The sequence below is a fragment of the Coffea arabica genome, chromosome 7e (genome assembly GCF_036785885.1).
Source record: "Coffea arabica cultivar ET-39 chromosome 7e, Coffea Arabica ET-39 HiFi, whole genome shotgun sequence".
Taxonomy (NCBI): domain Eukaryota; kingdom Viridiplantae; phylum Streptophyta; class Magnoliopsida; order Gentianales; family Rubiaceae; genus Coffea; species Coffea arabica.
Window position 1 is genome coordinate 486,706 of NC_092323.1, and position 243,589 is coordinate 730,294.

A 243,589-nucleotide genomic window follows, 5' to 3' on the forward strand; every position below is an offset into this window, starting at 1 on the left:
GACTAACATTACTTGATGCTTCATTGACTTGGATCAATGTGTAGACAACTTCAAGCCTTCAATGTCTCTATGAAAGCCTTGAGTCAAGGCCGCCATCCATCTCGCCATCCGTGCACACATCAATTTGCCTTCAAGTGTCACGAACAACTCTGTTATCAAGCCCCTTGGTGTAGCCAACTAATAAGTGTACTTAGTGACACAAAGAAAAGGCACGAATTTTGGAAATTTGGATGAAAAACTCAACTTTGGAAACAATAAGAAAACTGGAAATCTATTAGAAAGAAGCTACAAATTAACGACTTAATAACTAGTGAACACGACTTGTTCAAAGAATGACTATAAATCTGAAAATTGTTGTAGTTGATAAACCGGACTTGAAGGACGTGTTTAAGGCTATAAATGGCTGGAATTTATGACTAAAAACTACTGGAATGAACTCAAGAGAATCAACTCTATGTACTAGTAAAGACGCAACAATAACACTAGCAAAAGACACCAACTCGCTGGAAGCTTCAACAGTTGATAGAAATCTGGAATTTTGGCCAGGAAATTTCACCCAATTCAAACCTATGAATAACACCATCAATCCGAGGTTCATTGTTGCGAATTTCGTCATCAATGGGATTCGTATCACTTCAACCTATTAATCAAGAATTTTGAAATGATCCTATACACCAAATTACATAGAGTTATAGGTCTGAATTGAGACATTGACACAGGATACTCTACCATGGGAATAAGAGTAATGATAGTTTCATAATAGTAGTTAACAAGTTTCCTAAATGAAAGAAACTAAAAATGGCATTTATAAGATCAATTTTAATAACAGACCAGAAATGTTGAAAAAATGTAGGTGGCATACCATCTGGCCCTAGGGCTTTGTTTGGCTGCAAAGAAAAAATAGCTTTCCTAATTTCCATTTCAGACACAAGCCTAACAAGCTTGGAGTTCATCTGTCCAGTAATCACCTAAGAAATGCCATCCAAAATTGATTCAAAGTGCCGAGGATTATTAGAAGGAACAAGTTTTTGAAATACTCCGTAATTTCTCCTTCAATCTCCTCTAATGAGTTGAACCAGTTTCCATCCTTCTTTTGAAGAGCTGAGATACTATTTCTTTTCCTCCTTCCCTCGACTATAGAATGAAAGTACTTAGGATTCTTGTCCCCTTCCTTAAGCCAATTGATTCTAGCCTTCTATCCCTAGTATATTTCCTCTCTTTTGTAAGCTTCTATCAGATCCTTTCTCAATTCATTCCTCTTCTCTCTATTGTTAATTTGATTCCCATTTTAAAGTTCTACTAGTTCCCATTTCAATATCTGAATTTTCTTCTTGGAATTGTTGTTTTTCTATCTATTTCACTCCAACAAAGCTATCCCACACTTTTATCTTATGTTGAAGTTTGAAAAACCTGGATCCATACTGCTCTTTACTTTAAGCTTTACTGACAATATACCCTACTTCTTTATTCTTAAGCCAATTTCTATCAAAATAAAACCTCTTCTTTCCCTTTTTACTCCAAGGATCAGTGTCCAGCATCAACATACAGTGGCATGAAGCCTAATTATGAATATGTAAACACTTTGCCTTACTGTTCTTTCTCCAACCTCTGTCGCACAATATCTAACCTTTCCTTGATTTCCCCTTCATCTTCCCAATTATTGTTCCATGTTCTAGGATACCATCATACCCTATATCTATTACTTGATTGTTGCAGATAAACTCTTTAAACATTTTGAAACTACTTTCAGGCCTCTTGACACCATTCCACTTCTCATCACTGTTCAAAATATCAATCATATCCCCAGCATCACCCAATTTTGTCCCTAATTGCTTCTTTCTCAATTGCTCATTACTACTTGCATAACTACAAATTAACCACCACTTAGATTTTCTGCTATTTTCTTCAATTAGCAACTTTACAGTAAAATTAGTGAACTGCACTTTGCACACTTTTAATTCTTTATTCCATATAACAGTCAAATCCCCTGACCTACTCACAGGATCTACTACAAACAATTTGTCATACTTTAATTTTATCATAACTTTACTCATGAAACATTTCTTGCTCTTAGTTTTAGATAGAAGGATTAACTCTAGGGAGCAGAGATTGGCAATCTCCTTAAGTTGGAAAACTGTCAAGGGACTTTTAGCACCTTGACAGTTCCACACTAGAGAATTGGGAGCCCCATTTAGGTTGGGCTCCACCACTTTTAGCTTTGTTATCTCCCTAGGTTCCATAGCCACCTTTCTACTTCTTTAATGGTTTCCTTCCGGTTCTCCTTCATTCTCCTTCCCTTCTTTAATCCCTTGCTTCCTCTTACCATTCTCCTTTTCCAGTTCCATTCCATCATTTTTTTGTACCAATGGCATCCTCTTCTGTACCACTTGGACCAGTCTTTTCTATCCTTTATTTCCTTTGTATTTTCCTATTTTTTGACTCTTGCTTTCTTTCAATTCCTTAGATAACTCGACCTCCACCCTACCTCCTCCAAAGCTTTCCTTGTTCATTCTTATCCCCAGTGAGTCCATCTATCCACGTTATATTGCATTCCTTTATCTTATTCCACTCCTCAATTCTACCAGAATTTAAATTACCATCCTGCTTATCAAAATTAGTTTCGTCCATTCTGAATTTCATATTAGGATATTTCTCTATGCCCCCTGGTTCTTAATCTTCACCCACTCTCTTATCTAGGTACTTTATCTGTTTCACACTTCCCTCTTTTAAAGTTTTCTCCAAAACCTCAGGACCCTTGACAATTTCCTCTCTCCTATCTGAGCTGCTTTCCTTAGTGATACCATCATTTTCATTTATCTGCCAAGTTAGTAGGAGCTGCTTTGAGCTTCCTTCCATATCTTTTAGTTGATGCAACTCTTCCCTACTACTCGTTTCCGTATACTTAGCAACACTATGTTTCTTAGTAGGGATTTTAGAGTTACTAGCTCTCACAGGGATTTTAGGGATTTTAGGGGTAGTAGTGCTATTGTTGTTTGTCTCCGGATAATGACTCGATTCATTATCTTTTTGTTACAAGTGATCTTTCTAACTAGGTTTGGAGACATTTTGAAGCTCCATTGGGTATCTTTAGGTCTAACACTGAGGTCAAACAATGTCTGCTGAATTGTTAGTTGTTAGGAATGTCAAATTCCAAACTACGTTGGGTATTTAATGTGGCGCCATTAGTACTTTTCTGGTTCATTTGGCATTTTAGGAATAAAGCTTGTTTTGATTAGGTGACTCTCAATTTTTGCCAAATCATTTTCTAGATTACATCTGAATTGATCTTCATGGTTAGAGCTAAATTGCTACCCTTAGGCTTTCTTGGCAAGATTTAGTGCGTCGGTTACAAAATTTGCCATGATGGTTACATCAATCTCAATTGTTTGGTTAGGGCCATTGGATGGGTATTTTAAGCTAAATACAGAAGGCTCATCGCATGAGAATCCGGGGCCAGATGGTGGTGGTAGGATTCTTAGAGATTCGAATGGTGATTTGGTGTTTGCGTTTACAGAGTATTATGGTTCTATTTCTTCCTTGTAGGCAGAGGCTCGGGCTCTTTGCACGGGGCTTGAAATTTGTGCTTTGAAGGGTTCTCCCGTATTATGGTGGAAATGGATTCTAAAGTTCTATGGAATATTCTGGTTTCTAGATCTATAAGTCCTCCATCTATTTGTTTGGTGATATGGAAGATTCTTTTTTTTTTTAATTCTCTTGTAGTTTCGGTCATACACTGCTTCCGGGAAGCAAATATGATGGGAGACTCCCTGGTAGCATTCTCAGCTTTGTCTGGCTCCTTTATGCTGTTTCATGCGTGACATGTTTTGCCTAAGTTGTCTGGAGTGTTAGTTCATTTAGATATATTGGGTGTTTGTAATTTTCGCTTGCGAAGAAGGTAGGGTATGCCCTATCCTGTACGTGTATTCTCGTTATTTTTGTTTCAATAATATGGGGTTATATTCTTGTTATAAAAAAAAAAAAAAAAAAAAAGCTCTCAGCCAAGCACCATTCTGTGTTTCTCTATTCATATTAAACCCTTTAGCCTTACAATTCTTCTCATTATGTCCCATAATCCCATAGCAATAACAAAAGTCAGGGCACTTCTCGTATTTAAATTCAATCCACTTAGTTTTGCCACCCATTTTAAGTGTAGTACCTCTTAGTATAGGTTGATTTATATCTGCTTCCACTAGGACTTTCATATGCTCCTCATCCTTTCCTCTCTCCCTCTTATTCGAGATAATAACCTCCCTAACAACATTGAAAACCATTCCTATTTTCTTCCCAATAGTTTTAGTGACCCAATCAATAGGCAGACTCCACATTTAAACCCAAATCCATGTTTTTGTGAATGCACCTCATCTAGTTCAATTTTTTATTTCCACGGGAGAACAACAAATGGTAGATTATCAAACACTCATGGTCTACCATTATGTACCCTATCCTTATCATACCTATTTCTAAAAATAATTTGAAACATATTAACCCCAATCTCTACCACTTTCTGTGACGCCCCCACCTCTCCTTAGAGCGAACCCTAGGGTATCAGCGAAATGCCTGCCCAACTCTCGTCAGGACTCACGCATTCATTCTAGCTTAATAAAGAACCACAAGCCAACCATCGACTTATAATTAACAAATACTTCATATATACAAGCCACAACTCCTAAGGCTAGCATTTACAATTACAATCCAAAATACCCAAGTATAACAAAATTTACACTTTAAAAGTCTCCAATATCATCCAAAAGGTATACTAGCTTCACCAAAAGCCACTAGACTAGAATCACCAACTTCCACCTCCAAGTCCTGTTAAGGAAACAAATTTAAAGGGATGAGCTAACGCTCAGTGAGGCCAAGAAAATCAAGCAAGCAAGCAAGTAGCACCAATTAATCAAATAGCATACTTGAAAGCAACTTTAACATGAACTTTCATTTAAGTGCACAAGTAGGAAATAAACACACATGGAAGGATACAGGAGCTCTCAGGAGCGATTTCCACGTCTCGACCAATTCAAGCCATTTGGGGTTGACTCTCCGTCAACTCAAGAAACAACATGACCGTAGCACTCCACTTACTTCCTCCATCCAACATAACACCCACTCGGATCCGAAACCAAACATTCATATAGTGGCGATACTATTCGAGTATGCCAAGCGAGATCTCAAAAGATCAAGCTATATCATTTTTCAAGGTTCACAAAACTTCTCGACCAAGCCCTTACCGGCTCGAGTTACGAGGTTAGCCAATGGGTTGGGGCTTCCTTACAAGCATGATTGGTCAATGTGACAACACTCCAATCGACTTAGAATCGTTCATAGCACTGAGTCGGGATGAGAGGCACCTCCTACCCGAATAGGGTGTGGTACATGCTGCAGCTCAATGCTCACGAGTTAAACATGTTCAAGTACAAGTGCAAGTCATACACATTCATTTTTCAAGTAACAAGCATTCAAGAGAGAGAGAATGAGGGCGATAAAGTACACCCCCACCTCGGCAAGTTAAGGATTCACATAGCACTTGTACAATTATCATTTCAATCATAATAAAATGAAACATGCACTTGACACTCACCAAAAGTCAAGGGCAAGGCAATAACAAGAGCAAGAGATTAGACAAGCTCCTCGGCATCCACGTGACCACCTGAGAAATGTACAATCACTGTTACCTAGGTACTCGACCAAGGCAAATAAGAAAAATATCCTCTTGTTACCCACACTCAAAACCACAAGTTCAAATCGAGTTCAAAGAGACTTTCTCTCTTAATCATTGAAATTGTGACGCCCCCACTTCTCCCAAGGGCGAATCCAAGGGTATCCGCGGGACGCCTGTCCAGCTCTCGCCAGGGCTCAGGACAATTCAATTCAAACTTAATGGTACGTACCAAATAATACAAGTCTAGAATGAAGAAAAGTTACTTCTTTAACTGAATATCCAAATCTTACATCACGTTCTCAAAAGATACATCAAGTTCCAAATACAACCATTAAAAGTCGACTAAACATTTACAACCAAGATTCCAATCAAAAGTATAACCTAGTCGGTTTTTCCAAAATCATCCAATCCACCTGTTAAGGAAAACAAATCTACTGGTGAACGATTCCTCGTGAGGCCAAGAAACACACATGCAGGCACATAGTTCAAGTAGCAATCCCAATTTAGCAAGTAAAACAGTAATATCCAAGTAATTACAATTCGAGTGAGAAAAGTAAACAGAAACAATTCAAGGATATAAGAGCTCTCAGGAGCTATTTTCCACTTGCACGATCCGGAACCTCCATGAGTTGACACTCCATCAATCGGGTAGGTTATAATCCGTAGAACTTCACTTACTCGTTCTCCTTTCACCTGTACTTCCCCTGCTCCGGGCCCGCACGTTCTTTTGTTATAGGCGATACTGCTCGAGTATGCCAAACAAGATCTCCCCATTAGATCAAACTCATACACGTTTCTCATGACTCACCAAGCTTCTCGACCGAGCCCATGCCGGCTCGAGTCGCAAGGTCGGCCGATGAGATTTGGGCGTCCCCCACTAGTATCACTAGGAGTCGAGGAGATTCACTCCAATAGACTTATGCAGCCATAGCATAATTAATCATTGAAACACTTCACTTAATTCACTTAACAAGTCACTTCAAGCAATTCACTTCAAGTAATTCAAGTACACTTCACTTAAATGAGAACGAGTGCAGTAAAGTACACACTCGACTCAGCATTTTCAAAATATTTAATCACTAATAACGATTAAGCACGTAACAAGTTCACATACACTTGACACTCACCTAGTCAAAATGAGAGAGAGTGGTGCACAATTCAAGTGTTTAAGCGTCTGTTGTGAGGTCCTCTTGAAGGTCCCCTTGAATGGCTGAGCACACATTAATTATCTATCACACACTATCGCTTAAAACCCCCAATTATCAAGGAAGATTGTACTTTAGTGCAATCTAATAGAATATCATGAAAATGAGTCTTAATTACTCGTAAATCGAGACTCTAAAGTGGGGTTTAATAATACAAGAAAAACCTGATTTTTATCTTTAAAACCAAGTGTAAAACGGTCAACCAATATCGAAGGAAAATGGAGAGTTCTTTCATCAAAGTCTGCAAAGAAGGTGCATTGTAACAATTACTTTGTCTCTAAAGGATGAAATATTGCACTTTTTCCTATACTTTTTGCATCGATACAGTTTACACGATCCATGTTATTTAATTCTTTGCATTTTCTGTTCTCTTTATAGACTTTTATTTCTAGTGTTGGGTAAACTGTTTTACAATACTCTCTATTATGTTTCAAAGTAATGTGATGCAACGAGATGATAAACAGAATGGATTTGGGGCTGTAGAGAGGTCAGACTGGAAGATTTGATATTTCGTGTGAGGACATTATCGAAGCTGCCATAGGACTCTAGTACATGACAAGATGACGAAAAAGTTTGATATGTACCGTAGTACATCAACTAGTATGCTAGTAGGACTTGAACACTATTCCACAAAGAGCACTTCTTAATGTGCAAGAACTTGTCTCTTGATGATTAAATTTGCATCATTAACAAATGGCCATTTGTTTGTAAACACACTTTACTTATTGTTTTGGGTCCTATAATGAGCTTTGCTTTTGCTTTGTGTCCTGTCAGGTGTCTCTAAGCTGTGTTACATCAATTATTGATGGATTGAAGAAGTTGTACGTCCAAAAACTGAAGCCATTGGAAGCAACATATCGTTTCAATGATTTTGTTCCCCCTTTGTTGGTGAGTCATGCATCTGCTTTGTTCTTCACTTGAGGGATTGGATATGGTTGTGATTCAATTGTCTTAATTAACTGAAATCATAGTTGACTGGATTGTTCCTTTCCCTAGACAAATAGCGATTTTGATGCTAAGCCCATGGTGATGGTTTTTGGGTCAATACTCAACTGGGAAAACAACATTCATTAAACATCTGCTCAAAACGAGTTATCCAGGTATATAGACCTTCATGCGGAGTCTGCGTATCTACTCTAATATCTCCTCAGAAGATAGGACCTTTCTGATCATTTTATGCGTTATTTTCACAGGTGCTCACATTGGACCAAAGAAATATCACAATTGTACAGAGAAATATCACGATTATGTTTATCTCTCGTTTGCCAACAGGTTCAGAGGGAGTTCCATCTGCCAGCAGGGGATTTTCCGAATGTTGAACACTTTCGGGAGGTCCTGAGTGGATATAGCATTGATAAGTTCGAGAAATTGAAGCCTAAAATGATACAATCTGTTGATGATATGCTTGGATACGATATCCCAGAACTTCTCAAGAATTTCCGGAATCCATATGATTGATATGCATATGTCTGCTATCAAATTACAGCAGTTTTTTTGGGTAAGAGAAATCAGAAGAATATTGCTGACGATTTGCTAGATTGGCCGCCCACACGTTCAACTTCTTCTGACGCATAAACATGATTTATGCGGAAAACTACGACGCTGTACGCTTCGATTAGGCGAGCTAGTGTGAAATTAGCAGTGACATGAATAATTATTCAGATTGTATTGTCTTTTGATTTTCTTGGCATTCTTACAAAAATAATATATAATTCCATTTACAAAACTGATATGGTTCCTACCCAGAGACTGCTGCTAAGCTCAGCGTTTTCAAGTACATTTCCTTTTTCTCATATACATGGCGTAAAAGGAAACAAGAGAAATCTTAACAAAGATACAAAATTTACCAAGATTTGCCTTCTCATAATTGATGGTATTCCACTCTTCCACCGCGTAAGCGTAAGAACATACCAAAAAATATTAATGCTGCTCAATATTTTGTATTGAGAACATACCAAAAGATGGCTGGAGTCCGAATATGTTGTATATGTAAACGATATCATACCAAATTTACGTTATCACCGTTTCCGCCCTATTCAATAGATATTCACCTTCTCTGTGGTCACCAAATATGTCGTTTCTTAGATCGACAAAAACCCTTTTGCATCCAAAGAAGGCCTTGAAGGATCTGATGGCCAACGTTGGAGCCAAAATACACCAATTTATGATGGCTTGCAACTTAGGCAAAATTTTCAAAATCGACAGAACCTCTAATCCGCCCACCCCTCGTGTTTCCGTCTCTTCTCCTAGCGAAAGTGATCACGCCGATCATACACCGGCTGCAATTCATTCACCAAAGAGTGTACCACCAGTTTTCTGTCCACTTCCCATTCAATACTCAACAGATTCTAGTGGTGCCGACGACACCGAAGACGAGGAGGAAGATGCAGAGGAAGAGGAAGACGAGGAGCAGGAGGAGGAGGAGAAGGAGAAAGAGAGTCATGTGTTGGACTATATTGTAACGTTTCCTGACTCCGACTCCGACTCTGGTGCTGATGAATTATCGAAGGTGCCTGAAGGGTGCTTGTGTCCTGATCAAGAATATACCGTAACATTTCCTGACAGTACCGACTCTGAGTCTGAGTCTGAATCTGATGCGGAGGAAGAGCAAGTGTTTGTCCATAAAGATGACTGCTTGAATTCTGATGATGGTGATGACCAACTTCACTTTGTGACGCCTCATCAAGAGGAGGACATGTATGCTCATCAGCACTGTGGGTTCCAATGTCATCATCACGATTATCATGGGGGCCGTCATCATCACGACGAAGGTTATGGGTACCAATATTATGGCTGGACAGGCTTTTACGGTGTTAGACAACCTCCATTCGGATTTACTACAATCTTCTTCCATTACTGACCCCCGATTTGATAGCATTTTATGTTTTTGTTTCGGGTTTTGCCCTCGGGATTTTATTGCGTTCTTTTCATCAGGTTCAGGATTGCTGGTTTGATTGAGCTACTTCATTGATTTGAAGCGTGTACTTGTGGGTTATGTCTGCGCATAAAGTGCTAGAAAAATTTTCTCTATTGCTTGCTTCATATGCTCTGCTCTGATCTGTTAATTTGACGTTACTAAGTGATTGTATGGGGTTTGCATGAATGCGATGACAATTTGCGGTCAGCTCTCTTCCTTCCACAGTGTCAAAACCCAAAAGATACATTCAATTTAACGTCAAATCACTTCTAAACATTACACACAGTTCAAGGCCTCACTATATATAGATGCTGAAGACTCTTGCTGCACCTGAAAATATGGCGAATTTGAACGTGAAAATCTAAAATAACTTGGGTTTTGATAGAGAATGAGCATGTACTGAAACTGCATATAAATATAACGTATCAAGTATCACGAAAATCAGAGAACAAAACAAGCCATTGAACTCCTACCAAATTCTTTTGGATTTTGAATGATTTCTGAAAAAATTCCATATGGGTTGGAAAACACCGGTATCAATTTGACCCTTTTTTCTTCTGATCTTTTTTTTTGTTTTCATTAAATAATGAAGAGATCCTAAACCTTACACAAGGAAAGAGGAAGGTGGAGGATTTGTGACTGAAGCCTCATGATTTACCTAATTACTAATATCCTTTTGGTGATCGTTTAGACCTTGACATCTATTTGTTAACAATGTAGTAACAACAGAAATTTTAAAACAAATGGCGCCAATTCACCTAATAATAATGTGTTAGCTTTAAAAAGATGGTGCACCAATTTACCTCTATCTAAGAGACTGGAGCAAAACTAGTTCACAAAATTTTCTCCTGTGCTAAACTACTCCAGAACTTTTTTGTCAACTCCAGTAATGATTTTTGTCAAGCAATTAACCCTAATCCCAGATTAACCTCCAAAAGCCGGCAACTTTTGATGGCAATCCAGGGACTTAGCTAGGCCTGTAGAGCACCTGCTGCTAAGTGTTAACTAACACCCAATACTCCAGAATTTTCAGTTGTTTGTTTTTTTTTGTCAACTCCAGTAATGACTTTTGTTAAGCAATTAACCCTAATCCCAGATTAACTTCCAAAAGCCAGCAACTCTTGAAGGCAACCCAAGAACTTAACTACCCAACCCAAACCAAACTACTCCAGAACTTAACCGAGTAAATTTACCATTTCTTCCTATAAAAAGTCGAAAACTATGCATTTTTGCTTGAGCGTGCCAGCAATCATCCATCTCTTTTCTAATAATTTCAAGAAGACCTTTGACATTTGAGATTGTTTGGACTGCATTTTTTAGAATGTTTTTAAAGAAAAAATGTAATATTGTGTTATAGAACGTTTTAAAATATGATGTATGTAAAATAAAAAAATAATTTAAAAAATATAAAAAAGATATTAACAAAAAAATTCCTAAAAAGTAGCAATCTAATCGACGCAACATAATGGTACGTACCAAAATTGGCGCCAGCCCACATTTACATCGGTGGTACGCTTATGAACTTTGTAACGCCTTTGGCCCAATCACGTCACCACAAGTTCCAAGCTTCTCGATGCTTCTAATCCAACCTCTTGCTAGAACTCCAACAACTGGACGTTTCTACCCCCGTGAATCGTATCAACCATTCGAAAATTCCCCAAGGCAGATAGGATTTTTTTTTTCCTTTTTTTTTTAATTTTACTATGTTGATTATTCCTTTTAATTCTTGATTCCCAGTATGCCTACAGAAAGAGTATATATTAACTTTAGTCCAACTAGTTACAACTTGGTACATGGTATCATATTATCACTTACATTTTTTATTAGAGAGGATCGACAATAATTTTTTATTTTCTCATTTAATGATCCAAACCTGTTACCTCTTTTTAATAAAAAATTTTATCAATTAGACTGCATTTTATTATTTATATACTCTTAAGAGAGTACGAATATTTCTTAAAAAAAAAAGAGAATATAAATATAATTATTTTAATAAATATTTTTTCCCAAAATCTCAAGTATACTCTCCTCTTCTTTTTTTTTTTCTTCTTTTTTAGTGAGGAGAATCTTAAGAATTATTTAACGTGATTTACTTGCAGGAGTATTTGGTTTTGTGAAAGATTTTACCACATAATAATCACACAATATTTCAAAAAAAAAAAAATTCAAGTGCAATAGAACTGAGGTTATTTTTGTCATTCAATAATGACTTCCTTCTCTCCAACCTTCCATCCAAATTCCAAAGTCCTAACCTTTTCTTTCTCCCCAAGCACGCCTCTTCTCCTTGCTTTTCTATCCCTGTTTTCTCAAGGCCTTCTCCATCATCTTCCTTCTTACAGCTTTTGCCTTTTATAATCTTAACTATTTCATCCCGAATTTTGCCCGAGAATCCCTACTTTCAGTCATGTTGGTGAGTAGAATTGCAGCTCGTTCATCTCGAACCATGGTGACTCAGTGCCGCAACTCGTTGCTTCTCTTGGCTCGCCAAGAGCAACCATTTGTCCCCATTCCCTCTAGTCAATGCCACTCCCTTATCGAACCCCGAAATAAGGTCTTCTTCTGATCCAATTTTGACATTGGTTTACGTTTTTACGGGTTTTAGTGAAAAGGGTTTTGCTAGGGTTTAAGCGGTCATGTTAGTTAATTTGACCATTTGTTATTCTCTTTCCTGATGTTTGACTCTCTCAATTGTTTTTGATGATTTTATTTGATCTTTTATATGTCTTGCTGTTGTTTCTTTTGTTAAAGATTAAATTTTTATGATTCGTTTGAATATAGATAGGATTTTCAGTTCTTTTGTTGTAAATGTTCAATTTTTGAGATTCGAAATGTTCTTGTTTTGTTTAGTTTGGAATTTTTTTAGTGTAATTGTTTGACTTGTTTATTGTTTTTCAACCTTTGCTTAGATTAAACTCTCCCTGAAAATGTAAGCTTTTAAGTTACCAAAGTTTGGCTATCACTTTTGCACTGACGTTGTCTTGTTCTGGTAAATTCATGCACTAATCAACAGTTGTTCTTAATTATCTATTGGTGTAAAACTGTTACCTGAAGTTTTGTTACTTGATTATACTTTTTTGGTTGAAGTATAATAATTGGTTTAAATTGGATGAATTCCACGTAGAAGGGTTCTATTTTGTGTTTTTTAAGAGTTTATTACGAGAAAAAAGCAATAATGCAGCTTATTTTCTTGCTCCAGGTGGTTTCAGGGCAAGTGGCTTTATTACATCGCTCCTTTCTGAATGGATCTCCATTTCAACTGTTTGGTTTTTCATCATCTGCTTCCCCGCAACATAATGAGAAGGATACAGCACAACCCGGAGCAGAAAATGGAAGTGATGCTGCTGCTGCAGGAACAAGTACAGAAACAGAAGTTCATGATAAAACTGAAGCATCAGCTTCTACGGATTCTCAAGTTAAGGACGAAAAAGATGTATCAGGTTCTAATGTGGAGCCTAACTCTAACACATCACAATCTGTCAAAAGAAGGAGAAGAAAAACTAAATGGTTTTCATTTTCTAATTCAGATTCAGATTCAGATTCAGAGGGTGATCTCTCGCGGGATGACCTTGTGAAACTTGTGGCGGAGAAGGAAGAACAATTGAAGATCAAGCACGAAGAGTTGCAGAAATTGCAAGATAAAGCTCTTCGTACTTATGCTGACATGCAAAATTCCATGGATAGGACAAAACGTGATGCAGAAAACCTGAAAAAATTTGCCGTTCAGGTTTATAACAACGATATTTAGTTTATCTCACATGCATCAGTGTTATCTTATGCACAGCAAACCTGTTTCAAATCCCCCCCCCCCCTCCCCAAAAAAAATAAAAACACCCTTTCTTATGTATGCTGAAAAATTATGTCAAAACATCCTGTATGACTAGCCATAGTACATTAATTTTTAGCTCCACTCAGATGGATCGCTTTTCTGCAAAAAACAAATAATAATGCAAGACTAGGAAGTCCCAAAAAAATTCTTCAAGCTGGGAAACCAGCCAAGCTGTGTAGACATTGTGTAGAATTCTTGAAGCACAGTTTTTGTATCTAGAAGTACTGATTCTGTTTATTTGGGTATTGTCATAGGATTTTGCCAAGAACTTATTGGATGTTGCAGATAATCTTAGTAGGGCTTCTTTGGCTGTGAAAGACAATTTCTTGAAGATTGATGCATCCAAAGACGCTGTTGGAGCTGTGCCACTTCTAAAAACACTTCTGCAAGGTGTTGAAATGACTGAAAAACAGCTGGCTGAGGTCTGATTTTCTTGCCCTAAGCAATGTACATGTAGTTTCCCTCTTACGTCACCATAGTATGTTATGGATTGGAGTAGTGAATGATTACCATATCACATGATCTATAGAGTGTTAACCTCATTGCCTTATCAGTTAAAAATATATCGATTAATTATCACTTTCAGGTATTCAAAAAATATGGATTGCAAAAATATGATCCGGTAGATGAAGAATTTGATCCACATAGGCATAATGCCGTTTTTCAAGTACCAGATCCTTCCAAGCCTCCCAACACTGTTGCAGTTGTTTTGAAGGTAACTTTTATATATCAATTTTGCCCCTTCCATGAATTTAATATGGTTTCATGAACTGCAGGAGGGGAAGTTTGACAATTTTGGTCTGATTTGAAGAATTCTCAATTTAGATATAGATATGAATGTTCGTTTAGACAGATGAACAAGTTATTGTCATATGGTGCCTGACATCATGAGTGCATTTAACCCTCTACATATTTGTTTCGTTTTGGAAATTTATTTTGGTCAATTAGTATTACAGCAGCTATTATTATTAGACTAGGAAGCAGAAGTATCATTGGAGTGATGTTTACTTCCGTAGGTTCCCGTTTTATCTTAACTACTTATGTCGCACGCCTCCTGAAGGAGTGAAGGATGTTATATCTGTATTTGATCGTGCAGGCCGGATACACGTTACATGACCGGGTCATTCGGCCAGCAGAAGTTGGTGTGACACGGGCTGTGGAAAACGATGCAGAACAAAGCTCCGAAACCTGATCAAAATGTATAGCTTACTGCATGCATAGTCCTTGAGCTTGTCTGAAGAAGATCAATGCCATGGGGTTCCAGTCCTATAAGCTCAATCTAATCTTTTCCATTTTAGGGGATAGATCGTAATTTCTTTCCTGTTTTCAGCTTTCATTTATTGTGACGTTGCAGAGATGGCGCCACTAGGAGCAGCAGTGTCTAAATCTTAAGCTCTGTGACGGGATTTTTTTTTTTTTTTTTCGGAAGTTTTGTAACAGGAATTTTGATTAGAGGGATAAACTTTTTTGCTCCTAGTGAAGTCGTTTTCTCCTAGTTGCTTTTTCCCGTCAACTCGATGGATCGTTGATGGCGGAGCTATTTATCGGCGAGCAAACCTTGCCTGGGCAATGGGTACTGAGGGTTCAAATTCAACACTGGCAAGTATCTTTAATTCAATGATTACTATTAAGGTAACTTCTGATATATCAATAGTCTGAGTCAAACAAATACACGACGAGGGAACTCACAATGGGAAACGGGACTGCGGGATTAGCATCAGGGTTCGCTCGAAGTCCCTCTGAAATCGTTGTTGCCGACAAAGGTTGTCACAGCTAAAAAGTGGGGGGGGGGGGGGATTAGAAAGACAATATAAATCCGTTGGCCCGTCTGCTTAATAAGCCGAGACAGGGCATTGCCCGAGTCAGTCTAGGACTAGGCGGTGATATTGATTTCTGACCCATTCTCTTCTATTGATGAGTACGAGAGGACTCCGCCTAGTGGTGCACAAAGCACATCCATGGATGTTTGGAAACAAGAAAACTTAGAGATATTTACTGCTGATTTTCCCTGAAGCCGACCCAGCAGTACACATGCCAAACATGGAGCTTAATAGCAGAAGGTTTAAGTGGAGCATAATTACAAGAGGGGCTTCGAGGTGATGCATACTCTCTCTCAGTTCATAGTCCTCAATGCAAGGGAAATAACTTTCGAAAATGGCCATCTTAAGTGCTCAGATCTTCTCATACAGTAAACTGCTCTCCCTATTACTCCGTCATAATGGCTTCTTTAAGTCAAAGCTGCAAATCCAAATTCTCAAAATATGCGTGGTCCTCACCAGGTTCCTGCATCAGAGAAGGGGAGATCATGATGAAAGTCATAGCAGCTACCTCTGGAAAGTGATCAATCTCGAAAGGCGGCGTTATTAGGGACTGATATCAGTCTTGACATGTTTTTTCTACCATTCAGCAGTGTCAAATGTATACCTTTTACACAAAATGATACTCTCCACTATTATAGCATCAGGTCTAAATTCTACCGTAGAGAATACGCGTTCTCGTACTAAATTTTTACTTCCTTCTTGATCATTTTGCCCCTCATGTGCGAGGATACTTGGGTCTCATAAGGCAGTTATTCAAGTATATGGTAATGCTGATATACAAGTCCTTCATCAAATGCAAATGTAGGAAAATGCAGCTTCTTCTGTCTTCAGTTGACAGAATACAGACAGACAGGCAGACAATAATGATCTAAATGTATGGAGGGCCAACAAAATCTGTAACAGAGACCAGAGGGTTGTGAGCTAAGAAACAAAACAGAAAGCAGATTTTAAAATGAGTCACCTTCATTTCTTCCACGAAATTATCATTAAAGTGCGGCTTCTCAAAGGGCATATCAATAGTCATTATCACATCTGCTCTAGATTGGTTCTTTTCAATTCTTGCAGCATCATCGTCAAGCCTTTCGACAGCTTCTTTCTTCTTTTCTTCGAACGCAATAACCTAAAAGGTTAAAGGTCACAGAATATGGATCAATGTAGATAGTAATAGGCCTAAATTCTGCTTTCCTTTCCAAGTTTTTTTTGGTTCACATCAAATTCTTCTTGCACTGCTTTGCCTCGCCATTTTCCTCGCTTATAAGCATCAACATCTTCAATGAGATGTCAATCACAAGCTCAAAACTTTTCAGAACGATCAGGTGAGGAGACATTGATTTGATGAAGGGGAAAAGAAAAAAAAAACTGAAGAAATGGTTTCCTGTTTTCGCACGTTGAAAACTTACACCAAGAGACTTTTCTTTTTCCCATCTCTCCTTCTGGCTGGGCTTTTGGTTTCCCTTGTCCCCTAGGTTAAACTAAGCGGTTCCGAAGTAACAGAGAGTTAAGAGACGGTATAATAATCCCATTTCAAAACCATGCCTAACCATCAGAAGGCCAGAACCACTAGAAACATTGATCAACCCAGAGAAAAGAAGGAAATAAGCTTCAAAACATAAAAAATAAGAAGTAAAGAGGGTGAGAAATGGGCCATACCGGGGTGTAGCGGAACTTGCGCTTAGAGGGCTCCGACGACTCACCGGAGCTGTTTAGCGGGGTCCAGCGGCAGAGGAGGAGGCTAGGTGCGTCCTGCTCCTGGTGCTGGTGGCCACGCTTGCCGGCGACGGCATTGTTCTTGTTGGGCTCTGAAGGAACCCACTTCCTCTTCCATTTTCGGACAGGGCCGGTGAAGGCTGGAGCAGATGGAGCTGGGCCTAATCCGTATCTGGAATAAAACCGGCTGAGCCGCTGCCCAGTTCCTTCCATTGGAAAAGCTCTATGATTTTTCAGTTTTTGTTTTTTTGTTTGGTTGGGTCTGTTTTCTCTTTCTTTGCGACTGCGATTGATGAACAGAGGAGGATGAGAGATGTTTTTTAGGTTCTCTTTCTATGGGTGGCTGGTGATCGCGGCGGAGTAAGCAGGCAAAGCCTGCAAAGGTTCCATTTCACCAGTTTTCAGACTTCAGTCTTGAAAAGATCTTTAAAAAAATACAAAAACGAAAAGCGACGTCGTATATCAGTACTGAAATAATGATCTGCATTGCACCTTGCCCCGTTAGCGGGGGCCACCTGGTACCGTTTTGCTATTTCCCCCTCCAGTTGTCCCGTCCACTTGTCCTCCCTTCCAATGGCACTGTTGCAACTTCGCATGCAGGCAGGGACTACTGACTACTACTGACTAGGGAGGATGTTTGGTTTCGTACGTTAACGAGGTTGAAGTTACTGAGGCTTAGGGCTATTAAATAAAACGACCAACTTGAAAACTCGGTTGAGTTCTAATTGATAAACCTCGAATTCGGCTCGTCAATTCTCATAAATCAGTCGAGTTTGAATTAAAAATTTACCCGATTAATTAACGATTTGCATAAGTTGGAACCATTTAATACTTGAGTAGCTCGCTTGAATTTGATAGGAAAGGGTATATATGTTATTTTATAATTTAAAAGAATAAAAATTAAAAATTATATATTTTTATTTTATTAATTCATACGAGCTCAACTCATTTGCGATAAACGAATCAAGTTCGAATTTGAACTCGAGTCACATGTCTTATTTGTCAAGTCGAGTTCGAGCATATTTTAAAACCCGTTCACTAAATCGAGCGAGCTCTAGTCTTGACGAATTAAACACAAGTCGAGTTCGACAATCAAATACTCAGTTGGATTAACACCAAACTAGAGCTTGACTTGAACTACTGGTTTGAGTTCCTTGCTATTGACCTAAACACCAGTGAAACTCCGCTAATTTAATTTCTTTATGATGTTATCGAGGCAAATTCCATCATCAAATTTCGAACAGTACTGGTGAATTTTACGAGCTTGTACTCAAGCTGGGTAATATTTGCGCTTCGCTCAGCCAGTTTACACTTTACACCGAAGATCTCCTCTGTTTCCTCAAAAACTAACCCCTTCCTTCGTTAAAAAAATAAAAAATAAAAAATCCTGAAATACAGAACTGTGTCGTTTAGGCCTGACCATGTCAATATCTTACTACTTGGACATCCTATCCATCACTCACTTCAAAAGCCCCGGCAGGTTAACAGTTTCGCTGTTCCACAGAGGCAAAAATGGTGCTCTATGGCACAGCAACAGCATCAACATTACTCGAATTCAAGGCCTCTCTTCTCTCCCCTTGCCCTTCTTTCGGTTCCCGACCTGTGAACCCTCTTATTCAGCCCGTCAAGAACACAATTTTCTTCCCTGCTATTAAACACGTTTCTAGTAATTCACCGTCTCAGCAATTCAAGAAAATCTCAAATACCTTTGTAGCTTCAGCTTCTACTGCGGAAGTTGATACCCTTGTTGAAAAACTTCCAGCTGATCTCAATGTTACTGAAACCGAAGAACCCAATTCTAGAGTGAGTAATCTTGTGCGCCTTTTTTTTCTCCTAACTGCATCTCTAATCTCAGTAAAAGGTGAAAACTTTATTTCTTTGTTTAGAACATCCCATACGCATGTTTTCTTGGTGTTTAATTTTTAAGTGACCCCTTGAATGTTGCTAACGAGCTTTATCTTTATCGTTGAACTCTTGCTTGCAGGTGAGGTTGAGCGTAGAAGTTCCTCCTGTTGTTTGTGAGGATTGCTACAGAAGAGTCATCCGAGAGTTCATGAAGAAGGCAAAGGTGCTTTTTGCCTTGCTTTATCAGTCTGTTAATATCTGCCAATAAATTGTTATAGTCTTTATAAGAATCTTTATCTCTGTCTGTTAAAAGAGAAGGAAGAATGAAAAAAAAGAAGCGATTTTGAGAGAAGCTCTCTGATATGTGAAATGGGAAGTGTCAAATTTGAGCTTTCCTTTGTGAATACGGCAAAACGAATTGCAAATTGATTGGTATATTGCTACAATGCTACTGGGTGCAGGTGCCAGGGTTTCGCCCTGGGAAGAATGTTCCAGAAAGCATTCTTATCAATTACATAGGTAAACAGAATATCCAGAAGGCTATTGTTGAGTCTATCTTGAAGAGAACCCTTCCACATGCTATGTCTTCGGTAGGTTGTCTTTTCTATTTGGTTTCATCTGTTAACGACTATTCCTAGATTATTTCTTACCGAACATGGAATGCATGGCGCGCTTCTCTTTATGCTGGAACTGCTCATTACTTGGTTTGCTGACTATATTTCGAATGCTATTTCACAGATGACTGGAAAAGCCTTGGAAGATTCAATTCGTATTGTGACAAAATTTTCAGAGATGGAGAATACATACTCTTCTTTGAACTCTCTGAGGTTTGTTAAAGTATTAACTTCAAGTAACTTCACCCTTGCATGTCATGTAATGGAGCTTATGAACTTGGTTGCTATTATGTAGCTACAGCTCCCTATGGTAGAATGTAGTTATAGTATTATTGCATTCAGAGGCAAGGAAATAGTGATGGAAATTCAATACTTTCTTACTTTCATATGCATTTTTCCGTGTGCTCATGCAATTTTTTAGTGGGGTCTAGATATGACATCATTGTTGATGTGGCGCCTGAAGTCAAATGGGTTCCTGAATATGGGTACAAGAATTTGAAGATTGTTGTAGAGATAGACAGCGAGATAGATGCCAAGAAAGCGTCTGAAGAAGAATTAAGGCGTCGCCATAAGTCTCTAGGTTCACTTAGAATTGTAACTGACAGAGGAGTAAAGGTAAAAGCATGCTTTATTTCGTAGGAATGATACATATTCCAAGTTCAATAACTGAAATAGGTCTTCTTGCTTTCTAATGTATTGTGGACTTGAGAGTAAATTTCTACAGCTTGGGGATGTTGCTGTACTTGATATATCTGCAACAACAATAGAGGCAGATGACTCAGATGCTAAAAGCATTCCATCGGCAGAGAGTAGAGGTTTGCCCATCCTCGACCATATTTCTTCTTCAAACAATAGTTGATTATCTTCTGATCAAGATGTTATTTGTCTGTTTTAACTATATATCCTTTTTTTTTCACTTTATTTGGTTTCTGGTGCATGCCTCTACTTTTGCGATAGAAAGAAAGAACTCCCATTCCAAGATCTATCCATATATGTTCTGGTGTGAATGGACTTTATTCTCAAGTATCCCCTTAGAAATTACGTATGAAGATGCAAAGCTGTAACTATGCATCTCAAAGCTGTAACTATGAAGATGTCTGCAGTACTAAACTTTGCAGATTTCATGCCTGATGCTTTATTGCAAATAGGAGCAGTATGATGGATCTGTCTCTAGACTTCATGATTATAAAAGTTTAAGGCATTTTCTTTCTGTAATTATGAATAAAGGTTGACACTTCAATATCTGCTTGTAGGTTTTCAATTTGATACAGAAGATGGAGATAGAATCCTTCCTGGTTTCCTGGAGGCGATTACTGGGATCCAACGTGGTGAAACAAAGACCTTTCAGTATGTATTTCCTGAATCATGGGCACAAGAAAATCTTCGGGGTATTGAAGCTAAATTTACCGTGAGTCACATTCCTATTTTAAGGGTCTTGCACATTGATGAAACTGACAAGTAAATTCATTTATTTTCTACATGATAAGCTTTGCTTATTTTCTTCTCTCGTCTTTTTATTTACGCCTTTTAGTACACAAGATGAGTTGTGAAATTCGTAACTGTTGTAGCCTGTGTAAAGCCTGGGCAATTTTGAACTTACTGGTATTCATTTTTGCTGATACTAGCTGTTATTAGAACTCACAGAGTCCCCTGAAACTTTACCAATATTGAGACAGGGTACCTTCGTGTAAAGTTTTCCTTGTTGTCAATGCATCTAACAAGTGTTATTTAATCAATTTGACAGAATTATCAAATTGTAAGGTTAATGTTCACTTTTGATTCATCTAAACTTTATTCAATAGTTTAATATATTTCTGCATGCAACCTTATACATGTTAATGGAACATTTGAGGAAAATGATGCAGCGTAATGCTTCGCTTACTCTAGGTGGAATGTAAGGAACTGTTTTATCGAGATCTACCTGATCTTGATGATTCCATTGCTGATAAGCTGCTTCCTGGGTGCACTACACTGGAGGAGGTGAGCTTTTTGAGTCCTGTTGTAATTAAATTCAGGTGATTGGTGTAATTGCTCATCCTTTTTTCACATGTTACTTGCTACATGTGCCTGCAGGTCAAGAAAGCATTACTGGAGAAGTGCCTAGAAGTGGAGCAAACTGCCAAAGAACAAGCAGCAGATAATGCAATTCTTGATCGACTATGCAAGGTATTCTACTTTGAGGCATGATGAACATTAGATATATCAGAAACATCCACTTTGACATCTTTTGGCTGCAGTTTATCCTATCCAACTTACATGTTACCCTTGCTGTTAAAGTGGACTTTATCTTGTTGATCTGTCTGCTTTTATTTCTTTTCGTTGTCTTTTTATATGTTATTCAAGTCGACATTTGATGTAGTGTGATGATGGTGTTATTTGTGGCATTATAATAGCTATAAGAGAATAATCTCTCCTCCCTCTCCCTGTTCTCCTGGACTCACCAACTTTATGTGGTATCTAAAAGTGGGCACTTTTATTTTTTATTTTTTTACAAGTGGGCACTTAAGAGAATTTTCTTTTCAATTGAACTTTCACCATCATGACCTCAGTAGTTTGGTTATTCTCGTACCCATGTAAATTCTTCTAACTACAAGTCTAGCTATTCTCTTTGGCATTCTAAAGATGGTTGAAGTGGACATCCCTCGGTCTTTGTTTGAGGAACAAGGAAGGGAACTTTATGGAGCCCAACTTTTGCAAATGCAGGTGATTACTTCCAATCCTATTTTCTTGTAGGCCACTCTTGACTTTCTTAGAATGCTAGAAGTTGACATCATTATGCATCTAATAAACACGTATTCATTTAAGCACTGTAATTGGAGTAGGCAAATAGGCAGCTGAATGATCAACAGTTGGCATATTTATCAAGTGCCAAGGCAGTCAATGAGTTCTTGGAGAACAACAAGGAAAACATAAATCATGTGATAAAGCAGAATCTAGCTGTTGGTGACATATTTAAACGTGAAAATTTGCAGGTGCACCCTTTTATCCCCCTCTGATTCTTTCTCCATGATATTCAAACTACTCATCCTTTGCTTATCTCGTATATTTTCATTAACCATTTAGTTTGGAAAACCTAGTGTTCATCTATGACTTCCTTCCCATGCCGCAGTTTTCAACAGAAGAGCTGGTGAAAGAAGTAAAAAACTCAATTGCCGAATTCAAAAGACATAATCAGGAATACGATGAGGAGCGTGTGAAGGAACAGGTCAGTACACTACGCAAGATGTAATCCTCATAGCCATTTTAAAAAAATTGATATCTCTTTTAGACTAAATAGTTTGGGGTCCACAGACAAACTACGTTTTGAACTAATTGGGAAACCTTGAGAAATTTTGGTAGATAAAGGGATTCAGAGCTGAGCAATTTTCCTTTATTAGAAATTGTATAGAAAAGAAGTAAAAGGAATGTTGACGTGGTTTAATGGGCTGCTTTGCTCTGAATTCAATCTCCGGCCTCTTGAGGAACATCCTAAATCCGTGCATAAGGTGTACCAAGTGGCAATGCTTTTACTTGCTCTTTTTCCCTTTGAAAATTCGTACAGGTGCAAGAGGTGCTGGAGGGGGCAGAAGTGCTAGAATGGCTAAGAGAAAATGCAGAAATACAATACACAACTCGGTAGATAAAAGCAATTAGAAAATAATGCATGGTTTTGGATAGCAAGGAAAGGAGATATATATCTGTTGTGGCTTTCACTTTTAAGAACGGTCCACCTTCTGGTAGCGAACTATGAGAAGAGATGACATCTCCAATGTTTTCGGCCGGACATGCGAAGTTATTGCAAGATTCGTGTTGGACTTGCCGGTCTCAGGTCCACTGTTTTGGGGTTGTCTTTACGGAAGCATTTAATGATCCATATTGTTTAGCATTCGGGTCGTTGGACATGCGAAGTTTAATGATCCATATTGAATAAATCCCCAAGAACAGATTTTTTTTTTTTTTTAAAAACCTGCTGCTGCTGCTGCTTTCCTTTTTCCTCCTTGAGATTGCTCCTCTGTTGTGAGTTCTGACCAAGCATTCAAAACCTCGGTCTCCACAAAGCAGAAGAACCAAAAAACGTTATGTGACAAAGATCGAGATAGAAAATTGCAACTCGTGCAAGGTAGCACACAGTTATTCGTTTGTTTCATGTTCTTGGGGTGGTTCGGGATTGCCCATGTCCTTAGTTTACAATAAAACGTCAGCAATCCCACCATTCTAATCTCTATTCTCTTTCCTCCAAACCATGGTTGCAACCTGTAAATAGGGAACCTGCCTATCTTCAAAATTGAATCCTATAACCTTGAAGTTGCTTCATAGCCATTGCCAACAATTGTTATCCAAGCGAAACTGAGAATTATCTGCTCAAGGAAGTGATAAACTGCCGCTCCTCGAATATCTGACTGAGCTTCAAATAGAGTGCGTTTTGCTCCTCGAAGCTGAGATGCCGTACAATCTGCAACGCCAAAACTGCAGCATATTAGGAGTATGGACTGGGAAATCAAGTAATACTCGTGGCTGGACTAGTTCCTAATGTTTTTCCCGATTAATAATTGAATGCAATATTTTTGTAGCATGTTCGTGTTTTTCGAGATTAATGCCACAGGCAAATCTTTGGCATTGTTAACTTCCACACCGTTGTCACGAGATTGAAAACTGAAAATGAAGTATCTTCAAATCTATATGAAGTAGCTGTTCCAACAATGAGCAGTTCACCTGATCCAAGATCATCTCGACAGGATTGTCTTGGGAAGCAATGAAAGACTGGTAATAGATGTAAGCAAATATGGCCATCACCATCTGCATTGAAGGTTGGCATTGGTCATCAGTGCCCTCCGCTTGAGATCAGACACAAGACTCCATATAGATGATGAGAAAATGCAAGGATGAAAAGAAATATGGAGATGTTTTGCACCCTTTCGTGAAAGAGGCAATTTCGAGACAAGTGCTCAAAGACAGATTCTGGTAGCTCACCTGGCAGTCCATTCTATCAGTAAAACCTCCATGTCCAGGAATGCTGGCACCAAAATCCTGAATAACAAATGGAGGAAAAGACGGGTATGATTTCCACAAATATTTATTTTTAAAAAATATCCAGAGACAATAATATAGGAATGATTACCTTGATCTTAAAAGCTCTCTTGAATCCACTCGCAAAGAAACCTCCAAAAGGTGCTATCATTGATGCAAACAAGCCCAGGCATAAAGCATGCCACTGCACGGGCAAAATGGATATCTCCTTCCAAGGGAACTGCACCGATTAATTTGTTAAAACAGATTTACACTACCGTGTCTTTAAGCAAGAAATTTGAGCAAGAAAGTGGTGTTAAAAATTTCAATGGAAGCATTTGACAGTCTGTGAATTACCCATTCAGGAAGCAACCCAAATAATGAATAGTAATCCGGCTTAAACAATGGACCAGGTTCACACTCGAGCCAACCGGTTGATAGATCCTGCACTTGGTTATTTTAGATCGAGATACACAATGTCATGTCATAAACCTGGTTTCCAACCATTGGGAAATGGTTTGTACGGAGAAATTCACCTTTCTTGGACAAGTAAGCCACTGAAAACGGCCCATGATGTTTGCAAGCTGCATGTGAAATTCATTAGGATATATATAGTCACTAAGGACACGATTTGTCTGAGAAATCCTGGAAGTCGAGAGGTAGTAAAGACATTTAGCAGGCCGGGCAGTACATTTATGCTAAGATGAAGCCACCTCGTACCCCCCCAAAAAAAAAATTTTTTTTTTATTTTGTGAACTTCACTACGAGCATATATAGAGCTTATCCTTTTCGTGCTATGTACCCTGAAAATTGAAGAACATAATATTTTCTGTTTACTTTTCGTCATCATAATTAAAGCACCAGAAGATGCTTACCAGAAATGCTGATGTCACGGTTGCAACAGATGCTCCGATAAAACCCTCCCAGGTCTTTTTTGGAGAAAGTTTGATCAGTGGTGTTCTTCCAAAGAAGAAACCAAAAAGATAAGCAGCTATATCGTTGATAGCTATAAGTGATGCAGGCAAAAGGAACCTGCATCAATCACGACGATCAACTTGTTTTTTCACTCGCATAAAGACGGACTGGAGAATTGATAACATTGCAAATTGGCCACATAATTCTTCAGTTGAAAAGCATAAAGAGATTGAAATCTCCACAACTTTTGAAGAAATCAATATTCATTTGGATTTTATTTCCTTTTTTTTTTTTTTTTTAAAGAAAGGTACTTTGTTTACATCCATAGGAACCCCCAAATCCTATCAGCACATTTCTGTAACATCATATATAAATTTCTATAACAAAAAATGGGAAAGACCAAAAGATCAGATTTCTGTGTAACTTGGGCTTCTACTGCAGGTTCATTCATTAGGTTAGCCAAAGTCGAGCAGAAAAATAGGCATATAATGTAACTGTCTCCAGGGAATTCGTAGCTTTGCTAATCTTTGTTGTTCGACGACAACAGAGCACCTAACCAAGTGCGTTAAAAGTGATGATTCCCTCTTAAAAACTGCTGCTTCAGAAGTTCATTATGGGAAAAAAAAAAAAAATGCAGTGAAAAAATGAACAATTGGGGGCCCAACATTACCAGAATATTCCTTCAAAAATGTTGGCTACAGTGAACGATGACTGCATGAATACCGTAATGAGGATCATGTGTGTCCAGGCATACTGACCAAACTGATATTTGTACATCTTCTTCTTCAGGGTGAGAATGAAGCACACGACTCCTGTAACATTGGGCTGAACGTTCATTTTCATAAAGAAATGTGCCAATAAAACATGAAGCCACCAGATGCATGCAACAATATTTAGTAACCAATCAAAGACTAAGAGGAGAGAAATATAAGACCTAAGGTAAGGACTCATAACAGCATGGTCCAACCTGCAATATATAAGAAATAGCAAATGACCATCTGGTATTTTACAAGCTTGTTCACCAGCTTATAGAAGGCCCTTTCAGACGTTACAGTTTTTACAAGATGTTGACTGAGAATACGGCCGTATACATGCAGCATTGCTGTGAAGAAGAAATGCCTGGAGCAACACATCATCTTAGTTTTAGACCTTAATCTTCTGCCGCGAGGAATTAACAAGCCTTCAAAACGAGAAGGAACGCTGATTTGAATCATTACCAGTTTAGCAGCCTAAATCCTGGAAGCTGCCTTTCCTCGTTGACTCTTCTTGATAAACTGAATAGCTCTCCAGTCATGAATATTTGGATGACAACCACCATGGCACAGATATAAAGATGACCCATGTAAAGAATGAATAATATACTTATAAGCATCCAAAACGTAGAAGCTGTGCGGATCCGCATTGATCTGTACTTGTTCTCGTCATCAACGAGTAAGTAGCTTCCGCTCAATTTGCGTACATCCGGAAAAGACTGAAGAGAGGATGAAATGTTTAGTTCCTAAATATACCATGAAAGTTGATGAGGAATAAATGTTTTACATGGCCGAGAAAATTTTAGATCAAACGCACTCTTTGGATTAACTGCAAGCCGGGGCAATTTGATCCCCAGCCTGAAGCCATAACTTAGACTTACTGTGGTGGCAAGACAAGACATGCAAAAGCAGAAATCCCTGTGCCGCCAACCTCATTCAATTATGACATATTGGTAGTATTGAAATGGACTAAATGACGGGATAAATGCATGAAAAGCGTAAGTTAGGAATTAAGGTATACATAGGATGGGCCTCCATTTCTTGGACGATCCTAGTACACACAATCAAAACGTTCTCATCTCAAAGGACCTCAGAAGTTAGAAGAAACTAATAGGTTGCTATCGTTTGATCGCTCACCTCAGTTGAACGCCTACGATGACGAAATCTAGGAGTAGATGGAGAAGCAGGACCATGATCCCTCTGTGTCATCCTTCTGTATTATTTTGTTGGAAGACTTTTTTTTTTTCTTTTCTACAGAGTGAATAAGCCTGACCAATAGAAGAACATCATATCATATAATGCAACAGAATCTATAAAAAGAAATGATCCAATCTGAACGACCATCTGCTGAATTTGTGTGAAAACAGATTAAATTTTGAAAAGAAATTCAGCAAACGAAATATGATATTATTTTCTGCCCCTCATTGGGATCAATTCAGAGGCTTCAAAGTTTTCACTACCATGTATGACCAAGTTTCCACAGACTCAGCCCGTTTCGGACCCCGTCAATTAGCAAAGTTCTTCCTGCAAAGTTTCATAAACTTACATGATTTAAGTGATTTTTGCTTTAAAAAGGACTATCCCTCTCCGCATATTTATGTTACTCGGTGAAGAGAAGGCTAATGCTGTTCAATTAAGAGTCATAACGAAAATCGTAACCCTGTATAAGACCCACCAAACAGAGCAACAGGTACCCAGTACAATGAGGCAATCCGGACAAAAGAAGTCATCGTCGTGTATTGTAGTGCTATTAAAACTAAGCCCAAAATCTTTCTGCTGGGGGCAGGCTGCAATGATGTTGTCACCTAAATATCTTAGTTGAATTTTCCTGTTTTAATGATTCCCAGCAGCGAGCAATAGATGCCTTCTGTCTCATTATGCATGGCATCATACGGGTAAAATGATTAACCAAAAAAAAAAGAAGGCCTGCCAGCTTAACCAACGGAGAAGTGGGAAAAGAAACTATTCAAGAATTGCAAAAACATTAACCAAGTGACAAGAGAAAACTTACAAAAACAATGGATTTGGATTTGAGCTTCCAATACTTGCTTCTACATCACCGGATTCTTAATCAAAGAGAAAGAGATAGGAAAGAAAAAAAAAACCCAATCTGCTGGAATAAAAGCTGAAGAAAAGTTACAGGAAAAAGCGGAAAGGTTAGTTTGAAGAGTTAAAGTTTCCAACCAAACGGAAAAAGTCCCACAAATGACACGTGGGTTTTGGATACCGTATTGAATCCCATGAAAAAGAGCTTTCTAAAAAAAGTGTTCATGCCCAAAGCCAAGAGAAGCTAAAACCAGGTAATCATGGATGTTCATGGCAAAGTATTTTCATCGGTCGGGTAGAGCAGAAAGATTGTTCAATCATTTCAGGGTCCTTCTCAATGAATAAATAAAAATTAGAAGGGTTGATTAGGGTAAGCACCTTTTTGCATTGAATTGAAGCTAGTATAATTTTACTCCGCTGCCATACTCTTCCCTATTAATAATTAATGTCTAATAACCCCTTTCTCTTGGAAAAGCTATTGAGACTTGAAAGGATACCATTGCCATCATGCAAGTGCTACAGAACACAAACGAATTGTTCCCCGGAATTACACTCTAAATAATACATGGGCATAATTATGAAATATGCTGTATAATTTGCCACTTTCATACCTCAGCAGGTGTATGGCATTGAAGGAATTGTCCTCCTTGGAAACTTTGAAATGCTGCTTGACTACATGCGATCAAAGCTGAAGAACTCAATGAAACATTTATTTATCCAAAAAAAAAAAAAAAGAAAGAACAATGGCTTATGCTACGTCAACATATAAATGGTAATTTCTGCCAGTCAGGAAAAGCTTAAGCTTCAATTTCATTGTCCCCCACAATTCCCGGTGGGCAAAGAAAGTGCACTAAGAAATCAGAACTTGCACTTAGCATTTGATATTTTGGATTGGTCGAGACCTGATAGTGGCTAGTACCAGCACTGGGTAAGAAATGTACTGCTAATAATGAGGAAATGCATGTGACGGTCCTTTCCTTTGTCCTTTGTTTGTTGGCGGGCGGCGGCGGTGGGTTCAATGCAAGCAAACAAGTCTCCCATACAATATACATACGCACATTCATTCATTCCCTGCTTAGCCATAGCATTGAGCATTCTCAGGGTCACATGAAAGTTGAAACACAGCTCTGCACAGCACCTCCTAATTTTTTCTGCCTCAGGTTTTGTCATTTGTGACGTTCCTTTTGGTTTTGGAGTTGCCCACCATAAATAGTACGGTATACTAGTCGTGCTTTTTTTTTTTTTTTTTGGTCTAACCACCCGATATCCCTTTCGGACTAATCCGGATTCGGCCCGAGGAGTGCCCGCAGAATTTGACTCTTATTCGAGGGTGAAGGCCTGACCCTAGAGTTATTGCAGGAGCGCAGCGAGGATCGAATCTTGATCGTCCTGCTCGCATTACCAGCCGCTTACCACTGGCCCCAACTCCTCGGGTTTACTAGTCGTGCTTTTACTTTCAGCTTTGTGGATCTAGTTTATATTTGCTTGAATCTCGATATTATTTTTTGTTAGAGATTGTGAAGATTAATGGGTTCAACTTTGACCTACTCATGGGATGATTAATTAGGTGAACTCCTACCCACTAATAATAGTTTGCATAGCCAAGAAACGAGGGAAGCGGAAAGTAGTGGTGTTATATTCCCCCACAAATTCAAACTCACTCAAGTTGATGAAAATACTAGTACATGACATAAGTCGCAAGTGCAAAATCTCTTGTGTGTGTATATATATATATAACTTGAAAGAAAGAAAGAAAAAATTAATTAATCATCATTTGCCAGTCACGGGAAAAGGGAAACAAATTAATTAGAAGTGTGATTTGTACTTTTTATTTATTTATGTGGTGTGCCCTTATTGTTGGCTATAACAATTTCGAATTCTGTTTGTTTCAAAGAAAAATTGTCACATTTTATCAAATCGTTACACTAATATTTTTTACAAAATTTTTTTTTTAAAAATACAATCCAAACAAAGCCGAGTTTCTCCTCAGTTTACAAGCCAAGCAGAATTCGAAGTGGCTGCTAAGTGCACTAGGCGTCCAAGATAAGGAAAATGACAAAGAGATCACTTGATTAATAGTAGTACTGCAATTAATTGTGCGTCGGCTATCTAAGCAGACTAAGCTTCAATTTTCTTATTTAATGTTTTCCTTCGCTCTTTATGCATCATCACGGCCTCACAGGGATTATGATACAAAATTGTTGTCTTTAACTCTCTCTCTCTCTCTCTATATATATATATATATATATATATATATATTTTTTTTTTTTTTTTTTTTTTTTGGGTCCAAAATTTAAGTTGAAAATTATCAACAGGGTGATCTGCAATTGAAAGCAATATGACTTTTGCGATGGACTGTATCAGGATAATAAAGACGTGCACAATGGTTCGTGATGACACCCGGTAATGATCGCGACTTTTGAGTTTTGCCCCCAAAATCCTATTTATTCCTCCATGCAGCGTCGCTCGCACCGTGTCCATCCTTAAATTACGATATAGGCTATCGGGTTGGAAGATAATAACGTAATTGCCCTGTTCTTAGTGACCGCATAAATGATAAATGGGATAATTCCAAAAACCTTCCCTTAACTTTTTGCCAATATCATTGGCCTTCCATGAAGTTTGAAAATACCATATCCCCCCCCCCCCCCACTCAATTTTCGTATTTTCTCAAGTACCATAGCCAATGTTTGAGGTGTTGTTTGAATTTTCTCAATTCAAATGTTCTCCGTCCTATTATTTAATTTCCAAACAAGTTGTTTATTCATGGCATTAGATATATAGCTGTGATCACAAGGCAATATAAATTCGTTCTATGGATTTTTTATATACATGAATTGTTCCGCATGTCACAAGAAAAAGTAGTAATACTCTTCATTCAAAATGGGAAAATGTTTGAATTGCCTAGTTTTTTATAATTGTAATGATTTATATTATTTATTGATTGGTTATCGTTAATGTTTTTCCATTAAAACTATCCTAGTATTATATTATTTCAACAAAAAATTGAAGGCATATAAAAGTGGTTTCAAAACAAGTGAGAACACATGAATTATGAAGGGTACCTATGCTTATAATATAATTTAGTAGAATTATATATATTCACTTATGCACTGTGAGTATAGAATATAAGGGGCAAAAAAAAGGAAAAGGTAAAAAATAAGTATTTAAAAATATATGTTTGCGAAAAAAATTATGTAGAAGTACAAAGAAACTAATACCTGCTTCCCAAGAACTACAAAGAAACGGTATTTTTTTTTCGAAACTCACAAAAGAGAGTCTACCTATAAAAAAAGATTGAAAATCACGATATTTCTATCACCAACATGTAATTCCTCAAAACAAGGGAATAAGCTATCTTTTAATTTATTTCTATCACTCAAATCGTATTATCGTTTACTATAAAAATTTTTTGCAAAAAAATTAAATGGGTATAATGTGCTATGTTCAAATTTTCAAACCAATTACATTTTAGTAGATATTGAATACGAATCCGATTAAAGAAATTTATGACAACTCAATATATAATGAAATATCCTCTCTAGTAATGCATAAATGTAAAAGGAGTACTAGGAGAATATTCATAAAATAATACTGCAAATATTCAGTTCAAATGTAAATTTTGAAATTGAAACTTGAAAGCAGTTGCACTTATATTTGCTTCCATAATTTTTTTCCAAAAGGAAAACTTTCAAACAATCAATTGTATGCATTTTCCGCGGAACTTAAGTAAGGAAATAAATGTGTGAAATTTCAATTCGAATTTCATAACGGGTCAAAAGGAATTTTGGGAAATAAGTCTTCTAGTAGGAGAGAGAGAAAGAGAGGCGAAAGGGTCCGGCCGTTCGAGCAATTGGACGAGTCAAAGAAAAACAACGGCGGTCAAAGGGTGAAGGGCAAAACGAGTACCTCACATCCTCCGACAGTGTCAAATCTCGTAAATAGTCCCTAAAACCACGGGCCAGAATATAACCAAAAATCTTCGCGACAATCATAGGAGTAATTTTCTAACGCCTTTGGACGACGACGTTAGAAAACCGGGGCCCCACTCACAGTCAGTCTCCTCTTCCTCATCTAAAATCTATGCACAAATAAATAAATAAGAATATATATCAGTCTCAGTCCCAGTCTGTCCTTTTGCCCTTTTTCTTCACTCCTTTGCTTCACTCTCACTGTCCTTGCCAAAAACACGCACAACACACACACACACACACCAAAAAATCGAACAAAGGTCCTCAGATCTGAGCCCTAAATCCATCCAAAATTCCATCCTAGCAGTACGATCGCTGTAAGTATTATCTACATTATCAGCCTTTTTATTCTCTCTTTACGTGAAAATTATTTCACATAGTGCACGCACAAACTCGCAGTTGTAATTCTACTTTGATCGCTTGTCGAGAAAATGTAGTAAAGTTGATGAATTTAGTGCTTCTTTTGAGATCTGAGTATTTGTAACTCCATGTGATATCGTCTCAGCATTTACTTTGTTTTTGTGGTTTGGTCTTGGATGAATGCTGGTTGCGGGGTTCAATTGTGTAATGAAATTTCGGGTTTATTGTTAACAGTGGAACTCTTCTTTTTGCTTTTTCTTTTATTTTTGTGGGACCTGATTTTGTCTGTGCAAGTGAAAATGAAGTTCTTTAACTAGGATTCGCTGAGTTTTTGTGAAAGATTTGGCTGCTGGAATTCATCCCCTAGGCGGAAATTTACATTCTAACCTGGCATTTTTTGTTATTTGATGTTCATAATGAGTTGGTGGTCTGGGTAACCATTAAAATTGCGGGTGTTATGCCATAATGTTGGTGGTGTTCAACTTGTATTCTACAGTCTCGAGATGGCAATTACCTGTTTGTTTCTTCTTTTCAGTGTGGTTTTTGGTTGCCAGAGATGATGAAGCTTAGAATGATTTCACATCGTTAATAGCTTGTGCATCTTACATTTCAATTGATTTAAAAAAAAATCACAGGCGAATATCTGGCATTTCATTGTTCATTTTAGGTCAATATAAGCACTTGCTACGTGATTTTGACTTTAGTTGAGGTTTACATTTTCGTTCTGCATTTATTTTTTTCATTTTGAGATGCTATTTCTTTTCATTTCTTTTTCTTTGAAAAAAATAGAAAATAGACACACTGTTTTGTGCTTGACATTACTTTACCTTAAGTGTGACGTGTCGTGATTGTTGGACTAATTTCAAATCTCACATGATTTTGGTTAGGTTGTTAAAGGATGGCAGCAGTGGACGCTCAATGTCCTCTTCTAGGAGAGACTACCTGTGGTTCTTTACTGCAGCAATTGCAGGCAATTCCCCTTCCTTTGACTCACACTACATATTGTTCAACTTATTATTTTCTTATGTTCATGACATGAACAGTAGTTAAGCGCATAATTAGCCATGGGAAGTCTTGACAACTGGTGAAACTCAGAAAACCCACTTGATGACATGTTATATTCTATTGAAACACACTAGGCAAGTAAAGTGGTGCGTGCAATACTGGCCTTTTGTGTCTCTTATAAAATAATGGCACATCATTCTGTCAGTTTAGCACTTAGAGTTGTTTGCCACTTGAGCATTACTCAATGATTTCGTGCATTTACCATTTCAATGATTGAAATCCTCGTCTTAGTGCAGCTAATCTGGGATGAGGTTGGTGAAACTGATGAGGAGCGGGATAAGATGCTTCTTCAGTTGGAGCAAGAGTGCTTGGATGTGTACAAGAGAAAGGTTGACCAGGCTGCAAAGTCCAGGGCACACCTTCTTCAGGCATTAGCTGATGCCAAAGTTGAACTCTCAAGTCTTTTATCTGCACTAGGCGAGAAGAGTTTTGTTGGAATTGTAAGTAGCCGCCTATTGATGCTATTCTTTCATAAATGTTAGGTAATTAGGAAATTAGAATGTTTGGATCAGTGTCAACTTAACATCCAATTCAACCTTGAGCTGAAGTTCATTATCTTCTTTTGGCTCTGATTGTGCAGCCTGAGAAGACTACTGGAACAATCAAGGAACAACTTGCTGCTATAGCACCGGCATTGGAGAAATTGATGAAACTGAAAGAAGAGAGGATAAAAGAGTTTTCTGACGTGCAGTCACATATACAAAAAATATGTGGAGAGATTGCTGGGACAACTGAGCAGGTTGAAAGACAATCTGTGGATGAGTCTGATTTATCGCTCAAGAAGTTAGATGAATTCCATGCTCATCTACAAGAACTTCAGAAAGAAAAGGTTACGTCACTCTGTTGTTAAGGTCAAATTTTTGTATTTAAAGAGGTTTGCCCGTCTTGAGTTTTTAACAGGCCCATACTTTTAAAATGCAGAGTGAGAGATTGCACAAGGTACTTGAATTTGTCAGCACCGTGCACGATCTTTGTGCTGTGCTTGGGATGGATTTCTTCAGTACTGTGACAGAAGTGCATCCTAGCTTGAATGATTCTACTGGTGTCCAATGTAAAAGCATAAGCAATGACACACTGTCAAGATTGGCCAAGACTGTCCTAGCACTAAAGGAGGATAAAAGGCAGAGGCTGCATAAGGTAATTGTTTCAGTGTGTGAAACGTTGTATTTTTGTTGCATTGATAGATATTTGTTTTGTGGAAGGTAAACTATCATTTGAAAGTTGCCATGAATGGTGCTTGTACAGTCACACTAGCCATCCAATCACAACTACTAATCAATTGCATGTAGGGGGTATCTGGATTTTTTTATGTTGTACTTCTGCTTATTTCAACAATATGCATCTAAATAAGAAAAAGGATATCTCTAGCACTGCAGGATTAGTTCGTTTAGAAATTTTACTTTGTAATCAGTAACTTCTTTAGCATGTTATCTGAGTCTGGCATTTATGGGAAATAATATCACTCTGTGGCTTACTTATTTCCATTATTGTACTCTGGTGTCTGCTTGCAAATTTTGTATTACCTTTCATCTTATCTGTATGCCATGTACTCACCTTCTAAGACATGCCTTTCTTGCAGCTTCAAGAATTAGCAACCCAGCTAACTGATCTTTGGAATTTGATGGATACCCCTGAAGAAGAACGGAGTTTATTTGATCATGTTACTTGTAATATATCAGCTTCAGTTGATGAAGTTACCATTCCTGGGGCCCTTGCTCTGGATCTGATTGAACAGGTATAGGCCTTTTTTTTTTCTTGTGCTTTAAGTTCTAACATGGAAGCTGAAAACACAAGTATTCATCTTGTTTACTTCTTGTTAAGGCTGAGGTGGAGGTTGAAAGGCTTGATCAGCTAAAAGCTAGTAGAATGAAGGAAATTGCTTTCAAGAGGCAGGCTGAGCTTGAAGAGATTTTTGCTCGTGCTCACATAGAGATTGATTCAGAGGCTGCTCGAGACAAAATTATGGCTCTCATTGATTCTGGGAATGTTGAGCCTGCAGATTTACTGGCAGACATGGATAATCAGATTGCAAAGGCGAAAGACGAGGCTTTGAGCAGGAAAGAGATATTGGATAAGGTTGAGAAGTGGATGTCAGCTTGTGAAGAAGAGAGCTGGCTTGAGGACTATAATAGGGTAATGTTCTTCTCTGGCGTGCCATTTTTTATGTGTATTTTCATCACATGCATTTGAATGGATAAAAAGTCAACGGTCTAGAAGTCCAGTTTCTTCCTTGTACTTGCTTTCTATGGTATCCAAGAAAAGATCAGCCTATCTGTTTAGTATTTTAATGCAAGTTAGTTAAAGCTTGTTTCAGGCCCCCAAGATATTTCTTTGTTGTTTGCAATTTTATTCTTGAATGGCCAAGGCTGGGAAAAATAGGATACGTGAAGTTAAAGAATCCTGCGATTCCTGTACTTTCTGTGTTCTCTCTTTTACTCTTCTCAGTACCAAATATGTGATGACTTGCATCTTTTTTGAACAGGATGATAACAGGTACAATGCAAGTCGTGGAGCACATTTGAATCTCAAGCGTGCTGAGAAGGCTCGGGTATTAGTAAACAAAATACCAGGTACATTTCAGATCTATTGGTATGTTTGGGCTACTTGCTGGATTATTATATTTCTTTTCATTTATAAATGAATTTTCTCATATTGAGCTCAGTCAAGGATAAAAGACACTCAATTACAAAGTGATGTGAGTGATACCCATCGAGCAGCATATATTTTTTTGCATGTCTGAATGGTTGCATTAAGTGAATTTTGGCTCTTTAATGCTGTTGTACAGTTCAGTGAGCCAGTGGACAATAGATCTACTGATTACCCGGTGCAATGATAAAATAATTTGTTTTGAGTTGAAATTTATGTGGCATATAATGTACTGGAATACTGTAGCTTCTTTTATGACTTGTATGACTACTCTGCTACCCAACAAGAAAGCTTTAAAACAATCTTCAAATATGATCTCTTCCTGATGGCAACGCTTATGTGGTTATATGGAGCATTTTATGGATAACTATATAATCTGGTTGTCGGCATGTAGCTCTTGTTGACACCTTGGTTACCAAGACTCGAGCATGGGAAGAAGATCGTGGCATATCATTCACGTATGATGGTGTTCCACTACTGGCGATGCTAGATGAATATGCAATGCTCAGACATGACAGAGAAGAAGAGAAAAGAAGGTTGAGGGTAAGTCAAACATCTTTGGCAGGACAAACTACATTAGTAACGTTCAACTGATTTAGAGCCCATTTATACCTGGCATAATAACAGTATATAACATCTATATGTTGCCCTCCACAGGACCAAAAGAAATTCCATGAGCAGCTGAGCAAGGAACAAGAAGCAATGTTTGGTACAACACCTAGCCCTGCTCGACAGGTTGGTGTGAAGAAGGTGGTGGGTCCACGGGCAAATGGAGGTGCTAATGGCACTGCTGGGAGACGACTGTCTCTTCCTGCCCATCAAAATGGTTCTAGGTCAATTAACAAGGACGGGAAGAGAGATAGCTCGAGGCCAATTGCTCCTGTGAATTATGTTGCCATATCGAAAGAAGATGCTACATCACATATATCGGGCACCGAACCACTTCCAAGTACACCATAGTAAACTGCCTCGAGAGATCTGATATTTGTGGCATTGTGTATTTGTTGTTACTGGCTTTAGTTGCTGTAGTATACATCTTGGCACAAAAAGTGATTTTGATACGGTAGGGACTGAGATGACTGTACCGTGTCATACTGGTTGTATCAAAATAGGGCTGTTCGATTAATGTTGCTCAACCTCTGGTCTTTGGTCCGGCGATCAGAGAGAGCCCCTTAGAGCAGTGTGGTACACCAAGTTGGGGATTTAATTCCCGCTTGGTGCATTTAGGGGTTGGGTTCTCCCTCTCCCATAGCATAGGAATAAAGTAGATGATTGGCGATAGACCAAAAAAAACAAGAAAAGAAAAATAGAAAGAAAGAAATGCAATGCTGCTCCGTTTGCAATGACTAGAAATTACCACCCCGACAAAACTGCGGTACCCGTTGTCTTGGAAAAATAATTGACGAAAAATTGGACGTACCTCCGATGTAGAGCATTTTAGAGGTGGAGCTACCATGTAAAAGCTCATTATACTACCAACTGGCAGGCCTTGTAGGCAGCCGGATTAGGCCCGCTCTCTACGACGATTAGACGACTGACATCTTCAATTGGGCCAACTCTGCCTGTGGTCTGCCTTTTCTCCTCTAAATCTTGGCCATGACGGCCCTATCACGCAAGTGGGTCGTGATGGAAATGTCCCCTAGACACTCCTATGTCTCATTCCGAGACAAGCACAAGAGTCGGAGTTCTTCATCTGTACCACTGGGCCTGCACTTTCAGATTATATAGTTTGCAAGAGACTAATCCTTCCCTTGATGATGCACTGTGAAGTGCTAATCCTTTCATACGAGTGCCTGCGGTATCAAATTCTTGAGTTTAAATGCTAAAGATATCCGAATGCTGCATCTTTGCTCCACTGAAAACATTCCCTTTTTTTTTTTTTTTTTTTTCCGTATCAAAAGTCTAAAAGGTAGGAAAGGCTTATGTATCACCTCCTTGGGAAAAATTATATGCTTCTACCTCCAGATGGAGAGATCCCATCACAGCTTAAAATTCCATCTGCGATGGCCGTGGACATTTGTGGAGATTTAGATAATTTAATGGTAATTAATTTCAGGCAGGAATAAGTTGAATTTTCAACTTTACAAGATGTCATGAGGTCCTCAATTGACATGCCAGTCTGAAGTTCTAATCATATGAGAGAACACAACAGGCACATGCAAATAAATGATAGGAGATACTATATTACATCCATTTCCTCATTTCTCCATGATGCTGTCCTCTGACAATTGAACCACATTTCCCCAATTTTACATGCATGTCTACAGTTCCCCATGTCTTCTGGCCTCCAGTTCATTGGCAGGCTATAACATCAGAAAAGGTTTGGTCGTTGACATTATCCATTCCCAAAGCAAGTTTGATAGTAGTATTTAGTGCTTGTTGCTCTCATGGAATTCAAAGCCACATCCACAAGGCCGCACCAGCATGCACGAGCACGACTGCTTGCTTGTTCTTATCATGACATTTATCCACTGAATAATTCCTTGTCGGGAGAGACCCAGGATGGGGAATGAGACACAACTATTATTCTAACTTCACGAGCAACTGGCTACTTTGGATCTGAGCGTCACCTGAGGTCATTAATTCTTGAATGCTTCCCGACTTTACTGATCATAGCAATCATAGCAATTTATCATCCAGACCCGCTGCTCGCCAGAAGATGCAATTAATTATATGTTAACACTTAATTAAGAGAGCAGAATTATCGTACGAGTTAATCAATCAGTTGGAATCTTATGATGGCTGAATTGCGGAAGTAGGGGATTGGTTCTGGGATAAATAGGACAAATATTGAAGTCGCATTGAATAGTTTGGAGGGTAAGAGCAATCAACCGCCTCGAGATCTAGAGAAGCCGAAAATTAGTACACAATCAACGCTTACATAATTCAATTTTTCTTCAGTTGTAAGTAAACAAAATATCAAGTACACCGCTTCATGCACAAGTAACCATGCATGCAGGGAGGACGTTGAGAAGAGAACGTGCAGCCTATCAACCTAGCTAGTCATTTTATGATCTTCTCGATCGCCCTAGTCCCTATATATCCAGCATTGACCAAATCAAACCTATCCACTCTGCTAAGTGCCCGCTGTGCCCTTGGATCAAGACCGCGAAGTTTTTGGCTCGTTCTTGGTTTCGCCTGATAGATCCAAAACGAAACCATTAGTTCGTTTCAACTTTCAACCCATAGCAAAAGCGCCTTTCTTGTCTGAGATGCAGAGAACATTAATATGTTGTTAACTTTCGTTTCTTTTTTCTTGTTCAAGCAGCAGAGAAGATATGTGCATTCGGTATTCAAAAAGACGTGCATGCTGGTTTTCAGCATCAATTGCTTTTGCCAAATTCCTCTTTTAGATTTTACAGGCTGCGCTTAATTTGTTGCAAGTTATATATAGTCCGCATCATAAAAAAAAAGTAATAAGAAACCAAGGCCTAAAAGTAGCTCAATATCGTTCTATTGATTTTATGTCCGCCCTGGATCATTCTGTTCCTCTTTTTTCTCGGTAAACTTTTCTTGCCCCCCAACAATAAAGAGGGGACATGACAGTATAATGATCAAGTATCTTCAAAAATGTGAATGACTTCAAAACCAAGAGCACCAGATAAGTCTAGCTATCTTTAATTTAGTTGTGCAAGTACCCATGAAATTAATTAACAAGCCAGCCATCATGCAGTTTTGGCACTTACTAATTAACAAGGCCACTTTTCTTTTTTTTTTTTTTTTGTTCTTCCTCTCTGTCAGGTTCAAGTTTCAAATCCTGACAGTTAAGGGGATAGGAAGGATGTGGAGAGGGATGAGAGGATAAAATTTAAAACAAAAGTTTTTTGTTTTTAGAGTCCACCCTTGATGTTATTCCATTGATTTTAACTATCCCACTTCTGTAGCATTTAAATAGTTAATCCCACAAAAAATATATATATATATATATATGAAGCAACTGCAAGGCCTAAGGCCATAAAGTGATCGAGTAGTAGAAAAGTCTTAATTGTAGCTACTTAACGGTAGCATTTTTCTTTTATTTTTTCTAGTGTGGCACCTGAAGTTTGCATTGCTGGCCAATTGAACATCATGATGGATCTTATGAAAGCTGTTTCTGTAGGCTTCTAGCAGCCGATCATCGAAACCTTTCCTAGCTCGTATTTGTAGGTGGGGGTCGATATAGCAAGGGTTTTTTTTTTTTGACCATCAGACAGCGAGACCAAAAAAAAAATGGCACATATTGCGACTTTGCAGCAATAGTGCTGGTTGTTGTTGCATGCACTTTTTGTCTTTCTTTCCACAAGGTAGAACAGTAGAATTTGAGTGTTGGGTCCAAATTGCGAACTCTTTCCGTCTGCAGACAAGCAGGAGCAACCGCCCAATTTGCCAATTCAAATTCCAAATCTTTTAGTAGTAACTTTGTGATTCATCTTGACAAAGAAAAAGAATAGTAAGGAAACTATTCGATCCATCATCACCTACAAAAATCAAAGTGGGGTTCACAAAGATGATGTTACACAAAAACTGGCAAAAGGAAACATATAACTTCTCGCCATTTGCTGCGATCCCTTTTGACCCCCCCCCCCCCTCAGCGCAAAGTTTCATTCTTCTCAAGAAAGGGGAACACCCGCAAAAGCAAAACACTGTATGGTCAATTCGAAATAGCTTATTCTCACACTGTATGGTTTTTGAAACTTGAGGGCAAGAAAATTTAATCACTGCAAATGTCCAAACTGGCTTTTGCGCTATATATATATAGCGTATACCAACGATGGCATCTGAAATATAGTGAAGAAAGAAATCGAATCCATTCAAATTTCTTTCTTGTATAAAAAAAGAAAAATGGTATAATTTTGGGGTACCATAATCATAGAAGAGGCCTTAACTTCTTAATTCTTTAATTACCTAATACGCTATTGATCCGCGGCTGTAATTTATATATAAAAAAAAAAAAAAAAGAATCAACCGACATTCAGCACTGTCCATGGAAAAAGGGGTCTAGACTCTAGAAAAGAAATGCTGTTACTACTCACTAAAGCGCGGCTCTTAATCCAACTCTCTTAAATCTTTGATTATCTTAAATTCCGTTAACAGTTAAAAGGAAGAAAGTGAAAATATTTCCTTTGCATGCATGGTCGGGCTGCACAGTAATAACTACCACATGCAAGTCAAAAGCTTTTGTCTTTAAAAACCAAAAACCCAAAAAAAAAAAAAAAGGAGCTGATAGTTAATAGGGTAGTTGAAAATTCAGATCGATCGTTAAAAGATAAAAAAAAGTCGCTCCCTAAGAGATCCGTCCGGTAGAAGAAGAAAATAGTCCGGCCTAGTATCACGTGAACCGGCGACTATCACGGCCGTTTGGACTTTTTGGTGCTGAAAAGAAAAGGAAGGGAGAGAGACGAGATGTTGGACAAATAGTCCTGGAACAAGATTCCGGGTATTCAGTTCAGACTACCACTACTTCAATTGCCCATCCATATATATATGTATTTATGGTTCTTTGAAAATTCCAAAGCAGCTAATGGGGTAGAATCAAATCTTTTTCAAGCGTGAGTTATAAGACAACGGACAGTAATCTAGATTCAGATTAAAAGTTAACCTCATTTATGCATCCTTTGTAGCTTTCAGCTCATTTCTTTAAGGTATTGGGCATCAACAAAAAAGGTTTAATTTGCGACTCATCTTTTCCTTAATGCTTGGGAATTTTTATAGAGTAATCATTACTGGTTCCAAGTGGAGAAAGAGAGTTGATGCGATAGCTTGTACAAAGAACTTAGAGGAATGTCCTGAATTTTCCACCCAGCCTAGCTATTAGAGGAACCACTTTAAATGAAATCCCGTTTGTTTCTGTACGAGTTTGAGCGATCGAGATCATATTCATCGGTGTTTTGGGTCCTCTCCCAATCTCCGCAAAGATCTACGTTAGATTCTGCCGCAGATTCCAACAGTTCTATGGTATCATCAGTGATGCTAGCTATAGTGTTAATGGTAGTTAACAAGCATCATTAGGCGCACGATGGAGACTGAGATTAGCCTTAATTTCTGGTGTGAATGTTTATCATGAGAATAATCAAATTCATTCATTCATTTCTCAATTGATTTCACCAATCTTCACTATTTTAGTCGTCTCTCATCCATAACTGACAATGGTACCCCATAAATGACATGATTTTTAATGAATGTTCAAAAGTGTTAATTTGACACGCTCAAATTTATCATTTATGCCTGGAATAATCTTGTAAACACTCACATTGTAGTATACGGGAACACCCTTGGATCATCCAAGTTACTTAATTTCAATTTGAATTTGAGCTTCTTTTTTTTTTTTTTTCTTTTACACATGTGGCGTGCATCTATAATTTTCAATATTCGGTGTCAGTATATATACAATATTAGCCCTATATATTTAGGGACTTTACTTTTATTTTTATCCCCATATTTATTTAGACACTTCTAACTTTTCTTTTAAACGGAAATTGCACAACAGCTACCGGTCCATATGACAGACAGTAACCCCGCTATAAATAATAAGATTTTCAATGAATGTACTAATTAGTACATTTAATTTATTTGTTGTTGGGAATATTGCAACGAACTGGCTAATATTGTGACAAGAAATCGTGATAGAATATCACTTTCCTTTAGGCTTCATTCGTCCTGTATAGCGTGCAATAACCTTGAACAAATATCCTTTAGGATAAGATGAAATTTGTTTGTCTTGAACTCTTGCACAAAATAAGACAAACCCCTGTGAACTAAGGAGTGCTTTTGAGAGAATATACAGTAATAGGAAAGTGATTTTCTGCAGCAAATCACTCTCTACTTGGCTTCTTTATATAGGAAAGATTGTTTAAAAAACAAAAGAATTCATTAAATACATGTATGAATAGATTCAAAGTGTTGTGTACAAATTCATACACTTTAATTCATGCATCTCATGATTCTAAGATCAAAACATGAATCTATCTTTTCATTCAGGAATTCCCACATACGTGAATATATTCATGAATGAATGTACATTTTACAAACACTCACAGTACTATACATGTATCAAAACATGAATGAATATACATTAATTACATGCATGTACATTATACAAATTTTGAAAAATTTCCAACATTTGTATATATACAGGCTTATTTTTTTGGATAATCTTTATCTGTCAAAATTTATTTGCTTGAATCATTATCATATTTTTTAATATTCACTCTCTACTTGACCTTTTTATATAGGAAAGATTGTTTAAGAAACAAAAGAATTCATTAAATACTTGTATGAATAGATTCAAAGTATTGTGTACAAATTCATGCACTTTAATTCATGCATCTCATGATCCTAAGATCAAAACATGAATCTATCTTTTCATTCAAGAATTCCCACATACATGAATATATTCATGAATGAATGTACATTTTAGAAACATTCACAATACTATACATGTATCAAAACATGAATGAATATACATTAATTACATATATGTATATCATACAAAATTTTGAAAAATTTCCAACATTTGTATATATGCAGGCTTATTTTTTTGGATTATCTTTATTTGTCAAAATTTATTTGCTTGAATCATTATCATATTTTCTAATATGCACTCTCTACTTGACCTCTTTATATAGGAAAGATTGTTTAAGAAACAAAAGAATTCATTAAATACTTGTATGAATAGATTCAAAGTATTATGTACAAATTCATACATTTTAATGCATGCATCTCATGATCCTAAGATCAAAACATGAATCTATCATTTCATTCAAGAATTCCCACATACATGAATATATTCATGAATGAATGTACATTTTAGAAACATTCACAATACTATACATGTATCAAAACATGAATGAATATACAGTAATTACATGTATGTATATCATACAAAATTTAAAAAATTTCCAATATTTGTATATATATAGGCTTATTTTTTTGGATTATCTTTATTTGTCAAAATTTATTTGCTTGAATCATTATTATATTTTCTAATAACTTTTTTATTTCACGTATATCAAATTTAAAAAAAAGTGATACAATATTAATTTTTTTCAAAAAATTATTTCAAATATTCTACTATCCAAAGACATTCAGTACTGTCTTTTTAATTTAACTTTACTTTTGAACAGAGATTGTACAACAATTAGATAATCAAATGTACCTTTTGGATGGAAAGTGTGATTTAGAGATCTTATTCGTTGACGAAAAAAAAACATTCTATGTCATCGACTGTGTATCCATTATTTCCACATATAGGGTATAGGGGTGGCAATGGGGTGGGGGATCCCTCCCCCACCCGCCCTGTTGACTATTAATTCCCCCCGCCCCCTCCCCTCGTTTCCACCTGTGGGGTTAAAAAATTTGATTATATAATTTCATTATAATTAAATTTGAGCAAATAATCAATTACTAAAATATCAACATATCATCAAATTATTATTCATTGCAACTTCACAATTGAAACTCATAAAAATAATTAAACAAAAGTTATTTGAATACAATCTAATATGATAAAACAAATATAACTAAAATAATCAAGTTTTTACTTTTGATACAAATACAATCACTAAATTATTATTGTATTTTTCAGAAAAAAGTGTTATTGTATTAAGTGTAGTTAGAAATTTAATATAAATGTGTTAATAAATTTAGTATAAATAATTAATAATTTTTATTAATAGACATGTATAATTAGAAGTATAATTGATAATATTATTATATATATAATATAATAATGCACATATATATATCTTTTTTATTTTCTAAATGGGTAGTGGCCCACGTCCCGTTTTTAAATGGGAGAAAAAATTGCCCCCGCCCCTGCCTCAATAGACCTAGGCACCCGTATCCGTTGTCATCCCTAATAAGGTATAAGTAAATGCACTTATGCCACAAGTATTCCCAGGATTAATAGCACATTTGTGTATCAGTATGCGTGGAATGCATAACACTTGTCAAGAGTTGAATGAATCGATTCAGTTGCTTAGACTAGTTCTCTTCTCCGGTCTCCTGCCTCTTTCTATGGTGTCCATACTAAACTAACTACACGAATTCTTGTCTGAAAATTTGAAGTCGGATATTCACCGGAGATGGGATATTCACCGGGATTCCGGCATCAATCTCGGACATGCTTTTATTTACCATTTTTTTTTCATTTTCCAATTTTTTCTCAAATAAAAGAGAAAAAGAACATGCACGTGAGACCCATACTCAACAGTTTACCACCCCTTAATTTACTTTCTTAAATCGTATATGATGTTTCCTACTACATTACCAAATTTCAATTTTTTTTTTTGGCTGGATGGTGGGGGTGGGGGGGGGGGGGGCGACGAGGGGGTTGTACTACAATACCGTAACTTATAGGGCTTGTAGTAGAATAAGAACTTTCTCAACCAGCTATATATTCTACTCTTGGAAGCCATTTTCACTCCACATAATTAACTACCAAAGCAATTCTCCTGATTAGATTAGATATCGAAGAAAAATTTCTAAATGGCTCCTGCGGAAGACAACGTTGTTGTTCCACACAAGAAGCTTGAGAAGTTGCTGAGCATGAAAGGAGGCAAGGGAGAGGCTAGCTATGTCAATAACTCTCAAGCCCAGGTTCTTCGTTCTCCCAACTTTTATTTATTAGTACTTTGTTGGTATCCAGACATGGTAGTTTGCGGACAACCTGGACTAGTAAAACTCCAAATTTGCACGTTGGATTTAGTACTACTTGAGAGCAAACTCGCCTTCATTTCATCTTCAGATGTTGATCGATCATCAATCTAACATATGCATTACTGTATTGGCAAACATAACTACCACTGAATACATCATCGTTATTTTGATCCATAACAAAAATTACATGACCGCATAAAATCAGAGAGGGTTTTTTTTTTCTTTTCTTTCTACCTTTTTATACATGGCTCTTCTTTAACTTTCAGGGTTTCTTTTTTCTCCCTTTTATATATGGTTCTTCTCCATAAATATACCTTTGCAGGCTCAACATGCTCGGTCCATGCTCCATCTTCTGAAAGACACCCTGGACGTAGTCCAACTAAACAGCCCGGAAACCCCTTTCGCGGTGGCTGATTTGGGATGCTCTTGCGGCAGCAACACTCTCTTCATCGTTGACGTGATCATCAAGCACATGATCAAGCGTTACGAGGCCTTAGGCTACGATGAGCCACCGGAGTTTTCAGCATTTTTCTCTGATCTCCCCTCCAACGACTTCAACACTCTTTTTCAGCTCCTCCCACCCTACGGCGGTAGCATGGAGGAGTGCCTCGCTTCCGACAGCCACCGCTCCTATTTTGCTGCGGGAGTTCCTGGTTCATTTTACCGCCGCCTCTTCCCTGCTAGATCAGTTGATTTCTTTTACTCTGCGTTTTCCCTGCACTGGCTTTCTCAGGTAGTTATTTCTCATATGACCCCCTTTTTTTTTTCAAAGTTACAAGAAGAAGAAGAAGAAGAAGTACCTTTTGATGCGCAACCTTTACTGTACGTAGACTTTCATGAGCAGGACAACATGATTCATAGTTGATTAAACAGCAAATGAAATATTTTAGGAAAAAGGTTCATAATACTGCTGCCTAATTAGACTAACTAATAATAGTAGTGATTGTTTAAGAAAACTTCGTTTGTTTTATTCTCGAATCCCGATGATGATTTGCAGTTTAATTATGACACTAAACCAGATTGATTATACTAAGTGAAGTAATCAAAACGTAGGCATTTGCTTTAGCTTGTTAACGATCGAAACGTAGCGTCTGATTTACTTTGAGAAGGTCAAAAAGTAAAAAAGTAGGGTAATAATTATAATGCCCCTTGGCTCTAATCAAACTTCAAAACCGCCTTTCAAAGACTTGCTGAATCCATCTTCGACCCTTTTGATTCCATTATTGTAGGGTAGCATATGGTATCAGTTTATGAAATATTGCCTTTTGGGCAAATAACTTTCTTTTGGTTTCAACAAAATCCCCTTCTTCCATGTTCAATTGTAAGTTCCCAAAACACGCCTTCAAATGTTCATATAAATAATAATAATATTGTTCAAAAATAAATAAAAAAGGAGAAAGAATTGTTGACAAATTATTATGAGGAGTCAGAGGGAGGTCATTGACGTTAAATTACTCCTACTTGATAGGACAGAGAGTCAAATGAAAGATTTGAAAAAGCTTAGCTAGTGGCTATATAAAGTTGGTTTGAGAAAGAACAAGTATCATAAGATGACAAATCATGGGCTAATTAGTCAATCCTCCTCTTTCGGTTTCGGAAGTGCTAATTAATAATTACCGCTGGCTATTGTGGATTAGCTGCAGTAGTGTATTATAGGGTGGCAAGTCAAGTCATCACAAACAGGAATGTATAACTGCAGGTGCCGGATGCTGTGGTGGACAATAGATCAGCGGCTTACAACAAAGGAAGAATATTCATCCACGGTGCAAGCGAGATCACAGCAGACGCCTATAGAAAGCAGTTCCAGACGGATTTAGCCGGTTTCCTCAGGTCAAGATCACTGGAAATGAAGAGGGGCGGGTCAATGTTCTTGGCCTGTTTAGGCAAAACTTCACTCGACCCCACAGACCAAGGTGGGGCAGGGCTTCTTTTTGGGGCTGATTTTCAAGATGCCTGGGATGATCTTGTCCGAGAGGTAATCATAACAACAAATCATCATCATTATTACTCCTATTTAGGATAATTTGTTTGGTTTAGAAAAACATTAATTCATGCCCTCGAATCGAATGGTAATTACTAATTACTTACTGCACCTAGTTACTGCATGCATACATAATCTGGTATCCTAATCTTTCGAGGAGGAGGAGGAGGAGGCATCACATCAATGATCAATCTCTCTCTCTCCCCAGTACTTACTTACATTTTGCTGCGTTGGCGATGAATGGAACAGGGTTTAATCACGAGCGAGAAAAGGGACAAGTTCAACATTCCGGTGTACGCGCCGAGCCTGCAAGACTTCAAGGAGGTAGTGGAAGCCGATGGGTCGTTTGTGATAAACAAGCTGGAAGTATTCAAAGGAGGAAGCCCGCTGGTGGTGAATCACCCAGATGATGCGGCTGAGGTGGGCCGAGCCTTAGCCAACAGCTGCAGGAGCATCAGTGGAGTCCTAGTCGATGCCCACTTAGGCGATCAGCTCAGCGAGGAGCTGTTCTCCCGTGTCCAGCGCCGAGCCACAAGCCACGCTAAAGACATACTAGAACACCTCCAATTCTTTCATATAATTGCCTCTCTTTCTCTGGCTATATAGTCTAAAATTGCAAAAAAGGCAGATATATATATATTATTATTATTATATAGAGGAGGTGGATGGAGGATCTTGTACTTCCACTTCCTGGCTATATATATATATGTGTGTGTATGCATATAGGGACTGTTTGTTTGCACCTGTCAAGTTATAATAATTTTTTCTTTTCTTATATATATATATATATATTTATATATATTGCTGGTTTCGTGTTTCCTTTTTTTTTTCTGGGGAATTAGTGAATAAGTTTTCTCTTTTCTTAATTTGGAAATACAGTTTAAAAAAAATCACTTCATTAAGTAAATAAAGTGATTGAAACTTCCTTCAGGCTTCAACTCAATTATATATCAACAGGAGGACAGCTGAGCCTCACAATTGTAGTGCCAAGAAAAGCTTCAGAGAATACATTTATTTGTATGTAGAGTACATTGGCATAATCTCCCATATTGAAATATTATTGCTTGCTTATGTACGCTGCTCACTGGATTTGGAGAGAGGAAACAGCCGACATGGTTTTCAGCCCGAAAGGAAAAGCAAAATGAGAGGAAAAAAAAAAAGTAAAAAAGTTGTGAGAGTCAATGAGGTGTGGATCCATCTTATCCAACATTGTGTTAATCAAATCACCTTTAATTAACATCGTAATGGAATCTATTGGATGGCTCCTTTTACCGTGAAACAACAACAATTATAGCGCTTTTGTGGAAACTTTCCACAGTTGGAATGCCTGTTTAGTCTTTCTTTTTTCTTGTATACGTTCCGTCAGTTCTCCAAAACCGAGACTGCCTTTGTCTAATACCTAGACTTCAACTAAACCCGATCAAAATCAGCAAAGGACATATGCAGCAGCGTTCCCTGTCCCTGCCCTGCGTGCATGTCCAATCTTTCATGGTTCATTATGTGAAGACTTCTTCATTGATCCATACGATTCAAGGTTCCAACTCAAAACACTTCGATGCCTATATCAGATCAAGCCCCTACTGTAAAGTCATACAAAATTGCCCAAAACACGACATTGCTAAATCCCTGTCAAGGCAGCCGTGCACCATCACTCCGAATCTCCAACTCCAGCCATCCTTCTTTCCAACACCCATCAGCGTTGCTAAATCATTACTGCCATTACACACTTAATTTCAAGGTATATAATCACATAAAGTTAAAAAAAAAAAAAAGACTTTCCCCCTGGAGAAGAAGAAGAGAAAAGAAAAGAAAAAGAGTACGTAAGGTAAGGTTGAGGAAAATTCGGATGCAAGTGTAAGAATAGCGTTACATAATCTCCAAACATTCTCATACATGAGCCAATGCTGGTCGTCTAAAACTCACCTTCTTCTTCAACTTCCCACTCTGGGTTCGGCAGAACGAGGAATCTCCGATCTCTCCTCCATCAACTCTATCAAATTTCATCGAAGATGATCTCTCAAGCACGGAATTCTCTCTAGGAATTAGGTAAGCAGCCTTCGTCATTAGCTGTATGATCAAGCGATGGATAGATAGACCCTCTTGTTGGCTTGCTTAGAGAGGTCAAACTGATGGTGATCGCCTGCTTCCTTACCGCGACTTAAGCAAGGTGATGCTAAAATCCATTCCTCCAGAGTTACCAACTGCACTTTATTCTTTGACCCATGATACTTCTTTTCTTGAGCGGATGGGACTCCTTCTTCTCTCCCCTTTTCTGTGTTGTGCTTCCGCCTAGGCATCCTTGCTTCACAAAATTGATTATGCATGCTGCTAAACCAACTTCAGATTCTTGTTTAGATGATCCTCTGGCATTCTTCTCGCGAAAACCTTTAAGATTTGATTTCATACTATTTTCCGCTCAAATAATTAATGTCGCACCTAATATTCGTGAAAAAAAAAAAAATAACTCAAGGAAATTAATGAGATGGTTTTGATTGCAGGATGACGAAGAATATAAAACGGAACTCGGGCCAAGAGGGAACCATTTTTCATAGGCAGAAACGTTCATTATTAGGATTGATTCTGAACCTCCATTTTGTTATCCATCGGTTGTCCCCAAGCAAAGCAAATATTATTCAGATTCCTCTGTGGATAATTTTCGGTACTATTTCTACGATACAAGAAAAACCTCGTCGCTCCCGTGAGTTACGTCCAAACAATCCAGAGCCTTTGAATTGTTCTTCAAAATCAGACGAAAACAATTGTCATGCGTCTTCGCATGCGGCCTTGTTCTAGAACAGAACTAGCATTGTACAGTGGGTACGTATATAGTGCTAAGCCAAGAGAGCTTTGTGCTGTTAATGTTAGTGAAGCATTGGCACACTTCTACAAAGGACTTCAAGAATGTGGCATCAACTATAAAGAAATCAAGATTCATAAGCTTCCTTCTATAGGTAAAAAGTTAATCCAGCCACAGCGTTCTCTCGTTTGGATTGTAGTTTTCTACAGAAATATTTTAATTATGTTTCACGAACACATTTTTTTAATTATATTTTCTATCTCACATATATTAAATTATTATAATATTTTTTTACCTCTTCTACAGAAACTTTCATTACCTCTTCCTCTACCCCCAGGCCCACCCCAGAAGAACGGCAGAAAAAAGAAAAACTGGTATCTTTATTATTGGAAACCATTCCTTGGAATCTCGAAGATTAAAAAAATCAATTTCCTATGAGGTTTCCCGAAGGTCACTAATTGCTAATTTTAGCGAGACATATACACTTTCGATTTCCAGTTACGGTAATAGAGATATGAAGCCTGTTGAATTAATTAGAAGACCGAGCTACCAAGAACCAAATTAAAAGACTTGACAACTGAGATGCACAATCCTACAAACTACTACGAGAAGATCGCAGGGTCGGTCGGATCATAAAATTTGTTACTACGCCGTTTTAATCGCAGAAGCATCTGAAAACTTCTAATTATACCTTCTTATATTTCAAAAAGAACAAATCGTAAGGTTTTTTCCTTGTAAACTGCGTATTTATTTTGCCCTCCAAATCCCTGAACTAAAAGGATCTAAATAAATACTCGCAAATCTGCTTTTAATTATGGTGCTGGCTGCAGACAGCAAGGATTCCAACCAACGCATCGTCTTAAAAAAAAAAAAGGTACATACCTAATGGTCGGAAGATAAAAGCATCAATTTTTCGGTGCGTTCAGCAATTTTGTTACAAAAGCACTACAGTTGGTACACATTAGACATGGGGTGTGAGAAATGTGGGATGGGAAGGGAAGGTTACTGAAGGTCCATAGCACGGGGCATTTCTTCAATGACGCACAAATTTCTTAATGCACAACCAACTTCCAAACCAGCAAGTGTACAAAATCCAATAACTTCTCAATAACTGATACCCATCTTTACAAGTAAACAAGAGAAGAAGCTGGCCATAAAAGGAACATCACCAAAGCAAATATCCAAATAAAGAATTCAGTGACCAGCAGATGGAAGTGTTAATAACTCAAGTGACTTCTTAAGGAAATCCACAGCAACAGAAACCTCATCAAATGCCAAGGCTCCAACTGCAAATCTTGCAGCCTTGTGTGCTTCAGCAATCTTTTCAGGCGGAGGCTGGTAACTGCTGTCATAGTGATATGTTTGTGCAGCAGTTATTTTAGCTTCTGAAACACTCCCATTTCCACCAGGTGAATTATACTGTGTACCTGATGCATAATTGGTGGTACTAGGAGCTGATGTTGTAGAATAGGAAGCATCAGAGCCTTGATATTGTGAAGGATAATGAGATGGAGCAGTGGGAAGGCTACTCTCAGTAAAACTAGGATAAGACTGAAAATGGGGATATGAGTAAGAGGGAACATCATGTGAAGGATAGTGCTGCTGGGCTTCATGTCGGTATGCTTGTTGATGATAGAATTGGGAATAATTTTCAGATCCGTTGGTTGAAGGAGGCTGATGGAAAGTATGTGTAGGATAATCATCAGCAGGATAAGGAGATGGAGGTAAATTTGACGAAGGTGATGCCACTAGGTTGGAAGGGGGAGGAATATTTGCAGAATGGTGGAAGTTAACTGTGTCATATGTTTGAGGAGACGAATCTGACTCAAATGTAGGTCTCGTAGCAGCATCACTTCCCGGTTGAGGTGGATAATCGGCTCCGGTTGGGGGTCTAATAGCGGTATCACTTCTCAGTTCAATGTCCTGGAAAGGCACATCAGTTCTTCTCTGTTCAACGTCCTGAAGTGCTGGGTCAGTACTTCTTGATTCAAGGTCCTGAAAAAAGCAAGGTCAGCATCATTAGCCTGCACACCAACTCAATTGCCCCAAAAAGAAGTTCAAATCAGCTTTTGGATTTCTTCATGCTACTTCACAAAATAGTATGTCTAGCCTTGAGCCAGAAATTCATGCATAACTCAAAATCCCAGGCGCATAATAACCAACTTAGTGATCCATTACTTAATCTTTAAAAGAAAAAAATGGAAGAGGAAGAAGATATACAGCAGAACTAAGAGGGGATTTCCAAACTTAGAAGTAAATGATTTCCCATGATAGCTTGAGAAACCCAAACTCTGCCTATCTCATTCTAGTGGTCCCTACTTCTTAATGAATAAAGTTTCAACTTGCCTCTAGGCCACATTGATTGCAACAACTAAAGATATACAATAGGGATTGAGGTCATACGTATTCACCACTTGATGTACTTGGTGGCACAGACAAGTCCTTCTCACCCCCAGGAGGACCTGGTACAGGTTTCCTTCCTTCTTTCAAAGCTTTCCTGATATCTGCTGCTTTCCAGGCCGCATATTTCTGCTTCTGTTCAAGCTGATAAAAGAAGTGATCAAGCAAATTCAACAGTGTTAGCAACATAGATCATAAAATTACCTTCAAATGTAAACAATCACGGATGAACAAACAAAATGAACAAACAAAACTATCAAAATTTTTCATCAGAAACTCACATCAGGCTGAAGTTCACCAAACTGGTTGATTATTTCAAAGAAAATGCTAGCAGCATAAAAAGTCTTTGCAGTGTTCCTGTAGGAGATGTAGCAAATTATACTGTTTACAGACATATTGTGTAGATTGACAATGTGGAATTGACAAAATCTTGAGGAACTATTGACAGAAAACCAAATTTCATTGACGAACAAAGAAGATGACATTTATGCCACATTAACTAAATGCCATAAAAGGCAAGTAAGAAGCTGATCAGCCAAGCATGAATGCAACCCTATATGTGTATGTGTTTTCTAAAGCCACAATCATCAAAAGCAAACTTCCTAAGCAAAAAATAGCTAATACATATTCATCACACCAAGACATACATTTTTTCACAAGAAAACAACAAAATCAGTAAATCTAGCTGGGATGATTGGCATGAGTCATAAAAAAAAAGTATAAAAATGTCTAAGAAACAATTATCGCATAACCATATCAAGTGGGACGACTATATTAACTCTCATCAATAAGCACTATAGCTTAAAATTGGATTCCAGAACTTCATGTATATGGAGGTTATAGAAAAAATAACAGGTATGTTCTTATCACTACAAAGCTGAAGAAAGCAATGTGACAAAGTGACTGCTTGCATGCACGACAAATCCAAGTTCAATTACCTAAGTAAAACTTCAGGTCTGATATTCTAAGAAAAGCTTAGCTCTTTCTCATAATCAGAAAACAATAAAATGAATACTTCAAGAGACACATGGTTACACATGACAGCCTCAAGCTCAACAGTAACGAATCCAGCGATTTTAATACTTGAAGCATTGACCAGAAGCCACAGATCAGACCTTGGCCTAAAAATACATTAAGCATAATATGAAGATCATATCACTGCCTAGATTAAAGAGGTGCAGTGGAAGCAAAGTATCATACAGGTCAGCTTTTCCAGCACGATCCTGCTTGTCTGCCTTAGAAAACACATTCATGGCAAATCCCTCAAGGTGTAAATGATCATCAGGCCCCAGCTGCAGTGACTTTTTGTCCTGTACCAAAAAGGGCAGAAGATAGGAAAGAAACTACCTGTAGTAAGAGATTTTCTTCTTCCTAAAAGTTTAACCAACTTCTGAAGTATGGCAGTAGGAATATTAATGAAAGACGAACAAATTCCCTCAGAGATATGAAAGATTCAATCATTTTCTTTTGTACATAACAACAAAGTCCATCACTTCCAAAACCAAATAAAAAACTTTAAAAAAATTAAAGAAAAAAGGGTATTATTTTTTAAGAGAAGCTTGATCCTGATACACGTAACATACATCATCAACTAATTGCATAAACATTCTCACGAAGAATCTATAAAAGCAAGTTAGAAAGAGAGATAACCAACAAAAAAGCTCCAACAAGACTCCAAAATGGAGTATCGTCATCATATAATATCTCTCAAATGATCGGCTTTGTACCAAAAGAATATATAGAAAAAATATAAAAGAAAGGGGAAAGTAAAAACCTTCTCAAGTTGTTTCATGAGGGAAACGAGGAGAGAGTTGGTGGTCTTAGTACGCTCGCTCTGGGGGATCTTCAATCCTCGTTCCATCGCATATAATCGACCTAACAACCAAAAGACGTCGAATTTCCGAAATCAGCAAATAGCAAAAGTTAGGGTTTAAGTAAAGTACTAACTTCAATTTTGATGTAAGAAGTTCTCCCTTTCTTTTCTAACCTTTTGCTAAATTGGTTGCCTCGTAGGACGTTTATGTAATTATTTGCACCGAAAGATGGCGATGGCGTGTGGGGTGCTAAATGTCTCTCTGCCTCTTTTGGGTCGAGAAACTTGAGAATGATTAGAAAGGGAAAGAAAAAAATGTTACAGTTCAAATGCCCCCACATTTCTTCTATGTGTTACAAATTATAAAATATTTTCCAGCAATTTTTTTTTTTTTTTTATGTTTTCGATCATCTTTTTTGTTTCGCAGATAGCAAATCATAAAAAAATATTATAATAGTTATTTCAAATAATACTCAATCCAAACACATTATTCTTTTATCTAACCAAACTCAAGTTAAATCTAAGAGCCAATCAATATTAAACCTTGTCTTACCTTAATTTGATTATTAATGAATAAACTAACAAGCTTAATTCATATTTCACAAAAAACCCCCCTCCCCCCCCCCCCCCCCCAGTTTACAAATTAATTTTTTCTTGATTAACAGTGTCATGATTTATTCTTTCACCCTAATATTTATAGATATATATCGCATGTTCAAATTTTAAACTTGAATAAAAATGGCTTATTATGCATCCAAACTTGAGAAAATTATTTGTATGTATATCATATGTTCAAATTTTAAACTTGGCTAAGAATTATTTCTTGTTATGCATCTAAATTGGACGAAATCCTATAGTCCGTTTAGAATATTATTCTCTCAATATATATTCATCAGTGATGATATTGATTTATTTATGAACTTGTTAATGTAAATGTTAAGAACACTTATTTCATTGTTGATTTATTTATAAACTTGTTATAACCTAAGAGTCAAGAACACTTATTTCATTACCCAAAGGAAATTTTAGAATCTCCCCAAAATTTATTAGCAAAAAACAAAAATTTATCCAACAATTATATTCTTGAATTGACTTGGGTAATCTTTTTAGAAAGAAAAGATTGACATTTTATCAATAATAACTCAATATTTTGATTTTTTTTTTGTCAAAAATTAGTTTTTATTTCCAACAAAATCTACAAACACACCAACACAACATAATCACCTCTTTCTCCACCACCACCACCACACTCTCACTCCTCCCAACTACCACCAATCGAAATAAGCCCCTTTCTCTTCACTTCTCCCCCTCCCCCTCTCTCATCCAAAAACCCACGCCTATGGCTGCACCTTTCTGCCATCATCGCCACCTCTACTCTCCTTCATCCACTCTTTCCTCCACTTTTCTCCTTCACCTCCCTTTCCCTTGTTCCTTTTTTTTCCACATTTCCCTTCTTCCTTCTCCTTTTCCCATTCCGCTTTTCTTCTTTTTCCTCCATCCAACCATGACTGATCTGGTCTAGATTGTGGATGGTGGGCGAAGAATAGGAGGAAAGAAAGGGAAAGGAAGAAAGGAGCAAGGACAAAAGATAGGGAAGGGAGTAGGGAGGGATAGCGGTGAAAGAGGGCAATAGTGATGGATAGGTCATCTACCGGGGTGCAAGGAGTAGGTAGGGGGAGGGGCAGAGAAGGGAACGAAGAAAATATCGCAAAAAATTTTTTTTTTAAAAAAAGCCAAAAAACCACACACCTTCTAACCGTCTATAACAATTATTTTTCTACACTGAAGTTCAATAAAAACACCCACTCCCGACGGACTTGGTTGTTAAGAAGTAAAAGTTGCTATTACAGCCCCAAACGAAAAATGCACGAATAATTCATAATGATCGAAAAAAACATATTAATTTCTATCTTTGTGATTGTCTTCATCCAGGACAACATATTAGGCAATTGCGGAAGAGAGCTGAAAACAGCCAGTTATATCAGATACGCCAAGTCACCCAGGATGTCGAGTAATTTTGACCCCAAAAAAAAAATAGAAAAGGGCATGACAAGGTTCCTACTCTGGACTACAACTAGAAAATTTTCAATAAACTATTATGAGAACCGATACATGTACTTGTAAAAGCTATAATTTCTAGCCCAAAAGAAAACCAAATTAAAAGAACTACAGATTGTACACGAACTGAATATTCCACCATTGGTTGTCCCGGGGCCTCTGCTGCCACCACCACCTGTTCATAAGCCCACAACTTACAATCAGCTGCAGACAAATCAAAGAGGAACCGGTATTCTAGTTTTAGATAAAAAGTTTCAAGTACTTCTTTCTGACAGCTTAGGCCTAAGTCCCCATGTCCATTACTTCAGAAGAATGCAAACAAAATATTACTCATCAATAGTCTGGATTTTTCAATGGCCTATGTTGTCAGGGCAGAAAGGGGAAGAAGCAGGGGGGGTGGGGTGGGGAATTGCTTGGATAAGTTGGCCTGGCACTCTACAATGTTAGGCATTATGATAGAAGGGCACAAATAAAAGACACTGGAGCAGAATTGCGACCAAACTTTTCATCAGACCAAAAAGATGCTTATATTGCCAATACTTGACATGCAAGCCGAATCTATGTAACCAAAATGCTGGATTTAGGTTGTAAATCAAATTACTCTTACAAAGGAACATGAAAGATTATATCACCAGAATACCAAACCCAACAGCCTAAACCCTACACCCCCCTCCCCATCCACTGCCGTGAACCCCTCCTGGCAGGGAAAAAGGAACTGGGAGATGTTTTACCTGAAGAAAGTCTTAGTAGAGGGTAGCTGCATCCAAAGCCCAAGGACATTGACACCCAAAATGATTGGGTAATTGACTGATTAGCAGTTAACATCACGAAACAGCCCTTTTGGTTCATCATAAATCCATCTGCCAAAAGTTTAAGAATTAATCAGAGACCAAAACAAGGCAACAAGGACAAAAACAGCAATAATCGGTGGTGCAAGTGTCAATGACAATAGGTTTTCCCTCCTGCAATAAGTATTATGTTAAATTTCAAGATTCTGACCCGAAGCATCCAGCATCAACAATAGAACAGCCACAATTTGTTTGGCTTTAAATTTGACAAAGCAGTCCAATATATTGATCAGTATTCCTGAAAATTATAGGTACTAGTGTACATATATGCACAAATATAGTTCCCCCAGCACAAACCATTTTTATCCGATCTCTTAATGCTGGATATCTACATCAATTATCCTCACTCCAAGCACTTGTACTCACACATACAATGCATACAGAGAAAGAGACAACAGACACAGGAGGGACTCCTAGACAGTTCATGGCATGAGAAGGTGGCTCTTCGTATGGACACAACAAAGATTTTTAATCAAAGAAAATAAATGTTTCACTGCTAAACCATTTCAATTTCAGACATTTAAAAATTAAAGAATTAAAGAGAGCTAGAATTTTTGTCAGACAAAAATAAAAATAGATGCATCAAAACTCATAACAAGCTTCGGTATAATAGAGATACACGTACTGGAAGAATAGATGAGAAAGTCAAAAGGTGCTAACAGAGATATTTCACAATCATAGACCTTTGACAGAAGATTAGTGCATGATTAAACAATAAAACTATGTAGCAACATACTTGCATACGTAAAGTGGCCGTAAACTCTCATTCGGCCTCTTTCCTCCATTGGTTCTCTTTTCTTTTTCTTCAATGAATCTTCCAGGAGGAAGAACTTCACAAAGGCCTTGTACCAAGCCAGCCATTACTGTGCAACTAATAGTAGACTCATAGACCTACAGAGAGCAAGACGGAAGTTAAGGAGTTGAGCATACATTAACTAGTAAAGTAAACATGTCAAACCAGACAATGCAAGGGCCAAATTGTCTAGCTAAATTGTAAATTCATAAAGCAGAGAACTAGTTCTTGATTTTCCTTTATCAAAATTTTCTGAGCTGTTAAACTTTAATCACTCCAATGACATGATTTTCTCAAGTAACAAGTGAAACTTTTAAGTAGTTAATTTTGTTCATGCCCCAATCCATTCTCTTCTTCATTGATAAAACACTTGAAATTGAAAATCCAACTCCAGACCGCAATAGAACCACCACCATCGAATTCTCCATCAATTGTAAAGTTCTTGACAAGTTCCTTAGGCTTATCAATTTACAATTAAATGCATCTTCAATTTACCCAAAAGCCCACTATATATCAGACAGACCGTAACTTTATTCATTTTACATTTGGTGATATTGGCTAATACTCTGCCATCCAATCATTACACAACATGATTTAGAAAAAGCACAAGGAAAGCTTCTCATTAGGTAAAACTTTTGGTGTACTCTCCAGTCAATTGTCGCCTGGGAACCTGAAAGCTTAACCAACCAATTTCTTCCACATTTCTAATTTTTAATATGGTGTTTGAACATTATATCTTGTCTCAAAGTCTGTCAACTATATCTACAGAAACCTTGTTCAATTTATTAGCATCTTCTAACGGATAAAAGTAATTAAGGAAGATGCTAGCCAATAGGAACTGAAAGCTTGTAACTGGGTAAGCACGGGAAAAAAATTAACATAACAGATAATAAATGCATGGAAATAAAAGCTAAAATTCACCTCACTGCTTTCCAGGCCACAAGGACGGCCAACGGCTTGTGGCAAATCAGCAGGAAAGTAGCACTTATTGACACTCACCCACCTAGTTTTCATCTTAATATCCTCCCACATGGCCTGCAAAGGGAAAACAAGGCAATCCAATCAAAAAGATCAGCAATAACTAATTGCTATTTCACGTCTTTTCTTTTTCACTTTTTTCGTACTCCATTAACGTCAGGGATTAACTTGTTTCAAAAAGCAACCTTCTACTTTTACCAAGTACATAGCAGTTCTAGTGCAGAGCTGAGGGAAGTGGCAACTCAGAAATTGAGAGCAAATGAGATGAAAAATATCAAAAGAATAATGTCAACCACTCGTAGGACAAATATCAGGGCAACGGACAGACCTAGCTGGTACATGCAGTTTTCAAATTTAGAATAATGTCAACCACTCATAGGGTAGAATCAAGCATCCCTATGATTGCTTTCTGCCCATCAGTTTATAAAGTAATTTGTGGATTAGTATATGAAACTTGCAAAACATTTAGGTGTCCCACAAGACCTGAATTATCCTATATTAGTACCTGAAGTTTTGAGGGAATCAATCTATCATTGAATTGAATAAGAACATGATCATGGAGTTTGTAGACAACTCCTCTAATGCAGCAAGACTGGTAGAAAGCTTTCTCCTCATCGACTTTAAGTATACCGCCGATCCAATCCACATTGTGTACATAATCTGGTAGAAACTTTCCATGCTCTGCAAATCCAGAACTGGCTGCAGAAGTTTCAGCAGGAATAGCTCGCACAGTCCCTTGATCATTTTGTGAAGATTGCTGCAACAGAACAGCACTATTTGGTGCCCCTGGCTGGCGATTATCTTCTGCGTTGCCAGGGGACTGCGACGGAGCAGAGAAACTAAGAACTGTCTCAGATTTTAAAGGAGTCTGTGAATTCGACTCTAGCAGTTTCTCTTCACACAGGCCTTTAACTGATGACAAAGTAGGAGAAACAGAGTCTGGACAGGAGGCTTCTGTTAGATTATTTAAAGAAATTCGTGAAGATGACTTGTCATCCATCTTTCCTTTGCCAACAATAGTATTCCCTCGTATTTCAGTTGTATTTTCCACCTTCAATGCAGATGTTGGATCGCTATGACTACTTACTCTATTACCAGTAGAGGCCCTTTGACTTGCAGCATTCCCATTAACCATTATCTTCTGCTGGTTCACCTTCACATCTAGAGCGGCTGCTTTCTTATCTGGAGTTGATGGGAGAGCAGCTGCACCAGAAGGCACTTTGGGAACATTATTGTTTCTCATGACACGACCATATTTAGGGGGCAAGCCTTTCCCATTGCTTAACTGCAAGCATTTTACACAGTGCCACTCTGCTCTAGGAATTCCTTTTGGATTATTTATGTGGAGACATTTCAAGTGATAACCCTTCTCACAAGCATCACAAACAAGAACACTGTCCACATCATTTATGGTAGACTTGCATGTTTGGCAAGTCGAAGCCTTGTTCATGTAATCCCTAGACGGTGGAGTCCAGACAGGGCGCTCAGAAACCCGTGGCTGTAATAACTTTTGAACAATTTTACCAATTTCAGCATGGGTATTTCTTGGTATGGGAGCCGGAATAGTGTTTGTGCCTTGCAAATGCTGATTTACACCAACTGCATGATTTCCAGTTGTAATCTGAGTTACTGGTGGTTTTGATATTACAATTTGTGGGCCTATTCTGGACTTGGCATCAGTTGCTCCCTCAACTTTAACGGTAGCTTTCGCAGGCACCTTCTCAGCTCCAATTTTAGGGGGTGCGGTAGATTGGGGTTGCAGAGACCAAGCTGGCGTTTTGACAGAGGGCTGATCCCCAGAAGAATTTGCTGCACATCAAAAGAACATGACACATCATTTTACAATGCTATGGAAATTGGTGACCTGATAGTTCACCATAGAGATCAGTACAATTAAGACCAACCATTTTCCAGGGAAGACTTTGTTTCTGAAGTTCCATTAATAGAGCACCAAAGACATCTTATTCACAAACAGAAATCCTACGTAAAGATTTTTTGTGAATCCAGGAAAGTTATTAAGGTACAAATACCAGAAACCACTTCTAGACATAAAAGCCAGATGTTTGCAAGGGACATCAGCTAGAAAATCCAACAACCAAGTATGCATAGTTAAAGCAAATTCAATACTTACTCTGTGCAAGGGTCTACTTAGTCTACTTGATAATATATATGTTGAGAGCAATGCACAACCCAAATAGTATACAGCACATTCAACTCAGAAAAGAATTGCTTTTGTAGATATCAGGTAATTAATTGCAAAAGTACCTATCACTAATCATTCCTCGATTAAAACAAGGAAGTGATTGCTACCTTGCACTTGTGATGTTGGCAAAGATCCATTTGGTCTTCCATCCAACCTGAATCTTTCAATCCTAGGCAATGCAACTGGAGTAGCATCCCTTGCCATATTACTGGAGGGCAATCCACTGGGAGTTGTTGGTCTTACTTCACTTGTAGGTAGCTGATATGGTAAAGATGTCAATGTTGTACCAGCTACATGACCTAGAGGTGAAGGTTGGAAGCTTCCAGAAGAAATTGGTATATGACTAGGTTTATCTGTGGCAAAAACACGGCCAGCAGGGGGTGGAGCACGATTTTCAACCGCCACACCAGACTTTGTATGCAATCTTTGCGATGAGTGTTGAGCAGAAGGTAGAGTAAAGTCCTCAGCTTTTTCCATCTAAAGGTGCAGCCAAAAACAAGGAAGATTATGCACAAGATAAAGAAAAATATGTAAACCAAGATCTGTAAACAGCATTCTACAACCATGCAAGTGATCAATTAATGCTGCAAAACATCAGAATCCAATTCTGACACTGCTTAGAAAAGAGAAACCCTATGCTAATAATATCAAAAGAAACTGTTAATCATAATAAGAAAAAATAATTACAGTCAAAAAGCTATCAAATAATAGCACACACACAAGATATTAGCGCCTAACTGAGTACCCTTCAGTTAATACATCAAACAAAAAATCAAACATCTTAGAAGAAAATTTAAAAAAAAAAAAAATCAAAATAAGTTTGATCTTCTAAGCCAAATAATTTTCAACAGAAGGTGCTAAAGTTGAGACCTCAAAGAAAAATACTTTAACCACAGGAAATCAGTTCAAGGACAACAGAATTACCAAGTACTCTCAATTTTTCAAAGTTCAGCATATTCAGGAACTTATACTATGAACTAATAGTACCAGAAATAAAAAGAGTAATTGGCTGCAATGTGCATTTAATTACACCCGACAAACAAGTAAAATACAATAATTGTTTTTTACACTCGATTATGAATACCCACCGCCAGAAGGATTAACATTTACACCGGGTAAACTAAAAGTGTTTGTAACGTGTTGAGATAGCATGAAACTAAGGAAAGCTAATAATGACGGCATGCAAACACATGGATGTGCATTCTTATGCCCGTTAAATGTTCGCTACATGGAACAACTACACGTTTTATTCAAATACATCCATATTCTAACTCGGCACATGGATCCACAAATACAGCTAAAAGTCAATTCTTAGAAAGTCGAGCAAGTAAATGAGCAAGCAGAACTTTAGTAGCCTAAATTTGTCATCCTACAAGCCATCAACTTTTCTCAACGACAGTATTTTCCCCTAACGACAAAAGAAGATAACTGCATCATAAAAGGACTTCAATGTAAATAACAAGCACTGCCTTCCCGCCTATAATTTGACTTTTCAAATTTTCCTTTTTAGCGGTATCGTCTTGTAAAAAGTTGTTTAAGCCAATGGATTGGACAACTACTCACATGGACATTCACACAAGCTTTCTATAACAGAACTAATCATGGCTTTGCAATACTAGTTGAAGAATACAGTTTATCTGATTAGCCATAAAGACTAGTAGATTTCTTGTTCGGAAAATCACTGCCAAAATTCTTCAGTGCAAGTTCTCACCACAACCCATCGTTTAAATGAACATTCTCTTTACAGCCCAGAAAGGTATGATAGTCACAGTCAAATTGAACTGTTAAGGTGTTCTCCTCTGTTTCCAAACTCAATAACAGCACATTTCACCAACTGAATGCAATCCAAACAAAATTTAGACCAACAAAATAAAAAACTAAAGAGTTCAAAATTATGTAAAGAAAATCAAACCAACCTTTCTTTTGGAAAGCAATAACTTCTCAGCAATGGTAATCTTGGGCGGCCGAAACCCTAACCTCTGTTCCCTCACCTTATTAAGCCCGAGATCCTCAATAAGTGCCCCAAAAACATCCCTGGGAAACACATCCTTGGGCGGAAACAATTCACAAACCTCCACTAACTTCTCTCGAGCGGCCGCCATAATCTCCTTCTCAACACCAGTCGGAACCTTGCCTCCCCTCATCTTCCCCATGGCCGCCAACACCAAAACCATCTCCGCCACCTTCCTCATATTACCAACCACAGCGCCTCCATGCCTCAGCTTCTTCGCCGGCGGAACATCTCCTCCTCCTCCTCCTCCTCCTCCAGCGGTATCCTCGGCCGATCTTTTCTCACCCAATTTCACCCCGGATTCAACCGAATCCATCCTTGACAAAACCCTAACTCAAGCCAAAACCATAAACGGCGTCGAATTGGGAGAAACCTGCAAAGAGAAGAGAGATGAGAAGCCATAAAATGAGGAGACAGGAGGCCGGGGAAACCCTAGAGAGAAGAGAAAAGAGGAGAGACGGGAAGGAGAGACTCAAGAGAGACGTTGAGATGAAATTTGGGAAATAAAAAAGAGAAATTTTTCGATGCGTTAAAAATTAAAAATTAGAATTATACTACCTTTTTGGCGGGTAATTGAGAGATAGAGCTGCGAGTTGTTGTTATGGTGAGGCGGGGTGCATATTGTTTGTTGACAGGGCAGCAAAAACTTATGTGCAGGGCAAAGAGGGAGAGATTATAGAGAAAACGCGATCGTATTAATATTAAGCGATTTTTCACTTTGCCCCCTCAATTTGTACGATTTTATACTTTTTCCTCTAAGGGTCCGTTTGATAACATAAAAAAGTGCTGAATCTGAATTTTTTCAGACATTCAGATGTTTTGAGTGTTTAATAAATGAAAGTTCATTTGTTGAACTTGTGTGTATTTTTTTCAGCACAAGAATCGTAATTGAATGTTTAATTCTAATAAGAATTAATAGAACTACTTCAATTACCTTATCTTATCTACAAAATTTACCCTTGTTTGTTAATTATGTTCAAAATTCTTATCTAATTAAACAATCTAATATTTTCTATCCAATGATTTTCTATTTCTTGTTTCTCCCTTTTGAATGATTTTCACATCTTCCCCATGCTCCTCATATAATATATTTCATCTTTTATATTAATTTGATTTAAAAATAAATATTGTCATTTTCATACCTAACATTTTTAGCTGATTAAATTATAGGTTCTATTTCTTTTTTGGATGAAAAGATATTAGGGCAAATTTATCAAATTTAACTTGTTAAGCATTCAGTTATAAATGTTTATCAAACAGTATTAATAGGTTTAACATTAAAATTCAGACATTCAAATATTTCTTTTCAGTGCTTAAAATTCAGCAAATTAATTGTTTCAATATTCAGATTTCAGAATTCGGACTTCAGAATTTAGATTCAGTTTTATCAAACGGAACCCAAATCTTTGTTGGTTCTCGATTAGCTCCTAAAATTCATAAGTAAGGATGCTTAGTTTGTTTTTTCTTTTTCTTTTTTCAATATTAATATTATACTAGTTGGGATGGAAATAAATAGGTTTATTGTGACATTAAGAAAGATAAATAAGAAATCAAGGAAGAAAAATGCTTAAAGAAATATGAGTGCATCACTCTTATTTTTTTTTATCATAAATTGTCTTCTTTTTTTTTTTTTTTTTGTGTTACATGAATCCCTGATAGCTTCATGGTCATATGTGGTTTGCTTTGCAATGACACGCCTTTTTTAATAGTCTAATGCTCTCGTTCTCTTACCAAATAGATCCGTGACTTATTTACTGAAATTAGAGCGGTTTGAACTACATTACTATTACACACAAGGCGATATATCTTCAATACTTATAATTCCAGTCTCACAAAATACACACGTATTTATCAGCATATGATGATATTAGCCTCGACGTCGAGCACATTTTAATACACTTGCATCATAAATGATAATTGGTCAAACTGAAAATCAGAATTTAAAAACTTATCTGTCCGTAAATAAACTTGCTTCTACTCGAAAGTTACTGATACATTTTAGTTCTCCCATAATTACACTGAAAAAATGTGTCATCTTTCTTTCTTTTCATCAAAGAAAACACCTTTTCCATTTGTCCTTTACCAATACGTTTTGCTTTCCTAGTATCCTTTCCTTCTCACAGGTACAGTCAAAATATTGTAGACCTCTTGTCGGATCTAAATGCAGGGTAGCAACTAATTATTACTCTACAAGTCTGAAACTGAGAGGCAAAATGTGCATAGGATTCGGGCTACAATTGACTGGCCTTCCTCTTTAACATTAGGTTAACGAGATACCAACTTCGATCTCAGAAACAGCTCCCTGAGCTGAGTCATAAGCTTTGGGTGAATAAGACATGAGCTTTGACATCTAACCCACAAAAAATGGAATTGGAAATGTGATGGAAATGATGTCTGAGCTGATTTGATATCAGTCGTCAATACTCCGAAGATTTCAAGGAAGACATGCTCCGGGAAATGGCAGAAGAAAGAGCCAGCACTCCAGAAATTTATTTTCCATTTTCTTTTTTTTTTTTTAGGATGCACAGCATAACTTCATGTTACAAATACCACTGCCAAATGTCATCCCCCCAAACTACTGTACACATTGAGCAACCCCATCGAGTCTAAGCAAACTGAAATAAATTTCTACATCGCGATGCAGATCTAGTTAGTATTATTATACAAAGACTGTATGAGGTTGCGCTGTTTCAATGAATGCCACATCACTGCCAATGATGATCCTGGAATCAGTACAGAGCAGCTCAGTATTTTGAAGCTCAAAACCATGGAAAATTGGTATTGGAAATCCTTTGCTCAGCTTTAAATTGATATAAGGCAAGACGACAGTTCTCAGCAACGTCGAGATCACAGGCTGCATGGAGGAGCCAAAACTTGGTTAAATTAGACGCCATTACTGCAGTTTATCTGACTTATATAACAGTCCTTTCACAGCATATAAGAGGAGAGAAACATACACCAAATCAGTACACTGATTGTCAGTGTGAATCACAGGAACGCATGTAAAGCGCGACACTTTGTCATGTTAAAAATGGAAATCGATCACATCATTAACCATTTCTAAAATGTTGACTTGCTGGTATGAGACACACTTCTATCGGCTACACGAGACATCTTACCCTCACGTTCTGCACAAGGGCTATAACAATTTCCTTTCACAAATTTTGCTAATTAAAGTCTGCTGATTACGACTATTTCAGAAAGTTATAAATGAATCTGGATAGACATGCCTGATGCTTGTTAGGTTTTACTGCTGGAACTAGGATGATGTTATAAGCGCATCACAGCATTAGGAAACCAGTTGGAAGTTGGATGAGCGCTTGAATGGACATACCTGAACAAGATACATGTGGAGGTTACCAATTTTGCTCCAATCCTGGGACATAGTAAATTCATTTAACTTCACGCTGACAGCTAGAGCATTACGTGAGACTTCTGGATAAGCAGCAGCGCTAATTACCTGGCACGATAACGAAGCTATAATAAGGTCTGGAAGACAGTGCCAAATTTTGATGGATAAACACAAACAATAAAGTCTTAACTCGGGCAAAATAAACTGCCTTCTGCAAGTAAATCAACCCCTAGAATCATAAGTCCTATTAACTTGACCATTCCATTCCCGATGCTGTTAGGAAAATGAAGTCCCTTTTTCAAAAGATCACAGATGAATGATGTATCTAAAACAGCTGTGCGTCGTCACATTCCATCTAAATGGGTCGATCATCACAAAGGCCACCCGTATTTAAGTATCGAAGATATGGTATAATAATCCTCAAACAAACAGCTTCCACAATTCAAAACACTACCCGCATAATCAGACCTAGTCTGTCACAACAAAAGGTCACCCTCCCATCTTCCTCTTTCAGTCAGGAAATGCACGGTAATTAAACTGAAGCACGGTCCAATTACACAATCATGTGATCAAAATTTATGTCCACAACTACCCTTAAAAACATGGGAAAGCTTAGACAACTTAAGTTCAGAACGTGGGTCAGAGTATCCTTGTAAAAGAACACTAGCATCAACCAAACTCGGTCAACCTGAGAAGTGAAATGAGAAAGTTCACAAGATTTGGATGCAATGTCATCCAGAAGCTTACCACAGAAATACATGCAACCGGTACTACTTGACCATCGTCCAACACATCAATTATCACTTTTAAGGGGATTGTTGCATCAATCTGCTTCTCACCAATTTTTAATATTGGATTGGAATGCACAGAAATATTGAGGTTCAAGTCATCATTTGGGTATTGTTTGTAGAGCTGAGGAATAATGAACCTCCACTCAGCAGTGTTCATCAAATTCTGATCAGGTATATTGTCAACAATCCAATGCATTTTATTGGCCTGAACACGAAATTAAAATCATTAGACAGATGTCCAACAAAAAGGTAAGTTAACACCCCAATATTGTCTGGCAACTAATCAGAAGATATTATAAATAACAAGCTGATGCTAGCAATCAATAACCAACACAAAACATAGAACCAAAGGAATAGCTAACAGAAAGAAAGTGATCAGAGTTCATGAAACTTTTCTTTCAAGTCTTACTTCAAAGTAGACTGCAGATGCCGATTCGAGGACATTCTCATGCACTGAGATCCCCACCATCCTAGCTGGACCATTGCAGGAAAATGGAACTTCAACATTCTCACGCTGAAGTTTGGAAACTGCAGCTTCATCCTTGAGACTGAATAAACCATTGATTTCAAGTTCAAGAGAAGAGTTACTTAATTTTGGGTCACCGACGATGGTGACATTTAAAGCAGAAATATTGTTTACTGTAACTTCTTTCGGCAGAGATTGCAGAAAAGAATCAAGCTCTTGAATTGCACCTATTAATTTCTTCAAAACAGCATCTTCAACTGCAGATGCTATTTTATCTTCGAAAGCATCTACCAATCTTGAAAACAACAAAGGAATCAGTATAGGGATAGTTGGAAGCTCAAACAGAATAATGACAGGCAAAACGAAAGTCATGCAAAACCAATGAGGATGGTGTGTGTGTTAAGTAGCCTGATAATTTCATTAGATTAGTCTGTTGTATCAACACAAAGCAGTTCCAAGAAATACGATCAAAATAATGCTAACCATAGTAGCCCTATTAAGCTAAAGCAGCAGGTGTGTTCATAGGAAAGTCTGTTTATTCTTTACAAGCCCCCATCTCATCAGGAGTATAATAAGCCAAACATTAAATTGGATCACTATCATGATAAGATAGAGATTATAGTTCTAAGATGATTTTCTTCCATTATCGCCTAAGTGCATTGTGCCCACAATTATAAAATGTGTTTTTTCCTAGGAAACCTATATAGTAGGCTTTCTATCTCTGTTGACAACACCTCATGCCCCTCTCGCTGAAAGCAAGGGGATGGAGAACGATAATCAAAGAACATGAGGCAAATTTCCTTGAACTATGCTCATGGCTTTTCACTGGTTTCAATTGCAATGACGTGCTAAATTGCCCATCAAACTGATGGACTGATTTCCATCTTCTGTCAAAGAGACTTTGGATACCGGGCGAACTGTGAATCTTTAAAAATGGTAGAAGCAAATAATCAATATCAGGAAAAACTTCCTGATGTTGTGAAGCAAAATGAGATGATCAATTTCTCATTTGTCTGATGGAAGTGAAGCTACAACATTTCATTTAGTTTTAGGTCCAAATCACATTTTTGAATGACAGAAAAAATAACTTCAGGCATCCAGAAAAGGGGGAGAGAGAGAGAGAGAGAGAGGTTTCTTAAGTGGAAGGGCATCAAATGACTCTTTACCCTTGATATAGCCAGGACGCTCCACCAGCCAAATCAATGGATAGATCTTTCACATAGCAACCACAATCCACGAGTGACAGCTTAAGAGATCCTTGCTGATTCTTCAAATCAAGCAAAAGCCCAATTTCCATACCTTCAATCTTTGAAGACGTATCTTTCATCAATTCTCTTTGTAAAGACAAAAATTTAATAGGCAATCATGACTGTGCGATGTTATGAGAGCAAAGCAACACCGTATACATGGTATTTTGTAAGCAACTACATTAACTATACTGTTACATTTAGTTTTAGCTAGTTCCAGCTGAACTACTCAGCTGATGACAAAGAATGTCCGGACACGAGCACTAACATTGACATGTTTGCTAGCCCAGATGCTAATGCTTCCATAATGCATCAATTCTACATGATCTAAGTTCCTGAGAAGCCAGTGCAGGGAGGAACTGCACATCCTCACGCAAAAGGCTGAATGCTTTGGCAACAAACAATACAAAGGCATCAATTTTGCTAGTAATTGATGAACTGATAGGATTTAAGTAGTAAGCTCGCATAATTTGTTTTGCGATGCAAAGCATATTTACACTGCATCATCATTCACAAGCTTAATCCAAACAGTAACACGTATAAGAAAGCTCAATGGCATGTACATGAATTATAATTCAGAAGTATAGCAAGCAAAACTGAGACTTATTAGTGGTATCACCTGAACTTCTGCCTCCCCTTGATCCGAAATTGAGATTGGAAGCAACCAGGTGCTGTAGGAATACCCCCAGTGCATAGTCAAATTAGCGGTGGCGCCAGCAACATCAACAAGGATGCCAGTATCACCAGTTTTAACAGTTGAGGAAGTAACGTGAACCCTGTAGAGGGTAACATTCGAAACCTCCATGCTAACTGTACCAATCACTGGAATTTTGACAGTCTTCTCAATATTAGGCAGCTCAAGTGGAACCAAGGAAGTCTCGGCTTTTTCAATTAACAAATCTTTGACAAAGTCGAGACCTTTATCGGATATCTCATAAGATATGTACCCTTCACTAGATCCAACATAGGCCCAAGAAGAAATCATTAACCATAGCACTACCAATAATCCAGCTGAATCAACTGAATGTCCCATGAAGTAAAATTCAAACCAGGCAAACACCTCAATAAATGGAAACAAATTTGAATCCCACGTGAATAATTCAATTGGAGGATGAGAACGTGTGTGGGAGAGAATTGTACATTTAAACTTGAAAGCAACTCTCAGGTATGTTGGTCATGACTCGCAGGAGGAGTTAAATGCAAAAGGGGGTCTATGTTGATAAGACTTTTTTTGGAGTTTTCTATATTACTTCTGGTTCGGGAGCTGGCTGGAGCTTCATAAATCACGAGGTAAACGAGGAGGGATGAATCATCAGCAGAGGAGCACGCTTTTCAGCTCTAAGGGTGACCAGATTATGAAAACCGGTGGATATGAACAGAAAGAAGCGTCCAATGAGTAATCTGGGAAAACGTTGATAATCGGTCAAGAAATTGAGCAATAAATGTGAGTAAAATTAAAAGCTGAAGACTGGAGTACAGTAGTGGTACTAAATTACCATCATTCAATCTCTAGTTCTATTCTTCCAACTGCAATAAGCCTGCCACCGGTCCGGCGTCTGGGATGGGGATCCGTTTATTCGCTGCCTTCCTCTCTCTCAGTCGAGGCTCGGGAGAATTCAGAAGAGTTGTCCTGTGGAGTAGTAGCTGAGAATGGATCAGTTGCTGCTAATTACCGTACCTCATCCGACATCACTCACTCCTGTACTAAATTGGACAAAAATCAACTTGAGTGATATGCTAAGAAGCATTTAATGCTTGGGTGGACGTTCACAAAATTACTTCCACAAAACTTTTTTTGAATTGCGATTTGCAAACTTGTGGGTTGCCTAGAACAACCCTAATTTGCAAGGTTGGAATTGCGATTTTAATATGATTTCTTGTTGACAACTCACCAATCAATGGGTTACGTGCCATTTGAGAATTGAGAGAGCTCCCTTGCCACATTCATTAAATTTGGATTATAAAATGCATCATATTCAAATAATCTTCCATAGGCTACCAATAATGTCTGTCTGTCTTCTCTTGTTTTTTTTTTTTTGGGGGGTGGGGTTATTGAGTGATTTGTAGCTATAAATAAATCTCAGGCGCTACAGTTTGCAAAACTCACGTCCAATTTACCTTTCGGAACCATAGTACAGGAATTCATGGAATACCAAATTCCGTAAGGTACCCAAAATGATATTCCAAATGGAAGCCACGGAACCAAGAAGAGTCCTCCACCAAACACTTCATTCTTTTTCTTGAAAAAAAAAAAAAGAAAAGCCCCAATACTCTCTCTCCCTCATGGGCCTGGGTCGCTACTCGCAAGCCACAAAACATCCGAAAAAATAGCAAATTCCCCGCCCCCCGCCCGCTAAAGAAGAGCCCATTTGCACTTGCAGTTTTATGGTTTCACCTCATTCATCATGCCAAAAAACAAGGGCAAAGGGGGCAAGAACAGGAAGAGAGGAAAGAATGAGGCGGACGACGAGAAGCGAGAGCTGGTTTTCAAAGAAGACGGCCAAGAGTATGCCCAGGTTTTGCGCATGTTAGGTAATGGCCGCTGTGAAGCCATGTGCATTGACCAGAACAAGAGACTCTGTCACATTAGAGGGAAAATGCACAAGAAGGTCTGGATCACCACCGGCGACATTATCCTCGTTGGCCTCCGGGACTATCAGGACGACAAGGCTGATGTCATCCTCAAGTACATGCCCGATGAAGCCAGGCTCTTGAAGGCTTACGGTGAGCTGCCGGATAACGTCAGACTCAATGAGGGGATCGCTGGAGAGATGGATGATGATGATGACGGCCATGGTGATATTAGCTATCTTGAGTTCGGGGATGACGACATTGATCAGATTTAACTCTCAAGGCCAACGATAGTGATAAAGCCTGGACCAGAGCTTTTCTTTCATCCTGGACCATTTTTTGCTATTTTCAATGCCAAACTCGTTTGTTTTAAGCTCGTTTCTGCGCATATTCGGACGAGTCCAGACATGTTTCAGCATTAGGAGGAAATGCACGTACTCGGAGCCTGCATCACAATGTCCCACACTCAGTTTGCCTTTCTGCTCAAAAAATACTAACCGTCGTGTGCTAGCAGCTACCAAGATTTCTGAGACGTGAGAAATTGAGATATTTCGCTGCGCCAACGTGGCTGATGAAACGATCTCTTCACTAAAATAGCAAAAGCGAAAAATGGAGTTTTAACATCACACGCCGTCTTGAATCCGCTCATTTGCTTTGATCATCTCTCTCATTTCTCTTTTAAAGTGATCGTCTGTGATTTTTGTACGCAATGAAATATGTAACGACAAGCTATGCAACACACCAATTTCACAAATAAAAACAGGAGGTGAAAGAATGTGGAATCTTGAAGAAATGCAACCCAGTAACTTTAATTCATTGCAATAGTAAGAGCACCGTTTTTGCTGGTCATCCAAGGAGCTTCACCGCTACTGCTGTTGAGTCTGGTTGCTTGGAGCGTGACACGTAAGCCTCTTCAATCATACCATCATCTGCTTAACTAGGGTGTACAATTTGGCAAAAAATGAAAGCCCCCAAAACCAATTTCATAGGAAGTAGTCCGGTGGGGGTTTTCTTGCAGGAGCTCCTCTAGCTTCCTGCATTTTGCCATTATTATTCAATGCATGAGACAGAAGTGAAAAAGAAAGGAGGTGATAACACAGACAAAACACCAGCCCCATAGATGCATTAATTAAAGCACCGACCTGTGGAGCTGCTTCAAAAACACGGAACTCCTTGTTAAGATTCTCATCCAGTTCAAGAATTGCAGCTACATTCCCACATCTGTAACTCATCCGTGTAAATAGAAAAATCGAGTCCCAAGCAACCGAACTCAAGAATGCATGGTTACCCATTTTACCTGTAACAGTAATTTGGAGCCGACCACACGGTAACTATCTGATTGTTGAACATCCACTTGTAACCTTCCATCACTAACTGATGTGCGCGGCAGATATAGTCGATGTTATTTGAATGGTTGAATGAAGTGACAACACTGCCACCAAACAGGAAACCAGCACCACGAGGACTCAAACCCCAGCCATCAACAATGTCTTCTGGGTCAGACCAAAGGAGGTCACACATAGCACCATCATGAGGTACCTCTTGTTTCCTATCAATTGTCCTTATCTGACAAGTAGGTAGAACCACAGTGTGAACGACACACACACCACCCACATTTAGAAGCTAATAATTCAGGATGAAATTTTAAACCTGATCTAATGTGGAAATTGCTGGGGAAAGACCTCCATGGACAGAAAATATCTTGTTCTCGATGAGAGCCGACAGGCTGCGAAAATTTGTCACCAAAATTCAGAGCGCAAAATTTCATGCAAATCAAATCAATGGTATCGAGTGAATTTATAAGTAGCTAAAATTCTGATCACAAGAAATCTACTGCGTCGTCAAGTTTTATTACAAGGATGTCTCTTAATGTTTGGAATTACACAGTCTTCTTCTGGGAAGCCTTCTGAAAATATCAGGTCTTTCACAGAATCAGAATATCCATACAGCGAGCCCCCAATCTATCATCTTTGAAAAGATAATTTTAAAAAGGTACTATGAGATACAAGAAATTCAGTTGATAATGCCAGCAAGTTGTAATGATGTTAGTATTAGTTCACGAGGCTTGTTTAACATGTTATGATGTTATCTAACCCAAAAAGAGAGATCCATGTAATTTTCAAAACCTGCAGGGAGATTGGACCTCAAGACAAGTCAGTGAGATTTAACCAGATTATTTGAGCCATCAGATGTCATTCTCCTGAGAAGAGCAAACAACTAGTTCAACAGACAATATTTTTCCAAGCATTTCTCAGGATAAGCAGGATGTCACAATAAATCAGAGTGATCCTCAAAGAAAACCCTAGCTAGTTGTAGGGGCAAGTCAAGCAGTTCCGATGTCATGGATGATTAAGGATCATAATACAGGATATTGTTAGGTAAACACTTCTTGCAACTAGGCCGCTAAAAATCTATGGACAATTTTGTCAAGCAACAACTAGGAAGTAGCAAACCTCAAGTAATCAAATATATCAGTGCAGTATCTCCAAACATTGACAGAACCATATTTGCGCAGGCACTCATCATAGAATCCATAAACCTGGGTTTAAAAACAAGGTAAAATTAAAAAATAAAAAACTACAACATAAACAGGAAAAGTACAATTACATCTATGAATTTGAAAACCGTAAATCAAGATGAACTGACCTGTGTAATCTGCCGGCTCTCATGGTTCCCCCTTATTAGCGTTATTCGATCTGGATATCTTACCTGACATTTTCCCAACCACTAGTTGAAGAAACAGGTATACTAACGGATAAATGACTACGCAAAAATCTATAGAAATAGAGAAAGAAGCAAGCATAATGACTTGAAGTACGAAAAATCTATAGGAAGAGAAATGAAACCATCTTGGAAACATGCCCATAATTGCAATATACAGTGTTAGAGATCCAAGTGATTAGGTTGCTACCACCCAGGCTAAAGGAAAGATAAACATATGAACTTTCAACTTAAAACCATTTAAAGGCATGATAAATCTCAAACAAGTAAACTAGTAGATTGTCGATAGACTGTTACCTTAATGATGAAAGGTAGATAAAGGGAAAAAAATTCTAAGCTAATGAAATTCTAATGCCAGCTCCTCCCTCCCCAGAAAGCAAATCCTAGCCTGAAGGAGAGATGGTTAGGCACCATAGACATGTATACAATAATCTAAAGGGAATTTCATCACCTTTAAAGCTAGGAGGAGAAGAAATGTTTCAACTGAGTAAAACCCTCTATCAACAAAGTCACCAAGAAACAAGTAATTTGTTTTTGGGCAATCACCTCCCACTCTAAACAGCTCCTTCATGTCATAAAACTGCCCGTGAATATCACCACATATCTGCATTTGCCAAGGAAAGAATCATTAGTTAAAATTGCTATAATTAAAAGGACTTTCCACAGTACAAGACTAACAACTACTCAGCAAGACGTTAAAGAATGGCAAATGAATTCAATGATGGGCATCATCTTCCAAGTGCATTAAGTAGTCTATGGGAGAGGAACAATAAAAAAGGGTCATAAAAGCACTCAACCACTGAATAAAGCTTCAAAGAAAGTTGACCTGGTTCAGAATTTCAATTCCACTATGCATTAATTTCACTCCATAGGCAAATTGCCATAAATTAAAGATTAGGGTGTGAAGCAAAAACGGCCTTCCCCTAATTACATTTTAATGGAACTAGATTAAAGCATAGTCACCTTCTATTCATTTGATTTATATAAGAGGATAATTCCACGTCTACAGAGTGGTTGACAGAACTGTTTGAAAAAGAAGCAACCAATATTCAGAACATGAGGGGAAAAAACATAAAAGGGTCTAATGTCATTGAAGTATTTACTAGTATTTTCATCCAACTTTGTCAATGCGCGACACTCAGAAAGGCTACATCAAGGCAAGTGAAGCTTCACTGGCATGTCTAGTTAAAAGTCTTTCCAGGCAGCCAGGCTAGAGCTTCATTTTTCCAACCTTGACAACTCTTTCTGTTGTTCTTCAGAAGTCCATTTCATAACATTTCTCACAGTCAAAACCCAAAGTGTGTTCGATCAAACAGGGTTTCCCTTTTTAGCATGACTGTTTATTTGATTGGTTTCCTAGAAATGCCTCATACTTAGTCCTGATTTGACCTTTTGTTGTAGCTTTACAAAACTTCTTGGTGCAAACAATCTTCTAATGATTGGCATAGAGAATAGAGAACACAAAGGAAAGAGGAGGACAAGAAGCGAAAGGGGGATGTCATTATTTACTCTCAAATTTGTTAAGGGACCCATTTCCCCCCAAACCCTTTTGGGGTTTTGGCAACTGATTGAGCTACGCACATAGTAGTCTACCAAACACAATCTGTGGTACGAAACAATTCTGACACCCACTGAGGAGTGAAAAACCCACCAACAAAAGGGGCTGGCTTTCTGTGAGTCTGAAAGAAAAATGTGATTGATCAAGCAAGTTGTCCCTTTTTAGCATCACTTACTCCTCCATTGGTTTCCTAGCAATGGCTTGTACTTAGTCTTAGCCTGACCTTATGTTGTAGCTTTACATGTTGCAAACAATCTTTTCAGAGGAAGTCATTGGCCAAAGTACATACAAATCAAATTTCAACAAAAGAGACTTGGAAAGAACAGTTTAAATGAATGAACAACTCCTATGCCCCATATTGGCATCCTAAAAGCTATCCTATAGTAATCCTTGGCCAATAACTTCAGGATATCTCCTTCATTTGACACATCCAATTAAAAATTGAATCTACTTTCTGTAAAGCAGTTTCCAACATCCTTCCCGGATGATGTTATTTCATTATACATGCTTTCAATGTCTATAATTTCTCATTTTCCAGCGGCCTATAGGTCTTGTCTGCCCTACAAACAGTTTTAGAGACAAGTGGAATCCACAATGACCAGGAAATGACTACAATGTCAACAATAAGACGGCATCTATAGATATCTGTGATAGACATCTTCAAGATCTACCAAATCTAAGATGGAAAAAAATCCACATGGAATCAAAGCCTAATTACTTAATGAGCCCTAGAACGCTCAGTTAAACTAACTGCAAAAAGGAAATAGTTACACTATTCTCTGAAAGGAAATAATGCATAAGAGGCAAAACAAGGAAACTACAATGTAACCTTATTGTCTTTTTGAGTTTATTCGATTACAAAATGTCCACTCTTTCCATCTAAGTAGTAAAGAAACTTTGACAATACTGTCTCCTTTAAGAACCTCAACCTTAATTGCTTTTACAGAAACACCCATGCCTCAATGAAAACAAGCCCTTCTTTCCTTTGACCTATTAATTGTTTTTTTTATTTCTTTATGAGAAGCGAACCTGTTTCCGAAGCACCGATTTTACAATAGCCAGAATACTTGTACATTAAACATCAAGATTTGAAATTCTAAACCAGATTGTACCCAAACTACCATGTAAGTGACAAAAACCAAATATCATCACTCAGCTGCCATAAATTGTCCAGGACTGGAGTGTCCAGTATCAATCCAAAACCGTTAATTACACTATCATATTGCCAAACAACTACGGAATCTACTGGCTTAGGGGCCTCATATTCTCCAATGTAAAAGGAAAAAGAAACAAAAACACAACACATTTCTCAGGAGCTCCCAACCCAATCATCAATTGAAAAATAGGGAACCAGAATAGTTAAACTGCTGAGAAGAACTTCCGTGGGATCAAATATTGCCAAAATAGGATAACAGCAGCAATAAAAAAGCGCAGCAAGATAATTATTTGAGTGAGGGTTCTGGGACTCACGGTGACAGGGGCGTCTACTCTTTGAACATTGCTCTCTTCGACAAGAATTTCCATAGCCTTGAGACAAAGAGCTTTGACCTCCGACTCTTTAAGGGGTTCGCATCTTTTGAGCTGCTCTATTTGTCTGTCTAGGTCTGACATCTTCACTCCCTCGACGAATCCGGAATCGATTCGGGGGCTGGGCAGGCTCCCCTTCTTATATTTCTTCCCCAAAAAAGTTTCCTCTCAGTCGTGAAGGAAAAGGGGGGCAGAGAGCAGTGAGTCACCGGTGAGTCAAGCCAGTGAGTCGGCGAGTCAATCCCCACCCTGCATCTGCGAGTGGAGGTGGGGAATAGTTCGTTGTTTCTGGCCTCAGCTATTTTTTCATTTTTTCTCTTTTCCTTTCTTGTGGTCTCTCTCTCTCTCTCGCGTCTTCCGTTCTCTTTCTGAGGATTTGGGCTTGGGGGCTTAGAGGCATTCGCGATTCGCGCTGTTGCCCGCTTCTCTTTTGGTCTCTAATTTCGTTCTACCTCGCATTTTTTCTGTCCTCTTTTCAACTCTTCTTTTCTTAAGCACCAAACAAAAAATTAGCTAAACACGCCGGTCAAGCTCTACAGAACACTAGTCTATTGCGTAAAAGATTTTTAAATCCCGTGCAAATAACAGATAAGAGTAGATTATTTACTATTTCTTTCCTGTTGATGGTTGGAATCGGTGACAATTTGAGGTCTAGACAAAATTTTAAATTCTTTCCTCTTTGGAAAACTCAGGGAGCTCAAAAAAAAAACAAAACAAAGGGAGCTTGCTATTGCGACTAAAGAAGAGAAGAGAAGAGCAGAGAGGAAAGGAAACTGCGGCGGTGACTGCTGTACTACACATGCATGCCAAGCTTGAGAGCAAAAAGAGTCGAGCCAAATGAAATGGGAAAGCATTTTTCTTTGTAAATACTTCACTAGCAATTGAGTTGACAAATGTACCTATCTTAATTTTCATTATGTGAAGATGATTTCTTTATGGAAAATTTATGGGGTGGTATATTAAAATTTTTGTCCAGTCAGCTTTCAAAAACAGAATTTGGTGGATCTTCAAACATGGCAAATAACTAAGCTGAGCTTATCATACCCAAAACTAGTTCTTCAACAAAAGCAACAATAAGCATCTTCCACAATGTTGTATAAGCTATCAAGCTGTACACATGAGCAAAATGAAAATCTATTTGGGAATTTTTTTATAAAAAAAATCCTGCCAGTATTATGATCAATTGAATTCTTCCTATGTAATTGAACTATGGCAACCTAATCTATATCTTTCTATATGTATCTATATACTATAAAGCATGAAAAGGGCATTTGGTGTTAAAATTTTTTTACATCTTTTAATTTTTCAATTTTATCCTCACAAAAAATAAAGACTCATTGAAGATAGATATTTGAATTTTAATAACTACCACTTCAAATAATTTTTTTTTTCCAAAAAAGTTCCATTGATTCTCATAAATAACAACTTAATTTGCACACCCATAGGATGTGCTTTTCCCATTGGTCATATATAAAGCACACAATGGTATATTTTCTTGTAATATATCTTTTTTTTTATCCTTAAAACAAATATTAACTATTTATGCACTTACAGTATTTTTTTTTATATTGGCAACTATGAATGCATGACATATGTACATAATTTGAATTTTAAATTTAAATTTATATTATGTAGCATGATCTAAACTCACTGTTATAAAAAATATATATATGCTGATAGTGTATAAAAAAAAAACTTACCTTAAAAAAAAGGAAAAAATGGACCAATCATATTTAAACAATTATCTTCCTTTTTTAGTTTTACACTTTTAAATTGATGTTAATAGCTATCCATAATTGTAGATAACTACCAACTAACCAATCATCTTTACATTATACTTTTCAAAAAATTATCTAATAAAGTAACTTTCATATGATAAAATCAAAGGTAAATCTTTTATACACTGTCAGATTATATATTATCACCGTTGGATTCATAACACCTGTACAGAAGTTGGAGTTCAAATTCAAAATTTATATAATTGTCACTATATGTGTATGCATATGTGTCGTATGAAGCTTTTTCTTATATAAATTAATGAGTGTTTATTATTTACGCACACCTGTTCGTTAGTCACTAATATTGATATAAATGATGGGAAATGAGGCGTTAGGGATGGCAACGGGGCGGGGTTGGGGTGGGGAACCCCTCCCCCATCCCCCGCCCCCGCCTCATCCCCCGTCCTCCGCTCCCCCCATCCCGTTGCTCCCGCGGAGCTAATAAAAATTTATTATATAATTTTATTATGGTTAAATTTTAGCAAATAATCAAGTACTAAAATATCAACACATCATCAAATTATTATTTATTGTAATTTTACAATTGAAACTTATAAAAACAATCTAACAAAAATTATTTGAATACAATCCAACATGATAAAATAAATATAATTAAAGTAGTCAAGTTTTCACTTTTGGCACAAATACAACCACTAATTCATTATTGTGCTTGTGCTTTTTTTAAAGAAAAAAAATGTTATTGTATTAAGTGTAATTAGGGATTTAGTATAAATGTATTAGTAAATTTAGTATAACCAATTAATAATTTGTATTAGTACACATATATAATTATTAGTATAATTAATAATATCAATTATATTGTATATACTAATAGACATCTCCTAATCCTATTAATAGTTTAACACTTTTGCGCGAAACTTCCTCCGGAGCCTTTTTATTTAATTTTTTATAAGAAGTACTTGAATTCAAAATTTTCTACTTATAATTATTCCAATCTTTATTATCATATCCAATTCTCCCTGTCAATAGTATTTTTCAATTATATATTTGTCTTTGTAAAGTGTAAAATTAGCGTGACTACTTATATTTCCATTTTTTCCTCTTATCCATTACTAACAACGAACTCCCCCCTTAGTCTTCCGCATTAACTTTCAAATAAAGAAGGCTGTAATATCTTCGTCAAGTCATATGGCAAATAAAACCATAAAAATATACCAATTTTTAAATTTCTCCAACATTAGTAGTGAATCTAGTGATATGTATCAACTACTATAATTTCAAAAGGAGTTTTATGAAATTATCTCGTTCAAACTTATTATAAATAGGTTTTAAAGATAAATCAAGTTAATCTATTGAGATGCTTGGGTAAACGAAATAAACAAATTTTTAAGCACAGGAGAGGATAGGGGAACGGGGGCAATTAAACCAAAATCTCGAATCATTGAAGTTTCAATTTTAATTACTAAATCAATATCTCACCGAAGCTTTTTAATATCTTGCTCTGTTCAATGACGTAAAACCTTGTTGAAATAGGCAAATAAATTATTCAAACAGCTTGATAATAAAAAGACCCAATCCAACCTGACAAAAAATACAACCAAGTCTAATACAATTCGAACTATTTAACGAGACAAAAAATTAAAAGCCTGAATATCACACAGTGTTATATAATAAAGTTGAGCATCAATTAAGTTATTTTATATCCCAAAATCTGTAGAGGACAAAATTGGCAATTCGAACTAATTTTGCACTGGTAGGAAAGAATCCGCTCTGGCTACAAAACACCATAGTATAATAATAAAGTGGTGGGAAGACATGATGACAATTAAAATAGGAAGTATATAATTGTCTGAATGCGTGTGACGATGAAGACGACGAGGAGGCCGGACAATCATTGCCGGTGATTTTGGGCAGCGGGCGTCTTTGGCCCATCAGCCCCTTTAACTGCTCCCATCTCCCACGTTCAGAATTCTAAGTCAAACTAGCCTCATCAGCGACTCTATTTCTTAATATTTCTCTTTTTCTTCTTTCCCTTACCTCATCGCAGGGATTCAATTGAGATCGCCCATTTCTATTAAACAGGTAAATTAGATCAAATTCTTTAAAGTTTGTATTCTATTATCTTCTGTGTAATTACTATTGTCTTCTACGATTCCCGTTTTTGCTATCCCGCCTGGTTGACCTAATCTGATTTCTTTTGATTTTTTTCCCGATGACTGAAATTAAGCCGTATTTTATTATTTTTCATTAAATTGTTGTTTGATGATTCTTTTCACTTGCAGGAGTCGAATATTTTACAGGATGGATAATTTATTTATATATATATTTATTCTTTTGGGCTTTGGTAAATAAAGAAAGGCGTAACGGTTTTTATATATTTTTTTTAATTCCCAGTGCATACGAATTTTAGCTGCTGGTAATTGATCTTTGCTTACTCTTTACCTTATTTCCTTTTAGCTTGATACATGGATCGTGGGACCTAAGGATAATATATTGTTGTCTAGCTTGAGATCATTTTAAGGGTAACTAGTCACTTCATTGAACAGTTAGTGTTAATTTTGCTGGTCAGTGGTCTATTGTTATCTTTTCAGTGAGGTTGTGAATTTGGGGTTTGGGTTTGATAATGTCTGAGGTTTATCGAATTATAATGATGGTCCAGTATTTCTGGCTGACAAAAGTTGAAATTTTTTGGTTGTACACCTTTTAAAAGAAACATGTAATTGGAAAGGTTTCTGATTTTCTTTTGGCGGAATACCTAAGCATGTCGCCCTCTCATGATTATGTTATGAATGTGGTTTTTTCAGATCCATGGCGTCTTCTGGAGACCCGTGGGTGAAGGAGTACAATGAAGCGGTCAAACTTGCTGATGACATAACTAACATGATTTCAGAGAGGAATTCATTGCCTGCAACAGGGCCAGAGGCCCAGCGTCATGCATCTGCCATACGAAGGAAAATCACGATATTGTCCACTAGACTTGAGAGCCTACAATCTCTTCTCTCAAGGCTTCCTGGAAAGCAGCTGTAAGTTTCTTGTATAAGTTGTCTCCTTTTATGTGGATATTGGTATTAGACAAGTTTCAGTATCATGAGCTCTGTAGTTTACAATTAACAATCTGCTCTGGAGAAGCTAGTTTGTAGCGCTTGTTGCATATATTCCATTTGAAGAGGGCATATGGAATGATGGTAATTCATGATTAGCGTGTCAGTGTTTGAAGTGCTGGAGGTGATGAGCATATCTTGGTTGTGTCCTCTGGGATTGGCTATGATTTTCTACTTGTGAAGAGCTTTTTGTTGTTGATTTGCTCCATTGCTGGGGAGGTTGTACAAATTCCTAGTGTCCTACCAATTTAACACAAGATGTAATAGTTGTAGATGACAGAGATATCTGTCAACATGGCTCAAAATTGTTAGGAAAAGGTTGTCTTAATATCTGCCATCTTTGTTTTTTGGTCTTTGTGTCACAATGGTTCAGGTCATAATTTCTTAGTTGGAAATTTAATTTCCTTTGTGAAACTAACTTCGCAGAGCTTAGCAGCTCTGCACATTCTACTTGGCTCGGAAGCCTCCTATCCATGCTGATTAAGTTCATGCCAAAAGACAAAGTATCCTGACAGTGATAGATATTTTTTTCTTTTAGTAGTTTAAGAATGCTGTAGCCATGTCAATTTAGATAACCTGAAATTTAAAGAATACTCTGCAATTCAACTCGGATAACCAAGAACATCTGGATGAATAGCAAAATCTGTCAATACGAGAGAGTGCTGTGAATAAATGGAAATGCTAGTTCTCTAGCTGCTTGACTTTTGAGAAAATGCAAAACTTACTGAGTTGTGGGCATTCAGTGAAAGAAATACAGTGGCTGTACCCAAGACCTAGCTTAGCTGGTAGGGACATTAGCCAAGTGACTGTGAGGTCCTAGGTTCGACTTTTTAAGGTTTGAAGTCTCCCTTTGGATATTAAAAAAAGGAAATCCAGTGGCTGTTTTCTTCGAGTGTTTGACAAATGTGCCTTTTGGTTTGCAGGACAGAGAAAGAAATGAATCGCCGCAAAGACATGCTTGCAAATTTGAGATCAAAAGTAAACCAGATGGCCTCCACATTGAACATGTCAAACTTTGCCAATAGGGACAGCTTGCTTGGGCCTGAGATTAAGCCTGTTGATGCCATGACCAGAGCAAAAGGTCTTGACAACTATGGTGTTGTTGGTCTTCAACGACAAGTCATGAAAGGCACGTTCTTTTACGTTTGTCAAAATGAGACATCCTTTTTCCCTCCTTCCCCCCAACACATGCACAGAAAGTGTTTGGATATAGGCTTTCTCACCATCATGGGCTACTTCATTGGTTTCAACAGAGCAAGATGAGGGCCTGGAGAAGTTGGAGGAGACAGTTATAAGCACCAAACACATTGCATTGGCAGTCAATGAAGAACTTGATCTACACACTAGACTAATTGTATGCATTTTGTTATTTCTGATTCATTTTTATAGGCCTAAGTTATTGCAAACCATTGGTAGATCAATTCTTTCTTTTTTTCTTTCTGTCATCTTCTAAATACAGAATTGATTGAACTGAGGTTACAAGCTTCATGCATTTCTTTGGACTAATTTAGTCATCCTTTGTAGGATAACCTGGACGAACATGTGGATGTCACTGATTCCCGCTTACAGGTAGAGACTCCTGAAATTCCTGGCTTAGAACAAGTTTGTTGACATGCTGCAAAAGCAGACTCATTGATGGGGGAGCGCGTTTTGTATTATTAGGCGCATGCATATGATAAAGTGCATAACTGCATATTCATTTGCTAAGATATTTCCGTGGAATTCTGAAATAATGTTGTGTGCATGTCAACTTTCTTTGGTGGAACTTGATGCAGAAAGTAAGACTTCCCCCTGGTTTACATTTGAATTTTGGGATCGATTAGAAAGCACCGGAGAGTGATAAAAAAAAAAAAACAAAATTTATGGGAAAATGTTCATTTACCTTTAGAAGTCAAGGTTTGCTGAACTAGAATTTCTTCACGAAAGCTTTGCAGTCTTTGTGAGAGTTAATATATGCTGACATAATAGTTTTATTTGTTATTCTTTGGAAATGGTTGATATAAAGTTGGAGGAATTAAGATCGTAGGGGTCCGAGTTAGCTTTGGCTACTGATGGTCAAATATAGAAGAAAATCAGACGAGATAAATGTAGCTAGCTGTAAACTAATTAATTTTGGTTCCCTGGGCGTCAAGGTTGGTCGAGAATGGTAGCCACTGTTGGTGTAGACTGTAGACATGGATTAAAATCTCATCTAAGATTTCCTGAAATAAGGTTTACATCTTTTGCTAGTCCCCTTTTTGTGATTGTTATTCATGTTTCGCCGAGACTTGTCTGATTATATCTGGATTATTTCCTCTGTGCGAAGAAACTGCATCGCATCGCATGATGGGAACGATCTTGGTCTGGGATTATTGTGCTTAATTGCTTTCCGGAGCCAAGAGATTTATGTAATTGAATTTGATTTTGTGTATGTCTTTATAACCCTTTTTTTTTTTTTTGGGGGTTGTAAATCATGTCTGAAAACAGCGAGTGCAGAAGCGGCTTGCAATTTTGAACAAAAAAACCAAGGGTGGTTGCTCCTGCATGTGCCTGCTCTTATCCGTCATCGGCATTGTGGTTCTGGTTGCTGTAATATATCTACTGGTTAAATATTTGTAAAACATAAAAATAAAAAAAAAAAAAGAATGAAAACGGAAGATGCATTTCTTTGCATTTGTGTGTCTTGGAAAGGTGACTCAAAAAAGTGTGAATCAACTTTTAATTTTTCGTTGTAAAACGCATTTGGATGTTCCGGTAGTATTTTTTTTTTTTTTTTGTGCGACAAGTTGAGAATGCAATTTGTTTTCTACCCTCGAAACGAAGCCCGGTGCGCTTGCCGCTTTTCTTTGACGTTAATTAAATTTTCTTTGCCGACTCTTTTGTTTTGCGGGCAAGAAAGGAAATGGACGTTATTAGAACTTTCATTATATCAGTTTTCATTTTAATTATACAATTTTCACTTACTTATTATTAGATTTTATACATGAAAGAATAAATGATGGTAGTGTAGATAACAAAAAAATGGAACTCAAATAACAATTTTTTTTTTGGCAATAAACCCTCAATCCCATTTTCAATAATATAAAGGACAATTAGCGGGACTGGAAGGGAACTTTATTTGCCACATTAGAGCTTTGACGGAACGAAGGTACTAATTGTCTTTCCTTAGATACCAAATGGGGGAACGGAAGCACGAGCGAGATAAAAAAAAAAAAAATGCAGCGTACAGCCAGTGGACGTCGTCGTTTCGTATACAGCGTTGACATGTTCTCTCTACCCTCTCTGCTTCTTCTCATCACAGCTATAAAAGCCCCCCAAGGAATCGGAGAATCTGGCGACAAAAATTTCTTAAAAAGAAAGAAAACTGAAGAGAGAGTTACGTGCAGTGAAGCTCTAGTAGTAGCGGTAGCCGTAGCGGTAATTCTTTAATGTAAATAAAATTGTAAGATTTTCAAGAAAACAGGGCTACAACGATGAGCACAGTGCCGCAGGAGTCAATTGAAGTAATTTCACAAAGCTTAGGAATCAATAATTTAGCCCCGGAAGTCTTGCCTGGTCTCGCTTCCGATGTGGAGTTCCACGTCCGCGAGATTATGCAGGTGATATCTAATTACATCTTACTCCAATCAATCTCGAAATTTTGCTCAATCATTACTTTGAAATTGAAAATTTTCCATATATATATATATATATTGGTGGGAATTTACAGGAGGCTATCAAATGCATGCGCCATTCCAAAAGAACTACTTTGACTTCTGAAGATGTGGACAGTGCCCTTGGCTTACGAAATGTTGAGGTATCTATCTTAATTTATTTTTACATGACAGATATATATATATATATATATATATATATATATGCTCGTATCTTTCTGGGATTAGCTGAATGCATAAATTATGCGAAGTGGAATAAGATTCTTCTGGGTTGAGCTAAATGAAACTGCTTGCGAAGAATAAGTCTAGTTTGCCTGTTGGAAAGTTGAAAAGTTTTTTTTTTTTTTTTTCCCATTTTGGTTGTGGGTTTTGCAAGTTGAATAATGTGGGTTCTGTATCAGCCTATACATGGGTTTGCTTCAGGAGATCCATTGCGGTTTAAAAAAGCTGCTGGGCACAACAATTTGTATTACATTCGTGACAAAGATGTTGAATTCAAAGATGTAAGTAGTGACGAGTCCCCTCCCCCCCCTTTCCCCTTGTCCTGTTTTATGGTTCGAATCGGTTGTTCAATTACTAAAATTTGGTTGACTTATTAGGTAATTGATGCTCCTTTACCGAAAGCGCCATTAGACACCACACTTGTTGCTCATTGGTTAGCTATCGAAGGAGTTCAACCCGCTATTCCAGAGAATGCAACTCTTGAAGGTGTCTAACTTGACTTATTTGCCTACATTAACTAACATACATTCCGTGATAAAATTGTAGATGCGGCTTCTTTTTTCTTCTAGATGCATTGTATTTGTCTCTGCAAGCTGCTTTAGCCTGCACTTAACATTTGAGGTGAGAAAAACAGAAGGGAAAATTATGTCGTAGTATTTTGAATTCAGTGTCCGACTAAGCTGAATTCAGGCACTGTGAAAGCTCAATGGTTCATAAACTGAAAACCAGCTCATGTCAACAATTGGTTGCGTAGTCAAATTACAGAAGGAAGAATGCACTTGAGTACTGCATGTAACTATAAAAAGAAGACATTTGTAATCATCTGCTGCATATGTCTGGTCCTGGAGATGCAATAAGAAGTAACGGAAATGGTGGTTGTCAGATTAACTTCAGGTCTTAAATTTCTTGAACACAGGAATAGATCAGAGAGAACAAGGGAATTTCTCTTGCATTTGACATGCTGAGAGGAGAGGATGGATCAGATATATATGTGCTTGCATGCAGAGTCTAGAGGTATAGGTAGGATGGTGTGAAACTAGTAGAAAACTAGTAGAGGGGTTTGGTGAGTAAGGAGTATAGGGTCCGAAAAGTTCCATGAAGGTCACTAGCCTCAGACCAATGTCTGGCTTCATGGTTTCTTTTTTTGTTTTTGGTTACCAAAATTTGACACTGTGCTCTGTTGATGACTCAGTGAACTTTTTTCTTTCAATTCAAAAGAATTTAGTCATGTTTACGTGGATTCTCAAATTCCTCTTTTGTTGCACTTGCAGTGCAATCTGACAACAGAAAGGCTGAGTACAGAGAAGACGGTGTTTCTGTTGATGTTAAATTACCTGTGAAGCATGTATTGTCTCGTGAACTGCAGGTATTGTCAATGATTTTCGCTGTTTGGCTTCTTTTGTAAGCTTGAAATTTTATGAATCTGTTTTTGGGTGCTGTTGCAGCTTTACTTTGAGAAAATTACTGAGCTTACTGTAAGTAGATCTAGCTCCATTCTCTTTAAAGAGGCACTAGTGAGCTTGGCAACTGACTCAGGGCTGCACCCTTTAGTTCCTTACTTTGCATATTTTATTGCTGACGAGGTAATTCTTACTCAATGGTCATGTGGTTCATCTAACACTGCAACTGGCTTTTTTGGATAATAGTATTCTCAATGATATCAGGTTTCCAGGAATTTAAATAATTCTTATCAACTTATTGGTTTGATGCGGCTTGTCTGGAGCCTTCTGCAGAATCCTCATATCCACATTGAGCCATATGTAAGTAGGACAGTCTATGGCTGCTAAAGCTTGATGTACTTAGGGTTAAAAGTTAATGTTGATTGAACTGTTTTTCACATATCAAGGAAAAATTGCCTTGTAGTGGTGAGGGTCTTGGCTTAATACTCCTACCTCCAACTTATACCTCAATGATGTTTGTAGATTTCTCCTTGATTTAATAAATTGACTTGTCTTGCACATAAAGTGTTTCCTCATCAATTGTGCTTCTGCGTTTATGCATTTCAGCTGCACCAATTAATGCCATCTGTAATGACATGTCTAGTGGCAAAAAAGTTGGGGAATAAATTTTCAGATAATCACTGGGAGCTGAGAAACTTCACTGCTGACCTGGTTGCCTTAATATGCAAGAGGTGATTCTTCTCTTTATTGGCTTACACTATTGTGTCTGTATGAGTGAAATGAAGGTACAGGTGTATGCTTGATATCTAATTATCTAATTGAGAACTTTCCCTTTCAGATGCACAATTTTGGCTAGATAGATCTCCATTCTAGTTTTCTTTTATTTTATTGTTATTTTTATTTTATAATCATAATATAGTTCCAAACAGCAACTTGTGGAACCACAGAATGGTGAATGAGACTTTAATACTCACTAGTACCATGTACCTTATGAAGTTTTAGCTCTGTTTGCAGGTAACTTTGTAGTGTATGAGACATGCTAGGATCTGCATTAGTTAGGATTCAGTTTTTCATTGTGTCGATTGTGTGTATAGCTTGATCTACCTCTCTCCAACATGCTTTGTGGCTGCCTGTTCTTGAATGGTCCCCTGGAGCACATGCGAAATTTTTTTTTTTTTTTTTTAACTTAAAGACACTTTTTAGTGCCTTGAAAGTTAAGTCTTGCAGGTATGGTCACGTTTATCACAATCTCCAGCCACGGGTGACAAGGACATTGGTTCACACCTTCTTAGATCCGACAAAAGCACTGCCTCAACATTTTGGTGCAATTCAAGGGTTGGCAGCCCTAGGACCTAGTGTGGTAGAACGTTGTTATTGCATCCTCTTATCCTTCTTTGATTATGTGTCAGTATTATGCAAGTACCATCTATGTGGTGCTGGCAAATTGTTGATGCTTCATGGCTTTGGTTAGGTCCGTTTGCTTGTGCTACCCAACCTTGAGCCCTATTTGCGACTTTTAGAGCCAGAAATGCTGCTGGAAAAGCAAAAGAATGGGATGAGCAGGCTGGAAGCCTGGCATGTCTATGGAGCTTTAATAGTAAGGTTTTCATCCATTGAGTTTTAATTTGCTGCTGGCATGAGGTTTAGTTTCATACTAGAATTGCAAAGGCAGGGTCCACTGGCAGATGTCCCAAATTTAGTTATATAATATATACTGGTTCAAGTTTCAGTACAATTGCTGCCAACTGACCAGGCTCTGAACTTCACAGCGTGCAGTTGGTCTGTGCATGTACAATCGGCTTAAAAAGCTTCCTACCCTTCTGCCGCCTCTCCGTGCCATGTCAAGGAGCAACCCAAAAGTCATCACTAAAATTCCAAGTGAGGACTAGGTTTTTACTTTCTTCCATTTTGGTATTTTTAGAACAGAGATAGCAAACACATACTTAGTTTTACTTGATCTGTGTATAAGCTAGATAGCTAGAGGGGTGTTACTTCTGTTCATTCTCTAAACAAAAGTCATAATTGAGGTATTGTTAATTATTTATGATCATTATCATACGTTTCCTTTTAAACGTGGCCAGGTAAACGTAAAGCTACTGTGGACAACATGATGCAGCAGCCACCACTTAAAAAATTGGCAACCAATGGTCCAATGGGTTCTTTGACGGCAAACTCAGTGCCGGTAGACATGTCAGGCACTAGTGGTGGATATGCTGCAAATATTCAGGTTGCGGATTCTAGTTTTCCGTCAATCTCAAAAACTTTCTCGAATGAAAATGTCCGAGGAATCAGTGCAAGAAGGGATGGGGTTGCTAGTCAAGGGTATAAATCATCAGCTGTTCTTCAACAGGCTTGGAAGGAGGAATTTGACACTGGAAACTTGTTGCCTCTATTGTACGAGTATTTTGGAGAAAGCATGTTAAATTTTGTACCCACACCTGAACTCTCCCTCCTCTTGTGATCTCTAAGCAGTGGTTGTGAGGGGATTGATTACAGGTCTTACTGTTGTTTTAGAGGATATTGGGGACGGGACCTGCTCCTAGCTAGCTGTTAGTTGATATATCCCCTTGAAAGTGCTTTATTCTAGTGCTGAGCAATATTTCCACAATGATGCTTTGAAAACCCGTCACAATCGTTTTACGTAATCCGATTGGCTTCCGTGCAATTGTTGGCCAAATGTACAATACGTGAAATCGTATTGTTGTTGCAACTATTTCACTTTCTTGAAAGTTGCTAAGGCCTTGCTTGAATTACATTTTTTTGGATTTTTTTGTAAAAAAATTATTGTAATAATTTAATAATTTTTTTGGAAATGAAAATGGTGTAATTTTTTGGCGAAAAATTGCTGTCCAAACACAGCCTAAATCTTTCAGTTCGGGCAACTTATGATACAATTTTCTTCTAGACGGTAATCATGGAGGCGCAAGAATTTGCATAGTATACGAACGATGGAATCAAGACCGGCACAAGCATAATAGTCACCTACGAGAATGAAAGCACGTGACATAAAATATGTTTGAGAAAAGAAAAGATGCAAGTGAAAAAAATTCAAAAGAAAAGCTTCCTAGGAGGCCTAGAATTTAAAGGGGATGCGGCAGATGACTTAATGGTGACAGGAAATTTCAAGCTGTCTTGGGTTCCGGTCCCCTTCTCAGCCAACTTCGTTCCCCTGGGGTCGGTTAGAAGAGTCTTCTGAAATGATTGAGTGAAGCCAGTTGCAATAATTGTTACATGGATCTCTCCATTGTACCGTTCATCCACAACAGCACCAAAGATAATATTAGCTGATGGATCTGCCAAGCTCGTTACCACCTGCAAAGTAACAGTTGGATAACAAGGAAATCAAAACCATAATGTGGGTTGGGTGCACATAGAACTACACATTGTTTTTTTTTTTTTTCCCTAATTCTTATAAATGCAACTGCAGTGAGAATCAGCATGGTTCCAAAAGCTAGAAAACTACAAGGTGTAGAGAGACTTGGGGCGCTTAGTTAGAAAGGTATTCAGGGATTCAAAAATGCTGCATCCTTGAAAACCCCTTGAAACAAAACAGTTTCATGCATTTTGTTTTTCTTTTTTTTTTGGGAGTGGGGAAGATCTGGAGAATAAGAATCAGACCTGCGATACCCTATTCACCTCTTGCAAGGTTATGTCCTTTCCTCCAGTTATATTATAAACTACACCAGTAGCAGATTGAATGGATGATCCTATCAGAGGCGCCAGAGTTGCCTGTTCAGCTGCTTCTTCAGCACGGTTCTTGCTGGAAGAAACACCCACTCCCAGCATAGCTGTTCCAGAATTTTTCATGACTGCCTTTACATCTGCAAAATCCACATTTACCAGCCCAGGTATCTGCAGAAACAAATGTAAGCATAGTCACCATAAAGTGTCTGACATGCTTAAATAACTTATATCAGAATGCTGCAATAAGCAGCCACGCATCAGCCACAAGGATAACTGTGCCATTTCTTCTTAGGCTCCCAAACTTCTTCCTTAAATTATTATTTTTTACTGGTTCCCTACCCACCCCTTTGATGCCTCCAACCTGCAATCTACTAATTACAAGTGAAGCATCTCACCACCTAAGTTGTGCTTCGTTGTCAAATTATCTTGGCACGTGATGATTGATTACAATAATGTTGATATTGAGGAACAACCATTTGAACTAGAAATGTAAGCAGGTGAAATCAAAGAAGTTCAACCATGGCAAAAAAAACAAATTGTTTATCACTATAAACTTAATATGATATCTTGACCTGTTTACACATTGAGAGAAGGTGAAAATGTACCAGATTTCATTACTGATTTACCTATTTCCATCACAGCATTGTCAGTTTATTCCTCCTTTTCTAGAAAAAAACCGAAATACTAGAACTGGACATTTATGGCCGTTGTCTTGAAGAAGCAGTCATGCATGGTTAGTTCAGAAGGCAAAGGATGGTGATGAAGCACAGCTTCTATCAAGGATAACTAAACTATTGTAATAGCATTCTCAGAGGAACTGATGTTGGTAACATAAACACTTACTGTGATTATATCTGAAATTCCCTGGACACCCTGACGTAGAACATCATCAGCTAGAAGGAAAGCATCCTGAAGGGGGGTCTGCTCATCAGCAATATCCAGTAAACGGTCATTTGGAATCACTATTAGGGTATCAACATTTTTCTGAAGTCTTTCTATAGCCTCCAAAGCCTGAAATAACATACATGCAAATCAACCGAGTAAGGCATTGATGGACAAATAGGTGAGTATTTCTTCATCATTGGAGTTCTTGAAGATTTACGTGGAGTGAATGTCCACTAATGCGTTTACACTCCGTAAATATTTCTGAGTTGTGTTCACTACATTGTCCTTCACCTATTCTTTCAGAAAAGTTAAGAATAATATATCGGTGCATATAATGACCAGCGTTAAATACTGATTTGGAATTCAACAACTTAAACATGTCGAGAGTCTAAATTGTTGATCATACATTTCAAAAGATTGTAGTTAGTCTTATGTCACATTTGTGTGCATCTTTTTATGATTGCTTGTCTTTTTAATTCTGAATTCAAGGGCATCCTTCCATGCTGACCAAGGAAGTCACTTTATAATAGCACTAATTAGAATATAAGTTCAATGGCTAAGAATCCTGTCCAATTGTATACAGGGTACGTATGATTTTGGTAGAGAAGAATCAAACTTATATTACACCATTGCTGTTATAATAAGAGATGCATGTGGCACCTGCCTGGAGGGATCGTTTGCGTCCTTCAAAGCTGAAAGGATATGTGACAACACCAACAGTCAAATAACCAGCTTCCTTTGATATTTCAGCAACAACAGGAGCAGCACCGGATCCTGTTCCGCCACCCATTCCAGCAGTTATAAACACCATATCTGATCCTTTAAGAGCATTTGCAATGGCTTCCTTTGATTCTTCTGCAGCTTGCTCCCCCAGAAGGGGATTGCCCCCAGTACCTATATTTGCACAAGTGCTTTCTATCAGGAAAAACCACTTGATATTGTAAAGTAACTATTGTACGATGCTTGCACAAAATGGACATAAAGCAGAAATAGCATTGAACACTAGGCAAGTGATTATAGATTCTTTTAGCATTTCAACTGCCAAAAAAGGATACTACAGTATCCTTTCTTTCTATTACGTATTCCTAGTCTAGGCATAAACTCAAGCTCAAAATAGAACAAATTTGTCCAAGCATGAGAGAGAGAGAGAGAGAGAGAGAGAGAGAGAGAGAGACCAAGTCCACGAGTTAGAAGCTCTCCAATCTGAATTGGATTTCCAGCAGCAGATTGAAGCAGTGCTTGAGCATCTGTATTTATGGCATAAAAATCAACACCCTACAATAAAAACATCAACGGTTGTCCAGTTCAAGATTTCCACCGAGTCAACTTTCATAGCATTGCAGGATAAATGTCAAAGCCTTCTATCTATTAAGTTGTCATATATATCACCAAAAATCAATAAAGAATGCCAACCACCAGTACACAATTGCGGCACAAAGATGCGTAGTTGCAACAAGAAAATGCAATTACACAGACAAAATCTTTCTTTTTGAAGATGTTAAAGGCAATTGCACAAAATAATTTGAAGCACACGAACCAAGGAAATAGATAAATGCTAAGTCCATGGGAAACAAATGGCAGAAGTTATGAACTTGCTGTCGGAAATTGAAATGCCACACCAAATTCGAAAGCTTCATAGATGTTCTCCAACTAAAACCAACAGTTGGTAACCGTCCCAGTTCGTTTTATTGGCTCTTTTCATGACCACTAATTAAGCAAAATACTAGACGAGAGAGACAGATATAGAAAACTAAACGCCAACCCAATAATAAGCACGAAGAACCCACCTGCAAACCGCTGCCAATCATGCGGTTGACGGCATTGTTGCCACCGCCACCAACACCGACAACCTTTATCTTGGCGGAGTCCATTGGCGTAAAGGAACTGCAGACGCCCGAACGGTGAGTTCTGCGGCAAGTCCTTGGAGAAATGCATACTTTGGAGACGAATGGAGAGAGGGTCTTGTGGTAAATTCCAACGGAAGTCGAAGAAGACGAGGTTAACTCAGCAGCTGCGGCCGCTGGGGTTGTCAGTCCAAACGTAGCGGCCATTTCACTCTCTGACTTTGGTGTGTTTTTGTCAAGAAAAAGAAAAAGAAAAAAGAAAATAGATAATCAACAGTATTATTTCGCCTGGTTTTCTTTAGAAAGAAGAGAGTTGAAGAAGCTGTTAGGGTTTTAGAATCAGGAACAGCTTCTAGAATCAGGAAAAGAAAAAATCCCTCCTGATTCGTTATCTTTTTGATATTCGTTCGACCCTCTTCACTCTCTCTTCGCAAGATATTTCATAGCACAGTCGGGTTGTTGTTGCTTGCTTTTTTTACTTTTACACACGTAAGACTCGATTGTGATGGACCGTACTGACTGCCTCGTATTTACGTGCTGCCCTGCGTTTTGAGTTGAACACAATGCAAAACAAAACGTTCGCTAGCTAACGTATTTAGACATTTATTTAGAGAACTTCGAAATGACGCACTGGTGGAGAGTTCCGTGTCACACAAAAAAGGGTCACTTAAAAAAAAAATTCCCTCACAGGGGGTTGGGGTTTAGGTTTATAAGTCCCTCACAGGACTCCAAAAGTTGCCGGCTTTTGAAGTTATTATGGAAAGTTAGATTTATTTGCCAAAAATTCTTACTTTCGTAAGAAAATGTCAGAAAAAAAACTCATTCTCAGGAGCTTGGGGGGCCTTTATCTCTTAGCACGAGGCACCCTGTGGAGTTTTTTATCCCACATCGGTATTGGAGGGTTGAGATTTAGGTTTATAAGTCCCTCACAGGACTCCAAAAGTTACCGGCTTTTGGAGTTATTGTGGGGAGTTAGATTTATTTGCCAAAAATTCTTACTTTCGTAAGAAAATGTCAGAAAGAAAAAAAAAAAAAAAAAAGTCAGTCTCCATCCGACACTCTTTTAACACCTTGATGAGAAGTGGTATAGCAATATGATAATATATGCAAATATGTGTATTATGTACATAGCGTATTACACATATAATCCAAGCCAACAGGCATTAGCCCAAGCCTTGATCCTTCAAGCTACAGCTCTCGTCCTCTGAATCCCAGCTTCATTAGAGAAACAGTAGTGTAAAGCCAACAGGCATCTAAGGCTAACATTTCTTTAACATCCATATCAATGAAAAAGTTTAGTGAACGGCTTGAAGTTCCTGCGTCGTTTAACTTTATTGCTCGTGCAACACGCGAATCAACAATTCCCAGCCATTATAATTTCCAAAATACATGTTTCACATCTCTCTGTTCACAAGAATCTCAAAGCTATTACAATAGGAAAAAAAGTTGCACAAGCTATGAAAATGAATATAGGGTGTTTGCACCAATAATAAAAATACATATGGGCCTGACGCAAGAAAGATCTTGCTGCTTCATACGTAATAGCAAAGAATATGGTCATTTAAACCCCTTCCACCATATTCATCACGTTGGTCGACAAGAGAATTTGGCCTTGCCCCCGTGTCTTAGCATCTTACTCTTCGCTTAAAATAGGAACAATAAGTGGTTTCATCTGTGCTATATATACGATAGCCCACCTGCCAGGAATCAAACAGTGAGGGGCAACTAAAAAAAGAGGAAGTCTGGCATGTATACAGGCGTCCTTTCCTTTCATAAATATGTGAATCATTTAGCTGGGAAAAAAAAAAGGAACACATGGACAAAATTGTTTGCAAGTATCAGCTTCAATCAAATTTATCCATTCTGCTAAAAATCCTAGGCAAGCAAAACATCATTAAAAATGCCGTTGCTTATTATCTCAGGAGAAGTATTTCGGCAAAATTAAAGGAAAACTTCACCTTCTTTTAATCAATTAAAGGAAAAAAAAAAGGCTAGAGATTAAACTCCAGCTGTACATTAAGTTGCCAAAACGGCATATAAAAATAATAAGGAAGACTCCAAAACTGAGTCAACTTGGAACAACCATGTAATCAAATCTAGGTAGAATGTGAAATAGAGATCTCCAACCATTTTAGAATAAAGAAGCAGAGAAAGCAAAATGGAAAATATTATGTGCACTACTAAAGTGCATTCTATAACTATTAAAAAAAGTTAAACCCATAAAATCTGAACTTACATCAGCCAACAGCATACTGTTGCAGTAATTATCAACGTCAGGTGCAACCTGCATCAGAACTATATGGATTAGGTATGCGAATTAAATTTGACTAATATAGACAAGCATAGAATGTAGTCAATTTAGACAAAGGCTGCAAATCAGCCAACAGATGGCAATATTTCGTACTCAAGCTTTTGACCCCCCAAGAGAACCACATGGTAAATCTGAATTCCTTAACTCTTGAATGACATGTATATCTCCATATAATATTTGACTGTTCAGCCATTTACTTGAAATCTAAACTTAAATTGCATGCAAAGAAAGAGTCAGGCTTGAATGCTAATTGAAAAAGATTATATCCTCTCCGCACATATGCACTTGACATACTAGCACAACTAGAAATAAAACCTGCAGATAACTCTGGCTCATCAAATGAATAAATGAAGATAAGTCAATGGTCGCTTAACAAGCACAGAGCAAAAGTAATGGAAAGGGGGGAAAATATATACTTTATAGTTGAATGAGATCTATCAGAGTGATGCATGGCATTTGTTGACACGCAAATGCATCCAACCATCCATGACCTAAGGCCATAGGAGTAATATGAGATTCTAAACAAACTGGAACTGGTTCTACAGAGAGCTTCCACTAAGCAATGAGTATCACGCAATCAAATACTTCTCATACTTTAAACTGGTAGCAATCTTTCTGTGTTGCACCCCAAGCCACCCAAATTTTATATAGTTTCAAATAGAAATGCACATCACCTAAAATCTTATGATATATACTCAAACTAGATATACCAAGTAGGATAAAACATTTACGTGGTGCTATACTAATATATTCTCAACCTGTAAGAAATCTTGGTTGAAAAACACGATGAAGATTTTAGGTAAACCTAAAATAAGCAATAACTTATGAAGGTTTACCTATGCAAACGAAGCTTTAATTATGAACAAACTAATTAAAATAATTCATCTACCCTTGCAACATCTTGTGCCCAAGAGGTGTTAAAAAATAAAAGAATTTTTATACCCGTCAATACTGATTTGATCTAGGTTGGCAAACTAAAATTGAGAGTCCCTGCTAAAAGTTCAAAACTTCAGCACATTTTCTGGTCAACCAGCTCCTTCGATCCAAGGAAATGAGAACCACCACACCCACCTCCTCCCCCCCCCCCCCCCCAAAAAAACACCACAACAAAAAAAGCCCCAATCCTCCCAAGAAGCTACAGAACGGATCCAGTCTAACAGTATGAACAGCCTATTCACAACTAATTCAGCCAACGTCATTATACTTCATCTGTCGACTGAACTATTTATTCTGATTTTGTTTGGGGGAGGGGGACACTTAAAAGGCAAGAACTATAACAGCTAAGAAGATAAACCACACAGAAAAATGGAGCAAATTTAGCTCAAAGAGACTCCAATAAATAAAACCCGGAACGATTTGCATATCGCCACTCAACTGACAATTCCAGCATTCAAACTAAGTAAGAAACAACAGCAAACCCAAATCCATAGAAGTGTGAAAGATCCGTACAGATTTGCCGAGGGACCCCTGTTACAGCAAATTCTGGCGCAGAGAGATGCAATAACGCCAATCGCAACAAAAATTAGGGTTGTCACAAAAAACCCCATCCTGTAATTTATTCAATTTCTCGCCCACAGATTCTCCAATTCGCTGATTGGATCCCTGCGATTACAGTACTAACCATCAAATTAATTTCCGGAGAGAATTAGTCATATATTCCGCCTCACGTGAGAAAAAATTGTGCGTGCGTAAGTGACCTACCTATTATTAATCCATAACACGAAAAAGGTGTACTAATATGAAGCTTAATATCCTCATATCCGTTCGAGTAAATGCAGAAGATGAGAGAGGAAGAGAGAGGAACCTTGATCTTCGGCCACCGGCAGTGCTCCTGGCGAAGACTCAGAAGCGGCTGGACCCGGCGTCACTTTGCCCCGATCAATCTTTAATATTAGTCTTCTGAGATCGATTGGTTTAATCATCAGAAGAAAAAAAAGCAAATAAAAAACCAAAGGGAGTTTTTTTTTATATTATTATTGTCAAAACTAAAGGAATTGGGAATTGGGCCAGTGCAATAATTGTAAAGATTGGGCCCCCGGGTTATATTCAGGCAAACCAGATCGAGCAATTGTATTGGGCTTTTCGAGAAAACTTTTTGTTTTCCTTATCCAGTGTTTTGGAATAACTAATTGATTTTTTTTTTTTTTTTTTTTTGGGCACCGTTCTAGGAGTTATGAGGCTTTACAGTACTTTTTATTTTTTAAAAAATAAATAAATAAGACCACAAACACCTAGACAAATACAATCAACAAACTAACACACAGAACACAAATGGTGGGAACTATTTATGCCCTTCGTAGGAATAGGATAGCCGCCACACTTGAGTCTTTAATCCTCATGCTCCAAGTTGGATTTTTATTCAGTTTATGTTTGGATAAATTATACTACTATATCTTTAACCTCTTCACGATAGCATTATGCCCCAATTCCCTATGGTTTTGAGATGTGCCCCAGTATTATGAGTTATGACTGACCTCTGTATACGTGGAGACTTTGCCGGCCCTCTGATTCCCAGATGACTTGTGAAATTATAATAGAGAGTGGTCCGTCCAACTCTTGGCACCATCTTCCATGTGTGAAAGTGAGACCAATTCACATGTTTTCTTCAAAATAAATAAGGTAAAAACTCCCAACACATATTTCAACCAGAGATACACTCACAAAAAGATTTTTTTAAATTGTTTGGCTCCAGGCTCCAACAATAATTTGAACGAAAGCCACAAATGAATTCTTTAGCTGTTCGCAGCTCAATTGGAATCGACATCGACACAGCTCTGATTCAAAGCTCGAAAGGCGGGCATTCCAACCAAGTTTGCCCGTCTCAAAAAGTAATCTAACTTGTCAAACTCTCTGGTCTGTTCTGTCTCTTCCATGCATTTCTGAATGTCATCACAGGATACTGTTCTCCCTTGATTAACTTTGAATTTTAACCTGAAAATGCTCTCCGAATTCGTATTTGGTCAAGCACATCTCATGTTGAACTCGATTGCGTTACTTGCTAGGTCGAGCTCGTATTTAGGAGCTCTTAACGCAGCAGACTCTTCTTAATATTTTTCCCACTTCTGATATCTAAAGGACCACAAAAAAAAAAAGGAACTCAAACAGGGCAATATTCAAGATCGACTCGATTTAAATACATTTTCAACTAACAATAAATATCCCAGCCAAAACTATCCAATCCCCGAAAGCGAAACTAATTGAAAGCTAAATGAGTAATACATTTGTAAAACTCAAATGCCTTGCCTACCACAAGTAGCAGCAGGGGGCTTGTCAGAGTTCCGTTTTAACACCTTCGCTCAATGAAAAATAAAGTGAAAGATGGGAACTGACCCCAAAACTTCGTTAACGACACTTTCCATACAGCATGAATGAATAAAATATTGTAAGAGAGATTAGTTGAAGGTTCCATGTCTTTTTCCCCGGGAATTCTTGGTTTCTCCTTTCTTTGCAGTCGTTGGGGGATACAGGAGAGAGATGGGGAGTGGGGGGTCCAGGAGCTACCACAGCCACCAAAGCATCAGAATCTGAAGCTAGGATCAACATCCATGGACCAAGCAAACTTGGCCAGAAGTGACTTGTTGAATATCTGCTTAGATACACAGAAGGCAGGAAAAATGGTGAATAACACAAGAGACCCTCCACCAGGACGTAAACAGGCTGACAAATTATTACTCAGGCAAAAAATTTGCGCTCTAAAAAAATAGCTCAAATATCCGCACCTTCTCAATAGGTACTTCATGCCGCTTGCACCATGCAACTGTTATTCTGGGATCAAGGTAGTTGATCTTTGACGTACCCAATGCTACAGTTTTCAGATCCTCCTTGGTCTCCTTGTCCCGTTCCATCTTCTCAATTTTAGCATTAGTTTGAGCTATCTTTCTCTCAAGCCTGCAGAGCATATCCATCATCGGTTCCATCAAATCCATTAAAAACCACGTCTTATTCAACAAGAACAAACAAAAGCACTCACGCTTCTGGATTCAAATTCCTCTTCGGCTTCCCATCAGCATTCTTTAATGGTGGCTTCCCCTTTTTGGCCCTAGACAAATCAGTTTTCAATTCTTCCAGAACACCCTACGAAGAAAACAAGCGCGTGAGAATAAAGCATTATGAGTCGATTTCGCAGAGAAGTTCCATAACATGTTTATTTCGTGGTCACAATGTATTCCAATCTGGATAAATTCGTGAAAACAGATCATAGAAGCAGAAGAAAAGAGAAACAGAGAGGACAAGCAAGGGATTGTCCCTTTCACACTCCAACTCTTTGTTTCGCAAGTATAGGTTCATAGGTATTTCTGCATGGACAAATTACTTGCACGCACATACTGGGTTTGTAGGGGAAAAAAACACATATTGGGACACCCACCAACACTACACACAAATTGATTGAAAAAGGAGAACAATTGGTCATTACCTTGAGTTCCTCAATCTTTTCATTCAGCCGAGACATTTGTGCACTGTGGGTCTTTGAGACAGTACGCTGATGATTACAAATAATAGCAACCTGCATGAACAAATACATAATTGTAATTCTCACAACAAATTTCTAGTAAGAATGATCAGTTCACAAAAAACATTACATTGACAATTTACCTCCTTGTTTGCTTGTTGATATACGACTACTTTCTCAAGGACATCTCCACCATTGGTTTTCCTACTTAACTGTCAGACGTAAAAACAGCATTTTAGCAGGGAAAGAGAATAATCAGTTGTGATACAAAAACGGAAACAAAATATGGGTCAGGAAAACCACAACGGCACAAGACCAAAATATTAATAAAAAAAAGAAATGACAGAGAACTATTCTCAAATTTCAGTACAACTTCTATTAGACACAAATGCAAACAAAAAGCATACAAATCTCACTACATCCACAGACGATGTCACCCTTCATAACTTCAACCATCAGAAGATGTCAAGACCCCATCAGAAGATGTCAAGACCCAGTTTGCAGTAACTATAATTCCTCTTTCCATGAGCTGATACTTACATCCATTTCAAATACTAAAAATCAGAAAATGTCAAGCTGTTTTCAGGATGCGCATAGCTTTAGCACCAAGCTCCATCATTTTCTCACATTAAAAAGACAAGGACGAAACCCAAAATACCAATCAGGGATAAAAAGGGGTACCCAAGAACGCTCCAGCAACCTATTTGAATTGCCTACTGGAAAGAAAAGATCAACAAGGACTTAGGGATGGCAATGGGGCGGGGGTTCCTTCCCCCATCCCCCGCCCCATTGTCAAATAACTCCCCCCGTCCCCCGCCCCTTGCTGCCCGTCCCCCGCCCCGTTTCCCCCGCGGTTCCCCGTGAGAAAAGAAATCAACTTATCATAAAATGTTCATTTACAATAATTCACTGAATTTTTTATTAGGTTGCACTTGATTGCCCCTCTATGTATATCTGACTTTCAGTTACCAGCCCATCTCCTGACCGAAATATATCATTTGGAGTTATTTCAGCATGACATATATCCATGGCTATCTTTTTTTTTATAATACTAAAATCTTAAACCATTTAATTGCCGTAAAACGAGTATTAGTACATAAGATGCCAGAGTTTCATATCCAAAACCACAGCATAGCTCTATAACAACATAGAGCTTTTCCCATTAAGTAATAGCATTCACAGGTCGCCTGAACTAATTAGCTAAAGATGACTCCCACCATAATAAGTTATATCCATGGCTATCTAAAAGGATTGAACAACTCAGAAATTTATGCACACAAAAGCCTAGCACATGAGGCAAAAAAAATTCAGAAGCAAGCCTATACGAAAAGCAAAACTCTCCTCGTATGTCCAAGCATTTTTGAGAACTAACAGGAGAGAGGAAGAATTCTCAAACACTAATCAAAAATACCTTGAACAGTTAGGGGTTTTGTTACTTTTGTGTATTTATATATATATATATATATATATATTATGCGGGGGACGGGGCGGGGGTAAATATTTTGCCCCCGCCCCCGCCCCGCCCCATTTGTACCCCCGCGGGTGCCCGCCCCCATTGCCATCCCTAAAGGACATCATTAACCAGATAAACTAGAGAATGGAACACACAATAGAGAACAGGCTATGGATTACTGGAGGACAATTCTAAATGCTCAGTCCATGTTTAATGGCAACAGATTCAAATCTTGCATCAAGTATGCAAATAAAATAACTATGGTGGAACAGGATATTCTCCTGCATGTCTGCAAAAACCAAAAAGCAATAGAACTACAATTCTGCACAGACAATAAGCATAAACTGCTTATAGATGAAGACGTACATTACAGCAACAAAAACTAAAACCAGTTTTGACACAATAGCAAACATTTCTGAGCATAAAACTTCCAAACAGCAGCCGATCACTTGACATCAGGAGGTAATAGTGTTTGTCTTATAAAAATGAACACAAAAATTCATGAAAGTAGGCAGCATCAGCTAAACAGGTATGATAACTAACTTAGTAAACCACAGGCTTAAAATTCCTACTAAATGAGGATGAAGAATAAACAGAAGGATTTGTTAACCCTTTGGTTTTATTTTGTGCATCTGCATCAATTTCCTTCGAGAATGTACACCACACAAATAGATGGCCATCATATGGAAAATCATCTGGAGAAATTGTGTGGTTTATGTTAACAATGCCCAAGTTATCCACCTGCAGATTTTAATGTTTTAAACTCAGCAAGATGGTACTTTGTAAAAACAGAAGGTCAATAATCACTATTAGTTATTACATAACAAAAAAGATGTTACTTAGAAAGCAGTCTCTGGTAAAAGAGAAGTTCAATTGTCTCACAGGCATAAATGCACTTGACTGCTGTCAAACAAACATCAGACAGGATAGCATATCTCTTAACAAGAATGCTAGCTTTACCACCTTCAACATAATGACATCCTTAGTGAATGCACTCTCCAATGCTTATCAGATAACAACTAACAACACAACATTCAGGAATATCCTTCAACACACATTCACAACAAGCTGAGAGAAAAAGGATTACATATAAGGACCACTGTAACAGAACTACAATAGGTTATAAGGCAAAAAAAGTGATGTAATTTACCATGTCATCCAATGTTATAGATGCATTATATGTACGAAAAACTTTTGCAGTAAGACCAGGCATTAATTCCTTCAGATGAGCATTCAGTTTACTTGTGTCAAGCTTGTCAAAAAGATCTTCACTACCCTCTTTCCCTGAAAAAGGTGCGTGACATACTCAAAAATCTGAAGACACAAATTGCAACATGCTAGTAAAGGGCATTTTACGCACCACTTCGAAACTGCTGAATTGCCTTGAAAACTCCAGATTCAACCTCAACCTCATTCTGATATCTAATTGAATCTTTACCAAGGAAGTCAAACTGCAAAGACAGACAGAGATAAGTTTAATGTGTAGTGAGAAATCAGAAGTCATCATCAAGAGTCTTTAGACAAGCATAGTTGCACGTGATTTGATAAAGTCAAATAAATACCTACCAAACACATGTTCTTAAATTAATATAGAAAAGAAGCCAAACAGTACAGTGTGAGGCGTGCCAAAGGAGAAGAAAACAAGATGCTAATACCTTCAAAATATTTGGAGGTACGGGTTCTACATTTTCTACTTTCAGCGTGCAGCAACCAACTGTATCTGCTTCATCATCATCCTGCAACATAACAGAGAGTTTAAAACCAGCTTATGTCATTGCTCTGCCAATGGTTTGTCAGAATGAACATTAGTAGATCAGGCTCAAAATCAAGTGATTATGGTAATTGGTATGATCAAATATGCTCTCAACAACAAATGCTCACTTCTTGAGAGTGAACATAATCATGATGACCATACTGGGCACATTAAATGAGCAACTTTGAATATGATGTCACTTGATCAAATATCTTCTCAATGACCTAGACAGCTAAAAGGAAAGGATAAAAGCACAAATGCAATCTTCCGAACCCAATACCTTCTCATTGCCTGCCCTGAGGGCTAGTTTATCTATAAGATAAGTTGCAACTGCTATTTGCTTCTTCATTGGATCTTTACTGGCAAAATCCTTAGTATAAGCAGTTCTAATGCCATGAATATAGTCCTGCATTCACAGTTACAATTCATCTCCAACAATGGATTAATTAAACACCTGGTGAGAATTAAGTATACCAGTAAAAATCCAACAATAACATCGCGAAAAATACCTTTAACAGCCTTGCCTTCTCATATTTTTCTTTATCACTTTGCCCCTTTAAGGTGCTGCTGGCTGCAAGAAAAACATATTTGAATTCCTTTGGATTAATTGGATCATTCCAAAATGCTAACCATGTCACTGTGTTGTCATGCCTTATTTCCTTCCATCTGCAATAGGCCATTGTTTATTATTTTACCTCTTCAACAAACAGAACATCTCAAGTAAACAATAGCTACTGAGAAGCAAAACCTTTCACCAGGGATGGGACATTCTGGAATTGGAGCATCCTTTCCGATGTTTATGGTAATGTCTCTTGGACGAATGCGTTTTTTCAACTTTCCCATCTAAAAAAACGCAAATCAACACAGAGTAGATAATCTTGCATGAGTACGAAAAGTACAGTTACTGGTTGCATCTACATACATTTTATATCCAACTACAAGAAGAATAAAGAACAGGTAGAAAAGTAATTCTAACTTCATAAGTGTGACTACAATATGTCAATACACCTTGGGATGCTCTCCACGACCTCGAAACAATCCAGGTGGTTCCACCCTGAAGTTACCAACCTGCAAATGATATCTCTATCAGATTACAACACAGTCCATGAGTAGAAACCTGTATCAATAGTATCAACCATGACCTTCTCTTTGACGCCATCAACAATGGCCCACATATACTTCTCTTCTTGCTTAAGCTTCTCTTCTTTTAAGGACTTCTTCTCCTGCAGATTTGACAACTCTAGATTTAAGCAACTTCACAGAACTCAACACAACTTAAATTGCCCGGATAGGTGAAAACAGACAGTGGTAAAAAACCATCCGGTGCAATATACAACTGCAATAAATTGAGAGGTGCAAGCAATATGATAACCCTAGCATATGGAAGATGCACTGGGAATTTTCTTAACAGAATCCAGTTTCTATGAAATGAAACAATAAAAAAAATCATGCTCCTTTAGAATTGAAGAAACAGTCAAATTAATATTCTAAACCCAGAAATTAAAAAAAAAGGTTTCCAGATGTTTTACACCTACTGATGATTTAAAATGTAACAATCTTTCACATATGAGGCACAACAGTCATGAGCAGATGAGCACATTTTTTCCCTCAAAGATCATATTACTTGAGAATCAAAAAGACATAACTTGCCTTATCAAATTTTTATCTACAGTTTAAACTATTAGCTTCACATTTTCATTTCCATGAGAGAAGTTGCACAAAGGAGAACCATTTCCTTTAGATTTTTCCGTTTTCCGCACAGATTGAAGAAGTTCAACAACCTAAACTTACTTCTGTAGTCATCTGTTTCTTTTTCTCCTTTTCTTTCTGATGCCACTCATATATAGGTCTGAAGTCACAGTCTTCCAAGTTCTGAATGGTATGATTCTTTCCCAGTATCTTTTTCCAGTCACTAAAGAAGTTCTCTTTGAATTGAGGTTTACTCATGTAATCAGTATCTAACATCACAGCAAACATAGTAGCAACCTGCAATGGATTGAGGTAAAAATTGAGAAGCTAATTTGGGGATATCATAGAGATGTGGGCTATCATAGATATTTTATAGCGTGTGTGCACGAGAGAGAGAGAGAGAGAGAGAAAACCTCCTCCTGTTCAGGAGTCAGAGTAACAGGCTGGCCCTTGTATAGCATCTTAACCCCATGAGGCTTGTAGGGAGGAGGAAAAATGACACCATTATGAACCAAAGTAGTCCACTTTTGACCTTCTCCAGAGCCAGGAGGCACTTTAGATGACTTGGAGTACTTTGACTTTTTAATTATTTTCTTAGACTTCTTATTCGTTTTTTTCAGAGAAGATGAAACAACTTTAGCTACTTTTTTCACAGAAGATGACTGACTAACAGAAGTAGTTGACTTCTTCATTCTCTGGGTTATAGGAACATGATCGTCATCGTCATCGTTAGACTTTGGCTTACTGGCTGAAGCAAACATCTTCTTGGCTGTTTGCGAGATAAGAATATCATCATCATCATCCTCCACCTTTGGTTCTGCTTTGAGCATTGCCTGCTTCTTATTGATGGCTGCAGTTGGACCTGAAAGCTTAGGCTTTTTCACTGCAGACTCATCTGAAGATTTAACCTCACCAGGAGGTCTTTTATTTGACAGAGAAGAAGATTTGCCAACAGGACCATCCCTCAAGGCAGAACCATTTTGTTGAACTTTAGCTGGTAATGACTTCTTTTCACCCGGGTTCCTTGACTTGCTTATAGATTCAACTAAATTAGACTTTGACAAATACCTAGATGATAGAGGTTTTTCGTCATCTGAATCTTCATCTTCTTCGACCCCTGGCTTCTGAACCAAACTGGAACCATCACCGTCTTTATTACCATGGTTAACAATTGCCCTGGATGACCCACTGGGAAGCTTAGCCATCAATGGTTTGTCATCATCAGAATCCTCAGGGGTGCTACTCAGTTTAGCAGCAGATACAGAACGCTTTGGAAGCTTAACCACAGGGGAATTTTTATGATTTTCCAGCTGTTTCACGGTAGCAGATGTAGAAGAAGATGGTTTTGAATTTGCTCCAGGAGATGTAATCAATGAAGTCTTGGCTGAGATATTTGCTGCTTTTGGGCTAGAAAGAGGTGATTTGGCAGGTGGTGTCTTGGCTGAGGAAACTACCCTACCTGTTTGAGCACTAGAACTTTGGCCATTCACGGGACATACATCTGAACTGTTTCTAGATGATTGTCCATCACGCTTCTGAGATGACAATTTCTTTGTATCTGAGTTAGATAGATTTTGCTTTGATGATGAGCTGGTTCTCTTGAATACTAAGGGTGCATTCTCCTCATCGCTATCTTCCAGCAAACTAGGTGTCGAACAGGCCTCAACAGCCATTATTTACACTAGAATATCTTCACATGCAATTTCTGTCAATACAAATATAAATTTTTTATTAGACTCCCACAAGCTTCACAGTATCCACCACAAGGCAGATAAACACAAGCACTGCACTTAACCGAAAACCCATATCTGAACAATCGATCCACTCAGCTAAATTAGGGAATCATAGCCAATAGAATCTAACCTAAACCCTAACCTTATAACCACAAAAGAAGGAAAAAGAAAAAAAAACTCGGCAAGATTCATTCGCCAAACACATATCAGTAAGTCGCATAAGAAATAGCAAGATAAAGAGACAGTTAGCGTAAATGCAATTTGTCACAACACTTGCCAGGGTAATCTGCCGTGATTGTCTTCGAAGTTAACTCAAACCAACCAAGCGATCAGACGTACAGCAATTTAGCATGTTTTGACACAGAATTGATAAGCACATGCGGGCACACCGGCTAACTTCACCTCTATCTCTCCCACTACAAACATACAAATTCTAAAGTGCATGCCCAATCAAACATGCAGCAAATATGCAGCTACACAGACCAACTTATACAGCAATCCTTAAATCGAATGCTTTTAACTTCAATTAAAATTCTAAAATCCAAACCCTAGAATCCGATTTCCAGGTTCACAAAATGAAACAAAGCTGATAATTTTCCCCTTAATGTAAAGAGAAAGACATATATTAACAGCTATATAATAATACCATATATACAAATTGAAAGGGGCTAAAAAAAGGGATAGATAGTGCTTACCGAAGAGACAGCAAAATCGAGTGAGAGGTGAGAGAGAATCTGATCTGAGGTACTTTACGTAGTACGGCGGCTTTGTGAGAGAACAAAGATAAAATAAAGAGCTGTAAATTGAACCCAAAAAAATAATACTATAAAAAAATTAATAGGGCAAAATATTCATGGGGGTGGAGGTGGAGGTGGAGGTGGAGGAGGTGGTGCAGTCTTTTGTTAAGTCTCTCTCTCTCTCTCTCTCTCTCTCGTATTATCCTTCTTTTCTCGTTGGTTGGGGTTGTCGTCTCAGTGTGTGACTGTGTGAGAGAGAAAGATAACGCAAACTGCTAGTGAAAGGCTACAGGGCTGCTGGCTACTTTACCAGCGACCAAACGAGACCGAACCCACCAGCCACCACAGCGCTGGTTCGATTCAAGAAGACGCGGCAGCAGAGGCCAGAGAGAGAGAGGGAGAGAGCAGCTCTTAATTTGTTCAAGCCCATATTGGACCTTTGTTGTGGTTAGGTCATTTAATCGTGGTTGAGTTCAGCTTTTGTGCCACTTCAGAAATCGATATGGAAAAAAAGTTTTTTTTTTTAAATATATATATTACGTATTTCATGTTCCACTTCAATGTAGTGTTGGGATCCTGGGCTTTGGTGGGCCGAATCTATTGTAGCTCCAACTGGATTCGGTTTGGACTTCATTTTAGGGCTGTGATCATATGCCGCTTCCAAGGTCCAAGCATGCCCAATGGATTTGCCCAACACTTTGGTTATGTGTGAGAAAACCAGCTGTCATGAAGTACGAGCAAAGTTAACCAAAATCCAAAAAACATGTTTGAGTGAGTAGTTTGTCTGGACAATGGGTTATTTTCTCAAATATATTTGCTTATATCATCATTATAATTTTTAATACAGTTTTTTATCTTTTTAATTACTTTTTTATCTCACAAACATCATATCACAAAGAGTGTTACACTAAAAATATCTCAAATAATTTACAATCCAAATAAACAAGGTGCGACTCCGTCCGGTTGTTATATTTTTTATATTACTTGATATATACTTATATTACATTGTTGTAATCATAGTAAAAGTAACATATAAAAATAAAATACTTGACACATATTTAATCTAGCATTTTATTGATTCATATGCCAAAAAATTGAACACATGCAATGCAACAATTGAACAGAACAAAACGCAGCGGCACTGAATCCGTCTTTGAGCGAGAGAGGTTCAGAGTTATTGAATCTTATTAATTTTTTTTTTCCTACACCAATAGGAGAAGGCGATGACGGAATATATACTTCGAAATGGCCAAAAGTTAGATTCCTTTTCATGCTGTCCACACACTTCATGCCTCACTCACCCGTTAAAGTTAAACCACAAAATCAAACTAAGGGATAAACCTTAGTAGAGATTTTTCTTAATATTACTTGACATTCCCAAGGTTTAAAAAATATGACTTACTTCCCTTAATAATTTTAAAAGGACTATATTAACCTTAATTTGATACATAATTCATATATCGAATAAATGAAGTTCAAATTTTTTTAAAAAAAAAAAAGATAAACAAAAAACAAAAGTCACATTTTTCTCTTTCTAGTTTCTCTAACATTCTCTCTTACTTTTTTTTTTTTGGGATGACTATGCAATTTTTTATTTGTAAATTATGGTAAAATTGAATTTTGTTTATCGTTTGCTTCTCGTGATTATAATAGTGTGGGGTATAATTTATTTATTTATTTTGAATTGATTTTTTTAATGATCTGTATAATTTAAAAGTTTGGATAGAAGTTGAGAAGACGTTAGAAAAAAAAATTATGAGGTTCACAAGAAATGGGTTTTGAACACACAAAGTTAAATTGATATCAGTGCATTTCTTTGCAAATATCTTTTTTGTTTTTCAAATTTATAAATTTTTATGGACCATACCACTGTGACATAGGAGTACTACGAGATATTATTTTTTAGGCGATGGTTTTATTGGAGTCAACGGAGTGGTTTGGGAGTATTTTTATTTATTTAGTGAGTGAAAGGGTAGTTTATGATTTTTAAAAAGTTTTGTTATACAAATAACAAAAATAGGGGAGGTAAGTGATATTTTTTAAACTTTGAGGGGCCTAAATGATATTAAAAGAAACTTCAGGGATGGTTTCTGATATTATCCGTTAAACAGCTGTACTTAGGTGCGCAGGCGGTTGGAAATTGGAATACTTTCTTTTCTTGCGCTCTTTTGCTCATTCCAGTTCGCCCAATAAAGCAAGCTCTCTCATCCCACCGACGCCACAGAAGCCTTGTTTGACCGGGGGAATTCGCAAACCATTTCCAAATGGGGGACGAGATCAAGAGTTCAATCTTTGCTTTCGCATCGGTGCTAGCATCTCTCAGTTACTGCTACTTCATTGCTGCAAGAATCCCAAAAGGCTTCTTGAGGCTGATTTGTCTCCTACCCGTCTACTATCACTTCACAATTCTCCCACTTTACGTGCCCAGTGTCTTCTTTAGAGGAGTCTCAGCACTCTTCATAACATGGCTGGGCAACTTCAAGCTGCTCCTCTTTGCCTTTGGACGAGGTCCACTCTCCTCGGACCAATCCATGCCCTTGCACATCTTCATCGCCTCCGGTGCTCTCCCCATCAGAACCAAGCTGCCAAATGTCAACCCCTCATCTACTTCTTCCGGACCCTCCAAGAAAAAGCTACCGTTTTTAAATAATTTAGGAACGGAGATCTTAGCTTTATCCGTTATATTTGGGCTAGCTGCCAAATATAAAGAAAGTGTACACCCCGCAGTTGTACAAATAGCCTATAGCATCGCGATGTTTTTCCTAATTGAAGTTCTGGTGGCGCTCTCTAGTTTCGTGGTCCGAGCCCTGGTGGGTCTAGAGCTGGAGGCACCTTCCGACGAGCCCTACTTATCAGCTTCTCTGCAAGATTTCTGGGGCAAGAGGTGGAACCTCTCAGCAGCAAATGCACTGCGGCACACAATATACAAGCCCGTCAGGTCAATATCGGAGATCGTACTGGGGAATCGATCCGCCGTACTGGCTGCCATCTTCGCGACCTTTGTTGTCTCTGGTCTAATGCATGAACTCATATACTATTACGTCTCAGGCGCGAAGCCCTCCTGGGAAGTGACCTGGTTCTTCGTTCTGCATGGAATTTGTGTTATGATTGAACTGGTATTGAAGACAGCCGTGGGAGGAAAATGGGAGGTGCCCCGGTTAATTGCGGCCCCGTTGACAATTGGGTTTGTGGCTGCAACCGGTATGTGGCTGTTTTTCCCTCCGTTGACCAAGATGGAAATTGATAGAATGATTTTTGAAGAGTTCAGTCAAGCTGGCGAGTATGTGAATGGTAGGCTGGTGGCCTTATCTCCACTGTCCTGGGCCACGAGTTGAGGAGCTAGGAGCCGGGCAGTCTGAAAACGACGACGGGCCATCAAGAAGGGGTCTTCGACATTTCCGTCATAATAAAATGGACAACTGTTTGTCCGTAGTTGACTTTAAAATCAATCATGCATGCATGTGGTCCCCTTCTAGTGATTCTAGCGCTGAATTTCGGGATTTTATATATCAGTTGTAATATTGTCGCTTCTTCGCAGACTGGATGCTGCGACTTTTCGTGTGCTTTCTGCAATTCAAGAGCCAGTTTGGTTTTGGATTGCCTGTTATTAAAATGTAGTACTACCATAACTAGCGGGTCATTTGATTTAATATATGTGACGTAGAAGGAAGGGTTGAAAATGCGTAGGTGGGCCCGAGCTTTTCAATCAACGGCTCCAAATTACTTGACTTTGTGCCCTCGACTGAAAGGAAAGCATCTCATCATCATCATCCAAGTAGTAGTATTAATTATTTTTCTTAGCACGAAACCTGTTGGTTATTGCCTTTTTGATGCTTTTAAAATCTCCATAGGAAACAAAGAGAAATCTGTGAGGAGAATTCGATCAGACTCCGATTCACCTTGAATCTTCAACCACCAATATATTACTCCGATCACACTCTGTCCAATTGGACACTTGTATACTATCAAAATGTTGCACGTTTTAGCACGACGGTTTCTTCAAGAAATAAAGGAGGCTTGTAAAATGACATTACTTATTTTATTATATTGTGGTTCTCGACCTATTTTTAAAGTGAATTCGACGAGAAATCAATGCAGGAGTTGAATCCTGACCTTTCATTCGTCCGTCGAGACTTAAATGTCTTTGGGGTACCGACACCGAAGGGGTTGTTGCGTCCTTTATGCAACATGAGTGTACCTTGTCCTTCCACTTCTTTAAATCATAGGTCCCGCATCCTGTTTCAAATCTCGATGTTTCCCTTTAAAGAAAAAGAAGAAACTCAAGAAAAAATCTCGATATTTCAAATGATTCCATAACTTTGAAGCTTTTAGCAGTCTCCGGTTCGATATTACGAAGAAAGAGACGATAAAAAGCGCATTGCGTACTATGCTAATGATAATGGAGGCATAAACAAGCATGCTCATGATAATAAGTTTAACCGCACGCTATCATTTTGATTTTTTATTTCTCACGCTTTCTTGGTTTCGCGCATATACCTCCTTGGTCACGAGTTTTGCCCTGGGTACATCATATGACAATTCTAGGGTTGCGGTGGAAACTGGAAAGTGAACGTTTCTGCTGGGTACGGTGCCGGGCAGAGGAAGGCTGCCATAAAGCGGGAGGAATATGTACGGTAGGGGCAGTTGCTCGTGGGACCCAAAAAAAAATTGCAGTTCACAAAAAATGACCTTTTGAAATTACAGGGGCAGCCTTTTTGGCAAATTTTAGTCATCATAAAATTGCCCGATAATTGGAGATATTTTTAAAACTCTCCGCACATGCGGACTCCAACAAAAATGAATATATAAGGTGAATGGTGCCAAAGTAACATGAAAGAAAAAAAGGAGCGGGAAGAAAGAAAATGGTGGACTTTTCAAACATAGTGCTGCAATTTTGTTTTTGAAATGAAAAGATAAATAATATATGAAAAGGTAATTGACTCGTATGTATTGTAGAAGAATAAGTTAATTAAGTGGAGTGTAAAGATGAATGGAAGAATTAGGAATTCAAATGTGATTACATTACATGCAATTAATGAAAGCAATAAATGTTAGTATTGTGAACAAAAAAATGTAATTAAAAATTGGATGAAATTAAATTTTTGCATATGTGCACGAAGGATTGAAGTCCCCACATATTGTTTAAACATGAGAAATAATATTTTATTTTTACAAAATTATAACATATTACGTTAGTATATAAAATTTTTATCCAAATAAAAAGGAAAAGAAAAGAACCAAAAAAAAAAAATTTGTACCATGACACAAATAGTGATTGTGACAAGTATAAAATTTTTATCCTGTCTCCGGGCTTTATATCGACTGATGATTAATTTATCAACTCAGACTAATGTATATACATATTTACTGTTTAGCCCTTTAGAAATTCCACATATATGTTTATGTTTTATTTTTCTGTTACATAGTTTATTCACTATTGCCTGCCGGCTGCCTTAACTCAGGATAAACCAATTAAGTATCTAAATTTAGTAGGTTTAGATATTTAAATGTTTAGAAAATATGAATAAAAACAAAACAAAAACATCTGAATGAATTAATTGAGTGATATTAAATTTTTTAGATAAAATTTATTTTAAAAAATAAATAATAAATTATTTATTTATTACATAATACGACACACACTCAAATATATTTAATTTAATATTTTAAGTTTCAAAATTTTCAGACTTGAGCTGTTTAACCAAACGTAGGACCCACAAGGCAATTGGACAACGGTCCCACGCGAAGTTGTTATGATTGTAGTCCCCACTTCGCACGCTGGAAACTACCACCAAACTAGTAAACGACAGGTATTTATCTTGAATCTAATAAACACCAGCGTTTACTATCCAAAATTAGTTTGGTGGAATAATTATTTGAAGATAGCAACCACCAAACTACTGCGTTTACTATCCAAAGCTACCACCAAACTAGTAAACGCAGGTGTTTTTCTTAAAAAGTTATTAGATTCTTTAATTTTTCCTACTGTTGTAAGAAAGGGCAAAAAAAAAACAAAAAAAAAGTCAAGTTCGTTGGATTCAATGACCAAAAAAGAAAGGGTCAAGTTCGTTGGATTCACCGTACGGAGCATTAACTTTTCCTACAGTTGTAGAAACCATCTGAAGTCTCCGCTGGTGCAACAAGGAAGAATTTTTACTTGGTTACGAGTTTTACTTTTAACTTGTTGGGTATGTGACCATTTGAGACGTTCGTGCAATATTTGCTTTCGCAGTTGCTTCATTTGTGAACAAAAATCTTCCTCGCAACGGTTTCTGCTTTTGTTCTTTAAACAGATGGGTCTCTGCGACCAACTTTGACACTTTCTAATTTTCTTTTTCTCCAAGCTTTTCATCATTGTCGACTTGCAATGCAAACCTTTTATATCCTTCCTACCACTACTGATGAAAATTAGAATGTTTTTTCATCAATTCAGCACTTTCTCGTCACTTCTTTTGAGTCGAAGGGCGAATGACTGCAAACTAATGCATTTGGAATGGGAAAAAGAATGGACGAGAAAACTGTACCAGAAGATAAATGAAAAACAATTAATTAGCTAGACGAAGGGTATAACTAACTTCCTCTATGAATTGGTCAATGACTTGGGACTTTGTTTCTGGGACTTTGTTCCTGAGCATTGATTGAGGAGGACCAGCAGCATTGATTGAAACCTCAAGGTTTAAAAGGCGTCTTAGAACCAAATTTTAGGGGTACCTGAATTATGAATCTCACTCATTATTGCATACGAATTATTAAAAGGTGAAACGAATGCGAATTTGTTAAAACACAATTAAAGTTCCTCTTAAGGTATGCCGCACTTCTGTGTTTGGAAGTGTATCTATTCAATCATCCAATGTTCCTACTGGCGTTATCCAAAATCATCGAATAGTTCGGAGTATTTATTTTCTCGTACGATCATCAAAGATTGGATCATCAAAAGCTTTGGACCGACTCAGCAGTTGATTCGACATCACGATAAATTGTACTTGAAAAATCTACCTTGTATACAAGAAGAATGGGAGGTTTGGTTTTTGCCTCCTTGTTGCTACTTGACTTCCTAATAATTTGACAAGTTGCATAACTCTAATATTTTTCTTGCCTCTTGCATATCATTTTTTTTTTTTCTGTTCTTTCTTCATGCCAAATCGAGCAAGTCTGGCTCTTTTATTCTCCTTCTGAGCCCAATGAATTTTTTTAACCTTAATTATTTGATTAAGTGAGTGTACTGTCTAATTCATCGCCATTAGATTAGTTTTAATATACTAATACTACATTACAATCCTTGAATCAATTTTCATTCTGTTCTAATTGTCTACATATTATATAAGAAGACATGAGAATTTAATGTAGCACTCTCATTTCTTGACACATGACATAACTCTCCTTCAAGAAATCTATGATTTTTCTCCCACTTTTTATCTCCCTACTTCTATCTTGATGGATCAAGACAAAAGATGTATCATACAGGATAAGATAAAAGATTTCAATTGCAAGTCATTTTGCATAATTGCAAGAACTTGTATTGTTTTTATATATTGTCTAATTTATGACTATAGAATCAAGTTTTGTAGATTAATGAAAAACTTTTAATCCTTGGACATTGATTAATTATGTTTGATTAGTAGCTAACCAACTATTACATTTAAACAGTTCCTCTATGTAATCAATTAAAGTCTCTTTTTCTATTTCTTTATAAATTGTTTCTAAAAGTTGCACAGAAAAATCAGATTTTTTTCCTTCCCAATTGTATTCAACTGTGCACCTGTTTCATTGCTTGCCGTCATTAACTTCAAGATCAGTTATGGATTTAATAGATGCTGTGTTTATTGTCTCCTTGATTTAGAAGAGCTAACTTCATAAATGGAATTTCTTCTTATGCTCAATTTTTCTCGTGTTTTTGTCTATTATGTACCAAAAAATTTTGCTGTTATATGTTCCATTTAAGTTATGAAGGGGCCAAGACTGTGCCTCGCACAGCCGAGATATCTCTAGTAAAGACACAAGAAAATATGGGTTGACTTGACGTCTTCAATCTTGAGGGTTACGAACGTCTGTCACCCTGCTATTGCCCTTATTCGAATGTCAATATAAATCGGTCAACGACTTTGGAGCTTGTTTTTGTACCTACGCTCGTGTTGGAGAAGGCCGCAAAGTATCGCGCTGGTTAAATGATGATTGTTTCTTGAATTAGCGCCCGAATATGAATTGTTCGTATACTAAGTACTTGTTGTTGGTGGTGGATAGAAAATATAATAAGTATTGTTGTTGCGTTCAAGGTGGAAGACGATTCATATCCAATTTCTTTTGCCCATTCTGTATAGGTTGTGACCAATGAACTCCTTTTTTAATCTACAAAATCATTAGGCATGAAAAGAAAAGAAAAGAAAAGAAACCTCAAATAAGGATCGAATGAAATAACAAAATAATATAAATTGAAATCTGGCAAACATACAAATAAGGATTGATTTTGTTGGTCTCACGAGATCACAGGGTGGAAGTAATGAATCGAAGTACTCATAATTTACGTCTCCAGTACGAGGTGGGCAGGCTCAAGATATTCCCAAGGAAACTCAGGAAAGCATGGCACTCCTCAATGACCCTTTGATCCACACCGTATCTAATCAATTGAGGAAAGAACAACCAAGCACTAGTGACACCCACAAATCCCACGGTGAGCAGCCCGGACGCAGCCCTATGCAACCGCCACCGGCCGGCCACCGCCTTCTTGACATAGATCTCAAGAGTCACACAAATTCCTTGCACGACAAAGAACAAAGTCACTTCCCATGTGGGACTTTCGCGAGACAAGTACAAGTAGAGAACTTCATGCATTATACCAGATACCAAAAATGTGGCCAAAGTTGCTACCGCCAAGCTCGAATTCCTTCCCAATTTTGGAGTAAATATGCTCTTAACTGGATCGTATACGATCTGACGTAGAATGGTGCTAACTATCAGGTTCCATCTACGACCCCAAAAATCTTGGAGCGAGGTGGCTAAGTACGGCTCGTTGAATTGCCGCGCGAGTTCCAGTCCTAGGATGGCTCGAACCGGGACGGCTGTGAGCGCCAGGACAAACTCAATGCCAAGGTACATATGGCAGCAGTAGATGGCCGTGACGAAACACGGGTGCAAATGCGCCCTATAACGGTATAAACTGATCGCTGTTACCAAAACGACGAGCTTAATGGTGAAACGAATAATCTTAAACTGCCGGCGTTTGCGCATGATTTCCGGAGTAATTTGGGATGGGGGACGTCGTTTGATGCTGCTGTTTTGAGCATCATTTGATGAGGAGGGACGGAAATGAGTTGGGTCGTCTTTGTCTTTGATGGGGAGAAGAGCAGTGGCGATGAAATGTGGGAGGGATAAGGGAGGGTGTGATGACAAGGGGCCTAGGTTGAAGGCAAAGAGGAGGAGCTTGAAGTTGGCCAGCCAAACTAGATACAAAACGGTGGGAGCTCCAAGATGGAAGGAAGAGAGGCTGAGGGGGAGGATGATGAAGAGGTAAAAGATGGGCACAAGCGAAACAAGTCTGGTGAGCAGTCCACTTGGGATTCTTGAGACTACATAGTAAGTGTAAAATTGAGACCATACTGCTGCAGTCCATACCTTGACGAAGTTCTGGATTTCAACGCCCATTTCTTTCTTTTTTTTTTTTTCCCCTTGATCTCTCGAGAAGAAGATGATGGTTGTTCTTTGTGATTTGCCCTACGGCTGCATGTTCAGGTTGGCTGAATAGAAAATGGAGAGGATGCTTTTGGACCATAAATCTTCTGGGTATACAAAACTAAAGAAGAGTTTGTGGGAGACAATAAATGAGGGACCAAAGGGTGGTTGTAAAATATTATAGCGCAAGGGCAGATGTCGCGTGACAGTTGCAAGGGTGGTTTATTAGGCAGCCGGGGTGGTTGCTGCTTAGTAGTAGCATTTACTACCATTTCTAAACACGAAACTTGATTTGTCCATCCATTCCTAAGTAACTCGGAGGGTTGCGGCTGGGCAGATTGATAAAGGCAATTATTGACTCCTCAAACTGGTCCGTTATTGGATCATCTCTAAAGTCAAAACTTTGAGTTGCAACATGTATTAATTATTGGTTGAGACAATTATTTTTCTCTCATTTGTTACTACTTTCTCGTAATTTCTTCGTATGTTTCTGCACTGACCGACATCCTTTTTCATACCTCCTTCGGGACAGGACATAAATATTTTAGCTGTGCCAATTCTGATGTTGCCTTTACAGCTTTATAACCTGCTTTCCATTTAATTATGTCCACAAAGAGAGCTAAAACATTTATTGGAAAAATAACTGACAAGAGACAAACTTCCATCACTAACAACGCAAGTAAACGAGCGATCATTCCAGACGAGAAGCATGACAACCACTACAAATGAAAGTAGTTCTGATCATACCTCTCCGATTGTTTGTTCAAGGAAAGAACAGAAACAGCAGCTACGAATTGGCATTTATTCAGATAGTACTAGTAAACAACTTCAGAACAAGAAGCTGCTGCAAAAGTACTCCAGAACAAGAAGAAATACTCTACCTGATCCTGAATTAGATCAAAAGCTGAAGGGTAGCTAATGCAAAGGTGCTAGCCACTGGGTTGGCACGCCCAACTTTTCCCCAAGTAAACGTAACCAAATATAGGACTCCTTTATGGCCTTTACGTCTAGCCTGTGCCTAATCACCTGAGGAAAGAACAGCCAGGCACCGGTAATCGCCACGAACCCTATTGTAAGCGGCCCCGACACCACCCTGGGCAACTGCCGCCGGCCGTTGAACGCCTTCTTTACAGCAATCTCAGCCACCACACAAACACCATGCAGCACAAAAAACCAAGTCACCTCCCATGTGGGACTCGCACGTGACTGGTAATAATAGATAACTTCGTGCATGAGGCCAGACACCAGAAACGTGGCCAAAACTGCCGGTACTAGGCTCCACTTGCGGCCAACAATCGGCGTAGAACTACGTCGTATAGGATTGTATACGGTGGGCCGTAGAATACTTGTCACCATTAGATTCCACCTACGGCCCCAAAAGTCTTGAAGTGAGGTGGCTAAGTAGGGCTGGTTGAATTGCGGCTCAGTCCCTAATCCAAGAATGGCTCTAACGGGGACAGCAGTGATGGCTAGGCATAGGTCGACTCCAAGATACAAGTGGCAGCAGTAGAGCGCGAAGATAACGCTTTGATGCAGTTGGTCTCTGTATTGATATATGACAATGATTTTTGCTAAAAGCAAAAACTTGATACCAAAAACCAACAGGGCTCTTCCAGAGATCTTGAAATGCGGGCTATCTTGCTCCTTGCTATTCTTCGAAGAAGAGTTTGGTTGGAGATTGGTTTTGGTTTTGATGGGGAGAAGAGCAATGGAGATGAAGTGGAGGAGGGGTAATGGTGGGTTGGACGCCAAGGGGCATTGGTTGAAGGAGAAGAGGAGGAGCTTGAAGTTGCCAAGCCAGAGAAGATAGAAAGCGGTGGGAGCGCCAAGATGGAAGGAGGTGAGGCTGAGTGGGAGGGTGATGAAGAGGTAGATGATTGGGAGAAGAGAAACAAGTCTGGGGAGTCCAGTTGGGATCCTTTGGACTAAAAAGTAAGAGTAAAACAGGGATGTAATGGCCACAAACCATACCTTGATGAAGCTCTGGATCTCAGCATCCATTTTCGGAGCTTATTTATAACTGGTTTGACTTTGCGATTCCTTTTGATCTCTCGCTTTTCTCTTCGCTGAATCTGGCTTTAGTAGAGAAGACTTTAACAAGAGTCAAAAGACTGCGGAACTATGGGGCATGACAATTGAGCTGGAAAAAGCGGGGGAAACTGGTCATAGGAAGGTTACGCTGGCTCACTTGTTGGTATCGCACTGATACAGGAAGGAGATAGCAAATAGTCCTCACTTGGACCTCATGGAGCAGGTCAGAAAACGGAGGGACAAGGAATGGGAATGCAAAATCCAGCATGTGTGTAGGGAAGAAATGCATGTGCAGATTGTCTAGCCAATTTGTGCTTGAAGTGCAACCCGGGTGCGCAATCCTACGAAGACCCTCCAGAGTTGGTTTGCAGTCTGCTGAACGATGATGCGATAGGAGTAGCCGCCCCTAGTTTAGTACCAATGCAAGGGGCCATAGTCCCTCCATCGAACCAAAAAAAGAAAGGAAAAAAAAAAAAAGGAAACTCAACGAGAGAGAGTTCTATGGGTCTTGACTAGAATATAGTAGCAATTGAAGTGCCAAAAAAAGAACAAAAAAGAAAGCAAGAAACTTGATTGCCTGTTGAGCGGCGACCATCTAGTTGTGTAGTGTAAAACCGAAGATCATTAATTAGGCCATCATTCTTCTATGTCTTATTGCATCCCAGGACAGCGCAGTTCTATTCACTGCTTAATAAATTCTTTTCACCGTGCAGGTGGAACACAATGAACCACAAGCATTTGATTTATTTACAAAAGCCTTTGAATATAGAAGGCACTTTCTGTGTCCCCCTCGTGACGTAGTCATAGGCCTTCGTTACGTCGAATAAAATGTGGCTTCAGCTGAACATATCACCAAAAATGAAAAATTTTCTTTCTACAACAGGATGATTTACGCGGTCCGCACACAGTGGCGGAGCCACGTACAAGCAAGTGGGGTCAATTAAAAAAAAAAAAAATTAGTCCTTAGGCTTAGAAAATTTAAAAAAAATTTTAAGAATATTTTATCTTATTTGACCCCTCTATATTTTATCAAATTCTCTTTCCTATATACATTGACCCCAAAAAAAATTGAAAATTCATAATTCTTACCATCACAATAATTTTGAATTTATTTCAAAATATCTATGAAACTTAGTTCAAGGATAAATTCATCTAAAATTTAGATGAACTTTCTTACGCTACATGAGAAAAACAATTCTTCAAATTATTTTTTTTTTAACTTCAAAGTCTTCAAAAACAAGAATTATTCAACTTTTTATTATTTATAATATGAAATTTTATTTTTATTTAAAATAGAATAAAGATAAATTTTACAAAAGAAATTTGTAAAAAAATCAAGTTGATGGTAATTCACAAATTATTTTAAAATTTTCAAAAGGTTCTATTACTTCATTGAAAAAGATGCATTTAAACAAAATTGATAATGATTTAATTTTGCAACATTTTTTTTAAAAAAAAAGTACTCGTAGGATATTATTATAGCTTGTATATAATTTTTAATTTTTAAAAAAATAAATTTACTATACTACTTCATAATTATTGTCACGGCAAATTTGGAACCAGCGATCCCGCGAGGCGTCGCCTCTTGAAGCCAAAATTCAAGAACCAAAGGGAAAAAAAAAAAAAATCCTATAATGTACTTAAGTCAACAAAGTCATATTATAAAAGACAGCAGCGTATCTATTCGTTCAGCCAACCCGACGAATTCTGCTTCGAATAGGGCCGATAAGGACCAGGAGCAAAGCCCAACCCCCCAGATCCGCGCCCAGGTTGAGGGGCTGTGTTGTAAGATCCCATGCTGTTCACCGTGGGCGCGTATTGATGCACAGAAGATGTACTCGTACTACTATGCTCAGAATAAGCTCCAATCTGTGCGTATACAGACGAGAAGCCAGGGGCAGGGCTTGCCATGTAGTGGGTTCCGTGACTCATGGAGTTAGGATACTCGTGACCATAAAATCGAGCCTGAGCCCTTCCATCCGGCTGCACTCCATACGCCTCATTCCTTTCGCTAAATTGTGCTCCATGACCCCCCAAACCACTGGTGTGATTACTCTGGTAATTCAAAAACTGCATGCCTGGGGCCCCAAACCCATAATCCGACCTAGGACCAGCACGGTGTTGCCATGTGCTCCCCATATCCAAGTAAGCCGCCTCAGTGCTGAAGCTGTTATGCATCACCGTCCCAGCATCTTGATAGCTATAATGCTGCTTTTGCAAACCGGAAACTCTCTGGTGCTCTAATTGCTGATAACCTTCTCTCCACGCATCAAGATGCAAGGGCATCTCAGTATTCTCAGACCGGCCCCATGATCTGCAAGAAGAACTAGGAGAGGAATGACGGGGCAGAGGCTTGCTATCTGGAGATTTTATGTCAGATCCTCCTCCGTGTCTTCTCATATGCTTGTTTCCCCCCTCATAGTTACCTTTTGCCCGATGCTTGTGGGCATGACCCTTGGGTCTTCCTTCGTTCCCTTTTCCGCGTGTCATCCTAGTCTTGTTTCTGTCCTCCCAGTTGCCGTTGGCTTGATCCTTATGGCTATGATCCTCGGGAGCCTGTTCATCCCCTCTACCATTGGAAAATCCTTCAACATGACTTTCTACCAGCTTTGCTCCTCTTTCTGCGGGTTGATAAACATCCTGGAGACCAACAGAGTCTGCTAGCATGGTAGAATTACAGTGAAGATCACGAGGTTCCATGTGGCAATCAGGGATGCTACTCTCATCCTCCAGCCTCATCATTTTTTCTGCACAGGGCAAGTGGGCTTGCAGCCGAGCAATTTTCTTGTGTCTGACTGTCCAATCTGGGCGACTCCAAAGATAAAGGAGTGGGGTGTTGACATTCCAATCCTCCATTTGCTTGTCATTTACATCAATAGACCCTGGTAAGTAAAATGCCTTGAGAGGGAAAAAAGAAATGAATGAGTTCCTGCAACAAGCCACATCCTAATAGATGCAATGTAAGTAGAGAGAGAAGGAATCGAAATGTATGTCTACTTTTCCGGCAAGCAACTTATCATCCTCCCAAACAAGATCATAAGGATTTTTCTTTTCATCCAACCTGGTTAAGGAAAAGAAACAAACCACAATGTAACTCCAAATCCTTATTAGTTGCAGCCCTTACAACTGTTGAAGGGTACGGAAGGGCACAAGAAATTACCTAAGAGTCTCCTGTGGCGCAATAAGGATGAGCAGCTTTGGCTTAAATTCAAGGGCTTTATCAATGAACTTGTTAGCAAGAGATGCTTTTACTCCAAAAGGTGGGTTAAGCCCCATGATCTGCTTGAAATTCAAGAAACCATTAAGTACTAAAAACATCTGCTATTCATCATACTACTAAAAGAAACAGTGCTTCTTACCAGCTTTGATCCTGATGGCAAATCACTTTTCTGGACAGTCATCCAATCCTTCTTCTCAAAATTAAAATCATTCTGAAGAAACAAAAACAGGTTAGCACATACAAGCAAATATCTACGTCAACAGCCAAAATTCCCCAAGCCCCAGTCTATCTCAACAAGAATAGATACTACAGAGAAAATAAGAGGAGGTGCGCATCATCTCTAAAAGTAAATTGCATCCATCTTTTCGAGATCCAATCATATCATCTTTTCTAATGGGAAGGGCCTAGAAGACAAGGTACCCAGATCTTGACTCTTTGCAAATGCCAGCTACCAGGTTTGTATGTCTAGGAAATCATATCCTGATAAATAACGTATGTATGAAGATTCAAAAACTAAATAGGATGATTGTCATAAAAATAAGCTGGGGAAACAAATTTTCTAAGTTCTCTGAGAATTTTGAGCTGTTTGAATTTTTCCTGATATATTAACATTATCAGACTATAGACAAAGGGAAATGGAGTTCACCTTTGCTTGTTTAATGTCGTAGTTTTTAAAATTGCAGCTTTTTCCCATTTCATCCATCTTCAGTTTCATTAGGCAACTGAAGTCATTGGCACCACAACAGAAATCAACAACCTGTTCAGAGGAATGGCAAGAATTTATTGTTTGGATCTTGTTATCCTCCTCCTTTTTCTGGTTAGCCCTCATACATGCACCAGGAAGGTTGTTCAAGGACAGAAAGTTCAGATTACTTACCGTGTCACCATCTGCCACATACGAGTGAAGCTTGTCAACAATCTGCCAGAAATAAGCAAACATAAAAGCACAAAATTAGGTAGGGAGGGGAAAACGAATGCTCAAAGCTAACTAATCATAATATCTGAGTAGGATGTTCATCCATCCACATAATTTCCTCCATAATTCCCCAGGGCAAAATAGCATTATAAATGCAAACCCGCCATGGACACTGATCTATCTAAAAGAACCAATATGTCCTCAAGAACTAGTACAAAAATGCCGATCAGGATCATCAAGGTCCAGGAATCAAAGATTTATAGTACAAGTCAACTAATGTAATGTCAGTTCACCTCACATACTTGGAATGCTCATCCTTCTTTCTTCAAAACAGAGACTGATAGTGACATTTTATTTCCACTTTTAATCAGAAACTTAAATCAAGTAATGAAGTAGAAAGGTATTTGCAATTTCTTGCCAAGAATAAAACTCTTAACTTTCTTTCTTTACAAGTTTTTTTCCTTCAACAGAAACTGATAAATCATAGTATATTTTTGGTGCAAGTTACAAAAACATAAAACAAGTACACAGAATGAAACAACTTGCTTATTCTTGCTAAGGACAGCAACAAAGCCACAATGCTACAATTAAAAATAAAAAGGATCAACAACACCAACAATTATCTCAGCCCAATTTAAACTTTGAGTTCTGACAAGTCATCATGTCCTCTGTAAGCAAGTAATATAATAATCACATAGGAGAAAAATTAAACACTCATAAATTTGCTATTAACAACTTACTGTATGATTTAAAAAAGGAAAACACACACACACACACATAACAACAACATAGTAATTCCACCAATCCAAAGAGACTTATTTTCTATTCCAAGACTACAAAGCAGCTCACTTACTGCTTGCAACTTCTCCACTTTGGTGAAATGGCGACCAAAGGATGTGTAACGCGTACCATATAGAAATGGAGCAAGATAAACTCTGAGCTTACTCTGCATATCATATAGATTCAGACAACGAATTAGAACATGATTCCAGCACCTTTGAAACAAGTAAAAGTCGAAGGATCCTAAAATTCCTAATAGCTAAACAAAGAAGTCAGAGGTAGGAAGGTTGAAAGGACTACAGCCACTTGCAAACAAAAATTCAGTTCTCATTATCATGTTACAACAAATCTTCTTATGAGTGGCAGGATCAAGAATATGGAGCCAAGACCATGAAATCTTTTTATTGTTATGGTAAAATTATGGGAGCACTAAATAAATAACTTCCCGAGCCATATATATTAGCATACAAAAATGAAGCTGCATGTACAACCACAACACCATTTACAATCAGAAACTAAAACTGTAAAGTAATGTATATCAGTTGAATAGACAAACTAAAAAGGAAACAAAAAATACCAAATGGAAATGAACATAAAAGATATTTATACTTCTGTTCACATCCGGAAATATGAAATAAAGCCTCCTGTGACATAAAAGCAGGGTAGAACTGGATGGTACCTTCCACTTTACCATCTGATTGAGAAGCCCAGGCTCGCAAACGGCTTTTGCATCTTCAAGACTGCCTCCTTCTTCCAACTTCTGTAAAGCAGCATGAAGTGCCTGTGGATATTTCATTGGTCAAGCTCAGAACAATTGAGATAACCGAAAGACTACAACACAATGAAGTATACATATTGCAATAACATACCTCAATAGAACCTTCAACCTTCCCCAAAGTTATACTTTGTATTACATTCTTTAATGAGGATCCATGCGTTGATGGGGGTTTGTGCTCTTTGATAACATCATCTAGTGTTATTTTCGATTCAGCTTCTCTCACAAAGGAAAGAATCCTGCAAAAAATGATCATTCAAACACTCCCCAGTAAAAAGAAACATGCCTAAGAAAGATTACAAAACATTCTACTTGAGAGTATGTTAAACCTCTATGGGACAAAATGAAAACAGACAGGCAGACAGTGAAGGGGGAGGGGTTAAGAAAGGCATAACATTGCAGCAAAAAAAGTTGCTACCTTTCCTGAGAATCAGCATCCAGCATCAGTGAATCATCAGCTTCCTTTGAAACAGATCTAGCCGCTTTTATTTGCTGTTTCCTATCTGATGTGTATCCTCCCACCGATGTAGCAAGCCCGGAATCCTTGTTATAATATTGCTCATACAACTGCTCACCCAAGAAGGCCTTGCTATCACCACCAATGGATCTACCATCTTTCCTTGGGGGCCTCCTCTTTGATTCTGTCATAGAAACATTAGCCAATTTCCGTTTCTTGGAAGACTCTGGTATGGATAACCTTCCTCCATTTGTTTTGGTAGAATGAAGCTGCTTCACTGCCATGGATGACCTGGGGAAAACTTTTACTTTATCTGCAATACTATTCTTTGAAGCAGCAGCATCCGACGCAATCTCTCTCTTTTTGTGCAAAGCTGTCTTCTTTTGCACAAGTTTTGCTTTGCCAAGAGATTCTGCATCTTGTTTCCTTTTTTCCCCCTCAATATCTGGGAACTTGATATGGTTTCTGATAGGAGTTTCAAGTTCTTCCTTGATCTCGTGTTTTCTAAATTTCAAGAACAAATAGAAGCATCAAGACAGATAAAAGTCTAAATGGAGACCAAAAAAAATGCAGAACATCCTTACGTGCAATAAATTAGTATTTTGTTTGGCATAAGGCCTTCCCAAGCTCTTTGCTCGATGCCTTGATCTTCGTCATCCTCAAAAGCAATGTCCCTGTATATTTTGACCATAGAAAAACACTCCGAATGAGATAGTATGAATTATAATATGATATCATATTCGTATTTGTGCATGTCTCTATTATCCTCAAAAGCAATCTTCATCATTTCCTATTAGAAATTTATTGTTCACTTTGGCCATTTTAAAACACTCCCGATGAGACAAAAACAGCAGAATGTATAAATACACAAACACAGATACAGACATAAAAGACATGTTCAATAAGAAACTTCCCAAATTCCACAAAATAGAGGAGTACCTAGGCAGACATTTCCGGTGATATGCTGTTGGGCAACGTCTACATACAGCAAACTGCAGCTGCGAGTCAGTTTTGTCCTCGGGTTCTGGCTCTTTACAGGCAAAGCAAGTATGGATGGGACAGACGAAGGTCTTCCCTGCAGCAATCTCACGCTCAAGATCTTTTGTTTTATCTCCCATCTTAAATTTGAGTGCTTTTGCTACACAACGCGGGTGGTAAAAGTAACCACATGTCCCAGTAACACACTGAAATACCTGGAAGCCATGCAAGAGTAACAAAATTTTAATTCTTCAAAGTGTAAAACAATTAGCCAACTCATCACAACCAGACCCCAAAATGTTTGGTGTTTATGAGCCGTATCCAATCCTAATAACCATAGTCAGTTTTGGCAATCAAGTAGATGCATGAGACATAAACTCAAACTCACATCAAATTAAACGTTGATTGAGATAAAGAAAGCAAGATATTTGTTCTTCTGGTGCAAACCAGCCAAAATATCATCCGTTCTTGCAAGTAGTACTCCAAAACAAAAGTAACACTAATGGGTCCACTTGGATGGAGTGTTTTGTGAGGGTTTGTCTAAACATTTTATTGTAGCTTACTGTGTAAAATGTTTACAAAAACCTTTTTTTGAGTGTTTTGGAAGATGGTTATGAAACCGTGCCACCCACCACAAACCTCTACCATACCCACCCCCAAACAATCCCAACCACCTATGTTACTCAGACTCGGCCACAAGGTATCGGATTCAGGCATGTCTAAGTGCCTAGTTTGTCAACTACCTAAAATTAGGATGTGAGACACTTCTAATGACTCAGACATGGAAACGTGGATACAGCATAATTTCTAGAAAATTTATAAATTATATACTATAGCTTCTATATGTGAAGATAATGATTGTGATGTGTTAGTAATTTATATGTGAAAGTAATGGTTGTAATGATTTAATTAAGGTAATTGGCAATCAATTTATGGAAATTAAAAGCACAATTAAATGGATTATTGTTAATGTATTGTCAAATAGAGCTTTTTTTTCCCCTTCTTGATTCAAAATAGATTTCTTTTTTAATGGAAAAGAGATTCTAGTTGTCACTTTTAATTACCAATATAACATTAAATCAGCCAACTTTATTCCTTTTCTATTTCCACCTTGCAATGAAAATATGTGCATTTTTCTAAGATCAACAACAAGACTCTAGCTCATAAGGATTCCAAAATAAATATATAAAAAACTTATTAGCCAATCACTATGTTTGTAACATGTGAAAACTCACAGACAAGTAACAATAAAATAATTCTCCCCTCGATCCCTCCAGCGTCTGCTCTCCTCTATCACCTCAAACCTACCGCATCTCTCTTCTCTCACATCTATAATTCGTTCTCTTAAACACAGAGCATGTGCCTCTCTCTTCCCCCATCAAATTGAAAACTAGAAGTAACCAGCAATTTTTTTGCCAAGCTCCAAAGTCTTAAGAGGTGAAACAATGCCCAAGAGTCCCTACTCCCGCAGCTCCAATCTCCCAAGAAAAAGACAGAAATGAAGCTAGATCTGCTTCAATCTTACAGTTCTCTTCCTAGTTGTCTCACCAATCTCTCCTGCTCTCCTATTGACAGACAAAAGTTATCAACACAATAAAGTCAAAGTGTCTAAAAAATATTCAACAAGTCAGACTTGTATCCCATGCAAGTACCCATGTTGTGCTGTATCAACACGGGTACTTGGGGTAGACTGATTGGTCAAAGTAACACAGCCAACCACACCTGCCCCTCCTTTTTTCTTCTCCCTTCCCCTCTTCTACCTCTTTCTTTGTGTTTTGGCGGGTGGGTAGGGAGAAGAGTTGGCCCAGGCAGGAAAGTGGGTGGTTGTTGATAAGAGGTAATGGTGGAAGTGGAAAAGAGCGGTAGGGGAAGGTGCAGGTGGAAGGAGGAAAGGGGCGTATGCTTCTGGAAATTTTTGGCTGTTTTAGTGTGTTTTGAATACGTTATCGTAGAGGGTGTCCTAAAGAAACATGTTTTTCTAGAGCAGCCCAAAAAAGGGCATCCACACAAACCCAATAACACAATAGATTTTTAACCTGAAATGAAAGAGACTAATCAAGTCCTAATATGATGCTTCAATAAATACTTGAAAATTGTATAACAGTTCCAAGAAAAACTGATAGCAAACTTGAGATGCAACAGAATGATTGAGGAAGAATGGTATTTCAATAATTAATACATAAAAACGCAATGCAATCACCCTCCTTCCAGGGGGTTACATACATGAGACAACACCTGCAATTGGCAAATGAAGATTCCCAGATTCTCACCTCTGGACAACATCAGCTTGCAGCCGAAGGAAATTACCACATCAAGTTCATAGTTCCTTAAATGCTCACTCACCCGATATTAGTGTGGCATGAACTTATCATCAAGGGATTTTGGTTGGGGGCGGGGGGTTGGTGGTGGTTGGTCACGCTGCCCTTCTTTTGTACATGTACACTATACTACAACAGAAACATTGCAAAAAGGGGCCTAGAGACAGGAAAAAGTATTAGGTGCTCCTAACATGCCTCATCAGCAAAAACAAAGTGGAGTGCAGATTTTAACATATTGTTGCCACGTGTCCTGTGCAGTCCCACCCTTTAATGTGGCACATCTCTCTCAGTTGTATTCCATCTATGCAGTAAAAGAAGAAATAACTTCATTTGTCGGACCCAGAAACTATGACTCATCAAACCTCTCAACAACCAGATGAGGGGGAAGAGACTCACTTTTGACGCTCACCAAATCGATAAGGCCACCAGAAACTGGAATTTGAAGTTCGACGCTCACTTTCCAATCAAAGCCTTCATGATGGCTCCATCTCCAACACTTGCCGATTCTATTGAAATCTGTAATTTCTTGGGCGAAGCAAAGATGAACAAGGTAGATATTCTTGAAGGAGTGGTGGTTGTGCAATCAGAGAAGTTTTAGGATTATTATGGCATCAGATGGCAATGACATCAAGCTTGTTTTCCCTTTACTCTGGATCCATAAAGCTGATAACATCTTGCTTCTAACTTCCATATTTCTTCGCTGCTTCTTGAAGCCTTTAGGTTTTTATTTTCCCAATCCAGTTTGTGAAATTATTCTGTACTACTTATGTTGATTGCTTCTTTATTTTCCGCTTTGTTGGTATACTAAATTTTCAACAGAATATGAATCACAGTTAAATCTCCCTTTTTTTTATTTTTTGGAGCAACTTTTCATTTCCAGTCAGAGCTCCATGGCAAGGGGAACCAGAGGCGCCTAAACATAGTACAAATCAAGAAGAAGACTGGAACCAGGGGATGGGCTACTGGAGAGAGACTGGATAAAACGGAGACTCGACGCTTGGATTGGAGCAGTCTTTGGAGATGCAGTCAAGCAGACGAGTGTCCCTTATGAAACTCGTCAGAATCCAAAAGAATGAATATGGTGGGGCCAGGGATGGTTGATTTTATACTTGCAGAGATTACTTCAGATTTGTTTCTTATGTAAAACATTTAAAATGGTAACGTGACGAGAACAGAGAACCAAAATGAAATTCAAGGGTGGGACCACAAAAACCAAGTGGCAAGGGCAAGTTAAAGTCTGTACACCACATTGACTTGCTGATATGGCACGCACAGAGGAGCTAATACTTTCAAAAGGAGATGGTAACAAGAATTAAAATTAAGAAAAGGTAGATGCACTGTAGACAATCCGGTTCTACAAGCAGGACATCATTAACTATTACATGACACATTTCAACGACCATATTTTGCAATTAACATGAGATACTTGAGATCTTATTCTTTACTTGTTAAGTACAAGCACTCTTACTTTGCTCAATATATTTGAGATGCAATTACCAATCCATAGGAAGCAACATCAATAAAAGCCAATGTAGCATTAAATTATGGTAATTCAATGAACGAACCTCAGCACCAGCTGATTTATCAGATGACCCCAGCTCGCCACAAACAAAGCACAACTGTTGTTTATACTGACAATTCTTGCACAAGAAAGTTTGGTTTGCCATTGCCTGATCAATATGACAAGCATTAAGGCAAAATTAAAGATGCTGGTAGACCATATAGCATCTCAAAATCTTCAAAAAAAAAAAAAGTCGGAACAAGTAATGAGTTAGCTTGGGAAGTATACCTTAACTTCTTTATCAGAAAATCCAAGAGATTCACAATTTGACTCAGCACCAGCGTCTACTGTTGCGTGAAATGACCTCAGACACTTCCCATCACAACTGATTTGAAACATATTATAACCTTTGTTGTTAATGGCAAAAGGAAAAGAAATAATAATGGGAAGTGCGCGTCTTAAAACAATGTTTTCTGTTGCTTGCTTATTACGCAAGCCAAGTTTCATCTAAAAACGACAATAATGCCAAGATTGAATAAGCAGGTGATGAGCAATAAAAACATGAGAAAGAAAATGCTACCAGAGAATATCTCCACCGTTATCACAAATTGCACAAACATGTTCAAAGAAGTCCTCATCCTCATCATCAGAGCCATCTTCTCCATTTTCATCAGGAACATCGTTCACTATGAAACTAGACCTTGCAGTAGTTCCAACCTCCTGCAAAAACCAGTAACAGCACCAACTTATTTTGGATCTAATATCAATTGTCAAGGTTTCTTTTTCATCAATTGTCTTCTCTTTTTAAATTCTCAATGGAGGACTGGAAGTAGTAGAAAAGGGAGCAGAACCTCAAAAATTTTCTTCTTCCTGGACTTGTCTTCTAGAAAGTCATTGAAAACCTGTACAATTTAAACAATATCAGGCAGCATTCTTTGAGGTTATTACTTGTTACAACATGAGCCAATTTGTGTCTAATCCATGCTTTGCAACATGCTAGACATACAATTTTATTTAACAACAACCTAGTGACCACAAGCATTTCATAGTTTAAAATTGGATAGCATGTCACAGCACAACACAATATTGTCAGCTCTAGGAGTGATAGATCCAGACAAACCTTGGCTCTGGCCAAAATCTCATCCCGCTTAACAGTTTCTGTAATTAAATTGGTCATCACATCATCCTCAGAAGGACTGCCGTCAAATGATCTAGAAGTTTCACAAAGTTGTTAGAAATGAATAATCCATAAATGAACGAAGGATGATTTTTTTTTTTTTGGTTGTGGTGTTTTTTTGTGTGAGTGTGTGTGTTTGGGGGGGGGGGGGAGGGGGATGTCCTCATGAAACCTGAATTTTTTAGTCAAATGATCCCGTAGAACTTTTGCTGATGTTTCAGGTTTCCCTTTGACAAAGCTTAGGCAATGCACAGTAATCAAGATCTTTCTAATGGTTTTTTCATAACATTTCCTTGGCTTCAGAAGCTTTATCCAGTTCTTCTTTCTAGTCAGCACCAAAATCTCAGGCTCTCTAGATGAAATATCGAATTTCCAAGCTATGACTTGCTCAAAGATTGTCTGAAGTCCATTGTCTGTCTGGCCATGCAAATCAATCTCTTTTTTGTTTCCCTCCAAGCTCTCATCATCATTCCACTTCAGGGGCAACTCAGCAAATGAAATTGTCTCATTATCATATTGAAAGTAATAGTTAGATACGTCACTAGGCAATATTCCATCCTCATCATCCGAAGATGCCATTTGTATATTCTGGTCTCTGCTTGATAAACCGAAGAACAAAATGAAGACGAAATAAATTAGTCAAAAATGTCACAATATTCAAAAGACGTGAGAAGTTCTGCCACTGGATGATTACACTCATTGCATAGAGAGTTATCAACCCTAGTAAGAACGAATGCACCGCCCCCCTCCCCCCCCCCCCCAAAACAGAAACCCCCTCCAAAAGCAACAAATGGGGAAAAAAAGAAAAATTATCTCTAACTCCAACCACACTCAAAAAACAATAATCTGGTAAAGAGATAGAGAGTAATAAGAGTGAAGAGTCCAAAACTGCATCCGTAATCAAGCAAAACAGTAACTAATATACTTCAGAGAACATTTATCACAAAATTATAAACAAGTACAAAAAGTAATTCAGTAAATCCAGCACGCAGAACAAATAGAACAACCGGCAAAACCCTTTTTTTAAAATTTTGTGTGTGTGTGTGGTAAGTACCCCGCAAACCCATTTTAAGGATGCTATTACCAAAAAAAAAAAAAAAAAAAAAATTCCAAATCCCAAAACTGATCAGCATGAATGCCGTAGAATCACATCGGCTAGTTACCTCAGGGAATTCGACCGCCGGCGAGAGAAAATTTTGTGGATTTCGTTTGATTACGTGAAACGATTAGCTAGGGTTTAAAGTTGCAACAAAAGATACACTAGTACTACAGATTATGGTTTCGAAGAATTGATATGGATGAGAAGGAGAAGGAGAAGGAGAAGAAGACGGCGTGGTTTTGTAGTAAAAATGTTTGACACTACTGTTTTTACTTTTTAGCCATCCGCGAAAACATCGGCCCACGTGTGCTTTTGCTTGTGAGACGTGTTATGCTGTAGTCATTTGTTTATAAATAAAAAAAATTTAATAGTAAAGAGTATGACGTCTATGTGTATTAAAAGTTTCAATTTTTCAAAACTAGTTTTTACAAGAAAAGTTACTAAAATTAAAAGAAAAGTACTAGAAGACTTATATTATATGTAAGTAATTACCAAATAAAATACTTCAGAAAAGATTTGTTTACAGTCAAGTTAGCCACTGTCACGAGAAAATTTAAAAAAAAAAAAAAACAAAATTTAATGGCCGTGTCTATGGGAAAATAGAAGCAATATATATACAAAAATAAATAGAAGAAAGAGCTGCCAGATGGCAAAATGTAAGAAAGTTCAAGACATCCTCAGACTTTTAATTCAGTGCTTCATCCGTGTTATCTGCTTTTAGTCATACTCTTAATCAGTTCCACACGAGATTTACAAAAATGTTTTAATACTAGTTTCTCAATGAACTTTTTTGTGTTTTTAAAGAAGATCAATCAATTCCTTCCAACAAAAAAAAAAAAGAGGACGAAGATCAATCAATACACATACATGCTTTAGTGGCAGTATTGTGTGATGATGCATGCAAAGTAGTAAGAGAAATGCATTGCAGCGGAAGGGATAAGCAAGGTTGTCAGAAAACCCCGTAGGAGGCTAACAGGGGTAAAGAAAGACGAGAAGGATAATGCACCAAAAGATGATGAAAAGAAAGCGGCAGTCGAGAGGAATGTAAAAGACAGAGACAGCCCACCGACTGCTGCTGCTGCTCCTGAGCTCCTCCTCCGCCGCCGCTTCTGCTGCAAGAGAGATCATTTTACAAGTCTGCATGCATGCATGCATCGTGAAGCATGTGATGGATAGTTGGCAGATGTTGTGACTGATTGATGCAAGTAAGGTGGTGGTGAAAGGTGATCGTTAAGACAGATCCACTCAAAAAGTTTTATAGAAGGTTCATCAGAGGAAGAGTCACCGCCAAAGTGCAGCCTCTTTTTCCGATCTGAAGCCGGCAAGAAGAGAAAGAAGTTGCTGAACCTGAAAGAGAGAGAAGTAGTAGAGCCCCGTGCTCCAGAAATCAAGTAGTACATTGTTCAGACAGAAAATGAAAGGAGAGCCACCAATGGCAATGACTAAACAAACAAAAACAGCCCAAGCATTTATGCAGAAAGAGGCCAGCAAGGAGCCCTGCTGGAACTTTCAACTCCTTTCATTTTGTGTACATCCTAATTTCCCCATCCCTTTGTTCCTCCGTTCTGCTTCTACACCAAATTTCTCCGTGAAAAAATAGCAGTCTGATTTTGACATAAGACAGGTTCTAAAATCCAGTGATAGTACAAATTCGTGCAAGGTTCAACCGTCCTATTGAATCGCAACAGTTTTGGGTGAACTGATCGATCAGCTAATTGTCCAACTTCAATAATATAGCCTAACATTTTCTGATGTAAAATCGTCACTATAAGTAGAACGATGATATTGAAGAAATGCTGTAAAGATACAGCTAACCATTTTTGGTTAATTTTGACGATTACAGAATTAATACTGCACAAGCAGAGGAGCTTAGAATCATAATAAAACCTTCAAATGCTGCGTTGACGTAGACAAAATTTACTCCCTTAAAATCACCGTTCAAAGCTCAAAATATTCAAGAGAGAACATGTGGCAAGCATTACATAATTGGGAGAACCAAAAGAAAAAAAAAATTTTTGATGGGGTGATCAAAAAAGTTTCCATTTTTTTTTTAAAAAGAAAAAAAAAAGGATGTATATTATTTTCCATATGAACAGTATTATCTACCTAGCTACTTGACCTAAAACCAGTGTGTTTTCTTTTCTTTCATTCTTCATATTCATGAGGTGTCCTATTCTTCTTACTTCATCAACAAACGTGCAACTATTCTTCAGCAACCAGTGGATGTGTATCTTCATTCTCTACTTGTGAAGAGGAGACTGTACTGTCGGATGCTGCATCATCAATGGTCGAGTTGGACACTTCACCACCACCAAGTGAACTATCATCTTCGCCGTTAACAGACGGCGCAGGGGATTCACCAGGGGAAGCAGTTGCAACGGGAGATGAAGAGCCATTGAATGTGAGCCCAGAGGATACACCAGGAGAATCAATGATGGAAGGAGAAGGATAGCCATTAGTTGATGATCCAGGAGAAGCATCAGGAGTTCTAGTAGTGGATGGAGATGAATCCGAATCTTCAACTGGTTGCTGAAGGCTCCAATACATGATGCTGGCAGTCAGAGTAAGGATCATCTTTTGATTTACCTGCCATAAAGTGATCAATTACAATAGCGATTGTTAAATATGGATTTAATGTTTTGAAGTTTGGTGAAAACCATAGAAAGGTAAAAAAAAAAAAAAAAAAAGGAACAGAAAAAGGGAAACGGGGAGAGGGTGTGGATTCGGACAACATAAAAGAGAACTTGGTACTTCCATGCTCACCTCAGTGATGTCCTCAGGTAACAAGAATATGGAGCACCCAAGCTTTCTGGCAACGCTGATGATATAAGTGGCATTCAACTTCTTCTCGTCATCTGTCACACCGAGAATATATACAAATCAATCCATCATTCACTTTTTCTAAGTCAAGAATGGAAGTAATCATTATAACTGTAAAAAGAAACTGGATGACCTCACCACTCTATAGCTATATTGATTCTAACCAACAAAAAATCTTCAACATTTTACTTGTGCATACCAACTACAACTTTTGATTTTAAGAAACAAAACATGGATGTAAGTCAAGTAGATGAGAAGAAATTAAACAAGCACACAAATTGCAGCTTTTCTACTTCTCTTGGAATTCTTCATGAAAATTGTGATTAAGACTTTCAATTCCTACTTGGAAAAGTTCAATCGCAACTCCAACTCTCTGACGGAGTAAATTGAGAGAGCGGCAGACAATATTTTTATCTGTATCCAAATAAGAATTTCACAATCAAAGCATACCACTTTCACCCTTTGTAACGAGGTTCCAGTTGACAACTCGTGGCTCCACTGCACTAAGAAGCTCCAGGAAGAATAGTCCCGATGAGAGGCTCTTGTCCTATATAAAAATTCCAAAGGCACACCACGCCATCAAGTGATGTTTCTCAGATGATATAAAGAGGGAACAAAGGTCTCCAAAATATTAACCTTAAAACTCTCCATTTGAGATGATCTGCCTGTACTCTTCACTTTTTTGTTTGCCCACTTTAGAATATCAGCATCAGATATCTCCTTGCCTTGGAAGCGTGATCTCAAATTCTTCAAGAGTTGAAGAATATTACACCTCATCAATTGCCACAGAAAAGCTGAGAGATGAAACAAAAAATGAAAAACACTGAGTTCTTAAAAGCTGGAGCAATCAGATAGTAAAAGAAACACTCTTTCAGGTTTACTTAAAGATATCCCCTTTGAGAACTCTTTGTCAAAAACTTGTCAGTACCTTTTTAAACCCCCCCCCCCCCCAAAAAAAAAAAATCTCTCTGACTATCAAGTAAAATGCTCCAGACCACATGAAGAGCAGGTTGTGCATGATTTTGCACAATCTATTGAGACGCTTAACAGACAACTTCAGTTGAACAGTGCAACTACGATTTTCAGAAGTTGCCAGAACCAGCTTTCCAGATAATCCTTAGCAGAATTAGCCATTTACCTGGCTCTATTTAACTAAAATATTAAGCCCCGCAGGCATTATAAAATACTGCCAGCTCATGAGAGAGAAAAAACCAAAAAAAGAAAACAAATTGAGGGACAGTTAAATAGAGAGAGGAGGAAATATATTGAGGCAGGTATCTCAAACTCAAATAGCTGATATATAAGATAATACTTGCAGAAGTGGATGTAGCGCGGCATGTTAAACATATTACCAAGTATAAGCTTCTTATTTCCCTGCACAAAATCATTCCCAGCTACATTTACCAAGGAAAGTTTCAATTGCTTCCCAATTTTGATGACTTGGTTGCAATTCTCCACCTTTCTGAACGGCATTTTTATAGGAGGTTTTGTTGCCTGTTTCCAATTAACTGATCCCGGAAAAATCTTGTCCAGCACCTCCAACAATACCCAACTGCAGAAGAAGAAAAGGAAACACAGGATGGGTATCATAAAGCGCAACAGAAAAGAGTTCTACTGAACTTTGTCCCCGATTATTAAGCAAACAGTTTTCACACTGCATAGTATTTTGCAGAACTGAAAGTTTAAAACTTACCCGTTTCTAACATCCTCAAAGAGGTTATTGACATAAGATGTGATTCCCAAACTGTTGATCCACAGTCGGAAGCATCTCTCTTCTCTAGACATTTGTTCATCATCAGTCATCATCTCTGCAAATGAGATCTTCTTATTGTCTGTGGACAAGCCATTCCTGTATACGAATAAAAGCATCAACATAAATACAGCAAGTAAACAAACAGTATGAACAAGATCACGAAAATTTTTTGCCACAGAATAACAGCCCCTTTGCTTAATGCATTTTGGTTAAAGGAAAAATGAAACCCATTAACAACAAATGCACTCTTAGAATGACCTATTATCATTTGCTTCAGTTTTTTCATATTTTCTTTCAAGGGTGCTTCCAGAAAACGGTTGAAATTTTTAAAGAATATGTTTGGCATAATATTTTGAGAACAAAAATTCTTCCAAGAATCAACTGCAGCAGAGATTTTCCCTATAAGTCTTTCCAGTATATGCTGCCAGGTGCACAAGACATTATAAAGGTTACTCCTTGAATGCAAATATTTTTCATAAAACTTGCATTCATAATGGAAAAAAAATAAGAAAATCCAAATGCAAGGCCAAGCATGTGTTTCCGAAAAGCTGCGATTGTGATGGACAAACAGAAAGCTACAATACACAAACTTTTCATCCCGAGGTTAACCCCAAGTATCCAAGTCTGACTCAGTATCTATATCAAAACCATATAGCTGGTTATTTCAAGGATTTCAGAAGAGGACGCAGACACAAAAATCCCACCTCTGATGGAAAATCTGTGCAACAAATGCGAGATTCAAGTTGGTTGAGCCTTCAACAATATCCTTTGGGGTTAAGTATCTTTTGCAGTCCATTCGCTCTGCATGGTCAAGAACCAAATTTGCTCTTTGGACAGGATCCTTGGCATCTAATGTGGCTGGACTACAGTGCTCAGGTGCAAGTACATTAAGTAGGTAAGCATATGCCTCTCCATCCTGCATTTCACAAAGGTGTCAGAGACTTGGGATAAAAACCTAGTGTGAACTATAGTTTAGAAGTCTGATACATAAGGTTGTTGGGAAACACAGAGCAGTCAGAGGAAGCTAGCTTATCATCGATACAGGTAATCTGACTTTTGTTGACTTGGGTCAACTACTAAGGACATGAAGTTGATAACAAGAACAAATGAGAAAGAAATCAAAGGCAGAAGTTAGATTATAACTCAACAAAAAGGGTGGTCAAAACAACAGCGGCCTATAGAACCCACACCCAACTCAACACCATCTCTCTTTTCAGTTTACCCTCTGGAAAGGCAGAAAATAAGCTAGTGTGAATCCAGATGACCCCAAAAACATCATTGACTTCTAAAGGTATTTATATGCATCAAGCACGTGTCTACTTCAGCTCAAATAAGATCACCCCATTGAATTTGTAAGTACTGTTTCTGCTATATCACCAGAATGTAACTCAATACCTTCAGATCAGAAGAAAAATTTGAGACAGTTTTCTTGTAGCCTGCTTTCTTCAGATGGAAATTCATCCATTTTAGCAATACCTTTTCTGGAGCTAATCCCATAAGCTCCTCGACATCCTACAAAAGTTAACAATATAATTAAATCAAGCCACAAGTATCTACACAAAAAGAAATAACCAAGAATCCATATCCAGAAAAAAAACATCAATAACATACGTTGTTGTCCTCCACCAGCTCCACAAGCTGTGGTGTCTTCCTGAGATTAAGATCCGCCAACAGTTGGATCTGAAATTAAAACAAGTGATAACACAATACATAAGGAATCAACCACAGAGAAAACAATTGATGTATATATCTGCAAGAGCCATGCTTTGACTTAGAAACAAAATTGTGGTGCCGTTTCATAAGAACGCCAGATAAACCAGAAGCTTGCTAGGATAACATCTAAATGCTCACCTTTATAATTTGAGAAATCAAACCAAGTACCAGATGTGGCTGCAGAAGGGACAAATATGATGACCTTAGTCATGAAAAATTAGCAGATACCAGATATTGAAGCAGATAATTAATTAACTTAAGCCAACTCACTCTTCCTTCTACAAGGTCCTGGGTGCCAATGTTCACAACTGTGCAGCCGATAGCTTTTGCAGAGTTGAGACCAAGTGTGTGGTTCTCATTTCTTTCCCATGGGTTGAGCACCCTTTTCATATTAATAGCACGCTCATCTATAGTACCAGGTACCGCAACATTGATTAACTTGCTGCATTACCATGAAATGTATTATCCATACCACAACAAACTAATATCCGTCAGGTATAAATGGAAGAGTAATAAAAAGCAGACCATGTTTAATACCATAGAAGTACTCCATCCCTTGCAAGATCAAACAAAGCATTGGAAGCTGGATCTATTGGAAGAAAGTGCTTCAAGAATGGATCATCCCTGAGATAGCTGTTGATGTGAGCAACATATGATGACTTCTCTGACTCACTAACTGTATGAAGAAGAGTGGTTGTGGTCGCCTTGAGGAAAGAGGAGGAACTTTTCGGACTACCTTTTCTTGCATTAGCTTGACTTTGCAAGTTCAAATACGCCTGCCCAGTTAAGCTATAAGTTTGCATCTAACAATCCATCCTCAAATATAGCTACATTGCAAACCTACGATTCTAAATTGGTACTGCTTAAGTTGCCCCTTGCTTTTATGGCACCAAACTCAGATTGGAATTAAAACCTAGAATTGGCTTTTTCCCCAATTTTAAGACAGCCATAATATTAGCAGTACCACAACCAACGCACAAAGAAAGTATAGCATTTGGTTGTCCAGATAAATTTCACATATTCATATTACCCATTGGGAAGGACAAAATATAATGTAAACACTAATGCATAAAACTCACCCTGAGGAAGCCTTCAAAATCAATTTCACTCCTCATATCAGGATTAGATTCTCCTAATACCTTCCGAATCTCCTCTTCGTTATACATCTCACCGAAGGCCTTCAATTTAGCCAATAAAGGCGGCAAATCGCCTACCTCGACTTTACCATTCTGATTCTTTATCGAAGCAAACTACGAGCAAACAAAGAAGAAATCATTTCAATTCTTACATGTGTTCATCATATCCGCTTGCATACTGCATGACTGCCTCAATACAATTCAGCAAGGCAATATAGGAAGGGTTCAAGAAATGCCAATGCCAAGGCCCAAAAAAAGGGAAAAAAGGAAAAGAAGAGAGCTGCGGGCGAGAGATAATTACTTTGGATTTGAGGCTGCGAAGTTCAACCTGTGTGAACTGACTCTGAAGCCATTGATCAGAAACAAGAACTCCAACAAAAGTAGACATTTCTTCCACCCCGCGGCACCGGAAAACGCGGGGAAAAAGCTCCTCAATCCCCCCACTAAACTGGGCTCCGAGATTCAAAAATTTTCCGCTCGGTCAAAATCCAACAACCCACAAGTCTATATCCACACATCCAAAATAAAATGGTCAGATAGCCCATTACAGAGCACACAAAAAATCACAACCTCATTAACAATCGTGCAAGTAGATTCAGTATTTGAACGAATCTCCAATGTTTTATACTCCACTCATAATTCAAAATACCGATACAATCAATAATGGACATTTATGAGAGTTTGTCAATGGTACAGTAACATTGAATGAATGAGCGAGACTAAAAGACAACGTATTAAAGCTGAAAATTCACGTACCCGTGTAAAATCAAGATTCATCAACCCGGTCTAGCTTATTTTCTTAGTTTATTCAAAGTTTGACTGATCTTTGTGAACTGAAACCTCCGCAAGATTGAAGAAGGGAAGATGTTTGCTTGGCTGGAAGGCAAAGAGTGAGAGAGAGGGAGAGAGGGAAATCTTGGGCTTGTGGACAAGCGAAGGACTCAGAGCCGGCTAAGAGGGAATTGCGATGGAGGCCCATTTAAGATGACATGCCACCTACACGCGCTGGTGAGTAGTTAATTTTTGTACGCGCGTTTTGGGTTGAACAACTCATCCTTAGACTTTACACCTGTCTGTCTATCTCAGCATGAACTTGTCATGCCTTTCCACCACCTACCCCTCCTCTCCCCGAAACCCCCGAAACCAGGAATCATACAAATTTTCAGCTAAAAATTCTTCAAAAACAATTTTCAGCTGAAAATATCTCCCCAGCTAAAAATTCTCCCAAAACAAAAACCAAAAAAGAAAAAAAAAACAGAGAGAGAGAAGGAATCGAAAGTACTATTTCCGTCTTTATTTTTATCCCTTTGCCCTTGGCATTTTCTTCTGACAGTGCAAGAATTGCATCTGACCAGTATTAGTGTGGTTAGTCTATATATAGAATACAAACCAATAATTGCTTTTCAATACATGTAATAATATATATATATATTTTCAATCTCTTGTACTGTAAATTGTCCGGATTAAACTCTCATTAAATGGTTGGCCTTGATTAGGAAAGGTGCAGTTGACTGTTAAATTGGTGTGTGGTTTATCGTTTGATCGGAAAAAATGGCGGACGCTCATATTTTTTGTACTAGTATTTAACAATAGAAACCTTCTTGTCTGGAAAAGGGGCACCGGAAAACGAGAGCTGTTACAATTACACAAAACGTGCATGGAATTTTGTCAATGAGCTAGTTTTTTCTCTCTTTTTTTTTTAACAAAAATGAGTTATTTGACTTGAGCCTGCCAAGTGCTATAACATGGTAGAATTCAACCTTCTTTTTTTTTTTATTAATGCATTGTAGAATTCAACGGGTGGCAGCAATTGGGATGATGAACTGCGGTTGACAGTGGATTTTATTGATCAAGAACGTCTCATTATGGTATTTTACCATAATATAACGACTGATTTCCAGAATCCAGCGGAGTTGACAGCACCCCATGAAACAGGCCCGTCTGAATTACATTTTTCATGAAAAAATTACTGTAACGATTTGATGTATAATAGAGAAAAAAATAATAAAAAATGCAATAAAAAAAACGACACAATTTTTTTATAAAAAATGATAATTCAAACAAAACATTAATTGCCGCAGTTTTGCACTAAAAGAGCATGGCTATGAGGATCATTTTAATCACTAGTGTATTTCGATTTGCAAAATTCTTGTATTAAAACCTCTCTTGGCTGAATCGTGATTGATTCCTCAACGTAGTATTAACAGTGCAGTCCATCAAAAGATGGTACTGCTCCTACTAAATTAAAACTAGTAGTAAATCAGAAAAGACCGGTCGCTGGCAGCCACATCCACCGTCCACCGCCACCGACAACACGTATCAAATCAGCATTATCCACACGCTCCTCTCATTCACATTAATTTCCTTCCTCCATGTGCCTTGGCGTATTTTTCCTGTTTTCTTGGAGGCAACAATTAATCTAAGTAAAATCTTTTTTCTTTCTTTCTTTCTTTCTTTCTTCCCCGTCGTTGATCAACATTGGAACAATCTCGGTACAGCCAAAGAAGGGTATCTTGAGCAGTTAGAATTGAACCTCTATGTTTGCCAATCAGTATCTAGTTATTTGGAGATTGGATGGCATCATTTAGTGTTTTTTTTTAAAGCTACAGTACTTTTGGTTTCGTATGATGTATATAAAATAGAAAATAATCGAGAAAAATAAGAAGGTAATCAAAACACGTAATCAATTAATATTTCAGAAACAATGACCAATCCAAATACGTTTTCTAATCATATTTTATCTCTTCAGCCACTTTTTTATCTCGCAAATATCACATTATAAAAAAGCGTTACAGCAACATTCTGAAAGAAATATTCGTCTTAAGAAATTTCATAATATGTCACACATGTCTCGTTTAATCCAAAATAATTATTTTAGCTTGAATTTCCAAGTCCAAACATTATCCACGATATTCATAATAAGTTTAATTTAAGTACAACTAAATAGTATTTATATACACACACATTTCTATTCGAATAATATGTTTGAGAACACGTTAGGTTCTGTTGAATTATTTATTATTATACATAGCAAAGTTAGGGTCTATTGAACTTAGGAGTCCTTCCTCCTTCAAGTTGTGTGTATTATACACTAAATGGTTGTAAAAGAATTTTGAATTTGAAATGAAATATGGTATTTCAAAAAATTTGAAATCAATTGATTAGATCTTATAAAATAAAATGAAATCAAATTTTAGAGGAAAAAAAGAAGAAGAAATTGAGACTCGATTTGAATTAACTGTTTTTTAGGCTATTTTAAAAATATTTTAGGTCCCGTTTGTCAATTGAGTTTTTTGGGTATTTGTTTGAAATTTTATTTCAACTTACCGTAAAAGTTGTAGGAAAAATTTTGAAGTGTGTAAATTTTTTAGTATTTTGAAATATATAGTTTAAAAACTTTGAGATATTTTTTGAAATTACTATAGTTAAAGTTGTGGGAAAAATGCACTTTTCATCCTCAAAGTTTGGGGGGTTGACCAATTTCATCCTCAATGTTTAACCCCAAACACATTTCATCCTCAATGTTCCGTAATTTTGACCAATTAAGGACAATTGACGGGAATTGGAGGACAAATCAAAAATTGGGACGGAACTTTGCACGTGAGAAGCACAATTCGTTAGATCGAACTTTATACCCAATATAACCGGGTCAAACCGAATGGACCCATTTATTCTAACGGACAAAAATGCACAAAATAGCAAAACGAAAGGAAAAAAGCTTCTGTCTTCTCCTTCTTTCTTCTCCGTTGTCAGCCCTAAAAATTTTTGTGCCAATCTTTCCATCCACTTTTCGAGCATCTGCTAGCAAGAATGAGGGCATAGACGGCATCCGTGGAGCATTTTAGGTGAAGAAAAATATGGCATTGCGGAAGAAAGAGCTCCACATTTGTCCACCCCCAAATTACGGTATTTATACCCAAAATCAACAACTACATTGCATAAAGATATGTGTTTTTTTGGAGAAGGAAACCTGATATGTGGTCCCTTGTGTTTGTACTGTTTCCCCACTACAATGTACGGCTATTTTTTTTCCAGATTTGGCCATTTGCATGAGGTATAAATAAAGCAAAAAATTTGTCTTGGTTTGATTATTATAGTGTGAATGTGGTCCCTTATGTCTGATGATAGTTGCCGATTGACTATAAATTTGTGGTGAGAGTGATTAATAAACAATAATACTTGGTAGATTTTGCCGGCCATGTGTATCTGGCCATGTGTATGGAAAAAGTGAAAGTGGTCATTGTTTGGTAGTTTTTGTGTGGGTCAACTACTTGTTGTGCTGAAATGATGAAGCATTTTTTTTTCCTGAAGAGTCTGATCTATATTATTTTCTTTAACCAGAAACGGGCAGCACATTTATTACATTAAGATGTCACCATGGAGGCCTCATTTCATATGCTCCTGATCCCCATTACGAAGGTGGAGATTTGTGTATGTTTGACTATGTTGAGAGTATAGGTCTAAGTGTTTTCGAAGTGGATAGATTAACTGAGAGTGCTGGTGTATATGGTCATAAGGTGTACTATGGTTGGGAAAATAACACCTTTAGGAGGATAGACAGCAGTAGGGAGTTAAATGGTTATGTTAAGGGGGAGGTTGGACCAACTAAGGAAGTTAACTTATATCTTGAAGTATCTTTTCATGAAATTCTAGTGCAACAACTTGGTTATGATCCGTATGAGGTAGATGAGACAGAAAATGAACTCCAAAATGGTGATGGTAACAATAAGAATAGGGATGAAGGTCAAGGAAGGTGTGCTGCTAATAATTGTGATAATGATTCTGACGCAAGTGATGAGACTTTTTTTTCAGCTATTGATTCAGATTATGAAATAGGTGATGATGCTGATGATGGTATATTTCATGATAATGTTGACAAAAATGCTGAATGGTTGGGAGTAGATAATCACAGGAAAGAAAATGTGGTTCCTGATCCTTTGAATGAAACAGAGGTGGTTCCTGATTCTGATGAAACAGAACAGGTTCCTGATTCTGAATCTGATTTTGAAAGCATTCATGAGTCTGATGATGAAGAGTCTAAATTGAGGTCTCGTAGTTTTGATCCTAAGCATATTGACAATCCAAAATTAGAGCTGTATATGTCCTTTACAAGTCTGAAACTTTTCAAGACTGCTGTACATAATTATAGTGTGAAACAAGGCAGGCCTTGTAAGTTTGTGAAACAAGATAGAGTGAGGGTGAGGGCTAGATGCAGAAATAGTGAATGTAATTGGGTTATATATGCTAGAAAATTAAGTGGGGATGGAACTATTCAAATAAGAACATTTGAAGATAATCACACATGTGGTTTTACATATGATAACCCTCTTGTGCATTCTGGATGGGTAGCTAAGAAGTACTGTGAAGAGTTTAGGTGTAATCCTAAATTAGATTTGGAGCATTTTAGGAAGACAGTAATGAAAGAAAATAGGTGCTCCTTCACAAAAAATCAAACATATAGGACAAGGAGAAAAGCAATGAAAATTGTTCAGGGCAGTGAAAAGGACCAGTACAGCAAATTAGGAGTTTATATGCATGAAATTCTAAGATCCAACCCTGGTAGCACTGTTATAATGAAAACTGTTGATGGCTTTAGAGACTCAAAAACAGGGAAAGGCAGATTTGAGAGGCTGTACATTTGTTTTCCTGGAGTGAAGCATGGTTTCCTAACTGGATGTAGGCAATTTATTGGAGTAGATGGTACTTTTTTGAAAGGATCAGTAGGAGGAGTTTTGCTAGCAGCTGTTGGAGTTGATGCTAATAATGGCATTTTTCCAATAGCATATGCTGCAGCAGAGGGTGAAAGTAAGGACTCATGGTGCTGGTTCTTCAAACTATTGAAAGAAGATTTGAAGATTGAAAAGGATTATGAGTGGACAATAATGAGTGACAAACAAAAAAGTCTAATTGAAGCATGTGATATGATTTTTCCAAATGCAGCCCACAGATTTTGTGTGAAACACTTGCACAATAACTTTTCATCTGCTGGTTTCAAAGGAGAAGGTTTGAGGAGAGCGTTATGGACTGTTGCCAAAGCAACAACACCAGCTCAATTCATTAGCAGAATGGAAGCAATGGCTCAAATTGATATAGAGGCAGCCAGGTGGTTTGATGGCAACCCACCAAGTCAATGGAGCAGAGCTTATTTTAGCACTCATCCTAAATGTGCTATGTTATTGAATAATATCTGTGAGTGCTTCAACAGCAAAATTCTTGATGCTAGGGAGAAGCCAATAATTGAAATGTTTGAAGCAATACGGTTGTACATGATGCAGAGAATGCAAAAAAATAGGGATATGGCCAAAGAGAAGTGGCAGACTTATCCTTATTGCCCCAGAATTCTTCACATTATGCAGAAAAATGTAGATAGAGCACCTGACTGTTTTTCATTCAAGTCAAATGATGATCTTTATGAAGTCAGTTGCCCATATGGTGACCAATTTGCAGTGAACATCAAGGAGCAAACATGCTCTTGCAGAAAATGGGAATTAACAGGTATTCCCTGTCCCCATGCCATTGCTGCATTGTGGATGGCTAAAAAGGATCCTCTGCTATATGTTTCAAAATGGTATACAGTGGAGACATATATGAAGTGCTATGAAGGATCAGTGTGTCCCATGAATGGAGAAAGTGAATGGGGGCTTACTGATGTTGGTGAAGGTCCTTTACCACCCTTATATGGGAGAGCACCTGGAAGGCCTAAGAAGCTGAGAAGGAGAAGCGCAGAGGAGGTTCAACAAGCCAAGGAAAAAACTAAGAAGAAGGTGACAAGAGTGGGACAGATTAACAAGTGTAGATACTGTCATCAAAGGGGACATAATATGAGGTCCTGCAAGCTTCTCAAAGATGCTCAAGTTCCTGCAGTTGCAGAAACTGATATTAGTTCAAGCCAAGTTGCTGCTTCTACCAACAATCCAGCTAGCCAAGATGAAAAAAAAGTTGTAAGTTGTTTTGATGACTTGTTACAGCTATCTTTGATATTTGTTATATAAATGACATGTTTTCCTTTTAAACTGTAGGGAACAAAGAAAACCAAGAAGGCTGCTGCTGAGTCTTCAAATAAAAGGGTAAAAAAACCTGCTACATCTTTTGATTTTTCTGTCTTTATGCAATTTGATTTTTGCTACCTCACTGTTTTGTGCAGAAGAGACATAGACATACAAGAAGAGTTGCAGCTGCAGTTTGTAATGATGATTCAAACATTGAACATCAACAGGATGCTGAGCCACTAGTTGAGATTGACATAACATCCTCTGCCCCAGATCAAGTAGACCAGGATATGTTCGAAGTGTTTGGGCTGTCAAGGTCTCAAGTGAAATATAGCACCAAGGAACCCAGAACACAAACTAAAGAACAAGTACATGTGGGATTCAGGATTAGAGATGTTCATATGCATGTTGCTGCTGCTGGCAAGGCAGATTTAAGTGTTCCTAGTTCATCTAGATCGAAGGGAAAGGAGAAACTACTGTGATAGGAGAAACAACATACTGAATTTTCTTCAAGCCAAGCTGCTTTTGTTCAAGCCAAGTTGCTGCTTTTGTAATTAGTGAATGACTTTTGTTGTTTCAACTTTTGCTTTGCCTAGTAATTATGGAAGTGCAAGCTGTAATGTGATAGCTGGCTTTATTTCATTTATGGACCCATGTTCAACAACAGTCTTGTAGTTTGCTTTATTTCATTGAGAATGCACTTTAATTGTATTGAAGTTATGATATGGCAGCTGTTTATATGTTCCAACTTGGTTTATCAGTACATGTGGGACAATCTTGGTTTATCAGCTTAGTTGCCAGTTTGGTTTATTTGCATTTGTTTTCCAGCGTGGTTTATTTGCATCTGTTTGTGTTATCAATACATGTGGGACATCAGTTCATGGCCATTTTATATTTATGATATGAACAACACTTTGACAAGGACCATTTTCTTACACTTAACGCATAGCTTTACAAATAAAATAAATTACAGAGTTCATAAATTGCATTGTTGCCAGATACATTTCCCTTCCTAAATCCCACCTTTTACATAAATTGCAGAGTTCATTTGGAACCTTTGTACAAACAAAATAAGTCCCTTTCTATACCCTGCAATTGGATATTACTTCATAGGAAAAAATGCAACTCTCGTTCCAACAAAGAAACACAGCCAGCTTCAAAATGTTCTTTCTTCTGCAATTTTACCAAAATCACTCCAGTGTTAGCAGCAACTTGCCTCCCTTTACTTTTTCCTCGCCTTTACTGCTCCAACTCAGTACTAGCAAAACCACCAAAAGCACAATTATTATAATAAAAAATTTCTCCCTCTTACGCATTCTTTCAACTTGTTCTTCCATTTTGTTAGTCTTTTTCAGCAAACCAGGAATGAGAACTCTCCCTCTTGGACAAATTGGCTCATCAACCCATTCAAAGTACCTGCATCTCTCGGGTCTCTACCATAACAATAATGACATTTCTCAGAAATTAGTTAGCTAAATTAACACATTGAAGGATCAACATTTTTAGACAAATATTTCTTACCGGCCACAGAGAGCAACCAAGGAATCTTCTTCCCGAATTCTCGCCGCGCCAACAGGTGCTCATTTTTGTTCTTAACCCACACTTGCAGAATGGAGTTGATGAACCACTGGAGACTTCAGAACTTCTGCTCCTCATTTAGCCAAAAATGAGAGCACAGGGAGCTCCACTGCCAGATGCTCTGAGGATGAATGTTTAAAGCTGCAAAGATTGGCAAGAAAATTTTGGGGTTGAAGGGCAGAGGGAAAAAGGACAACAATGGAGCTTTTCGTCCGTCCGTTGCATTTTGTTCCTTTAAAGTTAGCTCCATTCGGTTTTACCCATTTTTTGTTGGGTAAAACCGTTGGTTGTAACGGTCAATTGGATATTTCCCGTCAATTGTCCTTAATTGGTCAAAATTACGGAACATTGAGGATGAAATGTGTTTGGGGTTAAACATTGAGGATGAAATTGGTCAACCCCCCAAACTTTGAGGATGAAAAGTGCATTTTTCCCTAAAATTGTTAACAAACTTGTAGAAAACAAATTTAGCCAAAAGCTTGTTTGCTAAAAAGGCCCTTATTGTAGCAATGTAAGTGAAAAATTTGTATTGTTTGAAGTTATTTTTTAGCTGTTTTTGAGGTTTTTTTTTTTTTTTGCATTTTTTGAGATTATTTTTTTTATGTATTATTATAATGTTATATATGAAAATTTTATTTTAAAAAAAATAACCAATACAAACGGAGTCTCTGAGTTTGGAAGTCCAAAAAGGCTTTACGCTCAAAAATTTTATGAGGATGTACCTTGATTGGGCCATGTGAATCGGATTGACGTGACTAAGGAACCTTTGTCAGGCTCAGTGTTTGCCGATTGGACGACGCCCCCCAGTCTCTCAAATATCAACTGTGGAATTGACAGTCTTTCCACTTCGGCCTCGACCTTTTAGGAGTTTGATGCTTTTCACGTGTCAATTTCACCACAGTCGTCTGATCTGTGATGTTTAGTTGAGAGTCCAAGGTTAGTCAGTTCATCGTGCTACATGACGATTCACGCCCGAAAGAGAGCTGGCAGTAGCCCACTATAACGATCTGGGTTTGCTAATGGACAGGTTCCCTTGAACCATCCATGCGTCAATGAGACGTATCACCCACTTAATTGAGCTGGGAATTAGGACAAATCCAGCCCCGTGTCCAAAGTCCTGTGTACAGGTACCGAGTATTGATCTTAATTAAAGACATTTGATTCAAAAAGTGAAGAAAAAATAAAGAGAAAAGGCGAGAGGAAAGAAACAGAGTCAAATTTATAGTCCTTTGGTGGTAATGGATAAAATACATAAAATCTCATTATAATTTGACTATTTGACATATTACCTCCTCATTATTTAAAAATATCCACACTATCCTCTCGTGTTTTGGACTAGAGTGGAATTTTGCTTTTGACCTGTTGTGAACCGTCTATTATTAATTTTTTCTTTTTTATTTTATTTTCCTTTCCTTTCCTTTTTTTTCTTTTTCTTTTCTATTATTCCTCTCCTTCTTCCTCCGTTTCACAGTCTCCACAACTCATAATATCGAAGCAACGGGTCTTGGCATCTGCTCATTTTTTTTTATTCTTTTTCTTTTTTTGCATTTTCACATTTTCTTTCTTTCTTCGCCTATCTCCTGCTCCTCTTCCCCTTCCACCAGAACTTTACACCACCATCCCGAACTCTACAGCATCCCCTCCACCACTCCACACCACCATCCTCTCCACCCAAAGTCTAAAATCCTGCAATTTTGGAGTACCATAATATGAGAGGTAGTGGGTCGGTTTGTACTTTTATGTATTGCTACGGACCTAATCCCCCACGGGAAAAATGGACACCACAGGATCAGCCATTAAAGACCCAAAAATTGGATAGAGGAATTCAACAGGTAGGTCTCGTTTTTGCTATGATTTCAAGGAGAAAGAAGAAGAGGATTTGTAGTTGGAGATTTTCTATTTCTGAAACTTGCCATTTGCCCAGAAGCTCTTGGATAAGAAGACTAGCTTTCCGTTCTACTCTTTCATGTTTAGGTAGGTGATGCATAGAGAATGGATAATAGAATTGTGAAAGCAAAAAGACCCACTTTCCTCAAAGGAAGCCGCTTAACTGATTTAGTTTAGACTCTAATCGAGACCAGGCGAAAGATGAAAGGCATAGTTGAAAAAAGCTGCTACTTTTTTTACTCTTAAAAGAGGAGTTTCGTTACTTCCTGGCTTGTTTCGCATAGGCTACACAAAGCTATGTTTGATTCCTGTCACCTTTCTTGTGGATCATCCGGCGGTTAACGGATTATGGGACGAAGAACGAAAAACGAAAAGGGATGCCATTTTCACTCATCTGTTTTGTCTACCTTTTCAAGAATTTTATGATGGAAGCTTATAAAATTCATGAAATTCTTTCTTGGATATTTGGATGAATTTGGATTTTAGGGCCATTGTTTTGGAAGAATCATTGGAGACAGAACCGCGGGCGGTGGTGGCGATTGGCGTTAGTAGAGAGAAATGGCAGAGGAAAATAGTGAGAGGATATGAATAACTTTTAGAAAATTTTAAAAATGCATCACTAATTATAAAATTTGTAAAAATACCTATGATAATTAAGTCAAAACACCAAAATTAAAAGAAAAAATGGCAATAAAATAAAAATATTTAAAAAATAATAATACATCGCTTGCAGGTAGCATACAGGATACCGGTCAAATTTCACTTTAGTCTAAAGTCTGAGAACGGTCAAATTTCACTTTAGTCTAAAGTCTGAGAAGACTATGTAGGTGTTTTTAAATAATGAGGAAATATCATGTCCAAATGCCAAATCGCAAGGGAGTTTTGTGTATTTTACCCTTTGATAATTTTGCCTGATTTGTTTGGATTGTAATTTATTTGTCAATTTTTTATTTATTTTATTATCAATATATTTTTTAATTATTTTTTTATCTCAGATACACTATATAAAAAAAAGCGCTATATATTTTTTTAAAAATAATTATTTTAAATAATCTACTATCTAAACACACTCATTCAGAAGTGTGCTTCGAGGACGTGACATCCGATAAAATTGAAACGATGCAGAGAAGATTAGAATGGCCTCCATGCAAGGGTGACACGCACAAATTGAGAAAGGCGGGTTTGTTTGGGTGTGTTCGGACAGAACACATTTTCATTGTACAAGAAAGATAGGATAGGATATGTTGTTAGTTATACTTTGACTCATTTTGCTGTTAAACTTGTCAGCCGGAATATCTAAAATTTGATCGATGACAAGTTCTGCTCGAAAATTAGCACAGGAAATAGTGCGCGCCATACAAGTTCCAACCTAAGCATTGCTATAACACGGATTCCTGTGCATAATTGGATAACATTAATAAGATAGTATTAAGTATCATTTATCTCAAATTAAATTAATAAAGAGTTTGAAATTTGAACTGGAGTATGATACTATTCTTTTTTTCTTTTCTCAATTAATTAAACAATTATCCTACTCTCCCCATCTCCCCATTAAATTTGCCGAAGGATAAGAGTAAGACCCCCGGATAAAATAAAAGACACAAGCCGGTGTCAGAAAACCTCCCTGAAGTCACACCTGTCATCCGATCTGTCAACTTCTCACTGGCCCTTCACTCTAGATCCATACCACGTGCTATCATTAGATTTTCCGCCAGGGATACTTTTGTCATTTTACACCCTATATAAGATCGGTACAGAGAGAGAAACGGCAGAAAACAGCGAGAGCGACGCCGGGAGGGAAAAAGGAGAGAGGCCCTTAATTTCTGTTTGCTGAAAGAGGAGGGAGTTAGCGAGTGAGAGTGAGAGTGAGAGTAACTCGGTGAGTGAGTCGAGTTTATTGTATAACTGACTTGGAAATGAGTAGTGAACGCGGCGGTGGAAGAATGGTAGTGTCGGACCGGGATATAGCGGAGGCGTTAGACGCACTCCTCCGTGAATCGAACCCTAACAGCCTTCCTTTCAATTCCATAAACGGCATCGTTCAGCACCTTGAGTCCAAATTAGGGCTAAACCTCTCCCACAAAATCGACTTCATTCGTTCCCAGATCCAACTCTACTTCCAGCCACCTCCCCAGCATCACAAGGACCATTTTACCCTCCACCAAAACCCCAATTTTCACCCCCACCACCACCACCATCCCGTTTCCGCCCCCCATACCCAGTTCCATTCCCCCAATTTCGGCTTCCCGCATCCTCAGGACTACGGGTTTCGGCCTCCGCCGCCGCTGCAGCAGCAGCAACAGCAACAAACGCGGCCCCAACTTCCGCCGCCACTTGCTGCCGCTGTTACTTCTCCTACTCCAGCCCCTGTCGCTGCTCCCGAAGCTCCCAAGGAAAGGTGCGTCTTTTTGAATTTTTGTTGCTTTTTTTTTTTTGCCATCATTGTCTGGGGATTGTTAGGTTGGTGAGCGACTGGAGGAATTGAAAATACAAAAAATTAGAAAATTTTAATATCTTGTGAGCTCACCGGTTTCATCCATTTGCTCACCAACCGAGCAGGAAGTCAAGTAAGTTTGCTTTTCTAAATTAATGAGATTACTGGAAAATGTGCATTCACTTATCACGAGAGTATTATTTATTTATTTATTTTGAAAGTAAGAAATTTGAGGTCCAGTCTTGTGAAATTCTCTTTAAATTGCGCCCTAAAAAGAGCTAAGAAGAAAGAGGGTTGGTTGTTTCCGTATCATGTGATTAAACTCTTGAACATAAGATGTAAATTGTGAATGGAAGTTGAGTATAACCATTGCGTGTTGTTTGGAGACAAAGAATTTCATGCTTTTTGATATTTAGTTTACGTTTACTTGTTTAATTCAGTTTATACAGATTCTAATAGGTTAATAATCAGCGCTGACCTAGGCCTGAGGGAGAGGGGTTCTTTGGGGGTTAAGGTTCTAATTCTGACGCATGAAGGGAGAAGTTCGGGGGTAATAATTCTGTTCTCACCATCACCTCCCTTTCTTTCCCAGATTTCTGATTGACCCATGAGATCAAGATTTAGTGACTGAAATCTTAAATTGTGATTCCTAATTAGGATGTGCTGATCGAGTCCCCAGTTATAGTAGGCATAGAAATCATTTTGTAACTGGCGAAAGTCGTTCATCATTATTAGTATTCTCCTTAAGGAAGAGCAACCCTTGGTCTTGTTGTCTGCCTCGTTAAATACAATTACCATATTTTGGGGGGAAAAAAAACTACCTCCATTTTTTAATTGATAATTAAGCAAAGGACTTATATTAAATAATAATTTCATACATTTCGACTTGAACAGCTACACTTACTTTAAATGAAACATTTATAAATCAACTTTTACCTTTTTGAGTTTGGATACATGTAATCTTTTAATGAACTAAACATGATTTAATTAACTTAAATCCATTTAGTGGAGAAGAAAACTAATCTAAGAGTTGCACCCATGAGATAACTAGTTGTTAATTGTTATGCAGATCATCTCTCTCTCTCTCTCTAGTCTCCAGCACATCTTGTATCCGCCATGTTGCACTAGCACCAAAATCTAAAGATTTTGATAAAAACATCGAGCTTAGAATGAAGTCTAATATCTCTTCTTCCTTTTAATTTTCCCTTTGTTTTTTTTTTCTTTTTTGTTCCATATAAGTTTAGAATGAAGTTTAATGTTATTTTCCTCCTTCGTTGTTAATGGTCCTTGTTATTTTCCCCATAAGAGGAGATTTGATACGTTACCTTTTCTTCTTGGCTGCAATCGCAGTGCAGTATATGTGTCCTGTTCCAGGGAGTTGATTTGTAATTCAATTCTACTGTGTAGCTTTTGATAAAATTCATTTGCACTTATTTGTAGTGCTTCAAGTGGGAAAAAAAGGAGAGGTGGTCCAGGTGGACTAAATAAACTCTGTGGTGTTTCTCCTGAACTTCAGGCAGTTGTGGGTCAGGCAACAATGCCCAGGACTGAGGTTTGGACTGTAGATAACTAGATCCTTTACCCTTCTTTCGTTTTGTTTTTGTTTTCTTCTTTCTCTCTTTTGCCTTACCTGTATAACAGCTACTTATGTGTGGGCCTAAAACTTCTCCACTTTGTTCAGATTGTGAAGCAACTTTGGGCGTACATAAGGAAAAATAACCTCCAAGATCCTAACAACAAAAGGAAGATAATTTGCAACGATGAGCTGCGTGTGGTATTTGAGACAGACTGTACTGATATGTTCAAGATGAACAAGTTGCTAGCTAAGCATATAATCCCTCTTGAACCTACAAGTATGTATTTTTTAAGTTGGATGAATTTTACTCTTCAGACTCTTGTTGATTTGGTTTTCACTTGTATGCCTTTTTTCAGAACAAACAGCTCAAAATGCTAAGAAAGCAAAAATAGAGGTGGAATCTGGAAGTGAAAGTGCTAATACAGTTCCAGTTGTGGTAATATCTGAAGCGCTTGCGAATTTCTTTGGTACTGATGAAAGAGAGATGTCCCAGGCTGAGGTACTACGGCAGGTGTGGGAATACATTAAGGTCAATCAGCTCGAGGTGAGTGCTTAAGTGGTCTCCTTTATTGCTCATTTTTAGTAGTTAGGAACTGGAAGATATTATATTAGCAACTTAACACAGATTTGGCAAGTCCCATTTTTTAGCAGAATACGACTGAAATTTGGGACATGAATCATACAATTGATTTGTGAATATGAGAAAGTAATTGCAATTTATATAATACACGACTTAAATTAATATTTGATGAAGTGTGGAAAAAAATTTTCTTGCAGTTGCTGGATGATCTTAATACAATATACATCTTTTGGAATTATTACATCTTGCTTTTTACATCATTATAAAAGCTCCATCTAATTCCAAGTTAGTTTATGAGTGATTTCATCTAGTTAACATGTTTGAGATTTTAATGGTACATATCCTTTCCTATATATCTAGGATCCCTTGAATTCGATGGCAATCATGTGTGATGCAAAACTCCAAGAGCTTTTTGGATGTCAGAGTATTTCTGCACTGGGCATACCAGAGATGCTAGCAAGACTCCATCTACTTAAGAAATCATGATTGCTAATCAGGTTGACTGGTGAGTGCTGAACTAAAACGTAGATGATTTTATTCTGAAAGGGTAACTTGGAGTGCCATTATAGTTATTAGGTTTTGAATTACCACGATAAAGGTAAGATAAAGGAAATTTATCTAGTGTCTCACTTTCCATCACTGTCTGCACTTGGGGATCAGTTAATCTGTAGAACATGTAGGCCAGGCAAGACTTGTTTGTCAAGAAATATATTAGGTTCAGTTCCTTTTTTATTAAGAATCTTTTTAAGTTTGTTTCAGTCATGTAGTAATGTTGAGCAATTTCATATCAAGGTTTTTTTTGTCCCTTTCATTTTTACTTAGAACAAGATTTAAATCCAATAAGTCCAAACTGCGGATAATATACTTGATGATCAACCATGATAACTGATAAAATCTAATATTTCTGCAGGTAAATGGTGTTCTGCTAACTCGTTACGTTCTGACATTGGCTAATATTACTTACCACAAGAATTTGGGTGCTTTCCAGCTTCACTTGCATAGTTTTGGTGTGGGTTAGGGAAGGTAAGTTATGATGAACAGAACGAATGTGTATTTTGGGCTAATTGCAAGTTTTATGTCATAGCCTGTGATTGTTCTAGGTTTTTAATCTATGTTTTCTTCAGGCATCTTTTCTAATGGTAGTTTCTGACACTTGTAAAGATGCAGAAGGTAGGAAGACAGGAGAAATGTAAAAGATGATTCCATGTATTTTCTGAATGAAATATGTAATTCTGAATTTCTGCTGTTTACGAATTGACAAAGGCCGTGATCTGAGAATAATTAAATTCCTGTCCTATTATACACCAGAAGTTTCCAGTGCTTTTCTAGGGTAGCAAAAAAAATGTTCGTGCCTGTTGCCCTCTGTTTTCAAGAGAGAGGAATAGAGACGAATGCAATTTGCAAGATCAACGTGGGACATAATTGGACACTTCCAGTTGCATGAACAATCGAGCACGCATGCCAACAAGTAGATAGTGTTTGTTTGAAGAGGATGTGGAATCTAGTCTCTTTTTTTTTTTTTTTTTTAACTTTAAAAGTAAATGGGAATCTCCTTTTCTGGGAAGGTTCCAATATGAAGTCCAGATCGCACAAGATGAATCAAACAGCATCACATGGTGATCACCATACGGAGAACTGAAATTTAATGAGCTAAGACAAATGTTCCAAGTCAGCAGCACGATGGGTTCCCTTTATCTCTTTTACTAGTATTTAAGCAGGGCCAAGAACATGGTAGAGTCCTGCGGTACTGCCCTATCTATCTGTGGAGAAGACGGGCAATGGCAAATATGGAGCATGTGGCCAAGTGCCTGCTGGTAATGGCAGTGATATTCCTCGCTGCAGTCGGTGGTGGTAGTGGTGGTGGTGGTGCTGAAGCGACACCTACCCATATTTGCAATGTCACGATAGCTGAACTTGCAGAATGCCTCCCGGCAATTACCGGCAAATCACCCCCGGAGCCCAGCAATGATTGTTGCAAGGCCTTGCGCAAGTCTGATTTGCACTGTCTTTGCAAGCACAAATCACAGCTAAGCAATCCCTCAAAGGCGATGGAGTTGCCTGGCAAATGTGGCCTTGAGCTGCCACACGAATGCCAGGTCCGAGTCTAATAAGTTGACATGCTATCAGCCAAAACTCATGCGTGCGCAATCATTGCTCCGTTGAATGACTCCTCCTAGAGTAGTAGACTGAACGGAACGAATCTTTTGTCTATCTTCTTTTAGTTCTGTTTGGAAGTTTAGCATCTTTAATTGATTGTTCTGAATCAGTGCCACGTCTATTGCTGCATCGCTTTTGTTTTTGACAAGGGCTTTTCCTGTACGTACTCGTTGGCCATCACTTTCAGTGGTCTGGTCTCTTTTGTGTTTTACGCCTTTTCGCCGGAAAAGCAACAGAAAGAAAGACGCTGCCACAGTAGAAGTCGTGTTCGTACGTGCACGGTGCCTATAAGTCTATAGCCCAGAATTGGGCTTTTTTTCCTGCTCGAGCGTCGTAAAAACTACTACTACTGCTTAAATGCCCAACTTCAATCAACTAAACGAGCTGTGTTTAAAAAGGGTTCAGCTATAATAACTCCTCGTTCCTCCAGCTTCATGAAGAGGAGTTGTTGCTTCTCCGGCCACCAAATATTGGTCTCATGTAAGCATCATCAAACCTCCTCCAATAGTGATGAATCGTGTGTACAGGCCTTTCTAGGAGCATGGACAAGCTATCCTTTGCACGTTGAACATTTGTTGCAGCAGATTCTTCAAAAGAGAGCAAAGGAAGTCTCATATCCTCCTTGGAGATGGTCGGTTCACGGCTTAGGTCTCCAATTTTAGCATCATGCGGCGGAAGCAAGCAACTCACAAGTGGCTTTGTTAAAAGGCCAAATACCTGCATCATTGACTTCTTAATCAATTGGCAAACATTCTCTGTAGTATGAAACCCTTCTAGGCACCAAGAAAACACTCCACTCAGGAATTCTTTGAGAAAGAAATAATTCGTTCAATAAATTAGGACTTCATTACAGAAGTAGAGGTGAGATCTGCGGAATCTTGGTTTCTGAATAAAGCACACTTACTATTGTGCTGAAGAGCACGACAATGACTGTTGTAGTGACCATTGTGGCATTGACCGGATCCCATGTAACCCCTGAGTGAGTGAACTGCACCAGCCAACAATTACAAATTTGGCATTCATAACACATTCCAACGTACAAAAAAGGTGAAATGCAACGGTACTGGCTAATGCTTTTGCACAAAGTTTGTCTGAATGTACAGAAAGCGTACCTCTTTGAACGCCAACGCTATGGATACAGCTCCTCTCATAAGTCCAGCCCACCAAATTATTACCTGTTATAACCAAAAATCAGTCAAAAAAATGTGAGCAATTTGATGTCACCTGAATATAGAAGTTGCTGATAAAAGTACAATAATTGTGTACTTGGTGCTTGAGTGTTACTGTGGATGAACGGGAAGCATTTCTGTTTGCATAATTCGAAAGGACAGACAAAGGAAAGACAAAAGCAGCGCGGCCAAGTAATATCAGGAAGATCAAAATGGTACATATAACGAGCAAGGTCCAAACCCTGCGACAAGGTAGATAAAAGAGGTTACTTGACAGGTGAAATCAACAATTTGTTTATGCATAGACGTAATGTAAATTGGAAACTTTAAAGAACATGTCCCTTAGGATAATTTGGAAAATCATTTTCCCTATTTCTTTTCTATCCCCAAGGGCCCATGTTAACTTCTCAAAACCTCAGTCTTCTTAGAATTAACTTCAAACCATATAGAATGACCTTTTCTAACCAATTACTTAGAATGACTTTTCTAACCATATAGATTGAAGATCTTTCTACAAGCTTCAAAGTACATTTACCTCAATTTGCTCAGCTTCCACTTCTCAATGTCAAGTGCATCCATTCCCACATACAAAAATATGAACGTCTCCGCAATAAATGACATTGTAGCAAATACATACCTGCAGTTAAGTATATGTCAGAAACATTTAGCATAGATCAGGTGATGAGAAACATGAGTTGCATCTTTATTTTCTGCTCTATTGATGCAAGCAACAACAGAGTTTGCTAAGCAAGTAGGCAGATAAATCACAGTTATAGACAAAGGCAATAGACACTGCCTGATTCAGGGAACAAACCTGGTTGTAATTTTTGAACTTTCTGTGGTGTTATGCCATGCATAATGGGACATGAAAATCCCACAGAAGAAGACTGTCAAAATCCCACTAAGGTTGAGCAGCTGCAAAAGTCAAGATCAATCCCTGAGCAACACTAAGCTTTATATTGAGGCTACTGCAAACCTGCATATGCCTGTAACATGCATTGAAGAAAAGTGCATACAATGTTTTTGTTTTAATTTTACTTATATGTTACAGTGCTTTGAGGTTTGTATGCAATAGGTGCAGGGTCTTGATTGCCAGTTACTGATTTTTGGTGCACCCCATCACCTTGGCTCCGCTTGTGAAGCAGGTACAATGCCTATTTTTGGTTGTCTACATGTTTTCCAATCAAACATTTCTATTATCATGGGGTTCTCGTTTGTGGCATTAACCAATATCCACTTTTTAGGATTTCAATTGGAAATGTGATTGGTGCAATACATCTGTCGACATATTTCATACATAAGATTTATCCTTGACATTACCAGAAGCAAGGTGAATTCCTTCAACACTGCATTTGCCGTTTACACTTAATAATGATCTGCATGTGCTAAGCATTCCAAGTATGGATATTTTCAACATCCAAATCAACCATGTTTACCTCAGCCAACATGTAAGACAGGTAAGCCATCAAAACCATCAGAGCTATTTCCCGAACCGTGCAATGTCTGCCACACAGAAGCATTCACTCATACAAGACGGGCACATTACATAAGAGACTGGCTCACTTAAGTGGTCTTACAGAAGCCACTTGGGAGACTCCTATTTTTGTAGAGCAAGGGATCAATAGAAGGAGTTACCTGCCAAAGTACAGACCCTTAAGTATATATGCTGTCAAAAGCCCAGCCTGCAGTAGGAGAAATAAAACTAAGTACCGTATCTCAAATCACCAGGCAATTGAATTGCAGGGCACATCACATTGTACTATGCCATTGCCTTCCATCAATTAGCAGTTAGAGAAGCATTTTTCTTAAGGTTTAAGAATATTAAGAGAGCAAAACACACCGATACTCCAAGTGCTGTGCTTGTGGAAAACAGATACAAGAAATCCCAAAGTATGTGAACAGCTTGCCGTCCATGAAGTCTATTCACATCAAGCTTTTGGACTGTGTTGAACAGAACAACCGATGTTGCATCATTCACCACCCCTTCACCAAACACTAGGCTGTACAACAGAGGAGTTTCATCTTGATGGAGGACCTGCATATCCAGCAAGTGCAGTTTACGAACCTAAAAAACAACTTACTTAATGTAGCAAACAGACAAACTCAGACAAAATTCAGAGCGAACCTGCAATGTACAGACTGTATCTGTCGATGAAAAGATTGTCCCAATACCTGAATTCAAGAAGTATATTAAAGCGCAAAGGTAGCAAGTACATCTTGAGCACAGTGATGAAAGGGTAGCAGTGCATGCTAATTTCATCACTAGAGGTTTCAGAGGAGTTAGAAAAATAATGTGGAAGTATTCTAGGGGCAAAGACAAACCAAGGTAGTCACGAGTAGTCAACCCCACGAAACCAAATTTGGGGAACAGCCACATAGTACCTACACCACCAATAGAATTGAAGAGTCAGGGGCGAGTTTCCGGTAATTTTGATGATCGACAAATATGTGGGTTACCAGCAGAAATAGGTCTACATTAGCATATTCCATATAAACATTACGTGACAGATAAAATAAAGGCCGGGATAAGTTAGAAATTTAATTACCAGCTGAGATTATGGTGGTTGAAATGAACACTCCAACCACTCCAAACAGCATGATGGTGAAGAAGTTATGGAAGAATTGTTTCTTCTTGACCTGGAACCTAGCGAAGATGTACGCTCCCCAAGGAATTATAACTAGTTAGCAAGATGGTAAATAAACTTCGTGGGGAAAACATTGATCGTCATCATCTTGTTGCTTACCCTGCATTGAAGATGATGGGCGGAAGGAGATAAATGAAGAACACCTCTTCATCAAATCTGAGAATATGAGAGCTCTTACCCTTGCTGATGAACAAGATTATTGTCCCAGCTAAACATCCCTATTGTGGTTTTTTTTTTTTTTTTTTTTGATGTCACGAGAAATCAAACAATTAAGCAACCGAGAAAAAAAAAAGGGGGGGGGGGGTCAAATAAGAAGCAGGGGAAGAGGAGAGGGGTTTACAATGAGAATGGCAGTGATTGATTCGTTAACCCAACGGTTTTCTCGAAGAAAATGTCCGATGACTAAACATAAGCACAGAACTGCAACAAACACTACTGTTACTGGAACGACGTGTGCATGGCCCTCTCCCAGCTTCATTACATACTCCGAAGACATCATCATCAACAGCATAACTCGTACGATAATTACGCGATCTTCTAGCAGATTTGTATAATGGTACTACTTACTGATCTTGATTCTTGAGTCTCGAGTCTTCAGCTTCAGAACTATCAGTTTATTGCTCTCTTTGATTCAGGAATTGGAAGCAGAGCAGGAGAGAGGCCGTCTCATCATGGCATTTCAGTTGTGATTTAGTCACACGTGGCATTGGGTCATGACAACCATTTATCTACGTGTCAACTCCTCCTGCATGTGGAATGCTTCTCTTTTTCTTTTTTCTTTTTTGTTCTCCTCCAAGGAAATGCATCAGATTTTCGCGAAGGCAAGAAGGGTATAATTTATAAAGCTTTTTGGTCTTGGACCAGTGTGAATGAATAATGATAGAAGCTTCTTTTTCTTTTTCTTTTTCTTTTTTTGTAGGAAATAACGATAGAAGCTTCAAAGGCCTTCCCTGCCTGACTTCCCTGTCTGAAGGGGATGGGGTGGCTGAGCGTTAGACTGACTCTTGGACCAGAGTAAACTAAGGCTGGCTTAGCATTTGAAGCCCACTCGGTTAGGAGGCCCAAACACTATGACCCATTCATACCTACCCTAAGACGAAATTCTTCTCTTTTTTTTTTCCTTCCGAAATCCAAAGAACTTACGTCAATTTTTACAAACTTAAACCCCGAGGAACCCAAAAAGCCGGTATCCTTTTGAAATTCTTCTTTCAAATGGCTTTTCTTTTGCCGCTTCCTCCTCTCAACAAGGAGAGGTCTTCCTCAAAGATTTGGAAAGTTTAATTTTGCAAAAAAAAAAAAAATAATAATAAAGAAAAAGATTTGGAAAGTTTTATTTTGTTGGATATATTATTGATGTAGTTTGTATTATAGTGATTCACTCCCAAATAATAACCGCAACCAGTTAAATAATTGGGTAGCGCACCAAATTGCTGAAATTGTGGGGTTAATAATAGCTGAAATAATATAAGTAAAAAATATTAATGTCATTTTCATTTATTTGTTTTGGAGAGAATAATAATATAATAATTTTCCGTTTACTCGATGGATGGATGGATGGATCAGTTAAACGTTTCCTTGTCAATAATTTATTAATAGGGAGAAATTTGACAACATAACCGGTCAAGGTGGGAACCGAGACCGAGAGCCTGCTGCAGAAGCAGCAACGGTCACGACGCAAACATCCCTTCGAGGAAGGATTTAGCAAAAACGTCCCTTTCCGGTGAATGATTCCTTTTTTTGATAATAATAACTCCATTGAATGATTCTTCGAGGACTTGTTGTTGGGGGCCATTACATGAACGACGCGGCTCCGTCTCTATATTTTCTTTATACCATTATTGATGATTATCCAAACGCAAACCACGAACGTGGCCACTCGAAAAATTTACTTATTTATTATCTGTAGATGTGGGGACAGGACAAATTTTGCAAATATATTGCAAATTTTTTTTTTTTTTTTTTTGTATGGCATTCGAAGGCGACAAATGGATGGATAGTTCTGGCTTCTTTCCCGTTTGTTTCACCATTTTCCTGAGGGTTACTGATTGTCACTTTCTATCTTTTCTCATACACGCGGAGGAGGCCGAGGGGCAATGGGAGGTTATCATAGTACATGCTTTCTGCCGTCGTCCTGTGCCTTGGAGTAAAGCTTAATGGATAGTTTGGTTAGAGGATGACTTGCAATACGTAACTGTTCGAATTCGATTCGAGTTGGTTTCGTAAATAAACACCGCACAATTTGAACATAATATCAACCTCGTTAAAATAATCAAACAAAATTGAACTTTTTAATTTACATGACTATCTAGGTTGCATTTTTTAGACTTTTTCAAGCTCTAATAATTAGAGATTTTAATTTTCAAATCCCCATTCTCTATTCTCATTTCTTAAATTCCATATTTTCCTTACTAAAATATTTTTTTTAAAAAAAGTAATATAGCATTTTTCTTAAGAGGTATTCTGAATTTTACAAGGGGAAAAGAAAATTGAATGGTTTGAGAGACGCACCAAGTTTTAGGTTATCTAACTAATATTCTTATCAATTAAGCTAGATCTTGGAAACTAATGTGGTAGTTTTATGATATGATATGCAATGCAAGCTACATTAAAAAAAAAAAAAAAAAAAAAAAGGGCCGAATATGTATAAAATAAATAATCCCAGAAAAATCAATAAAATATGCAATCCGAACAATGTCTAAATAGTTCATAATGACTCAATATTTTTTTTAAATAGTTACTTAGTTATTTTATCATTCATTTTTCTCCCTCCCTTTTTATCATTAATTAATAATAATATTAAGAGTGGATAAAGACTAAACTGGATTTGAACTTCAAAAAAACGTGAACAATATTAATTTATAAAATTGAACTAAAGGTGTTTTGGAGTTGCAATGACTTATCAAAAAGTACTTAATCAGTAGAGTTTTTTCATTAAAGTGTTTTTTTAAAACAAAGTATCTCTTTATTTAACATAAAATTTATGATAAAATTGTTAAACTCGGATTTTAATTTTTTTTTTTGGAACATAAAATTGCTCTGAGAGTATCGATTTTGAATTGATGTAAAAACGCCCTATTGGCCAGGAGCTTTATTCTTAAATTCAAGGAATGATTCTCATTAAAAGTGTTTTATCTTCCAAAAATACATTTTTAGTAAAAGCATGATAACCTCAAATGATGCCTAATCTTAATTTAGTCGTTTTTTAGTCGCATTAAATGATGTGCTCAAGAATGAAATAAGAGTTCCCATATTGTTCACAATTTGTAAAAACCAAAAAAACTAGAGTATTGGGTTTGTTTAGATCGAAGATTATTTAAAATAATTACTGTAGTACTTTTTTTGTAGTGTGTTAAAAAATATGTTTGTAATGTGTTAAATAAAAAGTGATTGATGTATTTAAAAAATATATTTATGATGCAAGCAAATAATGTTTTTGGATAAATAGAGCCTATCCAAACACACCCCAATTTGGATTGTTATTTTTAGGACTTTTACAGAAAAATATATTATAATGATTTTTAATATATGTGAAATAAAAAAATAATTAAAAAATATGTTCATAAAATATATAAAATTTTTTAATGAAAAATCACAGTCTAAACAATTTTCCTGCGTAAAAACCACTTGCCCGAACACCGCCCCCCAGCGTGGTATTGAGTCACCTTTGCGCCGTGTCATTGATTGTCCAATGAGTTAGCTGGCACTGTATGGCAAGTTGTGGCGTAATATTTAATTAATCTTTTTCATGATGTTTGATATTTGATACTACTTTTAGTGAACTTTTTCGTAATCCTTTTTGGTATTCCCGTGTAACTACAAAAAAAAAAAACTTTGTAGTTTTTAGATGTTAACATGAAGTCATGCCCAAACTACAACACAAAGCTACTGCTTCCATTATCGCCTGTTTTCATACTTCTTCTTTTCGGTTTTCTGCAGTATCACTGGCTGTGGATGGAGATATACAGATATTAATCTGACATATGGCAGCTAATCTCTGCGTCTATCACGTTTGCGGCTTTTACCTACTAATTATCAAAGGAAACATGAAAGCACAAAGGGGAAAAAAAAAAGGAAGGAAAGAAAAGAGATGGTTTTTTTCTTTTTTCTTTCTGACATTTTTTTACGAAAGTAAGAATTTTTGGCAAATAAATCTAACTCCCCACAGTAACTCCAAAAGCGGGTAACTTGTGGAGAGAAAAAGGTCAGTAGAGAGAGGAATGTTAGAAGAAAAGATATTAGCAGTAGATTACGACTTATATTTATTAGCGCACGACGTGTATGCAGCTACGTCACCAGTAGTGCCTGAGCTGGTGATGCCCATTGTACAGATAAGCTTTGAGAAAGGGAATATAACGTTGTAAAATTCCTCACCCGCACACCGAAATCCTGTAATGAGTTTTCCATAAGCATCGTGCTTGCAATTAGACAGCTAACGTTAGAGTTTCAAATGTTAGACCCCTCAAAAAAAAAAAAAAAATATATATATATATATATATATATATATATATCAAATGTTAGACAATTTTGAGCCGTGAACTTCAAATAAGCGGATTTTCTTATTCAAATTTTAGTGTAATTTTTTTTAAGGATTAATTTTATATATACTACTAATATGTATACCGTCACCATTAGATATATGATACATGTGTAAAATTTAAATTTGAAATTCAAAAAATTACTCATAAATCATCCATCCAGCCGTGATAGTGTGTATAAAATTTATTCATTTTTTAATATATATGCAAATTTTCATGTAATCTTTGTCAGTTGTCTACAATATTCTATGCATTTTATACTTCATCTGCATTAGCATGTTTACATGTGTTTGAAGGATAGAGGATTACTTGAAAATTTCTTTAAAATAATTATTCACTGTACTTTTTTTGTAATATGATGTAATTGAAATAATCAGATAGTTGAGAAGATTTTTTTTTTTTTAAAAAAAAAAACTTAGGATACCTATTTGTGATGCAAGCAAAAAATATAAATAAAAATTTCCCATATAATCACATATCCTAGCACACTTGAAAATTTTTGGGAAAACATTTGCATTTGGTATTGAACCGCAATATTTGCCTTCATTTACATAACAATATAGAATATTGGGTTGGACTGATGGCATAAATAATTGCATATTCCTTTGATTGATTTTAAAGTCAATTGTACGTGCTTAGGGTGTGTTTGTTTGGACTGAAAATATTTTATAGAAAATGTCTTTCACAATTTCCTGCGTTTGGTTGCCTTAGAACTGGTGAAAATATTTTACGTAATAAATTATTTTCCCCATTTTAATGTGAAACAACATCCTTAAATGAGGAACTAAAGTTGCTTTTCAAAGCAACGCGTCCGTTGGCAAAGTCGAAACTTCTGTCATTTATTGATAGAGGAACATTCAATACAAAGGACACGAAAAGATACAAAAAGCGTGTTAAACAATTTGCGTAGTCTTTACTCACTACAAACTCATCAATGATTACATTAAAAACAAAATTTCAATGCAAATGGAATTTTCTCCTTTTTAACAACTTGAATTTTCCTTCTCCATGCGGATTCTTTTGAAACTCCAATTTTTTCATCAAATTGCCCTTGATATTTATCCTTGAAAGTTTATACTATTTGATTATGAAAATTGGATTTAGAGTTTGTAAATAATACTACTCCCTCCGTCCCACTTTGATAGTCCTGTTTCTTTTTTCACACAGTTTAAGAAAAAGTAGTTAACTTTGTTGGAAAAATAAATTTAGATTGCTATTTTCCTAAAATACTCTCACATTAAATATGGTACAACTTTATGAGAACTTGAATTGATGGTAAAAAAAGAATCAACTCTTATTAAATGGGGTAGGTTTATAGTAACAACTACTTACATTGAATAAGGGTATTTTAGAAAAATTAAAATACAACTACATTCTTCAATTGGAAAGTGGACTATAATTTGGAATAGATAAAAAAGGAATACGGGACTATCAAAGTGGGACGGAAGGAGTAATACATAAAAAAAAATGTCATTTCACGGATGGATTTTATAAGTTAGGGTTTGTCAGTTGGTGGTGAAGTACAGTAACAACGGGCAGAGAACAACGTGGTGGCAATTAGTCATTGACATTTTAATGATAGGAGCAAAGTTTCAAATTGCAACCAAACACCTGAAAATTATGTAAATGCAAATCTTTTCCTAGAAGATAATTTCAACAAAAAATAGTTTCATTCCTAATGAAAATATTTTACATCTAATCAAACAGACCATTAGAGGTGTATGATTTCACGTTAGCTTCTTAAACCATACAAGTCACTATCAATTAATCCCAAATGCGCGTTTACCCATCCGCATATATGAAATTGACTCCACTTAATTCAATTCTGAGCATTTGGGATTTCCATTCAGAGCCTGTCTGTTACTGTTCCAAATAGCGACTTCCATTATGGATTTTGAAAACAAAACAAAACAAAACATTTACATCCAAACCAACTAACTTGTCTTCTTCTTTTATTTTCCGTAAACTTTTCTTTCGTCTAAGCAGTAAGCAGTAGCAGTAGTAGTAATTTTAATTTGTCCGGTCCTAAACTCCTAATTGCATTTCTTTTGCAAACTCTCCCACGACGAGCCAAACAATACAATGGCTCGGGCGGACCGCGTCGCCTCCCCGTTTTGCGCGTTCGTTGACTGCGTAAGCGTTAACGCCGTTTACAAATTCCAGAGGACACAAAAAAGTTCTCTCTCTCTCTCTCTCTCTCTATATATATATATATATATACACACACACACACACACACTTACATATTTGATAATTTTATTTTCCCATACAATTTAAAATTTTAATTAATTTTATCAAAAACAACACTATTATTAAAAGTTACACCATTCAATATATGAATCAAAGTAATTATTGAATACGATAAGTTATATTCACCGATAACAAAATATATTAAATAAAAATATTTCAAAAAAATTATAAATTAATTATTTTTTAATTAAAAAATAAATTATAATTTGTGACGGATGAAAAGGAAGAATAAGACTAGAAATTAGTGTACATATTTATACATGTAAATAAAACAAGAGCAAATAATGGATGAACACGTAGGACGTCGAGACAACTGTGACCCATGTCTTTTTGTCGAAAGTCTGGCTGTCGTCCAATCACCAGGTCACTGAGCTGATCAAAATGGCTCCCAGCCATCAGCTGTATGTTAATGTACCCACATTTGTGGCCTCTCCCCAGATTTCTCAACAATTTTCTTTTTCCCAAAAATTGGCCTTTTGATAGTGTACCCATTTGATCAAATAGTTCTTTCACCTAATCCTGCTACGGGGAGTATTTGTTTTTTAATCAATTGAAATAAATTCGTGACTCCAGATTTCCAACCATATTCATAAAGCATAATAAGTGAACTATTGCATAAACTACTTAAACGTACATTCATCAAAATTTGTAATTATTCACTATAACTTCTTGTGTGAAAATTAAATATGACTCCATATCGTGATGAAAAATATAAATAAACTCTACTTTTTTCATAATTAATATACGTGATAAGTACAAAATTCCTAATCTAATTACTTCTCCGATCCTATTTTAAGTACAAAATCTCTTAATTATAAACACAAGCCCCAAAAGAAAAGAGAAATATATTAGCTTTTTTCCAGTAAGACGGTCCTTATCTTGCTTTTAATAAAGTGGTACATAAGCTTATGACGATGAATGGAGTATGATTTTCAGTTTGTAATAAATTACTTTATTTTTTGCATTAAATTATACTTTTCTACTTAAGAACATGATATATTATATTCAAACACGGGGACATTATTGTCTTTACTGTGATGAAGTGTCGCATTTTTCCTTCTATAAGGTGGTTTTTTTTTTTTAATCCGCTAAGTTGCTACAATTTTATGGAAATTCTTATATGATGAAGAAGATTAAGTGTATACGAGCGCAAATTCGAGACCATAGCAAGAGAGAAGTGTAAAAAAAAAAAAGAAAAGAAAAGTCTTCGCCTGTACTAAGCTGACAACTCACTCACAATTCACAAAGGCGGCTCTAACACGAGCGCAGCTAGCTCGGGTGTTGGTCTTCAATTTCAGCCGCAGCTCCAGCTCATGTCAGAAGTCTATTTAATCAGAAAAAAAAGAGAGAGTAATAGTAGTAAAATGCAGCTAAACTCTACGGCCTTTCTGGCAACCCATAATTAAAAACTAGCAGCAAAAGCCAGAGTGGAGAGTACTATCCCCCGCACCTCACCAAAAAAAAGAAAAAAAGAAGCTATTTTATCTCTCTCCTCTCCTTCTCTCTTTCAGCTGATACACTGCTGCTAGTTCTATCTTCTGAATTCCAAATCTAAGTCTCTCACATCTCCCAATAAAAGCCTGAAAAATATCCGCACAAGTTTCGTGCGGCTGAACTCGCCGGCAATGTGGAAGCTCCGGTCTCTGTTTAGCCTCTTGCTCCTGCTTTCTTCAGCTGCTGCATTGGTTAGTGCTCGAGGATCCACTAGAAAATGGCAAACTCTCAGTGGTGAGTACTGTTAGGTTGTTTTTTCCTCTGTCTGCCTATTTTTAGCTCCTTGTTTTTGGTCGAATTTCAGGAACTAGAAAAAGAAATAACATAAAACGATGGAGTGAATTGAAGAAATTCGGAAGTGGAAATTGCGGAAGAAGAATTTTGTTGTCACGTGTTGAAAACGTGTGGAGTATGTTAATCTGCTGAGAAGAGTTAAACCGGATTTTCAATTAATCAAAATTGCTTTGGTTTATTTTTCCTTTAGAAAAAAAGAGAGCAGGAATTATTTTTATTATTGCTATATTTTTTTTTGGATTTTTACCTCTTTAATTTCCATTGCTTAGTAGAGACCATCTCCGTTATCCTAAAATGACGAAATATGATCATAAGACTATAGAACTCAAAGGTTATATATATATATATATATATATATATATATATATATATATATATATATATATATATATATATATATATATATATATATATCGAACAGTTTCCAAATTTTTATACCTGAATGGAACTTTAAATCAGGTCTGTGAGATGAAAAAACTCAAATATTTTCCAGATTTCCTTATAGCAGATTACTTTCTTACCCTAGCAGCTGAAGAACTAGTTACATAAATGGTAGCCTCAATTGATTTGCAGGAGTTGAAGTCAAAATTTATATTTTCACGAAGCTACCTATGAATGACTAAATAATTAGCGTCATTTTTGGGTTTCAATTTTTTCCATGCAACACTTGCCGGAAGAAGAAGTGACTTCTTTGCTTTTCTTTTACAGGATCTGCCCCACTAGCCATAGCTCGTGGAGGATTTTCTGGATTATTCCCAGATTCAAGCTACAATGCATATGCACTCGCTGTTGGTACGAGCTTATCAGACTTAGTCCTATGGTGTGATGTCCAGCTCACGAAGGATGCAGCGGGAATCTGCTTTCCAGATTTGAAGCTTGACAATGCTTCTGACGTTAATGTGGTTTTCAATAATAGGGCAAGTACCTACATTGTCAGTGGGGTCTCTACACGGGGATGGTTTTCAATTGATTATAATCTTAAGGACTTGCGACTCGTCAGCTGTAAGTTATTGTTTGTGAAGAGCTATTAACTACTTATACTCTTATAACTCTTATTGAGCATGCACATGATCCTTGTTCATCCCCTCCTTTCTCCCGTCATCGGATTTGTTTCGAATACCACATCCACGTTGCTTGCAGATTTCATGCCAAACTTTTTATTTCCTCTCATCCTTCTGTTTCATTTCTGGTAATAGCTTCCAGTTCCAAGAAACGGCTTACCTTGTTTGGGCAGTGCTTTGCATTGTGCATTTGTCGTGGAATATATTAAGAGCAAATAAGCTGTTGAGATTTAAAAAAAAAAAAAAAGCTGTTGAGATAGGTATCTGGCTGGAGTTTTTCAGTTGGGCTGGTTAGGAAATTCAAGTGAACATTGGCTTCTCAACGGCTGATAACAAACTTAATTTTGCAGCTGAAATTATTTCTTAAACCTTTTGAGATCACTTTCATCATCGGTTTTTTACTATGTTGGAGTTGAAAAATGTTTTAGGAAGGAAGAATTAAACATTTAAAGCTTTTCTATTACACTGACAAAGTGTTCTGTCCTGTATAGTGAAGCAAGGAATCTATTCTCGAACTAACAGATTTGATGGAACACAACCAATTCTTACGGTTGACTATGTTGCAACCCAAGTCCAACCATCTGCGCTGTGGCTGAATGTTCAGGTATTTGCCAACTGCAGAGTTGTAATTCATCCTCATTCCTCTGAATATTTTAGCAAATGAAACCTATCATCTTGAGTAATTGTTTCGAATGTTTTTGTAGCACGATGCTTTCTACAGCCAACACAATCTAAGTATGAGAAGCTATGTTATCTCTGTATCTCGAAAGGTGGTTGTTAATTATATTTCATCACCAGAGGTGAATTTCCTAAAGAGTATAGCTGCACGCTTCAGACCTAGTGTGACCAAGCTTGTTTTTCGGTTTCTTGGACCAGCTGATATTGAGCCCTCAACCAACCAGACATATAGTTCGCTTCAAAAGAATCTAACATTCATCAAAACATTTGCCTCTGGCATTCTTGTTCCCAAATACTACATATGGCCTGTGGATAGCAACAGCCAGTATCTTCTTCCTCATACATCTATAGTCTTGGATGCTCACGAGGCAGGCCTTGAAGTTTATGCATCAGAATTCTCAAGTGATGTTACTTTTGCCTACGACTATAATTATGATCCTGTAGCTGAATATCTATCCTATATTGATAATGGCAACTTTTCCGTGGACGGGGTGCTATCTGACTTCCCAATAACTCCATCGGAGACCATAGGTGAGATGCAGAATTAATTGACTTCATTTATACCTGTTTAACAAGTCAGGTCCTAGATGAAGCGTCTGGCCATGTAATTTAGAACTAAACCACTCCTAAGTAGCACTCTATGAGAGTAAATGAATAATTTTTACTACATTGACATATTTATAAATTTTGTTGAACATGCTTGCGACCAGATAAAAGGTGTTGTAACTTGAAAATTGACAGGAGATTCTAGCAAACTGGCAATTTACTATAATACAGACATCAACTTTCTGTAATTATGAGCTGGAGTACAAAGTTCATAGAATATTCAGCACTCTTTGGTTTCTATGACTCCAATTCATGCAGCACCAAATATGAGAAGCCCATGAAGTGAGAAAAGTTTCAGCACTTATATGTCTTTGCAATGCAGTTGGCAAGTCTGGATCATGCTTGCTAAACCTGAAATTTGAATGTCCCCTTTAGCTATGAAATTGGTAAAATATGAATGACTCTAGGAACCTGTTGATACTACATTCACCCTCTGCATGTATTTCACTGAATTCATTGTGCTAAATATGTAAGATATCTATCTCATGAATTTTAAAATTCCTTATCTCTTGCAGATTGCTTCTCCCACATTGGCAAAAACGAAACTGATCAAGGTACAAGACTAAAACGAGTGCTTCCTTGATGCAAAGTTCACTGGCCACTCTATAGCTTAAGCTAAAATTTTCGCCCTGTTTTTTTCCCTTGAGAACAACAATTCATCATATTGGGCTATCAAGATATTGATCCTTCTCTCCTGTCTTTGCTTCAGCTAAGGTTCTGATTATCTCATATGAAGGAGCAAGTGGAATATTTCCTGGTTGCACTGATAAGGCATATGACCAAGCTATTACAGATGGAGCAGATTTTATTGACTGTCCAGTTCAAATGTCTCAGGATGGGGTTCCTTTCTGTATGGGATCTATAAACCTTATAGAAAGAACAACAGCTGCTCAATCAGGCTTCAGAAGTTTCACAAAGACCATTCCAGATCTTAACATACAGGATGGAATATTTGCCTTCAATCTCGCATGGAGTCAAATTCAGACTTTGCAGCGTAAGTTCATCCTGAAGTAGTTTTTTGTTGACTCATCCGATTTACCATGCTATGAAAAATTACTTAGGGTAAAATATTTTGATGCTCCTAATTATGGTAAAAACTAGTATGACTAGTTGGGTGCATTATAGTGTCTCTCCTTTACTAACTGGTTTTTGCTAAAATGCCATGGACAATTCTTTAAGACTACCATATTTACTCCACCCTCTGTTGCTTTTGTGAAGATATTAATTGCACTATTAGTCTCGAAAAATCTTTGTTTCAAACATTAAGGTAAATTTTTGTCCTTGTTACAGCTTCAATGTACAACCCGGACACAGATTATTCATTGTTCCGAAATCCAAAAGCTAAAAATGATGGGAACTTTGTGCAACTGTCGGACTTTTTGGCCATTGCTAGCAATGCAACTTCTGTTTCTGGAGTCTTGATTGGAATAAAGGTGAGTTTTTCTGTGCATCAGGTTAACATAAATTCTAGTTTGAACAATTGAATAAAGAAGATATAAGATTGTTCCTTTAACTACTAGTATTTTTTTAAAATCTGGGATCTGTTGCATGATTGGAGGAAAAGCAGTCGAAATCTTTGGGTAGCCATATGCAGTTTGAGATGTATGAAGTTTGATATTGTGGTTTTCAGTATTCTGAACCAACATTTTATTGGGGAAATAATTTTTTACTTCTTTCGGTGGTGCAGTTTTGTTTGATGTAAGTTCTTTTTCAGTATGTACAAAAGGTTGATATTGACGATACTTTTGAATTTGACTTCTGATCAATTGTTGTTAATTTGAGGAGCCAAGGTCTGTATGATCTCGGTAAGCCAACTCTTAGTATCAAAAAGGTTTATCCTGTTGAACTATTGGCTGATCATATTATTTCTGAAGCACACATGTTATGAAGGCAAGATCTACTTGGTGTGTTGTGCTTTAATGATCTATAGGCTTATTATGTCCCGTGCCTGGACCATGAGAATGAACAACATTAAAAATTTGTGTAGAATAAGCTAGCTATAGTTTCTTGACCGATAAAAGTTACTTTTAAATTGGTCTAGTTTACTTGTGGGTATTGAAATGGCAAGGATGGTCTAGTTTACTTGTGGGTATTGAAATGGCAAGGATGGTCAGTTGTTAACTTTGGTTGACTTTTCAAAGAATATGTTGTCTGTGCTTTTGGATTTATCTATCAAGGGAATTACATAACTAGAAATATCAGCCAGTTTAGCTTTATGATTGACTTGCTATGGGGAATCAACAGTCTGAGAAAATGCTTAAATTAGTTTTTGAACTCAAAATATGTTGCTCACTTATTTTTTAGGGCATGAACTCCAAATGTTTTAGTCATGTGCACTTTTACCATTTTTATGTTTTTTAAGACTTATATAATTTTTCGCTCTGTGGTTCTTGTCCTACAGCATGCTGCATACCTCGCTCAAAATCAGGGGCTTGATGTAGTTGATGCAGTTCTTACTACTTTGAATAAATCTAGTTACAACAAGAAAGTATTGATTGAATCTGAAGACAGCTCTGTTCTCGTCAATATTGGAAAGAAGAGCAAGTATGAATTGGTCTACAGGATTAACGAAACTATCAGTGACATAACTAATTCAACAATCTTGGAGATAATGAAGTTTGCTAGCTCTGTGCTCGTAACCAAAGGAAGTGTATATCCTAGTGAAGAGGCATTCCTCACTGGTGTAACAAAAGTAGTGCCAAAGGTCCGGGCACTAGGCCTCCGAGTCTATGTGCAACGGTTCAGCAACGAGTTTGTGTCTCAGGCATGGGACTTTTTCTCAGATCCTTATGTGGAGATCAACACGTATGTCTCCAACATGACCATTGATGGCTTAGTTACAGACTACCCAGCAACAGCAGCCCGATACAGGAGTAAGAACCTTATCAATTCCAGTAACATATTATGGTTTCTTCTGCTTCGATACCCACATTGTATCTGATAATTCTGGGGAATAGATAATGTCAAACCACTATAGTTTTGTTTATATTAAACTAATTCATGCTTTTCTCTCTTCCATTCAAAGTTTTTAGTTTTCATGGAACTGATTTATGGATCTTGCATTATGCTTTTTTACTAGTATACTAATGGTGCTTGATGTCTTGTGACTGTCCCAGAGAACCGGTGTCTAGGATACAAACAGGCACCTTCTTACATGCTCCCAGTTCAACCTGGCTTACTCATTTCGGTTATGGATCGGTCTCTTCAACCACCAACTGAGGCTCCTGAGCCGGTCCTGAAAGAGAATGATGTGACTGAGCCACCTCTGCCCCATGTTGTGGTAAGACCTCCCGCAGGCACCAATAACAGGACCACAGCACAAGGTCCAACCACAGCACAAGGTCCAACCATGGTTGCAAACACATTCCTCAGCAGTCTTGCCATTCTTCTCGTGACTTTTGCCGTGCTAATATCATAATAATACATTCTTCCGCTTTCACCTTATTGCTGAGATGATTCACATTCTCCTAGAGCCGCCGTCAAGGAGTGTAGAGGTAGTTCAGAATTTTCCGCTAAAAACTTGTATGATTAATTCCTTGCTCTATTCTTTTGGTTGATGTCCATGCTTTTACTGTAGGTATTGTCGCTCTTGGAAATGTTCTCTTTTCTTTTTTCTTATCCTTATGGGAAGGTTGGAAATGTTTTTTTTTTTTCATTTTCCTTATCCTTATGGTGAGGTCGAGCAATGGTGTACTTTTGAGAGAATTATAAGTATTTGTAATATAGTCCCTAGTACATAAAATATTCTTTTTTACTGGACATCCTGCGGATCTCATTGTTGCGTGGATGTATCCTGCCGTACGATAGGAATGTTAACTCGTAGAATCCATTAAAATGGAAAAGAGGGTTTAGTGTTTACCTGAAAAAAAGAAGCCCGTACGTTGTTCGGACTAGGAGACAGACCAGAGGTCGAAAACGGTCATCAGAAAAACCGTTCAGGCAGTTTTATTCAATTCTATAGGATGTAATCTCATTTATTTAGGATGTACTTTATTTTTAACACATTGTAAATATAGACTAAAATTTTGTGAATTTCACACATTACATTGTAAATATAGAATAGGATTTTGCGAGTCTCACACGTGGTATTAAAATTGGTGTACAAAATGTAATTTGAGGTTATTTTTTGGTCAAATTATGGCCGTGAACCTTTGATAGGAACCTTTCTAGACGATTGGAGCCCCCATCTTCGAGATTTAAGAGACCGCTTGTGTATTTGAGGTACAAAATAGGTAGGTCTAGTTCAATAAAAATTAGCGATTCTGACTAAATAAACAAGTGTACAGAAGTACCTCATAAAAAGGTTTATTCTAATAGGGGGCCCAAGATTTATTCTAATGAGGGTCCTCCCAATAAGGATGAAAGATTAACCAAACTACTTGACATTTGAATCGAACTTGATTTTGAATCGAACTTGATTTGGTAACCAGCTCATTTAAGTTTTGTTCACCAATTAGTTAAGCTAAATTTGAGCAACGTTTTATATTTGATAACATTCAAACTCGATAAAAAACTCGTTTAAGTTCGATTCAACAAATAAAAAAAATTAAATTTGGATAAAATTTTGAACTTGTTAAAATAATCAAATAAGTTTTAACATTAGAGTGTTCGATTTGATTAGACTAATTTACATCACCACTTCCTAACCACATATAAATATCCAGCTTAGCATTTAATGTAAGGTTCTTACATTGTAATTGGTATCCCTTGTGCATACAGGCTTTCTTAATGAATCTCACTTGTGTTATAAGTTAACATGTATTGCTTTTGTTATTGAATGTCTCCTTACAAGACAAACCCTTTACGAAATTATAGAGGCGCAACGAGGTCGTGCGAGAAAAAGGAAATGTTAGAGCCAAAACACGGAACATGCAAAAGCAAGGGATACTTGTAAAAACCTCCCCTAAGGTTCCTGACAATTGCATTCACCTCTTTTGAGGTTTTGAAAATAGCACTGACCTCCCCTAACATGAATTTGGAGTATATAACTGATGTAAGATAGGGTGAATTTACCTATACACCCTTAGATTTTAAGGTTGTTAGTAAACAAATTTAGGGCAAAAAAAAAAGCAATAAACAAGTTCAAAATAAGTAATTAAATAAGATTCACAATTATTTTTTGCCTGATTAGACACTATAAGTGTACTTACAAAATGACGCCAATTGATGCTCCAATATAATGTTATTTTGTGATTAATAGCACTTGAGAGGACAATCTAAATTGTATATTATCCGCATAGAAGAGAAGCAGAAGCAAGAAAAATGTAGGGGAAAGAAACCTCCAGACAAGGCTCCATAAGAGAATAAGTTCTGGTGATTTTGGTTAACCTCACTTTATCTTAAACATTCATGAAGTAGTAGGAGAAAGAAAGCAAAAATCAAGGCAAAATCTAAAGATTTTTTTGTTAAAAATTTGAGGCAATCCAAAAATAATAAATAAGCAATCCTTTATTATTTTAATTTAATACAAAAAATTTCTTTAGTAAAGGACAGTTTTTGAAATTGGATGTACACTTTATATGTTTTACAATATCAGATTTCTGAATGTATGTTCGTTGCTTCTTCTAATTGTTGCTACTGCACTAGTTTTCCTTGCCTTTATATATTCTCTTCAGTTTCACTAATTGTTTCCACCTTTTAATGTTTTTCATTCTTTTCCTAATATAATCTCACAAGGGACAAAAAGAGTACAAATGGAACAAAATTATTATCTTACTTTTCAAAAGATTTTTTTAATGGCATTTTTTCTGGCGTGGGTGAATCTGTTATCAAAACTTTAAGTTCAGAGGAGGTTAGTACTATTTTCAAAACCTTAGGGGATGTAAATGCAACTATTAGAATTAGAAATCTCAAGCGAGGTTTCTGCAATTATCCCTAAAAACAAATAAGAAATAAGTTTGCACTCCATTGCCATAGGAGAATTGGTGGGGTGATATAGGATTGTAAAGAAGACTTCAAAAGGGAATCCTAGACAAAATAAAGAATTGGAGGGAGAATGACAAAACTCACAATGCTTATTCGTAAAAGCCTGGTGAACAGAATGCTGAATAGTGTAATCAATCTTAGACAACTCACACAGAGAAGAGGGAAGATGGTTACGACCATTGATCTCTCAATCCTTCCTGTACGAGTGATCTTATTAATTTTGATCCAGTCAATTCATAATCAGGGCAACAATTATTATTATTTTCAGTGAGTCAGGTAATAGAAAATCCTAGCAAACTGCAAGCTACATTGAAGAGACTACACGCAGCCGAGTCTTGTAGTGAATTCTACTGGAGTCATTTCAAGTTGAACCGTTCGAAACACCACCACCATAATTTCTGAATAGCCAGTGATCCAATGACAAGTAGCATTACTCCCAGCAGCGGTGAAGGCCGTGAATAACTGGGAAACTGGAGCATATTGATATGGGCAGTCTACTCCTTTCCATGTTTCTGTCTCAAACGCTGTCTGACAAACTCATTCCGAGCTTTAATCCGAGCTTGCTGAGGGCCAATGTTGGCGTGCCACAGATGCAACCCGTAGCCAAATAGACAAGCACCACCAAGGAAGCATGCCACCGTTGATACCAACTTCTTAGGTGTGGAAGGGTAGCACAACACCATTTGATTGATTGCTACTACAAAGCCTTATTTGCATCACTGACAATTCAAAAAATCGTCCATAAATTACATCCCACTCATGCATGTCAATTGGAAATTAAATGCAGGAACGAATTCCAATTTATTTACCAAAGAAGCATTGCTCCATCATAGAGTTACGTTCAACTTAATGTTGAACCATATGGAGCCAAAAGGGAATGGACTAATTTGCTGCCTGTCGATACCAATAAAGACAGACAGATTACATACAATCTAGCGATAACTTCGGTTCTAAACCCCACAAACATACTCACTTAGGAATTCCATCGAACATCTGGTGCACGGACAGAAAAGCTACAAAAACAACGACCGCGGACCCTTAACTACTAAAGGTTCAAAGTTTTGGAGTACAATGGAAAACTTACGACGATGAAGACGAATAAAATAATCTAAGCCTCTGCTTTCATCTCCCCGCGCTTGCGCTCATAGCCTCCGCGACCGGACTAGTCTGAGGCTCCGGCACGTGTTGAACTTGTTTACCCTACCCTGCCCTTTTAATGCTTTTACCCATTCCCCCCCGATCCGCCTACAGGTACGGCAGGATAAGCATGCAAGAGAAGAAATGGATCCACAATAAAAATTTTTAATATTGTCACGTGCCATGTACTACTACTAGTACTTCACAAACTTCCAAAACTCTAAGCAGGCGCCAAAAAGAAAAAAAAATCTATGTTTTATCTTTTTTGTTGTTATTATTCTTTGTTAAATACTTCCTTTGTTCCATATTTTTTGGAGAATGTGTAATTTATGCATGCAAAATGATGATATTATTAGTAGGAGAGAGAACTTCTTTTCTATCCTTAGTGGAAAAGGATTATATCTTTTATTTGATGTATAATCCTTTATTTGATGTATTGATCATTATTGTTGAGAATAAATGATCGGTCGGCCGAATGAAGGATGAAGATAAAATTTCATTAAAAGAAAAGTAGTTTGACAATTAATTAATCTGGGACAAGAAAAAGTTATAAGATAATTTATTTTATGAGATGGAAGAAGTAATTTAATAAGCCTCTTTTTTTTCCCCCCCCTTGAAATGTCCGTCCATTTTCGCATTTCTGGTTTGCTCTTATTAAACCTTGGAAGGGAAGCTACACGCAGCTCTTTCGATACAATCAATTTGTATTCTTGACACTTTCACCATCACTTGTCATTTGATAATTTCATCAACAAATTTGTTTCTTGTTGTAATCAAAAGGCAACTTCGGTCACTTTACAAAATTTGCTTCAGTAAAACTTGAGCTTTCGTAATTCTCCAGAATTGCCAATGGATGCTGTGGCTTCAAGTTCTGAGATTTCCTTTACGACTTGAGCTTTGTCCGCCTCAAAGGCTTCATCCTCTGCAAAGGTTAAAAAGACAATTAGCGCAAGTCCTCAGTTCTCCAACCTCTGCCGCCTATATGCTGTGACCATACCTCTATCAATCTTGAAGCCAGCGAAGAAACGTAGAATCTTGCTTCTGTTGGCTACCAGAATGTTAACTATGTCAGGAGGCTTATTTTGGTTGGCCACGAAAAGCTACGGGCAGAGAACACAAAACCCGTTAAATTAAGGAGCACAAACAAGAGCACATTCAAAAACACAAAGATATTCACGCGGGGGGCACCTTGAACACATGAAATGCATCGAGAGGAATGTTTTTGCTTGACTCCTGCAAAACGGGAAATCTAGCAACTTTAGATAACGAGAATTTCAGAATACTTATATGTAAATGTTACTATTACTATTTAAATTTCTACCCCAAAAAAAAAAAAAAAAAAAATTTATATGTATATGTAGAGCATGTAAGATGCAACGATGGACTTTCGAGCCTGAATCAATTCATTTGCAGCAGCACAGTCTTTTAGAGTAGGGCTTCAGTGCAAGAATTACGCGTAGAATTCTGTGGATTTTCATCAAAAGGCAGATTACATACCCTCAGAAGATTCATTAAAATCCTCAGATTATCCCTTGAGCTGACATAGCGTACCATCACAGCAGCATTTGAACGATCGAGCAAAATATCTCCCAAAAGCTACGGGGAGAAGAAAAACAAACTTCAGGTTCCAGCCACAAGCATTTCCATCAAACACAGCAAACAAATTTAAATACAGCCCCGTTTGCTCAAGAACCAACTTAGGCTAGTAAAGAGATCTCCACATTCAAAACTCCAAATATGATGGGCCAAGGAATAAAGTGAGACTTCTTCAATTAACCATGGAAACAAGATGAAAACAAGATATCAGAACACTCACACAGACGCAGGATATGGATTATATTTTCCATGATCAAACCGAATATCAAGTTATGCAATTAGATGTGGTCACAATTATGACAGCCACATAAAATCTTCTAAGGATAAATGATGTCAAAACTCAAAACACCAATAGTATATTGTAATTGCTTCGCGAATGAATACCTTGACAGCTTGTCTTCTAGTGATATAATTTGGAGATTCCAATAACTTCGAGTTGAATTCAGCAAAAAACTGAAGATCAAATATGAAGATAGCAAAGGTTAAACTACTATAAAGTTAGAGAACAAAGAAAATGGTGAAACTACAGAATTCACAAAAGAAACCCCGACACTTGAAACATTAAGTGCGGCACTAAATGAGACTCTTGCACCAATGGAAGCAAGAACTTACCCAATTATAATTTTCTGCAAGAAATTCTGCAACTGTGGACTTATGTCTCGTCAGAAGCTCCTGCAAGATTTTGCCAGAATAACCAAAACTTATTCACGTGTTTCTTAAGAATCCAAAAAGGGGATAAGATCTATCAAAAAAAGGTGGGGGGAGGGGCTGCTTTTCCAATGCCATGCACAAATAATTTGATTTAATTAGTATGGTAATCCATTAAAAGAGAACCAAATGAAATTTTAGTTAAAAAAAAAGTAGTTCTGGAACATAAAATTATGTCATTTGACCCTGGCAAGAATATAAAGCTGCTTTCCTATCCTTCCACATCTTGTAAGCTTAACTGCCATTTTCCCAGGGCCAGAAAATCCTTTTAAGTCCTGATAGCAATTTCAACATTTTTATAGCAAGCTTATACCAGAACTCTATATGGCCCAAAATTGCTGAATGTCATAGTAAGTGTACAACTCAATGACTCAAAACTGCTTTTGACAGTGATGCAAAAGAAGCCAAATGCATCTTTGTGACGATGAGTGAGCTTAATAAAATCTCAAGGTTAACAATGGATGCCCTATGACGATGAGGTGGGAGCCAGAAAACAACAAATATAACCTTGAATGTAGCTGTGGCATCAGCAGCAACATCAAAATTTGGGAGTTGCATGTAGTCAAAAAACTTCTTCACGTGCACTGATTTCAGAACATACCTGTCCGAAAAATCATAAAACCATACCAAACAACATTGAATAAGTAAACACATAAAACTAAATTGAGAATTTCAACATCCAATATCTTGCAAACTACTTACCTTGCAACTGTCTGATGGCGAATACACTCTCTCAACATTCCTCCGTAGTGCAAAGCCATTGCTGGATCTTCATAGCTATAACAAAAGGGGGCAGGGGGTTTGGGTGGCGAAGCTAAGGCCATGTCAATGAACTGAAACTATTGAGGTATAGATTACTTAGGCTCTCAGAATATTTCCAGAATTCTTCCTACAAAACCTAGGTAGGATGAGGAATGTTAAAAAAAAAAAAAGTTTCAAAATATTCCCTTTTCTGAGTTGGTTGTACTTCTGGACAAGCTATTGCATTTTCTCAAGTAAAACATGCAATTTGGCAGATTATCTTCTTAAGTTGGACCCAATCACCTAATTGAGCATAGGCTAATTCTAGTTGGAATTACAGACGATCACAGCATGAAAATATGGAAATATCATGAACAAATGATAAAAAAATTGACAAGCTTATTTGCAATGTGGTTTTTCGACCAGTATTCAGGCAATCTGTGCTAAAGATAGGACATGATCTTCTAGCACATATTATTATAAAACTTCAGTTTCTCAAAAGCCTCCCGCTTGCTAAAGGTATTCTAAATGATACATAGAGAAGAATGCTTCATGGCACAGAAAGATGGGTTGGGAGGCCAGCAATGTAAGCTTCCAGGTAGAAGATTTTTTCCTAATTTCTTTGGTGTGACTTTTTCGGCAGGTAATCATCTATCCTGACCTCCCAAAGAAAAATTTGACCAGAAAGAACTGTAAGATCTTTTTATAGATTTCAATATGCTACAAAAAAGACTTTAGACCAAAGGAAACTTATAATAGGAGATAACATAAACATATGCAAGATGGTGATAATATGCAAACATACTGCCAATGATGACTCACCCTGATATTAATAAGTCCAACAGATCCAGGTTGAATTCCAAGTAATCAGAAGCAATCAAGCGCGAATTAACTGGCTGCCTTTGCAAATTTGCAACAACTTGGGTGGCATCCTTACGTGCCTATAGAGCAATGGTTATTCAAAAATAAGCAACAGCAATAGAAAAAAAAAAAGCCTCCGATAATCATAGTTTCTAGATCAGAATGCATAAATGTGAAACAAGACTAAAACAATTTACAAAGAGGAATTGGTGTTCGTTCCGATTACAGGTAAGCTTACAACATTAAATAATGAGCTCACCTCCAAGTTGAGTTTTGGAAGACAAACAATGAGGAGCCGAAGGGTGTTTTCCTTGAAGAACTGCTGAGTCAGTTGTGCGCAGGCTTCAGCAACAGGCTCAGATTCACCATTTCCGTACAGAATTAGCTTCATCTCCCTTATGAGCACATCTAATTCTGACATCTGCAACTCAAAAATTGGGCACTCAATTCGGAATCAATAGTCAGTACTTGACACATCAAAACAACAAACAGAGGGAATTATGCACTGCAAAATTTTTGCCATGTTTAAACTGTTACAAAATGACGTCAAGTTGAGCTGTGTCACTGAATTTTAATGCTGAGAACATAATGAAATTAATGCACAAGTAACAGCTCTCAAATGCAATGTCCTCCTCTCATAATTGTGAGCAAAAAGAGAAATAGGTAACCCCCCCCCTCCCCGCGGCCCCCCACAGGAAAAGAGTGCCAGATAAAGCACCTTGAGATTGCATTACACCATATTAAAATCTCTACATTTAAACTTTGTTAATCTTCAATGTAATCCTTTGATGATTCAGGAAAAACAAATTAAAATCTCTACATTTCAAGAACAAAATAAAGCAAATTCCTAGCCAGAATTAAATTTTTGCCAAAAAAAAAAAAGAAGAAGAAGTAGAAAAGGTGAAAAACACATAATGTACCTTCGAAAAGCATCAATAGCGAATATCACACAGCTAACCTTATAATCGCCAAACTCAGAAGAGAACGAAAACAGCCCAAAAACCGATGATCAAATTTGTTGTTTCAAAAAACAATCTTTAAATCAGAAGAACCCAAACGAGGATAAAAAGAAAGAAAGAAGAAGTTTTGAGTAAAACCCGTAATAAGAATAGCAGTACCTTATCGGAATGCTTTTGGCCAGAATGATGGGAAGCAGAATGGAGATAGGAGAGCAACGAGGTGGCATGACGGACAATGTCAATAGGGGTCTTAGGCCGAGATTTTTTGGATTTAAAAAGGGAAGCAGTACGCATAGCCTTTGTAAAAAGCCTCTTGAGATTCATAGTGGGAGAGCGTTTCAGGGCCTTGCGGTGATCGGATGGCTTTTGCTGATGATTCATGAGGCCCCCCACCCCCACCATCTCTCTCCTTCCCTGTTCAACCTGGGTCGGCATTATTATTTATTAGGATTTGGGAAAGTTTCTTCAAGGGTGGTGGTTGATGTTGTTGTTAATGGTGGAAATGCAGGGGAAAGAGGAGGGAAAGGAGAGAGGGGATGATGAGGTTGAGGAGGGGGAAATGGGCAAATGCCATTTACGGATTTTCTTTGGTGAGGGCTTCGATGTTTTTATTATGGTAGTATTTGGGAAATCGGGGGTGGGTGTTGAATTATTTACGGAAAGTATAATGAGAGGAGCAACTTTTTCGATTTCCATTTTGATCACAGGAATATACAGGATTCGGAGCCGGACTTGGATTTTCTGCTTCATCAGCATCAGGTGTTGTTTGTTCTCTCTTTCTGTCTGGAACCTCCTCGCCCTTCTCTCTCTCTCTCCCACCTATGTTTTTGCGGGTTTAAAAGATACTCCAAATAGAATAGTACTACTAGTTCCTAATCTACATGACCCGACCCTAGAAGGATAAACAGAAAAATGTAAAAGATGGGTCCAAGTAGGGGTGCAAATAAATCGGATCAATTACGAGCAGGTCGAGTTCAAGCTTGAGCTCGAGTTCAATCAACATTATTAAGTTCAGTTAACTAAGTTGAATTCGAGTTCAAAAATACTTAACTCGTTAGTTTGCGAGTCGACTCGAACTCGATTATATATATATATGTATATATATATTTTTTAATAATAAAATTACATCTATATCTCTAATATTTTATTATTTATTAAAAAATTATTATTTTATTTATTTTTTAAAAATAAAAATAAATATTTTTTATTTTTTAAAACTCGAGCTCAAGTTTGACATTTTGAGGTTGTTGAGTTCGAGTTTGAATTCGAATTTCATAAAATTATGTTGAAGGTCGACTCGATTAGGTCAAATCTCGTTTGCATCTCTAGTCCAAGTCCCGAAGTCCTTTTTGACTTTTTTTTTTTTTGACAGCATATCCGACCAAAAAAAAAAAAAGGGGATCAGGTTTGGTAAGAGTTGAGTTGAATTGTAATGCTGTCATTGGGGCCAATTCTTGGTAGTAGTAATTGTTTTAGAGAAACCCCCAATGCCAATGCCAGTTGTTTTGTACAGCAGCGGAGGAAAAGGGTGCTCTTAACTTCTAATGCAACTTTACGTGAATGCATTACAGCAGTGCATGAATGCTTTCAATATGCATTTACGTTTGATTATTATGCAAAAACTGATGCTACAAACATACCAGGCTCTCAACTAAGTAGCAAGTACAAGTAGAACAGAAGACGATATTGGCAGGTATGTAGGTCTTACGAATGCGTTAAAACAGCCTACCTGCTGCTATAGGCTCTTTTGATTCTGATGACAGATACTACGACCGACCCGCGTCTCTTCTTTCGTTGCGCACAATATACTACAAAGAATCCCATAAACAACTATTGCATCATTGGTTTTTTTTTTTTTGGGGTGTCTAAATAGTGCTCCAGGTTCTAGCCATATGTTTCCAGCCCAGTCCCCGCCTGCAAGCAAATTCGACTCTGGCCTAGTCAGGTTGGTGCGCGCGACAGAGGAGGATGACAAGATTCGTAATAGGGATGCGTTCAACTCATAAATCCCTCGAAAGAAAAACAAACGCATGAGAAACGAGGCAATGGAAATAACATTGAAAAAAATTTTTGGTTCTTGATATTTAGCAGACGCAGAATTGTTATTTTCACAAAAGTTACATTTCATTTTGAATCAAACACTATTGGCAGAGAGTCGGTCGTACTTGTACCAATTTGTATTAAAAATGAATGATGTCCTACAGTATATCTTCAGAATAATCACTTGTTGGTATAAGTCACGGAAAATCCCCTTCGGCGGGCAGTTATATATATACTATGTAGACCTAGTTAAGTTTAATAGTATACTGTCAGAGTTGTCAAGGAGCGAGCCACAATGTCCGAACTCCGAGCCATTGCTAGTTCTTGTCCCTGCAAGTTTGAAAGTATATACATTACAAGATCACTTAGATTTCAGGGAATTCTACCATTGTCTTCTTCTCAGACGATCATTCCTCATCTAGCACTGCATGCTTCCTGCACAAACTGCTCAGGCTGCCAAATGTTTTAACGACTACTTGATTTGATCCTATTGCAGCTTTGCAGATGTCTGTAGCGCAGATATCCGAAGCTCCAGGTTCATGTTCCTGCCCAATCATTTCCTTCCTTTTTTCTGGGGTAAAAAATGTCGCTCCCATCCTTCAGCTAATTAATCAAGAGGAATGTCGTCTCAAACCACAAAAAAATCTCAGCATCCAAGACCTCTAAGAATGCCACTGAGTTTATAAATTACCCCTGGAGGATCTGCATATGACCCATCCAGATAAATAGCATGGTACTCCAATCCTTTCCACTTGGCAATTAGGGCAAAATGGGGGCGCCTGTAGTCACTACTGACAATCTCAAACACTACTGTCCTTGGCGTAGCAGAAACTATGTGAGTTAGACCTGCCCCATGAGCACCGGCTATAACTGAAGCATCTTGAATGGCCCGAACTTGCTCTTTCATGGACATGTGAGCAAATAGACCGTTTATTATATTCAATTTGCAAGCTGAATGATTTGATGCCCAGCCCTCTATAGAATTAAAAACTTGTTCTTCATTACTAAGCCTTGATTGTACCTTACCACCATGACGTGGATGGGCTAAATAATCCTCCCGTCTAACAAAGAGGACATTAAGACCCGAAACAGGCCTTGAGTTATGATGTCTATCAACTGGAAAGCCAAATGCTGCTCTTATCATCTCCCCGAACTCAGACAAACGAGCAGTCTTTTTATCATCTGGGTGTTGCCAAAGTTCACGTGCAGAAGCACCGTTGCAATCTATGTCTTCAGAGAGTCCCTTGAACCATGCAGTTTCATATCCCAAAGGTGCAAGTATCGCATGGCGGAAACAGACAGGACCACGAAAGCTTTTAGCATATCTAATGCTAGAAAACAATGCATTCCAGGTTTCTTCCAACTGTGCCTGAAAAGTTTTGTGAAAGGAATTATCTTTAATGGAAAACTTTCAGTGAATTAATAGACCACTACAGTATCACTGGCAGAGGCAATCATAGCAACCTTGGCATGCCAATATCTGGTCATTACGTCCTCAAATTGTTTTTAAACTTTTAACATGTTTCATCTTCTATTGTTGGTGGCATAAACTAACTTCTAGAGATGTTTATTTATTTAGAGCATTACTGAAGCATGTTCTCCTGCATCTATACATGTCAAAAACATCCACAATGCCAGTAAAATTGAACGCCCAAGCACAAAAAGAGAGAAATGGATGTAATCAGTATTAATGCAGTGTAATATTGAAATTAAGAACGTCTTCCGCAGGCAACAGCAAGAACAGCAGTTATTGAGGGAACAACAAGAAAGCAGAGGAACGCCAGCTTCTGGGATGAAGAAATTGGTCAATTTTAGTAATAAGATTCTGCACAAGACTTTCCAAAAAAGAATAAAAATGGTAATATGGAACAAACAACAGATAACAAGCAGCAATATATTTGCATGAATATTGGCTCAACATGTCTGAATGCATTTCGGTGGAGTTCATCTCCAAGAAATGGCAGACGCATATGATCAAGTCCAGGCTAACTGCCAGAAAAAGAAAAGAAAAAAAAGTCCAGGCTAACCATTTATTCAACTACTGAACTGCTATGAAGAAGCACCACAATTTTAACACATCCAGAAATTTGAAAGCAGCATGCTGAAAACTAGTCTTTTCCACTACAACTCTTCAAGCCAGTTATTCTAAGAGTGATTTTGAATATGCTTGATGTCAAGAAAACTATAGTTTAAAACTCCTGCAATAAGTTCAATGACTCCCCTATACATCTCAAGTGATCCAAAATTCACCTTCCCTGGCTCATTTCATGTTTATCAAATACTTAGTAGAGGACAAAATTCTTGCAATAACAAATGCCACAATGTCATTTTGCTAGAACTATGTTAGCCCGAATATTCATACCTTGCAATGGCCATCCATGAAAACTATATGAGGTCGATTGGGCAATCCAGTAACTCTAGAAGCCACATATGCACTGTACCAATCTGTGAAGGTGTGAAAAACATTTGCATACTCGAAACGTGTAACCAAAACCGTAGGCTCCTCAACCCACTGAAAGAAAACGTAACAGAATGGCTAAGATTAAGAAAAATGTGATGGATCGATTGCAAAAGGCAAAAAATGCAGAAAGCTCCAGCCAAAATAAAACTCATGCAGATTTGAACAATCTTACTTGCAAGCATATGAGTATAGCATTGAAACTTAAATCAAGTATCAAAGAGGAGAAAACGATATTGCCAGCATTATTCACAAGTTTGATACTATAACTGCTCGCTGCAAATCTCATTTATCATTTACATCTCCGTGATACAGCACCTCCCACAAACATTCATTGCAAGACTCATTCTGAAAGTTCAAGAGGACTTCAAGCATCTGCAAGATGCTTCATTTTTTGGTCCTGCCCCAGATTAGATCTCATGTTATCACAAAAAGACCCACATCTCAATCCAGGTACACCGTGTTCCCAGAATCAACTGATGGAACTAACAGATCAATTGTTTATTACACCACATTAGACTCTGCAAGAAAATTTGATAAGGCATCCAAAAATGGGAGAAATTTATTCATATTAATTGGATTAGCTAGTTATGAGTTCATTTATTAAATCAGGGATATCGATTCATTAATTATGCAGAATCTTTTTGGCAAATTTGGTAAAAAAATCATCTGTTCTTTCCTTTTTTAACAAAGATCAAAACTTTAATACATCAAACTGAGAACCCAAATTAAAAAAAAAAAAATCTGAAGGCTAACCTCGGAACAATTTAACTCATTGGGCCCAACTAACTCAATCGAATCGACCAACTGACGCATAGTATGCCTATGAATGGCACCATTTGGTAAGTAATTATTCAAAAAGTCTACATTCACAAGTTTCTTCCCTATTTTAGACCTTTCGAGTACTTCAATCTGGAAAGCGCCGGGTTTAAATAACGGCAATTCTTCCTCTTCCCCTCTTCCAAGCACCATCTCCAACTCTTCCCCTCCCTTAGACATTACAATTTTTTCTGCAATCATCCGAATTTGTCCTCCCTCGCATATAGAGCTAAGCAGCGTTTGACTATAGTGACACCTAAACCATCCGCCCCCGGCAGAGCTATCAGAGACGGATTTCCGGTGAGACGCCGGCGAGAGTTTGAGGGCATCGACAAGCAGAGTGAAGCCATTCCCGAAATAACCCTCGCAAGATCGGACCGGCACCTCACGGTTATGGGACCAGGGGAGGTAGGAGGGGAGAATTGGCCAGGGTTTCGCAGTAGCAGTGATGGACACATGGGATTTTGTATGATTCCGGGTAAAGTGAGGGTTGCTTCTGTTGGGGAAATAGTCGGGGTGGGAGGAGAAGTAAAAGTAAAAGTAGAGAGTGATGGAGTTGAAGGCGAAGAGGAAAAGAAGTATTTTTAGCCTTTTGGCCTTCATCATCATCATTGGAGTTTGGACGATTGGATTTTAGGCTTTGGAATTTGTTTTTCAGCTGTTGCCGCCGTGGGGGTTCACCGGAGGATTAAGTGACGAACCCCATTGACGATTGTGCCGTGGCAGTTGGGACCCTGCTTGCTCTCTTTCCAACTCAGTTCTTGCTCGCTTGCGTGTTTGGGATTGGGAGGGGACTTATTATACCACCTATTAGTCCTAGGAGCCACTTCCAGCCCTCGACCGGGCATGGTAAGTTGGAAAAGCTGCAGCTTGTTCATGCTTTTACTGGTTTAACTTTTGAGTCTTTGGAGAGCTACTACTACTATTTGGTTAAAAATTATTTACTTACATTATAAATAATTTTTAATACATCTATTTATCTTTCCGATCACCTTCTTATTTCATATATACAACATTATTATAAAAAGTGCTTCAATATTTATTTTAAATAATCTCCGATCCAAACACTTGGAATCTTTTTACTCTTAATGGATCAAGTATTGGCAGAATAAGGGTGGAAGATAATCAAATTACTCAACAGTCGAGTCTAAGTTGAGCTTAGTAAAAATTCGTTTGAATTTGATTCGTCAATTAGTTAAATTAAACTTGAATAACACCTCATGTTTCGTAACTTTCAAATTTGATAAAAAAAAAAAAAGTTCGAACTTGATTCAACAAATAAATCAGTCAAACTTGAATAAAATTTCAAGTTCTTTAAAATAAATCAAATAAACACGAAAGTTTATATTTGAGAAGCATAAATTCATTACCACTCTTAAGATTCCATTAATCTTCGAACTGAAGTTCGGTAAGCGTTGTGCCAATACAGGGATTTAGTGGATTGTGATTAGTACAACTAGGCAAAATGCGGAAACTCAGGGTCCTAAATACTCGAAACAAAAGTGAAGCATTTAAGCATTGTGCAAGCTTGGAACTTTTTCTTATTTATATTTTTTGGAGAAAAATATAAATGCGAATACTGTGGAAGACGAGGCACTATTCACCTATGCCATGGAAGAATTGGTTGCCTCTAATCAGAGGACAAGAAGAGGATGGTAGGGTACAGCGTACCACCAGATTATAGAGCGGTTTTGTTGACCAAATTTTGATTCCTGGCGTCTGGATTTCTTTAAGCCAGATCACAGGGTCAAAATCACGCATACAATACAACTACGTACACAAGTGGGATCCAGACGTTCTGCCGGAAACTGTACAGCATTTAACTTGAATATCTGCTCGAAAGGGCATATGGACTCTATGGACAGCATTAATCAAACTAGAAAGTAAGTAGTACTTAGGATACCTTTTACTTTTCTGCTAGGTATTAGGCCACGAATTTCTGCCTCGCAGCCTAGTGACAGCTGCTCTATTTATTTTGCTAGGCAAGAACGAGTGCATTAGCAGCGCACGGCCATGCATATGGCATTGGTTTGTTGTGTTAAAATCCCGCATCCCATTCTTTTAAAAAAGAAGAAGAAGAAGAAGAAGAATCATTGAACCCACAAAAAGGGACTGTAAAGGTGTAAAAATATTTGCTATCATTTGCTTTGACAGAATATAGTGGAAGCATGGTACATTGCCATTAGTATAAATGACATCCATCATCTACAAAAAGTGTTGCAGTGGATAATGATACGCGTGACAGTAGTGTGTTTATGGTTCCTGACTTCCTCTCCTTCTGGCTTCAAAAACAAAAGAATGCAGAATGAATATGCAGTAATTCATCAATAATCCAGGCCACGGATTGATGCAGATCTCCAATGCCTAGCACTCTCAAAACCATTCGTACAATTTTCAAAATCTTCAATGGTTTGATCAATCTCTTCTTGAGTGTTCATTACAAAAGGCCCAAATTGGACTACTGGTTCACCTAATGGCTCGCCCCCAACTAAAACGAATCTCAGGGGCTTTGAGGACTTGTTCCATGCCTCAAGGCCATCGCCAGAGCCTAGAAGAAGAAGATTATGAGCTGTTACTGGAGAAGACCTCGAGTGGCTGAAGGTGCCTTCCCCTTCCAGGACGTATACAAATGCATTCCAGGACGCAGGCACTGGTTGCTGAAGATGAGCTCCTGGCTTAAGGGTGAAGTCCAAGAACATGGTTGGGGTCCTTGTGTAGACAGGAGATGTAATTCCCATGGCCTCTCCTGCTATAACTCTGACTTTGACCCCATCTTTTGCTGCCTCTGCAATGTCCTTGCTCATCATTTCTTGATATCTTGGCTCAACCCTTTTGGCATGAGAAGAGATAATTAATATTTGATGCATTTTAAGTTCTTAAAGTCCAATGTCAAAAAGTACGAAGATTATAGATTACTTTCTATATAAGTGCAGCAGAATCACTAGCTTTTACCATATCAGTGATCTTCATGTTTTAATATAAAGCACATAAATCACATGGCAATAACATTAATTATAGGCGCACACGCATTGCTGAACAATTATGGCAATGAATCATCATGTTTGTGGGCAATGAAAGCGTTTACATTCACATTATTCATGAAGTTTCATTATAATTCACTCAAAAACTTCTTCTTTACCCAGCAAAACTCAAAAACCTTCTTTCTGTTAAGGTTTAAAAGACATTTTTGTGCATCTACAACTTCACTGACCCTTTTTAAAAGCAATAAAACTTACATTTTATTTCTAGAGCAGAGATTAATCCATAATTGTAAACCTCGTTGAGTTCCCTGAGCTGCTGGCATCTCTGAATGAACTATTCCTCTTCCAGCAGTCATCCACTGTAAATCACCCTCTTTGATGGTACCTTTATGTCCTTTAAAATCTTCATGCGTCACAGCTCCCTGGTGTCAAAATGCAACAACTTTTTCAATATCGCGAACACCACCTATTTTGAACATACATAATGGTTTGTTTTGCTTACTAATGGGTAAAAATGAGCACTGTAGGTGAGCAACATACGTGCATCATGACTTAACCGGAAAAAAAAAAGTGTATCACGATGAAACAAATATATTTCTGGCAGGCCGAAAGTTAGCTATTTTGCCCGCACATTAGTGGTTGAAGAAACTGAAAGTCTTCAGTATTTAGTAGTAAAATTGTGATTTTTGGTCTCAGTTACGGACAACAAGACTTGAAATTCTATTTGTCTTAGCCAGGCAGGCCGCAGGCCGCAGGTCCTAGATGACATATTTGACAGTAGTATTGCCTTGATGATCACCTTGTTTGCAACTTGACATGGAAAGCCGGGTCCTATCCAGCTAGCTTAAGAAAAGGGTTACCTATTGCTTTCATTCAAGTGACGCAATGGCTACCAATTCATTAATTTACTTACAATTGCGGCAATTAGAAATTCACTGCTTTCTTTGATCTTAAGGATCAAACAGCGGTCACAATATTCTTCTTGGCAGTGAAGGAGAAAAAAGTGCTTTAGCGCATCCGTTGCACCTTATTTTGTTTTTCCTTTTGACGACAGAGTAATAGGCAAGATAGCCAAAACTATTTGGTAATATATCAAAATGGAACTAGCAGGAAATGATACAAGTGATGAAGCTCTACCTGCAACATGTAGGTGACTGTTTCAAACCCTGAGAAAACAGAAGTGATAAGATCAGAATTCAGAACTAAAATCCAGTGGCAGACTTTGAATTTGCAGTCAGATATTTCAAGAGTCTGATGAAATGCTTTCAAGTGTCTAAATGCAGACCTCTATGCGGATGATCAGGAAATCCACCTGGAGCAGAGACTGCAATGCGACGAAGAGAAGAAAAATAGGAACAAAAACTTGAGTAATATGATAAAGGGACTAATGGATTAGCGTTAAAAAACCAATCTTGCACAAAAATGATCTAACTGAGAAAAAAAAAATCCACCTGAGAATTCGTCCAAAGCAAGGAAAGGATCAAAATACTTCAACTCAAACCTGACCAAAAAAAAAAAAACCCTTTATCAGCCAGACAGCACAAATGATGACAATTAACATGCAGTATGGTTCTTTTACATGCATAAAACGAGACCATCGAAGGAATACCTTCCAATGCTTCTTCTGACAATAGCGCCAACGCCCTCAGGCTGAGGCCTTGCAAGAAATTTTCTGACAACAGGGCGAGCTTCTTGAACAGCACTGTTGTAGGACATTGTTCTTTTTGCTTTTTAAACTCCTTTCTTTTGCCTGTTGAGTTAGCAAGTTTTTTCGAGAGATGGAACGGAAGAATTCGAAAATGGAATGGAAGAAAAATCGGAGGTTCGTGAGGGGTATAAATAGGGAGGGAACAGAGACAGAAAAGAGGGGGGGAAGTTCGTTAGTCCGAATGTATTTGGAGGGTCAAAGGGGGCAAAGGTGGCGGCCCACATATGAACTTGCTTGAGATCCAGGGACTCTTTTTTTTTCTTTCTCTCTCTCTTTTCACTAGTCCTAGTGAATTTCATTTTTGTCCATGTGATGTCAGCATAGCGTTATGATTATGTGGTAATGGATCTTGTGAACTACGGTGGTTGCCTCTGGGCCCGGTTTCCGCTTGATGGATGGATAAATGGAGATGGACCATGTTTGCTAGCCAGGGCCCAAGGCGGCATTTTCTTCCCACCTTATGTAATTTCCTTTTAATTTTATGACGTAATTTTTACAAATTCCTTTTATTGTCTCTCATTCTGCTTCTATATTTTTTTCTTTTGTGAACACAATACAAAGCAATTTGTTTTTAGATGTGTGTTAATAAGGGCTTGTCGTGATAATTAACACTAGTACTACAGGCACACCCATGCGTGTGCAATTTAAAAATAAATTAGTTTTTATGAAATTTTCTTTAACGAATTGATAGTTATCTTGGTAATTAAGGGTTAATGATAGTTATCTTGGTAATTAAGGATTAATGGATAAAGTTAATATCAAGTTAATTAAGGATTAATGGATAAAATTAACACAAAATTAACACAAAATTAACTCCATAGATGCTTTATTATCGTATAGATATCACCAACAATTATAAATAACACACACACACACACATTACCTAAGGGAAACTCACAGTCCAACCCAAAAGGCATGCTAACTTTCAGGCTACACTGAATACCTTAAGTAGTACTTCCTCCGTCTCGTTTTGTTAGTCTTGATTTTTTTTTTTCACACAGATTAAGAAAGTGTAATTAATTTGGTTGGAAACATAAATTTAAATTAATAATTTCCTAAAATACCCTTATGCTAATCACGAAGAGTGCCAATTAATATCAGTTACAGCTAATGGGTTAGTATTGGAAAAGCTCAATGTATTCAATGTAGTGGGTTAGTATTTAATAACAATGTATTAATAACAAGACATTTAATAAGGGTATTTTAGATAATTTGAAAGATTACTACATTTCTTAATGGGAGAGTGGACTACAATTTGGAACAGATAAAAAAGAAAAACACGACTATCAAAGTGGGACGGAGGGAGTAGTACATGTTATGTTATCGTATAGATATCAGTGGTCCGAATTTTCATCCGTCATCTTTCTTCGGTAAATGTTACCAGAATCTAGGGCCAAAGTTTACCATTTTCTGTAGAGAAAGGAAAGGAAAGGAAAGGAAGTTGTGAGAGATTTAGTCACTTTAAGGTGTTGGCGATGCTTAATTAGGAACATAATTGTTTTCATATTGATTTGACCCCTTCCTTAGTGGCCATGCATATGAATAGTAAACGAAAAACATTTGATGAGGGACTGAAAATGCTACGAAGGATTTGATTTATGGGCGAAAAATCTGTTCTACAGTTGGTAGCGAAGGGCTGATGGAGTGAATGACAGACAGGAGAAAGAAATAGAGACAAGCAACCGTTGCTCGGTTCCTCTTCTTCTTGAATCAATTAGAGAAGGCAACGAGCGAACAGCGCAAGGGAAAACTTGTGGGGCCAAACCAACCAACGATTAGGGTTCTCTATCCGTCTATCGTGTCGTATTGTGGACCATGCAACGCGAGAAATGATGTAGTGACAACGTAGGACTTAGAGGTTGAGCGGCTTGCGAAGAATGACGTAGTTAGTACAAAAGCATGACGAGTTCAATGCATTTACATAGACAGGCGAACCATATTTGACATTTGATAGATCAAGTCAAATGCACTGCAAACTGCAAAGCAAACCTTCATTTTTCTTTGTTTCTAAAAAAAAAAAAATTATTTTTTCTTTTTCTCTTCTATATTCTAACCACATTTTATATGTATTCATTCTCTATTTTTAATTAATTTTGCTTTTTCAACGCATGCATGGTGTGCAGTTCTATTTTACAAGCAATGATGACAGCTAAGTGATCGCTCTTATTTGAAGTTTGAATTAATTTCCAACTCGTACAGAGACTGATTCAAAATACTGCCCTTACTACAAAGATATGTGGTGTAATGTTCATCAAAGTCTTTGGAAGATTAGATTATACTGAAGAATTGGTAGCAGTAGTTGTAGGAGGATCGGGCGAGACATTTTCCAGAGTAGCCCAAAAAAAATGTTGGGAGAGGAATTCGTCGGAAAGTTTGAGAAAAAAAAGAAATGTCGGTGGTGAAAGATTTTAGATTCGAGATTTTTTAATTATATTTAAGTAAAAATAAAAGAAGAAATATCCGACAGCCAGCCACAAAGAAAGTAGAAACAGACAGACCGATCCACCTCCACCTGTGGGCTGTGGCCTGCCATCATCCATTCTACTTATTAGATTTGGATTGGGATGATCATTTCCACGAAACAAAAAGTAAAAAGCCAAAAGAAAAAAAAAAAAAGAGGAATAGGGGAGATGACCGGTGAAGTAGGAATGATGATGATGCAATCCAATTGCGGCGCCTTGATTCTCCGCGCACTGAATTCCCACAACAGTATTTCCCGCTCATTATTTCGCTGAAGAGAGCTTTTGCTTTTTACGGTCAAAGGCAATCGAGTGATGATGATATTAACTACGTAATACTCGCCTCATCATCTCTGGATATTATTTTATTATTTTATTTAATATAATAAGCACCACAATATCCTGTAATCCCTATTTGAATTTTTGTTTTTGGATCTATGGTCATGTCTTAGTAGCTTGCAAACAAATCGAATCACTTGCGAGCGGTTCGATTTCGAACTCGGTCAATATTGAGTTCGAACTGATCAAGTCGAACCCGAGTTCAAAAATACTAAATTCGTTAATTTGCGAATCAATTCAAGCTCAATTATATATATGCTCGAGTTTAGAAATACTAAACTGGTTAGTTCCTGAGTCGGTTTGAGTTTGATTTTATATATATATATATATATATATATATATATATATACACATACATTTTTTTTACTTTTTTATTTTAAGAGTAATATTACATATATATCCCTAATATTTTTTATTTGTTTAAAAATTTATTATTTTATTCATTTATAAAAATATAAAATAAATAATGTTTAAATTTTTTTTAAAGCTCGAGCTCGACTAGAATTTGATATTTTGAACTCGTCGAATTCGAGTTTCATAAAATTTCGGTTCGATTATGCTGAAGCTCGATTCAGCTTAACTTGTTTACGCCCCTAGTCATGTCCTACTCCTATTTTAATTTATGTTCCCTTTAATCCAGCTTAAAGGGAAGGGAAAAAAAATCCCATCTCTAGTCTAGATTAAAGAAGTACGTCACTGTGCGTACCCCAATTGGGCCAAGGGGGGTAAAGGAGAGAATCCTACCTCAAGGAGGCAATTAGGCCAAGGGGAAGACAGGGAGAGAATCTCACCTCTAGGCTAAAGGAATACATCATTCTACACCCTTTAAATTTTTACTACATATGCTTGATCCGCGCATGTGATAGATTTTACTACAGATGCTTGATGTCAGTCAATCGGATCTCATTCCCCTGGCTGTGCCAAAACGAAAGTAACTTCACAAGACCATCCTAGCCGAACTATTCGAGATATTTTACTACTATTTCTGTTTCATTCCGGTTTGGTACAATGATACTCCTTCATCCAAGGTCGACGAAGGCAGTAGCTGTAATTAAGATTTTGACTAACCTCTGCATTCATTCCTCCAATTACATTTGACAGCGAAAAAAATCAACACAAATATCAGATGAAATTTGTGCTAAACCCATCCATATACTACGCTATTGCAATATAAACAACGGCCCTTCATTTTCTCTGTCTGTAACATTATGGAAAATAGCGACACGTGTAAATTCAAATTGAGAAACTACACAAAAATGATCTGGCATCAGGCCTCTTTGCACAAACACCACGGGCCATCCATTCTTGAAAGCCAAGAGTGCAGAAGAGACAGATGATAAAACCACCTGAAGCAAAGATGCATATCCTTGAAAAATATTGTATAATCTTATAGCACTTGATATCAGTGGCACGCATGTATCCTATGTCTAACTCCATTTCCACTCTCAAAGCTTCAAAACACTGTACTGTTTTGATTCCATTGCGGACGAAAGCGGTTAAAAGATAGGAAACTGAATATTTTTGCACTAAGGGTGCAGCTATGATTGTGAAAAATAAAGTCAGTAGAGACTTAGGCAGCACCACTGGCTCCCTTTCCTTTCTTTCTCTGGATTTTCTTCACGTAGAACTCAAGCTCTTTGCCTTCCAAGATATACCTGCAAATATCAACGCCACAACAAGTGAAAACGATGTGAAAATGGCCAAAAAGATTGTTGTAATTAATCCAAGTAATTAAACAACAAACAAACAACTAAAGCGCCTAGCATAATTACAGAGCATTAACCAGCTCTCCTTCCTGAATGTAATGTAACAACTGAAATTGGGAACCGATGTTCTTTGACACACAATTAACCATCCAGGCAGCAAAATCTGCCAAAAGTTTCAATAGTTGGATAATCGTTCCACAGTAATATGTATTAATGTCACCATTTTTGTTTAAATGAAAATGTATAATGATTCCTAAGTACTTTAAAACACTAATGTAAAAGGAACATCATGAATAATGCATACCCATCTGCGCGACCACACTGGAGAGGCCTTGAAGAAATTGCAGCCAACAACCGACCACCTGCAAACTGCTCCTCAAAATGAGGATCAATCTTGCAATCCTGTTGACGCTGCCTCAGTTTTCTTACAACATGGTTACTCTTTGTATCCTCTATATACGCCTCAGGTTCCTAAAAGACATGTTCATAATGAAAATTATCAAGCATTGAAAACGATGTTATCAAAAATTAGATTAATTCACTTTAAATTCTATTCCAACTGTATATAACAGGTCAGCATAATCCTAATGTAACTGCTCACTAAGTTGCACAACTAAATAGGTAAAAGCATTTATTGCATGTAACAATTCTGCCAAATAGTTTTTAAAACAATTCCAGATTCAATTCCGTACGCAATTGATGAAAATGCAACTGCACAACAGCAAATCAATGTAATAGTTGGCCAGAAGGAAAAGGAAAAAAAAAAAAAACAAGTATGTACTCCAAACTTCTCCTTCCTTCTTAGTAGCAGCAGTCTTCTTCTTGCAACCAATGTCAACACCATAATGCTGAAGATACCACTGCTTACATGGTGCAGCCTCAACTTGAACTATAGCACTCTTGACCAAAGTCTGGGTCCTAACCAGTTCATTGTTAGAAGCATTAAAAACTACGTCAAGTATACGAGTCTTCCTGGTAAGAGACTCATTTCCCCATGAGTAATTCCCAGAGTCCAACCTCAGTGCACGCCACTTCACATTCCCACCTCTTACCCTAACCCTCCTTACTGCCTTGTTACCATCCAACTTAGTGTTTGAAGGTCACCTTCCCAACTCACACCTACTAGCAAACAAGAGAGTTGTCATAATCCGGACTCTAGAGATTATTATTACGAGGCACAGATGCAACACAATCACATGGTAAGACCAGAATTTATGCCAGTCAATTGCGAGCATAGATGGACCATAACTAAGACTACAGGGATTGTCAAAGTCAGGCAAAGATGGTGCATAACAGCAGGATACAACTCAAATTCATGCTAACCATTCTTAAGAAGTCACAACCTAGATTTTCTTTTCACACGGGCAAGGAGCAACATAGCCAAGTAATACCCAGTACATGTATAAATAAAGCAACCACAAGGTCCAGAACCCAATGGTTCTCTTCAACCGTATACAGTAAGCCACAAATGGACTAGGCTTTAATACTAATGAATATTATGAATTGCAATATATGCAGGCATAGACCAAACAAAACTAAATTAACACTACTCAATATTATGAATTGCAACATAGCTCTTTAATACTACCAAAATCACAGAGAGGACCTGGAAACAAACTAAAATGATCATCAACTTAATCGAATGAACAAAGGCACCGAAGAACATAGCAATGAAAAATCTAATACCCAAAAAAAGGATAGCAAAATAAAATAAAATAAAAAAGAGCATTCGGTCTTTTAGAAGTACAACCAATCACCCCAAGCCATTAATTGGTGCCAATGTAGTCAGGCATAGACAAACCAAAACAAAATTCTACAACTAAATCAACGCCCGTCATTCTCAGGAGAGTAGCTTTTCTCATCATAGAAATCAAACATCTTCATCAGACCATGCAATTAGGTCCCTAGACAATAATTGCTAAAAACAATAAAGTATAAATCATCCCATACTTAGTAAAATGCATAAGGCCACCATCTTACACATGAGTTTTACATAAACACAACAATAGTCCTTCTCAAACAAATGCATATTTGAAAATGAACTTTGTAGTGATTAAGAATTTTATTTTGGTGGGCTTACTTTCGCTTTTTCCTTCAGGCCCTCTTCTTGCCTCAAGTGGCACGCCTCTTGTGCATTGAATCGCAAGAAATACCTACACGGCGTACCAAAAAAAAAATTTACCAACTAAAATCGTTGATTCAGAAGGTATGATGAAGTTGAACAAAGACGGTGAGGGAAATAAAAATGCGATGAAGACGAATGAATACACAAAAAGTATTACCCATTTTGCTGTTGCAGTTGGCGCTGCTGATGGATTCTACAGCTCCTGCGAGTTGATCCAAATGTGAAGGTCTGAGAGGAAAGGGGAAGCCGAATCTATCGGAAGGGGCAAGGGTCCAAGAAAATACGAGCAGGGCCTTTCTAAAATCGGTTTTTTCGGCCCACTGCAAAATCAGACAAGCCTAAATAAGTCTAATCAAGTCAAATACGCCTAGTATTTAAACAAATTTGACGAGTTTGAAATTTTGTTTAAAATTGGGTTGTTTATTTGTTGAATTGAGATTAAACGAATTTTTTGTCGAATTTGAATGTTCAAGATTGGGTTGTTTATCTATTGAACTAAGATTGAGTTTTATTAAATTTGAATGTTGTCGGATGATTTTTATGAAATTTGAGTTTTTATGTTAATGACAAACCAAGCTTGAACGAACGGTTACCAAGCTAAATTCGAGTTCGATTCGGGTATGAAATAACTTGGTTCATGTTACAATTCTACCTACCTATGCCTTTTATGTTGATTTTTTTGACCGTTTTACTGATTTATCCTTGCAAGAAAAGGTGATGGTATTAAACCCAGGGTGGATAGTTAATACAATTAAACGATCGGTAGTCGCATGTTAGGATTTGATATTAACAAGAAGTTACTGACAAATAATCCAATAGAATTTGTAAAAGAACCCTAAAAATCAGTCCGACATTCCGTAGAATTAATCTTCTATACACTGACAGTATATTCATTTTTACTATTTGATATATAACATTTGAAATCCAAATTTTGCACATATATTGTACATCCAACCGTGATAGGGTTTATACTGTCAATGTATATAAAATTTACTCATATATAAAAATCTGATAACATGTTATCACTTACAAATCCAAAAGGCAGTAAAATAAAACGGAAAAAGAAAATTATGAATGAAATGACCATATCACCACTAACAAATCCAGCATTTCTAGGCTACTCCTCTGCGTGGTAGCGTCGGAAAACAATATTCTGTTCCACTCAGTCACTGGATTCATCGATGGTACAAACCAAAAAGCAGGACCCAATTCCTTGATTCCTCGTCTCGTACTGCAATTCATTTTTCCTCCAAGTTCTTGATGTCAGAATATTTAGCTCTACAAAAAGGGGGAAAAAAAAACTTGTTCCCGCTGATGAAGCAAATAAATACCGTATTTGATGCCAAACACTAGTAGTTTATTGCTACACTCGAGGGTGTAATCCAGATGGGGTTTTCCTTAACCAGCCTTGCTCCCACCAATTGTCATACCTCCCTCGGAATTTCTCATCAAATAACTCGAAAATTTCTGCTTTTTAATGGGAAAGAGAGAGGCACAGTAGGTTTTAAGTCATCAGAGCTTAAGCCTAAACCGAGAAATTTGGTTCTCTGCAAGCTTGAGTACATCGATTTTGATGCAAGAACCAGCCCGACGGAGGTACAACGTATTCCCATCTTCAACTACAGTTTACTTGTTTAGTGTACATGAATGCTTGTATTCCAGTTGAATGTCTTGGGGAAAATGAAGAGAAATGTATAGACCGTGCCGTTGCAAAAATAAAGTTTCTGTCTTCTCTGTTTCTTGTTTTTGCTAATGCTCTTGACCATTTTAAATGATTGAGCTCGGTAGAAATGATGAGGAAATTGGACTGCTGTTTCTTATTATTCTATCAGAATCAGGTTTGACGCAGCTACTTCGATTTTTTGTTTTTGTTAAAGTTAAAAGCTTGGTGCCACCTCTCCTTTGACCTTTATGTAGTGATTTTCTTAGCTTAGAACTTGGAAATTCCATATCACTTTCTCAGTAAAATGTAGGTTTACTGCCTTGCTGATGCCCGAAAGATTATCTAAATCCCTTCTGGGATTTCCATATTTAGGATTAGTAATTGACTGTTTCAGCAGGCAGTCCCTTTTTGTTAAAAACTTCAACTGCTTCAATATGGTTCCGTGCATTTGTACATTTCCCCTGTTTCCTGATTTTCATGAGGCTAAAAGGTTCTGGAATGTAAAGCCCGTGGAGATATGCTTCGCATTTCTTGATAGTTGGATTTTTGGTTTGGCTTCTGGATATTTGTTTTTTCTTTTCTTTACCTTATTTTTGCTTTTTTCTTCTCTCCAGCACTTGATTTTGATGTTTTTCTATTACCATGCTCTATCTCTCTCTGGTTTTTTTTTTTTTTTGGGGGGGGGGGGGTGTTTGGGTGGTGGTGGTGCTGCTGCTGCTGCTGCTGGAGGGGAGGGACGAGACTTCATGATTGCAATTGATGCATACCAAGATCTTGCCCATCCATTGCCTAGTGAATGGAAGCTTGTTTACATTGTTCCATCAATGTAGTAAAGATCATTCTTTACTGATTATTGAGATTAAGAAGCATTTTTAACTTCAATATCAGGTGAAGAAAGAAATTGAGGAATGCTACAAACTCATACACAGGCTAGGCAGAGGTGTTGCATACTTGGGTTCTTCAAGGATGGGACCTAACCACCCTCATTATACGCAAGCATTTGAGTTGGGTAGAGAGGTAGAATATTTCAGGTCTATAAACCCAAAAAAGAACATAGTAACGAAAATATAAATTGGAAAGATTAAATCTGGAATATTGCTTGATTTTAGTCCTCGGATGTGGCCTGTTTGATAGATTGCAGGGCTCTTAGATTGTACATCCTGGTCAGGGGCTGGACCAGGGCTCATGGATGCTGCCACACAAGGAGCTCTGCAAGCTGGAAAACCAGTAGGTGGATTCAAAATAGGAAAAGAAGCTGGAGAATGGACGGCTACAAACTTTCACCCGTACTTGCCATCGGAAGCATATCTTACATGCAGGTAAGCGTCATGCTATCAGAATTTTACTTTACGAGTTTCAGGACTAGGTCAGTTGAATAAATTCAAGAAACACACACAGGTTCTTTTCCGCAAGAAAGCATGGGTTAGTGGATGCTGTTGTCAGAGCTAGTGGTTCTGATAAGACAGCCGTCGTTGCCCTTCCTGGCGGTATTGGAACTCTGGACGAAATATTTGAGATCATGGCGTTAATTCAACTCGAAAGAATTGGATCATCGCTTCGGGTGCCCTTTCTTTTAATGAACTATGATTCCTTTTATGAGAAGCTGCTGGAATTTCTTGACAATTGTGAGGAATGGGGAACTCTCTCAAAGGGTGAGGTTTCCTCACTGTGGAAAGTATGCGGCAACAACACAGAAGCCTTGAGCTATTTGGCGCATTTCTATGGCCTTTCTTTATTGTGATGAAGCCATATGATAAAGGAGAGCCTAAATCACAAACTGAATGTGGATCTGTTTCTTGATTCTTTTAGGTGGTTGCTTTGACCCTCAAATCTTGACTACACAGATAGTCTTTTTTTTATATATGATAGCTTTCTATACTATGGCGAGGGGAGGGTCCGAAGAGGTTTTGAGATAACTAACTCAAAGTGAACTGAACTATCACCGGACTAGATAGATAGTCACCAGACTTGTTTTATACTATTTCTCTGGGACTAAGCTCTGGGCATTTTGAACTACCAAAGGAAAAGCACTATGCTTCCACATTCATAAAAGCATTATGCATATTTTACTTAAAACTGATGGTAATTTATTCCTGACATAATAATAATAAAAATGTTTACGAGGACCGAGAAAAACATCAGCAATGTCAACAAGCAAATCCTACTTCAATAAGGAGAGACACTTGGAAAAGACTCGAAAAATCCTAAAGCCAAATGGGCATAATAACTCCATAAACTAAAAGACTCGATTATAGAGGGGAATCCTGCATTCTACTGCGAACGGCTGATGCCTTAATAACCGACAGCGTATCCTCGATCATAACTAGGGGCACCACCATATCCAGGGTAAGCTTGTGCTCCGGTGAAATATCGGTGGTCTGGTCCGTCCAAATTGCTGGAGCATTGTCCGTGCTGCCACCAAAGCATCTCTACATATTTCTCCAACTTTCCTATCTTGTACAGTAGCATGTTTGCATTCACGCAGCCCGATATTTGAATTATTCCATCTTCATGCATCTTGAAGTGTCGTATCCCTACACATATTTTGTCCAACAAGAGAAATTTATAAATTAAAATAACAATATGTTCAAAACAAAAACTGGTCTAGGAAACAATAAACTTTGAAAAAAAAAATCATAAAAGGAATAATGCTTCTGAATTAGGGAGAACCCTGTTTATAGAAAATCTGACAATATACATTACATCAAAACATAATAATAAAAAAAGGGCTTTTGCGTAAAAAAAAAAAAAAAAAAAATATTGCGTAAGCATGTCTAGCTATACATGCTATGATTGCGGAAAGAAAGAAAGAAAGGTTTCATGTTCGCTTGGATCAATTTGTATGAAGATTAATCCCATGACTCTGTATCGAATCGAGGACATTAATAATAGATTGTTGTAATTATGAGATGCAAGCAACTTGCCTTGGTTCGAGCCGACCACTTTGCCTAACTTGTACAGAGCTTTCGATGATCCTCTTCTGGTCATGTCCCATCTCAGCGTACAAGCCTGAATGAGTGAAGAAAGTGGATTACTATAAAAAAAAAAAAAAAGATTTCCAATAAATCTAAAACCCAAAAAAAGACAAAAAAAAAAAAAAGAGCAATAAACCTTAAACCCAAAAAGAAAAGAAAAAAAAAGAATCAAAGTTAACAACAAACACAAAAAGCTCGTATTTTGACCATGAAATCAGCGGCCTCCTCCGGATAAACCCTGGGCGCGGCAGCCATGAAGGACTTGGAAGACTTGAAGAACTTCATAGTAGGAGTATCACTTTTGTTGGTTGGTCGTTAGGGTTGTGATATAATGGAATGAATGGGGAGCCAGTGCATGAATTTATAGATTTTCTTAACCGCCTTTCCCCAGAAATAATTAAGACAAGTTATGGTCTTGCCCATTTTAGTACTGTAGTATTGTACATAATTCTTGTTACCATATTTTTTGATTGTGAAAACTTTTTCTTCAAGATTCCTTCAAGCTATTAAGGTAATGTTACCACTATCCTTTTTTATGGTACTGCCAGAATATCTTTTTCTTGCTATAACATCTCCTCGTTACATAAATAACTGTATCTTTCCTTGCTTGCACATTGCGTTCTTCCATTTAGATTCTCTGTGTTTTTGCAAAATTTGCGTCTTTTTTTTTTTTTGCCGTGGATTTTCTGGCAAGTGCTTTATAGTAGGTACTAATATATTGACCACAGATTGCCATATTTACACCAATCACATTCAATTACCCCCTTATTTGTAGACAAAGTTTGTTTATGCTAACAATTAAGTCTCGGACCCAAATATTATTTATGATCTTTTTGTGATATTCTTTTACTGACCATCATATCTTTGGATACCAAATCATATTCTTTGAATCTCAATCCTTTTTCTTTTCAACATCACATTTATGAATGCGGACATTCTGTGGCGTGCAATGCTTTGGCAGTTATATGGCAATTTTACGCTTTGGTGAAATGCTTCGCAAAATTTATGCACATTTATACTTGCTGATTACAAGGTGGAGTGACTTTTAGCTTAATTTTGCACATCGTATTTCTAGGAAGAAGACCGTCCGTGTTCTTTCATTACCAATTGACCCAGGCGCATGCATCCTCAATCACTAGATTAAAAATTGAAGTTCTTGTGTAATAATAAAACTTTGCTTCATAAAAAGCAAACCCTTTTTAGATTTTAGGTGCTTGGCCAAACCCAATTTGCTGAAGCCAACACCAACACATCTGCTGCAAGCATGACAGAATATTTGGCTAGATGATTGATTGATAATGAACGACAACTTGAGTAATTTTGTCCAACACCATCATATATTCTCAGAATGATAACTAGGTCTGATACAACTGGAAATTTACAAAAATCCTTCAATAGTAGGCTATCCACTCTCTGCTGTGGATTTAGAATTCCGAGGCGTGTGCCGCTTTTTAATGGATTGACAAAAGAATGAGAACGACTCCTTAAGTTCGTTTGGAAGGGGAAATGCCAGAGGAGGGAGAGCCAAAGGTTGCCCACTTCTGATGGTCACCTTATTGTTTGAGGAAAGGGCCAGTGCAGGCTGCTGCTTGTTAAGACCTTCAATGATGAAGGAAAATGCCCCAAATGTGAGACAGCTTTGAAGTAGAGCTTGAGGTGCGCCTGGGAAACACAAGAGTCACAAATCACATACAATTTTAGTACGCCAAATTAAGACACACTCAAAATGAAGGTCCATATACCGGGAAAACTAAGAGCAAGACCAGTGCAGCACCCAGCCACTCCTGCATTGATAACTATAGAAGAAGAAAAAACAAAAGGTTATAACAAAGGGGAATCGTAGCATTAAAAGCTAGTAATTACTCAAACTGGAATATCATACCATCATCTTTCCCCCGCAGCCTCTTCAAGAAACATACTACTAAACTGTGAACTCCGGATAAAACTGCAAATGTCTGGAAGAGACAAAGGGAACTGAGAAGGAATAAACCATTCCAAATAGAAGCCAGAAGAATCCTACAGACTATAAAAATGGAAAATGTAATTGAAAAGCTGCCAATCAAAAGATAAATATCCAACAATCCAGCGCACCTTGGCAGAAGACCCTGCCTCTCCTAAAGATCCTTTAAAGCCCTTCCTCTTAATCAAACCAGAACCTGAAAAAGGCGTGACGTAAAGGACATGAAGAAGTAAAAATGCAAATCATCTGAAGTGCATGAAGAAGGTTATCTATGTTAAATATGTTAAGCATCACTTCAAAGAACAAGACAAGTAATGAAGCAAGAGACAAGAGTAATGCTTTGGCACAACAGATCAAACTCGTCATGGAATCACACTAAAATATCAACTACTTACTAAGGAACCTGCTAATAAATAGATGATATGCAACGTCAATTCCTTGAGAAAGGGCCAAAATCATACCGCAACAGTTTAACTTACAAGTACCATGTACTACGGGCAGATAGGCCTCGTGCAGCTTGAAAGCAAGGCGAAGGATGAATAAAGGAGCATGAACACTAGATAACATCACCAAACCAAGACAAACTCAGTCCACCAAAGGGCAAATATGGGATCCATTCTTTTAGCCTCACGTCAATGCATTTGACAAATATGGGTTGCCATAAAATCAATATGTCAGCATAATATCAACAAATAATACAGGCTTCCCTTCAATGCAGCAAAACATTAATATAGGTAGTATAAGCTTACAACTTACATCTTTTGGCCTAGCTTAATTTACTTAACAAATTAACTACACCGATACAAATCTACAAATACTGCTGCAGCACGCTTAACCCACCAATAATGATGGTATCAGAAACAAAAAGTAAATCTAGGAAAAAAAATGCATCCAGAATCAAACAAAATCATGTAAAAAGCGATCGACTTGAACACAAAATCTACTCGTCCAAAAGGATAACTCTAACAAAATATCAGTATAGAAATAAGAAGCAAAACTATCAAGAAATTAGCCCGTAGAAGGTTCGACTCATATTTCGATATCATTCTTAATCTGACATGGCCCAACTCCAATTCCCCCCGAAAAGTTTCAACCTTTGAACCCGCACAACAATAATAAAGAAGACAATGAAGAAATAGAACACATTAGGAAACGGAAGCGAGATGGGATAGAATGTCACTTACCAAAGCCGAAAATGGAGCCCATGAAAGCGCCGGCAGCGGAATCGCCGGCGAACCTAAGGAGGCAAACAACAGGTGGGCTGGAGGGGTTAGAGATTAAGGCATCGGAAGTGACATTTAGGTCTGAATTTTGGGTGGGGTTTGGGGGAGGATTAGGAGGGGCCTCGATTTCGGAGTCGGACTCGGAGTCGGAGGTTGATGAATTGGCCGGCGTTGTCATCTCCGAAAAACCCTAAAAAAGGCTTTTTTGGGGTATAAAGAGTCCTTGAACTTTTTTGTGATTTTACCGAAAGAAAAAAATGAGTCTCTCTGCTTTCTTTCCACCCTTCTGCGGTGCGGATATTCTCTAGGATAGGGATCTCAGACGCAAGATTAGATATTCGGATTCGGATCGGATATGCCCATAAAATCGAACGGTTGTATTTGTAATCGTAAACAAGCTCGTACCATAACCATCGTTGAGATGAGCGTACAAATGTTAATGCGCATAATTCAAGTAATTAGAGAATTGTGGGGTTTTGATGGATGTATACAATTAATTAACTAGTAAGAGCAGGTCAAATGAAGAATTTCCGAATAAATGTTCCCCTAAAGTTTGCCTGTGCTGAAATATTACTAGTAAAACTTTGCACTTGCTTAAATGGCACAGGACTCGAAAAGATTTTAGGCTGAAATAGTGGAACAACAAATGCATCATCAGCTGGAATCGATAAAGAACAGCCAATTAAGGCATATTTCATTAGACAGAATTTTGAATGAACACAAATTCCCACCCCCCCCCCCCCCTCCAAAAAATTGAACACAATTTCTCTCCACCTCTCACATGTAAAATACTACAACACTAGTGCATTAAAAATATATGTATACATCCCCCACTACTATCAATCAATGAATTACTGAATAAAAGTATCAAATTGCACACATTTGCAAAGTGAAAAATAGCATGCTATGCTCGGTCCCGAGTAGGGTCCCAAAACAGCTCCCCTCCGTGTAGGATGATTGTCAGGGGTAATGACAAGCTTGACATTTTTCCCTGCCGCACTCAATAGTGTTGTTCTTGATAAATTGCCCCAAATTCTGCTCTCCATGCTTGATCATCATCATGCATATAGGAATGTGTATCATCATGCCCTCCTGAGTAAGAATCTTCCCTGTATAATGGTCGTAATGCAACTTCAGGCAGTCTGCTCTCTGCAAGGTACTGTTTCATTGTGATCATCTCCATCTTGTGCTTCCTCTTGAGTTTCTCTACTTGTTGCTTTAGGTTCTCATTCTCTTCTCGTACCTTTGTGAAATTTGCCTGCCAAAACAAAACAAAAGGAAGGGAAAATGCTTACACTTGTTTTGTGTTGATAATTGCTAAGTTATTCAAGGACAATGTAGCCAATGACTAAAAATGTATCGAGGTGCTTTTGAAAAAATAAATATTACATAATCTGATTCTTAGCTAACAATCATTTTATTAAAGCGGCAAAGGGAGAAGCATGGATTGATAGAAGGCGGCTATACGAGGAAAAAGGGAAAAGCATCAGGTATTGAAATAGAAATACCTCTGCAACTGAAGCTGTTTCCTCTGCTTCTCTCAGCCTGACAAGTAATTCACCAGCAGCATGAACAGCTTCTGCAGTGTCTCTAAGTTGAGTTCTTAGACTTTTATTCTCCTTTCTCAGCAGCTCCCTCTCCCTATCCTTTTCTATTCTCGAAGCTGAAAGTTCCGCTGCAAGGCGCCTAGAAAAACGAGAGCCATGGCCCTTGGCTCCTGCTTTAGCAACTGCCCTTTTCATCTCTGCTACACCTTCCATAACCAATCGATGCTTTCCAACCAATTCATTATACTTCTCCTGTAGTTCAGCATAATGCTCAATCATTCTAGCATGTCCAAGAACAGCTCTTTTGAGTGCATCATCCAACTCCTCAGTGCATTGCTTTTCTAATCTCAACTCCATCTCCACCTTATCCGCTCGTTGGCGGTGAGATTCAAGATCAATCCTCAAATCATCAGTTAAACAAATCCACTCACTTTCCATTTCTGTCCATCTTTGCCTTTCTTTCTCAAGTTCTTCCTCATTTTTTCCCCAAGTAAATGTGCCGCTTTTTCTCAACTGGATTGATTGAGCCAAGAGAGATGATCTGATCCTCTCAGTTGATTTATTAGTTCCATCATTATGCAAATGCAATTTGCTTCTAAGGCATTCAATTTCTTTAAGAAGGGCTTCCTTTTCATTCATATTGAATGATTGATTATCTTGACTATCATCCAACTTTTCCTGGATTTCTTTTACTTCACACTTTTCAATGCACAACTCTGAGTCATGATTTTCATCACCATTCCACATAAGAAGCTGTGAAAAGAATTTCCAGAAATGCATAAGTTGAAAACAATTAGTGAAAATAGGAGATCCATTACCACTAAGAGAAAAAAATAAAATTACTAACCTTATTTCCATTTGTTTGAGAATGATACTTCTCATTTTCATATTCATTGGTCGATGCAACTTGAATCTTGCTCCCCTCAAGTTTATACTTCATTAGCTGCAGAATATTGACTTTTTAGTACTATAATTACCTAGTGATAACAGTCATACAAGGACATAAAAGGCCATAACCTCTTGGTTTAGTTGCTCAATCTTAGCTTCATGTTCCTTGCAAACACTCTCAAGTTCCTCCTCTCTTTCAGCAGTTTTAAACGAACCTTTTCCTGAATCCTGCAAAGGCAAAAAGAGAAAAGAAGAATGTCACTCGAATTATCATCACACATTTCCAAAGAGATGACCTTTTGGTTGTCAATCTAATAAAGGCAGTTATACCATCCATGTCTTCAAGCTATCCTGGACTTCAGTAGAAGAAACAATTATTCGCTGTTTGCAATTAGTGCATAAGAAAGAAGCCGTAAGTGCATTTGAAGGTTGTCCCTCTTCTGGTAATGTCTGGGCAGAGGCATTCGCCTTGTCAACTGTCAGACATGGTTTCAGTGCCAAGTGCTCAAAAGAGAAAGAAACTGAAGATCTGTCTAACGCTGAATTTTGCTGATGGTAATCAATAATCTGTAAGCCTCTGTGAAGACTAGCTGCCAGAGATTCAGTAGGTCCGGGGATCACTTTACTAGACCTCAAAGAAGATTGTATATGATGGCTGTTTCTCAAGCATTGATCTAACGATTTAGAGTTTCTGAGAGTCTCTTGTGCATGATCATGATTCACTAAACTATTTGCTGAGACAATTATGCTTTTCCTGTGCATGTTTTTAATTTTAGGAGATTCTGATATTGCAGGCTCTTGGAGGAATTCAGACTGACAGACTGCGTTAATTGAAACATTACTCCTGATTGTATGATCATTGTTCCTTGAATCCCCAGCAATGTCCTCTTCAAGATCATTAACACCTGAAACTTCACTTGGCTCTAGTTGTGTATGAGCTCTTTCTGAATTAATTTCTTCGGCTTCACTTTCTTCTGAACAGCTAACGTATTGTTCACTTGTCAAGTCTGTTTCACCACCATCTGCCATGTCTGTGGAGTCCTCATCACGAGAACAATTTAAGCTATCAAATTGGGCTTGCAGTTCTTTAACATCATCTTCATTAGCACAGACTTCTTCAGAATCATTTTCCAAATAAGGTAAAATCAATGAGCGGTTAAGACTAAGTCTCAGTTGATTCAAGCTTTCACGCACACTTCGTCCTTTGAGTTGTCCATGGTTACTTCCAACTGAGTCCCATACATTTGATTTGGCTCTCATGAGTTCCTCCTGTACAACAGAGCAGCTTAGAAACAATCCAGGCAAGCTTCAGGATAGGAAAGAAAATTTCTGAACACAGAACAACATTAAGTACCTTAAGCTGCCGAATCTGATCAGTCAGACCATTGACATCATCTTCTGTTATTTCATTTATGACTGGCTCATTCCGCATGAATTTAACCCTCTGTCCAAACCTGAGTGTGCTCACTGTCTCACCACTGCACCTATATACAGAAAGACAAAAGGGATACCATATCATTTTCAGGCTGCTCAAATCTGTCATGTACTGTTTTCAGTACGCAAGATGACCAGGCAAACCCATTTTACACCAACAAAATGGAGAAAGAATGGGGTATGTGCAATAGACATTGTTGGTCAATTACGTATTAATTATATGAATTGTTGATCACGAGGCAAACCCATTTTACACCAAAAAAAAGGGGGAAAAGAATGTGTTATGTGCATTAGCAATTGTCGGTCAATTATGGATGAATTGTACCATATAATTGCTTAATTCATCAGTTAGCTGCAGTGTTTGATTACAAGTTAACCATACTCCAGATAAAGGGGACAAAAAATGCAGCAGGTCAAATACTTACTTTTTATCGGGGGAGATGGTGCATATGACGGAGAGTTTGGCATTGCCACCAAGTGACTCTCTTAGCAAATGAGTTAAACAGGAACTTTGATATGGTGGGGCGTCAGGATTTTCCGATTGACGTCTTTCAACAAGGGCATTCACCAAGTACCTGAACCAATTACAGGAACAGCAAACTAGTTACTGTAGATAAGGACAGAAATAAGTTTTCTGTGCAGCTCATTCTGAATTACTAAAGCTGCAACAAGATAACATATGAACAAAGGAAAAACAAAAATTAGTTCTTTTAATACTTCAATACATGAAGCATTTATCAAAGTCCGAGTCCCAAAAACAGATATACATACCCGAGCTGTGATGTGGATTTCTTCACAAATTTCCCTTCTTTAAGACATTGTTTACCAGCATCATCAAGTATGCATTTTTCAAATCCAGCAAGGTCAATAAGGCTGATTCTGCTTGACTTCGAACTGCCAAAACATTGTGATGATGTTTCCTGGGGCATTATTTTGAACATAAATGATAAATGAACCCAAAAATGCAACAGAGAACGACTACTGGAATTATGAATTTATGTAAATCTTCAAGCAGAATGAACTCATATTAGCAGATTAAAGAACTTGCATACATTCAAATGACTGCAGCAATTGAATATCTGCAATCTTCAGACAAGATTATAGAGATCGCATGTGTAAGAATCAATAATATATATTACCAGGAGGTACTGTTTCATTTGTTTTACCTTGCACCAGGACTCGATTATGCATGTAAACACAATGTGGGATCTTGAGCTCTTCGAGTTTGTGCTTGTTGCTCCAACCTTTCTGCTTGACAGACCCTGCGCATCAGCAGGTTAAGATGTATTTGTCTTTTGTCACTGGTATCAACAGCCACTAGCAATACAACTATCAAGAATACAGAAATCCATATTTTACTAGTTGACTTACCTTGATTAGAATTTGACTGACATCCTCATAGTTAGTGACGTACTCTTCTGTCAAATTCTCCACATAGAATCCATTTTTTGGGTCATCTCTTATCTGCTAGTTTCAAACTCATAGTTAGTAATTTAAGCAAGTCAGTCGGTCACCTTCAAAAGCTAAAGGAGCAGCCAATTGATAGACATGTTTTCTTGTTGAGAAGAGGGATTTTCACCTCTAAATGCCTCTTGGTTGGATCAAGTAGATCCCCAATTTGTTCATTATATATCTGCAATAATGAGTTGATCATGAAGTACAGCTTAAAACATGTCAAAGCCAAGCAGGAAGCATTGACAAGTACAGCTATTTACCTCAAGAAATGAACAACGGCACTGATAATTAACCTGCCTCCCTTCAGAGTTCTCTTGATCCTTATGGTTAACAGAACCAAACGACATCATGCCATCTTTCTTATAAATAAATCATAATCTTTTTTCATTTAATTTTAAAACTACAATTAGGAAACAGAAACACCTACTTGCTGAATTTTAGCGAACAACGTCTGGAAAATCCGAGGAACAATGCCATGAATTCCATTACATGAGGCATCCTCAACAATGGCGCTCTGAGGACCCCACATTGTATAGGTCTTTCCAGTCCCAGTCTAGAAACAGTTGACCCAAAAAATTACTTAAGGAAAGGCAGAGAAGCAATAGAGAGCAATTAAAGAAGCTATATCTTAAACAAAACAGAAAGAAAGAAAGAAAGAAGAAGAAGAACCATTTAGGCTGATGGTTTACCTGCCCATAAGCCAAGATTGACGTGTTGTAACCCGCCAATGCATCATTAACCAGAGGAACACCAACCATCTTAAATACATCTTCCTGATAGCAAAAGATAAAGGATTTTGCTTGAAATCAATCAGCTTCTGTATTTTAGGAGCGAATTTAAACTTGAAGATAAGCAGAAAAACAGAAATTAAATAGGAGCATCAGTGAGATTGATTTCCTAACCTGGGCAGCATTCGAGTCAAAAACCGAATCAAAGATGAATTTCCTATCCCCAACAGATAAAGCGTCATTTGAAACTTTCTTAACATCCCAATCCAGACACCCAGGACCAGTTGAAGGCCTAATCCTCACCACGACCTATTCACAAACATAAAACCCACGAAATATCGAGTCTGAAAATCTGGGACCTTCCCAACAAACCAAGCAAGTAAAAGGGTCAGAATCTTAACCTTAACCGGTGGATCTGGTTGTAAGTGGGCATCTGACTGAGCCTCAGATCTGATGATTTCTTTATGAGTAATTGTGGGTTTTGAGAGTGACTTGTTGTGGAGTGAACTGGAAGGTAGCAGCGGAGGGTCACTGATCTGAATGTTCGAGTCAACCGGCGGAATGTTTTCACTGTTGGATTTGGTTCTTGAACGTATAGAGCTCTTCGCTTTCTGCTACCGTGAAACTGAATTGGGAAGGAGATTTTTAAATGATGAAGCTGAAATGCTTCCCAAGAATCTGTTCTCCATCGCAGACAATTCTTCAAAGATGATAGAGAGAGAGAGAGAGAGATGAGAATTGTTTGGTGTACTTAGTATACAAATTTTTGAAGGAAGAGAGAGAGGGAGAGAAATGATAAATGGAAAATCTAGTTGCAGAGATGAAATGGAAGCCAGAGACAGATCCCAAAAACAAAAACAAAAAAAAATTGAAGTTCAAGGTGAAGATGACCGTTAGAGAGAGCCAGGGGGGGGGGGACGGCGACTTTCGTTTAAAACTTCAAATTTTCAGTCTAAGGACAGATATGCCCTTATCCCAGGGGCTTGTGGGCTTATTTAAATCCAGGGTCCGTTTGGATTAGCTGTTTTTGGAGTTGTTTTTCAAAAACAGCACTGTAACATTTCGAGTCCGTTTGGATTAGCTGTTTTTGGGGTTGTTTTTCAAAAACAGCACTGTAGCATTTCGTTTTTCAAATACAAGTCCGTTTGGATTACTTGTTTTTGGGGTTATTTTTCAAAAATTATATAAAAAACTTTTACTGTAGATGTTTTATGGATTATTTTTAGATGTATTTTTAAAACATATTTTCGAGTATTTTTATAATTTATAATTTTTATATTTTTATAACAATATATAATTATACATTTATAAATATTTATACATAAATAAATTTATATAAAAATATATAAATGTATTATATTATATATAATACATAATATAAATATATTTATAAATGTATAAATTATAAATGAATATTATATAAATGTATAAATTATAAATTATAATTTTTATATTTTTATATTTATATACATTTATGCATTTATAATACATTTATTAATATTTATAAATAAATATATTTAAATATTTATAAATAAATATATTTGTACTTTTATAAATAAATATATTCATATATTTATATATAAATGTATTATATTATATATAATACATAATATAAATATATTTATAAATGTTTAAATGTATATTACTATAAATATATAAATTATAAATGAATATTATATAAATGTATATTGTAATTTATAATTTATAATTTTTATGTTTTTATATTTATATACATTTATGCATTTATAATACAATTATAAATATTTATAAATAAATATATTTATATATTATTCTAAATAAGTAAGTGTATTATATTTATAAATAAATTTATATATTATATATAAATAAATAAGTGTATTATATTTATTTATTTATTATATATTATATTTATAAATAAATATATAAATGTATTATAAGTGTATTATATTATATATAATACATAATATAAATATATTTGTAACTGTATAAATGTATATTATTATAAATGTGTATAAATTATAAATGAATATTATATAAATGTATATTTATAATTTATAATTTATAATTTTTATGTTTTTATATTTATATACATTTATGCATTTATAATACAATTATAAATATTTATAAATAAATATATTTATATATTATGTATAAATAAATAAGTATATTATATTTATAAATAAATTTATATATTATATATAAATAAATAAGTGTATTATATTTATTTATTATATATTATATTTATAAATAAATATATAAATGTATTATAAGTGTATTATATTATATATAATACATTATATAAATATATTTATAAATATATAAATGTATATTATTATAAATGTGTATAAATTATAAATGAATATTATATAAATGTATAAATTAATATATTATAAATATATATTAATACTATGTATAAATGTATTAATGTAATAAATATAAATGTATACATTTATTAATATTATGTATAAATGTGTAATTAATATTATGTATATTAATATAAATGTATAAATGTATTATATTATATATAATACATAATATAAATGTATATTATAAATATACATAAATATATATATTATGTTTAAATGTACATTTATATAAATGTTCAATATATATAATATATATTATGTATATATTAAATATATATAATATATAACATTTATATAAATGTATAATAACATATTTATAATATATATAATATATATAATTTATATAATTTATATAAATATATAAAAATATATTTTATATAAAGTAAAATATTTATAATATGTATAAATAAATATATTTAAATTAATATAATATATATATATTCTATACATAATTGAAATATATAAGTTGAAATAAACATATTAAATATGTATTTGGAGTTGTTTTTGATATATTGTTTGGATATTGGTGTTTTTGGAGTTGTTTTTGAAATACACATTTACTGTAGCATTTGGATTGTGAAAAACAGTTTTTCAAAAACAGGTCCAAAAACAAGAATCCAAACGGACCCTTCGTTTTTCAAATACAAGTCCGTTTGGATTAGTTATTTTTGGGGTTGTTTTTCAAAAACTATATGAAAAACTTTTACTGTAGTTTTATGGATTATTTTTAAAACATATTTTCAAGTATTTTTATACTTTATAATTTTTATATTTTTATAACAATATATATTTATGCATTTATAATACATTTATAAATATTTATAAATAAATATATTAATATATTTATATAAAAATATATAAATTATAAATGTATAAATTATAAATGAATATCATATAAATGTATAAATGTATAAATTATAATTTCCAATTTTTATATTATTATATTTATATAAATTTATGCATTTATAATACATTTATAAATATTTATAAATAAATAAATTTATATATTTATAAATAAATATAAATGTATTATATTATATATAATACATAATATAAATACATTTATAAATATATAAATTATAAATGAATATCATATAAATGTATAAATTATAATTTATAATTTATATATTTTTATATTTATATACATTTATCCATTTATAATACATTTATAAATATTTATAAATAAATATATTTATATATTTATATAAATATATGTAAATGTATTATAAATGTATTATATTATATATAATACATAATATAAATATTTTTATAAATGTGTAAATGAATATTATATAAATGTATAAATTATAAATTATAAATTTTATATTTTTATATTTAATTATAAATATATTTATATATTTTTGTAAATACCTTTATAAATATTTATAAATGAATATTTATATATATTTATAAATAAATATTTATATATAAATTTAAAAATGAATATTTATATATATATTTATAAATGAATATTTATATATATTTATAAATAAATATTTATATATATTTATAAATGAATATTTACATATATTTATAAATGAATATTTACATATATTTATAAATAAATATTTACATATATTTATAAATAAATATACAAATGTATATTATTATAAATATATAAATTATAAGTGAATATTATATAAATGTATAAATTATAAATTATAAATTATAAATTTTATATTTTTATATTTATTTATAAATATATTTATATATTTTTGTAAATACCTTTATAAATATTTATAAATGAATATTTATATATATTTATAAATGAATATTTATATTTATATATTTATAAATGAATATTTATATTTATATATTTATAAATGAATATTTATATATATATATTTATAAATAAATATTTATATATATTTATAAATGAATATTTACATATATTTATAAATGAATATTTACATATATTTATAAATGAATATTTACATATATTTATAAATGAATATTTACATATATTTATAAATAAATATTTACATATATTTATAAATAAATATATAAATGTATATTATTATAAATATATAAATTATGAGTGAATATTATATAAATGTATAAATTATAAATTATAAATTATAATTTTTATATTTATATATTTATATATTTATATACATTTATGTATTTATAATACATTTATATATATTTATAAATAAATGCATTTATGTATTTATAAATTCATTTATATTATATATAATACATAATATAAATGTATTTATAAATGTATAAATTTATGTTATTATAAATGTGTATAAATTATAAATGTATAAATTAATATATTATAAATATATATTAATATTATGTATAGGTGTATTAATATAATAAATATAAATTTATAAAGGTATTAATATCATGTATAAATGTATAATTAATATTATGTAAATTAATATAAATGTATAAATGTATAATATTATATATAATACATAATATAAATGTATATTATAAATATACATAAACATATATATTATGTATATATTAAATATATAATATTTAATATTTAATATTCATAAATTTGTATAATTACATATTTATATTATATATAATTTATATAATACATAATATTTGTATAAATATATTATAGAAATATAAAAATATATTTTATATATAATAAAATATAAATTAATATAATATATATATATATATATCCTATACATAATTGAAATATACAAATTGAAATAAACATATTAAATATGTATTTGGAGTTGTTTTTGATATATTGTTTGGATATAGTGTTTTTGGAGTTGTTTTTGAAATACACATTACTGTAGCATTTGAAATGTGAAAAACAGTTTTTAAAAAACAGACCCAAAAACTTTGGATTGACTATTTTTTCAAAAACAGTTTTTCAAAAACAATAAAAGTTACAACAAAGTACTCTAAAAGATAATCTAAAAATTAATTTAAAATTTTTTAAAATTTTACCAAATATCTCAAAATAAAGTGCCAATAAAAAATATTTCAAAATATTTTCTAAAAATATTTCAAAATATACTATAAAAACTCTGCTACAGCAAAGTTTTTCAAAAACATCCCCAAAAACAGCTAATCCAAACGGAGCCAATGAATCCAAACAAACCCACAGATTTTGCTGGGTCCAGCTACGATTTTTTGCCCTTTTCAGTTTGGTTTGGGCTGAAGTGATTGCGGATCAAAAGGTTTCCATTGTTTTTCATTTCGTCCACAAATTTGGTCCACCAGGACGCTCCTTGTTTTGAAGAATGTAACAGTTGTGGGCTTTCTTTTCTCGTCCAATAACCTACTGATTATTACTGTTACGTTAGAATATTTAATTTTTTTTTTCCAGAGGTGTAAGTGGGAGGATTCAAATTCGAGACGAATCCAATCAATCAAGAGTTTAGTTTCGTTTCATTGCAAACATGTCTCCCTCAAAAGCTAAAAAACAACCAAATGCAAAGTATTCCCAATTATTGTCCTAAAATATGATCATTGTTTTTGCGGTAGCTTCTTTATACTAATGGTCATACTCATACAGATAAATTCCAAGTTATCTTTTGGGTTAAATGCCACTCATACATACCACCACCGTTTGATGATTTTTACAGGAGCCACTCACTTGCATCCAATTAGTAGGCTCTTTTTATGTTGATCACCTCGACCTCTTGACGCTGACTAGCCTACATTTACCAATCACATTAATACGGGCAGCTTACCCTTCTCATTTACCTTAGTCTAACGTTAACGGCTAGGATAACACGCAAGTTATTCTTCTCAATTTTTAGCCAGAAGATGAGTTTACTAACTAATAACAGTAGTGGTAAAGAGTTCACATGAAACGACAGCATATAGCCCAGCTGCCGTCTGCACTCTGCAGCAGATGGAGACGGGAGTAAATACACAATGGTAGTAGTAATACGCAAGCCTTCGCCTGGCTTCTTTCAAAGTTCAAAACCCACAACGGTATAGTCATAGTAATAGCAAAATATATTATTGTTATTAATGGACGACGAAGTGGAGCCTACGTAACGTACGCCATTGATTTTTTTTTTTTTTGATTCATTTCAGGACCCAACCCTTATTGAAATTGTTGAGTTATTTTTCATTTTTGTTACAAGGATCGAACTCTAATGGATGCTCTGACTGGGAACAACGCCACCAGGTCGACTATCTCGGAGGAGGAGGGACATACGCCATTGATTGATGAGTCTAAACTCTAAAGAAAGAAAGAATGCAGACTTTTTTTCTGTAACGTTCATTCAAGGGGGGCCGCGGCCGCCTTTTCAATAATATCTTTTGGTCTCTTGAGTTTTGGTGATAAAGGGAGGAGTCCCTATTTTGGGTCCCTCGTTCTCGTGACTCGTGAAGTTGCAAAAGCAAAAGCGGTCATGGGGGACGAATTATTGCATTTAGATGAATAGGAACGCATATAAGTTTCAACGTAATTGCAATCAAAGGAATTAATTAATTCTTCTATAATCTTAAGTAGGGCTGCAAACGAATCGAGTCGAGTCGAATTTTGAGCTAATCGAGCCAAGTTTCGATTAAATTTTATCAAGGTGGAGCTCGACGAGCCGGCAATTTTTAAGCTCGAACTCGACTCGAATCAAGTCGAGCCGAGCTCGAGTTCGAAAAAAATAAAAAATAATAATTATTTTATTTTTAAAAAAATAAATAAAATAATATTTTTTTTGAATAAATAATAAAATATTAAGGATATATACGTAATTTTACTATAAAAATAAAAAATAAAAAATATATATAATATTCGTAATTTTATTATTAAATAAAAATAAAAAATATAAATATATATACTCAAGCTCGCGAGCCGGCTCGCGAGCTAACGAGCTTAATATTCTGAACTCGAGCTCGACTCGAGCTTGATTAATATCGAGCTCGACTCGAGCGGCTCGATTCATTTGCAGCTCTAATTTCAAGGAAATTTTTTTTTCTTGTTAGATTATAGATTTTACGATTAACACAAAAAAAAAAAAAGCAAACAAGAATAGGTAATTTTTACTGGTTTTGATCATCCTCTGCAATATCAGTTTACATAAAGCAAAATGTAATAAAAGCAAACAAGAGTGAGGTCTGAATACAGTTAAAATAGCCTCGGCTTGAAATTGAAATGAGAAAAAACAAAATAATCAGCTTAAGCAAAGAGTGGAGGGTAGCAATAAGTAATAATCATCACTGGTGACGCACGTACCCGCCGAACAAAAACCGCAGGAGTTGCAAACGAGAGGTCAGTTGTGTAAATAGGGCGGAATAATTGTGTGATTAGGATCCTTTTATGAGACTACAAAACGGATTATTCCAAATTACTACTGCTAAGTAATGAGTACTCCTACTAGCGTTGTTGTGTGATGCTACTCTCTCTAATACTCCTACTTTTGTGGGTTGGGTCATGTATTTATAACTTTGACTAGTGACAATTTTTTTTTATTTTTTTTTGTCGAAATGATAGAATTCTTAGGAGGAAAGGGGAGGAGACTCGATGTGAGTAAAAACTCCATCAAAGAAAGTCAAAGAAGACCGTCACATATTGTGACAAATTTTTAAGGAAGGTTCGAACCCATAACCTCTTTGCATCACCAAACCTTAGAAGGTTTGAAATGATCACCGGACCAAAGGGGCAATGGCTTGATTAGTGACAATTGAGGGCGGGGAGTGTGGGTTGGGGGTAAGTAGCTGAAAAGACGTATGGGTGTTCCCAAGGTCCAGTGCACGGTGCACACCTCATTATTTTTTTTTGTTTGTTCACATTACAAGCAGTTCTAGTGCTACATCATGCATTGCATACGCTCAAAAACGTGTGCCAGTAGTGCCAACAAAAGGACTTGTCTTTGTGGGCGGCCGGGGGAGAGGCCAATCATTCACGCCTTGTCTTTCATAATCTTTATTATGGCTTCTCTAGATTCACATGTGTATGTATGCGGTGTATTAATATGGTTCGATGGTTGTTTAGGCCTTGTTTAGATTGTAATTTTTCGACGAAAAATTACGTTATTTTTCGTGATCACATTTTTCTATTATCTTTTTCCCTCACATACATCAGATTGCTATAGTAATTTTTTTCATGAAAAATCATAAAAAATGCAATCCAAACACAACCTTAGTTTTTATTGATGTCCGTTTTTTTTTTTAAATTTAGTTGAATCATTCCATAGAATAGATTAGAGCAAGAATAGGAGTGAAGCGAAGGGTAATGATTGATGATTGATGATAAAAGAAAAAAAAAAAAAAAAAAGGGTTGATATACGTGACTAAACAAGAGCCCACATAAATTGATTCCCCAACTGTTCACCCCTGACACTTTAGCATGGGATCAATTTTAGAACAAGAATCCATTTTTGATCAATTGAATTTTTCATGCAGCTGCTTTTGTTAGTTTGCAGGTCATACAAAGATTCGACTACCAATACAACACCATGATGCTCTGCAGCAAGACTTTGAGGTTCCTGCGAAGTGCCAAGTGAAGAAGATGAAAGTGCAAATTATTGCTGGTGCGTATTACAAGTTTGAATATCTAATCTCCTTCAAATATATATATATATATAATCTAATAATGAGATGCAAAAAAGATCAAAAGGGAGGGAGAGGGGAGATTCAAGAGACGTCCACCTCCTCTAGGATTTCTTTATCAGGGTGGTCATTCTCAACTGAATTGTTGTCGCCCCCAAAATGAGAAAGAGAAAATAATAAAGCATCTTAATTGTTGAAATCATCCATTTGGTCATCCTCCTCAAAAGTCTAAATTTTCGGATAGATATAATTAAATAGTTGTAGAGTAGTTCAAAGAGAGGATGATTGAGAGGCTTTAAGGTCATTTCAAACAAATAAAAGAGTGGTGGCAGTTAGTGACCCTACCATTATCCTAATTGAGATTGGTCCATTTTTATTTGCTCTTAATTAATGTAGTTAGTAGTATTAGGTTTTAGGAGTAACTGTCCGGGGAGACTTGCTTTTAAAGTTAATAAATGCTGCGTTCCAATTTGCTTTTTCTTTTTTTCCCTCCAGAATGCGCCTGTCCTTTAGATTGTTGAACATTAAAAGACTAATAACGGTCGAGATGGCCAACACTTCCGCAGCAGCGCATGGTATTTTGTTGCGATTAATTATTGATGTGCACCAAGAAAAAAAATAAAGCGTAACTCCGCGTCTGGGATATTCTTTCTATAAAATGCACTAATCATGATCATTTTTTTTTACGTCTTTTTTTTTTTTTTTGGGCATAGTCATGGTTGGATTGTTATTTTTAATGAATTTTTTTTAAAAATAATTTCATAAATATATTTTTAAATCGTCCATTTTACTTCATACACATCAATCAATCAATCGTTGTAGAATATTTTTTTAGCAAAATAAAAAAAAATAATAATAATCCAAATGGGACCGGCCGTATCCTCCGCAAAAGTCTTGGACGGCAATTTGTCTCCTTTAGTACACTATTGAAGCGATGAAAGCTTCAACATTCCAACATATTTTTCTCGGTCCTCGGGCTTTTCTGTGTGTCTCTTCCATTTCCATTTCCATTTCCCCCTTGACTTCGCGGTCATGGTTAGATTTATGATAAGCATTTCTGTCTAGAAGTAGAGTATATTACTAGTTTACTAGCATTAATTTGACTTCTACCACAGGCTTCCATTTCCCATTTTCAAAAGTTGGCAATCTGGCTTTACCCCTTCAAATGGAAACGCATTAAATCATTAATCATCTGAGTATATTATACTTAGAGTTGTCAAAATGGGTAATTTGGACGGGTTTGGGTTGGGTAAAATGAATAATGGGTATAAGTGAATCAACTCATTTATACCCATTTAATTAGATGGGTATAAGTGGGTAAGTCAAAAAATGAATTGGGTAATCCAATTACTCATTTATAACCCATTTATTTTAAGTTTTTGTAAACTCATTTAAATTTATTTTTGCAAACTAAGTTATCAATTTATACCACTCTTTATACCCATCATTAGTTTTAAATATTTATTTATAATATTTAATAAACTTAATTACCATTTTTTTTCATTTATACACTATGTCACAAAATTTTTTTTCATCTTATTGATCTTCCTTCTTTAAATGGTTCACGCACGCGATTGAGTGCCACACAACTAAATTCTAATCATTTGCCTGCGAATTTCCCCAAGACAAAAAACAATTCAGCCATGTGAGACAAAGACGCTACTAATTGCGTGCGTGTGGGTTAAAGTACAAAGACAACCGCATGGGTATAGAAGCACAATTTGTGGCAGAGCCTTGACAATTTATATGCCAAAGAGGTGTTGATCTATTAGTTAAGAGTTGATAATTTATGAATTAGATGTTTTGACTTTAAATTCTTTCTGTTCTTTTTCCACTTTTCAAATCTTACCATTCTTCTGCTAAATAAAATTGACAAGCATGCAGTAAATTTTTTTATAAAAAAAATTGACAATTATATAGTGCGTGCATACAGAATCAAATTTGTTAGGATAAATATTTTTTTTTTCGAATTTTGTAAATTATCTTTTTATTTTGCATACGTTAGTTAACAAAAAGTGCTATAATTTTACTTTCAAAAAAAAAATCTCATAATCTTTTATCCAAAAAGATTTAATCGAGTCAAATTATACGCAAGTATTTGGCCAAAGTAGTAAAAAATTTCAAGTACTATACACCAAAAAAAAAAAGGGAACTCAATTCTTGTACGTGCCTTACACGCACCAACTACCAACTCGCAACTGTAAAGTCCGCGCTCAAAGCTTTCTTCTGATAGTTGGATCAGAACGCGTGGGTCGGTGTGGTACTGGCGTTTCGTTGTGGATGATACAGTGGTGTGTTTGGCTTGCCAGAAAATCCAAAAACACAAAAATCGGAAATTTGATTGACTGCATTAAAATATCTTTCTCTCAACACATAAATACGCTGAGGTAAACGAGGGATTCCGACAGGCCTCAAGTCCCATGAATTCTCAGTAGATTTTATTCTCTGCATCTCTCTCAGCAACCACTTACTTCGTCAAAAAAGAAAAAAAACGCCTCGATCTGCGAACTGGTTTGTCGTTGGATCTTGGATTAGAGCCACAGATTACGCTTAAATTGCTTTTGACTTTGGAGCTAAAAGGCAAGAAAAGGAGAGACCTTTCAACACTACTATTTTCACTCCCTTTTCCTCGGCTTTTTTCTTTTACCTTTTTTTAAGCTGCTGTGAATTTTCACTTGCTTCTATGTGCTTTTTGGTGTTGGATTTAAGCTTAATTTGCTTTTTGTTCTCGAGATGTGTAAGATCTGAATTTTTGTTTCGCTCTCTTGGACTTTTGTATTAATTATTTGGTACAGAACAAAAGGTGGTAGCTTTGTCGATATTTGGTCAGTCCTTGATTTCACTTTACTCGGGCCTTGCATATTAGTGGAATTGGAGAGAGTTGTGTTTTGAAGCAGAAGCAGAACAAGGTCTGTCTTTCAATAATGTTATCTCAATTTTGGGATCTTTACAGTTCTGCTTAAATTTGAGCTCAATTTTGGGTTTTACTCGACGGATTTTGTCTGTTTCTGAGTCTGGAATTGGGGTTTTCCAGACGGGTTTTATTTGGTAAAGTTGGCATTTTTTTTGCTCCAAATTTTCGATATTTAGAGTATTTGAACTCGACTTAGTTTGGGGATCTCTGGTAGCAGTACTGACTTTTCAAGTTTTAGCTGAGTGAGATCATTAAGTCCAGGTTTGACTGGATTCCTGCGTGTTGACTAGCTTATGTTTACTACTAGTGGTTTCTGCAAGTTCACATATTTGTGCTTTCAATTATTGACTTCATTAACCTGATTGATCTAAGTAAAATTAGTTATTTTTTCCGGTACTATCAGCTCTAAGGTACAGTGTGATTTGCTTGGTTGTACAAGTTCAGATTTCGATACAGGCAATGATGTTTCATAATTTCTGAGAGCAACTTTGTTTACTTCTTTTACCAGGCTTATTCTGTGGTCTTGCAATGGATTCCCCTCAATCTGTTGTTTCGCCGTTCAAGAGCTCTGCTGTTTTTGCTGAGCCTGAGAAGCAGACTGCTGATCTGTTTGTCAAAAGCCCTGATTACCTGTCCCGGGGAATTGGTGCTCACAGAAAGGAGGCTGAGGTTTATAACTTGGAGGAATCCGTTGGAACTCTAGAGGTTTACATACACCAGGCTAGGGACATCCACAACATATGTATATACCACAAGCAAGATGTTTATGCCAGGCTTTGCCTCACAAGTGACCCTGAAAATGCTGTCTCCACTAAGATAATTAATGGAGGTGGGCAGAATCCAGTCTTCAATGAGAATCTTAGACTTGGCGTTCGTACTGTCGATACTTCCCTGAAGTGTGAGATATGGATGCTCAGCAGGGTCAGGAATTATCTTGAAGACCAGTTGCTGGGATTTGCTTTGGTGCCTCTGTCTGATGTCCTGGTCAAGAGTGGGAAGCTAGAGAAAGAGTTCTCTCTATCATCAACGGATCTCTTTCATTCCCCTGCTGGATTTGTTCAGTTGTCCCTCTCCTACAGTGGGGCTTTACCTGACGTGCTGGCTATTTCTTCTGCTCCTCCATCTGTTGTTACTGATGTAGCTGTACATGATTCAAAAGCAGCCGAGTCTGTTCCGGATGAACTTGACAAAATTGAGTTCCCTGATCCCAAGATATTGAATGAGAATCATTTGATGGTCTCCGAGTATTTTGGGATTCCATGTGCCAATCTAGACTCCCAGAGCTCTGACAGCTTCGTTTCTTCAGATACTGAAAATCAGCTGAGTTCTGAAGCTGGTGTTCAGTTTGTCGAGAGTTTGTCAATGGGCACCGTTGGTTCTACCCAATTCCCAAAGCTTGATTCTCCTCCTAGCAGCGGGTCCACATATGGTTCACCAACTGCTTCACTTCCAGTGAGCTCCCAGTCTTCCGAGACACCAGTAGTTTCAAAATCTGCTACTGAAGAATATGCCTTACCTCCTAAAGAAAATGTGAAAGAGAGAAGCGCAGATGCGGGAGATGCCGAGAGTAAGGCATCTGAAAACCTGCCTGGCGAGTCATTTGTAAAACCTGTCGTCACCGTGAAGATTGAGCCAGAACAAAAGATGGTGCAACAGGATATTGTGGATATGTACATGAAAAGCATGCAGCAATTTACCGAGTCATTGGCAAAAATGAAACTTCCCATGGACTTTGAGAGTGGACCAACCAGTTCTGGAAATTCAAGTTCTGATCAGAAACTAGACTCATCTAAGAACTCTGGCAATAGAGTCTTTTATGGCAGTAGAGCTTTCTTCTGACTTCCTGTTTTAGTGGATGGGACTTCACAGGTGACTTTAGTGATTAGAATCAAGTGCAATGCCATCAGTGACACTAAGCTGAGTTTTGATTGTGTCATTTTCGTATGTAAGCAGGCAGTGCTTTAGGTGATGGAAAAGATCTTGACTTGTTCGTGTTGTTTATTGCAGTTGATCCTAGTATATATTTGTCACTGCTGTACTTCATCATTCTAATCACTGATATACTTGTGATGGTTTGAAAACTCGCCGGTCTGGGCTAGAGTCTCTGTAAATTTCTGATTCTACTAATAACTCAATCAACTTTCTACAAGAAGTCAATAGTTGGATAATACGTGCTCTGAATCTGGCAATGACTAAACATCTTGTTTCAATTTGTTAGCCAGGTTATGCTAAATCAACTGAAGTACCCATGCTAAATCGACACCCTTTTTTGAAGTCTGAACTCGCGTGATGATTGGTTTTAGGATCTATGCGTACTTGCAATCCAGTCTGAAAAGGAAATGAGATATTTCATATTTAGTCTGCTTGTCTACACTAGTTCACAGAACTGATAATGATTATTAACACATCAATGTTTAACAGCCAATAGGATCCAGCCTCTTCTGGCAGCTGAAGCTAGGTGATGGACGACTTTAATGTACACACTGCGCCTGCAATGGATGACAAATTATGCTGGTAGGAAAAAGGAAAATCCAATTGCTAACATGGGAAAAAAGAAAAGGAATTGTTGCATGCTAACTGATGTACAAATTTTAAATTGGTACTTCAATTAGTTCATTTGCTCTGGAGTGTAAATGCCTTCTACAAACCCATGCAATTTGACCATCATCCCGGTATCTAACTCGCCATAGTCCAAACTTCTCTGTAATTTCTTTTCCAGTTGAACACCTTCGATCCCTTAAGAAATCCACTACCCATTGCTGTGCTGCCCTAAGATCTTGCTGAACGTCCCTTGAGCTGTTATTTCTGTGTCTCCCTCCAAGTGCGGCAGCACCCGCAATACCAGCAGCGGCTGCACTGGCACCCCCATAAAGCATGGGAGAGTCAACCAGATGCGAGATTTCCTTGCTCAAATCTGGTATCAGTTGTCCCATCCCTGCTGCTAAATGGGCTCCAATCTTTAGAGCAAACGTTAAGAGTTTCATGAAATTTTTCATATGAGGAGCTAGACATTTCAGTGCCCTGTTATCGACCTGCATCATTTCACATCCAATCTGATCTTCTACCACGTGCATCTCTCGTCGGAATTCACATAACATGTGCAGTCTAAGTGCAGTCATCCCAGAAAAGATGGTAGTGACCAATCTCCTTGAGTAATTCTCAGTCTGGACAAAATAGAATAGATTCGGCACTTTTCTTTCTTCAACTTGAATGTTGTAGTTCACAAGGTAGTTTACTTTGCGATGCAGCTCTATTAGAAGCCTGTGTTCATAGTATCTCAAGCCTTGAATTTCCTGTTTTACATCTCGTATTTCTTGTTCAATGATCTTAAGTCTCTCCAAAACTAATTCTACCCCCTTGGCAATTCCAGCAAATGTGGGTTCAACAGTGGCATTAGCTCCTTCACTGGTAATTGAGGACTGATCCGAGTCATCTGTGTTGTTTTCATTCGGGACTTGAAGTTCCACAGCAAGGTTGTGTAGGTCATTGTACCTACAATGAAGTACCTCACGGAAGTCATCGTCTGATAGAAGATCTCGAGCATAATCAAACCCTGAGCCCAGAATGGATTTTCCAGAATCAGCTACTGGACCCCATGTGTGCTGATAGTCATACATGCTGTCTGCAGGAACCGAGAGCAGTGCTTGTTTTAGCTGCTGCAGAGGCACGAATTGGTCTTTCCTGTATCTGGGGGGTATTAGATTTGTGATACATTCTGGCCGCAGAACATTTTCAGTCAATGTGACACCATGGCAGAGACTCTGAATTGCTGGTATTATCAGCTGTTGGAAAAGTCTGAGTGTTTCTGTTAGGTGTTTAGTGGAGCAAGCAAGCACATCAATATAGTAACCCAGCTGCCCTCCGAGCTCTATGCGTACATAGATGCCATTGATGCTCATCGAAATGAGGTATTTCTCAATGCTATACGTTGCTCCATGATGGTCCTTCACTATCCTGTTGTGCAAATGTACCTGGATTTCACGGAAGTGTTTTCTTTTCAAAAGACCAACTATTGATCTCCATTTTATATGGTGAGAAATTCATACCAATTCTCGAATTTGTTCTCACAGACAGAATCCACTAAGTGCAGACGTAAGCAGTTAATTGACAAATTTCATGCAGATTGTCTTTTTGGATATCAGCTAACAGTAAGGCAAAATTAAGGTAAGAAAATACTCTTTTTGATGATCTTAGAAGTTCTCAAATTTATACATAGGAATTAGAATAGTTTGAAACAAAGATATTAACTGAGGAATACCAGGCTATGACAGGTTTTTATAATAGAAGAAAACAGCAAGATAGGATCTGTTTCTCATTTATAACATGCTTGACATGTATTGAATTTTTTCTAAGATCAAATAAAATTTTTACTCCAGCAAAGGTGATAAAACGAAACTAATCTAGTTGGAACAACTTGAACCAAAATTATGTGCAAGAAAATAATGCTCTTTTTCACGTTCTTCCCGGTGTGACATTGAGTTTATTTCCCTCCTTTAGCAGTATAATGCTACTAATTAACTAAATGGAGTATTCATCACCTGGGCATACTGAGTTTCTTTCTTATCTATGCAGGATGAAAAATCTCTTTGATATTGAAATTCCTTTTTTCTTCTTAGCAATAGCTGAAAGGTAAGGGGAGAACTAAAATATGATATAGAAGAAGATTCTTACCTGCAAGCGGGGGAAGAAGCCTGGGGTGAGAAACATATGACTTGAGTCATCGCACTCGAGATGTCTGCCTGCATAAATGCAATCAGGTGTGTTTACTTGCCATCTTTGTGCTCTCCACCTTCCTTCATCTAGGATAGAGGGTATGAGCAACAATGAGTTGGGATCTGATTGGTCTTGCTGATAACATAGTTCCAATTTAAGCATCATTTTCACAAGATCACTAGCTTCCAGATTCTCAAAAACCTTTGAGCCAATTCCAGGAATCTGGCTATGTAAGCTGCCTCTTAAAATCTTCTCAAGCACTTCTCTGCTTATGAATCCTTTATTCTCCAATGAGCTCTGCTTGCTGTTGTCTAATCTGATTAGCTGACTAAGTACGTCACTACAAAACCACTCACAATCTAAAATAAGGAATCCAAGTTCCTCGAAGTAAATCACTTCACCTATATGATGAAGACAGACAGCAACAGCTCTTCTTTTCATTTCCACTTTCTCCTTGTTATCATGTCTGGATCGAATCCTTAGGTACGGAACCTTGACTTGGCATAGATCACCAAACTCTTTCCACTTCATTGCTGGCTTATTGTGATTCTCCTGTCTCCACCTTGAAAGTATTTCCACAAGGTCATTGCAGAGCTCGTAAACCCTAGGGACTCTTTCAAGAACTGTTTTACTAGTCTTTAGTAGGTGATGAGCTAATTTACTCACTGATGCAGATGCTCTTGCATCAACTGTAAATATAGTTGGATAGAATTCAACATAACCTTGAAACTTATCTCTTAGTCTCTGAATTAAATTCACAGTCTGCTGCATGTTCTGTGAAGTTTGACTGATTTTGTCATAGTGTGTGAGCACCACAGTTACACTTGGTAGCATGCATTGCTGCACAGCTCTTCTTGAGTTAGACACTATAAATCTCAGCCAGTACAAGATATCTTCTTCTATTTCACTTGAATTCTTTGGTTCCCGGTTATTTGGTTTCCTAAATAAGCTGGAAGTGATGAGGAAAAAGGATGCACTTCCATGCCCGGGAAACATTAGATCATGGAGTGAATAAAACTCATGCTGCCCAGCAAGGTTCCACATTGAGATCCTTGTGTCTTCATCTTTGAATGATGTTATTTTTATTCCGACTGGTCTAATGGCTTGCTCCACCGGCGTTACCAGAGTTCTTACTTGGTTCAGGTATGGCAACTTTCTCGAAGAAAAATGCTGGTGAATGGAAGTGCACAGCGTCGTTTTACCTGCACATAAAACCAAAAGCATGAAATATTTGACTTTAACCTGTCCGGGTAAGAAAATACATTGCACATGAACTTTTTCATGGAATGTAGTCTTTGCAGGGATAGCGTGTATCTTACCAGCATTTTCTTGCCCACAGATGAAGACCCTACAGCTCTTGGGTGCTGTCATTTGCATATCCTTTAGCAAATCGATGTCCGGTACTGGTTCTGTTCTCTCACTCTGACCCAGCCTTTGATAAACTGCTTCTGCCTTGCCACTGTTGTGCAGAGGCGTTCTTTCAAGATCAACATCCTCAATCCAAGGATTCACCTGTAATGTTCCCATTATAGTTTGCAGCACCAGGTCACCATCCACTCCTCCGCAACCTTTTAAAGACAAGCACCTTAGACTGGCATTCCTCTCCAAACACTTGAAGATTCTGATAATGTCATCTGGCCTTAAACTCTGATCATCATATATTCCTAATCTGGTCAAAGTCTGGTTGGTGGTTGTCATCTGTACTATTGCTGCTAGCCCATCCTTGCCAATTTTTGTTCTACCTCCCCCAAAAGTCAGTGACTTCAGAGTAATATTTGCCTGATTTTGCAGTGAAGAGAACCTGCTCAAAGGGCAAAGTAAATGTTCTACACCAATTCCTCCAAACCAGTTTCCATCAAGATACAAACTATTCAAACTCTGGTTTTTGAAGAGTCCAGCTGCAACGTAGATAATTCCCTTGTCCTTCAGGCATGTTTTTGACAAATTAACCTCTTTGAGGCTTCGGTTCTGTTCCAACACCCATCGGAATTCTTTTGCCCACCGCGACTTCAGCCTGACACCAGTCAAGTCAAGTGATCTCACAGTTGAATTGCACCCCAAAGCACAAGCAACCCTGCAAGCACCTGAAACACCAAGGCGGTAAATACGAAGTGTGCTATTCTCAGGCACAAACTCAACCACCTTGAAACTTTTTTCACGACTGTCTCCGCTCCAAATGTGAACTTCCATGGATCTGTTCCTCGCTAAAACTGCTGAAATTAGTGGTGTTGCTGTGAATGCCTTGAAGTCAAAAATTGTCAGCAGCTTCAGAGTTGAGTTCGCTTCAATCATTTTAGACAGTTCCTCCGCCCCTCTGGATCCAATTGAGTCTTCCCATATCTGCAACTCTTCTAAGCTGCCATTTACCTTAAGTGCCGAAGCAAGCAGGGTGGCTCCAATTGGTCCAATTCTTGATTCAGAAAGCATGATTTCTTTGATGACTCCATTCTTTCTTATAATGTCTGAAAGCCCTGATAAGCATTCCATGTCGAACCTATTTCTTCGAAACACCAGCAGCTTAATATTTGAGGAATTCTCAAGTGACAAACCAAGGTCTCTTACTTGCTGTAACTCCCATTCAACGTCGTGGAACTCCAAATTTCTCAAAGAACTTGAGTTTTCAGCTGATCCAAGAATGGCAAGCAGGCGACCAAAGTATTGCAGACTGTCATTCGAAATATTTATGTTTACGGAGTTTTCTGTTTCTTGGTGACAACCTGAAGTTGGTTGAGATAGGTAGAAGGAGATGCTGTGCAGGTTGAGACTTCCAGAATTCAGCGCTTGCAGAACCCATTGAAGATCTCTTACACAATGACTTGATGCCATCGTACGAAGAGAACTGCCTAAAGATTAACGAGATAAGCATAAGCTACGGAATACAGGCAATGACTATCTTTCCTAGGACTGATTTCGTTAGAAAACAAAAGAACTGGTTGATAGAATAGTTTAAACACTAAAACAGTAGTATCTTGTTGGTTTCCTTGATGAATGATGAAGAAGTTATTCCTGTGTATCCAGCCACCTTTCGGCTAAAAGACTAAAACTGCGCCAGTGTTTGTGGAATTGGCAAAAAGGTTCCATTTAGCTTCTCTTGCACTCAGGCTCTTCACACAAGATTCTTTAACCTTCTTTTATTTTTTTTTTCTGTCCATAAAATCCCAATGGGGGTCTTTATGATGCTTTTCGCTTCCCGAGTGTGGAATTCGTTTTCAGGTTGTGCATTGTCTCCATTTCGTCAACAATCCCATGTGTGATTGTGCAGACACAAGGGTCCATTTCTACTGTATAATTTGCCTTCTTTCTACATGCTTTTGGCGTAAAACTGGAATGTAATATTCGATTAATATTTGATTAATGAAGCTCTAAAGACAAAAGATGGAGGTTAGGCTGTAAAGCAGTCTGCAACTTTTGACCTGTTAGAATTGTTGATCCTTTCCCATGGGAAGAATAAAGAATCCAAGGAAGCATCGAGAGATGGCCAAGTGCGCGGCAGCGACTTATTATTCTTTGTCCAAGGGCTAAGAGTGTAAAATGCTTGCATGTAAACGTACTAAGTACTTTTCTTTTTTTTCTTTTTTTTCAGACGCGACGCAGGGATATCGGACTTTCGGCTCTACTAATCCCCTACGGTCCGAGAGGAGAGACCCCATCCTCTCGAACACGTTAACTCTGAGACTCGAATCCTAGTGAAGGAGATGGACAACGCTTCCTGAGAAGGAGGGTACGTGACCAACCGAACTATTCAAGAGAGGCTACTAAGTACTTTCTCAAGCTCTTTTTGTATTTGAGCGGTTTTCCCCTTCAACCCTTCTGTTGAACATTTCAGAAGGGAGGGAATACGCAGGCAGAGTCGAGACATACGATGGAGGGAAGGGTAATTTTGACCCAAAAAAAGAGTAGAGTGCAGTAAAATGAAGTTATTTAAAAAAAAAAAAGGTTACTTTTCGGGGTCCATTTGATTAGCAAGAAAAGTTTTAAGAGAAAGTGGGAAGTTATTGAAATAAATTACTTTATTAAGCAAAACCCTATGCTTAGTTAAATGACGGAAAGAAACAAATTAAAAGACAATCCACCATAATCTTGCAAAATTGAAGGACACAAAATATGAGAAAATGAGAAAGTTGAAAATCGTTTTCATCTAAGGATCCATTTACGAGAACTGATTAAAATGTTCCAGTTAAGTTAGTTAATCCTATGTATTAGACATTTCACTAATTAACTCATATTATTATCAGAATATATTACTTCAACAACAGGGATATTTCTATCAATTTAACGTCCATGTTGTCATTTTGGGTCCCAATAATCTGACAGGGGAGGTATAAGGGATTTTCGAAACTTCAGGGGAGGTCCTTGAGACTGTCAGAAACCTCAGGGGAGGTTTCTGAAATTATCCCTTATTATTATTCTCATAGTCATAATCATAGATATAAAATGAAAAAACACAACGGATTAACACACCATAAAGAATGTTTTGTATATGCATTTTCTTTTGTTGTTGACCAAAGCAACGTTCTCCTCAGGCCCACACCCACACATGATCGCCCAGGAATAAAAACGAGACTAATGATCAGTCAGTCCGGGTCCTTTTCCATTTTGGGCCCTTTGATGATTTGAACCTGTGCTTACGGACTCGTATTAGGGACTCTGTTCCACACGGTGGCGCTTGAAATGCTTTTTATTATTTGTTGAGATGGAATACACCCTCATTACTAGTATTTGGATCGCAAATTTTCAAAGAAAAATTGCTACGTTTTTCGTGAACATATTTTTTAATTATCTTTTTTATCTCAAATATATATATATATATATCAAATCGTTACAGTATTTTTTTCTAAAAAAAAAAAAATTGCAATTCAAACACATCCTCGTTCGTATTGCCAGGAGGGAAAAGGCAAAAAGTAGTTAAGCCCTGAAATATTTATTTAGCTCATTGGGGTTGCCGCAGCGCGCACGGGGGAGGGAAAGGGAAAAAGTTAGTTAAGGAGGACATTATTATTATTGTATTATTGGTGCTCGGCCGGCCTCACAAAATTCTTTCCCTTTATCCTTTGACCAATAAAATAATAACTAATTAGACAAACAACGACACTACTACTATAATCTTATTTGAATTGTAATTAATCAAAAACTACAAGTTTTAAATTCTGTTTCAATACAGTGCGTGTCATTTGCAAAAATTCATTTAATTACATCATCGACACATCTTTCAATCATGTTTTTGTTTCACATACATCACATTATTAAAAAAAAATATTTCAGTAAATATTTTTTTAAAATAAAAAAATTATCCAAAATAATCTACCAACCAAACGCAATAATAATAATAATAATAACAATAATAATAATAATAATAATAATAATAATGGCTGGCTGGCTGGCTAATAGTTACTAGACTGGTGCTGGTTGGCGATGCGATGGCTAAAATAACCATCAAAGTTGCTTTTCCGCCAAGAAACGTGCGACGAAAGACGTTTTAACGTTCGACAATAAATGAGATTTGACGGAGGGAAAACGGCTCTCCTCTTCCCACTGCATCAAGACTTAAACAACATCAGATCAACTGCCCCCTCGATCAAATACCACCTACTCCTCACGCACTACTATTCCTGATCAACAAGCGTTCCACTTCCTTTGTTTCTGGACCCAAGATAAATGATTACGATACTACTATTGGATCGCACAAGACTAATCTGCCTTTGTACAGCAGCCCGTGTTAATTAATTCACTTATTAAGCAAGGCGACACTGACGAATTCGGAAAGGTGACAAAACATGCTCCTCCTTTCAATATTGCTCCATGCACTAATTGGAGTCTCCGTGGAATTTCCTTCCCTACTTCGAACTTTGCTGACTACCTCGTGTTAGACAGACGATGAGATATCTAGCAACCTAGATAATGCAAAGCATATTTTTCTTATTTTATCAACCAAAAAGAAGAAAACTCCTGTCGTGTCTCTTCTCTTAAGAACTAGTACCTAGAAAACTCCAGGTATCTTCTACTAGAGTGGGCTATAAGATGTAATGTTGCTGTTATACTGCATCAAAAAAAATACCTACCTACATCACGAGAACCACCATCAGGCTTAAAATTTGGTAAAAGTTTCAGGGAGTCTTACCTGACCACTCCCACAAAATTCACACCACCCCCACAAGCAGGCTCAAAATTAGTACTGTATTAGTAACCTCCCTCACAGGTTATGAATTCCATCAAAACTGACGACATCTCTACAATTTTTATTGCCTTCCCAAGCAAAGTCTTTAGTTTCTTACGCGTTATGAAAACCCTCATTGATTCTGCAAATCATGGAGAATGTCAAAGGAACAGAGTGGAAAATTATCAGCCCTGACAAGGAAAAAGAAATTGAGAAATAGAATGAAGACAGAAAGTGGAATTCTATTCATGCTCAGCCATCCATTCAATAATGTCCAAACAAAAGTTTTAAACACGTTGAATACATTAATCTCCAAAAACAAAACGAATCACAAATCTTCAGTAACTTATTGATGGGGATCCTAGGTCGGTATCCCTACTAATAATCACGCTAGAAAATCAGACAGAACCTCACATACAATCTGAGAGAAGTACAGTTCCCAGAAAAGAAGGAAACTATGAGAACAGAAGATGCCAGCAACTTCGCCAGTCATTACAGCAGAAAGGAAAACAAGATACCAAAAAGGTGAAAAAGAATATTAAAAAAATAATACTCTACCTTTTGATATAGTAGTAGTACCAGCAGTACCATATTGTAGAAGAGATGCACAACACATTAACTAGAATGGACCTCCTGAGTATATCCCGCACTCATTTACATCTCAATCAAATGCCCACAAAGGAACCTAAATTATATTAGAAAATCAAATCTCAAACCACCACAAAATCCCTTGAAACTGCTCTCTCTCTCTCTCTCTCTCTCTCTCTCTCTCTCTCTCTGTGAATATGTATACGTTGAATAAGACCCGCCCCCCCGTTAGCTCTATATGATCAAAGTCCTTGTAAGCTGAAATATTTTTGGAAAACACATATGCAACTCAACTGGCCACCTGTTTCACTTGAGTCTCTTTCTTCTACTATTATCCTCAGACATTCAAATAATAAAATTTCCTATGCAGCAATCCCTGTGGAAATTAAGAAAGAAAAGGAAAAACAAATATCAGAACCTTGCTCCAGATACTTTAAGATACTTAATCACTGAATCAAAAGCAGATAAAGCATTTAAAAGATAATAAGCAAAAAAAACCTAAATTAATCATCAAGCTGTTGAGTTCATGGAGCACAGGAATATAAGAACACTGCCACAGTCTACAGATAGATGCATACAGATGAGCTCTCAGTTTCCTTCATCCCACACCTCAGCCCTATACATTTCCCGATTGAATAAAGCAACTAAGCTGTTGCTTTGTTCATCCTGTCTAAGTATCCTTTCCACAACTATCAACATAGATACCCTGTGTAATGTCCACATTCAGGACCTAAACATAATAACAAGTTCGAAAAACCTCAATTTTACCTCTTTGATTTGATGGAACACATGTTAGTAAAGAATATATGTTTAGCTCACACACGATACACGTCTTAAGCATGTAAATTTCAAAAGGTTGACACATTTCAACTGAGGCCATTTCTCCACGAGCTGCAAGATAGCAAGTCTCAAGGAGTACTCCATTCTTTACTCTTTGTTACATTGGTCACCCACATCTGTAAATCACGCCGATTAGCAGAACGGTAGGATTCTAAAACTAAAGTTAGGACCATTGCCTTCCTCTTCAAGTTTCGATTCAGCTAAATACAGTCCAATTCAACTTTAGCACAGAAAGATAATTGATTCTCTTTCTGGCTTAATAACTCGAGTTTTTTAGCTTAAATATACAATTAGCTAAAGGTGAGCCTTCTGGTGATTCTTCAAAGCAGTGATGCATTGTGCTATTAATAATGGTTACCAATTAAAGTATTAAATCCCCCAAGTGCAAACAAGTGCAGGATATGATTTTCATTTGATCTCTTTTTTTTCTGGTGTTACAACAGCATACCAAGAGAGAGATTTTGATAAACAAGTTACTCATATAACCCAGAGAATGCTAAGAGAAGAATTTTCATCTGTACAAAAAAAAATTTCACCATAACTGAAAAGGAAGAAAGCACCAAGAAAAAAAAAATCAAGGATACATTGTGATCACTGGAAAAGTTCCAATATATAGTTAAAATGCAACATATTTGAGTTAATTATGTAATGGCATATAAAAGGATTACCTCTATTAGATTGCCTATTTGCAATAGTATAACCTCCAACATAACCTTCAGAGTCCTTAGGTGTAACGTCTGATGAATTTCCAAGTCCATAACCAAATGAACCAGTACCATCTACCTCAGAGGATGCAGACTGCCAAGTAGCATCACCATACATTGACCCACTGCGGTACAAATTTTCATAAGACCCCTCATAAACATCACTAGACCCAGCAAATGATGATGCTGTAGCTACACCTGTCCCACTGCTTCTTCCAATTCCTCCAGATCCTAGGCCATAACTGTTTTCTCCACCTCTGAACCCAGCATTTCCAGTGCCATAATTAGAAGAATTACCACCAACAGGAGCAGAAACAGAAGAGCCCCAGTTTGCTCCATTGACTCCAAAGACTCCAAAGCCACCACTTCCAGAGCCCAGGTATGAACCAGTGCTGGCAGTATTTGCAGAATTATTCAGACCACCATTTCCCCATAAGTTCCTAGATGATGAACTTAAAAATGAATCTCCTCTGCTACTGCTTGTGTTGTATCCAATTGGAGTGCTGTACCTGCTTGAATTGCCACCAAAATAGGGGTTCAAAACCCTCCCATAACCAAGATTGTTACTAAAGCTCGAACCCCCACCAAAACCAGGACTCAATGCTGGGTCCAGATTCACACCCATTCCATAAGCAGGAGAACCAATTTGAGAGAAGCCAGTGCGACCACTAGCAACTGGATTAAATCTACTATCCATCCTGACACCATAGCCTCCAAGTGAACTCAGATTATATCCTTGTGCATAGCTGTTAAGGAAGTTATTTGCTCTATTGAAACCATAGTTGTATCCAACAAGGGGACTACGGCTAGGCCCTGGAGATAGCTCTTTCGGAACAGCCCGCTTTACCTCAACCATCTTTCCATTGAGCTCATGAAAGGTTTTATGTAACACCCTGTCCACTGCATCTTCTGAATCATACGTTATGAAGCCAAAGCCACGTGGCCTTTGGGTGTTGTGGTCATACATCACTACAACATCTGTAATATTACCAAACTGCTCAAAATATTTCTTGAAATCACTCTCATTGACTGTAGATGCTAAGCCTCCTACAAAAATCTTTTTGGTGCGTCCAGGACCTGGTGATCCTTGAATGCTACTACTATTTCTATTTATTATGTGTTTATCATCCCTTGGAACAGCTTTCTTTGCTTCAACCTGAAAATGAAAGCCAGCAAAGACTTCATATACTTGGAGACATTTGCTCATTACTCTAGAGGCCTGAATTATCAGATCTTTAATGTCACATTTGTAGGAAAAACCATACAAAGGTATGGGTTTTTCCACTTTCCTGCTTGTCAGGTACATAATATTACTATTGCTAAGCTCTAAGAATAGGTTCCATGCCAAATGGCATGCTTCCAACTAATATCAGATTGCAGAGCAGTATTGCTTGACAAAAGTTTATGACTCCTACATTGTAATGTTTCGATGAAATTTACAACATAAGCTACTTACAGTACGACCATCAATCACGTGCTTTTCCATAACCACTCTTTCAGCAACTGCAGGATCAGCAAAGACAACAAAACCGAAGCCACGAGCACGACCAGTATTGCGGTCTCTCATGATCACTGCCTCTACCACTTCACCAAACGCTCTGAAATATTCTTTTAAGCGATCCTCATCCGTATCCCAAGAAATCCCACCGATGAACAGCTTACCGAGATCTGATTCCATCCTTTCTGCAAACAATTAAATCATCAGCATCCTCAATTCAAATACAACAGCACCTTACAAAGAAAATGCAAAAACTGACAATCTAACAAAACGCTATAACAATCAAATAACAATCGTCCAAACCTCAGGAAAGGAGTAAATCAATTGGCAATTAGCACAATTGTAAACATCAAAAAGAGTTGATGACACAGATTATTAAAAACAGGAGACTGCAACAGTCCGCATCAGATATGAAGCAAAACAGATCCAAATGTGGGATGGAAGAGAAAGATGAACAAAAATCTGACCTTATCCAGAAAATCAGGCAGAGCCCAGCAAAGACACCGATCAAATAGCACGTGGGAAAAGTTGGAAAAAATCCAGGATCATCGGATCCTTCATGCATCAATTAAAACTCAATCCAGCACCTCTGAGAGAAATATAATTCGCATAGATCAGAAGCCCAATACAAAATCTGCTAACAAAGATCAAAATTTTACAGATTTAATCAAGACGAGCTAGAAAAGAATCAATTTTTGAAGCAATCTCACCATTTGAAGGATAGCCCAGATGAGAAGGAATTGATGAGGATGAAACCAATAAGATCTAAGAAGAGGAATAAATATGTATGTCCACAATAAAAACAGAGGATATGCTCATCCTCTTCTCTCTCTTTCTCTCTCACTACCCCAGAGGTCCCTCTCCTCTTTGCCCTTTTCTTGGTTATTCCACTCCTTTTAAATAGTAGTAAAATAAAAATTAAAAAAAGGGGCAATGGAAATCCTAGCTGAGATGAGGGGCTGTGAGAAAGAAATTATTAAAAAAAAAATTATTTATAATGGAGAGAAGAGAGAGAGAAATGTGTGTGTGAGTGTGTGTCTCTGTGTGAGTGTTAGGCAATCCTCTGGTGAAAAGAAAATTTAGAGGAGCCTAAGGCAGATGACAGGAAATGACGACCGTCTCTTAGAAATTTTTCCCAAGACGAGAAGATATCGTGAAATGTTTTCCAAGGAACTTACGGGTGTCATGAAAATGAAACACATATCTAGTGCGGACAAAATGAACTAAAATTGATTTAGATTTACACTTACAGTGCAGGCCTCAAATTTGTTGTTCCATAAACTTCCCTTAGACCAGCTTGAATTCCAAAAAAATCAAATGCATCAATTGCTAATAATACATATTCAGTATTCTTTTTCCATCGTACAATCTCTGGGGCATGAGCTGCTGAAATTGAAAATCATTTACTTTCTAAAATCAACAATAAAATCAATTCATCAATTGCTAATATTACATATATTTTTTTCCTTTGTAAAATCTCTTTATGATATGACTACTGAAAATGAAAATCATGTACCTTTCTGAAAAAACAACATTAAAGTCAATTTTTTTAATTTCAATCTCACTTTATTTATTATTATTGTTTTGAGGAAAAAATATAGAGCAGCATCTACACGGTAGGAGCCAAGTTTCGGTTGTCCTCTAATTGCTCAGATCCAATTTTGACAGTTTTCATTTATAATTATTGTTTTGCCCCGCTGGAATTTTAGAAAAATTTTCATTGCCCCTCTTTACTCAACTTTTTACTTTAGGAAACATTTTTTATAGACTATTATTAAGTTATTTTATCAACAAAATTAGTTATTTCCTATGAGTGCTTTATGTTTCAAAACGTAATACAATTGACAGTTGTAACCAATATTCTATACTTTAAAGTAAAAATTCTATACTTCGGGGTTCGGTTCACTGGTTGTAGTTCCAGTTGGGGGAG

At 37.2% G+C, this 243,589-nt stretch overlaps 35 protein-coding genes, 2 long non-coding RNA genes and 1 pseudogene across 57 annotated transcripts; 14 read left to right on the forward strand and 24 right to left on the reverse strand.

Moving 5' to 3' along the window:
* Nucleotides 1-7,091: 7,091 nt before the first annotated feature.
* LOC113690446 (uncharacterized) lies at nt 7,092-8,587 on the forward strand. Of its 2 annotated transcripts, XR_011818696.1 has the most exons (4): nt 7,092-7,113; nt 7,636-7,749; nt 7,858-7,961; nt 8,055-8,587. It is a non-coding gene; the product is annotated as an uncharacterized lncRNA (long non-coding RNA). The 2 variants fall into 2 exon arrangements; XR_011818695.1 differs by lacking the exon at nt 7,092-7,113 and having other exon boundaries at nt 7,133-7,749.
* A 3,421-nt stretch (nt 8,588-12,008) lies between these two features.
* On the forward strand, nt 12,009-15,080 carry LOC113690479 (grpE protein homolog 1, mitochondrial). 3 transcript variants are annotated; one of them, XM_027208398.2, is made up of 6 exons: nt 12,010-12,329; nt 12,975-13,215; nt 13,309-13,502; nt 13,859-14,026; nt 14,191-14,319; nt 14,701-15,080. In XM_027208398.2, the coding sequence occupies exons 1-6, from the start codon at nt 12,183-12,185 to the stop codon at nt 14,794-14,796; spliced, it is 975 nt and encodes a 324-aa protein (XP_027064199.1). In that variant the 5' UTR covers nt 12,010-12,182; the 3' UTR covers nt 14,797-15,080. The 3 variants fall into 3 exon arrangements, with proteins under 3 accessions (XP_027064197.1, XP_027064199.1, XP_027064198.1); XM_027208397.2 differs by having other exon boundaries at nt 12,012-12,329; nt 13,303-13,502; XM_027208396.2 differs by having other exon boundaries at nt 12,009-12,329; nt 12,975-13,502.
* Nucleotides 15,081-15,575: 495 nt separating this feature from the next.
* Nucleotides 15,576-17,539, reverse strand: LOC113690553 (uncharacterized). Its single transcript, XM_027208515.2, has 3 exons — nt 17,075-17,539; nt 16,386-16,544; nt 15,576-15,887 (listed from the first exon to the last, which is right to left on the reverse strand). Exons 1-3 carry the CDS (start codon nt 17,342-17,344, stop codon nt 15,837-15,839), a joined length of 480 nt encoding a protein of 159 aa, XP_027064316.1. The 5' UTR covers nt 17,345-17,539; the 3' UTR covers nt 15,576-15,836.
* Nucleotides 17,540-18,586: 1,047 nt separating this feature from the next.
* Nucleotides 18,587-23,255, forward strand: LOC113690797 (trigger factor-like protein TIG, Chloroplastic). Of its 2 annotated transcripts, XM_027208872.2 has the most exons (13): nt 18,587-18,934; nt 19,116-19,199; nt 19,438-19,566; nt 19,715-19,803; nt 20,022-20,205; nt 20,315-20,405; nt 20,844-20,998; nt 21,478-21,570; nt 21,664-21,756; nt 22,213-22,293; nt 22,413-22,562; nt 22,700-22,795; nt 23,132-23,255. In XM_027208872.2, exons 1-13 carry the CDS (start codon nt 18,644-18,646, stop codon nt 23,207-23,209), a joined length of 1,614 nt encoding a protein of 537 aa, XP_027064673.1. In that variant the 5' UTR covers nt 18,587-18,643; the 3' UTR covers nt 23,210-23,255. The 2 variants fall into 2 exon arrangements, with proteins under 2 accessions (XP_027064673.1, XP_027064674.1); XM_027208873.2 differs by lacking the exons at nt 22,700-22,795; nt 23,132-23,255 and having other exon boundaries at nt 22,396-22,555.
* Nucleotides 23,256-23,634: 379 nt separating this feature from the next.
* LOC113690798 (phosphatidate cytidylyltransferase 1-like) lies at nt 23,635-28,312 on the reverse strand. Its single transcript, XM_027208874.2, has 12 exons — nt 28,255-28,312; nt 27,381-27,511; nt 26,709-26,962; nt 26,459-26,610; nt 26,162-26,303; nt 25,452-25,608; nt 25,113-25,160; nt 24,934-25,020; nt 24,689-24,817; nt 24,541-24,597; nt 24,283-24,366; nt 23,635-24,022 (listed from the first exon to the last, which is right to left on the reverse strand). The coding sequence occupies exons 2-12, from the start codon at nt 27,450-27,452 to the stop codon at nt 23,924-23,926; spliced, it is 1,281 nt and encodes a 426-aa protein (XP_027064675.1). The 5' UTR covers nt 27,453-27,511; nt 28,255-28,312; the 3' UTR covers nt 23,635-23,923.
* A 4,127-nt stretch (nt 28,313-32,439) lies between these two features.
* LOC113690338 (65-kDa microtubule-associated protein 1-like) lies at nt 32,440-37,457 on the forward strand. Its single transcript, XM_027208191.2, has 10 exons — nt 32,440-32,577; nt 33,508-33,590; nt 33,922-34,125; nt 34,266-34,514; nt 34,607-34,822; nt 35,265-35,420; nt 35,507-35,818; nt 36,168-36,255; nt 36,726-36,874; nt 36,989-37,457. Exons 2-10 carry the CDS (start codon nt 33,519-33,521, stop codon nt 37,289-37,291), a joined length of 1,749 nt encoding a protein of 582 aa, XP_027063992.1. The 5' UTR covers nt 32,440-32,577; nt 33,508-33,518; the 3' UTR covers nt 37,292-37,457.
* An 8,312-nt stretch (nt 37,458-45,769) lies between these two features.
* On the forward strand, nt 45,770-48,714 carry LOC113690165 (indole-3-acetate O-methyltransferase 1-like). Its single transcript, XM_027207992.2, has 4 exons — nt 45,770-45,907; nt 46,290-46,700; nt 47,667-47,942; nt 48,198-48,714. Exons 1-4 carry the CDS (start codon nt 45,797-45,799, stop codon nt 48,552-48,554), a joined length of 1,155 nt encoding a protein of 384 aa, XP_027063793.1. The 5' UTR covers nt 45,770-45,796; the 3' UTR covers nt 48,555-48,714.
* A 3,114-nt stretch (nt 48,715-51,828) lies between these two features.
* LOC113690485 (protein HOMOLOG OF MAMMALIAN LYST-INTERACTING PROTEIN 5-like) lies at nt 51,829-55,073 on the reverse strand. The gene is made up of 5 exons (XM_072059494.1): nt 54,920-55,073; nt 54,346-54,455; nt 53,427-53,502; nt 53,149-53,289; nt 51,829-52,740 (listed from the first exon to the last, which is right to left on the reverse strand). Exons 1-5 carry the CDS (start codon nt 55,004-55,006, stop codon nt 51,940-51,942), a joined length of 1,215 nt encoding a protein of 404 aa, XP_071915595.1. The 5' UTR covers nt 55,007-55,073; the 3' UTR covers nt 51,829-51,939.
* Nucleotides 55,074-56,840: 1,767 nt separating this feature from the next.
* LOC113689633 (uncharacterized) lies at nt 56,841-64,519 on the reverse strand. 2 transcript variants are annotated; one of them, XM_072059103.1, is made up of 8 exons: nt 64,408-64,519; nt 63,755-64,222; nt 61,946-62,315; nt 60,141-61,444; nt 59,579-59,692; nt 58,601-58,755; nt 57,748-57,876; nt 57,041-57,191 (listed from the first exon to the last, which is right to left on the reverse strand). In XM_072059103.1, the coding sequence occupies exons 2-7, from the start codon at nt 64,163-64,165 to the stop codon at nt 57,828-57,830; spliced, it is 2,403 nt and encodes an 800-aa protein (XP_071915204.1). In that variant the 5' UTR covers nt 64,166-64,222; nt 64,408-64,519; the 3' UTR covers nt 57,041-57,191; nt 57,748-57,827. The 2 variants fall into 2 exon arrangements, with proteins under 2 accessions (XP_071915203.1, XP_071915204.1); XM_072059102.1 differs by lacking the exon at nt 64,408-64,519 and having other exon boundaries at nt 56,841-57,191; nt 63,755-64,323.
* Nucleotides 64,520-66,307: 1,788 nt separating this feature from the next.
* Nucleotides 66,308-71,743, reverse strand: LOC113690486 (putative BPI/LBP family protein At1g04970). Of its 3 annotated transcripts, none has more exons than XM_072060396.1 (8): nt 71,617-71,743; nt 71,202-71,404; nt 70,325-71,106; nt 69,625-69,764; nt 68,402-68,753; nt 67,949-68,197; nt 67,184-67,309; nt 66,308-66,703 (listed from the first exon to the last, which is right to left on the reverse strand). In XM_072060396.1, exons 3-8 carry the CDS (start codon nt 70,736-70,738, stop codon nt 66,509-66,511), a joined length of 1,476 nt encoding a protein of 491 aa, XP_071916497.1. In that variant the 5' UTR covers nt 70,739-71,106; nt 71,202-71,404; nt 71,617-71,743; the 3' UTR covers nt 66,308-66,508. The 3 variants fall into 3 exon arrangements, with proteins under 3 accessions (XP_071916497.1, XP_071916496.1, XP_071916495.1); XM_072060395.1 differs by having other exon boundaries at nt 71,202-71,409; nt 71,598-71,738; XM_072060394.1 differs by having other exon boundaries at nt 71,598-71,735.
* Nucleotides 71,744-72,007: 264 nt separating this feature from the next.
* LOC113690487 (eukaryotic translation initiation factor 1A-like) lies at nt 72,008-72,732 on the forward strand. The gene has a single exon (XM_072060397.1). It carries the CDS (start codon nt 72,111-72,113, stop codon nt 72,549-72,551), a length of 441 nt encoding a protein of 146 aa, XP_071916498.1. The 5' UTR covers nt 72,008-72,110; the 3' UTR covers nt 72,552-72,732.
* A 177-nt stretch (nt 72,733-72,909) lies between these two features.
* LOC113688932 (serine/threonine-protein phosphatase PP-X isozyme 2) lies at nt 72,910-78,887 on the reverse strand. 2 transcript variants are annotated; one of them, XM_027206758.2, is made up of 8 exons: nt 78,026-78,879; nt 75,449-75,601; nt 74,923-74,985; nt 74,730-74,815; nt 73,927-74,002; nt 73,574-73,842; nt 73,419-73,497; nt 72,910-73,310 (listed from the first exon to the last, which is right to left on the reverse strand). In XM_027206758.2, the coding sequence occupies exons 1-8, from the start codon at nt 78,164-78,166 to the stop codon at nt 73,260-73,262; spliced, it is 918 nt and encodes a 305-aa protein (XP_027062559.1). In that variant the 5' UTR covers nt 78,167-78,879; the 3' UTR covers nt 72,910-73,259. The 2 variants fall into 2 exon arrangements, 1 of the variants encoding a protein (XP_027062559.1); XR_003448150.2 differs by lacking the exons at nt 72,910-73,310; nt 73,419-73,497 and adding an exon at nt 74,403-74,476 and having other exon boundaries at nt 73,768-73,842; nt 78,026-78,887.
* A 2,738-nt stretch (nt 78,888-81,625) lies between these two features.
* Nucleotides 81,626-85,661, forward strand: LOC113690910 (syntaxin-52-like). Its single transcript, XM_027209035.2, has 6 exons — nt 81,626-81,903; nt 82,626-82,844; nt 83,846-84,051; nt 84,176-84,276; nt 84,447-84,491; nt 85,389-85,661. The coding sequence occupies exons 2-6, from the start codon at nt 82,630-82,632 to the stop codon at nt 85,518-85,520; spliced, it is 699 nt and encodes a 232-aa protein (XP_027064836.1). The 5' UTR covers nt 81,626-81,903; nt 82,626-82,629; the 3' UTR covers nt 85,521-85,661.
* A 577-nt stretch (nt 85,662-86,238) lies between these two features.
* LOC113690314 (transcription initiation factor TFIID subunit 6-like) lies at nt 86,239-90,784 on the forward strand. 2 transcript variants are annotated; one of them, XM_027208160.2, is made up of 12 exons: nt 86,239-86,500; nt 86,611-86,697; nt 86,956-87,057; nt 87,154-87,262; nt 88,048-88,142; nt 88,222-88,359; nt 88,441-88,536; nt 88,783-88,907; nt 89,404-89,536; nt 89,648-89,773; nt 89,946-90,054; nt 90,258-90,784. In XM_027208160.2, exons 1-12 carry the CDS (start codon nt 86,375-86,377, stop codon nt 90,635-90,637), a joined length of 1,626 nt encoding a protein of 541 aa, XP_027063961.1. In that variant the 5' UTR covers nt 86,239-86,374; the 3' UTR covers nt 90,638-90,784. The 2 variants fall into 2 exon arrangements, with proteins under 2 accessions (XP_027063961.1, XP_027063962.1); XM_027208161.2 differs by having other exon boundaries at nt 86,956-87,042.
* A 307-nt stretch (nt 90,785-91,091) lies between these two features.
* Nucleotides 91,092-95,003, reverse strand: LOC113690315 (cell division protein FtsZ homolog 1, chloroplastic-like). Its single transcript, XM_027208162.2, has 6 exons — nt 94,533-95,003; nt 93,921-94,020; nt 93,410-93,639; nt 92,704-92,871; nt 91,795-92,028; nt 91,092-91,488 (listed from the first exon to the last, which is right to left on the reverse strand). Exons 1-6 carry the CDS (start codon nt 94,794-94,796, stop codon nt 91,225-91,227), a joined length of 1,260 nt encoding a protein of 419 aa, XP_027063963.1. The 5' UTR covers nt 94,797-95,003; the 3' UTR covers nt 91,092-91,224.
* Nucleotides 95,004-95,943: 940 nt separating this feature from the next.
* Nucleotides 95,944-98,859, reverse strand: LOC113688792 (V-type proton ATPase subunit e1). Its single transcript, XM_027206591.2, has 4 exons — nt 98,705-98,859; nt 98,350-98,502; nt 96,826-96,873; nt 95,944-96,286 (listed from the first exon to the last, which is right to left on the reverse strand). Exons 2-4 carry the CDS (start codon nt 98,445-98,447, stop codon nt 96,223-96,225), a joined length of 210 nt encoding a protein of 69 aa, XP_027062392.1. The 5' UTR covers nt 98,448-98,502; nt 98,705-98,859; the 3' UTR covers nt 95,944-96,222.
* Nucleotides 98,860-100,010: 1,151 nt separating this feature from the next.
* LOC113689134 (DNA topoisomerase 1-like) lies at nt 100,011-108,872 on the reverse strand. 2 transcript variants are annotated; one of them, XM_027206957.2, is made up of 16 exons: nt 108,674-108,872; nt 106,659-107,950; nt 106,348-106,542; nt 105,699-105,779; nt 105,565-105,624; nt 105,305-105,399; nt 105,066-105,222; nt 104,837-104,962; nt 104,459-104,539; nt 104,164-104,254; nt 103,954-104,087; nt 101,494-101,562; nt 101,315-101,404; nt 100,871-100,974; nt 100,620-100,788; nt 100,011-100,486 (listed from the first exon to the last, which is right to left on the reverse strand). In XM_027206957.2, the coding sequence occupies exons 2-16, from the start codon at nt 107,916-107,918 to the stop codon at nt 100,418-100,420; spliced, it is 2,781 nt and encodes a 926-aa protein (XP_027062758.1). In that variant the 5' UTR covers nt 107,919-107,950; nt 108,674-108,872; the 3' UTR covers nt 100,011-100,417. The 2 variants fall into 2 exon arrangements, with proteins under 2 accessions (XP_027062758.1, XP_027062759.1); XM_027206958.2 differs by lacking the exons at nt 105,699-105,779; nt 106,348-106,542; nt 106,659-107,950; nt 108,674-108,872 and having other exon boundaries at nt 105,533-105,599.
* Nucleotides 108,873-110,862: 1,990 nt separating this feature from the next.
* On the forward strand, nt 110,863-112,344 carry LOC113689639 (acyl-CoA--sterol O-acyltransferase 1-like). Its single transcript, XM_027207384.2, has one exon. The coding sequence runs from the start codon at nt 110,980-110,982 to the stop codon at nt 112,048-112,050; it is 1,071 nt and encodes a 356-aa protein (XP_027063185.1). The 5' UTR covers nt 110,863-110,979; the 3' UTR covers nt 112,051-112,344.
* Nucleotides 112,345-117,122: 4,778 nt separating this feature from the next.
* Nucleotides 117,123-118,934, reverse strand: LOC113691034 (long-chain-alcohol O-fatty-acyltransferase-like). The gene is made up of 2 exons (XM_027209203.2): nt 117,550-118,934; nt 117,123-117,468 (listed from the first exon to the last, which is right to left on the reverse strand). The coding sequence occupies exons 1-2, from the start codon at nt 118,352-118,354 to the stop codon at nt 117,227-117,229; spliced, it is 1,047 nt and encodes a 348-aa protein (XP_027065004.1). The 5' UTR covers nt 118,355-118,934; the 3' UTR covers nt 117,123-117,226.
* Nucleotides 118,935-119,045: 111 nt separating this feature from the next.
* LOC113691035 (long-chain-alcohol O-fatty-acyltransferase-like) lies at nt 119,046-121,227 on the reverse strand. The gene has a single exon (XM_027209204.2). The coding sequence runs from the start codon at nt 120,380-120,382 to the stop codon at nt 119,297-119,299; it is 1,086 nt and encodes a 361-aa protein (XP_027065005.2). The 5' UTR covers nt 120,383-121,227; the 3' UTR covers nt 119,046-119,296.
* Nucleotides 121,228-121,964: 737 nt separating this feature from the next.
* LOC113689912 (protein ENHANCED DOWNY MILDEW 2-like) lies at nt 121,965-133,837 on the reverse strand. 2 transcript variants are annotated; one of them, XM_027207716.2, is made up of 19 exons: nt 133,698-133,837; nt 132,707-133,129; nt 132,478-132,568; nt 132,209-132,259; nt 131,938-132,077; nt 131,646-131,742; nt 131,422-131,526; nt 127,500-127,753; nt 127,145-127,234; nt 126,522-127,064; nt 126,198-126,342; nt 126,008-126,109; nt 125,402-125,494; nt 124,510-124,551; nt 124,279-124,389; nt 123,772-123,843; nt 123,573-123,691; nt 123,410-123,473; nt 121,965-123,310 (listed from the first exon to the last, which is right to left on the reverse strand). In XM_027207716.2, exons 2-19 carry the CDS (start codon nt 133,111-133,113, stop codon nt 122,093-122,095), a joined length of 3,744 nt encoding a protein of 1,247 aa, XP_027063517.2. In that variant the 5' UTR covers nt 133,114-133,129; nt 133,698-133,837; the 3' UTR covers nt 121,965-122,092. The 2 variants fall into 2 exon arrangements, with proteins under 2 accessions (XP_027063517.2, XP_071915679.1); XM_072059578.1 differs by lacking the exon at nt 125,402-125,494.
* A 1,703-nt stretch (nt 133,838-135,540) lies between these two features.
* LOC113690762 (fimbrin-1) lies at nt 135,541-142,008 on the reverse strand. Its single transcript, XM_027208804.2, has 15 exons — nt 141,812-142,008; nt 141,357-141,559; nt 140,999-141,169; nt 140,457-140,695; nt 140,190-140,361; nt 140,058-140,096; nt 139,818-139,886; nt 139,602-139,718; nt 138,911-139,122; nt 138,147-138,302; nt 137,806-138,005; nt 137,090-137,247; nt 136,904-137,000; nt 136,397-136,488; nt 135,541-136,219 (listed from the first exon to the last, which is right to left on the reverse strand). Exons 2-15 carry the CDS (start codon nt 141,441-141,443, stop codon nt 135,836-135,838), a joined length of 2,193 nt encoding a protein of 730 aa, XP_027064605.1. The 5' UTR covers nt 141,444-141,559; nt 141,812-142,008; the 3' UTR covers nt 135,541-135,835.
* A 10,581-nt stretch (nt 142,009-152,589) lies between these two features.
* LOC113691215 (U6 spliceosomal RNA) lies at nt 152,590-152,698 on the forward strand (annotated as a pseudogene).
* Nucleotides 152,699-153,279: 581 nt separating this feature from the next.
* LOC113688762 (uncharacterized) lies at nt 153,280-157,336 on the forward strand. Its single transcript, XM_027206556.2, has 6 exons — nt 153,280-153,907; nt 155,384-155,495; nt 155,625-155,796; nt 155,876-156,063; nt 156,460-156,604; nt 157,010-157,336. The coding sequence occupies exons 1-5, from the start codon at nt 153,426-153,428 to the stop codon at nt 156,583-156,585; spliced, it is 1,080 nt and encodes a 359-aa protein (XP_027062357.1). The 5' UTR covers nt 153,280-153,425; the 3' UTR covers nt 156,586-156,604; nt 157,010-157,336.
* A 358-nt stretch (nt 157,337-157,694) lies between these two features.
* Nucleotides 157,695-162,720, reverse strand: LOC113688759 (sodium/hydrogen exchanger 4-like). 5 transcript variants are annotated; one of them, XM_027206554.2, is made up of 14 exons: nt 162,411-162,720; nt 162,170-162,288; nt 161,972-162,069; nt 161,748-161,807; nt 161,551-161,597; nt 161,266-161,460; nt 161,061-161,107; nt 160,862-160,928; nt 160,240-160,340; nt 159,961-160,062; nt 159,523-159,667; nt 159,369-159,431; nt 159,161-159,244; nt 157,695-158,973 (listed from the first exon to the last, which is right to left on the reverse strand). In XM_027206554.2, exons 1-14 carry the CDS (start codon nt 162,579-162,581, stop codon nt 158,689-158,691), a joined length of 1,584 nt encoding a protein of 527 aa, XP_027062355.1. In that variant the 5' UTR covers nt 162,582-162,720; the 3' UTR covers nt 157,695-158,688. The 5 variants fall into 5 exon arrangements, with proteins under 5 accessions (XP_027062355.1, XP_071916459.1, XP_071916458.1 ...); XM_072060358.1 differs by having other exon boundaries at nt 158,492-158,985; nt 159,541-159,562; XM_072060357.1 differs by having other exon boundaries at nt 158,492-158,985; nt 159,523-159,562.
* Nucleotides 162,721-170,212: 7,492 nt separating this feature from the next.
* LOC113743702 (glycerophosphodiester phosphodiesterase GDPDL4-like) lies at nt 170,213-176,749 on the forward strand. 2 transcript variants are annotated; one of them, XR_011818140.1, is made up of 10 exons: nt 170,286-170,583; nt 171,352-171,645; nt 172,196-172,308; nt 172,409-172,913; nt 173,504-173,542; nt 173,698-173,982; nt 174,279-174,421; nt 175,390-175,861; nt 176,105-176,482; nt 176,566-176,749. XR_011818140.1 is itself a non-coding variant. In XM_027271768.2 (9 exons), exons 1-9 carry the CDS (start codon nt 170,481-170,483, stop codon nt 176,404-176,406), a joined length of 2,256 nt encoding a protein of 751 aa, XP_027127569.2. In that variant the 5' UTR covers nt 170,213-170,480; the 3' UTR covers nt 176,407-176,749. The 2 variants fall into 2 exon arrangements, 1 of the variants encoding a protein (XP_027127569.2); XM_027271768.2 differs by having other exon boundaries at nt 170,213-170,583; nt 176,105-176,749.
* Nucleotides 176,750-179,092: 2,343 nt separating this feature from the next.
* LOC140010939 (uncharacterized) lies at nt 179,093-180,138 on the reverse strand. Its single transcript, XR_011818141.1, has 2 exons — nt 179,998-180,138; nt 179,093-179,632 (listed from the first exon to the last, which is right to left on the reverse strand). It is a non-coding gene; the product is annotated as an uncharacterized lncRNA (long non-coding RNA).
* A 598-nt stretch (nt 180,139-180,736) lies between these two features.
* Nucleotides 180,737-186,795, reverse strand: LOC113743573 (putative MO25-like protein At5g47540). Its single transcript, XM_072058794.1, has 12 exons — nt 186,645-186,795; nt 185,075-185,734; nt 184,216-184,377; nt 183,918-184,036; nt 183,057-183,131; nt 182,862-182,955; nt 182,259-182,318; nt 182,031-182,099; nt 181,548-181,646; nt 181,239-181,283; nt 181,048-181,150; nt 180,737-180,972 (listed from the first exon to the last, which is right to left on the reverse strand). Exons 2-12 carry the CDS (start codon nt 185,348-185,350, stop codon nt 180,860-180,862), a joined length of 1,215 nt encoding a protein of 404 aa, XP_071914895.1. The 5' UTR covers nt 185,351-185,734; nt 186,645-186,795; the 3' UTR covers nt 180,737-180,859.
* A 282-nt stretch (nt 186,796-187,077) lies between these two features.
* On the reverse strand, nt 187,078-191,077 carry LOC140011015 (beta-1,2-xylosyltransferase-like). The gene is made up of 3 exons (XM_072058793.1): nt 190,170-191,077; nt 189,318-189,467; nt 187,078-188,324 (listed from the first exon to the last, which is right to left on the reverse strand). Exons 1-3 carry the CDS (start codon nt 190,842-190,844, stop codon nt 187,602-187,604), a joined length of 1,548 nt encoding a protein of 515 aa, XP_071914894.1. The 5' UTR covers nt 190,845-191,077; the 3' UTR covers nt 187,078-187,601.
* Nucleotides 191,078-192,353: 1,276 nt separating this feature from the next.
* LOC113743701 (pirin-like protein) lies at nt 192,354-195,048 on the reverse strand. Of its 2 annotated transcripts, XM_027271767.2 has the most exons (6): nt 194,823-195,048; nt 194,665-194,714; nt 194,499-194,537; nt 194,351-194,379; nt 193,469-193,635; nt 192,354-193,061 (listed from the first exon to the last, which is right to left on the reverse strand). In XM_027271767.2, the coding sequence occupies exons 1-6, from the start codon at nt 194,927-194,929 to the stop codon at nt 192,557-192,559; spliced, it is 897 nt and encodes a 298-aa protein (XP_027127568.2). In that variant the 5' UTR covers nt 194,930-195,048; the 3' UTR covers nt 192,354-192,556. The 2 variants fall into 2 exon arrangements, with proteins under 2 accessions (XP_027127568.2, XP_071915803.1); XM_072059702.1 differs by lacking the exon at nt 194,499-194,537 and having other exon boundaries at nt 194,823-195,041.
* Nucleotides 195,049-198,882: 3,834 nt separating this feature from the next.
* LOC140011066 (uncharacterized) lies at nt 198,883-202,792 on the reverse strand. The gene is made up of 5 exons (XM_072059147.1): nt 202,643-202,792; nt 201,708-201,802; nt 201,506-201,578; nt 199,730-199,896; nt 198,883-199,374 (listed from the first exon to the last, which is right to left on the reverse strand). Exons 1-5 carry the CDS (start codon nt 202,790-202,792, stop codon nt 199,290-199,292), a joined length of 570 nt encoding a protein of 189 aa, XP_071915248.1. The 3' UTR covers nt 198,883-199,289.
* Nucleotides 202,655-205,043, forward strand: LOC140011192 (probable cytokinin riboside 5'-monophosphate phosphoribohydrolase LOGL10). The gene is made up of 4 exons (XM_072059856.1): nt 202,655-203,146; nt 204,102-204,230; nt 204,348-204,532; nt 204,612-205,043. The coding sequence occupies exons 1-4, from the start codon at nt 202,937-202,939 to the stop codon at nt 204,952-204,954; spliced, it is 867 nt and encodes a 288-aa protein (XP_071915957.1). The 5' UTR covers nt 202,655-202,936; the 3' UTR covers nt 204,955-205,043.
* Nucleotides 205,044-205,277: 234 nt separating this feature from the next.
* Nucleotides 205,278-206,586, reverse strand: LOC140011193 (uncharacterized). 2 transcript variants are annotated; one of them, XM_072059857.1, is made up of 3 exons: nt 206,375-206,586; nt 206,138-206,222; nt 205,278-205,747 (listed from the first exon to the last, which is right to left on the reverse strand). In XM_072059857.1, exons 1-3 carry the CDS (start codon nt 206,471-206,473, stop codon nt 205,506-205,508), a joined length of 426 nt encoding a protein of 141 aa, XP_071915958.1. In that variant the 5' UTR covers nt 206,474-206,586; the 3' UTR covers nt 205,278-205,505. The 2 variants fall into 2 exon arrangements, with proteins under 2 accessions (XP_071915958.1, XP_071915959.1); XM_072059858.1 differs by having other exon boundaries at nt 206,396-206,579.
* Nucleotides 206,587-207,453: 867 nt separating this feature from the next.
* LOC113687948 (chloroplastic import inner membrane translocase subunit TIM22-2) lies at nt 207,454-209,678 on the reverse strand. Its single transcript, XM_027205494.2, has 5 exons — nt 209,333-209,678; nt 208,280-208,344; nt 208,071-208,143; nt 207,931-207,984; nt 207,454-207,850 (listed from the first exon to the last, which is right to left on the reverse strand). The coding sequence occupies exons 1-5, from the start codon at nt 209,547-209,549 to the stop codon at nt 207,591-207,593; spliced, it is 669 nt and encodes a 222-aa protein (XP_027061295.2). The 5' UTR covers nt 209,550-209,678; the 3' UTR covers nt 207,454-207,590.
* Nucleotides 209,679-210,132: 454 nt separating this feature from the next.
* On the reverse strand, nt 210,133-216,273 carry LOC113687949 (kinesin-like protein KIN-12F). The gene is given in 16 exon segments (XM_027205495.2): nt 210,133-210,629; nt 210,880-211,671; nt 211,766-211,861; nt 211,936-212,034; nt 212,137-213,075; nt 213,161-213,290; nt 213,666-213,815; nt 214,012-214,160; nt 214,407-214,502; nt 214,612-214,704; nt 214,820-214,873; nt 214,956-215,015; nt 215,123-215,248; nt 215,385-215,468; nt 215,598-215,732; nt 215,825-216,273. Coding segments are annotated over 16 exon segments (3,549 nt in total). The 5' UTR covers nt 216,113-216,273; the 3' UTR covers nt 210,133-210,371.
* A 10,294-nt stretch (nt 216,274-226,567) lies between these two features.
* On the forward strand, nt 226,568-229,243 carry LOC113689014 (uncharacterized). Of its 2 annotated transcripts, XM_027206844.2 has the most exons (3): nt 226,568-226,828; nt 227,044-227,157; nt 227,671-229,243. In XM_027206844.2, exon 3 carries the CDS (start codon nt 227,691-227,693, stop codon nt 228,999-229,001), a length of 1,311 nt encoding a protein of 436 aa, XP_027062645.2. In that variant the 5' UTR covers nt 226,568-226,828; nt 227,044-227,157; nt 227,671-227,690; the 3' UTR covers nt 229,002-229,243. The 2 variants fall into 2 exon arrangements, with proteins under 2 accessions (XP_027062645.2, XP_027062646.2); XM_027206845.2 differs by lacking the exon at nt 227,044-227,157 and having other exon boundaries at nt 226,569-226,828.
* A 248-nt stretch (nt 229,244-229,491) lies between these two features.
* Nucleotides 229,492-235,007, reverse strand: LOC113689013 (protein TORNADO 1-like). The gene is made up of 3 exons (XM_027206841.2): nt 233,195-235,007; nt 231,834-233,077; nt 229,492-231,133 (listed from the first exon to the last, which is right to left on the reverse strand). The coding sequence occupies exons 1-3, from the start codon at nt 234,699-234,701 to the stop codon at nt 229,754-229,756; spliced, it is 4,131 nt and encodes a 1,376-aa protein (XP_027062642.2). The 5' UTR covers nt 234,702-235,007; the 3' UTR covers nt 229,492-229,753.
* Nucleotides 235,008-238,251: 3,244 nt separating this feature from the next.
* LOC113690352 (heterogeneous nuclear ribonucleoprotein 1) lies at nt 238,252-242,781 on the reverse strand. 2 transcript variants are annotated; one of them, XM_027208209.2, is made up of 5 exons: nt 242,370-242,781; nt 242,127-242,248; nt 241,618-241,844; nt 240,126-241,317; nt 238,252-238,993 (listed from the first exon to the last, which is right to left on the reverse strand). In XM_027208209.2, the coding sequence occupies exons 3-5, from the start codon at nt 241,837-241,839 to the stop codon at nt 238,980-238,982; spliced, it is 1,428 nt and encodes a 475-aa protein (XP_027064010.2). In that variant the 5' UTR covers nt 241,840-241,844; nt 242,127-242,248; nt 242,370-242,781; the 3' UTR covers nt 238,252-238,979. The 2 variants fall into 2 exon arrangements, with proteins under 2 accessions (XP_027064010.2, XP_071914973.1); XM_072058872.1 differs by lacking the exons at nt 242,127-242,248; nt 242,370-242,781 and having other exon boundaries at nt 238,568-238,993; nt 241,618-241,869.
* Between the last annotated feature and the right edge of the window lie 808 nt (nt 242,782-243,589).

What these genes read in the sequence shown, in the direction of transcription:
- LOC113690487 (XM_072060397.1), top strand. Translation starts at nt 72,111, where the DNA reads ATGCCAAAAAACAAGGGCAAAGGGGGCAAGAACAGGAAGAGAGGAAAG.
- LOC113690798 (XM_027208874.2), bottom strand. Translation starts at nt 27,452, where the DNA reads ATGACACAGAGGGATCATGGTCCTGCTTCTCCATCTACTCCTAGATTT. An exon ending in GGATTTAGGCTGCTAAACTG is followed by an intron (nt 26,611 to 26,708) that starts GTAATGATTCAA and finishes GTGTTGCTCCAG; the next exon opens with GCATTTCTTCTTCACAGCAA. An exon ending in CTGATAGAATGGACTGCCAG is followed by an intron (nt 24,367 to 24,540) that starts GTGAGCTACCAG and finishes CCTTCAATGCAG; the next exon opens with ATGGTGATGGCCATATTTGC.
- LOC113689134 (XM_027206957.2), bottom strand. Translation starts at nt 107,918, where the DNA reads ATGGCTGTTGAGGCCTGTTCGACACCTAGTTTGCTGGAAGATAGCGAT. An exon ending in GTCGTGGAGAGCATCCCAAG is followed by an intron (nt 105,400 to 105,564) that starts GTGTATTGACAT and finishes GCGTTTTTTTAG; the next exon opens with ATGGGAAAGTTGAAAAAACG. An exon ending in AGAAGGCAAGGCTGTTAAAG is followed by an intron (nt 104,963 to 105,065) that starts GTATTTTTCGCG and finishes CTGTGAATGCAG; the next exon opens with GACTATATTCATGGCATTAG.
- LOC113690352 (XM_027208209.2), bottom strand. Translation starts at nt 241,839, where the DNA reads ATGGAATCAGATCTCGGTAAGCTGTTCATCGGTGGGATTTCTTGGGAT. An exon ending in ACGTGATTGATGGTCGTACT is followed by an intron (nt 241,318 to 241,617) that starts GTAAGTAGCTTA and finishes TTTCATTTTCAG; the next exon opens with GTTGAAGCAAAGAAAGCTGT.
- LOC113690910 (XM_027209035.2), top strand. Translation starts at nt 82,630, where the DNA reads ATGGCGTCTTCTGGAGACCCGTGGGTGAAGGAGTACAATGAAGCGGTC. An exon ending in AGGCTTCCTGGAAAGCAGCT is followed by an intron (nt 82,845 to 83,845) that starts GTAAGTTTCTTG and finishes TTTGGTTTGCAG; the next exon opens with GACAGAGAAAGAAATGAATC. An exon ending in TCAACGACAAGTCATGAAAG is followed by an intron (nt 84,052 to 84,175) that starts GCACGTTCTTTT and finishes TGGTTTCAACAG; the next exon opens with AGCAAGATGAGGGCCTGGAG.
- LOC113689014 (XM_027206844.2), top strand. Translation starts at nt 227,691, where the DNA reads ATGGATTCCCCTCAATCTGTTGTTTCGCCGTTCAAGAGCTCTGCTGTT.
- LOC113689639 (XM_027207384.2), top strand. Translation starts at nt 110,980, where the DNA reads ATGGGGGACGAGATCAAGAGTTCAATCTTTGCTTTCGCATCGGTGCTA.
- LOC140011193 (XM_072059857.1), bottom strand. Translation starts at nt 206,473, where the DNA reads ATGAAGTTCTTCAAGTCTTCCAAGTCCTTCATGGCTGCCGCGCCCAGG. An exon ending in TCAAAATACGAGCTTTTTGT is followed by an intron (nt 206,223 to 206,374) that starts GTTTGTTGTTAA and finishes TCACTCATTCAG; the next exon opens with GCTTGTACGCTGAGATGGGA. An exon ending in AGTGGTCGGCTCGAACCAAG is followed by an intron (nt 205,748 to 206,137) that starts GCAAGTTGCTTG and finishes AAATATGTGTAG; the next exon opens with GGATACGACACTTCAAGATG.
- LOC113688932 (XM_027206758.2), bottom strand. Translation starts at nt 78,166, where the DNA reads ATGTCAGACCTAGACAGACAAATAGAGCAGCTCAAAAGATGCGAACCC. An exon ending in AGAGCCGGCAGATTACACAG is followed by an intron (nt 74,816 to 74,922) that starts GTCAGTTCATCT and finishes TTTTAAACCCAG; the next exon opens with GTTTATGGATTCTATGATGA. An exon ending in GCTCCAAATTACTGTTACAG is followed by an intron (nt 73,498 to 73,573) that starts GTAAAATGGGTA and finishes GATGAGTTACAG; the next exon opens with ATGTGGGAATGTAGCTGCAA.
- LOC113689912 (XM_027207716.2), bottom strand. Translation starts at nt 133,113, where the DNA reads ATGGCATCTTCGGATGATGAGGATGGAATATTGCCTAGTGACGTATCT. An exon ending in ATAAATCAGCTGGTGCTGAG is followed by an intron (nt 127,754 to 131,421) that starts GTTCGTTCATTG and finishes CATGGCTTCCAG; the next exon opens with GTATTTCAGTGTGTTACTGG. An exon ending in AAAATACTAATTTATTGCAC is followed by an intron (nt 127,065 to 127,144) that starts GTAAGGATGTTC and finishes CTTGAAATTTAG; the next exon opens with AAAACACGAGATCAAGGAAG.
- LOC113687948 (XM_027205494.2), bottom strand. Translation starts at nt 209,549, where the DNA reads ATGACAACGCCGGCCAATTCATCAACCTCCGACTCCGAGTCCGACTCC. An exon ending in GGGCTCCATTTTCGGCTTTG is followed by an intron (nt 208,345 to 209,332) that starts GTAAGTGACATT and finishes CGCCTTTTTCAG; the next exon opens with GTTCTGGTTTGATTAAGAGG. An exon ending in GCTGCGGGGGAAAGATGATG is followed by an intron (nt 207,985 to 208,070) that starts GTATGATATTCC and finishes CTTCTTCTATAG; the next exon opens with TTATCAATGCAGGAGTGGCT.
- LOC113688762 (XM_027206556.2), top strand. Translation starts at nt 153,426, where the DNA reads ATGAGTAGTGAACGCGGCGGTGGAAGAATGGTAGTGTCGGACCGGGAT. An exon ending in AATCCCTCTTGAACCTACAA is followed by an intron (nt 155,797 to 155,875) that starts GTATGTATTTTT and finishes GCCTTTTTTCAG; the next exon opens with AACAAACAGCTCAAAATGCT. An exon ending in TTAAGGTCAATCAGCTCGAG is followed by an intron (nt 156,064 to 156,459) that starts GTGAGTGCTTAA and finishes CTATATATCTAG; the next exon opens with GATCCCTTGAATTCGATGGC.
- LOC113743573 (XM_072058794.1), bottom strand. Translation starts at nt 185,350, where the DNA reads ATGCCGACCCAGGTTGAACAGGGAAGGAGAGAGATGGTGGGGGTGGGG. An exon ending in TTCCAAAACTCAACTTGGAG is followed by an intron (nt 184,037 to 184,215) that starts GTGAGCTCATTA and finishes ATTGCTCTATAG; the next exon opens with GCACGTAAGGATGCCACCCA. An exon ending in TGGCTTCAAGATTGATAGAG is followed by an intron (nt 180,973 to 181,047) that starts GTATGGTCACAG and finishes TAACCTTTGCAG; the next exon opens with AGGATGAAGCCTTTGAGGCG.
- LOC113689633 (XM_072059102.1), bottom strand. Translation starts at nt 64,165, where the DNA reads ATGGATTCGGTTGAATCCGGGGTGAAATTGGGTGAGAAAAGATCGGCC. An exon ending in TATTGCTTTCCAAAAGAAAG is followed by an intron (nt 62,316 to 63,754) that starts GTTGGTTTGATT and finishes CTGCACCTTTAG; the next exon opens with ATGGAAAAAGCTGAGGACTT. An exon ending in CGGCCACTTTACGTATGCAA is followed by an intron (nt 57,877 to 58,600) that starts GTATGTTGCTAC and finishes AACTTTTGGCAG; the next exon opens with ATGGATTTATGATGAACCAA.
- LOC113743701 (XM_027271767.2), bottom strand. Translation starts at nt 194,929, where the DNA reads ATGTCCTACAACAGTGCTGTTCAAGAAGCTCGCCCTGTTGTCAGAAAA. An exon ending in GTCAGAAGAAGCATTGGAAG is followed by an intron (nt 194,715 to 194,822) that starts GTATTCCTTCGA and finishes TTTTTTGGTCAG; the next exon opens with GTTTGAGTTGAAGTATTTTG. An exon ending in TGCTTTGGACGAATTCTCAG is followed by an intron (nt 194,538 to 194,664) that starts GTGGATTTTTTT and finishes GTCGCATTGCAG; the next exon opens with TCTCTGCTCCAGGTGGATTT.
- LOC113688759 (XM_072060355.1), bottom strand. Translation starts at nt 162,581, where the DNA reads ATGCTGTTGATGATGATGTCTTCGGAGTATGTAATGAAGCTGGGAGAG. An exon ending in CCCATCATCTTCAATGCAGG is followed by an intron (nt 162,070 to 162,169) that starts GTAAGCAACAAG and finishes CATCTTCGCTAG; the next exon opens with GTTCCAGGTCAAGAAGAAAC. An exon ending in TCGTGCTCTTCAGCACAATA is followed by an intron (nt 158,986 to 159,160) that starts GTAAGTGTGCTT and finishes TTGATTAAGAAG; the next exon opens with TCAATGATGCAGGTATTTGG.
- LOC140011192 (XM_072059856.1), top strand. Translation starts at nt 202,937, where the DNA reads ATGGGGTTTTCCTTAACCAGCCTTGCTCCCACCAATTGTCATACCTCC. An exon ending in CAAGAACCAGCCCGACGGAG is followed by an intron (nt 203,147 to 204,101) that starts GTACAACGTATT and finishes CTTCAATATCAG; the next exon opens with GTGAAGAAAGAAATTGAGGA. An exon ending in GAAGCATATCTTACATGCAG is followed by an intron (nt 204,533 to 204,611) that starts GTAAGCGTCATG and finishes AAACACACACAG; the next exon opens with GTTCTTTTCCGCAAGAAAGC.
- LOC113689013 (XM_027206841.2), bottom strand. Translation starts at nt 234,701, where the DNA reads ATGGCATCAAGTCATTGTGTAAGAGATCTTCAATGGGTTCTGCAAGCG. An exon ending in CTGTGGGCAAGAAAATGCTG is followed by an intron (nt 233,078 to 233,194) that starts GTAAGATACACG and finishes TTTTATGTGCAG; the next exon opens with GTAAAACGACGCTGTGCACT. An exon ending in GCTTCTTCCCCCGCTTGCAG is followed by an intron (nt 231,134 to 231,833) that starts GTAAGAATCTTC and finishes CGTGAAATCCAG; the next exon opens with GTACATTTGCACAACAGGAT.
- LOC140011066 (XM_072059147.1), bottom strand. Translation starts at nt 202,792, where the DNA reads ATGAATTGCAGTACGAGACGAGGAATCAAGGAATTGGGTCCTGCTTTT. An exon ending in GCCTGAAGGAAAAAGCGAAA is followed by an intron (nt 199,897 to 201,505) that starts GTAAGCCCACCA and finishes CATGTCTTTTAG; the next exon opens with GAACCTGAGGCGTATATAGA. An exon ending in CAGTGTGGTCGCGCAGATGG is followed by an intron (nt 199,375 to 199,729) that starts GTATGCATTATT and finishes TGATATTTGCAG; the next exon opens with GTATATCTTGGAAGGCAAAG.
- LOC113691034 (XM_027209203.2), bottom strand. Translation starts at nt 118,354, where the DNA reads ATGGGCGTTGAAATCCAGAACTTCGTCAAGGTATGGACTGCAGCAGTA. An exon ending in GGCCACATTTTTGGTATCTG is followed by an intron (nt 117,469 to 117,549) that starts GTATAATGCATG and finishes TTGTCGTGCAAG; the next exon opens with GAATTTGTGTGACTCTTGAG.
- LOC113691035 (XM_027209204.2), bottom strand. Translation starts at nt 120,382, where the DNA reads ATGGATGCTGAGATCCAGAGCTTCATCAAGGTATGGTTTGTGGCCATT.
- LOC113688792 (XM_027206591.2), bottom strand. Translation starts at nt 98,447, where the DNA reads ATGGGGTTTTTTGTGACAACCCTAATTTTTGTTGCGATTGGCGTTATT. An exon ending in AGGGGTCCCTCGGCAAATCT is followed by an intron (nt 96,874 to 98,349) that starts GTACGGATCTTT and finishes GTTCTGATGCAG; the next exon opens with GTTGCACCTGACGTTGATAA. An exon ending in ACAGTATGCTGTTGGCTGAT is followed by an intron (nt 96,287 to 96,825) that starts GTAAGTTCAGAT and finishes GATTCCTGGCAG; the next exon opens with GTGGGCTATCGTATATATAG.
- LOC113690485 (XM_072059494.1), bottom strand. Translation starts at nt 55,006, where the DNA reads ATGGAACGAGGATTGAAGATCCCCCAGAGCGAGCGTACTAAGACCACC. An exon ending in TCATGAAACAACTTGAGAAG is followed by an intron (nt 54,456 to 54,919) that starts GTTTTTACTTTC and finishes TTTTTGGTACAG; the next exon opens with GACAAAAAGTCACTGCAGCT. An exon ending in CGTGCTGGAAAAGCTGACCT is followed by an intron (nt 53,503 to 54,345) that starts GTATGATACTTT and finishes CATCTCCTACAG; the next exon opens with GAACACTGCAAAGACTTTTT.
- LOC113690553 (XM_027208515.2), bottom strand. Translation starts at nt 17,344, where the DNA reads ATGGAAGGAACTGGGCAGCGGCTCAGCCGGTTTTATTCCAGATACGGA. An exon ending in GCAAGTTCCGCTACACCCCG is followed by an intron (nt 16,545 to 17,074) that starts GTATGGCCCATT and finishes TTAACCTTTTAG; the next exon opens with GTTATTGCGTTCGAAGAAAA. An exon ending in ATTTCGTGGAAGAAATGAAG is followed by an intron (nt 15,888 to 16,385) that starts GTGACTCATTTT and finishes TCTCTGATGCAG; the next exon opens with GAACCTGGTGAGGACCACGC.
- LOC113690797 (XM_027208872.2), top strand. Translation starts at nt 18,644, where the DNA reads ATGGTGCTCTATGGCACAGCAACAGCATCAACATTACTCGAATTCAAG. An exon ending in CCGAAGAACCCAATTCTAGA is followed by an intron (nt 18,935 to 19,115) that starts GTGAGTAATCTT and finishes TCTTGCTTGCAG; the next exon opens with GTGAGGTTGAGCGTAGAAGT. An exon ending in AGGAGCGTGTGAAGGAACAG is followed by an intron (nt 22,796 to 23,131) that starts GTCAGTACACTA and finishes AAATTCGTACAG; the next exon opens with GTGCAAGAGGTGCTGGAGGG.
- LOC113743702 (XM_027271768.2), top strand. Translation starts at nt 170,481, where the DNA reads ATGTGGAAGCTCCGGTCTCTGTTTAGCCTCTTGCTCCTGCTTTCTTCA. An exon ending in GAGTCTTGATTGGAATAAAG is followed by an intron (nt 174,422 to 175,389) that starts GTGAGTTTTTCT and finishes CTTGTCCTACAG; the next exon opens with CATGCTGCATACCTCGCTCA. An exon ending in AACAGCAGCCCGATACAGGA is followed by an intron (nt 175,862 to 176,104) that starts GTAAGAACCTTA and finishes TGACTGTCCCAG; the next exon opens with AGAACCGGTGTCTAGGATAC.
- LOC113690315 (XM_027208162.2), bottom strand. Translation starts at nt 94,796, where the DNA reads ATGGCCGCTACGTTTGGACTGACAACCCCAGCGGCCGCAGCTGCTGAG. An exon ending in TGATTGGCAGCGGTTTGCAG is followed by an intron (nt 94,021 to 94,532) that starts GTGGGTTCTTCG and finishes TTTTTATTGTAG; the next exon opens with GGTGTTGATTTTTATGCCAT. An exon ending in GAATTTCAGATATAATCACA is followed by an intron (nt 92,029 to 92,703) that starts GTAAGTGTTTAT and finishes TTGTTTCTGCAG; the next exon opens with ATACCTGGGCTGGTAAATGT.
- LOC140011015 (XM_072058793.1), bottom strand. Translation starts at nt 190,844, where the DNA reads ATGATGATGATGAAGGCCAAAAGGCTAAAAATACTTCTTTTCCTCTTC. An exon ending in ATGAGTTAAATTGTTCCGAG is followed by an intron (nt 189,468 to 190,169) that starts GTTAGCCTTCAG and finishes GTTTTCTTTCAG; the next exon opens with TGGGTTGAGGAGCCTACGGT. An exon ending in TCATGGATGGCCATTGCAAG is followed by an intron (nt 188,325 to 189,317) that starts GTATGAATATTC and finishes AAAACTTTTCAG; the next exon opens with GCACAGTTGGAAGAAACCTG.
- LOC113690762 (XM_027208804.2), bottom strand. Translation starts at nt 141,443, where the DNA reads ATGTCTACTTTTGTTGGAGTTCTTGTTTCTGATCAATGGCTTCAGAGT. An exon ending in GCACAGATTTTCCATCAGAG is followed by an intron (nt 138,303 to 138,910) that starts GTGGGATTTTTG and finishes ATTCGTATACAG; the next exon opens with GAATGGCTTGTCCACAGACA. An exon ending in CGTTACAAAGGGTGAAAGTG is followed by an intron (nt 136,489 to 136,903) that starts GTATGCTTTGAT and finishes TCGGTGTGACAG; the next exon opens with ATGACGAGAAGAAGTTGAAT.
- LOC113690486 (XM_072060396.1), bottom strand. Translation starts at nt 70,738, where the DNA reads ATGGGACATTCAGTTGATTCAGCTGGATTATTGGTAGTGCTATGGTTA. An exon ending in GCGTCCTGGCTATATCAAGG is followed by an intron (nt 68,754 to 69,624) that starts GTAAAGAGTCAT and finishes GTTGTTTTCAAG; the next exon opens with ATTGGTAGATGCTTTCGAAG. An exon ending in CGGTTGCATGTATTTCTGTG is followed by an intron (nt 67,310 to 67,948) that starts GTAAGCTTCTGG and finishes TTATCGTGCCAG; the next exon opens with GTAATTAGCGCTGCTGCTTA.
- LOC113690338 (XM_027208191.2), top strand. Translation starts at nt 33,519, where the DNA reads ATGGCAGCAGTGGACGCTCAATGTCCTCTTCTAGGAGAGACTACCTGT. An exon ending in AAAGGCAGAGGCTGCATAAG is followed by an intron (nt 34,823 to 35,264) that starts GTAATTGTTTCA and finishes CCTTTCTTGCAG; the next exon opens with CTTCAAGAATTAGCAACCCA. An exon ending in CTCTGGATCTGATTGAACAG is followed by an intron (nt 35,421 to 35,506) that starts GTATAGGCCTTT and finishes CTTCTTGTTAAG; the next exon opens with GCTGAGGTGGAGGTTGAAAG.
- LOC113690165 (XM_027207992.2), top strand. Translation starts at nt 45,797, where the DNA reads ATGGCTCCTGCGGAAGACAACGTTGTTGTTCCACACAAGAAGCTTGAG. An exon ending in CCCTGCACTGGCTTTCTCAG is followed by an intron (nt 46,701 to 47,666) that starts GTAGTTATTTCT and finishes GTATAACTGCAG; the next exon opens with GTGCCGGATGCTGTGGTGGA. An exon ending in GGGATGATCTTGTCCGAGAG is followed by an intron (nt 47,943 to 48,197) that starts GTAATCATAACA and finishes TGAATGGAACAG; the next exon opens with GGTTTAATCACGAGCGAGAA.
- LOC113690479 (XM_027208396.2), top strand. Translation starts at nt 12,183, where the DNA reads ATGTTGGTGAGTAGAATTGCAGCTCGTTCATCTCGAACCATGGTGACT. An exon ending in CTGAAAAACAGCTGGCTGAG is followed by an intron (nt 14,027 to 14,190) that starts GTCTGATTTTCT and finishes TATCACTTTCAG; the next exon opens with GTATTCAAAAAATATGGATT. An exon ending in CTGTTGCAGTTGTTTTGAAG is followed by an intron (nt 14,320 to 14,700) that starts GTAACTTTTATA and finishes TTGATCGTGCAG; the next exon opens with GCCGGATACACGTTACATGA.
- LOC113690314 (XM_027208160.2), top strand. Translation starts at nt 86,375, where the DNA reads ATGAGCACAGTGCCGCAGGAGTCAATTGAAGTAATTTCACAAAGCTTA. An exon ending in AGAGAATGCAACTCTTGAAG is followed by an intron (nt 87,263 to 88,047) that starts GTGTCTAACTTG and finishes TTGCACTTGCAG; the next exon opens with TGCAATCTGACAACAGAAAG. An exon ending in CAGCCCTAGGACCTAGTGTG is followed by an intron (nt 89,537 to 89,647) that starts GTAGAACGTTGT and finishes GGCTTTGGTTAG; the next exon opens with GTCCGTTTGCTTGTGCTACC.